The sequence below is a fragment of the Rattus norvegicus genome, chromosome 1 (genome assembly GCF_021556685.1).
Source record: "Rattus norvegicus strain SHRSP/BbbUtx chromosome 1, alternate assembly SHRSP_T2T, whole genome shotgun sequence".
Classification (NCBI taxonomy): Eukaryota; Metazoa; Chordata; class Mammalia; order Rodentia; family Muridae; genus Rattus; species Rattus norvegicus.
Genome location: NC_141534.1, coordinates 200,325,762 through 200,586,305, shown reverse-complemented (window position 1 = coordinate 200,586,305; position 260,544 = coordinate 200,325,762). Strand labels below are relative to the sequence as shown.

General features: G+C 47.8%; 4 protein-coding genes and 3 long non-coding RNA genes across 29 annotated transcripts; 4 read left to right on the top strand and 3 right to left on the bottom strand.

Annotated features, from left to right (window-relative positions):
- The first annotated feature begins 1,722 nt into the window (after positions 1-1,722).
- Positions 1,723-26,989, top strand: Eef1akmt2 (EEF1A lysine methyltransferase 2). 16 transcript variants are annotated; one of them, XR_015630773.1, is made up of 7 exons: positions 1,745-1,885; positions 2,912-2,977; positions 3,750-3,864; positions 15,304-15,411; positions 20,363-20,579; positions 25,417-25,596; positions 26,342-26,989. XR_015630773.1 is itself a non-coding variant. In NM_001393696.1 (6 exons), exons 1-6 carry the CDS (start codon positions 1,776-1,778, stop codon positions 25,533-25,535), a joined length of 735 nt encoding a protein of 244 aa, NP_001380625.1. In that variant the 5' UTR covers positions 1,723-1,775; the 3' UTR covers positions 25,536-25,802. The 16 variants fall into 16 exon arrangements, 12 of the variants coding, with proteins under 12 accessions (NP_001380625.1, XP_087428987.1, XP_087429032.1 ...); XR_015630774.1 differs by having other exon boundaries at positions 1,871-1,984; NM_001393696.1 differs by lacking the exon at positions 26,342-26,989 and having other exon boundaries at positions 1,723-1,885; positions 25,417-25,802.
- Positions 26,990-40,238: 13,249 nt separating this feature from the next.
- On the top strand, positions 40,239-142,581 carry Fam53b (family with sequence similarity 53, member B). Of its 6 annotated transcripts, XM_087561004.1 has the most exons (6): positions 40,239-40,474; positions 40,630-40,977; positions 76,604-76,862; positions 84,176-84,227; positions 94,813-95,591; positions 138,648-142,581. In XM_087561004.1, the coding sequence occupies exons 3-6, from the start codon at positions 76,785-76,787 to the stop codon at positions 139,017-139,019; spliced, it is 1,281 nt and encodes a 426-aa protein (XP_087417130.1). In that variant the 5' UTR covers positions 40,239-40,474; positions 40,630-40,977; positions 76,604-76,784; the 3' UTR covers positions 139,020-142,581. The 6 variants fall into 6 exon arrangements, with proteins under 6 accessions (XP_087417130.1, XP_087417132.1, XP_087417118.1 ...); XM_087561006.1 differs by lacking the exon at positions 40,630-40,977 and having other exon boundaries at positions 40,239-40,292; XM_087560992.1 differs by lacking the exon at positions 40,630-40,977.
- Positions 43,258-46,635, bottom strand: LOC102552031 (uncharacterized). The gene is made up of 2 exons (XR_015652633.1): positions 46,441-46,635; positions 43,258-43,599 (listed from the first exon to the last, which is right to left on the bottom strand). It is a non-coding gene; the product is annotated as an uncharacterized LOC102552031 (long non-coding RNA).
- LOC134483949 (uncharacterized) lies at positions 110,137-117,933 on the bottom strand. Its single transcript, XR_015652630.1, has 2 exons — positions 117,471-117,933; positions 110,137-113,854 (listed from the first exon to the last, which is right to left on the bottom strand). It is a non-coding gene; the product is annotated as an uncharacterized LOC134483949 (long non-coding RNA).
- Positions 142,582-148,057: 5,476 nt separating the features above from the next.
- On the bottom strand, positions 148,058-239,218 carry Lhpp (phospholysine phosphohistidine inorganic pyrophosphate phosphatase). Of its 2 annotated transcripts, none has more exons than NM_001009706.1 (7): positions 239,053-239,187; positions 218,611-218,798; positions 215,319-215,472; positions 208,695-208,758; positions 207,715-207,807; positions 199,320-199,411; positions 148,058-148,971 (listed from the first exon to the last, which is right to left on the bottom strand). In NM_001009706.1, the coding sequence occupies exons 1-7, from the start codon at positions 239,175-239,177 to the stop codon at positions 148,875-148,877; spliced, it is 813 nt and encodes a 270-aa protein (NP_001009706.1). In that variant the 5' UTR covers positions 239,178-239,187; the 3' UTR covers positions 148,058-148,874. The 2 variants fall into 2 exon arrangements, with proteins under 2 accessions (NP_001009706.1, XP_087428972.1); XM_087572846.1 differs by lacking the exon at positions 148,058-148,971 and adding an exon at positions 173,819-174,496 and having other exon boundaries at positions 239,053-239,218.
- On the top strand, positions 208,355-210,328 carry LOC120099944 (uncharacterized). Of its 2 annotated transcripts, none has more exons than XR_015652631.1 (3): positions 208,355-208,517; positions 209,721-209,823; positions 209,981-210,328. It is a non-coding gene; the product is annotated as an uncharacterized LOC120099944 (long non-coding RNA). The 2 variants fall into 2 exon arrangements; XR_015652632.1 differs by lacking the exon at positions 208,355-208,517 and adding an exon at positions 209,169-209,293.
- A 12,182-nt stretch (positions 239,219-251,400) lies between the features above and the next one.
- Nkx1-2 (NK1 homeobox 2) lies at positions 251,401-256,284 on the top strand. The gene is given in 2 exon segments (NM_001170476.2): positions 251,401-251,717; positions 253,239-256,284. Coding segments are annotated over 2 exon segments (918 nt in total). The 5' UTR covers positions 251,401-251,503; the 3' UTR covers positions 253,943-256,284.
- Positions 256,285-260,544: the final 4,260 nt, after the last annotated feature.

The window sequence follows — 260,544 nt, the reverse complement described above, 5'->3', positions numbered from 1 at the left end:
GGTGGCTCACAACCATCTATAGTGAGATCTGATGCCCTCTTCTGGTGTGTCTGAAGACAGCTACAATGTACTCATATACATAAAATAAATAAACCTTAAAAAAACAAACAAACGAACAAACAAAAAAGGCTGGCAGCTCAAGTCCCACGAGTCTGCCTTTGGCCTCACATAACTAGTGCTCAGAGAGAGGGGCTGTGTCCGTCATATAGTTCTGCTTCTCCCTGGTGCTAGGCAGCTTACCCAGTGGAACTTCTCCCCCAGCCAACAATCCTGTTTCCTTGGGTGATCAGAGGTGGTGCCTTGCAGTCCTCAGCACTAAGCAGCCAGAATAATCCTTCCTGGAGCCAGGGAAGAAACTTGGTATAAACCATGGTTTTGTTGTTTTTTTTCCCCTCTAGGGCTCCGTACCAACAACTGTTTATAGCTTTCATCACACACATCTTAAGTGTTGGCAAGACATGAGGCTGAAGATGGGCTTATCTTTCATGGATGCTTCTTAATTAAAACCTAAAGCTTTTAAAGACCCAGTCTGTCATATTCAGGCTTTCTTTCTGTAACATCGAGAGTCTAGAAAAGATCAAAACAGCTACTTGCCCAAGGCAGCACAAATTGGCTGTGGTATCCGGTGGTTTTATTGCTCTGTAATAAGGTTACTTACTCTCTTTCTTGAGTTCTTTAATCACTACATACATGGATTTTCATCTGGCCTTTACTTTATTCTTTATTGCCAGGAGATCTTGAAACACCATGGATAGGAGCGAACAAACTGCGAACCGGGAGGGCAAGTGTTGTTGCCATTTGCCTCAAGGTACTTGTTATTGGGCTTCTGTCTTCGAAGTCAACAGAAATGTAGCCCTGGAAACAAGTTCTTGTTGGAAGGCAGCTTGCTAGGGGCCTCTGAGATCCTTGCCTTACACATTGGACCATGCTTCTTTGAGGATGTAATGACTAGTACAGAAAAGATACTAGGCCCCTGACATCTTTTGCATTATACTGCAGAACTACTGGCTGTAGTCAGGCCATTAGGCAGAAGATATCTCAGGTTCACTCAGTCCTGAAGAACAAGTAACTTTTTATTTTGAGCAAACTACAGTGAACAAACTAAAGCTTGCAGGGGTTGAGACTTGGACAGGCTCACATGACTAGCTGGACAGAGCAAGAACCACTGAGGCCCCCTAGCATTCGGTTACTCTTTTTTATCATAATTCCATGGCTGGTGCTGTACTCTGGGTGGTCCTAACGCATTCAGTTCCTTGGCCATAAGTTCTTAAAAGGTCAGACCGTTATATCAATTCACTTTCCATAATGCTAGCTACAAATGAAATTAGTCTTTTGGTCGGGAAGCCAGCAATGCAATGAGGCTGACCTACCCACTTTCCAGAAAGGCCTCAAAAGAGAGAGATGGCATGCATTTGGACTGAGTGGTGTGTGTTTCAGACGGTTTTTGTGGCTACTGACAGCTTGTTTTCCAAAGTGCAGTAATTTGAACGAGGACTTACAGACAGCAGTCCCAAGATTTGGTCACTTTGAGAGCTAGAGAGTAAGGGGTGCATGTAATGTTGGCTGGAAGCCTATGTTGGCTTCTTCTAGCCTGTGCTGCACACTAGGCCGCCTCTAAGTAGCCTTGGTTCTCTGCTGTGGTTAGTCTCCCAAGGCCAGATCTGGAGCATTAGAGAGGCAGCCTCCCATTGCCTAGAGAGGCCAGGCCCGTGCATCCCCTCTGCTCGAGTTGCGTCTCTATGGCGGCTTCGACTGCCCGTTAGTTGCCGAGCGACATGAACGCGGATGCTGAGGGCAACAGCGGTGCTGTGGTCTCCGCGCAGTCTCGAGAGGGCAGTCCCGTGGCGGATGACTTCGTCCCGTCCGCGCTGGGGACACGAGAACAGTGAGTGTGGCGGGGAGGGTGAACGACAGGCCCGGAAGGAGATGGCGCCCTCTCCTGAATGGGGCCTGAGGGCGGAGGCAACCTGTGGTGGTTTAAGGGGTGAGATCCCAAGCACAGCCCCAGGGGGCGGTCCACCTTCTTTCAAGGGATTCAAGCCGACCCGAGGCCCTCAGGGACTCACTGTAGGGGTATGGAATCTGGATTAGGGAAAAGGGGGAGAGGGTTGGGCAACAAACCGTACAAAGGCCGGAGGAAGAACCCCGCAGAGCTGTGAGATCCCGCAGCAGGAGGTAGTGGAAGATGCTCTAAAGTGGGAACTGGGGAGATAGATAATAGGGGTTCTGGGGAAAGAAAGTTGAATCTCAGAAATTAATGGATCAGGCTGTAGAGAAGTGTGTGTGTGTGTGTGTGTGTGTGTGTGTGTGTTAAGCGTTAAGATGAGAGGGAATTTTGGAGGAGGGAGCAGGGATTTTAGAGATGAAATAGGAAGACGAAAGCAGATGATAATGGGAAGGGGTTGCAGTTTTAAGGATTAATAGATGATTTAATGGGAGAGCTAGAATACAGGGAGAGGCAGAGACTGTTTTAGCTCTGAATTTTAAGCCCATTTTATCTTGGCTGCGTTCATTGTAAGCAAGCCACTGACCTACTGATTAGAAAATCCTGTAGCTGCACGTTGAAGACCAACTTTGGAGTAACAAACTCAGTTCGTGCAGTTCAGTTTTGGACTTGGGACTGGGACTTAGAGATTCTTGGACAATTGCCTCTTTTTATTTAAGATAAAATGTATATAGGAGTATTCATCAGATGAATATAAGTACTTGTATAATTCATCCCGCTTGTCCATAATTTTCATTCTTTTAACCCAAGGATTTTTTTTTTAAATGAACTATATGCACTTATTGATAACACTAATAATGTTTAAGGCCGTTGTGAGGAGCCATGAACTTCATTAGAAATATTTGTTTAATTCACAAAAGGCAGTTGAATTTGAGATTTTTGCTCCACATTTCATTGTTCATGCAGTTGGGATGCTGTTTATGAGAGAGAACTGAAAACATTCCAAGACTATGGAGCTACAGGAGAAATCTGGTAAGTTAAACTGAGGAGCTGTGTGTGGGGGTGTGAGAGAGCGTTAACACGTGAACTTAGAACAACAAAGCAAAGCAGCCTAGAGTTCTTCATAAACTGGAGTTGAATCTGGCTTCTGTGGCAGCTTAAAAATCTCAATCTCTCTCTCTCTCTCTCTCTCTCTCACTCTCCCTCTCTCGCTCTCTTGCTCTCTTGCTCTCTTGCCCTCGCTCTCTCATCTTGTTATTCATTTTATTTTTTTGAGACAAGGTTTCTCTGGAACTCACTTTGTAGACCAGGCTGATCTGGAACTCAGAGATCCACTTGCCTCTGCCTAAATCTGGCTTCACTGACAGCTTTAAAATATGTCTTTTAGTTTTTAATGGTCCAGATTTAAGTTGATCATAGTGCCAGGAAGTTGCTTCCATTCCATAGTTGTCATTTCTCAGTAAGTAAGAACCAGCGTTTGCTGATGTCTAAGAAGGCAGTTATTAGGACACCATGTTTAAGGATTAATGTTGCTGTAGATAGAATATATGTGTTTATAGATATATTATACTTTTATATTATATGTGGATATATACGTAAATATTTATAATACACACATATCTTGGGTATTCCATTTTTAGAGGTGTAACATCTGAAATAATAGTAAAGATAAAGTTTAAACACTTAGAAGTGCTGCTTATCACTTTTTAAAAAAGGCATAGGTGAGCTTATGGTATAAACAGCTTAAGTGGAATGTAGTTGTAACTTTTGCTGTCTATCTGGTCTTTGTATTCTGTTCTAACAGGTTTGGGGAAGAGAGTATGTACCGAGTAATACGGTGGATGCAGAAACACAAGATCCCGTTGGATGCCTCAGTGCTTGATATTGGAACTGGAAATGGTGTTTTCCTGGTTGAACTTGTTGGTACTTTTAGTATTCATATGTTTGAGCCAATTTCTAAGTTAAGAGATTACCATCTGACTGTGAAACAGCAAAGCAGTTGGAACACTGACTTTGAGTGTTTACCCTGGAGAAAAGGGAGACTGTTTGTATTGTGGGAAAACACTTAAGACATAGTGTCAGGCATAGTCCTGAAAGATGGACTCCCAGATGTCTAGTGAATGGTGAAGTCCCAGATAAAAATCTCAAAAGTCATAGTCCTGAAAAAGTAAAATCTTGAATGTTGAAATTCTGGAAGCCAGAATTCTGAAAACATGAACCCCTGTATTCCTAATAGCAAAAAGCAGAGGTTGTGAAGGGATTAGAATGCTTAATAATGTGGAGGGGATTAGAACATTTATAGTCCTGTGATAGTTGTATCATGTTAGGTGTAGTGATTCCAAAAGTCCTGATTGAGTACTATTTAGGGTATTTATGTGAGGTTTCCAGAGGAGGTCAGTGACTGAGTCTGGTTGGAGTAAGGGAAGAGCTGTCTCAGTATAAGTGTACACTATCCAGTAGGTTGAGGCCTGTCAAGGACAAACATAGCAGGTAAATTGGTTTTTCTGAAAGTTAGGACAATTTTCTTTTGCTGTTGTATGTTTTGAAACTTGGCCTTGAGACCCTAGGGATTACACCAGTGGCCTTCAATCTTTCAGATTTGAGCCACTGATTGAGTGTTATGTCATTAGCTTCATTGCTTCCTAGGCATTTGGGCTTGAAGTAAGTCATGCTACTGAAATTCCCTTGCAGACAGCCTGTGAGACCTCTCAGTCAAAATAATTGTGTGAACCACTTCCTCCAATAAACCCCTCTCTAGTCTATATCTCTTACTGGTTTTTGTCTCTAGATATTTTTCCACTAATAATTTGGTATTGGAGAAACAGCATAATTCCTTCTTACTATATTCCTTAGAATACAATGAAAGAAATATGAAAAATTGTTCTCTCACAAGCAGGTTTTGCAATATTTTAATTTTGAATATTTGTTTGTTTATTCGTGCATATGTATTAGGCTTGGTAGCCAAGTGCCTTTACCTGCTGAACTATCATACTGTTCCCAAGGCTTTGATAATTTAATTGCGTAGAGCTCCTTAATGGTTAAAGATAAATGCCTTAAAGCTAGGGTCAGTGAGCCAGCTCAGTGGGTGAGGATGCTTGCCCCCAAGCCTGTCCATCTAAGTTTGATTCCTGAAATCCATGTGTGGAAGGAGAGAACTGATTGAGTAATGTTACTTATCTGATGACCTCTGTAGGGCTACTTATACATGCACATTAAATAAGTGTAAACATTTTTTTCCAGTTAATTTTTTTTTTAATTGAGAAAGTGTCTTTGTGTAGCCCTAGCTGTCCTGGAATTCTCTATTTAGAACAGGCTGACCTCAGACACAGAGATCTGCCTGCCTCTGTCTCCTGAGTGCTTGAATTAAAGGTGTATGTGACCATGCCCAGCAAGTTAAAAAAACATTTAAGGCTAGTTACTGGTACTGTGGAAACTCTTTTTATTGCAACAACCAAACAAAATCAGACCTTCAAATAGACTTATATGCTTAACAGAATTTGGCAACTGAAATAGTCTTCAAATGACAGTGCAGTGTTGCAGAGATGGCAGTGAAAATGGTGGTTTAAAATGCAAGATAACCAGGGTTGGGGATTTGGCTTCGTGGTAGAAAGGCCTTAGGTTCAGTCCTCAACTCTGAACAAAAAGTTTTTGTCTGGGGGACCAAAAATATTTAGGTGGGTAGAGAGATCATTCAGCACTGGCTGCTCTTCCAAGTTCAATTCCAACCCAAGTTCAATTTCCAGCACCAATATGGCAGCTCACAACTGTCTGTAACTCCAGTTCAAGGGGATCCGACACCTTCACAGACATAAGCAAAACACCAATGCGCATGAATGAATGAATGAATGAATGCAAGAAATTCTTCCTTCCGGAATTACTCAGTTGTGTGTTGCCGCCACTCCTGCATTGCACTGTGCTCCTTGCAGAGAATGCCCCTGTCAGAAGGAGCTTGAGCAGCTTACTGGCCTTGTGAACAGAGCTCAGTTTGCCCACTGAAGAAGGTGCATAGTTATCAAGTCTAATAGCAGAATACCTCACTTTGACTAATCGATGGCCTAAACTGTATTTTGAAGCTATCTCCATTTAAAAACAAAACAAAACAAAAAACCTGTTAGGGTTAAACATTTTAAAACTTAATGATCTGTTATGTATTAATATCTGGAAAAAGCGAAGCTTTGGAAAATGAGTTTAAATTGCATTCCAAGACAGTAATGGCAGATGAATGAGGGTTTAGGTACAGTCCAGCCATCTGCAGGTGAGTTTTAAAGTGTGATCAGTAAAATGTTTTGCATTTGTGACAAAATTCAGTTATGATCAAGTGCTTTCAGTAGCATAGCTGTAGACAACAGAATATGCAGATAATGAGTACATTGGCTGTGCAGCACAGTACTGATGAAACCCAGCTTAAAGATGTTATTTACCTACATATTTATATTTCTAGGGAGTCACTTCAGCAGTTAACAATCTCTGGCTGCTCTTTAGGAGATCTAGTTTAATTCCTAGTGCCCTCATGGCAGCTCATATAACCCTCTCATCCTGTTTCCAGGGATTGTGGCTTATAACGGTCTGTAACTCCAGTGTAAAGACTTGATTGTCGGGCTGGAGAGGTTAAGAGCACTGATTACTCTTCCAGAGGTCCTGAGTTCAATTCCCAGCAACCACATGGTGGCTCACAACCATCTGTAATGAGATCCAGTGCCCTCTTCTGGTGTATCTGAAGACAGCTATAGTGTACTTATATATAATAAATGAATAAATCTTAAAAAAAAAAAAAACTTGATTGTCATGTAGGCAAATCATGAGGAGACACACCTTTAATTGCAGCACTCACAAGCAAAGGCAGGTGGATCTTTGTGAGTTCAAGGCACTCCTGGTCTGAGAATTCCAGGCCGGCCAAGGATGCACAGTCAAACCTGTCTCAAAAACAAACAAGCAAACAGCAACGAAACCAGAATAATAGTTGTTTTTATATTTTTTGCAGATTTGAATTATCACAGTGTTGTAGGTGTGGTGGTGAACAGCTTGTGCATGGAGATACTAATACTAGCCAATGAAGAGGTGGGAGGGTTTTGTTTTTTTTTGTTTTTTTTTGTTTTTTTTTTTTTGGCATTTGTGAAAATTTCAGAAAGTTTATTTTTCTTTGTTTGCAAATTATCAACAAAACTTTATTGTGGGTTTATTTTTAAACTTTAATTTTTATTTGTTTTATATAAATGGGTGTTTCATCTACATGAGTTTATGTAGCGTTAGAGATGGTTGTGAGCCATTATGTGTGTGCTGGGAACTTAACTTACATCTTCTGCAAGAGCAGAATGTGCTCTTAACTGCTGAGCAATCTCTCCACAGCTTGTTTTTACTCATATTTTTGTTCTTTGAGACAGGGTCAATGTGTAGCTCTGGCTGCCCTGGGTGTTGATTTGTAGCCTAGGCTGGTCTTGAACTGACAAGAGAACCACTTGACTCTGTCTCCCAAATTCTGGGATTAAAGGAGTGTGTTATCATGCCCACCCCCTGTTTTGTTTTTGAAGTAAGGTCTTGCTCTGTTATCTAGACTGGCCTCCTATCTCAGATCCTCTAGCTTTTCTTCCCGAATGCTAGGATTACTATGTGTATGCTACAATGCTGATAACCTGTTTTTCCATGGACATAACATCATGTTCTGTCTCCAGCCCTTAAGTAAATGCCTTTCAAGCATCGTGTTTTGTTTATTATTGTTCTTTTGAAGTAGAGTCTCACATAGCTCAGGCTGGCCTCTGGATTACTCTGTAGCTAAGGACGTTCTGAACTTACATTCCTTCTGTCCCTTCTCACGTGCGAGAATACAGATGCACATTACTATGCCTAGCTTAAATAGTTTTTAAAATTATTTTTCCCAGAGTTACTATTGAGACTCTTGTAGGATTTTATATTTAGTGATTTTGGTCTTTCAAGGTTTCATCATTTGGGATTATGGTGTTTAAGATTCTGTCTTTAGTGATTAGGACCTAATTCCCTGAGTGAGAAGCCCCAGGGGATTAGAGTCCTAGTCTTGGTTCTTTTGGTTATAGTCTTTACCTTGAGCAAGCCTGCTTAAGTTTTTTGGGCTTCAGTTTCTCTTGAGGGTATAGGCTGGGTGATCTATATTAGCTTCTCTTATAATTCAAAGGTCTAGAGATCTGTGTATATATAGAGCTGGAGAGGCAGCTCACTGCTTACCACTCCAAACCACCTGCAGCTCCAGTTCAGGGGATTATTTAAGTCTTCTGGCCTCCATAGGCACCAGACGTGTTTGTAGTGTACATACAAGTAGGGAAAACATTTATGTCTATAAAATTTTAAGAATAGTTTAAAAGGAGATTTTGCAATTCTTTTTTTAACTTTATTTATTTATTATATATAGATACACTGTAGCTGTCTTCAGACACACCAGAAGAGGGCATCAGATCCCATTACAGATGGTTGTGAACCACCATGTGGTTGCTGGGATTTGAGCTCAGGACCTCTGGAAGAGCAGTCAGTGCTCTTAACCACTGAGCCATCTCTCCAGCCCAGATTTTACAATTCTAACAGGGCATGTATTCTTCATTTTAGGTAATTATATTGCTTAACAAAAATATACTGTTCATGCCCCAAGGTTTCCTCTCTCAGTGTTCTCCTGTGTTTGTAGTGGTCACTGCATGCAGGAGGTGTAAGAGGGCGGTTCATCCTAGGTGGGTTACCATCTCCTTCCCTGCCTCCCGCCTTCCGCCTCCCTCGCTCAGCCCCCCTCTCCCATTTCCCCCCTCCCTCTCTTTTTGTTTTGTTTTCTTTTTTTTCTTTTTTCTTTTGGTTCTTTTTTTCGGAGCTGGGGACCGAACCCAGGGCCTTGCACTTCCTAGGCAAGCGCTCTACCGCTGAGCTAAATCCCCAACCCCTTTGTTTTCTTTTTAAAGACGGGACTTCTTTGTGCAGTCCATGCTGTATGCTGTCCTGCAACTTACTAGATCAGCCTGGCCTTGAACTCAGATCCACTTGCCTCTGCCTCTTGAGTGCTGGGATTAAAGACATGTGCCACCACTGCCTAGCTTATTATTGTTTCTTATTTAAAAGTTTTTGTTACATTTATATATTTATGTGTGCATGCGTGTATATGTGTGTGTATGTCTTATCGCAGTGCCCATGTGGAGGTCAGAGGACAACTTGAGGGAGTCACTTCTTTCCTTCTATCACGTGAGTTTCAGGGATTAAACTCTGGACATCAGGCTTGGCCGCAAGCTTTACTAACTGAGCCACTTAGCGTATACACATAAGATTGAAGGTTACTAGTGACTACCACATATCAATATTGGTACTTGAAGCTTGGAAGTGTGATCTCTTGTGCTTGGATAATAGTATAATAGAGGATGGGCTGACAGACAGTTAAGTTGTAGCTCATAGATGATAGTGTATAAATTGAGTATAAAAGAAGAAGCAATTAGCAATGAGAGGGGGGATAAGGAAAGATCTTGAGGAATTAATATTCAAATTGGGTGGGAATCTAAGTGAGTGTGGATAGAGTATAATTACACAGAGAGAAAATACTAGATCATGAGATTAAATACATGAAAGTTGAGGCATTGAAAGTTGAAGTATCTTAGGTCTTCTGCCTTTAAGTAATTGGTAAAAATAGAATTTGTGTGGAGTAAGGATAGAGATGAGGATTAAGTTCAGGTTGGCTACCATATTGTGTTTTTTATTGTGTAAGAGCTAAGTTTCCTTTTAGGTGTAGTAAGGAGAGAGGCAGAGTAACATTTCTTGAAACAGTTTAAAACGTCAAGACAAAACAAACATGTTCTTAGAGCTCAGGAATGAAATGTCTGCAGCTCAGTGGATTGTCACTAAGTGAACACCCACACAGTGGTCACTGTGGTCAAGTTTCTTCAGTAAAAGTAACCACTGTCCTCTGCAGGTTAGCCAAATGGGTCTTCACTTCCTACATTGATTAACTTAGGTTTCCATGTAACATTCTGGAAGATTCTGGTGGTGATTTCGGTAGTTGGTTATTTTCATTGCTTTCTGTCTGTGTATGATTCTTTTTATAGCCATCTCACACACATATTTATTCACATGTTCATTTTACCTGTAGATTTTTTTAGATTTTACTTATTCAATTTTGTGGTTTAGGGATTGAATCCAGGGTCTTGTGCATGCCAGACACCCATTCTTATCATCGAGCCATTGTCCAAGCCTTCTTTTGAATTATAGTACATTACTTGTAGAAGCTAATGGTTTATCCTTGAGATTATAGATTCTTTTAGGCTTTCTCTGTCTGTAATTATGAGCTTTGTTGTAAGTGGTAATTTCAGTTTTCTCTTTTTAATCTTTTACTGCTTCTCTCTTGGTGTGTGCATATGTGTTCATGTGAATGTATTATGTGTATGTGTAGGCCAAAAGTTAACACTGGGTGTCTTTCTCAATCACTCTCCACCTTACCTTTTTAAAAATTCTGTCATTTATTTTGTTTATGTATGCTTGTGTTTCTGTATGCTATGCATGTGGAGGTCAGAGGACAACTTTGAGGAGTTAGTGGTTCTGGGATCAGTTCAGGTCATCAGGCTGGCTGGTGGGCACCTGTGCCTGGTAAACCATCCTGCCTGCCCGTTCCACTTTTTTTTTTTTTTTCTGAGATAGCCTTCCTCACTGACCCTGGAGCTTACTGTGTGGCTCCAGAGATCCTCCTTCCCAGTGCTGGATTATAGATGTGTGATACTTTTACATGGGTGCTGGATGTTCAGTTCAGGTTTTCATGCTTGTGCAACAGACACTGTACCAATTGACTCATCTCTATTTAGTCCCCTAAATAGTCATGCTTTTGTTTGTTTGGATAAGGTCTCTGGAGCTCAGGATAGCCATGAACTGCTGGTCGTCAGATTATAACGTCTAGACTACAGTTCTCGTCCTTTGCCTCCCCAGCACTGGGATGCTTGGATATGGGATGTGTTTGTTATTGCTGAGCATTCTGTTACGTGGTTGTGGCTCACATTATTTTTCCATTCACTCACTGCTTTATGCTTTATTTTTGAGAAGAGTCTTGCTTTGTAGCTCAGGCTAGAGCTTACAATGTAGCTTGAACTTTATGGTGGTTCTGCCTCAGATTCCTGAGCACTGAATTACAGGCAGGAGTCTTCACATATGGATTCTTTCATTTGCCTTGCTTTTTAAAAAATATTCTTAGGGTAGGGATTTTAGAGTATTATTATTATTTACTTTTAGATTCGCTTATGTATGTAACGCTTTTGCCTGAATATATGTCTATGCATCATATACCCTAGCAGGTCCTAAGAATCCAGCAGTCCTAGAACTGGAGTTACAGACAGTTGTGAATCACTGTAGGTGCTGGGATTGAACCAAAGGCCCTCTGCAAGAGTAACAGTGCTCTTAACTGTTGAGCCATTTGTCCAGCCCCGGAGTTAGGTTATTGACTCAAGACCTCCACTGTACTCAGTAAAAGCAATAACTGCTGTGAGTTTTATCTGTAAGCAGATGCTGGTGTGGATGTAGGAAAGGGGGACAGTTCTGACACTGTATTTGTTTTCATCACCCAGTGTATTTTCTACTTACTTTTCTAGCTTTTATCCATCAATTTAGAATTTTGTTTCACTTTTAAAACAGCAACTTTTTCTATTACCTTATTGTTCGGGTTTTATAATTCTAATGTACTTATTAGCAGGAAACATACTTTGTGGATTTCAATGCTTTTAAGTTTGTTATGGTTTGTTTTACGTCCTCTAGCACATAGTCTGTCTTGGATGATGTGCACTTGAGAGTGGGTATTGTGGTTAGTAGAATATTCTATAAATGCTAGATGCATATAGTGTTTTGAGGGTATTTAGTTCTGTATTTTTTGCTGGTTTCTACTATTTCTATTAGTTGCTGAAACAGTGTACAGCCATAGTTGTGGATTTATATTTTCTTTGATTTTTGTCAGTTTTTGCTATATGAACTTCTAAGTTTTTTTTAGGAGCATATACAAGTTAAGATTGTATTTTTGTGAATGAACTGATGAACTGATTTTTCTTTTTTCCTAATTTATTACTGTATACTTTTTGTTTTGTTTTGTTTTGTTTTGTTTTTAGAGACAAGGTTTTGCTATGTAACCCTGACTGTCCTAGAACTAGCACTGTAGACCATGCTGGTCCTGAACTCAGAGCTCTGTCTGCCTCTGCCTCTCAAGTGCTGGGATTAAAGGTGTAAGCTGCCATCCATGGCATAATGTACCTTTTTTTTTTTTTTAAAGATTTATTTATTTATTATAGATGAGTACACTGTAGCTGTCTTCAGACAGACCAGAAGATGGCATCAGATCCCATTACAGATGGTTGTGAGCCACCATGTGGTTGCTGGGATTTGAGCTCAGGACCTCTGGAAGAGCAGTCAGTGCTCTTAACCGCTGAGCCATCTCTCCAGCCCCATAATGTACCTTTTTTTTTTCTTTTTTTCGGAGCTGGGGACCGAACCCAGGGCCTTGCGCTTGCTAGGCAAGCGCTCTACCACAGAGCTAAATCCCCAACCCGCATAATGTACCTTTTTAATCTTTGTAGTATAATTTGCTTTGAGTTTTACTTTGGTATTAAGAAATTCATTTGTCACTCCAGAAATGAGTCCTGTGTCATTGACTTTGTGTACTCTTTTTGTTTTCCAAGCCTCTGGAAATCACTAGAGTAATTTGAAAATTTGTTTTTTTTTTTCTTTTAAAGATTTTATTTCTTTATTTTATATATATGAGTACACAGTAGCTGTCTTCAGATACACCAGAAGAGGGCATCGGATCCCATTACAGATGGTTATGAGCCACCATGTGGTTGCTGGGAATTGAACTTAGGACCTCTGGAAGAGCTGTCAGTGCTCTTAACCACTGAGCCCTCTCTCCAGCCTCTTTTTGTTTTTAGAAATAAAGTCTTATATATTTTGGCTGACCTAGTACACTCACAGTTATAGTCCAGGCTAGTCTGGAACTTGCTGTGATCTTCCTGCCTTAGTCTCCCAAGTGCTGAAGTTATAGATATGTGCCACTGTGTTAACTGATTTGTTTATTTTGTATATTTCACATGTAGCCTTTGTGTGTGACTTCTTTCATTTGCATAATTTTAAAAAAGGCCCATCTACATTGTAGCATGTCAGGACTTTTATTCCTTTATGTGGATGAAAAATATTCCATCGTATGGCTATACCACGCGTTGCTGGATTTTAGTTTTTTCTATTTGTTTTTCTATTGTAAACTTTGTGTATGTTTGTGTGGAGATATGTTCTCATCCTTTTGAGGAGTATTTTCGTAGGATTGGAATTGATAAGTCAAATTGCTGGATTTAAGGAACTATTAGATAGTTTTACTCAGCAGCTCCTCTTACATTTCTTTCTTTTTTTTTTTTTTTTTGGTTCTTTTTTTCGGAGCTGGGGACCGAACCCAGGGCCTTGCGCTTCCTAGGCAAGCGCTCTACCACTGAGCTAAATCCCCAACCCCTCCTCTTACATTTCTACCAACAGTGAATGATAGTTCTCCATAGTCTTACCAGTTTGTTTTTTTTATTTGTTTGTTTGTTTGTTTATTTATTTATTTATTTACAAGTTCTTATTATGCAGTCCTTGTGGGCTTAGAACTCATTATATAGACAAGGCTGGCCTCAAAATCATAGAGATCTGGTTCCTCATTTGAGCCTTTAGTTGTCCCAGTGGATTACATCCTGAGCCCTGTCAGTTCTGGCTGTGCACATGGCATTCCAGCAGTGCTGAACGGGTAAGGCCCTTCAGTGATGCTGCTGATGGGCCTTCCTCGTGAGATGGTGCCCATGGCAGCTGCTCCTGGATGAGGCTACCCATGGGAGGCCACATGCCTCCCACTTGTCAGATGATGGTTCCCACTCCCCGTGGCATGACTCAGCCAGACAGATAAGAGCAGAAGGCTCTTTATCAGTTTTGTATTTCACCAGGAGATCATGGTGCTGAGCCTGAGTGTTTTCTGGCAGAGAGAATACATTTAGAGGGAGAGAAATGGGGTTAAAAAAGAATAGTTTTCACTTGTACCGTGACATGTGAAAATAAAATTGGTGGCTGTTTTCATTAAAAAAAAATCACAGAGATCAACTTGCCTCTGTCTCCTGAGTGCTGGGATCAAAGGTGTATACCATATCTGACTCACATGTATTTTTTTGTCTCATCTTTTAAAATATGTTTCTATGCCTGCGTGTGTGTGCATGTGTATGTCAGGGTGCTTCTGTCCAGGTAGGGACAGCCTTGGGTGTTTGTTTTCACTTCCTACCTTGATTGAGACAGGGCCTCTTGTTCTCCACTGCATACTCTGGGGGTTCACCTGTCTTTACCTTTCACCTTCTTCTAGGACAGTCATTCTCTGCCTTCCTAATTTACAGTTCTTCATGCTATGGTGACCCCCAACCATAAAAGTGTTTTTTTGCTACTTCATAACCGTAATTTTGCTACAGTTATGAATCGTAATATAAGTATCTAATATGCAACCCCTCCCCCCAAAGGGGTCATGACCTACAGGTTGAGAATGCTGCTCTAGGCTACTAGAATTGCAGATGCATGCTACTGTTTGACTGAGATTCATGTGGGTTCTGAGGTTCTGAACTCAGGTCTGCATCCCTGGTGTAGCAAACACTTCACTTACTGACCCATCTCTCTAGCCCAAAGAATTATTTATTTATTTTATGTATATGAGTATACTGTTGCTGTCTTCAGAAACACCAGAAGAGGGCAATGGGTCACATTATAGATGGCACCACATGTCTGAGGAGGGTCCATACCCAGAAGATAGTAAGCCCTCAAGCCTAGTCATCCTTCTCTAGTTCCCTGCAGAAACTGGTACCTGCCAAGCCTATTTCACAGGCCTATCACAAAGATCTAATAAAATATGTGAAATAGTTCAAAAAGTGAAAAAATGCTATACAAATATTATTTGTAAATTATGTGGTGGAAGAGAATTAAATAATTTATAATTTGCTGAAGGAAAATAACTTAAAACCAATTCACTACATATGCATCTAATTTATTTATATAACTTACTTGAGTCGAGTAAAATGTGAGATAAATTCCTGTGTGAATTTGAGCATAACAGCATCAGAAATTAATATTATATTTTTATCCCAAAGGTTTATATATTATCTTTGAGAAAATAAATTTTCTTTTGAAAGGAAACCAGATATTACAAAAGCAAAAAACTTGTGGATTTAAGCTTTTGCTTTCTACATAGGATATAATAACAATTTTAAACATGTAAATAACTGGCTATTCTATGACACTTGATCTATAACAGTTAAAATAACTAATATTCAAAGAATATGATAATTCATAAGCAAAAAATATTAAGTTTTAAACTAAACTATGAAATTATTCTCTGTCTCTAGGTGAAACATGGTTTCTCTAATATAACTGGGATTGATTATTCTCCTTCTGCAATTAAGCTTTCTGCAAGTATTTTAGAGAAAGAAGGGCTATCTGACGTTAACTTGAAGGTAACTTATTTACATTAACATTTTACAATAAGCTATAATGTTTGAATGTTATACAGAATGTTAATCTACTTGCCTTTTTGCATTCATAAATTAAGAATCAACCGTAAATAATACAAACTGAAACAGTTCAAAGCTGAAACATTTCAAAGTAAATGTTAAAATTTTAGTCTAGTTAGTTTAGGGAAGTTATTTTTTTCATTTTTGTTTGGCAGAGTCCTTCTGTGTATTTCAGGCTAGTCTCAAACTTGCCTTCTTCTGCCTCAGTCTAGCTGGATAATAGGCTTGTAATACTATGCTTTGTGGGAAAGTGTTCTTCTTTGTGTGTGTATGTATACATGTGTGTGTTCATACAGTTATCTTACATATATGTTTGTAAAATCATTCAGTAGCTGGCTCTGGGTTAATCAGATCAAAAAGTTATAAATGCAGATATCCCTGTGGTCCTGTTTTCTGTCTGAAGCTCCACTTAGCAGTGGAGGCCACACCATTTGAACTGTGAGGATGGCAGAATTTGGTTATATTTATTTTTCAAATAAAGTGGCTTATATTTTAAAAAGCCAACTTATAAATGTATAGGATGTTCTGCCAAACATAGTTATTTAATTCTTTGTCCTAGTTGGTTTTGTCAATTTTATATAACCTAAAGTCATCAGAGATATAACCTCAACTGATTAATTGTCTAGATCAGATTGACCTGTGAGCATATCTTTGGGTATTGTCAATTGATTACCAATTGATACAGGAAGGCTCAGTCCACTGTGAGTGGTTCTGTCCCTAGTATTCCTGGGCTGTACAAGGAAGCTACTAGTTAAGCATAAGCCTGTGAGAAAGTCAGAAAGTTAACCAGCTTCAGGTTCCTGCTTTGAGTTCCTGCTCAGACTTTCTGGACTACAACCTGGAAATGTTAGATAAAGTAAGTCCTTTCCTCTTCAGAGTTAGTTTTGGTCTGAGTGCTTTCTCACAGCAATGAAAGGAAATTAGAACACTTAAAACTCAAGGAGTGTACTCATTTCTTCTCTTTTCTTTCAATCATTTTGCCTCACTACTCCAAAGCTTACAGACCTCAGATCCATGTACCTACCACAAAGTAGTATTTTTGATCTAAAATGAAAATTGGCTTACATCACTGTTTTGCTCACAGACCTCTGTTTTGTCCCCTTTGCATGCAGCATGGGACCTAGATGCTACAGCCAGCTTTCAGAAGCCCTTCTTTATGCTAGAGTCAGATACGTTCCCTTGCATGTGTTAGATAGGCACTCTGCCACTGAACTCCATCTTTAGCCCTCCCTCCTTCCCTCCTTTCTTTTCTCAGCACAGGGTTTCTCTATGTAGCCCTTGCTATCTTAGAACTTGCTGTGTAGACTAGGCTGGCCTTGAACTCAGAGATCCTCTTGCCTCTGCCCCTGTGCTTGGATTAAAAGTGTGTACCACTGCCTGGTTCACTAGCCCTCATTTTTTAACCCTTTCCTTTTATTCAGCATTTCAATCACTGGCTATATTGTTTATGGAATGTGTTAAGTTTGTCTAAGACTTTATCCTTGCTACCTCTGCCTTTCTTTCCTTAGCAGGCCAAGTTTGTTCCCATTATTCACATCTCGGTTGGAATAGCACCTCCTTAGAGAGGAGGCCTTTCCAGGCTGCTTTACTCCCCTGACCCCTTTCCTTCTCCCTCCCTATTCCCTCCCCCTCCCTATCTCCCTCCCTCCCTCACTCTTTCTTTGTCCCCCCCCCCTTCCAAATTTCTTGCCTGCATGTATGCGTATGTATCATGTGTGCCTGGGCCCTGAGGAGGCCAGAAGTGGGTGTTCTATTTCCTGGGACTAGAGTTATAGATGGTTGTGAATTGTCATGTGGACACTGGGAATCAAATCTGGGTCCTCTGGAAGGCCAGCCAGCTTTAACCTGTGAACCATTTCTCCAGCCACTTCAGGCTGCTTTTTTTTATTGTTGTTTGTATTTTTCATAGCAGCATTGAGTCCAGGTTGGCCTCAAACTCAGAGATTTGCCTGTCTTTGCCTCTCAAGAGCTGGGATTAAAGGTGTGTGCTCAGGCTGACTTTTTTATGTAAGGTTTATCTTCCTAGTCGCTCACAATCTTACTACTGTTTTCTTTTTCCTTTTCCCCCCCACAAGGTTAGGGTGCTTCTCTTTGTAGCTTAGGCTGGCCTAAGAATCCCACTACTTTCTCTTTCTACAGACTATGGTATGCACCATCTTGGCTGGCTCATGATTTTTTGTTTTGTTTTGTGCTATTGAGACAGGATCTTGTGTAGTTCAGGCTAGCTTCCAGCATGCTATGTAGCTGAATTTCTGGCCTTTCTATGCCTCTGCTTTCCCAAGTGCTAGAATTACAGGCATGTACCACCATGCTGTTTTTTTCTCTTTAAAATTACACTCATGTATTTATGGTATGTGTGAGGTGGATACATACGCCACAGTACAGAGTGGAGGGTCTCCTTTATTGTGTGTTGGGGAGGGAGGATACATGCACACAGTGGAAAGTCTCCTTCCAAATGGGCTTCAGGGATTGAACTCAATTTGTTGGGTTTGGTGGCAAGTGCCTTTATTTCTTGAGCTCAGGCCCTATTTTTATTTTATTTAAGATTTATTTATTTTTATGTGTATTAATGTTTTGCCAGCAAAGGCCAGAAGATGGCTGCAAATTCCCTATGCCTTGAGTTACAGGTGATAGTAGGTTGCTGTGATGGTACTGAGAACCCAATCTGAAGCCACTGAAGGGCAGCCAATGGCTTATTTCCACACCTTATTTTCACTCTTTAATAGCACTGTATCTGAAATACTTTTTAAGAGAGATTTCATGATATGCCATATTAAATGGTCATATTTATATATTAAAATTTAAATTGCATTATTTTTGTGTGTGTACTTGTGTGGACATACATGTGTTCATGAATTGAGATCAGAGATCAACTTGCTGCTGTTGCTTCTCTCATTTCATTCCAGGGCTAACACTTATGCTTTCAGGCTTCCCTGCTGAGCCATCCTGCTGGCCCTATCTGAAATAGTATTACTATCTTATTATATTCATCTGTTTACTTTGTGTGGTGTGTGGATGCACTCCAGCAAGCTTGTACAGATCAGATTGTCTAGTGAGTGTGCTTGTGTGAGTGTGTGCATGTGAGTATGTGTAAGTGTATGTGGGTGCATGTGAGTGTGTGCATGTGGGTGTGTGTGAGTGTGTGCATGTGGAGGCATATGAGTGTGCATGTGGGTACTTGTGAGTGTGTGCATGTGGAGGCAGAGGCATTAAACTTCCAGGAGCTCAAGCTGTAGGCAGTTGTGAACCACCTGATGTGGCTCTTTCATAAGAGTAGTGCCCTAACTACTGAGCCATCTCTGCAGCTGCTTGAAATATTTCCTTTATGAGTTTGTTTTCATTAGCTTTTTGTTACTATGACTGAACAACGTAGACTAGGTAATTTATAAAGCATAGAAGTTTATTAAGTCCACAGTTCTAGTGACTGAAAAGTCCAGGATTCTTACATGATGTGGTAAGGGGCCTTCTTCCTACTTCACAGCAGAGCAAGTAGACTAGGGAAAGTTTTCCTTCATAACAAAGCCAGTCTCTTATTAGTCCATTGATCTGTTCATGAGGAGAGAGACTTCATGACTCAATCACCTTCCAATGACCTTTTCCTAATACTGTTAACATATGACTGTGCTTAGGTTTCCGATGTGTATTCTGGAAGATGCTCGTAAACAATAGCATCTTATTTGTTGTTTATCTCTCCCTGTATAAAATACAAGGTTGCTATATTCTAACACAGGCTTCTTTACTCTCTTACATACTGCTGTATCCTCTATGTAGTAAGCACAAGTGTCATGAAGACCTTTGCAATACAAGAATGTTTTGTACAGGTTTTTAGGATGAGGATGTTTGTCTTTGTTTTGATTCAAATGTAATGAATTCTATACATTGGATATGGAGAGTGGGAAATCCCATCTTTTAATAGAAGTACCTGCCGAGTGTAGTGTTGTTGGTATGCACCTGCAATTTTAGCAGATCTAGGAGAGCCTGGGCTACATGTGTGAGACCCTGTCACCCAAAGAAGAGGCTCAATACCAACACACAGTACTCCTTTTTAGGCAACTGTGTAGATAGCTACTTACCTTATTGAAATTATATAAATGATGATTGGCTAATTGCTTGATTTTAAAAGTATTTTAGAATTAAATTTATTGGTAAATTTCTTTCTTTTTTTTTTTTTTCTCGGAGCTGGGGACCGAACCCAGGGCCTTGCGCTTGCTAGGCAAGCGCTTTACCATTGAACTAAATCCCCAACCCTAGTAAATTTTTGTATTATAAAATAGAGGCACATCTCAATTTCAAATATTGCAGTTGTATTAGGTTATTAAAAACAGGATGCTGATGAATTATTAAGAGCTAAAGTGCAAGACATTTACTGAGTTAAGTAATCATAGTTTAAATAGTCCCTTAATTTCTTAAGCTTTTTTTTTTTTTGTTATATCCATTAGTAGCTTTGTGAGCTGCTAAATCAAAACAAAGGAACTTTTGATAATTCCTTGTTTACTTTAGGCCACTCAAGTGGTAGTATAAGTCATTAGTCTTATTTCCAATGTCCTGGGTTCCAAATAAATTTTGTTATTTTGATAAATATGTTGAATGTTTTCGTAAGAAACAACTTTTCATAAACTGGACTTTTGACCCAGTATTCCTGGCTTTGATTTGTTTCCAAATTTGTAGAGGTTTGAAATGTCCAGGAAACACTATCAGCCTCTCTTCTAATTTTGACTTTAATGACCTAAGAAATAAAGCACAAGAAAGTTAGCTATAAAGTTGAAAATATGTTTATTATATGTAAAGTACCATTATAATGGGCCCTTTTATGTCTAAACTTTTACATGTTGTCACTTAAGTTATATAAAAATTGTGTTAATTGTTCTCATATGGACACTCATTTTTAATATAGGTAGAAGACTTTTTGAATCTTTCCACAAAGCTGTCTGGATTTCATGTCTGTGTTGACAAAGGGACTTATGATGCCATAAGTCTTAATCCTGACAATGCAGTTGAGAAGAGGAAGCAATATGTGATGTCTCTCTCCAGGGTGTTGGAAGTAAAAGGCTTTTTTCTAATAACCTCCTGTAATTGGACCAAGGCAGAGTTACTAGATGCATTCAGTGAAGGTAACGGTTTTGAATGTGGGTTTCCTTAGTACTTGTACTCAGCTCCCCTGTGGGTACAGTATTTTACATTTTCGGTTGTGGGAATTGCCTGCTTTTCTTCTGTGTTAATGACCTTGGTAATAACTTTGAACTGTGTATACAAAGCACAGAAAAGTAAATTGGTTGGGATCCAGGAGCCTTTTTAACATTTTTCCCAGAAATCCTGGCAGTTAAGTACTAAAATTTATGAGCTTGTAAAGATCAAGCTCTTTATTTAAGCAATACAATCTTTTATTTAAGCTGTATGATCTGCTATCCAGAGACTCAGAGCACAGTGCTGTGCTTTTGACTTCAGTGCACTAATTTATTTGTGAATCTATAATCATACAAATGGAAGTATATGACCAATGTTTTAATTTTATATGTAATTTATATGGTTTGCTTTAGGGGTCATTTAAGTATTTAAAATTTGTCTTTTTGTTTCCAGTATATTTGGAACAATTATTTATAACATTGCACAGAAATGAAATGGGGAATGTATAGCACTTCTACATACTGGTTCTTAAGAAAGTCCTCCTCTTCTTCCTCTCCCTCCCCCCTCCCCCTCCTCTCCTTCCTCCTCTTCTTCCTCCTCCTCCTTCTCCTCCTCCTCTTCCTCTTCTTCCAATGCAAGGCAGGACTTTTTCTGTCTCATTAGCCAAGGGTAATTAGGACTGTACTACTAATGGGGAGTCTTGTGAGCACTGAGAATCTAAATCTATACAGAGAGCATTTGGAGTTTTCTCAGACTCTTCCTTGGACACTTTAAGAAGTATTTTACCTTCCAGTTTATTCATGTAGCACACAGGCATTCCTGGGAAAGTATTTTGACAATTTTTCTTTTTTTTTTTGGTATTTGTTTGCTTTTTCCTTAGAGTCTTTTTCAGGGTTAGTACTAATTATTTTATAGAGGAATGGAAGGAATTTTTGGGATGAAGTATTAAGTAAATGATTCTAGACTAAATATTTGGTTACATTTTGACCTCTGTCACAAGAGATGAGCTACCTCAAGAGAGTTTCCTGCACACTGTTTTCTGTAACCATGTTGTATCATACTGAACACATCTGTCTTAGATTTTGACTTCTTTTTAGTATTAAAGGACTAGGCAGAGAGAACATATCCTGTGTCCTCTTGTATACATGCAGTGGTCTTGGTAGGTTTTATAATGGAAAACCTGAAGTGTTTATTCCTGAAAATACAAGCTTTTGGCTTTGTTACTGTTACTTTTAGAAAACAAGAATTTGTGTGTGATTTACTGTCTTTTATTTTGTCATTCATTTTATTATATTACATCTTACCTTTGTTTCTCTTAGAACAGTTTGGTTCTAACAATAATCCTTCCTCCTTTCCAAAGCTCAACAGTTTAATAAATGCTCAAGAGTTCTGCTGTGTAGAGCAAGTTCCTTTCCTGGTTCTTAAATACAGGTGTTCTCTTTTACCCCTGGAACCAGTAGACAGAAACACATTTGTCTGTCTTTGGTAATTCCAGGCTTTAACCTGGAATACTGTGCTTTAAAATATGAATGTCTGAGAACTGTTGAGTAAACTCTTTATATTATATTCAGTTTAGAACTAAGTAGAGAATTAAGATAAGGAAAATATTATAATAGTGTTAAAGACACAATTACATAGCATTAGAGAGTTTTAAGGATTAATTTACTTAGAAAATGGTGCATGGACTTAGATGCAAGACAGCAGCGGAGTGCTCTGCTTCAGAGTTTGCTGAAGCCCTTTATTAGCTGCCTCGAATGGCTGCCACAGTTCATTGGCTTAGAATGAAATTTACCTCACTGGTCTTTTTCTTTCTTAGTTGAAAAAATTTTTTTCATACCATGTATTTTTGTACACTTCCTTCCTCTCACTTCTCCCACCCAACTTTGTGTTCTTTTTTCTTTAAAAACAAAACCAAAATAAAACCCAGAAGCAAAAAACAAACAAACCAACAAACCACCAAGAAACATACAACAACAAAAACATCAGCAAAAATCTCTACAAAAATAGAAAGAAAAATTTAAAAAAGCAAAAATGCCTAAATAGACCATAATGAGACAAAAAGTTGCCAGGTGGTGGTGGCACAGGCCTGTGATCACAGCACTCCAGAAGCAAAGCAGGCAGATTTCTGAGTTCAAGGCCAGCTTGGTCTACAGAGTGGGTTCTTGAACAGTGAAGGTTACACACAAAAAAACAAACAAATAAACAAAAAACCAAAACAATAGCAAAAAACTCTACAAAAATACTGTTGAGTATGTTTTGTGTTGGCCCGCTACTCCTAGGCATGGGACTTGTCCTGAAGTTCATTGACAGTCCATTGGCGAGAAGTGAGTTTTTCTTTGCTAGTGGGTACCAACTATGGATATCTTCTGTGGAGCCTGTGTCTATTTCAGCCACTCAGTGCTGAGACTGTCTGGCTTGAACCTGTTGAGGGCCTGTGTGTGTGCTGCCTGCCGAGTTCATGTGCCTCACTTAACCAGTCTTTTTAAGGGTCTTTGTCTTTTGTTTTTTCCATATTTGAGATGAATCATGCAGTTTTCCTTGGTAGTCCTGTTCATACAATGTAAGTGTTTTTATGCTTTTGTTTAGTGACCTTTCAGCTTCCTTTTATTTATTTCAGATTCAAGCCTCATACATCAGAGGCAAATGTTCTACTACCGAAATAAATACCCTGATGGATTTTGTGTTTTGTTTTGTTTTTGAGACAGGGTTTTCCTATGTAGCCCTGGCTGGAACTCACTGTACCAACCAGACTAGAATTGAACTCAGAGACTTGCCTGCTTCTACCTTCCAAGTGCTAGGATTACAGGCATGTACTGCCTGCCACTGCCCTGCTTCCTTCTTTTATTTATTTATTTATTTATTTTTTAAACTTTATTTATTTATTATGAGTACACTGTAGCTGTCTTCAGACACACCAGAAGAGGGCATCAGATCTCATTACAGATGGTTGTGAGCCACCATGTGGTTGCTGGGATTTGAACTCAGGACCTCTGGAAGAGCAGTCAGTGCTCTTAACCGCTGAGCCATCTCTCCAGCCCCCCTTCTTTTATTTTTAATGAAAAAAAAATCATGTCAGGTGGTGCTGGCACCTGTCATTAATCCCAGCATTCACAGGCAGGGGCAGAGAGGCAGAGAGGCAGAGAGGCAGAAGCAGATAGATCTGTGAGTTCAAGGTCAGTCTAGTCTTCATATCAAGTTCCAGGACAGCCAGGCCTACACAGAGAAAACCTGTCTCAGAAAAGAAAGAAAGAAAGGAAGAAAGGAAGAAAGGAAGAAAGGAAGAAAGGAAGAAAGAAAGAAAGAAAGAAAGAAAGAAAGAAAGCAAGCCAGCCAGCCAAACCCCTAAAACCTGAAGTGTGTGTGTGTGTGTGTGTGTGTGTATGTGTGTGTATATGATGCATGCATATCTGTGGGGTGCAATTGCCATGGCTTGTGTGTAATGAGAAGACAACTTAGTAGTCTCTTCTCTCCTTCCACTTATATACAGACTTTGGGGATTGAAACAAAGATGCAGCAAAAGCCTTTACCTCAGCGGTTCTCAGCCTTCGTAATGCTGCAGCCCTTTAGTATAGTTCCCATGCTGTGGTGATCCCCAGCCATAAGATTATTTTTGTTGCTACTTCATAACTGTAATTTTACTACCATTGTGAATTGTAATGTAAGTATCTGACATGGAGATGGTCTTAGGCGATTCCTGTGAAAGGATCACTTGATACCCTCTCAAATGAGCTGCAGCCTAAGGTTGAAAGCCACTGTTTTACCTGCTGAGTACTGAGCCATCTTGCCAAATCTGCTTTATTTAATATACATACTTATACACACACACACACACACACACACACACACACACACACACACACACACACATATCTTACTTATAGTTTAGAGAAACAGTCATTTTATTTGAATCTTACAAAGTTACAAAGGTAACTTTGCTATCTACCATCTTTGTATAGAATTTGGATCATGGAGAAGCTTCCTTGAGGAGAAGGCTATCTCTTAGAGGTGGAAAAACTGAGACTTGAACCTACTATTGGGTTCAAAGTTAGCTTTTTGGTGTTTTTTTTTTTTTAAGTGCTGTGTTCTGAAGGTTTTTTTTTCTTTCAAGAGAGTTAGTAGTTTAATCTTTTCTAAAAATTGTGATAAAACATGCATAGATTTTTTTTATTCTTGTAACCATTTTTAATTGTACAATTCAGACTGGACATGGGAGTGCACACCTTTAATTTTAGTACTTGTTAGGAGGGTCAGGAGTTGAAGGTCATCCTTAGGTATATAGGAAGTATAGGGTGAATGTCTGCTGTACAAAGCCCCATCTTAGAAAAACCAGATACAACTAAACCCATAAGTAGATAGTGGTTAAATGTGCAGTTTAGAACTGTCTATATTGTAATATAACCATCAGAACTCTGTCCTCTAGAACTTTCTCATTATTACAAAATCACTTTTATTCTAAGTAATTTAACCTTTCTGTGTTACATGCCTTTATATTTCTGATGTGATTGAGTTCCTATATATAAAGCCACATAAGAAGCAGTGCTGGCATGTGACAGTAATTCAGTGTGTCACAGCTCATTCCCACTAAGGCGACAGTGAAATAGACTAAGGGACATGGAGAGGAGGGGATGGCAAGCAGGACTACAGGAAATGAGGACACAACTTCCCTGCCAGTTGTGTTTGGTCCTTTTTGTTTCCTGCTTAATTTTTAAAAACTGTGGGGGGGGGTAAGTTGGAAAAAAATTTCAAAATTAAGTGTAGAAAGGATTTGAAAGAACATTGTCCGTACAAAATCTCTAACACAGATATTTTAATTTTGTTTTATAGGATTTGAACTTTTCGAAGAGCTTCCAACACCCAAGTTCAGCTTTGGAGGTAGATGTGGAAACACTGTAGCAGCTTTGGTTTTTCAAAAAAGGGAGACTTCCTTGGACAAAGTCAGTTAGCTTTCTAGAAGAAACTGCAAAGTAAACCTGATACAGAAGAAGCAAGTGCAAATAGTGCTTAGTAAGTACCCAGGCTTAGTAAGTACCCAGGCTGCACAGATTGAATACCGATAATGGGTTGGTGGGAAGCCACAAGCAGTATCTAGATATAAACTAAGAATAATTTAAGGTTTTCTTTTGTATTATTTTTACTGTGATTTATGACAGTTTTCTGTAGCTGTTAATCAGTTGAAAACTTCAAAGCAGTAAATGGATTTATAGAAAGCATCTGTTTTTGGTGTTTGTACTTTGATCCAGTTGACTATAGCTATTTATGAAGACTTGACCAAACTGTTTCAAGGCCAGAATAGTTAAACTTTTTCATGTGTTAATAGAATATTATGTATAATAAACAATGCCATTTTGGGTTTATACCTGGGAAAGTTCCCAGGTTGTCATGTATATTAAGCAAACTCAGAAAAATTGATGAAATACATTTATTGATTTAATTAGAGATAATATCTCACTATGAGCCCCATTTAGCCTAGAATTCACAGAGGGCCACCTGCCCTCTGCCTCCTCAGTGCTTAAAGGCATGCACCTCCGCACTGGTAACTGTAGTCTTTACCCCGTGAAGTATAAATGGAAGAAGAATTAAGGAATATTGTTAAATGCTTAGCCCCATATTAAGTAATGATGTTTTATTAAATCATTGAGTCCTCCTGGTACTTTCATGAAGCATTATGAATATGTATATATATAAAATCTTATATATAAAATAATATTATATATGCATAATATAATATAGTATTATGTATATGTATTAGTTTATGTATAGGAGAGCTGCAGCTGAGAGAGACGATATTTTTGCAAGGTCAAATAGTACCAGATGGAGCCAAGATTGGGACTGGCTGACTCTAGAAGCCTCCTTCTTCTAACAGTCTACCTCCCAGGTGCCAGATCTCTGTTTCGTAGTACCTGTAAGTCAGGGCTACATATACAATTCAGGTGAGCACTTATCTCTAGGAGTTCTATAACTCTTTGTCACTGTTGATCACTAAACTAACTGGCTAGTCCACTTTGTGCACTTTGAAAACACCTGAGTGTCATGACATCCATTATTACTCCTTATCGTCTATTTGTTTTGACTTTTCCTTTAGCAGGAACTGAATTTTAAGTAAGGTATGCCACATTGTAATTTTAGCACTACTAGTAGTAGGAACTGTGGTGTGGGGTAGGGTGGAAAGCTGGGGGAAATTGCCATAAAAATATGCAGACCCGAATCTAGATCCCTAGTACCTACATAAAACGGGGTGTGTAGCAATAGGCATTTAGAGTCTCAATGCTCGTGAAGCAGAGACAGAAGGATTCCCTGAAGCTTGATGGTCAGGCAGTCTAGTTGTGAATCAGTTGGCTCCAGGTTCACTCAGGGATCCTGTCCCACAAAATAAAGAAGAAAACAATTGAGAAAGATACCCGAAGACCTCTGGTTTCTACACACACACACACACACACACACACACACACACACACACACACACACACACACACCCATACACACCCATGCACAGTGTGCACACGTGCAAACATGCACACACAGAAGAAAAGGGAAACTGAATGTTGTTCATCTTTCTGTGGAAGGAGGTTGTCAGTTTGATGAACCCAGGCACGAAGTGGCAAAGGCTCTCTATCTTGGAGCTTATCTGGAGAATGTTTATATATTACTGTGAAAAGATAAATTATCTTATATAAATATCCAATATTTAGTAAAGCTGTATTTGAGACAGTATTTTTTTTTTATTTACTTTATTTATAGATGTTGTGAGCCACCATGTAGTTGCTAGGAATGGAACTCAGGACCTCTGGAAGAGCAGTCAGTGCTCTTAACCACTAAGCCATCTCTCCAGCCCGGGACAGTATTTTAGTATTAGAATCTTAAGGGTTTTTTTTTTTTTTTTTTTAATTATATAACTTTTGGGGAACTGGAGAGATGGCTCAGCAGTCAAGAGCACTTGCTGCTCCTACAAGAGGACCCGGATGTGGCTCGTATAGTCTGTTATTCTAGTTTGTAGGGGTCCAATACCCTCTCTTCTGGCCTCCTTGGCACCACACAGGCATGTAGTAAACAGACATGCATGTAATAAAAACACCCGCATGCATAAAGTAGAGATGAATCCTTAAGTTGTATGACTTTTGATGATTTTCAGCTTTTTGGGTCTTTTGATTTTCAAAACAAACTTTTTTTTTTAAATTGTAAATACTTTTCTAGTACTTAGCCTAGTCGAGCATTGTACAATTTTCTGTTTTGAGGAATAAAGGAAGACAACCATAGATCAGTGTGACCATTAAGGCTACCACTTGTCATTTGATCTGAAGATAATTGCATGGACTTTGAGCAAAAATAATGAACTTGGAATAGCTTTTATTTTAACATGCAAAAAATGAGAAATTACTTTAAAATATATTCAATTTAAGCTTTTCAGAAAATTGTGCTTTATGGGACACAGGGTCCTTTTAGAGTATATGAACACATACATGCAAGTGCAAAAGCACACAAAGGGAGGCCAAAGGAAGACTTCTAGTATCTTTCTGTTGTTTCTCTGCTTAGTCCTGTCTGTCTTGTAACTCACTATATAGACACAGAGATTCGAACCCAGAGATCTGCCTGCCTCTGCCTCCCTGATTAGATGCTTGGTGTAAACCTGCAGCACCACACCCAACCCTAATAAGGTAGGTACTCCTAGAGTTTTGAGTGGATAAGTTTCAAGTGTTACTAAGTACCAACCCAACAAATCACTTTCTGTATGAGCCGGCTTATAACACTCAGTTAACTTGGGATATATATGTCTGTTGAGGTTGATTCAGACCCTCCTATATGGGACATGTTTGTTCATTTTGCAAAGGTAGAAACTTTTCCTGTTATCCATTGTGGAGCTGTTGAGAAGGTTAAAAAAAAAAAAAAGAATTTGTCATTTCTTCTCAGCACTTTAATCTTTCTAGAAGCCAGTTAAAGATTGAAATCAGAACAAATAGAAGGTCTGAAAATGCTAACAAGTATTTCAAATAATTCAGTATTTTCAAATAATACCAAACAGCTAAAAGCATGGTTATTAAATATCCCTTAGTTAATGAAATAAACTATAAATACTTTAAGGCTTAATATTGTTAACTCTTAAAATGTGGGCACAGGGTTGGGGATTTAGTTCAGTGGTAAGGCCCTGGGTTCGGTCCCCAGCTCCAAAAAAAAAAAAAAAAGAAAAAAAATATGTGGGCACATGAATGAAATGGTGCAGTTACAGAAAAGGAACAGTACATGATATAATGATGACTGTGCTTGGTAGCTGAGAACCTGGAATTGCAATTTAATTTAATCAAAAGATGTTTTGAGGAAACTTGTTTGAAATGCAAAGGAGAACCAAGCATTCCTGGTGGTGCTGCTGTAGCACAACAGGTGATGTCTGTAGGGAGCTCAGGTCCACAGGGAGCCTGCAGAGCCCCAGTCATAGTTCACCATCACACCTAAGTCAAACCTATGCAATTTCATTTTATCGACTGTGTGTGTGTGTGTGTGTGTGTGTGTATTAATGTGTTAGACCTTTTCTCTGTCTAGTAGCCTACATTGAAAATAAGGACAAATTTGAATAATGAGTTTGTCTCTAGGGGAGAGACCCGAGTTTTGACTTGCTGGTTTTGGTTCTGTGAACTAGGATCTGTCTGCTGCAGAAACTGCTCCGTTTTCAGGGCAAGAAACCAGGGGTCTTGTGTTGCACAGTAGTAGCCACTCCAGCTGATTGTAGTGGGTATGGATGGCCTCTGAAAGGAGTCTTGTCCCGTATATTTTATTAGAGGAAGACTGCTACAACCTAGAAACAACTTTGATTGTGGGAAACAAGAAACATGACTTAAAGACATACTAGGTGAGAAATTAGAACATCCTTATCATTTCTTTTGGTTACACAGGAAACAGAGATGGTCTTACATAAAAGGAGAATTCAGGAACATGTCTTATTAACAGTTAATGGAAGAAAATTAATGCAAATTTATTCTTCATACGCACCATGCAATTTGTTAGAAAGTAAAGGAATAGTTTGATGTTCTTTGGTCAATTGATGGATTCCTATGTTAGGGCTATAGAAATGAAACTCAACATTAAGCAGACAAATACCCAAGCCCACAGGCTACATAAATGCTGAATAAAACCAGCTCTACAATGGAACTCTGAAAAGCACTGGGTACCAAGCCTAATGAATGATTGAATATGACCTTAGCACAATCCCTGGAGTGTTGAAAGATCATTCATTTCCAGCTTACATGTCAAGATGGGCTCTAGTGACCAGGAGAGAAAGAGTGCTTGAGTGGGTACTTACCAAGTTTTAAAAAACTTTATAACACAGTGAGTTAGACTAATCATTAAAAAGGCTTCTCTAGTGGAATTTCAAGCTATAACTGTATGGACTTGAAGCCAAATTTAAAAGATAGGAATAATCCTAAAACATGAATGTGTCATTATTCTGCTTTTGTGCAGTATAACTTAAAACATGGGGATGTATGAGCTGGTAGAATGAACTTTTGTCATGCTGATACTGTTGTGAGAAAGACTGAAGACCAAGTAATCCATTGTATCTTAAAGTGTTTGTAAATTACTGCCTGGCTTTCTAGAGCAAACCATAACCCACCTCCCCTCCTCCCCTCCCCACCCCGTACTCTACAGTTTTCATTTTTTTAGAGGAAACTGTTTTCTTACTTTCCTGAAGAAATGGCACATTTTCAAAAACAACTTTTAATTTATTATTTTTGTGTCTCGGTAAAAATATTCCATTGGGGGAGGGAGTGCCCATAAAGGTCAAAAGAGAATGTTTAATCCCCTGGAACTGGAGTTGCAGGCAATTGTGAGCTTAGAACCAAATCTCTGGAAAAGCTGCAAGTGCTCTTCTGGTCCACTCTTACAGACCCTGTGTTGTATTTTACATGTTATTACTGTATCAGTAAGTGATAAATATTTCAGTGATTGATCTTTATTTTATATGGTGTCTGGAAGCTCCTTTTTTTAAAAGTGAGACTAATTTCTCCATTTCCCCCAAGCCATAAACATTGACACATAATTCAGAATTATATATCCTGGATAATACCAGGGTAGCTTAGAAAGAAAAATGTAATACTCTAGTTGACTAGGGGTCTTCTCTGGTGCACTGTGGATGAAGTAGTTTGTTGTCAAGGACAGTAGCACACTAGAAACTGTCTGGTTCCTGCTATTGCCTCTCTTGATATTTTAGAAAGGAAAGACTCATGAGGAAGAGGCTAAATGTAGATGAGTGTGGGTGCTTCAAGTTCAGATTTGCTTCCTAACCTCCTTGCTAATATGAAAATGTCAGGCCTTTGTTCCCATCTAATTTTAGTATATCCTGGCTAAAAAAAAAATATTAGGATGATTTCCAACCATGGAACTTGGAGAGGCGGGACACAGGGAGGAAGAGTGGAGGAAAGAGCAGTTTATAGTCCATATCCGCCTGCCTGCCTTCTGTGACAGCAGCTAGCCCTTAATCTGTTGGTTTGCTGAGGAAATAAACTTAGATGCACCAAAGCAATAGTTTTAGAATTTACTTCTGTATCTTTTGTAGAAGCCTCATTGGAGTTTGAATGGGGGGAATTATAGAATAGTATTTAATAGACTATCTCATTGTCCAAGTTAAAGTGTCATGCACAAACTTTGGTAGGAATCTAGAGTTGTGAAGGTTAATTCACATCTTGTGTGGTTTACAGATGGAACGTCTGGGGTTTCAGTGAGCCTGCTTTTATGATGTTAAGTGAGTGATAGTAACAGTCCTTATTGTTAAGAAGTAATTAGAATAAAACACAGTTTTGATGTGTTTATCTGCTTGCAGACCACAGCAATCTTAGAAGGAAAGCTCTTGATTCTATGGAGGTCAAATAATTAATAATTATTGGGTTAAATAATTGATAATATAGCTTGCTCAGGAAGTAATATCAAGTCCCACACAGACTTATAGTAGTGCCAGTTATTACAGTTATTGTTTATTTTAAAAGTAATTAACGAGATTAAACTAAAAGACCAAACTTCCAAGTATCTTACCTCACTTTGAAGTAAGCTGTCTTTCCAAAGGTTTGGTCATTTAAGTGAGGCTCCTATGGGAGGCTTCTATGGTAAAGATGCTACACAAACAGAAGAGATCATTTTCTTTATTCTGTTTGATTAATGATTTGCAACAAAGGAAATAGGTTATTTTTGAACTTGAAATTTAGTTGGCTTGTCTTGGTTCCTTTCATTGAATAATTGCAAATTGTTTAAGTGGACTTATTGGTAGAATTCTTTTCTTTTTTTTTTTATTGGTAGAATTCTTATCCGGCATGTTTAAGGTTCTGGATTGTTTGTTTATTTGGCACATGCAAATACATGTATGTGTATATACATGTTGACGTGGATGTGCTATGACAAGTATGTGGAGATCAGGATAACTTTCAGGAGTCAGTTCAACCACCATGTGGGCCTAGAGCTTATCAGGGTTGATGTCAGGAACCTTTTTGCACTAAATCAAAGTTCCTTCCTATCCCTGTAGCTCAGATTCCATAATACTATAAACTGGGTGACATAACTGCAGGCATTTCTTTTCTTGGAGTTCTGGAAGCTCGAATTTCAAGACCAAAGTGTTGGTAGGGTATCATGATCACTATTTTTTTCATATTTTCTTTCTTTCTTTCTTTCTTTCTTTCTTTCTTTCTTTCTTTCTTTCTTCCTTTCTTTCTTTCTTTCTCTCTCTCTCTCTCTTTCTTATCTTTCTTCCTTTCTTTCTTCCTTCCTTCCTTCCTTCCTTCCTTTCTTTCTTTCTTTCTTTCTTTCTTTCTTTCTTTCTTTATTTGGTGATGTGGTCAGATAGAACTTGTAACCTTAGTTCTTTCCTTCTAACCATGTGGGTCCCCAAGATTGGATTCAGATGATCAGGTTTGGTGGTAGGCACTTTGCCCACTGTCCATCACCATGCCTGTCCCCAAGTATGTCTTATTTTGTAACCTTGCTCTTTAGCTTTTAGGTGGCTGCCATTTGTGTGTTCACATGATCTCTTTGTGTGTGCTGGGGAAGGGAAGGCAAAGGAGAAGGCTCTCAGGAGCCTGTATGTGAGGGCACCGGTCCTGTGACCTCTCCTAACCCTGATTATTTCCTAAAGGTCTCATCTACAAATACTCCTGATTTGGGGCTTAGGGCTTCAATGTATGGTTTGGGGGGAAGGAACCAGCAAAAATCCCTGAAAAGTGAGACTTAATGAACAAAGCCTAAAAAATAGGTTTCGAACCAAAAAAAAAAAAAAAAAAAATGTAGGGGGCTGGGGATTTAGCTCAGTGGTAGAGCACTTACCTAGGAAGCGCAAGGCCCTGGGTTCGGTCCCCAGCTCCGGAAAAAAAAGAACCAAAAAAAAAAAAAAAAAAAAAAGAAAAAAAAAAAGAAAAATAGGTTTCTATTATACATGAGGATATTACGCACTCCATTTACTAAGTATCAGCTGTTGGATAATTTGATGGCTCTTTAACTAAGGTATTTGTATATTAAAAAGGTATATGTGTACCTATAATAAAATGTTTGAAGTAAATGAGTATTTTTATTGGATATTTTTTATTTACATTTCAAATGAGTATTTTTTAATCTGAAAAAAAAAAAAAAACCAAAACTTGTTCTTGGTGACTGATGTTTCTGATATGTGTTGGATTATTCAGTTTGTATTCATTTGGCCATTGAGATGACTTGACCAATAAATCAGGAGTTTGCATCTTTTGTTTAGTCTGTTTCTATCTTACATGAAGATTAAAGTGAGATCAAATGAACAATTGTGATACTCTAAAGAATCTTCCTCTGATTCTTCTGTGCCCCAAATACATGCAACAGAATACTCCCAGCTGACCCACTTTGTTACTCTAAGGCTTTGAGATGCTTCTCTTGTGCATCGAAGAAACTGCTTGAGTGTAATTGGTGGGTCTGTGCTTTTGTGCCCTTGCCTTGGCAGCCTGTCAGTTTGCCCTGTAACTGCTTATCCTTTTGATGAAAAAGAGTTTTTTTCTTTTTTGTTCTGTTTTGCCTTTTTGTTTTGGTGGTGCTGTGGCATAAACCCTAGAGCTGTGTGCATGTGAGACAAGCACTTTACCATTGAGCTCCATCTCAGCTCAGAAACTGAACTTTGTCAGAGGCACTAGCAAATGACCTAACAATACTTGTTAAGGCTGCTTTACTTTCTGTCTTTGAAGCAGGTTGATAGATGGAGAGAGAATTATGTGTGAACTCTTACCCAACAGGGCTGTGAATATTGCAAAGATACATGGCAAGTACCTTAGTGACAGATAAATACTTTCCTTCAAGAACCCTCTTCTCCATTGGAGCTAATAGGTGAATTGTTCAAGCTAATGTATTCAGTTCCATTGAAAGTATTGTAGGAGTGATTAAACGAGTGTTTCAGAGTAGGAGAGAGAGCATCTGGAACAGGTGGGCCTTTCAAAAGAGCTTTAAAAATCACACTGTATAGTGCCTTCCTTAGCCTAACTTGGACTGGCACTGAAGCACCTTTTTATTTTAGTATAGGAATGAAGAATAGATTCCACAATGCTGGAGTTTCAGATGATTTCCTGTGCTTCAGAGTGCATGGAAAAATACCTTTCAGATTGAGAGCATAATCTTTTAAGTAGTAATAAATGGTAAGAAATGTAGTTGTGGTGGTAAAAATGTTATAATGTATTTGAATTGAAAACAAATGGGCATGATTACTGTGTACTTTTCTTCATTAGATCTGAGCCAAGGCATGGTTCCAAGATATATCAAACAGGGACAGAAGATCATGGAGCAGTGACTCAGTAGCCCTGAATCTAATAAGAATAGAGTTGGACTTGGATTTTACTGGTTAGTTAAGAAGCAGTAGACTGGCATGTTATAACTAGTTTCTAGTTTGTATCATCCAGGTTTGATTTCTTTGACTTGAGTCACATTTCTTTCCCTGCTGTAAGTCAACTGCCTTATATCATTTGATGTTGAGTAATAGTAGTTTATCCAATTTGTTCTTAGTTTATGCTAGAGTTGACAATAGAGTGTATGGAAGTGTAGTGAACCACTTGTTTATGCCAGTCTAGAAAACATGTCTTCAACCTTGTCATTGATGGTTAAGTGAATATCTTCAGAGTGCCTTAGCATGACTGTGAACTGATGCTTTTACTCCTTGATCCCAAGAAATTTCAGATCTTTTTAGTCACTCCTCCCTGGCACCCTCCCCCCCCAGAATCTTAATATGTAGTTCTGACTGCTTAGAATTTACTATGTAATTAGACTGGCCTCAAACTCAACAGAGAGCCTCCTGCCTCTGCCTTCCTAGTTCTAGGATTACAGGCCTGTGTAATAAATTGTAGCTTTTATTGCATTTGAACCTTTATTTTATTTATTTCCTGAGCCTCACTGCAGTCCTGGCTGCATCATTCTTCATGTAATGGAATTATAGGTAATTGTTCCATTTTAAAGAAATTTTGATAAAGTCTGAGATCTCTTTAGAACAAACAGATCATGATGGTTTAACAAAGCAATGATTGCCTAACCTAGCTTTTAGCAAGTTTTGAGAATTTTTATTCTTTTGTCCCTCACTTATAAATTGATTCTTTAAAATAGGAAGCTAACGTCTCATTCATCTCAGGCACCCCACTCCTGATACTGGGATTGGTCCTAGGATTTCATGTATGCTGGTCAAGCCCCCTGTCTCTGAAGCTGATCCTTCCCAGCATCAGCTATAGCTGTCCCCTCTGCGTCAGCTATGGCTGTACTATAGCTGCAGGAGAACTCATACAAAACAGGCAGAGAAGAACAACAAAGAACCAGGAATGAATTAAAATGAAACCTTAGCTTTTGGATACAATCTATTGTTGAAGAGTGAAGAGGTTCACAAGCTAGCAAGAGGGCCAGGGCTGTCGTGGTGCTCCAGCTCCTCCTGGTAGACCCAGAGACAACATTTCCTCCTTGGTATTTTAAATCCAAAGAATTCAGGTTTTGGATTGTACATTTAAGTTCTGTGAAATCATGAACTATACTTGGTTCTTCTTTAATGAAGAAGGACTTGGTTCATGAAAGGAAAATATCCTTGGCGGGGGATGGGGGGGTAGGGGGTGGGGGTGGGTGTAGAGGAAGGATCACAGTAGTTTGTAGTGTATCAGTAAGGGTAAATTAAAAATAAGTTTTTGAGGCAGTGACTTGTATGGCAGATACTCAACAGTGAAAAAAATAGTTTAGGTTTGTATTTACTAAATGAATTTTGCTAAATGAATGTATTTACTAAATGAATGTAAATACTAAATGAATTTTAAAGAAAAAAGGCTTGAAGTTTTTTTACTTAAAAGCAGGAGTATAGTTCAGGAGTACAGTTGAAATGTTTTCCAAATTAAGCATAGGGCAATATGAAAATACTGTGTTTTGTTTTTAGCTATGCTTTGGTGTAGTAACAGGTAAGCTGTTATAGATGGCTAGTTGTGTGTAGTGACACATCTGCTTCAGTTGCTATCATCACAAATACATCAGAGGTGTGCTTTTAATTTTTTTTATAATTATTTACTTCCATGTCTATGAATATTTTGCCTATATGTGTGTATGTTGTACTGCATATGTACTTGGTGCCTGAAGAGACCAGAAGAGGGCATCTTAGGCACTGGAATTAGAGTAAAATGAACAGTGTGAACTACCATTAAGTGCTGGATATGGAACCCAGGTCCTTTGCAATAACAAGTGCTCTAAACTGCTGAGTAGTCTCTCCAGCACCCCAGGCTTTGTTTTTTGAAGTTTAGTATTAGAATATTAAGATTGGTTTAGTCAGTTTTCTAATAACTAAATGCCTTTATTACACTTTTTTTCTTTTTATTTACTGAATAAGCTTTAATGCCTGCTTTTCATCCCTGTGCTTCTTATAGTAATAATAATAGTCACTAGGAACTTTACAAAACAGTTGCTACCAAACTGTTTGAGTTTTCAAGTTTTAACTCTTGCTCTGTTCTTTTTAGCCTTTAGCTTGCCTTAGCCAGAGGTCTTCCATCCAATGAGTTGCAAGCGTGACATTTGCTGTGTTTTCAGCACCTGCCAACTTGGAAACCAGGGTTTGTGCTCAGGACATAGGCTTACAACCCACACTTTGTGGTACACAATGCCGTCCCAGCTGGCATGCTTTCATACCTCAATGGTGCTAGACAGTCGGTTACAGAGCGGCACTGCTTCTCAAGTGCAGATTGCCTCTCCAAGCTGCTTTCAACTCTTATTCTATATCAGAGGAGTGAGCTTGGCATCATTAAATTCACTGCTGTGGTTATTTTTCAATGGAAGTAAATTTGGCTTATTTTTTAATCAAAAAAATACATTTTTTCTTTTAAGAATCAAAATGCTGGGGTTGGGATTTAGCTCAGTGGTAGAGCGCTTGCCTAGGAAGCACAAGGCCCTGGGTTCGGTCCCCAGCTCCGAAAAAAAAGAATCAAAAAAAAAAGAATCAAAATGCTTCTAAATAGTCTAAAATACCCTGTGTTTTTGATATCTAGCATGCATATTTTATAATCCTAGATTTGTAACTTATTTTTATGGTTGATAAAAGCACAGGAAAGAACCAGGGATTAATGTGTTATAACATGTTTGATAGGTAGGACTATTAGTTGTAATTCATTGTAGATGTGGAAAAAATTGCAGACTTTTTTTCTGAGTAAGATCTATATATGAAAATTGCCCCATAATGGACTCAGAGGTTTGGCCTCTAACTGACCAGAAAGTTTATATACTTGCCATTGAGGTATATTCTATCAACTTGCTTTCAGAAGCCAATCTCTTTGATAACATTTCAGGTGGATTTGGTGACATCTGTCTCTCTATAATCTATTATAAGCAATTTTAAAAGGTTTTGCTTGAAAAAAAAAGTCTTTTCAGATGTAGAAAGAAGAGTGTGAAATGTGAGTGACTGGCTTTTAATACAGCAGTGTGACAGAGGCGCGGTGGCTTTGAGCTGAATGAAAGGGTTGGTACACGAGCATCTGCATACTCTGTTGGCCCAGTATAACAAACACATCTGACATTTGTCTGGTTCACTTTGTTAGTCTAAATGAATTCCTATGGTTATTCTCTTAGAATTTTAGTGGTGTACTCTTAGACATAGGTATAGATAGATATGAAACTGACCATTTACTTGCACTGACTCAAACCTTAAAGTTTAGCTCTTTGTTGTTTGAGCATCTCATTGATCTGGTTCTAAAGGCATAGGAATAAAACACCCACTAACTGTTTTAGACACTCCTTAGTGAATATCAAAAGCAACCTTTACCCTCCTCTACACAGATGTGCTTGGGTGAACACTTCATTAGCTTGTTGATACAAGTTATAGTTGGTTACACCCTTTCTTAATAAAATACACCCTTATTGTCTCCTGTTGCTTAAGATCTGTAAGCTTGGAATTGGAGAGCTGTAACAGTGATACTCGGTGAAGTATACATGCTGCGTACCGTACAAACAAACAGCCTGCTATTTGCTAGGCTTCTTTTTGGGGGAAAGCCAAAAGAACCAGTATTGTTTTATTCTTGTGTCCCATATTGGTCTTAGAGTAAGAAACTAAGTAATCCCTGCATTTTGTACTTCCTGGGGTGTTGAATAGTCTAAATCAGGTTAGTATTTATTGAGGATAATGGTAGAGTTACAGGTGGCTGTTTTTTAGATTTGTGGATTTATTTCTGAATTGACCTGTGAATTTGGAATTAGGTGTTTGGTTGTACTCTAAATCTTGTTCTGATTTGGTTGACCATTTAGGCACAAGCAAACAGTAGGCAGTTGAGCTCCTCCTCTTCTTCCTACTGCTGTTTACCTAATCTTAAATGCAGTTGACAGGGTTTGTGTCTGTTCTGAACTAAACAAAACTTTAATACAGCAGCCTAAGGGACAGGACTTTTTTATAATAAAGATTCATCATATTTAGCAGTAAGAAGCCAAGATGTGATAACATTATGGAAGACTGGCATAAGCCTTAACATGTGTGCCTTTTTAGTCTTGAAGATTCAGATTTAGACAACTCCATTGGTTAGCCAGCTCCTTAAGCAGGAATTTTAGTCCTAGGCAAGGTCAAGAAAGGCTAAGAACCAGAAAAACAGGCTGTTTAGGGTTGAAAACTGAGGCATTAGAGCAAAGGAGCTCCCCATAACCCCCATCTTTGTGATTTCATGAGACTAACATGGTTCTGAAAGCAACAAGAATAATGGTTGCAATAATTGTTTCCAGACTTAGGACCCCTGACATCTTGATTTTTTTAAGTTGACCTGATGAACTAGTAATTGCAGGGATAAACGGAATGTTAGCCAGCAGGAGTCACTCTAGGCCTCCCAATAAAAAAGCTAGTGCATTAAACTCTGTTCTTACAGTACTTGGAGGCTAAGATGGTGGAGCTGTGCTGTGATAAGGTGGCTTTCAGGAAATGACCTTAAGTGTATTATAGTAGTCTCTGCTTTTCATGTGCCTACCTTCTTTTGACAGAACATGTGAGTCTTATTCCTTTAAAAAATGGCCCTTAACATTTTCTTAAAAGGAAGTAATGTATTATGGATATCAGCATCTTTTATATTCTGTGTATTAGCACACTTGGCCTTAGAGTGATTTGATTATGTTCACATCATCTCTCTGAGGTGAGCTGACATCCTTTCTTCTGATGAGCATCTTAATCTTATGGCAGAACCTCTGTAAGGAGCTGTAGTTAGTGTGAAATACGTTAGGTCATGCTTTTCTGAAAAGAATAGGTCCAGTGTGGTGACAAACTGAAATATTTCAGCAATATCCATGGAATCAAATAGTTTCCCAAGTGCACACAAACTCAAAAAGTTAATTGTTCATTTATGTTTGATACTAGGATTGCAACATTGGATTAAAACCAATTAAGTGTTCCTCGAAGCAACAGAAAAAGTTTCCTGATTTATGAATAGAACCATTCAAATGGTGCAGACACAATCCATGTAAAGTAATGAGGTGTTTTGTTTTTTTGGCAAAGGGGAACGCAAAACAGGCATAGGGACAAAAAAAAAAAAAATAGCCCAGAACTCTTAAAAAAAAAATCTCTTTGGAAAAGGCTAATAACACACACATCAGCAGGAAAGGAGTGATGAGAAATCTAGGACTTCATTTCATAAGGAACCTTGTCCCCTCCCCCAGGTGAGCTGCACAATGAAAATACTCTCCTTATTCTATCAGGGTTACATTCCTGCACTTAAGTCAACATCCTAAGTTACAGAACTAAACATGCCCTGCCTCTGCTTAGCAACCGCAAATCCTTCCTTCCCCAGTTGCATGTATTTTGGATGTGGCATCTGAAGTACAAATTCCTCAATTTCGATCGCACCCAGAGCAGAAACAGTGCTTTATTATCCTAAAGTGTGGCCGCTCCATGGTCCGCCCCCTCTTTGCGGTCTTGTTCGCCGCAGATTGTTTTAAACTGCGAAGCCAAACCCGGAAGCTGGCTATCCGAAGCCCACGAGGCCTGAGTTTCAATTCTGACTTGTGCGGTGCTACTTCCCTGGGCCTCTCGGCATGAGGGGTTCGCCCTGCGGGTTCACTGGACACCCGGCAGCCCTGACGGAGGCGCGCCGTGACCCCCCCCACTCCCCGCCCACCGGCGGCTGCGCGCACTGCACCTCGTAGCGGCACGCCGGGTGCCCCGGCCGCGACGCCGCCCGCACAACGCCACCGAGTTCACGCAGCCGCGGTCGGGCGGCCCGGCAGCGGCGGGCACAGGCGGCCTGACCGAGGTCGGTTAAAGGGACGAGTTGCAAACAGTTCAGGAAGTGACAAGTCTATTTCCTCCTCCCCGGGAGTCGCTCGGTACAAAGCGCTCGGCGCCGGCAGGAGAGCGTGCGCACGGCGGACGCGGGCGGGCAGCCTGGACGACTTGGCGAGCGCTAGCAGTGACGGCCCGCGTCCGGCGCGCACAGTAAGCGACCCGGCCGGGCGACCGCGCCAGGGGGCTGGTCCGGAGCGGGATCCGTGCGAACTCCCCGGCGCTGGCGGGGAAAGCTGGGCTCGCGTGCGCTGCGTTCGCTCTTTCCTTAATGCTGCTGGCTTTCTTTCTCCCTGTCTCCTTGTTAGGCGGCGGATCGGGTGGTTTCTGCCGGCGCCGACTCTTGCTCGCCCCGGTGCAGGCGTGAGACTTGTCAGCACGCTGGCGGGGGAAGAGCAAACCTAGCGCTGCAGAAAAGTCTGCGCTCGGCGGGCCCGGCGAACGGCCGTGGAGACGGCTACGTCCGGGGCAGCCTCCTCCTTTGAGGCTCAACTCGAGCCCTGGCTGTGGCAGCAGCGAAGGCTCTGAGCCCCGAAGTTCCGCATCGTTTGCAGACAACTCTTTTGTTCACGGAAGTTTACACCCGCCACCCCTGGGATGCGGGCGCGCAGGGACGACTCCAAGGCTGCTGACTGACCCGCGCGGTGTCGATGGGGGTGAGAGGGCGCTCTGCCTAGGGAGGGGAAGCAGGCGGTGTGGTCGCGGCCAGGGCTTGAGGAGTGGGGGGTCGCCTGTGCCGGCGTGGTTTATGCACATGGCGAAGAGGGCCGTCCGTCACAGGATACTAGCCTAGGCACATTTTTTTTCTTTCTGCCAATCCTTGATTAGAGAGCCAGTGGGAGTCAGGTTCCCTGTTAGGGGTTTCTCTTGGTGGAACCGGGACGAAAGAGACTTGAAAACCCAAGAATCCGAAGAGGGTGATTCGAGTTGGCTCAAATGTTTTCTCGATACCCCCCGTACTCCCCTCCACCCCTGACACATACACAAGCTCCTCTTTCACCCCCAGACTGAGGGAACAGTGCTTGGGGAGTGTGGGACAAGAGCCTGGAATTGCGTGGGCAGGCTTGCTCTGGACCCTCCCTTCGGACGCCCCCTGATGCCAAGCTTGCTCCTTCTGACCGCCGGGTTCATTAACACGTACTGTACTTAGTACCATGGCGAACAAAGAAAAGCTCTTTGCAGCATTTGGTGAATGGGATTCTGCCTCCTATAGGCCACACTCCTGAGTTTTCCATACGGTAGAATCAGGACTCTGGTGTTGGGAAAGTGGTCCCCGTCCTGAGTTGCATTCAGGTCCTGGCCCCATTTGTGCCGCCTCTGCTGCCTCGGTACTTGTCTCGCAGGAGTTGGTGCAGATGGAGCTAGGCTGGTGGTGGTTCAACAGGAACAAATGTTTGTTGAATTATTGGACGGTGAAGAAAAGGGACTGTTTTCTGTTGACTGCTTCAAGAGTTGGAATGACATTGTTTATTGGCCCAGGAAGCCAGGCAAATGTCTTGTGCTCCTTCAACATATTAGCAGGCCTCCAAATGACATGCTAGCATATGTATTCCCAGCAGTCTCCACGCCTGCCTGAAAGTGGGAATCCCTCCTTGCTGAATCCTAGACTCTCATTTAGAATGATGTGACTTCACTTGGGGCCCCGGGAAAGAATGGAGTTTGCCCACCCGTGAAACTCAGGATCCTGACTGGGCCAAGTTTTGGTTTCATTTTAATTTGTCCACTTAGCAGGGACTTATCGTAGTCACAGTTCTGACGGTGAGTTGAAGGTCTGTAGATTCCCCCTCCCCCCTTGGCTGTGGGCTAGATTAGCAGAAAACTTGTTCCAGGTGATAGGCCCCCTTTAGAGAAAGAAGGTTTGAGTCACAAGGTTAGTGACTGTAGTTGTAGACCCAGGGGTGTGCCAGCCAGTTTCTGGATGCTGTGCTAGTCAAGAAGAGGCTTGGGGAATGCCTATGGTTTTCTCCCAAATGTCCACATAGGGAACATGATGCTCTTGAGACCCGTTCAAAATAGCTCTGCTCAAGGACTTGCTGCCCCCTACCCCCCTTAGAAGAGTGTGATGTGCATTGATTTTAACATCAAAGCAAGCATTCTGGAAAAGCTGTCTGTGTTGCTGCAGACAGGACTTAAGGTTGTTCAAGGCAGGATAAGTTCACTATCTTGATTGATAAAGATTCAAATCCCCATCTCCCCTTTATTTTCAGTGTAGTAGGTATATGTTATGGAAAAAGTTTAAGATAGATACTTGAGGGCCCATAGAGGAGACACTTAACTGACAATTTACAGGAAGCCCTTACTGGGTGCTCCTTTGTGCTCTCCCTCTCTCGTCCTCCCTCTCTCTCCTTCCCTCTCTCTCCCTCTCTCCCTCCTATTTCCTTCTCTCTCTTCCCCAACTGTCCGCTCTCCCCCTCCCTCTCTTCCTCTGTCCCTCACTCCTAATCTCTCCTTTGCTCTTATTAGTTGGTACCCTCTAGCATCCCCATCCTGTAGTTCTGTAGAAACTGGTTTGTTTTAAGAGAGTTCCTTGAGCTGGTGTTTGACCCATGGTGGGAGCTCAGCAAAAGCCAGCTCTCCTCCCCCGTCACAAGGGAGCTATGTTTAAATACTGTCAGCAGGGGACACTGTGGAGCAATCTGGTACCTGCAGAACTCTTTAAAATGCACACCCTTCTCAGCCACTCCTCTTCAGCTGGCACTGAGGGTTGAGGGCTGTGTCCTCTGTCCCAGCTGATGTGTCATTCAGGCATGAGACTTTCTAGGGTTAAATCATGCACAGTCTGGAAAACTTGTTTGTGCCCAGAAAAGGGGGGGGGGCACTGAAATAAACACTCAGGTCAGCACAACCACTACCACTGTGCACACCTCTCTGATGTGTAATAAAAGAAACCTGCAGGCATAATTTGTTATATAATATGCTGATAGTACAAGTTTTGGTTTTAGATGGAAACCAGATGTGGACAGACTGTTTAATTGATCCCGCAATGAGGGGAGGGGGTGTTAATAGACTAAGTAGTTCTGCAAACCCCAAAGGTGGTTTGTTTTTTGTTTTAACTTATGGGGATAACCCCAATCTCAGGGCTTTCTCAAGCATATTGCCTCTCTGCTTGTGCTGTGCTGCAGCTGTCCTTTTTGTCAGACTCCTCCTCTCTCCAAAGAGCCGGTTTGTTGCCAACACGAAGCACATGGCTGGATCTGGCTGGGCTCAGCTCTGCTCAGCTCTGCTGGGCTCCGTTCCTCCTCTTCTCTCTTCGTCCAGCTGCTGCACTGCCCTTCACGCTGTGAAACAGAGAACAGCCCCGGGACTTGGGTACTGCCAGAAATGCTGAGTGCTCTCCTTCTTAAACATCGTCCCTTGGAAGCTGGTGTTCATACTTGTTCAATGAACACCCTTTCCCAAAACGCATCGGTGCCGCATAGTCTCCTCTCATTAATTTCTGTTTGTTTCCTGTCTGACTTTATGAAGATTTTTTTTCTATACACTCCAATCACCTTTATTATTCTCCAGGGTTGGAGGCTGCTTAGTAATAGCTGACCCCATTAACAGTAGCTTCATTGCTTACTGGGATTGTGAACTTTGGAAACAAACCCAGAGGCTTAGATATGCTGATGTGCCCTGAGACTTGCTTAGAAAATTTTTGTTTTAGTACAGTTTACATTAACATGATTAATGACCATGCCACTGAAAAGTCTATATTCAAAAGCAGTTTCCATTCCCTAGGGTTCTTCATATGGTGAAGTAATTTTCCTTGCCAAACAACATTGTTTTGAAGGTAACTGGGTTGACTTAATACAGACCTCTAGTGCACGTGGTTTTGCATGAGGGTTTGGCCTTTGTACATTTGGGGTTATGGTTTTGATGATGTCTGTCTTAATCTTAAGGAACCTGGGTCAGAGGGAATCTGTATTCTTGTCTATGAAAATGTTCTGAGGTTCTGAGCAGAAATTAATGCTTTGCAAATAAAATGGGAGAGATTTGGCTTCAGGGTGTTTTGGAGGGGGTGCTGGGAAGCTGGAGCCAAGGACAAAGTTGTTCCCCTACCCCTAAGTGAATGGAAACACTTGAGCTTTTCTGAAAAAGCAAAAAAAAAAAAAAAAAAAAAAAAAATAGAGATGTCCTTGGTCGTCCTCCCCCCACCTCCCCCATCGTTGTTAAACGCCAATTGATTGAGAGGGAAAGTGCTGATGGGTGGGTCTGCAAGCTGCCTTAGGAACCCGAGAAAATAAAAACACATTTGAAGGACTTGGGAAGATTTTGCATTTCAAAGGGTCTACCTTGTAGACTTTCACATCACGTCAGGGGTTACAGAGAAGTGTGACAGGCACCCCCACTCTTTTAACCGGTCTCTCTCTCCTGCTGTGGGGGCTGGAGGGGAAGCTGCCTTTTGCTTGGGGGATGGGAGCAGCGTGGCCAGATCTTGCTAGGACATCATGGAATTAAAAGCAAATCTCAGAGGCATTCATGAGTCTCTAGGGGAGGCTTTTTCCACTGTATCCCTCGTAGGTGAGTGACAGCAAATCGTGTTGGTAAACAGCCCGTTTGACCCCAGGATGGGTGGCAGGCCGACATTTGACTCTTCCTCTTGCAACTTCCCTCCTTGCACTATACAAAGAAGCAGATTCTCTTCGGTGCTGGTATAATGCTGTCCCCAAGGCTGTAGCGCAATAGATGCAGGCTGATGTGAGACTCTCACTCAGCCAGACCACAGGGCCCATGGGGTGTGGAAGGCACTCCTGAGCCCAGCCTCCTCCAGCACAGCCAGCCCACGCTTCCACAGAGGAAACTGAGGCTCTGAGAAACCAGATACCTGGTCCAAGGCCACACAGCTGGAAGGCAAAGAAGCCCACAGCAGCTGCTGAGTCTGGCTGGCTGAGAAGCCCGCTTTCTCTCCACCCTGCTATCAGTCTTGAGTGTCACAAGCTAGAGGCACTAGGCTCTGTTTTATCTCAAAGCATAAATTTTGTTTAGTCTTGTTAGCACAACAGCAAAACTTACAAATTTTAACTGCCCTTCTCTACGCTTCTCCCTTTCCTGTGCCCATCCCTCTCCCCCCACCTCCTTTTTTTTCTTTAATTGAACACTTGAGTTCTATCTTCTGCAGGCCCAAAGGCAGGGCCTTAGCTGGGGAGACAGAGATGTTTTGCTTGAACTTTACAAAAGACAGATTCACAAGAAAATGTAATTATTCCCAGTGACCTTCTGGGGGAAACAGGAAGTAAATTTGGCAGCTCCAGCCTCCCCGTTTATTCAGATCCCATGTTTTCCACTCAAGAGATTGTTAAAAGGGTTTCCAAAGGCATGTGAGCTTTTTTTTTTTTTTAAATCTGGCTTTTTTATTTTTTGCATTTGTAATTCAGATGTCTCAAAGTGAATTATGCTGTGGTGCTTGCCATCCCAGGTTCATGCAAGTATCATATTTTGTTTACATGTCTGAAGTAATCAGAGAACACAGTTACACATCTTCCAGCACAGGGCAACTGGTCTGCCCCTGCCAGGGCTGGCCAAGACTCCTTATCCCCAGACAGATGGTTAAGTACAGGCTAGTCCCAGTGTGTGGGTATGCTGTGCGGGAGTGGGCTTCAGCAAGGCCTCCCTGCCCAGGTCTCCCACTTTTCTTGAGAGAGAGAGAGAGAGAGAGAGAGAGAGAGAGAGAGAGAGGTGTGTGTGTGTGTGTGTGTGTGTGTGTGTGTGTGTGTGTGTGGTGTGTGTGTGTGTGTGTGTGTGTGTGTGTGTAGAGCTGGTGTTAGATCCCTGTGTGCTGAATTTCTAGATGGCAGGCAGGGCAGTTGCCCTCATGCATGACTGTGAGTTACTTAACATAGAGGTTTCCAAAAAAAAAAAAAAAAAAAAAAAAATCAAGTTGCCTGATTACGTCAAGACTTCCAAACATGGCTGGGATTGGAGGATGGGGAAAGGACTGAAGCACTGGTATTTCATTAGAAAATGTTCCTGAGTTGATTCTGTTAGACATTCGAGACTGAGGAACAGGGCAGACCCTACCATACTTTGGGCTCTTTAGCAGGGGATTAGGGGCCTTCTTGTGCAGGAGTGGAGCAAAGCCTTTGGAATTTTCCACTGCTGCTTCAGTCTCTGTGAAGAAGAATCTGAAAGGTACTCACCTCTGGGCGAGGTGCCCACTGTGGACGTCACCCAGGTAGTTCCTGTTTCTGTTGTGGCCACCCAGTTGCTGCTCAGGGTTCTTAAAATCTCTGAGCTACCTTCCTCAGAGTTGGAGAGGGCAGAAGGCTGCCCACGCTGTTTTCAGAATAGTTCTCTCAAGCAGGCTTCCTCTGGACTTTCTGGGTAGGCAGAATGAAGTTTAGGTCCAGGGCACAGCCCAGTAATCTTTCTATGAAAATGAGGGTCAGACCTGATTTTACCTTGTAGCTCAAAGCTATTAATAGGATTACAGTGCATAGAGTTGGCCAGTGGCCTTGAAGAGGGAGCTTCTCTGACCTCCCAGTTCAGACTTAAAGGAAAAGAGATACAGCACTCTGGACGTAAGGTGACTCCTGAGAGGGCCATGACTCCTGAGTCTTCACCCTTCCGCTGTGACCCATCTCTCCTCCCGATCTCGTCCCAGCTTCAGAAGCCGACCAAATCACTGCCAATCAGAGTTCTTCAACCAATCAGTGCACACTCATTCACCTGCTCTTGGGAGGTGACAGAGCCATTTTCTGCCTCTGCAGGCGCATACTTACCTCAACTGAAAGGTGTATGGTGGATCAGATCAGTGTGCTCAGCCAGTACTGTAGTGACCCTCACTGAAATGGTGATGGCCAGGAGCCAGGGCAAGATGTGCTCCATGAAAAAGATGTTGGTCTCAAAACCCCCAAGTCTCTGTGGTAGTAAATGAGGTTAGTTTGGGCCTAGTACAAGGCAGGGAGAGGGTGAATTCTCCAAGGCAGGTTTTCCTGTATTTATCCTGCAGACATTGCCTGGGTCTTGCTGAGCGTCCAGCCGGAGGTGGGCTGCTTACTTCACTCGTTGGTTAACTTGTTGCTCAGCGTACTGGCCCCATGGTATTGCTTAGAGGAATCTCTTGCCCTCTTGAGAAGGTGGTTGGGAGTTTGATCTCAGCCCTTCCACCGTGCTGAACCTCCTCCATCAGTGCTAAGAAAACAGACTTTTTGCTAAAAGCAGTGTGCACTCTTGCCAGGAGGGGCCTTGAGTATCCATGTGGTAGGTTCCTTCTGTCGGCTACATTCACCTTGTCATATGGAGGCCACCTTCCCTCCCAAGCTGAAGCACAAAGTGCCCTACCAGACAAAAAGCCCAGCTGGAGGAGACCTGGCTTGCTCTGGCGTTCACACTGGCCAAGGGCCTGGAATCACAGGGAGGCTTTACAGGCTGACTGTCAATAGTCTTTTTGCATGTTTAGAGGTGAAAGCTAATGTCCAGGTTCTGCTTGCCATCTTCTGGGTGAATGCGGGGAGGGCTGTCTCTTGGAACCAGTGAGTAGGGTGTTTGTCTGTGATTCTGTGTCTTGAAAAGCTGTAGTAGAGAATTCGGGGTGGTCTCTCTGGCATAGTTCTAGGGACTGGGCCCTGGGAATTGTGTCTCCATGAAGTCCCTCTAGCAGCCATGTGACTTTCTCAGTTGTAAGGTTCTAGTTACTATACCGCTTCCTAGTTAGGCCTGATTTGTCTGCTACTTTCTGTGGGCCTCAGACTCCATAGCTTGCTTGTATGCCCCCCATGTTTCAAGAGGATCAGGTGAGGGTTTTTGTTTGTTTGTTTGCTTAGTCTGTTGGTTGGTTGGTTAGTTTGGTTTGGTTTGGTTTGTGAAGTCCCTGGCAGAAGGAGGGTGGTGCCACGTGGAGGGATGTACAGAGGAGGTGACAGGCAGACAGAGGTTCTGTCCTGGGCCCAGGGCAGTCTACTTGTCAACCAGAAAGTGGGAAGAACTGGGGACTGTTAATTATCACAGGAACTTAGAGCAAAGTAAGCTGAAACCATTCCCATGTCATTTCAAGCGAAGACAGCATTCATCTCTGGGATCAGTCCTAAGTTCAGAGCACAGTGTTCTGTGTGCTGACTGTCTGACCGTGTGCCTAGAGCAGGTATCTCTGCTCCCTGACTTCCCTCCTCTGGAATATGATAGCCTTCACCCTGTGGGTTGGGTATGCCTAGAGTCCAATGGCCATTAGTGGCAAATGTGTCATCAGGAGGACAGTCAGAGGTCTCCTGGGCTCATCTGGTAAAGGACACAATGCAAAGCAGGGAGGCCTTTGAGCTGAGCTCCTCTGGACAGGCTTTTACTCTCACCTTAGGACTTATGTCTTTTTCAGGGAGATAAGTTGAAATTATGCATTATAATTTAGTTTTTAGTATATGTTTTTTGTTTTTTGTTTTTTTGTTTTTTTTCGGAGCTGGGAACCGAACCCAGGGCCTTGCGCTTGCTAGGCAAGCGCTCTACCACTGAGCTAAATCCCCAACCCCTAGTGTATGTTTTAAAGCAAGAATAATAATGAAATCTTTTAAGCTTTCTCTTTAAGAAACTAAATTTTATGTTTACTAAAAGTGAATTCACTGAATTTTCTGACGAGTAGAAAATTAAATGTATGGATGGATGATGTTGGTGTGGCCTCAGAATCTGGCTCCTCTCTCCGCTATGAGTGGATTCTCTAGAAACCTTGGGTGTGCCTATCAAGGCAGAGGGTGAGGGGCCATTTATCACTTCACAGGTTTGGTGTCAGAGTTCGCAGTTGGTATCACTGATAGGCACTCCCTCTCTGTGGGGCACATCTCTGATACTGGTAACAGGTCAGCACTCTCTCAGTTAGGTTGTGTTTCATCTAGAGTGCTCTCCCTAGTTCCTCTAGAACCCCACCACCACCTGAACATGACCAAAGTCTCTTCAAGGAACAAGAGTTTAACTAAGCTGTGTGTGGCCTGCCATGATACTCGTGTGGAAGTCAGACAAGAACTTGATCCAGTGACACAGGGCAGAGCCTGTGTGCTCACAATGCTTCTGTTGATGCAGGTTGCCTATTCCCTGTGTCTGTGTGTGGGTCCATGTATGCACATGTGCATATGCATATGGGTGCAGAGGCCAGAGGCCAGCCTAGGGCACTGTTCCTCAGGCACTGTTTCTAGTTCAGATTGCCTTGGGGGCATGTGTGTGCATGTGCCTTTGTGTACTCACATCCACATTCGTGCATGTGTGCACACTACCTGCCACGGTGTACATGTGGAAGTCAGAGGACAGCTTAATAAAATTAGTTCTCTTCTTTCACCTTTACATGTGTTCTGGGCATGGAGCTGAGGCTGGACCATATTGCTGTCCTTGGCCTGCCCATTTTCAGTCCTTCTGACCTCTGTGTCTCAGGAGTATTACATCACTATCAGCCATAGCCCAGCTTCCTGTGGGGAGGGCAGAGCAGGCACGGTTTCCCTTCCCTTCCCTTTCCTTTTTTCTTCTTTTTTCTTTTCCCCAATTTGTTTGCTTTATGAGTTTTTCCTGGGATGGCCCTATACATTATATAGCTGAGGCTGGCTTTATGGTCCTGCTGTCTCAGCTTCCAGGAAGATTACTAGGATTATAGGTGTCTACCACCATCCCTATCCCAGTATGTACTGAAATGTTCTTCTGTCATTTTGGCAGTTTTGGGAGACGTCCCTTATCCCTTGACAGAGGAAGATGTACTTATGGACTTTTGGGAGGGGCTCTGTGCTGTGGCAGCTCCTCCCCCTTGGGGCTGGCCTTAGTCCTCTGTCTTACTCTGTTCCTTCTTCCAGCCTGTCACTGGTTTTGTGGAAAGCACAGACCTTGCTTGTCATAGCGATGGTACAAAAGCTACAGTGAGCTTGTCACATCTGGTAAATACCTGACTAACACTCTTAGGCCCCAGAGAGCTGAGAACCTCAAATCCTAGCTCCACAGCACGGAGGCTTGGGTTATGGTAGTCAGTGCAGTTGTTCATAGGGTTCCTACTGAGGACCACACAGTATGATTACTGTAGTGTGGACACGGGTACATGAGAGTCACACAAGTCTGTGGAAGTCGTAGGAAGGTCACTTGAAGCCAGCTATGGGGCAGAGGCTAGGCCACCCCCTTAGAAGAGAGGGCATTTGACTTGAATCTTAGGGAAATGAGGTGTGTGGACAGATGAAGGCTGGAGACAAGGGACTAGCCAGGCCAGGAGAACAGTTTTCTGAGCAAAAGGGACAGCAGCCGCAGGAAGCCATCTCTCTGGCATTCAGGATGATGGACACCAAGGTAACGTGTAGATGGGAAAAGCTAAGCTGGTCAAGGCCAGAATGGCTTCGGAGGGCCAAGGGCTGTGAATGAGGAATGTGAAGCCGATGCTTGCAGGTTTGAAGGCTGTGTCTGAGCAGTGGTGGCACAGGGCAAGGGAGGAGCAGACAGCGTGGAGGCCACTGTGTGACCTAGGAAGGATGCGGTCCACAAAGGCAAGAGGCAGGTGGAGGTCAGAAGTAAGCATCAGGTGCTTAGGCTCCATCTGATGACTGAGACCTAGTTTACATGGGAGCTGGGCCTGCCCGTATGGATATCTGTGCAGCTCTGGAGTGCAAGGGTCCATCTTCTCCAGTAGGCTCCACTAGGTGCTATCTTGGTGATACAACTGACTAAGGGAGGGTCTTGTCCTTTGACCTTAAAGCAGACCCAAGGCTATGCCTGCACTCCCTGTATGACCAGGGTGACTTGGTTTTGTGTATTTTAGTCATAAGGAGCATTCAGTGGGTCACCTGGGACTTTCAGAAGCAGCTTACATCTTACCCATGCCTGTACTATATTGGTGCATTTCAGCCTGACATGAATTACGGAGATCTGACTCACTGCAAAACGCTCCCACCCCACCAGCACCAAGGGGAAAAAACTTCTCATCGTGTTGATGTGATCGGAAAGAAGCTTTGCTGCCCCTTGGGCTCTGTTAAAGCATGTTCTTCGAGGGTGGGGGAGTTGCTGACACGGCCTGGGAAGCAGCCTGCCCAGGTCACCTGACTGCTGGCGGCTAGCCCTCCTGAGCCTCACGGCCATCTGATGCCAGCCCAAATTTCAGGCCCAGTTGTCTGTGTGGCATGTGACTTTGGCCCCGAGGAAGAGAAGGAAGAAAAATAAGGATCCTGGGAGGAGGCTCTGTGCCCTTTGGGTGTCTCTTCCAACCCCTTAGGGTTTGCTCATCAGCACTGATTCCTGAGGTAGGATTGGGCAGTGAACCTCCTGTTCATTTAATTCCTAGGAAGGCTAGCAAAGGCCTTGGCCCATTCAAGGAAAGGGAGAAGACAGATTGGGCCTGGCTGAGGTTACATTGGCCCAAAGGTGAGCTGCAATAATGTAGCAAAAGGATGCCATGGCCAGACTAGAAGGTGAGACCCTGAGCCAGTCAGTATGGTAGGCCACAGCTGAATGGAGTGTACCTTGGCTTGGGGAAATGCCTGTTCTTTCTGTTAGTTTGTGTGACTTTTAGACATATTCTTGTGTGTTGTAGAAAAGACTGCAGGAAGTCACAGCTATGTGGCATGGTTTTCTGCTACATAAGTGCATGGCCAGCAGTCTGCTCTCTTCCTCTGCAGAGCTTCCTGGCCTGCTAGCTTCCTGCTGGGCTTTGAACCAATGAGACATGCCTGTCCCAACCCAGTCCTCTCCCTGTATTTGGGACAGAACAGCCAAGCACAACTACTCCTGTCCAGTTTCTGGAGGGATTAAAGTTGGGAAGGGACCTGATGATGTCTGTCACTGCCAAACTCTGAGTACCCCTCAAGACAGAGGCCTAGTTTTTGGTGTTGAGCTGGGGCTGAGGAGAGGGCCGAGTGAGCCCCCGATGCTGCTGCCTGAGAGGCTGAATGGCTGCACCTCAATTCACCTTTGTTTAATTTGTCGGGGCAGGCCCCTTGTTGCTGCTGGTGCCAGGGTTGGACCAGAGCTGGTTATGTATTGTGTCTCTGGAGAAGGTGGTAGTCCTAGTGATACCCATAGTAGATAGACTGAGGAGAGGCAAAAGGACAGCACTGTGCCTGGGTGGGATCTAAAGCTCAGTCCTAAGTAGAGTAAGAAACAAGCATCACTCAGTTCATGTTGAAGCTGGCCTCCTCCTGTGCAGAGCTGTGTGACTCTGGGAGGAGTTACAGAGAGCAGTGGCCAAGGACAGGAAAGCACCTTTCCATTTTGGAGGCCTCATGGGAAAGTGGTGCTGTGCTCAACAGCCTGAATTCACCTGGCTTTCCAGTGTATCAAATGTCACATGATCTTGCATGGTCGAGGGTGACGACCACAGACGGTGTTCCTGTGTTACGGGTGATAGCATGGAGCTAAGAACAGTACCTAGGGTCATTTGACATGTCAGAATCTTAAGATGCTATTAGCTTTCTTTTAAAAACTTGCTTTTATTTTGTGTGTATGAGTGTCTGCCCCGTGTGTACTGCACATGTGCCTGGTATCTGTGGAAGCTAGAAGAGGGCTTCGCATCCCCTGGAATTGGGGCTATAGGTGGTTGTGAGTTAGCTGCCAGGTAGGTTTTGGGAACTGGACCCCCCCCATCCTCTACAAGAGCAGCAAATGCCCCTAATCACTAGGCCGTCTCTCCAGCTCTGAGTCTGCTTCTGTGTGATTTCTTCCACTGAGTCCCGGATTAGTGCAGATGATAGAGTTGGTCAAGCAGCACTTTGGTAGGGTCACCATCAGTTGGGGTGACTGAGAGCAAGAGAGCCTGACCAGGAGCCAGGAGCCCCAGTTGGGTTTGCCCTAGACCTGCCCTCGGATTGCATTTGACCTTGAGCACTGGATGTACTTTACTTCTCCAGCAGGCGGGGAATCCACAGTAGAGGAGTTATGGGGTGGTATGAGTCAGGTCCTTCAGGACTTTGCCGCTTTCATTTAGTCCACAAGTACCCTTGTCTCGCATGATAGAGCTCAGCACTTAAAGGGGGTGGGGAGGCAGAGGTGTGTGTGCGTGCGCGTGTGCATGTGTGTGTGTGTGTATGAAACCCAGAGCCTTGCACATGTACCAGCCTGTGCTCTCTTATTGAGCCGTACCCCTAGTGTTACTGACACCTTTAAGAAAGTAAATAAAGGATTTAAGGTTCAGCAAGATGTCCAGGCTGGTAATAGTCCTGAGGCTTGAACTCCCAACCTGTAAGGAGTTGGCAGACTATAGCCAGATGACAAAATCTGGCCTGCTGCTTGTTTTCACAAATAAAGTTATGTTGGGAGACAGCCACACCCATATTAAAAATTTGATTTTATTATTTTCGGTTACGTGTAGGTATGTATGTTTACAGGTGTGCTTGCTCATGTGGGGACAGCTGCCCTCAGAGGCCAGAGGATCCCTTGGAACAGACAGTTGTGAGCCATCTGATGTGGGTATTGGGCATCAAACTCAGGGATCCTAGAAAAGCAGCTCTCTTAACCACAGAGCCATCACTCTAATGCCAGCCACACCCATTTCTATGGCTGCCTTTAAGTTGCTATGCAGTTTATAGACCAGATGGTCTGTGGGGCCTAGACTGTTTACTGCCTGCGCCTATGCAGAAAGTCCTGGCCCTTTCTTTCTATGGTGTTCCATACTCCAGATTGTGCTCTTCAGGGTGGTAGTCTCAGGGCCCATGAAACTAAATGGAATGTGAAATCCAGTTCTTAAGAAACACTGGCCACATTCTAAGTACAAAGTGGCCACTGCGTGTCATTGTGAAGCATAGCCATGCAGCCTTGTCCTCCCTGTAGATTGTTCCATCAGGTAGGAGGGCTCTAGTCTTGTTTCCCAGTGTATGGGGAATCTAAATTTCAGAGAACCTGACGTGCAGAGGAGACAGTCTGGTAGAAGGATGGACACCAGAGCTCCTTGGCCTAAAGATACAGAATTGGAAATGAGCTCATTTCCTCTGAGGGTTAGGGAAATATCTGTCCAGGCAGAAGGAACCCGGGCCAATGTGCTGCACTGCTCTCTGACCTCTACCCTGTGAACAGTCCATAGTCCTGCCGTTCTTCAGACTGTAACCCCAGGCCCTCCCTCTCAGCTCAGAGCTCCCCCAGGCCCTTTGTCCTCTTTGGCCCAGTCTGTCAGGAACCCTGTGTGTTTGCACGCTGGGGTCTGCAGAAATCTGCAGCCATTTCTTTTCCTGTATTCAGAGTGTGCTCTTTGCTGCTCCATCTGGACCTGCCAGGATCTACCAGTGTCTCCTGAGCTGGGATGGGAGGGTCTCTGACCTGATTCCGTGCCTGGCTTTGCTATAGGCAAGGACTCCTTCATTCACACAGGTTGGTGGCCCCTGTGCTAGCAGATGCCATAGCACCTTCTGAAAATGTGTCAGTGACAAGCACCGAAGCATCCTGGTGAATAGTGGGGAGCAAGTGGTAGTTCTGTTCTTGCTTGGCCCAGATATGCTCATATAGTAATCTCTGGGGAGGCTGATCGGGGCAGAGTCAGTTTTAGGTATAAAGATGGTTTCCAGTTCACTGGAGCCAGCTATTCAGACACGAGTTCCAGAATCTTCTCCATCACACCAGTACCCACTGGTGGGCAGAGTGTGGAGGAAAGCAGTGTAGCTGCTTGCTATAGGGCTGGTCCTGGCCTGAATAGGCTGTTGTTAAGTATATGGCCTATGTGAATGTCCACTCCCTCCATAGATGGTCTCCACCCCCTTTATATCAGAAGGGAACATAAAACACATACATAAGGTTCAGAGAGGACTCTGGACCTTGGGCTACAGGGAAGAAAGAAGAGTTGATGAGTCTGGTGCATTGAGGCTTGCAGTACGCTCATGAAAGTTGTTCCTAGTAGTAGGGAGGACTTTGGGTGTTGGAAGATGTATGTAGAAAAGGCTTTTCCTTCATGCTTCCAAAGGAAGAAAGGTCCTAGGATAGTCTTGAAGGGGCAAACTTGACCACAGGCCCTCCTGTCATCTCTCTGTACCTTTGGCAGTGTGCCTGTCTCCAGCTGGCCACTCTCACAACTCTTTCAGTGGCCAGCAAGAACATGGAGAATTATGCTGTCCCGACATGGAGAAAGGGGTGAACCTTGGTTCAACTATGTGGGGTTCCCTGCTCCCCTTGTAGAGCTGGCATTGGTCGAGTGCTCCTGTGAACATCACTAGATTGTGTTGTGGTCATTCCTTCCCAGGGACAGGCCAAGCTTCAGCCCTAGGCCTGAGATTGTAGGCCTTGGGCTGGAACCTGTTTTTCTCACTCAGTTTTGTCCCCAAACTGCTATTTGAAAGAACTCTTTGGCTATTCTGGATGGTTTTGCCAACCAGATTTTTTATCATGACCTTTGGGCAGAGATGTAGGTTGGTCTCTGTAGGGTGACATTTTAGAAAGTGAACTCCACACAAATTTCCCTTTGACTGTGTTGTTGTGGTACAAGAAGTTTTCATTTGTCCTAGGCTATTTTGAAATGTAGAAAACTACCCCCATGTTTCTATGTCTTATACAGAAGTCATCAAAGTAGAATCCTCTGTTCTCTGCAGTATAGGGACAAGGGGGCAGCTGCTCAGGATGACTCAACAAAGCCAGCAGCCTAGAGGGGCTTCTCCATCTTCCCAGCTTAAGTGATGACGTGGAACTTCTCTCTTTCCCCAAATCCCCCTTAGGGGAGAGTCCAGAAGATGCCTGACTGATGTGGTGCAGGTCTTAGATGCCTCTGTTCCACACAATGTAAGCCCACTCTTAGAATGCATGGCACAACCTAGAAAGGACTCGTCATCTCTCCAGACTGTGCTCGGAGAGACTGGCCTGTCCTGGGATTGGTAGTCTCATGGCTCAACTTCGATGTGCAGACTTTCACAGTCAGTATAAGGCCTTCAGGTGACTCAGAGTGGTCGGGGAGTGATGCAGAGGGTCCACATGCCTGTGGACTTCCAAGATCAGAGTTAGTCCATCTGGCTCTTCAAATCAGTATGAAAACTTAATAGAGATGTTGGGTATTGGTAGGGATCCAAATTGTTATCATTAAGACCATAGTTTGCACAGTGGTGCTCTGGGGGCTAGATGTCCTTACAGTTTGTTTGGCCCAAGGATGATTTACCAATGTTTGAACTTCTGGCTGCCCTAACAACTTGCTTTCAAAGAAGAATCATTTTGTTTTTCTGTGTGTGTGTGTGTGTGTGTGTGTGTGTGTGTGTGTACACATATGGGTTCAGGTGTGCTGGGAACTAAACTCAGGCCCTCTACGGTAGTAGTATTCTCTCTTAACTGCTGCTCATCGCTCCAGCTCCATCCTTTGATTTTTAAATCATTTATCTTAAAATTTTTATTTATTATTATATTATTATTATGTGTGAGTGTGTATGCTATGGAGCACATGTGGAAGTCAAATGTTATGGAGCTGGTTCTCTACACTTAAATTTTTTTAAAAATATTATTTATTATGTGTTTGGGTATTTTGCTTACGTGTATGTCTGTGCACCACACACGTGCAATGCCTATGAAAGCCAAAAGTGAACATCCAATTCCTAAGAACTGGAGTTACAGTTGTAAGCCATCATGTAGGTGGTGGGAATTGAACCCAGGTACTCTGGAAGAATAGCCAGCACTCTTAATCATTGAGCCACCCCTCTAGCCCCTTTTATCCTACCTTTATGTGGGTTCTGGGGATCAAACTCAAACACCTTCACCAACTGACCCATCTCACAGCCCCTACCCACCACCCTGTTTTTAGACTGGCTGGCCGTATAGCCCAGGCCTGCCTCCCATTTGTTATGTAGTCAGAGTTGGTCTTGAATTCTTAATCTTCCTGCCCATACCTACCAGTTGCTACAATTACAAGCATGTGCCACCATGCCTTGCTAATGTTTCAATTGCTTGACAAGATTTAAACACCACAAGATTGCACAGAGTATAATGTAGCATTTTGGTTTCTATTAATAAGCTGGAGGGTTCTCGTTATTGTCTGGGGCCTCTCCCTCAGAGCTGCAGAGCACTTATGTGTACCCGAAGCACTTGGCTGTTGGTAGGCATATATTCTGAACACAGTGTTGTTCCTACCCTGTGCAGCTAGCTCCTCATCTCTTCCCTGTGCAGCCTCAAAAAGCATATGAGTATTCACCAGGGTATTTGCTGCAGGGCTAGCAGTGGTGAGCAGCCGTGGCTGGTAGAAACACCCTGCAGATTGTTCTTTCCAGTGCTCAAGGTCTTTGCCAACATAATGCTAACTGTTCTACCTGGAAGGAAACTCCCAAGTGAGCAGGAGCTTGGAGGTCGTGTGCTCCCACAGTAACTGTTAATGGAAGTCCACACATATCCTCTAAGTCCCCAGGGCCAGTCTTAACCTAACTCCATCAGCTCTGTGGTGTCACTTCTTGTCTAGGTCACTTCTTGAGGCCAACCCAGGGATTCTTTTGTCCCTTCCCCTCATAAAGCCCTTTGAAGTGCTTTACCCCATTTAATCTTCTCAGTCTGAGAAGAACTTTCACAATTTTCACAGACACTGCACGATTCCTTCTAAAATAAGGATTTTATCTTTAACATCTCTTGACAGGCTGTCTAGCTGCCATGTATACAGTAGATAATTTCTGCTCGCTGCTGGTAAAGAAGGACTGCTGAGGATAAACTCAGTGTGCCTCGAAGATTCTTCTAGTTGGTGCTTTTTGTCAGAGGTTCGTGAACCCCGTGAAAGTAAAGAGTACAAATGGCAACACTGAGGAGGCAGAGCAGGCAGATCTCTGAGTTTGAGGCCATCCTGATCTGCAGATGGAGTTCTAGGACAGCCAGGGCTACACAGAACAACTTTGTCTTGCAAAGCAGGGGGGGGGGGGGGGGAGGAGCTTTAGGGGCTGGGAGATGGCTCAGTGGCTAAGAGCGCTCTGCTAGAGGGGCCAGGGCAGCTGATACCCACTGCCAACTCCCACAGGCTCTGCATGCATTTAATGCACAGACATAGATGTAAGCAAAATACACAAATACACAAGATTTTTTAAAAATTTAAAAAAGAATGGTGTTTTTCTTCCACATTTCTGGTAGCAGCTAGTCTTATGTCACCCAGCTCTGTTATTTCCTCCTCTGGTCACAGATCCTCTGCAGATTCCATTTTTGTCCTGTTCGGACCTCTCAGTGTCATCCTCGGTTTGCAGCCGAATTGAGAGACGTGTGGCATATGTCACATTGCCTGAGAGCCCTCTTGCCTCCCCCCGGTTTTCGGCAGAGACTTGTTCTTATCTCTGCCTACCTTCCACAATGGCCAGCACATCCTAAGTTTCAAAGTTGGCCCTGTCTCTTAGTTTGTTAGGCCAAGTCACTGGAGTCAGGGCTCAAAGGCCCTAATGCCGGAGTTGTCCCTGAGTGCATTGTGGAGACATTGGGAACACTTCTGCCTTAGGTCCTGGTCCAGAGGAAGTGCTGGCTGGGCTGTAGGATTCCTGCCCCTACTGGCCTCTTGACATTTTACAAGAAATGCAACCTTTGTGGATCCTGGGTTTCTCTTTTGCAAATGACCATCTCCATTGCTTAGGTTCTGGGACTGAATCTACTTAAATGGTGACTGCTGGCCACCTCTGAGTGTTTCTGATGCATTTTTAGTCTTCCCCAAGGACTGAAATTCTTTCTAATGAGCATTCAGGTGATGCTGCTGTTGCTACTGTTGAAGCAGCTGTTTAAGCTGCCTTGTGTGGCAGTTCTCTCTTACATACATCACCCACTGACCATCCCTGTCCCCTCACTTTCTTTATCTGGACCCTGGATGTCAAAGGAGATACCTTTGAGTTTGAAGCCGTGGTTTCTCAGAGGTTTATTTACCTATTCTCCCGAAGAAAGACTATGGTCGAATGGCTGATAGAACTGTCAAGCATTGAGTTTGTTCTCTGGAACGCTCAAGATTCCCCACAACAGCTCTCAGTTGTGTTGGAACTTTATTGTCCCAAGTGGCTTGAACTCAGGGACCCTGTGTAGTAGTGGGATTCTTTTACTTGAGCTTCTGGAAGTGAAAGACCCCTACACTGGCTGGTGAGTAGAGGTTTAGAGCCAAAAAGGTATGTGCTTGAGACCATGTAGCACAGCCAGCGCTTGGATTGAAGGTGCCTGTGGAGGCTTAGTGCTTGCTGAGATGGAAAACCAAAAGCCAAGTGGAGTAAGTATGAAATCATGGCTGGCCTGTGGACACTGAAATGGATGGACTAGCTGGCAGGCAGCAGGGAGCTTGCGGTCCTCTCACTCTCTCTCTCTCTGTCTCTCTCTCTCTCTGTGTCTCTCTCTCTCTGTGTCTCTCTGTCTCTGTCTCTGTCTGTCTCTGTCTATCTCTGTCTCTGTCTATCTCTGTCTCTCTCTGTCTATCTGTGTCTCTGTCTGTCTCTGTCTGTCTCTCTCTATCTATCTGTGTCTCTGTCTGTCTCTGTCTCTGTCTGTCTCTCTGTCTCTCTCTCTCTCTGTCTCTCTCTCTGTCTCTCTTTCTCTCCCCACAGTGTGCTTGTGGTAGTTAGAGAACAACTTTACAGAGTTGGTTCTCTCCTTCCACCTTATGTGGGCTCTAGGAATTGAACTTAGATCACCATTCTTGTGTAGTGAGTGCTTTTACTCACTAAATTCTCAGTTTTGCTTTATAAAGGAGTCTTTGCTTCCTTCCTTCCTTCCTCCCTTCCTTCCTTCCTTCCTTTTTTCCTCCCTCCCTCTCCTGCTTCTTAAGAGCTGGAAGATATTAGGCTAGTTGCAGTTGGAACAACTCCCCTTTGCTGTCCCCAAGGCAATGCCCTCTGCTTCCAGCTCCCAGCAGCTGTGGCACGTTGGCCCTTGTGCTTTCATAGCTATAAGAACACGTGGGGAGCGCGTGCTCTGCACATCACTTGAGCATACATCTATGACTGTGGTGTTTGAGACCATTGTGATGTTCTCATATGGGGCTCTGTGTGGCCGCTTTCCTTCCCAAGGGGACAGCACAATTGTCGTATTGTCTGTGGTGTAATGGGTAAGCCATGTGGGTCAGCATGGGATTGCTGTGCTGGAAGATGGGAATAGCTGTTTTGAAGCTTTTGAGCCCTTACGTGGCTATTGTATGGAAGGGGGAGTTTTGGAGACACTCCCAGGATCTTCTGGGTCACCTGACTTTGTTCAGTTGAATACATCACAGCCTTGAAGCTCGGGTCATTTGTCTGGAAGTCTAAAAAAGAAGCAAACTGGGGTCTGTAGGCAGATTGCAAGTTAGGGCAGAACAAAGTAATAATAGTGGGTGGCACCCTGGCACCCTGTGAAGCAGACACTTGTCTCTGAGTTCATGAGGAATGTTATGAACCTTGCCTGCCTAGAGCTAAGAGAGAGCCCTCAACTCCTGGCTTCTGCAGCTTGCTGGATGGAGTGTCAGACCTGTTACTTGGTGGCTTCCTCTTAGAATGCTCTGAAACAGTTCCTATCCATCTGTATATCCCAACACTCACACCACCTTCTCAAGGAAATCCCAGCCCTTTACCTCTCTCCTAGGGATTATTGGCTCATCCTTCAGTGCCGGACACTTATCTATTAAAGCCTGTTGTTGTCCTGTGTGAACATTAAGTCCCCAGCAAGTCAGTCCAGTGAGGGTTGGATTGGGGACAGGACTGTGGTGCCAGGAGGAAATCATGAAGGAGGAGACATGGGAAGGGTGTGTGCAGGATCTGCCTGTGCAGTTGGAAGCACCCAGACTGTAGCAGCTCATGCATGCTTGACTTTTTGGGATAGCTCTGCTCTTTGGCCCTCTGTACTTGTTAGAGTGGAGCTCCTACAAAGGACTCTGCCTGGCCCAAGGCTAGCCTGTAAGCACTGCTTTACCTCTGCTCTGGCTTTAGCCGCATTTTAGAAAGATGAACATACAGGAAACAGCTTTGGGGCAGGGCTCTGTGCTCTAGGGTTGCCTGTGACTGGGTGTGAACAGGCCTCTGGCTGTAGAAGCCCAAGACTCTATTGAGTTGTAGAAGGTTCCATGGGGGATGTCTGTGGGGATGGGGGTTGTTTAGCTAGCCAGTAGGCATTCCAACCTGCTCTTCTGCTGTGGTGCCAGGGATTCAAGCTTGGTCTTCTGTGAATATGGAGGTTTAAGGTTTTGAGTTAGTGTTAATAATGCTATTTTGATAACATGGAAACTTCCACAAGCAAAAGACACCTCAGCACTCATTGACAGCAAAGCCAATGACATGATGTGAGTGTGGTGTTCATCATTTCTAAAAACACAAAACCAAATCAGGTTGTGCCCTGTAGCCCAGGAGGCCTCCAGCTCCTAGTGTTCCTCCTGCTGCTGCTTCCCAAGGGCTCAAATTCACAGGCAGGCCTCACCATGCCTGGCCTTGTTTCTTTTCAGCAGACATCTTCTGAACAGCCCTGCCTGCCAGGTACTGTGGCTGGGACTGACTTAGGCTGGTGCCCTCTAGAAGCTCACAGGTAACTACTGTGAAGCCCAGAGTGATAGAGAGGGCCTATCAGGGTAGAGGGGCTTCCTGTCGTTGGAGGAGTGAGCTTAAGGTGGTGAATTTAGAGTTGAAGAGGGCAGTTGGAAGAGGAAGAACAAGTCCCAGCCAGTGAACAGAGGTCTCGAGGCATGAAACAATAAAGAGTATTTAGGGGCTATCGGGGCTTCTCATGTTTTAAGTGACAGCAGCATAAGTGCAGGGTACCAGATCAGCTGTGAAAAGCAGTCTGGACCCCTAGCCATGCCCACTTTTTCTTTTTTTTTTTTTTTGGTTCTTTTTTTTCCGGAGCTGGGGACCGAACCCAGGGCCTTGCGCTTCCTAGGCAAGTGCTCTACCACTGAGCTAAATCCCCAACCCCCATGCCCACTTTCTTGCTAACCTCGTAGAACTAGTCCATGCATGTGCAAGCCATTCTGTAAAGCTGGTAAGCATCTGTATTCCTTTTATATATGTGGGCATGAGTACAATTGTGCATGTGTATGGAGTCTAGAGGTAGACATGGGGTATCTTCCTTAACCACTGCTCCTCCTTATTCTTTTGGGTTGTTTTTAGACAATCTCTCATTAAACCTAGAGCTCACAGACTGGCTGGCTGGCTGGCGAGCCCCAGGCTCTCCCTTTTCCCCTTCCCCTGTGCCTAGGTTATAGACATACTGCAGCACCTTATTTTTTTTCTTTATTTTTTTCCATCTTTATTTTTTTTTTTTGACCTCAGACTCGAAAAGTTGTACTCTTCATCCATGCATGACTCATACAACACCTGCAATTGTAGTCATCCTTGAACCCACATCATCTGTCCATTCTCTAAATTTGGTCATTGATTGAAAAATTGACAACTAGTACTGTCGATAGGATATCCATGAAAAAAAGAAAATGCAACCCTAACTACCAGATCCTTGAGTGTACCTTAGACTTTATAGAACGCTTTGCAGCGATCACCATCTCTTTCCCTGTCCACTCTCAATGTGGAGTAATCTTATTGAACGTTGCGTTTCCACACATGCCCTATTAATCCTTTGCCTGCAGTTCCTCTCCCAAGATGAGAAACTGAGATGGGAAGAGGTATGAAACGCAAAACAGAAAGAAAGTCCTACCCAAGAATACAGGAAAAACTATCAGTCTCAGCTCTGCAGACCCAAACCGGGAATCCCAAACCTCGAGACAGGAAGATCGTGGGAATCACCTTGGAGGTATCTATTCTGAGAGTAAAAAGCAGAAAAAAAAAATGACAAAAAGATGAACTTTCTCTTTACTCATCCATAATTTACAGCATCTGCCTTGCTCACTTCTCCTCCGTCCCATCCCTCACCTGAGCTTTCAGTCCACTTGGATTGGCTCTTCCTGACACATCAAACGCCGTGACTCTGACGTCCCCAGGAACATAGCCAGTGATTTCCCATGGCTTATGGGGAATCCTCTGTCATCGTTTCTTTTCTTTTTTTTTTTTTTTTAAGATTTATTTTATTATATATAAGTACACTGTAGCTGTCTTCAGATACACCAGAAGAGGGCATCGGATCTCTTTACAGATGGTTGTGAGCCACCATGTGGTTGCTGGGAATTGAACTCATGACCTCTGGAAGAACAGTCGGGTGTTCTTAACCACTGAGCCATCTCTCCAGCCCCTGTCATCGTTTCTGACTCAGATACTATCTGGTCAAGATGCTTGGCACAATTGCTATGGGATTATGTCTTATTAGACATGATTTCCAAATTTTTCTTTAATCTACATTTAAACTCCGTGTTCAAAGTAGACTATCCCTAACATTTCTCACCAGGATCACAGCATGCAGTGCATAGATTATGATGTGGACCTCAGACTCGCAATGTTGTAGTCATTTTTCCATCTTTATTAACTTGAGTATTTCTTATTTACATTTCCATTGTTATTCCCCTTCCCGGTTTCCGGGCCAACATCCCCCTGACCCCTCCCCCTCCCAACACCTTATTTTTTACATAGGTATTAGGGTTCCAAATTCAGGTCCTTATGTTTGCATGCCAAACACTTTACTGACTAAACCATCTCCATAGCCCTTATATTTTATTTATACTAGTTTCTAAAAATGTTCTGTAGTTTTGCATAGATCAATACACAAAGGGCATTCATTCCTTGGTGGGTGCCCTGCCCTTGGATCCCTATTTGGCCTCCCTGCGGATAGCTGATCTTAGTTCTTTTACATCCTTTGAGAGACTCCTGTCCATTAGTACAGTGTCCAGTTTCTCCCCAATGGGAGCTGCTGCGCCCATTCTTCCCTTTCCTTCCTTTTGACTTGGTGCTGTTTGGAAGGTGCTCTGTTGAGACAGCCGTACTCTCATAGCCCCTTCTTTGCAAACTACTCTCTGTGCTTTGGCATGAAGACCTCGATGCTTGTTCATGCTGCTCCTGTTAGGTGGTCAGGGTTTTTCCCAGCCTGGCAGCACCACATGGCCTATGTACCTTGCACATGAGTAGGACTGTCTGTAGGATGGATGGATGGATGGATGGCTGGATGGATGGATGGATGGATGGATGGATAGGCACTAACGGCTCCTGTGGTTCACAGGGACATCGGGAAGAGTAGCAGCAGTGTGGGACTAGGACACTGGCCAATTATGTTTTCATGCATCTCAAGTTGGACCTACTCCTCTCTGCGGTAGTTGGGTTCCACTCAATTTTAGTTTTGTTACTTAGCTGCCTTTGTCTGTGATTTCTTTGCAGAGGGGCCCAAGGCCCTGTGTGGGCTCTCAGAGAATGAGGCTTATCCAGGGGTGTGGTCAGTATTGCTCAAAGACTTCTGTGCTAACTCTGACCCCTGGGCCACACCCAGTAGCAGGCATGACCAGGCCAGCCTGGCTGAAGCAGCCCGGCTCTACCAGCTCTGCCCGGCGGGACCTCAAGTAGGCAGATGCTCCTTCTGGGCACTTGATAGCTTTGTGCCACATGAACATCACAGCTGTAGTGCCTGTTTGCCAGTTTGTTAATAAGTGAAGTGCACAAGGGCCTGCTCAGGCAGAGGACATTTAAGGGCGTGGGAGGGAGCCATCCGGGAAGGCTTTGTAATCCTTATAGCACTGTGGTGCAGGGTTTTGGACCTCACACAGTCCAGGTTCGTTAACACTATTTATTTTTAAGCATGGATTTTCTCTTCTTAAAAAATATTTTATGTGTGCTTGTGTGTATGCATATGTGTGGTGTGTGTGTGTGTGTGTGTGTGTGTGTGTGTGTGTGTGTGTGTGTCCAGAGGTCAACCTTAGGCGTTGTTACTCAGCAGTCATTCACTTTGCAATGAGATTCCTCCTTGAGTCCTGGGGCTCACTAATTTGACTAACCTGGACAGTGAGCTCCAAGAATCTGCCTGGTTCAGCCTCTCTGAGACTTGAGATTACAACTGCACACCACTCTATGCAGATGTTTTAACCAGATGTTGGGAATTAAACTCCAGCCTTCACCTTATTATTTGAGCCTTCACCTTATTATTTGAGACAGCTTCTTCCCCTGGGACCTGGAGCTTGCCGCCTAGGCTGGGCTGATTGGCCTTTGAGTCTGAGGGATCTGTTGTCCCTGCCTCACCAGAGATGAGGTTACAGACCTGTCACCACCCACAGTTCTTTCTGTGTGTTCTAAGGCTTCAGTCTTAGGTCTGCTTGCTCTTGTGGTAGGCAGTTACTACTGGAACATGTCCTCGGCCCCTTAGATGTGAGCATTCCCTCTCAGTGATTTCATTTACTCACCCACCGACTATCACTGATTCCCACTTCTTGGAGCAGAGCTGGATGGCTATGTCTTCTACCTTACCACAATCCCAGCACACCCAAAATATGTGCTTGGTAAGCTTGATCGAGTCAACTGATGCACTTACTGGTCAGATGGACTCTCCAGGACCTCTAATATAGCATTTACTAAGCATGGATTTTGCGTCCAAGTGCCAGGCTCTCACCTCTCCATATCTATTCAATTTCATCTGTTCTCATCTCATTCATGGTTAACTGTGATATTATTATTTAAACGATTTATTATTTGTATGCAGACATTGTGAGCCTACTTGAGTTTTTATGCGCTGTGGGTATGTAAGAGCCCTTGGAGGCCTGAACAAGGTGTCAGATTCCTGGAACTGGAGTTAAAGATTATGAGCCACTACGTGGGTCCTGGGAACCAAACTTGGGTCCTCTGCAACAGCAGTAAATGCTCCTAACCACTGAGCCATCTCTCCAACCCCTGTCGTTATTTTTAATTCTGAGAGCGAGAGACCCTCCCTAGTCTGGCTCGTGATTCAGGCTGGCAGTGTTGGTTGGTGGCTATACTCTTCCATATGGCTACACATCTGAGCGACGTGCCTTGGGAGGTGTGTGGAGGTGGAGTGTTCAGAGCCTGCAGTGAACCTTGCTGCTGACGCAGTGAGTGGGCTTCCTGAGAGCACAGACATCTGCACCAAAACCTGGTTCCAATGGTGCCGCTGGGGGATGACAGCAACAGCATGATAAGTACAGCGGCAGCTGGCGGCCTTGGCAGTTTGTCAAGCACTTTAGGGTATGTTTTGGACAAACAGTAGAACAAATTTTTGTTTCTTCTGGGGCATAGGTTATTTTTGATGAGGAAGATGGTGTACTCATCTTTGGGAATTGAGTTAACTCTTTCAGGGTCCTTCGAATCTCCAGAGATGTGCAGAGATTGGTTTGAGGCTTGAAAGAGGCTAGATAGCTTCCCAAAATGCTTTGCTTCTAGCCTGGGTGATTGGTTGGCTAGGCTGTTTCCCCTTTAGCCAGCCACAGATTCTGCTCCAGGTCTATACTCTCATCCCTTTCAGGAGACTTGGTGTAGAAGGAAGTGGAGAAGAATTTGCAAATGAGATTCTTGTCCTTTCTTATGACTCCACACCCTGTCAGACAGAAAGGAAGACCCAGTGAGCAGCTGCTCCTGCAAATTTACTTCTGTTAATTCCATGGCCTGTCTGTTCATAGACTGAATACCTGGACTGAGCTTAGAATTAAGAGTGGGAGTCTCTTTCTCTATCTAAAGATGCCAGAGTCCAGTGATGGTTTGGTTTGTCTGCTGACAGATGGTTGCTGCTGTACTTAGAGGTTCCCCTGCTGTGATGCTGCAGCTGATGTTGGGAGTGGGCTTTCTGGAGCTGATCCTGCCCTTTGGAACCCTCCCCATCCTGGGGACCAGATGGATGGTTCTGGCAATCTGACCCAAGACGGCTGCTAGTGTAGTGGCTCCTGTCTGTCTGTCATAGACAGACCTGCCAGGCAGCTCTGAGCTTCTCAGATGCTGTTTTGGCAGCTGATGGCGTTCTTGAACTTGAAGATGAGATGTCTTAGAACTTGCGGTGATATAGGGTTGAGGAGAAAAGACAGAAAGCTCAAGTGTGTTTGGTTACTCTGATTAATTTCTGTACCACCTCTGCAAAATAGACTGACGCCACCTGATCAGGAAGGGGAAGTCTTGAAGTGTGCACTGAGGTCAGGATGCGTGGGTGGCGGATGGGAAAGCTGGTGGCCTTCGTGTCTATCATAGTTCCTACAGAGCTCATAGGTCTGTTCCCAGTATTACCTCCAGTATATCACACACAAAATAAGTGTGATCCTGGTCTGGATGAGGATGTTGGAGCCACTCACCTCTCAGCCTCTGTCATAAAGAGCACCCTAAGTGACTGTCCCTGCTTATTGCCTTGACCTTGGTCTGGTACAAGCACAGGGGCAACAGGCATGCTTTTCTTTGCTTGGCTGATCGCTGAAGCCATACTGTTAGGAAGCTGCGGTGTATCCTGGGCTGAGGTGAATCGCCCTCCCAGAAGGAAAGAACATTTCTACAGAAGCGCCTATACCTCATAAGCATTTCCTGGGCTGAGGAGACGGCTGAGTGGGTGAAGTACTTGCCATGCAAACGAGCTGAGTTTAGATCTCTAAACCACTTAAAGCCAGCGCACTAGTGCATATAGCATCAATCCCAGGGCTCCCAAGTTAAGATGGCAGAGTCCCTAGACACCATGTGCCAGCCAGCTTGGAGTGTACAGTTATGAACAGTAGATCCTGTCTGAAACCAGGAAGCAAGTAAAGGCCAACACTCAGTTGTCACCTGACCCCCACACATGTCATAGCATGAATGTACCAGCATTGTCACACATTAATGTGCATATACATATATGTATACAGGCTGGCTTCTTGTTGTTGTTAAGTTTTGTAAGGGAAGAGAAGGAAATTCTTGTCCTGAGACGAATTGACTAATGACTAATTTTTTTCCTTTCTCAAGAAACTCTTATAATTCAGAAGGCTCTTGCCTTCACCAAAATATGCGGATGTGCGGATGTCACATTTTGGGCCCTGTGGCAGCCAATGAGGATTTGACTTTTGCTACTGCTCTGTTTCCTGGGGCCTTGAATACTATCTGTCAGTTGTGAGTGGTACTGAAACACGACCCAGTATAGTGATTGCTCTGGGACCAGTGTGGGGTTCCCATGTGCATATAACAGGCAAGGAAAGTGTGGCTCAAAAAGGCCTAGAGCCACGTAGCTGCTATGTTCCTGTACTTGGATTTCTGATAGAGCTAGTCTGACCCAACCACCTATGTGTCAGGTGACTTGGCAGATAAGGCATTGCTGGCCCTTTGTGAGTGGCACTGCTAGGTCCAGAGTCCACACCTCCTAAGACCCATCCCACCCTCACAGTCCACATTGTCTCTTATCTGAACATCTCCATGTTTAGTTTTGTCTTTAATTTTTTAGCTCCTCACCTCTACTGTAAATTGTGAATTGATTAGATTTGATATAATAGAAATAGGTCTGATGAGCAGGTAGGTCATGATTGTCTTAGGCTAAGTGGCTTACCACTGCTGTAGTTTATCCTGAGGGCCCTGGCTGTCCTGTCACAGTCCTGCTCTCCCCATTCCGCTCTTCATCCTGGCTTGGAGGAGAAGGAGGGTGCTGTGTAGCCCGTGCTGTCAGTAAGTACTAGTTCCCCTGAAGCCTGTTCCCATTTCCCTCCCTTGGAAGTGACTTAGCACACTCCAGGCTGCATCAAGGCCTCTCACAGTGGCTAGTGGTGAGAACTGGAGGAGTGCACATAGGAACCCATCTCTTTGCTCTTTCTTATTGATAAACAAGTGCCTGACAGGCCATGGATACTGTTGCCCTCAGTATGAAGACACACCATGGGCCCTCTTGTTCCCGTGTGCGGATTTGTTCTGCTCCCCGTCACAGCATATCTGTGTCTTGGAATAATGTCATTCCCTTCCCTCTTGAAATGTTTGCTTAAGAAGAACAGAAAATCCCCGTGACACTGACCCAGTGATTGGAATGTCCTAGAAAACAGTCCTGGGTTGGTTTAGCAACTTAATTTACTATTGTGTTTTATTTCCTCCTCTCTATCAAGAAGGGGAGGGGGAGGCAAAGGCCGGGCCCCTTTCTAGCTTTGCACTGTAACTTCAAGGCCTTCCTCAAATATGAGACATCAGTAGACTTTGATTACCCAAAATTCTGGACCAGGAAGATGTGTTCATCCCATGACTGAAGAGAACACCTTTTATGACGCCTCATTCTGAAGCAGGCATAGGGGTTGGGGAGGCAACCTTCTTCGTTTACAAATGACAAATGCTTTGGGATTGCAAGAAGGAAATACCCCTCGCCCCTTGAGTGCACAGCATCAGCAGTTCAGTGACGGGATTTTTTATTTTTAGCCAGTTAGCAAGCATTTAATAAATGTCTGCTCTCTGACGTGTGCTGAGGGTTTCAGTAGATCTTGGGGTGTTTCCATGCCCCCACCAGAGAGAACATCATTTCCTAACCTTATGCCTGAGCTCACTAGAATACAGTTTTATGCATTGCCTTGTGTATTAACAAAGTAGTATAAGCTGCCCAGACCCACATGGCTCACCTTGGGCTGACCTTGGAAGTACAGCTTTCCGGTGCTGATCCTCAGCTTTGATTAGCAGATAGACATTGATAAGGCTCCCGCTGTGTGCCTTAGTACTGAGTTTGAGGATGATTGAAGCAGGGCCACACCTAAGCTGCACATATTACACATGAACTTTGAGAGAAGGGTAAAGCGTGCTGTGGTCAGCATACAATGGAAGACAGGCCCAGGGGGCCCCGGGAAGGTGGATAAGCACAGATTCTGGCTGGACCAGTGTAACTCCTTCCATGTCTGGGACATGTGACCTTCTCTATGCACTTAGCTAAGCTGTGCAGAAAAAGATGAGAAGTGATGGCTTTGTATCCCCCTTTCACCTTCAAGACAGCCTCACCTGTCCATTCGTGCTGCCTGCAGTGTGACCTGTGCTGCTGTGCTAACCTATATTCCAGAGGACTGGCGCTTGCCCTAGATTGCTTAAGAAGAGCTGCCTTTGAGAGATATATGGACCTTAGCATTAAAGCAGTGTGTGTTTTTGTTCATGTAAACATGTGCATGGGTATGTACATGTGCATACAGGTAGGTATAGGTGTGTATGTAGCCTGGAGTTCCTGTGCGCGCACGCGTGTGTGTGTGTGTGTGTGTGTGTGTGTGTGTGTGTGTGTGTGTGTGTGTGCGCGAGCATGTGTTTTAAGACAGGGTCTCTCTAATTAGCCAGAACTTGCCAAGCAGGCCAGGCTCGCCAGTGTGCCTGAGGGGATCCTCTGGCCTCCTGTTTCCCTAGTGCTGGGATTACATGCAAAACTATGGGCTGGGCTTGACTATTTTTTTTCTTTCTTTCTTCTTTTTTTTCCAAGTAAGTTCTGGAAATTTAACTCAGTTTTCCATGTTTGCAAGGCAAGCACTTTACCGACTGAGCCATTTCCGCAGGGTCTAGTAGATACGACAGTCTTTGGAGTTCAAGCAGCTCTAAATTGAAGCTTTGTGTTTAGTAGATCTAAGTTGAGGCTTGTCAAATAGGTAAGCACCAGGTTTAGTGAGAGACCTTGTCTCCAAAACTGACAAACACACACACACACACACACACACACACACACACACACACACACACACGCGTGCATGCGTGCGCATCACAGACAGACACACACGCATCACACACATACACATGCGTACGCATCATGGACAGACACACACACACGCTCGTGCGCATCACAGACACACACACATACATCACACACAAACACACATGTGCATCACGGACAAACACACACACACACACACACACACACACACACACACACACACACATACACCTGTAGCTCTTATGGATATGGTTTCTATTGTGGGGTTTTCTTAAATCAGCCTTGGTACTGAGGATATCCTTAATGTTAAATTCTGATGACAGAGGTTTTTGTTTGTCTCTTTTCTTCCTGTCTTTCCTAATCAATCTTTCATGAGTACTGAGGAGGCTGGGCTGAATTGAAGTGTGTACTCTGGTGGGGCTACACATCCTTAGGACCTTCGTCCGGTTGAAACTGCAGGATCAACTTCTCAGTGTCATCTTGGTCTGGAAGGTAGCGTTCTGGATGTAGTCCCTAAGCAGCTTTCCATGCTCATCCTTCAAACATAGGTGGCTTAGTTAGACCCTCAACAAGGAAGGGCACCCACCCGTGCAGTTCCCTTCTCTTGGTAGCCAGGGAGCAGGCCTGCAGGACACAGCTGCCTCAGCTCTGCTCATGCTTCTGACTTGTTAGAGAATATGATCGAAGGCATTGTGATCATGGAGACATGCACTCCCCCAGATATTCATAAGTTTGTTCCTAGATCCTGTCTCCAGATGACTTGTCACGAAAGTTTCAATGTGCGTAAGTCCTTCACAAAGACCTTGTGGTCTTGCCGTCCCCTCCTGTTTCCTTTGCTTAATGAGAGGGGAAGTGGAACCCAAGACACTGTCAGGAAAATCAGTGCCTGTGGCCAAGTCCACGCTTAGGCTCCAGTCAGGGTTCTTTTTTTTTTTTTTTTTTTTTTTTGGTTCTTTTTTTCGGAGCTGGGGACCGAACCCAGGGCCTTGCAATTCCTAGGCAAGCGCTCTACCACTGAGCTAAATCCCCAACCCCCAGGGTTCTGTTTTTAAGACATGGAGGTACTGCTGCCTATACAGCCACACAGACTGAATACAGATGTTAAAAGGAGGAGAAGTCCAGCTGTGCTCCAGTGTGGTTAGTTTCTTTTAAGGGGATAACCTTTCAAAATGGATGACGGACACCTTCCCTCAGCATACTCTTGCAGTCTTAAGATTCATGGGGAACTGTGTAGTTTGCAGAGCTTCCGTGTGTGTTAATTCACTTAGCACGCACTCCTGCCACAGATGCTCCATGTGTGCTCAGCACCATTCTCTGGAAGCCAAGTGGCTGGACTGCAAGTGCTATCACATGGCTGCATTCAAAAGTGTAAGCCCATGAACCTCACCGAAGTATATAGAACAGAAGTGAGACAGTTTTCTGTTAGGAAGGACATGTGTGAAAGAGCAAAGCCGTCCCTGTCCCTGTGGTATCAGAGAGAGGCCCAGGCTAGGTGTCGTAGTGCACAGCTCTAGTCCAGAACTCAAGAGACTGAGGTAGGAGGATTGCCATTAGTTTGAGGCCAGCCTGGGCTACAAAATGAGTTTCAGGCCAGCCTGGTCTATAGGATAAGACCCTGTATCAAACAGAGCAGCAGAGAAGAAAACCTGAGTGTGCTAGGGAGGGAAATGGCAAGGATCAGGCCTGGATTTGAACGTTGGCTTTATGCTCTTAGCACCATGGTACCGGCAAGGTGTTTGGACCTAGGCTCTTCTGGCCTTGAAGCGTGGGTGGTTTTCCCTGTTTTCCCTAATAGTAATAGCTTGTTAGACTGAAGCCCAACATCAGAAACAGGAAGTAGACATGGGACAGTGTCGTTTGGAACACTTTTCATCTTTCCCAGTGTATCTTGTGTTGCTTTTCTGACACCACCGCCTTCCAAACCCCTGACAACTGCTAGTTTTCAATTCTATAATTCTATAATTTCAAGAGTTTGTTATAAATGACATCATATAGCAATTTAACCCTAGGGGAGTCACTTTTTTAAAAGCCCAGAATAGTTCTTTGGAAGCTCGTAGGGTGTGAGACTAGTTCCTCCCTTTCTGCTGAGTGGTATTCCCTAGATTGGATGAGCCACTGTTTAACCATTCACCACTGAAGGACATTTGGATGCTTCCCTGATTTGGCTGTTATGAATAAGGCATTTGTGGCAGGGTTTGTGGTGACTGTGTTTAATTTTCCAGGAGAAGTGCTGAGGAATGTGATTGATTGCTAGGCTGTGTAATAGTTGCCTGAGTGGGTTTCTGAAGGGCACACATGGGAGGGACAGGTGGGCAGCTGTGGGAAGTTAGAAGCGTGGGAGCTGATCCACCAGAGACAGATCCCAGTTTTCAGACTCAGTGCTGGTGAGCTGCTTCATGTGGCTATGAAACAGGGATACATGAGCCTACTTTACAGCTAATGTGTGTAAAGCAGCTTTTTCCAGCACAGTAGGTAGTTGCGTTAGTGTGGGGAGGTGTTAATATGAGACGGGATATGATGTATCTGAAGCTGTGGTCATGAACCCCTAGTCCTTCTGCCCCCACCTCTCAAATTCTGGAATTATAGGCATGAGCTATAATACCTGAATTGTTAATTCATTTTCTGCTGCTATGATAAAATAACCAAGGCTGGGTAACTTTTTTTTTTTTTTTAAGATTTATTTGTTTATTATATATAAGTGCACTGTAGCTGTCTTCAGATACACCAGAAGAGGGCATCAGATCTCATTACAGATGGTTGTGAGCCACCATTGTGGTTGCTGGGATTTGAACTCAGGACCTCTGGTAGAGCAGTCGGTGCTCTTAACCGATGAGCAAAGGCTGGGCAACTTTATGTAGATTTTATTCAGAGGGAAGGTTTCATGGCAGGGCTGAAGAATTGTCTCAGTTCTGAAGGGCTGGGGGCAAATGGTATCACATTATGTGGAAAAGGGAGAGATCACATGGTGAGACAGGAGTGGCTGGGTGTGGCCAGGCACATGTTTTTATAATAGTTTTTTTTTTTTTAATTAACTCAGTCCCATGACACCTGCTAAAGGGCAGTGTCCCTGCCCTACAACCCCTTAACATGGCTACACTGGGAACTGGTGAATCCTTAGAGACAGACCACCAGCAGTGCTCAGTAGATAAAAGCTGCTCTAAGTGAGGTTACAGAGAAAACCAACCGGGTCAAGCAGTTCCTGTGCTCAAGGGGCAGCTTCGAAGACAGTTAGGCTTCTGTCTTGTCTGTCACCCACCTTCCTAGAATCACCTAGTGCTTTCCCTTTCTCTCTCTAAGAGGTTTTCTTACATTGGTTCAGGTCACTGGACAGGTTGGGGTTGTTTGAGCCTGTGCTACTGGTCAAAAGAATCCTAGGCAACTCCAGATTGCGCCAAGCTCTGCTGGTCTGGATTAGCCTCTCCGGGGCTATATATACCCAGACTCAAAGAAGCTGCTGAGATTTAGCCTAATTCCAGAAGTGTGTGCTGAGCTCAACTCTGTTCAAGGGATTGTGCTGGGGCATGTAAAGGGCAAAGACTCTTACAGAAGATCCCAGAAACCCACTCCAGCCACAGCTCCTGGGAGCTACCATGTTGCAGAATAAAGTCTGCTTTTAGCATGGCTCTCAGAGCTCAGGGTGTTTCCAGCTCTCTGTCCTATTCCCTTCCATGTACCCTGTGCATGACTGCCAGCATGCGTACCATTCCCCACATCATGTTCTGACTATTTCATTAAAACCATTTTAAAGGCCATACAGCCTGCTGTCACACAACTCTACTGTAGTTTATTTAATCAGTCCCCTGTGAGTGGGCAGCCAGGGTGTTCCTGCCCTGGACTCCTGTTCAGGGGAGGCTTTAATACTCCCCTCCACTGCCCTTCCCTCTGCTCTCAGCTGCCTCTTTTCAGAGCTGTGAGGGCAGGGATGATGCCGCACTCCTCCTTTCTCCAGACCTGTGGTCATTTACTGACCACTCACTCAGGTACACAGGTGTTTACAGTGCTCCACCCTTGTGCTGCCTCTGCAAACTCCCCTTTGTAGGGGCTACAGTGAGGGTGGAGCTGGAAAGAGTGGGGAGGTCCATTTTGCTGCTTTGTGGAGAGAAGAGCAGTGGCTGGAAGGGCTGTTGTGTTTCCATGGCAATAGATTTCCATAGCATTGCTTTTACTGGTCTCCCAGTTTCACCAGAGGGATAGGCCGTAATGCAGCCAGGCTCCTGCTGATGGAATTTAAATAAATTGGAGAGGATGGCTGTCTGGATGTCCATCCATGGAAAGCGGCTTCCCCTGAAACTAACGGTAGTAGCTACTATGATTTCTCAGATGAACCAGGCACAGAGCAAAAGGCTTGAGCTCTGATTTCCTAGGATACAATAATCTTAAGGGCAGCCAGTGTTTTCTTTTTTATCAAGAGGGAAACTGAGCCTCACAGAGAAATATTTCAAGAGTGGGGATTCCAACCCAGATATGCTGGTCTTAGGATCTGAGTTTATGACCACTGAGCCTACCAGTCACCTAGAGAAGGAAATGGTAAGTTTACCTCCCAGGCCTCGTGCCAATGGCTGCCTGCCCTAGTACTGAATTGAGGTTCACACCCAGAAAGGTGATGGCTGCCATCGGGCCTCCCCTGCCGAGGCAGCACAAAGGGCCCTTTGAAGGGTGAGTCCAGGGGCACCCCTCCTGGCCTGCTCCTGATCCAAGTATGCAGAGGGCCAGCAGGCACTTCTGCCCCTGCTGTTAAGCCAGAACTAGGCGGAATGGTTTGACATTCCTTCCTTAAACACATCACACTTGGTTGGGATGCAGTTTGGAGACTGATGTGGTATCGAAGCATGAAGCAGGTCTCCCAGTGTCGCCAGAGACTCTTAAACCCCCACACCCCGCCTCCTTTCCTGAACAGTCAAGCTTTATAAATGCATTGACTACCCCCTCCCCATTCCTGATTTTGCACTTTGGACGAACTTTGTTTTCGAAGAAGTTAGAAGGTCATTTTCCTGTGCTTACCAGCTGGCCTATCGTAGCAGATTCAACAGTACCCACTGTAAAGTCTAATCGAAGTAAACAGGAAAAATATGATTTACAAGCTGGATGAGAAGTAAATACCAGGGTGCAATTAATTTTCACACAGCAGTTTCTAAAACATTTTCCTGCACTGAACATTCCATTTTTAATTACAGATTAGGAGCTGCTTTTCTTTCCCTTTTTTGCTATTATTACCATTATTTTTTAGGTTTTAATGGTGACCTTCTGATCCTTATATCCATGTAACTTTCCTTTGAAGGTTGAACCACAGACTGGTGGGGATGGGGAATTAAGTTCAGAGAAGTCACCTTGTAAGGAATGGCTTTTCAGACCTGCCCGGAAGCCTGTGCAGTTTCTGCCTTTGCTTGATGGGACACAATGAACAAGGAGGCTGCATGATAATCTTTGGTGAATGACAGTACCAAGGAGGTCTGGGCAGTAGTTCCTAGGTCACTTGGTGCGGTTCACTCTGGGGAAAGGGACACAACTACAGCTGTTAAGAATGGGGCACATGTCTTTAAATAGACCTTCCTGATTTGTCTGTAGCATTTGTTTATAACAAGGTAGATAAGGTAAGCCAGGGCCCAGCTCTGGCTTCCCTTCCCCCTTTGATATTGGATGTGGGGATGAGGAATATTGATTCTTAGCCAGTCTAAACTTGTCCTAATGTGAGCTTGATGTGCCTGCAAAGCCAGCCCAGTCAGTGATAAGATGCTGTATTGCCAGGAACCACATATTGCTAGCATCTCAGAACTTATGCTCTTGAAGATGTCTCATGGCTGGACCCAAATTTGTTGCTCTGTCTGACAGAGCATTGGCTATTGGATATCTAAGGCTAGCTGGGGTGTGTGTGTGTGTGAGCGAGATCTAAGAAAGTGATTCTAGGCTTTGGTGGCCTCCCAGAGTACACTTCCTTTAGTAAGAAATATGGTTCCATCCCCATGGGGTTCTCTGTATCACAGGGGCCGAGCTATGCTCTTTCCATCTGAGGCTTTCCTAGTCCTGAGCCCGTTGCTTATCTTGTCTTTCCAGGTTGTTGACTTCTTTTGGCCCTTCCCAGAGGGCCTTGTCACCAGTCTGAGCAACTGATGGGGAGCTGTTTCCGATGACATCACTCCCCAGGATGCTCAAGTATCACTGTTAATCAAGTCTGCCCACCTGAAGATGGCCTGTACCCAACCTGGGATGCAGCCCAGTGCCTGAGGTCCTTACCATGGTGATGATCCTAAGGAGAAGCCTCATCAACCAGGGAGCTGACTCTGTAGCACACAGGACCTTCATCCCTGAACTGGTGAGACCCTCAAGGGCTGCGTTTCTTTCTCCTTCTTTGTGTTGTGATGTGCAGGGAGGGCTTGTGGTATGGCTGTGGAGGGGCATCTGGGCCTCAACGACTTAGAAGTAAGCAGAGCATTATGAGAGGGTCTAGGCTGGGGCTGTGTGGCAAAGGAGCAGAGTGTAGATTTGTACTCAGAGGGAGACAGTAGCTGGACCCAGATTAGAGCTGCTTTGATGAGGGAGGAAGGTCAGGCCAGCGGTGGCTCAGCTTAGCCCAGCACTCCCTTCACCCCCACCTAAAGAGAGAGGTGACTTCCAGGATGAGGGTGCCAGGGTAGGAGCCAAGATAAGACTGTCTCTCAAAGGCAATGCAGGGTGAGAGCCACCACCTGAGGGTCAAGAGTGGTAGGTTAGGGAGAAAGGAAGCAGTTTGGCAGTAAGGTGGCAGGCTATGGCTGCCCTCTGACTACATGACAGTAGGCTTCTATCTAGTCACCTACCCTCCTAGAGCCACCCAGTTAGTTATGTACCCTCTACCATGTAGTGGTGGGCTACCTTTCCTTGTCTCATGCTGGCTGGCAAACACCACATTGTGATAGCTGAAGCCCCTCCCCCAAGGAGTTTGGTGAAATACTTGGGACCTGCGTGTGTTCCATAGGCTTTCCCAAGTGCCTGTTCCGTGGACTGGCATAGGCCAGCAGATTGAGGAAACAGCATGACTTGGAGCTGAGCCTTGCCCTGTTTGTGTAGAGTAGTTCGCAGTATGGAGACAGGCTCCACCAAGCATGTATGCAGTGGCCCTTTAAGGGCCAGTAATGCCAATTCATAGCTGATACCCTGTTGAAATTCAGGTGTGCTGAGGAGGCTGGCTGGTCTGTAAGCATATCAGAGCCTCACAGAACAGAGGTGCTGGGTGTGGCCTCAGAGGCTGGAAAGAAGCAGCTTAGCAACCACTGGGCCCAATCTTATTTTCCAAACATGTAGTTCAAAGCTGAGACCTGCAGCAGGGCAACGACTGTCTTGGTGACTTGCCCACTTCTTCACCTCATTCCCGGCCATCAGCCCCACTGCTGGCCTGTGTTTAGGCCTCTTCCCTTAGGCTTGTATTGGGACACCTATCCCTTGGCTGTTCTCTGCTCCAGCACTGTGGGCCCGGGGCAGAGAGAATCAGCCGAGGTTCATCTGTTTGGTGGACACTTGGGCCATCCCAGCAGGAATGGAGCTGCTTCAGCCATTGCGCCTTCCTTCCAATTCACATAGACTGTGTATCTGCAATTGGGTCACTTCCCGCTGTTAGCTCCACCCTCACTGAGCAGCCACCCTTATCCTATGTGCTGGCCTCTCTCACAGAGATTCTTTTGGTAACTGGGTCTCTGCTTCTGGCTCTTAAAACCTGTTCTTCACCCAGCAGCCATTCAGTACCAGTCAAGTCTGTCCATCTGCTCAGAACCTTCCACGGGCCTCCTGCCTCATGAGTACTGTAACTTTCCGCTTATTCCACCCAGCTAATACTGGCCTCTGGCACAGAGGCGCCAACCTCAGGACCTTTGGATTTCTTCCATAGCCTAGAACTCTTCTCTTAACAGGACTCTATCCTCCCTCCTTCTGTGGCCTCTCACCCTCAAATTCAGTCCTGCCCACGCCCAGACCGCCTGCCCTTTGTCTACCCAGGATTCCCCTCTTCAGCCCATACCACTTTCTAACAGGTTACCCATGGTCTCATGCTAGGGTGGACATTTAATGAAAGCCAGGCCTTTGCCTTTCTCTCCTGGAACCACACGGCTCTTGCATAAGAGCTGTTCAGTTAGAGTGAGTGAGTGCACACGGTCTGTTCCCATTGCCACAGCTCTGACCTTGTTGTTCTGGTCCCTCTGTTTAATGTGTAGCCCAGGGATCACACATATGCACCATGCTTGTCTCATCTCTTTTGTTAGCATTAACTGGCTTTAGGGTGGAGGATCTGAAGATAGGACTTGAATGGTCTGGGGCAGAGGGGCTGCCCAGAGGCCCCCTGGGGTTATGCATCTGAGCGTTGAGCTGTATTACTGGCCTCCATAGCCACCTCTGTGCTTGTCTAGTGTCAAGGTAGGACTGGGCTGGGGCTGGCCACACAGAGCTGGTTCCTAGTACCAGGGCCCAAGGTCATGGAAGGAACCCTTCCTGAGCCCTAACATGAGGAACATGGCCTTGTGCCTTCCCTAGGGGAGGAGCCTTGCCTTCCTAGAATAGAAGGGCGGGGTTTATTCATCCCTCCCTCAGGGCTCACGGCCTGCTCTCCACGTCTTCCAACCTCTGCTCCCCTTCCAGAGTGCAGCCTTCTTGCCTCTGCTCTTTGCTGTTGGCCCACGTAGGCCCAGACCATCTGTCTCCTCCCCTCTGCTCCACATGGCAGGTCAGTGGCAAGCTCTCTTTCTCCTCTGAGAGAGCTTTTCTTATCTGTGAGTTTGTTGACATCTTACATACTGACTGTTACATTCTGGGCCTGGTTCAATATAAGAGGAAGGACTGTTGTGGCCACAGAAGGTATGGAGAGTTCGATGGAGGGTACTCAGGCAGGGGCAGGCGTGTACCCATCTCTGTCCCTTAAATAGACAGGCACTGTGGCTCAGAGAACTCAGTATGGGAGTAGTGCATGGGCTAGCGGAGCCTCTGAAGGTTGTGGCTACCTCAGGGAAAAAAGTTGTATATGTGCCTGAAGACAGATCCAAATAGTGTCAGTCTAGTGATGAGCTCCCTGAGACAGAGCCTGAGGTCAACCAGTCCTCTCTGTGAGCAGCAGAGGAAGTTGCTGGGGTCCATGAAGCACACAAGCTGCCACCAGTTAACACAGAAAAGATGGGAAACAGTTTCTCTTTTGTTTTCTAATTAGATCAAAAAGATAACAGAAGTGGAGGTTAAGATTTCAAAAGGGAACAGGATTCTAGCGAAGCTAGGAGCCTTTGGGATGGTAGATGCAGTCTTCCAGGGTGTGGGGGTGTGGTGTTGGGCTCCTCCCAGTCACAGAGGGAAGGTCTGGGACACCCTAGGTGGAAGATTCCCTAGACCCTTCGACCCTGGAGCACCCCCAGTCGCTGCCCTGAGTCCTGATGAGGAATGGGAAGACCGGTAGTGGTCTCTGCCCTTTCATGGTCTTCACTCTTTCGTTCTCTTTTTAAGAACTGGTGCTATAAACCTATGATCACAGTACCTGGGAGGTGGAGGCAGGAGGATCAGAAGTTCAAGGCCAGTTATGGCTACTAGCTAGTTAGGGACCAGCCTGGACAACACGAGAGACCCTGTTTCAAGACATAACAGCAAAACTCTAATTCTGGTGACAAAGGTAGACTGTTCGGAGCAAGAACAGGAACCTACCAGTGCTTAGCCTGTTCCCTCTGGGCACAGGATCCCCTTCTCTGGGGATGATTGGTATGGGGAGAAGCCATCCTTGCAGCCCTGGCTTGCACACCACATAGCCATGACCACGTCTGGTCCTCTTTCCCTAGTCTGCCTGGTTGCTTTCCTCTGTTCAGAGGGCCTTTCCTTCTCATATTCTAACATTAGCCACCATCACTGGAAAGCAGCCCAGACATTTGACCCTGGAGCACTGAACTCCCCCAGCTCCTGCCCATTCGCCTACATGCAGGCCAAGAGCGTGTTTTTGTTTCCAGAGTAACCACCTCCTTAGGCCAGGCCAACTTTCTCTCCCAGCCTACTCTAAATCCTGGAGACCAGAGAAGATAGACTAGTGGTTACTCTGGGCAGAGTTCAGTATACTTCGGTACAGACAGCATACTTATCCTCAGTCATGCAGTCAGGAGTAGAAGAGACACTGCCTTCTGCACAGCCACATTAGAGTGCTAGAGCTAAGGTATTTTCCCATTCTGAAATTGGTAGCCACATTAGGTAGGCCTTGTGTCCAGCTATCTAGGTACAGAGAATCCTCATTATCCCTTGTTAGGACAACCTGACACTTTGTCCTCAGCAGCTCCAAACCAGGGTCTCTGGCTGACTGCACAGTAACTGAAGTCTGGTGTCTTTCATCCTGGGTAGATAAATGCGCTATAGGGACTTTTGTGCCTGGGGACCCTCAGCCTTGAAGTTGGGGCTACCTTGGCATCTCTGAGCGCCTGTCTCCATTGTACTGTTCCCTTCTGCTTCTCTTCATCTTTGTAGACCTGAATTCTCTGCTTTCTGCTGCTGCGTTTTACTAAGTTCTGTTTGAGAGGCAGGCATGATACAATGCTTATTCTTGGTATGTGGTATGAACATCTCCCCTTCACATGTGGCTGTCTGTGTGCTGTGTAAGCAAAGGGGGAAGTGCTCAGTTGTTTTAGGCAGTAACCTTTGAAGAAAGCTGTGAGAACCACGAGTAAGGCTTGGCGTTTCTGTATTTGCTAGCTTCTCCTTTGGAGCCTGAATTGGGTCTTTATAGAAGTCCAGGCCTTCTTCAGTCAGACAGATGTCCCTGAAGCCTCACTTTGATTTCCAGCAATTGTCTTTCCTACCAGGACCTGATTCCAGAGGCTTCTCTTGTGACGGGAATCGTCCCATTGAGACTGAGCCTCCGTGGGTTTAGACACAAAGAGGGAGACGTGCAAAAAGGAAGCATGCTCTCGCTTCCTTCCCTGCAGACCTCAGCCTGCAGTTGAGCTCACTCTGTTGCAGATTCCGGAAGTCTCAGGAGGCCTCACAGCTAGAGTCCCTTTGGCTTGACACAGTGATTTTCTCATCCCCTCTTCCCACTCTGGGAATACAGGATTTGAAGAGTTAGAAGCTGGCTACAAGAATGGCATGTGCCAGTGGGCATTTTATTGTATTCTTGGTAGACTGGGAATAGGAAGGTTTGTTTCCTGGATGCCATTTTCCCCAAAGTAAAATCCTTAGGCAAACCTGCCAGAGGTCAACATGTGGTGTGCCCTTATACACAGGGAAGTAGGGCTCACAAAGCAAGTCAGGGCCGTGGTCCTAATGTGGGATCCAGCATGAAGCCAGGTCTCTTTTTTTTTTTTTTTTTTAAGATGTGTATAGATGTTTTGCTAGCATGTATGTGTGTGCACCATGTACATGCCTGGTGTCTATGGGGGCCAAAAGAAAGTGTGATCCTCGGGACTAGCGTTAAAGATGGTTGTAAGCCAATTAGGTGCTAGGATTGAACCCGAGTCCTGTGGAAGAACAGCCAGTGCTTTCAGCCGCTGAACTATCTCTAGCCTCTGGGTTCCTCATCTGACAAAGGCCATCTCTAATCAGCTCAAACAAAATGAATGCTGCTGGAATAAAGGTGGAAAGCCCACAGGCTGTAGAAGATTATGTAGATCATACCCAGAAGAGGCAGGGCCAGGATGAGACAGCGGTTACAAACAGGAGTTGGGACCAACTCGGGCTTCCCCTGGCCCTCCACACCTGTCAGTGGAATGAGCAGACCTTGAGCTCGCCCATAATAAGGCACAGGTGGCTGCACTCTGCTTCCTGCTTGTGCATTCGAAGCCCCAAGCCCTCATTTGTGACACTTGTGTGCCAGTAGTTCACATTCACTATGCCAGCCTTCCCTCCTTCCTGTTCTCTCAGCTTTCTGTCTTTCTCTGTGGTTTCTGTCTTGGTGTACCTAAGTAGGGATCTTCCAAATGGATGTTGTCCTTGAGCCCGAGTACCCCCTGAGCACCAAGTTTCCTTTAACGGGCAAGCCACCCTGGCAGGAGGCCATCCCCATTCCTTCTCAGACCCCTTCTCTGGAGAGTAAGGGGCCTCTCTGGATTCAGTAGGCTTCTGCATCGGTTGTGTGGGTGGTACAGTCCTGATGGCAGACTCTCCTGTGTTTGTCACCTGCTCTCTATTGGGTGACTTTGGTGTGGCTTTCAGTTGCATATCCTGCAGCACTAGCCATGTTAGCTGTGATGGAGGCAGGCATAGTCCCTTTGAACTCTTTCTAGAGATTTCAGTCGGTGGCTATAGATAGTTAGATACCAGAGGGTAACCTGACCTGGTAGTGTTAAGGATTGTTTTAAGCCAAGAAAAGGCAGGGGAAAGGGTTGTTTATCATCAGTAACCTTGCCTATCAACAGCAGCCAAGATGTTCCTCGCCCAAGGCCCATCTCCCTGTAATGTAATGAGTTGCCTCTGTGATCATGCTCTCTTGAAGGTTTGAGCCCTTCTTCCGTTCTATGTCCTCAAGTCTGGAAAGGACCATCCTGCCCATTAAACCCCTATGGGATAAATGTACTGCTCGTTAAGAGCAAAGGTCCCCAAATTGGGCACCGGGATGGGGTGAGGAAGCTGGTGCCAGGCGCCTGCTGTCTTATCTGAGTCGGCCAGGTGTTGCTAGTGAGCCCCACCCTCCTCCTGGGACTTTATGAGCCGACCCAGGCTCCCACCCACTTCTTACCCTAGAAGCCCTGCCTCTTTTTGTCATGTGGTTGGGTCTGGGGTTCCTCTCAGAAGCTACAACGGTGTGTAACAGGCTGAGAACTTCGTTTCCATTGCATGACCAACCCCTAGCACAGCCTGAATACAGATAACTGTCTGTTCCTGCATACTGAGTATATTGTGTCTGAATGTCTGTGTGCTTGAGGCAGACCTTCTCCTCAGGGTCCGGACAACGATGTCTGCTCCTCACTCACCACCTGAGTACGCCAGATACACAAGAGCCCCCAGAATATTCTGTGCTCAACTTACTGTCTAGCTGTGAGTCCTCAGCTTCTTTTTCATCTATATTCAGCTGAGGTAGGTGTGGATTGTGAGGGAAGACACAAAACAGTGGAGTGGGAAGCCCCATGGATGGACAGTGCCCAGGAATTGAAAGCCATAGCTCTTAGGCTGAGACCTGACGGAACTAGTGAGTGTCTTGGGCTTCCGAGAGGACGATTGACAGCTTCACTATAACCATAAGCATCTGGGGGCCAGCATTCCTTTCTAGGTAGAAGAGATGCTGTCCCTGTATGGCCTGGGGAGCCACCAGGGAGTTGGTCCACTGCTCTGTATTTCTAAGAGGGCCATCTCTCCAAGTTTCTTTTCAGCCCTTAATAAAGTTTGGTTCTGTCATTGCATCAAACCTCCCCATGTCCCTCTGTGGAGATATGCCATCTGTGCTATCTTGCCAGGAGTCAGAGGCATTCTGTGTGACTCAAAAGCCCATTAGTCTGCTCAGTCTGAAACTCTGGAGCCTTGAGGCAAAGGCCAGGCTCAGTCCTGTGCAGATGTTGCCTCTTAGGCTACTTTCTTCCCTTTACTCAACCTGCTGCTGCCTAAGGGCAGATCCCCCTGTAATTGTGACTTTAGAAAGAGCTCAGTGCAGAGTCGTGTGCAAACGTGCTCCTGATGCTGTGAAGAGTCAATAGCTTTTCTGCTTGTTTTCAGCACACGCCAAAGATGAGTCAAGGACCTACCCTCCTCTCCTGCGGAATTATGGGTGAGTAGCTACATATTATGGACATCTTTTCTTAGTCCTTCTTGCCAGCTGAAACCCCAGAGGAGTCCTGGAGAGACTCTCTTCTGTGTTTTTACTTACTTCAGTCCCCAGCGGGGGGGTGGGGGTGGGGGGGTGGGGGATGGGAGGATGCTAGATGTCTTTTTTGATACTGCTACCCAGAGGACATCCAAACAGGGAAATCACCTGGGTAACACATTTCCGTGGCCTACTCTCACATGACCATTGATGGTTAGTGGCTTTTCTCTTCTACCACCACCGTCCCATGGTGGAAAAACCTACTGTACTTCTGCACCTGGGAAGAGGCTTGCAATTGAGCTGCCTTCTTTTATCATGGGGATCAGTTATGAATGTCCAACCTTTACTCCAAACTTAGCTCCATCAGAGACAGACCAGGAAGCTGTCATAAGGATGGTGGGCCTCCGTTTTAAGACTGTTCTGTTAGGCTTCTCTGGCCTTCCAGTATAATAAAGCTGACTCTAATGGGTCTGGTCTGTGACAGGTCTTGTGAGAACTGAACCTTTTAACGTTTCTGAGCCTGGGTTTCCTCCTAGGCAATAGCAGTGTGGGCTTGTGAAGATGGCAATAGGGCATTTGTGACAAGGTCAGCATGGGAGAGCACAGAGCAGTAGTTGCAAAGGACTGGGACCATAGTGGCTTCCTTTGGGAGTGGGTGTGACCGAGTTATCCATGGGGTAGGTAAAGGCCTGGGGAAGGAGGTGAGTGAACAGCAGCTCAGGGTGTCCAGGGCCCTCTGGCCGACTGAGCCTGTGGAGCCCAGCAGCCTGTTTTCTATCCAGGGTGGCACAGGGCTTGGTGCCAAGCTGTGTTTACAGGCAGACTCTTCAGGAAGCCCTATCCACCGGCTCCCCACTGGCTCTGGATCCTGCAGGCCAGTGCTCAAAGCTCTACCACTCAGCTAGAGTAGAGGCAGGGGTAATACCTACTGTTGGAATAGCAGCATGCACGGACACTCTGGCTCTCCAGCTCCATGCTCCTTCTGCCTGCTCACAGCTTCCTTGACTCAGCAGAGCCGTGTCCCATGTCACAGCATGTCTTACCAGGACTTTCATTCACCACAGGTGGTTTCAGGGGCTTGTTCTCATAGATTTTCATAGAGCGTTTAGCATGTGCTAGACACTTAGTGCAGGGCAGAATGAAAGGGACCCTGTCTTATCTACAAGGAACATTATGTCTAGTGGAGGAGAAAGAGCCACAGACAGTAAATTCTATGTGCCAAAATTGGTGAGACCAGTAGAGCCACGTGGCAGTACACTCCATTTCCCCCATTCCTTGATCTTTTCTTCTGGCAAAGTGTAGCTGCTCTAGGTAGGAGGTCCTTCTACCTTCTGTCTCATTCCAACAGCTTTTGAGCCAGGGGTCTCAGCAGCCCGAGGCCTTCCTACTTCCCTAGGAGTTGGAACACGTAGCTTCCGTCAGCTCTCCAGCCCACTTACTCCAAGAATGGAGTAGTTCGTGGGCTTGTCTTGTGCGATCACTGTGGCTCACTGGGAGTTGCACCTCAGGCAGAGAGATTTCATCTTGGGTGTGCCTGCTTTTCATTAGCAGGGAAGAGAACACCCGGAGGGGCCAGACTTTTCAAGAGGGTTTTTGGCCCTTCCAGGGCTGGACAATGCAGAGCAAAGATAAAATGTCCATCATCATAATCACCGCCTCAGCCCCAGCTGCTCTGTGACTCAGGGTTTTCCCTTTTAACCCCATCCCGAGGGCTGGAGCTGGGAACCGGTGTGGGGAGTTTCCTAGGCACCTGAAGAAAGGCCCAGCAAGAGCATCAGGGCGCAGAGAGCAGCCCTGGGTTGCTGCTGCTTCATAGGATGCCATCCTTCCTGGTGGCTAAGCTACGCAGGTGCCCACTTATCGTCCACGCAGTGTAGTCAGATGTTCTTAACAGTGTGTGCTTTGCTTTATTTTTTAAAGTGCCTCATTCTTGTGATTGTTAACTGGATTCCAGACCCTTCCCTACTCTTGTGCCCCACCTCAATTTGGGAACATGATACAAAGTTATTTTTACACTTTTTTAAAGTGAGGAAGAGAAAAAAATCTGGGTTAAGTGTGGATGGAAGAAGATGCAGGACAAAACAAAGCCCAGCCCTGTCTACCTGCTTTGTACCCAGTTGAAGGTTCCTTCTTAGGGTGCCAGGTCAGCTTCTTCCAGTAGAAAACGGGATTCCACTCTCACCTCCAGATCTTTCCCACACACCTCTGTGCTAAGGCAGAATTTCCAGTGAGGCATCTACTCATGACATGAGTTGAATGGCAGTTCCCAGCTTGCCCTCTGGGCTGAGAGCAGCACCCTTCCTTGCATCTACTTCGGTGTGTTGAGGAAGTGTGGGAGGGATGTCCTCCTGGGTCCAGTGAAGCGAGGGCTGCTTGTGACATCCAGCCTGAGCCTAGGAGCCTCTAGGAGATGCTTGGTGTCACATTTATGTTGCCGCCGCCGCCACCTTTCTCCTCCACCTCTCCTCCTCTTCCTTTTCTTTCTGATAGAGCAGGGCAGCTGGGGTGAATGCAGGCCCTGTTCATCACCTTTGGCTAATTGCAGCTGTTAAATGAGCCCTATTTCATCAGGACAGTAGATACCACACATTCCGTCTTTCTCACCACTCAGGCCAGGAGATTTGAAATCACGTAAAACGTGAGAAGGGGAGAGCAACACCAATTATTCCCAAAAGGCCACTAGGAAACATTGTGCAAATACAAGTCAGTGGACAGAGAACAAAACAATTCATATGCTTTTTTAAAAAAAAGGATGAAAACCCATAATTACTTCAGGAGTTATGGTAATAAATTATTTATTAATGGAAATTATTTCACAGGCAAGGAACATAGAGGAAACTTGAGCAGAAGGATCATACATTATGTATAAAAAGGAATTGTAAAAACATTAGAGCAGCCGACTTGTGCCGCTCTGCTTCAGGTTTGTCAGCATTTTAATTATAAGCCTCACTTTCTGTGTTTAATTACTCGGCTGTTAACGTCTACTCTGTACATAAAAGGGTTGCTCCCCGGGGCACTCTGTGAATGGAGTTCCTTGGGAAACCAGTTGGCTGTGTTGAGCTGCATAGGGCTAAGAGATTTCATGTTGAGATTCAGCGGGCTTTGGCCTCTTAACTCAGCCTTAGTTGATCACTGAAAGTGGCCCTTGATTGTACCTGTGTGGAGGGAGAAGCTGGCATTCGGGGATAGGTAGTTTCCATTGCAGTCAGATGACCAAAACAAACGGAAGAGCACCGCTAGCATACCAGCATTATTCAGCACAGGTCTTTGGGTTGTTTTGATTGTGGTCCTTGAGCCAGGACCTCCTAGAAGAAATTGCTCATGGACTAATACAGGCTGGTATGTGATTTGTTTCCAGTGAAAAAGTACATCCACATACAAATACATGTGTCTGCTTAAAAAGAAAACTCTTTACAGCTTGAATTTATCTTTGTTGTGGTTACATATGTATGTGATTTTTAAAATCCACACAGGATGCTTTTCAGTTCATGTACCTTTTATTGGTTCCAGACAGTGTGTGGGATGAAGTACACAATGGAAGTAGACAGAGTTAGCACAAGACAGCTGCGTATAGTGACGGGCAAGCCTCCTAGGCCACCCTCTCACGAGGGTGAGGGAGGGGCCGCAGTGATGTCACAGCCAGAGAATGGCTACTGTACTACCTTTGGGTGTTGGTCTCTCAGTGGAGAAGGATAGGCGGTGGGCAAGTCAGGAACATCCTGTCCTAGTCACCAGAGTATGGCTGTAGGACCGCAGAGCATGCTCAGGTCTGCTGTTTGCCAACTGGGTGTGCCAAGAGGACATGGCACTGTGCTGAAGCCCAGTGTCACCAGTGGGCAGGGATTGCTGTGATGGCCCAGGATATAAACAGTTGCTTAGAGTGCATGATCATGTTCTCAGCTTCAGCAAGGACCCCAATGTGTAGGTAACACATCTATTGACAGCTTTCTGAGGGGCTGTCCTTGCTGCCAGTCCCCTCATCTAATGCAAACGTAGCTGGCCTTGGTGTGCCCGAGGTTTAGAGAACTGTCTGTCTCACATGCTCTGTATGTGCCCCAAACATGAGGGGAATCAAAAAATAGCCAAGCTGGCCTTTCCAGTCCTTTGGAACGGTGCTGCTATTTAGAATACTAGTTTCCCTGGCATTTGTAAGTACTCCTGGGATCCTGGGGATGGAGCTCAATGCTCTTGTCAAGGTTGAAAGGATTGTCAGGACTCCACAGCACCTTGTACAAATGAAGAAGCAAAGGCCTGTGCCTTCAACGTTGAGGGTGGTGTAGTTTTTATATCTCAGTGGTCCCATCGGCCTCCGGCCAACTTTTTTTTTTTTTGCAAGACTACAGGCTTGCCAAAAGCACGAAAGTTGCTGTTTGCAGTCCCTGCCCTACTAATGAGGCAAAGGCCTTGCTAGCCACTCTACACCCTTATCTTTGTCCCTTCTTTAGAACCCCACAGGTCAGCCTTCCTGTTTGCCCAGGTGAGACCGAGTGGGATACCCACCTTCAGCCATCCTAACCCGTTGTCTGTGTGAGGTCCTTGTGAGATGAACTTGGTGTCTATGTCCCTAAGACATGGCAGGGCCAAAGGCTAAAGCAGAGAAGCCTAGGAGCCTTTCTTCCTGACTCAGCTTCTAGTAAGTTTCCATTCTGGTGACAGGCTCTAAACCTCATTAAAAGCAGATGGGGAAGCCAGAAGTGATGTCTGTGATCCCATCATCTAAGAGGCTCAGGCAGGAAGATTGCAGCAAGTTCAAATCCAGTCTGGGTTTCATAGTGAGTTTCAAGTCAGCCTGAGCTATAGAGTCAGACTCTGGTTTTTAAAAAATAAACTAAACCAACCAACTAACCAGATGAGACCTTGGGGGAAAGCTCAAGTTATTGTCTCACTTGTCCTTTGATGTTCTTGTCAACAGATCAGGTTAGCAAAGCTGCCTTTAGAAAGAGCCGGCTCTCTGGAATCTCCCTCTTAAAGGGTTGGAGAGCTCCTGCCCCAGACAGACAGTCTTTGCAGCCCTGAGGCCACCTTAGCACACCACAACCTTGGGGGTGGGGGAGTCAATACATAACTACACCTCCCTGTCAGCACAAGTAGACAGGTATGAAATCCAGGAATGAGTCAGCCACAGTTCTGGCTGGTGGCTTGCTTCCTGGGCTTTTGAAGGCTGCAAGAATCAGATATCTTGAGTCTGTATGTAACTACTTATCTAGAAACCTCATTGTGTTATGGCTGTATCACTTTAAGAGACTATCAAAAACATAGCACTGAGATCTCCAGGGCTGTAAAACTCCTCTATCTCTTGAACATAAGAAGTCTTACAGTCCCCTGAGAACCTGGGCCCCTGGGAATTTCCCAGTCAGAGTGCAGAAATGGAAACAAGAACATTTGAGGTCAGATGCTGTTTGTGTCCCTTCAAGTGCTTTTCTTAAAGCTCGAAATCTGTGTACCCAGCAGCCTCTCCTCTTGTGGTCAGGACAGCAGGACTGGGCCCTATAAATGTAAATCTGGGGTACATGTCATTGTTTCTCAAAGAATAGCCGGTCAGAAACTTCAGCCTCAGTCCTTGAGCCTCAGCTTTGGAAGGGATTTTGATCACATGGTTTACTTGTGGGAGAGCTGGGCCCATGGAATGTTTTTGCCTGTGTGGTTCATCCTTCCATCCACAGGCAAACTGATAATACTGAACCCTCCAGCCCCCACACACACATACAGCATTCACACACATTCTCCCTGTTGTGTGACTTTCACGCTTGTGAACTGGGTGCGCTAGGAACATCGAGGAACTTTTTATGATACAATAGGAATGGCATAATGTAGGCCATGTGCCATTTGAGATGGAAGCTCAGGGAGTTCCCACCTGGCCTGTGAAACATGGATTTTTAAGGACTTAAAAAGCAAAGAGAGATTTTCTATAAGTTTGCATCCTCTAATTGCCCAAAGCAGAAGTAAAACAAACCACCAGCTTTAGTCTTAAGAATCAAATTTGTGGCAACCAAGATTCTGCATTTCTACTTCCTACCTACAAGTTCCACCTCCTCCCATCCAGCATGCAATCCTGGAACCATACCTTGGAAAATTCACCACAACCTTGGTTTCAAGTAGAGAAACCAAGTGGGTCCCTCTTTAGCCTGAGTCCACCCACAGACATTGGTACCCAGGTACAGAAGAGCAGATCCCCAACACAAACATGTTTTTCAGTGTTGTCCTTTCAGAATTACACTGCTAGCTGCCATTTCTGAGAGCTCGCTCTGGGCGCTCTGCTGGGCCTGTGTCTTCTCTCAGTAGCTGAGAGGGATTAAGAAATACAGAGAACTGAGATTCAAACCAAGGGCCTTGCCCTTTCTAACCCTATCAAGTGACCATTGCTCCTCCAAATCCATGGTCTTTGTCACTTTGGAAAAAGTTCTAGTTGTTTATGCAGAAATGATAATGTTGAATGGCAGGGCGGGGGCATTCGCTGTCTTCTCAGAACTCTTTGTGTTCTATGAAGTTGGGGCTTCACACATAGGGCAGTTTGCCATTAAAAATTAACTTCTATTCCTGTTCTTTTGTCTGGAGATCTGACCCAATGACTTGGTTTCTAGACCCTCAGTGAAGGGTGGAAACTCGAGAGCTAAACATAGTATTGATTGTTTTTACTTTTTTGTATTTGTACTTTTCAAAGTGATAAAGCTAGAAACCACTTGAATCTGTGCTGCAGACATACAAATGGCCGCACGGATGCTGTCGATGTGCACCAGCAGTGCTTTCCTTGTGCAGAGTAGGGTGCAGGGCTTGTGGCCTAGCACAGATTGAGGGTGGTAAGAAGGAAGAGCTCATGGACATGCACAGTCCCTTCTACAGTTTTTGCCTTCATTTTGTCACCCACCTTTCCTTCACGTCCTCCCCCTCCCTGCTAGGTCTGCTGTTTGGCACACTCCGAGAAGGACTGTGGAGAGTCATCCTAAGTTGTACTTCAGAACTGGTACCCAGCAGAATAAAGAGCAAATGCAAACTTCTATACATAGGATCAGCCTCTTCTCGTTCTGTCCTGTGTCCCAGGCTCCCAAGCACCAGCTGTGGTACCATATTGGTCCCTCACTGCCAGATAGGCTGGTAGGTTCCTTCCTCAGCCTACCACACCCCTGAGCTCTGTGGTGTTTTCAGTGTCTTGGCCTCAAATGGACGTCAGTTCCAGCAACTTCCTGAAAATCCACAGGAGAGAACCCAGAGGAAGATGAGTTTAGACCCTGTTCTAGAGGCCTCCTTCCCAGAACTAAGGCAGAGCACACACAGCACCATAGGCTCAGCAGCCACAGTTCTCACATACTCACTAATAAACTTTCCTCACGAAATGTACAGACATGAAAAACACAACAAAGAAAGCATAAATTAACCAGCCATCTGACAATCATTCATTAATATTTTGGTCCGTTTCTTTTTGTTTCCTGTATAGCATACTATGTATTGACTAAGTTGGAATCATGGAGGGCTGGAGAGATGGCTCAGTGGTTAGGAGCACTGACTGCTCTTCCAGAGGTCCTGAGTTCAAATCCCAGAACCACATGGTGGCTCACAACCATCTGTAATGGGGTCTGATGCCCTCTTCTGGTGTGTCTGAGGACAGTAACGGTGTACTCACATACATGAAATAAATAAATCTTAAAAAAAAAAAAAAAAGGGAATCGTGGGGCTTTATTCACAGCTTCTTTAACAACATATCTCTGGCATTTCCCCACGCCATTGTCCTTGAACCTGTACTGTGGTGTGGTCTGTTTCACCAGCTCCGTACTGTAGAATAGTTTAATTATACCTTATTAGACAATTTGCTGTCGTTTCTTATCATTTTGATTCACTTTCCACTTTTTTTCTTTTTTAAGATTTATTTACTTTATGTATATGAGTACATTGCACCCCTCTTAAGACACACCAGAAGAGGTTATAAGATCCCATTACAGATGGTTGTGAGTTACCATGTGGTTGCTGGGATTTGAACTCAGGACCTCTGGAGGAGCAGTCAGTGCTCTTAACTGCTGAGCCATATCTCCAGCACCCCCCACACACTTTTTTTTTTAAAGAATTACTTTTATCCTTCTTTAATAGATAGTCATGACTCTGTCAGTGTTAATTTACATTTCTTCTCATTCTATAACTCAGGCTGATTGTGCCTTCAAGGTGATCCTCCTGCCTCAGTTTCTTGGGATTAAGCTGGACTTCTACCACCATGCCCAGTTTAGTTTATATTTCCTCGTTTTGAATTTATTATTTTGATTCACTGAACTAATGCCAAATTAAAACTACTTCAGAGAATGGTAAACATTGAGTAGGGGGATGTGTCAGTGGGTAAAGCACTTACTGTGCAAGCCTGATGACCTTAATCTAGATTCAAGAACCTACAGAAAAACCAGCGTCCATCTTTTATCCCAGCACTAGGGAGGCTGAGGTAGGCAGCTCCCAAGTTTGAGGTCAGCCTGGTCTACAGAGTTGTCATCCCCCCCCCCACACACACACATACATACACATACTTGTGGGAAGGGAGAATACTCAAGAGGAAGAGAATACCAGAAGGAAATGTTTTCCACAGTTACCGAAGATGTTCCTGAACGATATAAGCAGCTTACAGAGAGCTATTTGGGGTCTGGGGTAAAGTTTGCATGTGGAAGTAATTTACCAAATTCACCTAGAAGACTAGGTATCACAGCTGCCTCCATCGGGTCAGGGAGAGTCTAAGTTGAGGTCTTGGGTGTTCAGCTACACTGCTGCTTCATTCCCAGCTGGCCTGCTAAACATCCAGTAAACCTTTCTTCTGCCTCTCCAACTCCTGAGGTTTTCAGCATTTATAACCCTGGACAGTTTCTCCCTGTGTCCTCTGCCTGGGCTTGCAGCTCCTCAGGTCATTTGTCTCATGACTTAGCAGAGTATCTGGGAAGAAGACATTTCATACGAAGCCTGGGTTTGGCTTCCTTTCACTCCTAGGCACTGTCTCGGTTGCATTACTCACCCTCTTGACCTAATGGACTCGGTGCTGTTTGGGTGACATTCAGTGGACGGTGTATCTCAGTGACCTTTGAGAAGTGACCCCTGTAAGCCAGTTGTGGTCATGGTGGCTCATGTCTAATTCCATCACTTGGGAAGCTGAGGCAGGAGATTTGACACAGATTCAAGGCCCAAGGCTACAGAGTAGCACCTGGTTTGAAAGGAACAGAACAGAGTGGTACTGTAGAGCTGGGTTCACAGTTCTCGCTCCCTGAAGTGGCTCACCTAGGGATAGAGCAATCTTTTGAACCATCTGCATCTTCCCTGTATCATAAGTATCTTGAGGCAGGATCAATGTCAGACTGGCCTGGGTTTTCACTGTGCCCTATAGCTGTATTACCCTGGGCAGTTTGCTGTGTGGATGTTATGGTCCAAGAAGCATGCCCAGTGAGTGATCTGAACTGCTGTGGTTGTCAGTGGTGTCATTTAAATAACTTACTGCAAGCCATTTTCAGCTTTATTTCAGGTCCACTGACCTCCTGGCTCAAGCTGTCACGTTTGCCAGCTAAAACGTATATTCAGACTAACAGAGACAGGGCTAACTGGACAGCAGGTGCTTCTGACCTTTGCTTTTGTAAATCTTGAGAACAGGGACTTTCATCTCCTAACAGTCCCAGTATGATGTCTGATTCTGTAGTGGAAAAACAACAATTTGTTCTTAAGATATTACTGAAATAGAAGTTCAGGTTCAGATCTTGCATTCCACGGTTGGGCTAACCCTTGGATTCATTCATTCAAACAGAGTTGACTGATCCTATATCATACCCTACAGTCTGTGGCCTAAGTGTTACTCTTTTTTTTTTTTTTTTTTTTTTTGGTTCTTTTTTTCGGAGCTGGAGACCGAACCCAGGGCCTTGCGCTTCCTAGGCAAGCTAAGTGTTACTCTTACCCATTTCACCTGCTTTACATATCCTCAGTTTCATCAAGAAATCAAATGAATATTTTTTTTTTTTGGTTCTTTTTTTCAGAGCTGGGGACCGAACCCAGGGCCTTGCGCTTCCTTGGCAAGCGCTCTACCACTGAGCTAAATCCCCAACCCCCAAATGAATATTTTTAAAAAGGTGCTATGATTGCAGCTGATGTCAGTGCTGATATTGTTGAATATTTTGGTAGAAGGTAAACCCAGCCCCATTTTGACCTTGGCCATCTGAAGTGGCCAAGACTCAGCGTTGGTCATGGTCTTCTGCCAATGCTAACTTACACTGCTCCCCTGACTCAGCCACCAATCAAGGCAGAACTCAGGACATGGTGGGAAACGTGGGCCAGGAACCCCTGGGGCAGCAGGTCTGGACTTGGAGTGCTGGGAAGGAAGCTAGATGAGGACCCAGGCATGGGACTGAAACCCAAGCCTTGGTTTCCAACTCAGCATGTTGTGCCTTACTCCTCTCTCAGTTTTCATCTATGGAGGTTGAACTGGCTGATTTATGAGGACCTTTCTGGTGCCAAAGTGCTATATTGCAACCAGGCTGTTTGTAAAGAACAGAGCACTGTTGTGAGGCCTCTCAGACCTTATTTTCTCTTTGTATTTATGCACCAGAAAATGACAGATGGCGAGACCTGGATAGAAAATGCCCTCTTCAGATTGACCAGCCAAGCGCCAGCATCTGGGAATGTCTGCCTGAAAAGTGTCAGGATGGCTCTCTGTGGCACCAGGAGGCGGTGACTGCCTGTGCAGTGACCAGTCTAATCAAAGACCTCAACATAAATGACCACAATGGGAACCCCTCAGCTCCTCCCAGTAAACGCCAGTGCCGGTCACTATCCTTCTCTGATGAGATGTCCAGTTGCCGGACGTCATGGCGGCCCTTGGGGTCCAAAGTCTGGACTCCCGTGGAGAAGAGACGATGCTACAGCGGAGGCAGTGTCCAGCGCTACTCCAATGGTGTCAGCCCCATGCAGCGGAGCTCTAGCTTCAGCCTCCCTGCCCGGGCTAATGGGCTCTCTTCACCTTGCCACCAGTCAAGCCTGCACCACCGCTTTGGGGGACAACCCTGCCGAGGAGCGCCAGGCTCCGCCCCTTGTGGGCGGGTGGGGGATAGCTGGAGCCCAGACCCACACCCTGTGGGAGGGGGCCGGCTGGACCTGCAAAGGTCTCTCTCCTGCTCACATGAGCAGTTTTCCTTCCCAGAATACTGTCCCCCCTCAGCCAACAGCACACCTGCCTCAACGCCAGAGCTGGCAAGACGCTCCAGTGGGCTTGCCCGCAGCCGCTCCCAGCCGTGTGTCCTTAATGACAAGAAGATCGGTGTGAAACGGCGGCGTCCAGACGAAGTGCAGGAGCAAAGACCTTCGCTAGACCTTGCCAAGATGGCACAGGTAAGTGCCCCAGTAGCCTAGAATAAGCTGCAGAAACACTGCACTGTTTCTGGGATTCTGTTCCTGGTCTAGCTGTTAAGGGGACGGTGACACTTTCAGAAATGTTTAGGAGTCAGTCCCCTTGCTTTGAACATAGTGTTCCTCCTCCCCTCCTCCCCCAAAAAAAATTTTCAAGGGTTTTGTTTCTGCTTTTTTAAGTTTTAAGTATCTGGTTCTCTCCATTTAAACCGAGGCATGTTCTTTCCCTGTTAAGCCATTGCTAGTAGGACAGGAGCAGACAGATGGTGAGAGGCAGGCATTGGCTAGGAGTCCAGTGTGACCAAACACTAATTAATCCTCTTCTAGTCCTTTGCTGGTTCCTCCTCTTCTGGAACCCACACACCAGTGTTCAGTATCACTTGGATTATGCTGATCCCTAGATCAGGGCCATGGATGATGACTTTAGAGAAGGTGGGAAGAAATCATTTCTTTTGACTGAACTGTCAAACAGTTAGACTACTCAGAAATTGTTAGTGTGCAACTGTTGCTAGCACTGGTTGTGGGAGGAGCCTTTCCCATGTACTTCCATCCGCTGTTGTTGTCCTCGTTGTCTTGGAGTCCAGCATTGTACCAGCACTTCTCTTGGGTATTGATCCAAGAGAGATGGGCTTGGAGTTAGACCCGTCAGGACAGTTGTCAGAGCCTGAGGGCTGGCTGCATTTGGTGCCTGCTGTGGTGGCCATAGGATGTGACCAAAATGGTGAGGCCTCTGCTGTATATGACATTGGTCCTTGTGACCATTAACTCTAGGATGGATGGCTAAGGTGGACAAAACATGGCACTACTAGCTGTGTGCCTACCCAGGAGAGCCTCTTGCTCAGTGCTGTGGTGTGAGTATTAGTTTTGGGTGTTATGTATAAAAGCATTGATTATTGTTTGGTTTGAGGCAATGAAGATTTGTTTGCTAGTGAGGGAGTGTTCTCAGGAGAGATGACCAAGTTCTTCAGACCATGGGCAGACCCAAGGCAGGCAGGCTCATAGTGCCTGTTCTGCACCAGGCAGGTATATCCAGCAGGCAATCTTCAGTTCTCATACTACATAGGCGTGCGCACACACACAGGCACGTGCACACACATGCACAGTCATGTATACACAAACATAAATGCACACACACTTCCGCAGTAGAGCTCTCTATTTACAACAAAGATGTTTCTATGCATGGTTTACCTTCTGTTCCTTTAATTCTCCAAGCTTGTCAGTCCCCCACTGAAGACAAGGTGCAGGTATCTGTATCTGAGGTGGCTTCAGAGTCTACAATTTTGAGCCACTTTCACATATGAGCCCAGTACATGTCCAGGACAACTGGGGACAAGTTGGTGATGTGCTTGCGCCACCCCTGTGCCCATGGGTCAACTTGGGACAGAGTTGCTGCCCTCTTCCATGTGCAGGTTCCATGACTTTCATCTTGGCTCCACGAGAGTCCCTTCCTCCTTCCCGTGTGGGAGATCTTTCTGCCTTACCCCCCTGGACTGTAACTGAACACATATGTTGGATGCCAAGAGGAAGTTTCTCTCTCCAGATAGACTGAAATAGGTTGAAAGGGGACAGCATTGGGTGACTTCTGAGCCCTAAGTTCTGGGTGTGATACATAGCCTCAGTTACTTTTTAATGCCAAGCCTGTTTTCTTAGTGAATAAGCCAGAGAGGTAATAAAGGCAGCTTACATGTGTTATTAGATCTTACTAGCCACAAGCTGGAGTAACAGCACTGCATTGTGGGAGACATTTTCTGGCCTCACATATGTAGACACTGTTTAAAAATATGCTTGCCTAGGAAGCGCAAGGCCCTGGGTTTGATCCCCAGCTCCGAAAAAAAGAACCAAAAAAAATTTTATATATATATATTTATATATATTTTTTATATATATATATTTATATATATATTTATATATATATATTGCTCAGTGGGTTGTACCCAAATGTATGGCTTGCCTCATTGGTTCCAGGCAGGCCTCCAAGATCCAGGAAGGCGTACTGGATGGAGCCTGAGAAGGCCACCCTGGTTCTGCTTGTCGCCTTGGCTGACTCCTTGACTATGTAGGTGGTACAAAGCTCAGGGAAAGGAGAGGATGACCTGGGAATATGCACCCTATCCACCAGAGGTTAGACCCTGAGGATGGAGTTGTGGATCATGGTCCATGTCCCGCCATCATCTACCTCTGGCCAGCCCTCTGTGGCTCTGCCTGCTTCGGCTCTCCATGCAGTAGTATACATTCTCAGTAGGTAGGCCTTACTTGCCAAAGGATCTGATAACCACTGAGATAGTCCTTATGCATCTGTAAAGAGTCCTGGGTTAGGGGCCTAGAGAGATGGCTTCAGTACATTTGCTGTTCTTGTAGAGGACATGGTCTGGCTCCCAGTGCCCACTCGGTGGCCTAGAACTACCTACAACTCCAGTCCCAAGGGAACTGCTACCCTCTTCTGACCTCTAGGAACATCAGGCAGCACGTGATAGGCATATATACCTACCTCTAGGCAAAACACTCATGCACATTTTTTTTAAGAGTCCTGGAATCAGCCAGGATATGGTAGGGCTCTGGGTTTGGGTTCACAAGAGGAAGGCATGTCACTGGTGTACAGAGACCAAACCTTGCCAGAGGATGGTTGAGGCTGGTACCCTCTGCATGCTGTGGCTTTACTAGAGGCCTTTAGCTGCTTAGAGAACTACAGTGTCCACATGTCTGGGAGGAAGATAGCTGTAGGATAGGCTTGGCACAGCCCTTTCTTCCTCAAGCTGCCTTCTTAACTGGTTCGTAGGTCTTTGATCTTGGTTCGTATATTTGTTCCACTTTCATGTTCTTGTGAAGAAACCTCTTTACATGTGGCCACTGAGACCAGGTGTATAAACTCTTTAGATAAAGGTACTTTGCCTTTTTGGTTAGACCTTTGGAGCAGCTGGGTGTTCTAATAAACCAACTCCCTTTAGGGGCCCACTGGGGCCAGGAACAGACCCTGAGGGTGGTGAACTTGTGGGGCTTTCCTTTGGCCTTTACAATAGCTGGTGGGAGCCAGAGCTCTCTAATCTGCCCATAGAAAAGAGGCCTGGTTAGGATGAGAGCTGAAAGCCAGATAGCAGGAGAGGGTAAAGAGCTCAGAGGTCCAGACCCCAAGGCCCTAGTCTCCATTACCCCTTGGTTTAGGAGGAGCACACGCCATAGGCACAAGCTCCCTGACAGAGCCTGTATTATGTCAGGGCTTATCTATTACAACCCTGAGAGGGTACTGGGGCTCTGCTGGTTCCTAGTCCTGCCAGAACCTTTCTGGACAGAGTAGTGACTTCTATATCCATATCTAGGGGTGCTGGTGAATTGGAAGGCTCCAGAAAAGGGGTTATGTTGCTAGAGCCCTAGGCAGTTTGCTGACCAGTACTGTGTAGCAGGTCTACAACCAACACAGGAGTGAGGGGGGATTTGGGGAAATAGCCAATGTGTATTTAATGTGAGTTTATATTTGAGTGTTCATGTGCATGTGTGTCTGTGTATGTGTGCGTGTGTGCATGTGCTATATATAATCTGGAGAATGCTTTTGATAGCTGTGTTTTTTCTTTTAAAAGAATGAGTTTATTATATATAGTAAATCCAAATAAAAGAATAAACAGCCAGTAGCAGATAGACAGACAGAAGCAACAGATAGAAAATATCAAGTCAGGGAGGCAGATAGCAGGAGTTCCTGTTCATCTTTCTGGATGAGCTTCAGACTTCCCATTGCCACTGCAGGTACCTTTACATCATGGGATAAAGGACAGTGGCCCCTGTTGGAAATGGCTCACCTTGTGCTAGTTTGCACAATACAAACAAGCCATCTTGGAGAGCACACACTGAGACATACTTTCTTGGGTCTGGAAGTGGGGAGTAACCCCACTCCCCAGGCATTTTTCAGTGATCTCCAGCACATTACAGTTCACCAATATAATATTCATTATAGTGTGCATGCATGCATGTATGTTTATCTCTATCTTTCTATGTGTATATCTATCTATAGTTTTTTATGAACATTTGTATATCTGTCCATACACTCATGCCCACCACACCCATGTTACCCAGTGTACTGTTTCTTGAATGGTGAGTGCTGACAGGCACAGTTCAAACTGTGCTTGTTAGGGCTAGAGAGGAGGTGTGAACAACCACAGGGTACAGTCTGTTGCTATTGTAGATGCTGCTTTTCTTGCTTCCTCCTGTCCTAGTGTCCCTTTCTGTCTTAGCCATCTACCACCCCTTGTTTGTTCATCCTTCTGCCTTATCCTCTTCTCCTGCAAATGGTAAGGAAGCAGTTCTCTGGCCACCAGCATGCCTGCTAAGGTGGTGAAATGGTGACAGAAGAGGATTTACCTCCCTCCACAGGGAGTTAGCCATATGTGAGTATTCCCTCCCCATGTCCAGCAAGCACTCTTGTAACCAGGGCTAAAATATCCCCAGGGTCCACAGCTACCCTGTCTCCTTCCATATCTCTGGGGCACAGCTGTCTTAACCAGCAGTGGTGGCCCTCATCCTCTCAGCAGTAAAGGTAAAATTGCAGTAAAAGGTTGCTTTCCAATTGTCTTAGGTCATGTTGTCTTAAAATCTCAGTATTAAGATTGTGGCCAAGGAGCCACAGACAAGGCTGCAGCTAACAGCCGGCTGGACCTAGAGTGAAGAAGGTTGATTGTAGTAAGGAGACCCAGGAAGAGAAACAATACCTTCCTTGTATTTTTAGTTATGGCCTCTGCTCTGTGATGTGAGCTGCTCAAAGGCGCGTGGGAGTCCATGTGACCCAGTCCTGCCTGGGTCTGGTCTTGCAGATCTCTTCCCATGCTTTCCTCCTCAAGTGGTCTTCTGAGGTCCTCGTTGTCTGTGGTGTTCTGTAAAGCCGCAGCCTCCTGTTTACACAATGCCAGTGGCCAGCATTGAGGACGGGTCTGATCTGAGCATTGAGAGCTGTTTAGCAGCCAGACTTTCCCCGACATTGATAGTAACTGCTTCATTTGAGACCTGGCCTGACCACCAAACACTGCTTGTCTCCCAGCAAGTCCCGAGTCATGTAGTATCATTCAGACATGGATCATGTGTGTGAGCAAAGACTTCAGAAAATCAACAATTAATAATATTACTCATGAATGCCATGCCCCTGGGTACTGTGTTTTTAACTCCAGGCTGGTCAATTTGAAAGAGAAAACAAATTGTATTTTTCAACAGAGCTTCAAACAGAGGCAAGACATTCATAGGGAGGGCTCAGGATGCCGAAACAGAGGTTTGATTGATTGCAGCTGCCCACACATTGCACCCTCAAGCTCCCCGAGGAGGCCCCAGAACAGGCAGCAACTGTTGTGTTAGCAGATGTTTGAGAAACTCATGAAAGCTGGCTGGGGTGTTGTGGGGCAGGAAAGAGCACGAGGTAGAAATAAGCATGCTGGCATATGGTAGGGAGCCACTGGGAGCTGGGGTCCTGCCCGTGAGTTTAGAGAGCCTGGTGGAACGGGGCCACAGGGCTCTGTTGGTCGGCGGGCTGCTGTCCCATCAGCAGGGGTTATAACAGATGCTTAGTGATAACTCCTGGCTCTTTGCTGGGTAGAGTCACCCTTGGATGAAACTCCTTTCAGCCAGCCTTCTTTCTCTTTGTTCTGTGTACCAGTGGAGTTGCCTTTAACAGGGGACAGTAGCACTTCTAGTTGGCATGTGGAGTGGCTTTTCATGCTGCTGGACTTGGCAGTTGTGGGTCAGCCTTCCATTTTCTTGACCAAATCCCTGGCTGTGGGCCTAGCTGGCCTAAGCCTTTGTGGTCTTCTCTTGTCTACTCTGTCAGTGTCCAGTTCCTCACCAATTGCCTTGCCTATTGCCTTGGCCCCTCGTTGGCCTCGCTACTGCGGTGGGAAACACCTCCTATTGATGGTAGGGGGAGGAATTTAGAGATGGATCTACAACATAAAGTGCAGGCTGGTGTGAGGCTCTGGATTGGATTGGAACGAAAGAAGTGCTCGAAGAAGTGAAGACAAAACCTAGCAGCACAGGGGATGGACGCTCCAGATGTTCTGGACCCCAACAGAGAACCTGTGTTCTTGGAGTTTGTGGATGCTGAGCTGTGGCAGCTCTGGGCATAGTAACCTAACATGCCTTCGTCCATGCCCTTGACAGCCATTGCTAACCAATCATGGCAGTCTGTCTAGGTGAACTGAGAGGGGGCCAGCTTGGCAGCCCCTGCTGCCCAATCAGTGGTTCAGTACCATCTGCTTCTCCTGTGCTAGTTTATCCCTCACTGGAGGACATGGTTGTTAGCATGCAGGGGCAGTCAGAGACTTGCTCAAAGCCATATAGTGAGTTGGAAACCCCAGGAAGGCTTGGGCCCTGGTGAGTCCCTCTCCTATCACCTGGCCTTTGTCAGTGACTGATCCTTGTGGGATGTAATGTGAGTTTTGAAGTCAGGTAAGTCAGGGCTCTATCCCTATCCTACCATTTCTGATCTGATCTGTACACCCTTAGGCACACACTTGGCCCCTCTGCGTCTGTAAAATGGAATTACTCTCACTTTTCTCAGGAGAATAGAATGAAGTCATGCACTATAGACCTAGCATGTAGTTTTCAATTGAACACTGCTGTATAAAAAGAAATAGAAAGAAAGGTGGGAATTGCATAGTGGTTAAGAGTGCATGTTGCACAGAGCCCAGCACCCATGGGAGGAGCTGCTTGTGGTCCGGGCTGGCAGAAAGTAGAGACTGGGGAATCATTGGGCTGTGCTAGCTGCTAGCTTAGGTGAAAAATAGGAGCTAGAGGCCTGGAGAGATAGTCCAGTGGTTACGAACACTTGATCTTACAGAGGACCTGGGTTTGATTCCTAGCACCCACATAGTGGCTCATAGTTGTCTATAACTCAAGCTCTGGGGGATTTGGTGCCCTCTTCTGACCTACCTGGGCACCAGGCATGCATGTGATGCACAGACATACATATGAGCAAAATACTCATATACGTAAAAACAAAAAAATCATAAAGATGAGATGGAGAGTGACAGCAGACGCTCGGTGCCTTTCTCTGCACATATGTGTATCCTCATACACATGAGAACACCCGCACATTTTAAGAAAAAGCAATTGCAAAAAGAAGCAGCTGCAGCTGAAGAGCCTGCAGTTTTTCTCCTGTGCTCATGGGTCAGCTTCCCTGATACAGCTACTCTGAAGCTCTGGTCACCCTGCTGTGCTTGTGGTGTTGGTGGGCCAAGTCCTGCCAGCCGTGCAGCAGGCTGCGGTTGGAGTGATTGGCACATGGCCTTCCTATTTTCCTAGAGAAAGATGTGTCCATGGTACTGTAGAACCTTGGTGGGGAATCCGTGCTTCAGGAAAACCCTCCACAGATGCCTGATTCCCTTCTCGTCCCCAGTCTCCATCCTTGGGTTATGTAATAAGCCGTCTTCTGAAGGTCACTCAGATCATGGCCCAGTGTTGACATAATAGGTTTGATCTCCTGGGGAAGAGAAAAAATAGGAGTTCCCCTGGGAGCATGCCAGGGAAGCATTCACATGCCACTTGGTGATTTTCCATGCCTCATTTGAGAGGCAGTGGTGCTCTGGGGGCTCCAGGACACTCGGAGTGAGTGTCTTTTCCTCCCCAAGCCAGTTCCCTAGGTGAGAGCACCTGGAGCTTCCTGATCAAACTGGGAGCACCTTTGGCTCGCCAGACCTTCATGGTATGGACGTAGTCTTGGGCACCTCTGTCTTCCAGGAACTACAGCTTCTAGGCAGAAGGAAAACAGCCCTTCATGCTGCAGTCTGAGCATTCCCCAGGGCAGCTCTGGGCCGGCCAGGGGAGCCACTGCAGGAAAGGCCTGTGGGTCATTGTTACTAGTGTGTGACTAATTCACCTCCAGAACCCTGGGAGGAGGAGGCGTCTAGAGCAGTAGTTCTCAACTTGTGGGGCGACACCTTGGGGGGTAGGGGAGAACAACCTTTCACAGGGGTTGCATTACCGTTCACAGCAGTAGCAAAATTATAGTTACAAAGTAGCAATGAAAATAATTTTATGATTGGAAGTCACCATAACATGGAGGAACTGTATTAAAGGTCACAGCATTAGGAAAGTTAAAACCCACTAGTCTAGAGAAATCCCCGTGTTATTCCTAGGTTGCTGAAGAAGTAAGAGTGTGTGTGAACCGAACCAATGAGACAACAGAGGCTGGAGGGAGACAGGACCTGCTTCCTGCTGGAGCTCTTTATCTGGGGCAGCTAGGTCTTCATAGGGTAATTTATGCCACCTTTCTGTACCTTAGTATCCCTGTCTAGGGGTTAAGGTAGCATCCTTGGTCCCAATAGTCAGTTATCCTAACTGAATTGGTGAGCCTCAAATTCCAGAATAACCAATCTTCAAAAAACAAAAACACAAAAACAAAAACAAAAAACACCGTAGATTAGCTGGGTGTGGTGGTTCATGCTTTTAGCCCTCCAGACACGGGCAGACCTCTGAGTTCAAAGCCAACCTGATCTACTTAGTGAGTTCTGGGACAGCCAGGGCTATGTAGAGAGACCCTGTCTACCCCCAACCCCAAAATAGATGACTCTTGAAAAATGACACCCAAAGTTGACCTCAGGCCTCCATACACATGCACACATGTGTGCACACCTACATACATATAAGACATTTAGCTTTTATTCTTCATACAGGGTAGAAGTATTCAAGAATTTGAAACCCAGGAGCAACAGAATCCCTGGAAATTCTCTAGACTGTGATGAACAGTATGACTGAGGGGTCTGGGGAAGTCAGGGAGGCCAATCATGGTGCTGTTGGCAAGCTTGACTGTGGACTAAAGCAGGGTAGGCGGTGGCAAACTCATTTGTGGTAAAGCACCAGTAGTGTGCTAGCGGTGGGACGACAGGACCCACCAAAGTGCAACAATTGCTATTGGCCTCCAGATTCTCAGTGTCGGCTGCACTGGGCAGAATCAGTCACCCTAACTTTCCAACATCACCATTTCTGTTCGAATAGTTTATTTAAAGCTTGCTGGTTTTAAGTTCCTTTGATCTAATTTGCATGCTTATTTTGACTGTCTCTTTGTTATTGTGTGTACAGTGTGTGTGAATGCAGGTACACACATGCCATAGCACACGTGTAGAGGTCAGAAGACAACCTCTGCCTTGTTTGAAACCAGGTCTCTGTTGTTTTTCCACTGTGTACGCCAGGCTGTCTGGCCTGTGAGCCCCTAGAGAGTCTGCTGTCCCCACACACGTGCACACGTGCTTTGCACACCTACTTACACACATGGCACTTAGCTTTTATTCTTCAGAATGTTCTTTGCAGAAGCACTGGGAGTGCAGAAACTCACACTGTGTATGCATCTATTGCACAGACTGTGTTAGGTCCTCATGCTTGCACAGCAGGTCTTCCTACCCTCTGGGCCATCTCCCCAGCCCACATGTTTCTTCTTGCTCATTTCTTAGAACAAATGAAGCCTGGTGCTACACCAAGTGTCCACAGAGCCACCTTGTTCCAGTCACTGCATGCCAGTGGTTTATCAGCCAGGCCGCCCTTTCCCTCTGGAGCCTCAGTTCCTCTGCTAAAGTGCGTTTGTCCTTGTCCATTAGAGCCTGGGTTCCTAATCCCAAGCTCCAAGCTCAGGGCTGGAGGAGGCCTGGGCTGGCATAGGGCCACAGGAGGATTCTTCCATGGTTTTTAATCTTTGTCATGCTGAATCTCATCTCAGCTGTGCCATATCTGTCAGTTTACAACAGCTGGGGCAGCATTCTCCTACACAGAAGAGGTAGGGGGAGGTCTGTGGTTCCCATCCAAGCCTTCACTAAGTCTTAGTAAACCTCAGTGGACTTCAGCATGTAGGGAAGAAGACACTTGACAAATGCAGGAAGGAGTTTGCCCTTTTTCCTCTAGCCCCTGGTCCCTCAAAGGACATCAGATCTTAGTAGCATGGTGTCAACTGAGGTGGAAAGCCTTAGCAAGGACCAGTGAAGGAAACATAGAGGTGTCCTTGAGTTGGAAGTGATTTTGATGGCCAAGTCTGGCCCAGGCCGAGCATGGCCGTCCCATTCCCAAGACCGGCAAGCTGCTGTTCTATGGAGGCCACTGCTCTGAGGCTCAGATGTCACACCTTTCAGGATATGCCCCTCTGCCACCCCAAGCACAGCATCAGCAGCCTCTCCCAGTTGACAGGGTAATTCATCTAGAACATTCTGTGGTTTCAGCCATCTGGATTAGGCCTCTTTTGTGCGGTTTCCAGCCTCAGTGGAGAACTGAAGAAAACCATGCCACATAGATGATCCAGCTCTCTACTGCACTTCCTTCCCACAGGACTCGAGTTGACTCCGTTAAGTGTGGCTTAATTCCTCCTTCTGACCCCAAGATTGACAATGTCACCTTTGAAAGTTAGACTAGAACTCTCTTGGGTAGTCCTTTTGGGTGCAGGGAAGGGTGGCTTTTTTTTTTTTTTTTTAAATCTCTTTTAGAAAACGAAAGAAATGCTCGGTCCTACAACATAGTACAACTCTCAGAGGCTTCCTTTATAAGCAGTGAACTCACATCAGTGCATATCTCTAAGGGTCATCGGGACCCCAGTTCTACCCTGACACTGTACAAAAAGCCACATCATGTGTCTGCTTTCCTTGGAGCAGGAGGGGAGGCAGCTGTCCCTTGCTAGAGTGTGGCATGGGAGCATGGCGTGCCTGTTGGATCAGCCAGAGCCTGGTCAGGACAAACTATCCATTGGGTCCAAGGAAGTCACTGAAAGTATGTATAACTAGGATTTAGTAGAACCCATATCTCAGAAAAACAACTGAGGAAGCACACAGCTGGCTAGCCTGAAGAAAGGGGAGGGTGGGGAGTACTCGGAAGAGTAGCATCTGAAGCAGCTGCTGAGAAAGGAGCAGACCAGCCTGGTAGGGTCACATGTGTTTGAGTGACTGTGCCAGCAGAGGAGACAGTCATGAGAGGCCAGCTCTCTTCCTCCAGCCTCTATTTGCCTGACATTCTTCTGCTAAAGTTGGGTGCCATGGGTAGCACTTCTCTCCTTCCCCTGTTTGGCACTGGATGCTTTTCCCCACTGAACCATCTCGCTGGCTCTCAGCCTGTTGGACAGTGTTAGATTTGTCTTCCAGGTATAGGTATATGGGCACCCAGTACATGAGAAGAGCCTGGCAGGACCAGACAAATATTCTTGAGCATGATGGGATCGTGTCTGGAGCCCTAAGAAATGTGGGTGTTGAAAGAGTGGGTCACGGCTCTGAAGAGCAAGTGGAGCCTCAAGCCATGTCACAGGATTCCAGGAAGGGAACTAAGCCTCTGGACAAGTCTACATTTGATTTGCTGGTGTTGGGCAGCTCTAGGAGTCCATTCAGAAAGAGGGTTCATGGATTCAAGTTGTCCCCTTTCCAAAGTGAAGAGGTGGTTTCTTGGGCAAGTAAGGTATAAGTCTCAGATTCTTGCCCAGATCTATGGGGACCTGGAACTGAGGCTGCAGCTGGAGGCCATCACAGCTTCTATTTGGATTTGAACCCCTGTCAGTTCATTTTAGCTTCATAGTATTCCTGTGAGATATTGGAAGATATGCTGAGGCCCAGAGGTGTTTAGTACCTTGCTCGAGACTTTGGAAACTTGGCCCAGAGCCTCCTAGTTTGGAAGGAGGTGAGTTAAAGGTCTTTACACACCCATCAGACTTGGGGCAGATAACTGTTTCTACAAAGTCCTTGGGTAGGATGGCGGGAGAGCTGGGGAAAACGGAGTCTGGTAGGCTTTCTGGAAGAGTATAGACCTGGAGCAGATTGCCATCATAGCAAACCCTTGTCGGATGCCTGAGAGTGGCCATGGAAAGCTTCTGGCCCACAGTGGGCAGGCAGTTCTCCCACCAGCACCTAGCATTGCTCAGCCATTTGGTAGAAATTTGGAATTTGGCCTCCACCCCAGGCTGGCCACATCAGAATATGTACTTGAACTTGATCACCCTAGCTTGGGAGGTCTTTGTGGGAGGTCACTCTTTTTTTTTGTTTGTTTGTTTGTTTGTTTGTTTGTTTTGGCACTATGCAGCCCATCTATGGGTTCTTTTTGTACCTGGGCCAGGGGTGGGGGTTAGTCCCTGAGTTTGACCTTTACCTGGTCAACCTTATTCTAGTGCCAACCCTGTCCTCTATGGTTTGGGTCATCTACCTGGTCACCCTCCTGCCACTGTCCTTTCTTCCCAGGAATGAGAGGGACATGGTTCATCTTAGGACCTTTCACTGCTACTCTGATTAACATGTAAATGGCAAAGTGACAGCTTCTCTTCATCTCAGGCTTCCAGCAGGCACTTTGCAAATATGTCCTGTACCCATCAGGGTCTGCAGAAGGGATTAGCTCACCCAAACCCTCCTTTCTGACCCTGCTTTGAAGGAAGCTTCTGACATCCACAGCGCATCAGGCCCAGATCAGCAGCACAGGAGAAGACAGGTGGAGACCAGGGCTTGTGGACAACTTGTGGTCTTTGGAGGTCAGATTCACTTGACATTCAACGACAGGGGTAGGGAACAGGTTCAGATGTGAGTATTACAAATACCCATTGATCCCTTCCCATTTCTCTGACCATTTTTCACTTGGTCTTTGCTTGTTAGTGCGGTCAGTGTTGGTGTGTGGTAACAGCCATGTCAGGAGATCTCCTGAGCTGCGTGCTAGATGTGAATATTTGTCTACTCCTTGTGTTCTGGAGGGCCTGTATCTGTAACAGAAGTGCTAGTAGTTTATTGAATATTTATTTTAGGTCAATGAATAATGAAGTAAGGCAAAAGCCTAGTTTCTTAATGGATAAGTGAGCTGCTGCATCACTGATACTCAGCCACAAGGGTGGCACTTACCACTTGTCTTAGGGTTTCATTTCTCTGAAGAGGCACCATGACCAAGGCAACTCTTACAAAGGAAAGTGTTTAATTGGGGCTGGCTTAACAGTCAGAAATTCAATCCATTATCATCATGGCAGGAAACATGGCAGTCTGGAGGCAGACATGGTGCTGGAGAAGGAGCTCAGAGTTCTACATCTTGATCTGAAGGTAGCCAGGAGGAGAGTCTCATTCCATAGTGGGCAGATCCTGAGCATAGGAGCCTCAAAGCCCATTCCCACAGTGACACACTTCCTCAAACAAGGCCATACCTCCTAATAGCTCCCTGGGCCAAACTTATTCAAACCATCGCACCACTCCTGGGCCTAGGCAACATAGGTAGTTACGTAGTGTTGCCTTAAAACAGTTCCTTGCTGTTTTATACAGAGGCTGGAGTTTAGAATCATTGCCCCAGTCTCAAGGCTCAGAGTTCTCCAAGGTTGCCCTTGTTACATTCCCAATCACATGTCCTTGGCAAGGTTCAGGGTGCCAGAGATTCCCTGGGGGGACACAGCAGACTCCCAGTGTGAAGACGTCCAAGTAACCAAGCTCAGGGATAGCCCCACAGTCCTGGGACTCACAGGCCATCATCCTGGCTGCATATTCTAAGCTCTGCTGTACCAGTGGTAGAGCTGACTAGACGTTCTGAGTGACACTTGTCATCATTTAGGATGAAGAGGTGCTAAAAGCAGATTATTACTGAAGTTTGACACTTAAATTTGAAGCAGTGACAGAGTGGGACACCAAAAGTAGTCTTGATGAAACCCAGTAGCCTCCAGAGGGGCAGGCACCTGAGGAGGGTGGGTACGAAAGGAGAAATGAAGGGCTCCATCTGTCCCCACCCAGACCTTCCCAACTGTCTCATCCTAGAAGCCTAGAGAGACCTCACAATACAAGGGGGACCATGGGGACTGCCTCATCACAGAGCACCCCCCTGGGAGCAGTCACAGTGGATGAAGCCCAGTGTTTTGGGCTCTGTACTGGCCCCAGCACACCTCTTTCCAATGCTTTGAGAAGAAGGTCTTTAAGAAGATATATCTGAGGGATGGTGACAGCCTTCACAGCCTCTCCAGAGGGAGAGTCTGACTCTGTAATGAAGTTCATTTATACACAGCAGTACCTCTTGCTATATTTGGCATCTGCGGCTAAGTCCTGGCACAGATGGGGCAACAGGAGCCCCACAGCCTGCAGAGCTTTAGTGTCTGCTCTCTAGCCCCTGACCTAGGTAGCCCGGTGCCTCAGTTTCCTTGTTTAGAAAGATTATGTGGCAACTTCTCACTAAAAGCTGGGCTTTGAAAGGACCCAGGATAATTATCTTTATAGTTAAAAATGTGTCAGTGATGTAAGGTGGCCCACCCTATGGTGGCCTCCAGCTCTGCCTCGCCCTAAGCTGGCTTCCGTGAGGCCATCCCTGTGCTCCCAGATGGCAAGTAAGAGTGCTGCTGGCTGAGGGGCTGGGAGTAGGGCCTGGGCACCTGCCGTGGGATGAGCCGCCTGTGCTGCCGCTTGCCGCACTAAGCTCCATGTCCCACAGTGGGTACAAGTACTGGCTCGGCTGCTCATCCACCCTGTAGTGCTTTTTCTAGGCTCCCCTTGAGTCTTTGCCATGCTTAAGAAAGTGTGGGCCAGAGCAGGGAGTGTTCATTTCCTTTGCTTTTCACTCCCTTCTTCCTGTCCCTCGAAGAATTTTGGTGTGGCTGTGCCACTCAATATGGTTAAATGAAACCTGGCCTGCCAGGGCAGCCCTGTGCTCCTCATCATTCAGACAGAGCCCTCAAAAGTACTCCAGGGCAGGGGCCCTAGGAGTTTCCCCGCTGGCCTGATGTCTTCTCTGATGGACGCGGACTACTAGCTCAGAAGTTGCCAGAGGACATTAATTTGTGGGAGAAATAACTTGGCCCTGAAAGGTGGTTTTATGGCAGCTTTGTAAAAATAAGGGTGGGGATGGTTGGCTCCAACATTTAAAAGCCTCGTGTGGCTGTGGGTTTATCCCGTGCTCCACCTCAAGCTTAGCGAACAGAGGCCCATCCCAGGTTGGAACTGCAGCAGCCTGCCTAGAGCAGGAGCTCTGTCAGGGTCTGGAATGTTGTCGGGAATAGAGTTCGAAAGTCCTCATGGAGACACATGGATAGGTGCAGGCTTGCTTTGAGCTGGTGAGTGATGAGGACACACGGAACTGGTCTTGAGTACATCCCCCTCATCGTTCCAGTCCCTTCCCTGGCCCCTTTGGGGCAGCTGTGCAAGGGGGAGTGGGTGGTGGTCTGCTCAGAATCTGAAGATGAAGCAACAGGAATTGCAGTTTTTCAAAGGGAGTTCGCTTTTAAGGCCACACTGTTCCATGCATCCTTTAAGCTTCCATTGTGTAGCAGACTCTGGGGCTGGGATGTACTCTAACTTCTCTTCCTTTTTGGGAAAGAGGTACATAAGTAGTTAGCTAAGAGAAAGTACAGAAACCATTCTAGGTTTCTCTGAGAAAGGACAATTTGATAACAAGGTAATTGTAAACCTATGGAAGCACTCCTGTGGAGCTCTGAATACCATATGCAAACTGACTGCTAATCTCCATGTTAGCTCTAATGCGTAGACTGCTGTTGGCACAGCAGGTCACTGCCAAGGATGGGAGTGCAGAAACTGGATGAAATGATCTACGAGAAGCCAGCTGCTAGTCTTAGCTGGTGTGGAGCTTGAACGCAGGGCATGCGGCTGAGAATCTCTGCTGACCCTGGGTAGCATACCCACTGAGGACTGTAGGGGCTGAGGACACAGTGACTGGAGAAGGCCTGGTAGGCAGAGTAGGGGAGTGTGTATGGGGCTGAGGAAGAAGCCCTTTGTCACAGTGTGGCACCTCCTTCCCAGCTTGCTGGGATGAACAGGTAGTTTGTCAAGGAGCCTGCCCATTCTCAGGAATATGTTACGAGCGATGGAAGGATGGAGGTGTGTAGGAGGTGGCACACGGCTGGGACCCCTGCTGAGACGACCCGCAGCAACTTGGTGGTGCAGTATGCACAATACTGTCCAACAGTATCCCTAATCCTTATCACAGACAGTGTTTTCTTCAGCTTGATGTCCTAGCAGAGAGCATACCCACACCCACCCCAGGCCCCCTGGCCATCTTTTGCTTGAATAGGCCTGTCTGCTTGGTGAGACTAGGCACAGAGCAGGTTTTCACTGAAAAGGATATCACCTATTATGACCTAGACTTCACCAGAGTGCCCACTTGTTTCTGCAGTCTTAACAATTGTGGTTAGCCTGACCTACATATCAGCATAGCTGCTTTCGGTGGCCAAGGAGGAGAAGGGCAGGTTGGAAAGAGCCTGTGCTGCCAGGAGGCTAAGAAGGGCTCAGAGCAAGGTCATTGGAACAGGTAGAGCTGGTGCATGTGTGGCTGTGGGGCTTTGGCAAGACAGTGAACTTCCCTGAGCCTTTGCTTCCTTAGCTGTAAAACACAGATCAGAACAAGAGGCCCATTCATCCTAGATGCTAACACTCTGGTACCTGCTTGAGCAATGTCCCAGCTGGATATATTGGTGTGTGCACATAGTTCCGTACCTCACACGGCTGAAGGGGTCAAGGCTAGCCAGTGTAATGAGACCCTGTCTCAAGAGAAAAGAGAGGGGGCTGGACAGATGGCTCAGCGGTTAAGAGCACTTGCAGCTCTTCCAGAGGTCCTGAGTTCAAATCCCAGCAACCACATGGTGGCTCACAACCATCTGTAATGGGATCTGATGCCCTCTTTTGGTGTGTACTTAAATATAATAAATAAATGAATCTTTTAAATAAAAAGAGAAAAGAGAAATAGTAGTTTCTTAATTTGTTATTTATTGTTTTTAGGTACATACATGTGTAAGAAGCTTACATTTCAAAAGATTTTAAAACGACATTGTGAAGTCCAAAGCACAGGATGTAAAATTCCTCTAAAGCCACAAGAGTGGCTTGAGGTGGATGCCGCCCTTCTTTTTCTAAACAACTGTAATATTGAATGGAGACTCTGGATAACCTCTTTAGCTCCGGGAGTCTATTGATCCCACAGACTCGAGATCTGGTTTTAAATTGTCAGCATATGCATGGAGCAGTGATGAGACAGTTTATTCCTCAAAGAGGAGAAATCAAAAGAACAGTGAGTTGGACAAAGTGCAGGTGCTTAGTGCCCAGGTCTCACTCGCAGTTAAGGCACAGGTTTTGTTTTATTTTTTGAAAACGTATTTTCAAATATTTGGTAATTCTTAGTGATATATACATGTGTGTGAGAGAGTGTGTGCCACACATATGCAGGGGCCTCTAGAAGCCAGAAGAGGGTGTCAGATTCCTGGAGCTGGAGTTAAGAGTGGTTGTGTGCCACTCATTGTAAGTGCTGAGAGCCAAACCTGGGTCCTCTCTCTGCAAAAGCAGGAAGTGTCCTTAACCACTGAGCCACCATCTCTCCAGCTCCAAAGGTTCATTGTGTGTGTGTGTGTGTGTGTGTGTGTGTGTGTGTGTGTGTGTGTGTGTGTGTGTGTGTGCAGAAAGGGTTGGCTTCCTTTAGTCTGTTCAGGTCGAGGTCTCTGAACTCACTGATGCTGTCATACCCTTGTTTGCAGCCGATCTCTTTCTTCTTTAACTCCAAACCATACAACTCCATCAGAACAGGCCACATGTCATGTGTTCTTTAAAAGAAAAAAATCCACGGTTGGGGATTTAGCTCAGTGGTAGAGCGCTTGCCTAGCAAGCCCAAGGCCCTGGGTTTGGTCCCCAGCTCCGGAAAAAAAAAAAAAGAAAACAGAAAAAATCCATTATCCATTCAAAAGGGCTGCACTGAGAATGGCTTTGCCAGATGTTTGCAGCTCATTTAAGAAATGGAGTAGTTTCCATTGTCATATCTACACCAGGACTCTGCACAAACAAATAAAAGCAGTGTCTACTGCTGCCGTGTTTTTTTGTTGTTGTTGTTTTTTGTTTGTTTGTTTGCATAGTCTGCAGTTTACCACTCTCTGAGCTAGCTCCTCTGTTGAAACTATGCTGCCTAGGAACACCTCTGTCCTTTGCACAGCAGAGCGCCCTGAGACCATTGGCCCATAGGCATTCAGGGCTTGTAAGTCCATGGTGCCTATGTTTCCACACTGCCACACATAGCTAGTGTTTTACGAGTCAGCCCTAGTTGCGCTCACATTGTGTGTCTATCTCCCAGGATCTTGGGGACCTGCTCCAGCAGGCCAAATCTAGGAAGCATCTTGGATTCCTTTGTACTTAGGCGGTGCCTACTCCAGTTCTCTGCCACTCCTTTAATCTGTGTCTTTATGGCAAACTACCATGCTGGGCAGTGAAAGCATAACCCATCCTCTCACTGGACTCATCTGGGGCAGTTCTGTTTGATGCAGATCATACAGGTGAAGGATCCAGTGCTGAACTAGATGGCTGAGGACCTTGTTCTCTGGAAACTTCTATCTGGTGTGGATAGACAATAAACAACACAGACAGTCATGTCAGATAGCGTTGTGAAGTCAAGAACCATGGGTGATAGATAGGATAGAGGTGGTGGGCCTGTCCATAAGAGATGGTGTGAGGAACCTCCAGACCCTGGCAGCGGCTAACCATGGCTGGGCACGGTACCCGGTGGAGAAGAGGAGCTGGATGTCCACTCGTGCTAGTCGAGCTCCTCCAGAACCAGGAGGCTCCTGCCCCACCCAGCCCCTCAAGTGGTCTCCTGGATGCTGATCACTTATCTCTGGGAGTAGCAAAGGCCACTGCAAGGTGTCTTCTAGGATCCCAACAATGTGGCTCTTTCTCTTCCTCAGCACTGTCTGGTTGGCTTGAGAAAGTGAGGTCGGGTGACGGCATGTTAATTTCAGGAGCTTGCGTTTTTCTGACAGTCATCTAAGAGAGCCGTCGCTTCCCAGCCAATGGGTCTTGGTGCCAGCCCTGAATTTACATAGGCTCACTAGGCCTTCTAGCCATGTGTGTGGCGTGATAAGGTATCATTGTGGGAGTAGCCCTGGGTTTTGAGTGGAGAGATAGTTGACTGTGTCTAGATTTTAGCCATGCCACCTGAATATGACAGAAGTATCCACTGTGGATAAATTGTTCCTCAACTGGACCTGGGGAGGTAGTTCTGGACACTGGAGCTCCAAGTTTTGTTCTTGTCAGCTGATAAAAAAAATCCCAGAAGCTCCAATCCTGAATCACCCTTGGCTCCCATAGCCCAGATGCTGGTTTAGAAACTGCTCCACATCATGCCATTCCTGCCTGTCAGTGGCCTTGTGTGAACTCACCCCACTGGGCTCCATAGGCCAAAGGTGGCTAGGGCAAATAGTGTCACATAGGGCCTCCTTACCCTTCTCTTTAGTGGGTGCCTCACAAAGCCAGGGACTTGACTGGGAGAAAGGCAGACAAAAGCACCTGCTCAGTGCCTCCCCAGAGTGTAACATCTGCATTACACCAAGGAGGGAGGTCTTGCACCACCGGGCAGCATCAGCTTTGGAAGGAGCAACTCGTCGGCTCTAGAGCTGCCTTTCCATCCCAGCCATTAGTTCCAAAGTGCCCCTTTCCATGCAGTGTCCCTGGGGCCCACCAGAAAGGGCACAGGGGGACAAGTCAGAAACAAGTTGTCTGTCAGTCTACTACAAGGGATTTGGCTCTGCCTCCATGCTGGAGTGCAGTTGGTTTGTTCTGTCATTGGTCTCCCTGTTGCTGCTTTAGCTAGCTGACACAGAAACTGGCTTCTGAAGGGGTAGGCCCTCGGTGTCCAGTATAGCTGAGCCATATCACGGAGTCCCTCTGCATCTCCAGTGCCCATTGTTTCCCAGTGTCCTTCACTCCATACTGAAGAACTTTGCTTTCACAGCCATTGGTAAAGGCAAGAGAGTCCAGAAAGCAGAAAAACCACTCTAATTTGAATGCTTTCCTGTCAGATAAGCTTCATCTCTTAAAGGGCTGGGCAAAGGGGTGTGTGCTTGATGGGGGAGGGAAACAGGGCCAGGAGACGGGGGCATTGTGGCACTGGGACATAGGCCTCAAACGGACCATTTACAAAAGCAGCGGTAAGTGGCCTCCTGGCATGGCTCACTTGAGCATCACAAGAAGGCAGAGGGCGGCAGCCCAGTGGGCCCAGGTTGGGATCTCAACCTTCCCTCTCTAGCCAGGTTTGCATCCTAGTTTGTTTTTGCTTGTTTGTTTGTTTTTGTTTTTAGATGAGGTCTCTTGTCATGTCCTATAGCTCAAGGTGGCCTTGAATTCACTGTGTAGCCAAGGCTGGCCTTGAGCCTCTGGTCCTTCTGATTCTGTAGGCATGTGTAACTGTGCATGACTCTGTTTTGTTTTTTCCTTTCCTCAAAGTGAGGACAATAATTACTTGCCTCATGGGATTGGTATGAAGACCACACGAGCCAAAGGGTACAAATCACCTACCACATCTGGTTGGCGGACAAGAGTTGCTGTTGTCACCAACGCCATCACAGTTTCATGATGCCTCATTGCCTTCCTCTGTATAGAGAACAGAGGAGCCTCTGAGGGCTCAGGCCTGGGCAGAGCTCAGGATGGCAGACACCCTCCTTCTCAGGTGCCCTAGTGACCTGGGCTGTCTGCTTACTAAGGCATCTTCATCTTTGGCCTCCTCCAACTGGTAAAAAGTCCTTCCTTGCTGGAAAAGGCCTGTCTTCTTAGCACTTACCCCTGAGAGTAAAGCAGAGCCTACAGTATGGTGAAATTAATCAATACTTAAATTATATTCCTAAGAATAAAATGTTATGGTTCCATTAGGGAAAAATTATGTCTTCTGTGCCTGTCATCCAATCATCTTGTTATAATTTGAACTGCTAATGCTATAAATATCTTAGTAGGTTACTGGAGATCTGTGGACACGGAGAAAGGAGCTAATTCCGCCATTCTTTAGCTGCAGGAGTCTGAGCATGTTATTAATCTAGGCCTCAATTTTCTTATCTGCAAAATGGGAATGATAGTACTTGCCTTCTAAAGGAATACATGGCACAGCTCCTGAGACCTACATGCATTTGCTATGCATCAGCTAAAGGAATGAAAGCCATATATCCCATTGTACCCCAAAGACCAGAGATGGCATCACTCCAAGTGAGGGCATGCTCAGCTCACGAGCCGTCAACTTCCACATGGGTATTGTTCACAGCAGGCATCCTGCAGTTGCATGAAGGCCAACTGTGGACTATACCCTGGGGGGAAGTCTGCCAGTTGACGCAGCTGCTAACAGCTGCTAACTAATGTGATGTCAGGTGGGTCAGGACTGGGCTCTGTCCTCACAGGAATCTCCACCCATCCCCATCCTGCTTATTCACATGGGGAGAAGAGAGACCAAGCAGGCACAAAGCACAGCCTCCCCTGAGACTGTAGGAAAGTATGACCTTTGAAAAGACCAGGGCTGGTTTTCTTAGGATAGATTTGAGGTAGGAAGAAAGTGCAGAAGGGCCCAGCTGGAACCCATCAGCCTCCTGGCCCATAGTGGTGTGTCATTTGTCATTGTGTACCTGAGAAAACCGAGGCCCAGAGAGGTAAGGCTCTCTGCTCAAGATCTCTGTGAGCTAGATGGTGCCTGGGCAGCAACCGGGCCTGCCCTCTTCCTGGCGCCCTCCCAGCTGGTTCTCTGCCACTCTGCAAATCGGGAGCACACTTTCATACCCATCTCTCCCCTGGTTCCCTCCTGTCTCCTCTGCCTGAGTGACCTGTCACAGCTTTCCTCTGGCCTCCAGTGACTAGGCACATTCCTCAGGGCCAGGCAATGCTTTCCCTTCCCAGGCAGGCCGCTCCCACACTTGGTAATCCCACCCAGACTGTAAGCGGCCTAGGAGTCTGAGCACACAGAGCAAGTGAGCTGGGCATAGCTCTCTGTCGAGACTTTGAGTCTTAGGGCCTTTGACAGGGTCCCAGACTTCTCTAAGCCTGAGTATCACTCAACAGATCAACAGAGCAAGGTAGAGCTCTCAGGCTTGTGGCTGCTCTGAGAGTGTAGCCTCAGGCACTACTAGTGTCCTTTCAGCAGACCCCCCCCCCCCCCCCCCCCCCCCCCCCCCCGTCCCAGTTCCTTCTATAGTCTTACCAGGATGACTGCAGAAGCCATTGTTTCTGTCAGTGATAAGGGAGACCCAGCTCTGAGGGAAAGGAGATGTTATATGGAAGATGGTGGGAGATTCAGGCCAGGACACAGCAGGTGGAAGCTGACTTCCCCTAGCCTCACCTCCAACCCCCAGGCCTTTGCCTTCCATGGATCCAGGCCCAGGGTGCTAGGATCTTGAGTGTAGAGACAGCCACTCCTCATCTGTCTTTATCCATCCTGGCAGCTTGCCTTTGGCTATGCCCCTGCCTGTGTTCTCTAGCCCAGAGTTTTCAAACAGATGTTCCTAGAGCTTCTGAGACTCTGTATCTTTGTTTCCTTAGCACGCTGAGGTGTCCCAGTGCTACAAGAAAGAGGGCTCTTGGGTGGAAGGGTGTGTCATTTTGTCCTGCAGAGCCAAACAGGTTTTCAACATCTTGGGGAGAACTGAGACTAGAAAACTGTGGGGGTGGGGGTGGCCAGGCCTCAGCCTGCTATAGGGCATGTTCCAAGGGCATTTCCTGTTGATACTTTCCTTGCCCCAACCCACTTCCTCTCTCCTCTTTGTCTCTACCCTGGGCCCCCTGCTGGCTGCTAGCTGGGTGTGCTGTCTTGATGCTCTAGTCTGTTTCCCTGAGGATTGGCCCTATGCGGTGCTGCTGGCAAAGCTCCTACTGAGTGTCTAGTGACACCTGGTGATGTTATCTGCTTATTTTAGGCAATTCTCTCTTGGGAGCTCATGCTCATCCTTCTAGGTAGGTGCTGGGGTGACCTTAAGATGAACAAGACCCCTGTGGGTGACCTTGGCCTTCCCTGCTACTTCCTTCCTCCCTGTGGTAATGGGGACAGATTCTTCCCCTCAGAGCCTCGGCACCACATTCACACTATGACTTCATTTCTCTTGGTTGTTAGGAGGACCAAATTGTACCCCTGTGGAAGGTCTGCCATACGGAGTTTCTCAGCAGATAGTCCTATCCTTCTGTCCTTCCTTCATCCTTGCCATGTGGTGTCTCCAATTGTGCAGGTCACCCTCCCTTGCCCTGACTAGTTCCCAAAGCAGTGGCATACATCCAGACCTGGGCCCCCAGTGTCAGGTGCTAGGTCAGCCAAAATGGGCTCTGTGCTTGGTGATGGCCCTCTGCCATTCATGATCCCTGGGCTGATTCCAGGGGTGCCTTGCCACTGGGATCTGATGAATGGAGCCTAACTTTATACTCAAAGAGAGTGGCATTTGGGTATCTAGCCTTAAGTAATCCAGCCAGTTATGCCACAGCCACAGCATTTATGTTAAATTCAGAGATGGCAGAGATGGGAAGGAGCAGCAGACAGCCGCTTTGACATCTTGCTGGACACAGGGGCACCAGTGCTTGGAGATCATGTCACTGTATACTTTGTATTGTGCCTTGTGTCTTTAGCCATTGGCCTCACAGCCCAGGGCTGGAAGCACAGAACAATATGGAGACACAAGATGCTGGCACAGCCATGGAGAGCCCCACGCAGGGACATTGGAGGAGACACCTGGGAAAGATGTAGGAGTGCAAGGCGGAGCCAGAGCAGACTTAGCTTTGGAACCATAGCAGAAACATTCTATAAGACACTTAAATACCAGCAAGAAAGACACGCCCTTCCCAGAGCGATGAGGGGCAGAGTGGAGTGACCTCAGCTTCCACGTTAATGGCACTGGGGCCTGCTTTGTAGTATGCACAGGAACTTTCCCACTCTGACCTACATGCCTAGAAGTGGCCACTCCCCACCTGTGACAGGTGATGTTTATTTGGAAGCAGTACTGACCAGATTGAGAACCACTGATGAGGCGGTGGCCATTGAGGGTCTGCTCCCTCCTTGTTATCAGGAAAGCAGATCCTTCTCGGTCAGACAGTGGCAGAGCAGAGGCACCTCCTTGGTTCCCATTCAGCATTCTGTTTCCTGGAAACACAGGCTTGCTGCAAAGCTTCCTGTCCCTGGGACTTTTTCCCTCATTGGTGGCTTCACAGACCCTGCTGCTTTCATCTCTGAGTCCTTGTCCCTAAGGTCCAAGAAAGATAGTGACATTGTCCAGTGGCCTTTCTGCCCACTCCTGATGGCTCCTGGATGATGCCAGTGTCTCCCCTGAACCCTTGCAGTGAGGTCAGGCAAGCAGGCATTCTGCCAGACAGCCTCCAGCAGTGTGCAGCCATGCTTTTCTTAAGAAAAGGCACTCCAGCCCCACTGGCAAAACACAGCGCCATCTTGACCATTAATCAGGACTTCAGGATTCTCAAAGCAATCTGAGCAACGCCCTGGCTGGAGCCCTGCTGATTGCTGTCACCTCTCTGTCTGTAGCACTGGCTGTTACCCACTGCCCTATCCCCATATTGGGAAGACTTCTGGAGAGCAGAGCCACCCCAGAACCTTGCAAACTGTTTTAGGGGCTAAGACATTTCAGGTCTCAGCAAGAACCGAGGAGGTGTCAGAATTAATTTTTATTATTGCTCTCGTTCTCCATTAATTTTTTTTTCCTATATGAAGAATCTGGGTCAGTAAGTCCCTTTGTTCCTTAAGATGCTCTGAGCACAAATGGGAGAGCAGACCACGTGCTGGAGGTGATGAAGCCAGTGCTTGTACCTGAGGCCTCCAAGGAAAGTCCTGAGCTTCTTTCCTCTCTGAAGCCTTAAGCCAGCTCCCCACACAGGCCGCAGGTACCCTGGGACTCCTCAAAGGCTAACCCTAGTCACTGCTTGTAGCAGCTGCCCCCTCCCCCGTGGTAGAGGGCCACTGTTGGCATCGTTGCCCGTGGGTCTCCTCCCTGCAGGTGGTGCTCGTTCGTGTGGCTCCATTTCAGCATTCCAGGTAGAGGAGGGCGCTGGTGAATGTGCAGTGGAGTGGATGGGTGTTCTGGAACGGCCCTCCTGTCTCCCTCCCCCACCTTTCCACCACACTGCTGCCTAACCTTACCCCTACCTGTAGGTCAAGCTCTGGGTGTTTTCTGATCTCTTCAGAGCCTACCTGTGAACCTCTGGGAACCAGAGTCCCAAACCCCTCCAGATCACCAGGGAGGTCGCTACTGGGCCTCCTCTGTGGCAGAAACCTTGGAGCCGAGTGTTTTGGAGCCACTCCTGGTGGGAGGACTATGCATTCAGCAACTTGGATACCCTGCTAATTTGCAGAAGGCTGCTGAATGCCAGGCAGGTCAGCTGGAATTAACATGTACTGTGCTGAAAGAACAGAGTTGCCACCCACATCTCCATCTATGTCTGGGCTGGGAGCTGTTCTGGAATTCTAAAGGGAAAAAGGAGGAAAGGCCAGTGAGCGCCCCTTCCCGCTAGCCCCAACCCCTGGGGACATTCATTGGCCTTCAGTGACTCAAAGCAACTTGGTTTGCTGACTGAGCACCTGCAGGGCTGTGTTACTACTGTTGCTAGGTAAATGGCCACCGTCTTAGCTATAACTGAAGGAAGTTGTAACCATGCTTATCCAGCCAACTGGCAAGCCAGCGTTTCTTACCAGTGTCCAGTTGTAGAAATAAGGCTCAAGGTGCTTAGTAACCAGGGCAGGGATATGCAGCTGGAAAATATCCAGACCCAGGTCCTTTCTTTGCGCAACTATGATTCTCTGTAGTAAGCACTACTGATGGGCCAGCTGACGTGTCCACCAGAGGTAATGGGGAAAGGCAGTAGATAGAAGTCGCTGGAGTCATGTCATCCCTGGAGCAGTATAAGTCAGACTAACCCATTCTTTCTCCCATTCTTGACAAGTCCGGAAATTTCTGGCACATGCCAGCAGCCCTGGAGTGTTTCAGAGATTCAAGAGAGCAGGTTTTTCTAGAGTTAGATGTCCAGGGTGGTGCCCTGCACTCTCCATGTGCCTTGTGCCTCTGCGGAAGGGGTGGAGGTTGAAGGGACCCATCATCCTAGCATGCACAGTAGTACCCCATCTTTCAAGCTGCCAGGGAGGGAACCATGGCTCTAATTGGTTTAGTTCAGTGATGGAGGCTCAGAAGCTCTGGGAGGTGAATGGACAGCTTCGTTCGCCTTTGGAACCTGCTGCCACTGGACACAATGTAGCTGTAGGAATGAAAACAAGAAAGAGAAAGGCACACAGGCTCTGGGTTTTTAATTGGCACCATTCTCCCACTGGCCCTCCAGCCCTCTTAGGGCTGTTTGGGCGGCTGGGCCTGGGAGGGGAGAGATGGAGCCTTTCACAGTTTGAGACTGGTTTGAGTGGCCCTGTAAGGATTCCTGCAGGCATGCTGAAAGAGTGGGGCACAGTCACCATTGGACAGCCCTGGGAACTTGGTCAGCCACCTGCAACTAGTGAATAGCCAGAGTTGCTGAAGCTGCCTGGACTTCAGTGGCCCCATGGCCCTGCTTTGCTACAAAGAAAAGAGTTTTGTAAAGCTGCAATTAATGTTTCTCCTTCCATCCATTGGAAGTTGCTTTCTTGCTTTCATCCAGGCCAGTGGGCTCCTTGCGTCTCCTTTAGCCTGAGTGCCACCACCTTTGATGGTGTCTCTCAAGACATGTATTCTTGTCAGCCACTGAGGGAGGGGTGGGTGGTTCTGTCTTTTGTGTATCTTTTTCTCTCCCTCACTTTTTAATACCTTCTCAATCTAGCAGTGAGAAAATAGGGCTGTGTAAACGATTCTGGTGGGCCGGCCCAGACATCCCTTCAGAACTGCCAGGTTTTCTTGCTTCTATGAAAATGAAGTCTCACTTAAAGGGGACAGTGGTGGAAATTAACGGAGAAAGGACAGAGTGAACAGGAAGTAGAGAAGCAGCCAGCCTGGATGCCAGAGATGAGTGCCAAGGGGTTCCTCTAGATGTACCCCAGCCTGCCAGACAATTACAGGGAAATCCATGGATCCTACACAGCGAGAACAGAGAAGGTCTCCCTGATGTTACCATCTTTCTAGGCTGTGAGCATCAGTTATTAGTGTATCCTTGTCTCTAGAGGGCACTGGCCTGTAGTGTTCTAGTTTGAGTGAGCATTGCTACCAAAGGATGTTAGCCAGTCTAGCTGGGGTCGTGACTGAACACAAAGATTGTGAATTAGCCTGAAGTCACACCGTCTGTCAGGCTACCAAGGTAGCATGCATTCCAAACAAGCTGTCCAGGTCTCAGCCTTGTGAAGATAGCATCTGGGCCATCTGTTGAGACTCTGCCCCTACTACCCCACCCTCAAAGCCAGCCCTTTAAAAAAAAAAAATCACAATAGCCAGAGAAGATGTTGGCTTGAGAGTGAGACCGTCCCCATGGACTCCTCACCATGCATGGCCCAGCTTTACCAGACAGATGTCTGTGGCAGCCACACCCAACAGGGCAGGATTCTCTAGGGTCTTCTAAATGCCCAGGGATGCAGGTGCTGTGTTTTAGGTCCTGCCAAACTTTTAGACAGAAATGAACAAAAGGGGAAAAAAAAACTATCAGGAAATACACAGTTGTATTGAGGTGTGTCCCTGGGAAACTCAAAGCATCAGAGACCAGCCCTGGCTAGCCCTTCCAGAGCTCACAGTGGCTCATGCAAGTGGGGGCACATGGAACTTGCACATGCTGTGATCATCCCCAACGTCAGCAGCACCATTCCCTTCGTATCTCTATGAGCCACTCAAGTGGATTTGTGAAATCTTCTACTTTGTCTGTGAGGAGCATGTGCCAGGCTGGACCAGGCTTCACCCATAAGGCAAGAGCCCTCCTCATTAACAGTCTCTTGAGATTCTCCTGCACCTTTCCTCTGGTCCAGACTCCACTCCTTGCTGGGATCTGCCCAGGGTCCAGCCTGCTTTAAATAGAGAAGATGGAAGCCCCACACTGCAAACCCCATCCAGACTGCCCAGGAGTATGGCACCAGCAACTCCTCCTCAATATCAAATGGGGTTGGAGAAATCAGATTGGTTTTATTTAGAATGTGAGAGGAGGACAGGCCATCCCCAGCAGGAGCCTGGAGGACAAGAGTCCAGACTGTCTATTTCTCCAGGATCCCAAAGCCAAGCAAGTGTTTTATCTACTTCCAGGTAAAGTCTCAAGAAAGGTAGCTCTCTCACAGGTCTTCCTAGGCTCAGAGATCATCAAGGAGCCCCATACTCTGTGCCTGACATTCACCTCTGCTCTGTGGGTGGAACCAGCTGAGCCCAGAGAAGCAGAATGTGCCCAGGAATGTCCTGCCACACCCGGTGCCCGTAGGGCATATCCCCAGTCATTTGCTCTGCCTGGGCATGCTGGGACATGCCGGCCAAGTCCAGCTGGATGCTGCCCTGGGCATGCCTCATAGGACTCTAGTGGTCAGTGAGAGACAGTGTAGCCTTCCTTTCCACAGCATGCCAAAGGTTCTCTCCTGGCGACTTGTGAGTGGAGCAAGTAGACCCTCATTCTGCCTCCCTTGGGGCTGTTCTCCATCACCTGCTGCAGCTGGGCACAGTCAAGTGTTACTTAAGCCCTTCTGAGCCCAAGATTGTGCATGAGCTCATCTGGGCTTGGATACAAGCCCTTTAATATACAGTTTTGTTTCCCCATTTTACAGATTGCAAAGAGAAACTCAGCTTGCGTAAAGTGATACCAACTCTAAGGTTAGAGACAGGTTGTACCCCATATGTACTTTCCTTCCCTCCTGAGGCCTCATATATGTTAGGCAAGTGCTTACCACTGAACTTCACCCCAGGTCCTGGTCCATTGTTTTCAACCTCTCAATTGATTTCTCCCACCCACCCATCCATCTTTGATATAGCAGGCATCAGGTTCAATTAGTGTATAGTGGTTCTCTGGCTGAGATCTTCAGCTATGCAGGTGAGAATCCATTAGGATTCTAGCAGCCTGCCCAGGTAGGTGTCAGAGCTCTAGCAGGGGGACGTGGGGTATCCCCTGCTGGGCAGAGGCTCCAGGAAGGCTTGGGGCAGAAGCAGAGTTGGTAGACATTTTAGCCAGCCTATGAAGTATGGTGAATTTCCAAAGTAAGAGAAGTTAATGAACATGGTGTGTGTGTGTGTGTGTGTGTGTGTAGTGGGGGGGGGGGGGTGATTTTTACCTGAAGAGGTCATACTGGGGAGGAAGGAGTTTAGCGTGACTAGGGAAGGAAGCGGGGATGGGGGTGGATTTTAGGGCACAGCTGAGAAGCTACCAGGCCTCAAAAAATCTAGTGGGTTGAGCCTTTGGCCTTGGAGTGAGACATTCACTTTTCTTTTTGGAGGCTCAGGTTAAAAAGAGCTAGAGACACACTGAGCTAAGAGGACCATGTGACATCTTCAGAGATAAACCTACTGGGTCTGGAATACGAGGTGAGATCTGGCCTGAAGACGGCTGTTGGGAACCACTGCCATCATCCCTACAAGTTTGCTTTGGATTTGATGCCAGGCCTCAAAGGGCATTACAGTTGGTATCTATATTGCAATGTCAGGATAGGGTAGAAACCCCTTATTGTAGGTCCTGTCCAAGTAGTCTCATGCTCATGATGTATCTCTCCTGGAAACGAGCCCAGAAGATGCAGAACTCTCTGGATGAACCCAATATATGGTAGATTGGAGTCAGAAGCCAGGAGTCCTTAGAGTGCCTTTAGTTGCTTTGAGGTCAGCAAGGTCAACCCTTGGAAAACCTTTACTTAGACAGAGATAGACAGAGACTTAGAGAAGCTGCTACCTTCGGGGATGCATGCAGATCCCTCTTGTGATTTGGCCCTGAGCAGGAGGGGAAACACCCCTGCCAGCCACTAAGGACAGCCTTGCAAGGTTAGGGACTGCCTCTGACTTGTCTCTGCTCAGGTGGGTAAGACACAGAGGAATGAGGTCACTGTTTCCTCAGTGCTTGCTTGCTTTTCTTTAGCAATTAGAATTTCCCCTCCCCACTTGAGTCTGACACTTTGAACTTGGCCTCTACATCTTATCTGAAGGGGCAGAGATGTGACAAGTGGAGTTGGGGTCTGTTGCCACACACATTGTAGACAGCCATCCCAAGTGTGTCTTCCACATTTGTGCTGCTGAAGTGTTCCTGCAGGATCCTGTGGTAAGTCAGGAGACTTCTCCTTACACACTCTGGAGATCCGGCTGAGATAGGTACTGTCTCAGGGGTCTAAAAAGCCACGTTCTTCCCGGAACAGGGAGCCCCATTCTAGCCCCGCAGCAAATGCAGCAAGAACTTTGCAGCCTCATGGCAGCATCACCCCCACCCCCCGTGTGCAAAGACTGTGGGCCATAGCATAAACAGGCAAGTGTTCACATGGGTATGGCTCCTGGCTCTTGTGCGTTTCTCTTGTTTTCTCATCCCAACTCCATTTAATTGGTGATATTAGGTAACGAAAGCTGGACCTGGTAGGTTTGGTTTTTGTTGTTGTTTTTTACCAGTAGAGAACATAAAGGAAAAAAAAAATGAGCTTTGAAGGAGGCACACCAAAATGCTTTAACACGAAGAGGGGGTGAAAACTTGTTTAAAAAAAAAACAAAAAACCACAAATTGACTGATGATTTTGTTCTTCCTCCCTAACTTATAGTGTCTCCTCCTCCTGAGGAAATAAGTAATAAAAACTATACAGTCACGTTTTTGGATAGTACATTAGCGTTTAAAACTTAAGAGTGGGTACAAAGAAGCCCTCATATTTTCCAAAGGCTCAACTTTCTATCACTCTGACAAAAGTACCAGAGATAAACAATTTAGAGGGAGGGAAGGTTTATGAGGGTATAGTCTCTTGGGTCTGTGTGTGGCAGCACAGACTGTCATGGTTGGAGTGCATGGCAGAAGGGGTCTGTCTAGCTCACCGCAACTGGGAAGAGAAAAGGGGTAATAGGGTCCCAGTTTTCCCTTCAAGGGCATGATGCCCCCAGGGCCCCACTTACTAACACTAGGCCCCACCCTCTATCCAGTTTGTCCAACTCTTCCCTCTAGCTGTGGATACAGCTCAATACAAAAAAAAAAAAAAAATCTTACCTAAAGCATTATGAGACATTTTTGTGGGTAGTTTGTTCGCTTTTGGGTGACTCACTTGTGCATTTCTTAAACTTTGTAGATGACAGTGTTGGATCGCAATGTCAAAAAGTTAGATACACCTCCAAGGCTCTACCACATCCCAATTGTGCCATGGGCTGGGGACTGAGTCTTCAACATGTGGACCGTTGGGGGACATTCAGCATCCAAAGTACATCATGCTGCTCTGTCTGAGGGAGGCCACACAGAGATCGCTAGTCATCATTCTCCATTTATTTTATGTGTATTGGTATTTGGTCTGCATATATGTGCATCATGTGCATGCTTGGTACCCATGGAGGCCAGAAGAGGGTATCCTGTCCCCTGGAACTGGACTTACAAACAGTTATGAACCACGTAGGTGCTGGGAATTGAACCCTGGTTCTCTGGAAGAACAGCTTTCTTTTTTTCTTTTTCTTTTTTTTTTTCTTTTTTTCGGAGCTGGGGACCAAACCCAGGGCCTTGCGCTTGCTAGGCAAGCTCTCTACCACTGAGCTAAATCCCCAACCCCAAAGAACAGCTTTCTTAACAGCTGATCCATCTCTGTAGTCCAGCATCCCACAGGTACTTTTGTGGCCAGTGTGAGCTGCCTCTCCCACATTCCCGGCTAGATGCAGGCTGTTCATTTTGTGGGCCACCTGTTTTTCTGGCCCCACTCATGGCCCCAAGCTGTTTCCAGCCTTCTTCAACTGTGCTCTTCAACACGAGTGACTCCTTTGGGAGATGGCAGCTTATCTTCCACAGGATACATCCCTTCAAGTAGGACTGCTGGGTCACAAGTGGCCTGTGCCTGTGGCTTTAGAGAATGTCAAAAGGTCCATGTCACAAGAGCAGTGATTGGCCGAATTTACATGCTCTGCTTTCTGCCCCCTCCTGCTCAAACATTAGGTTTTTGCCAGCAGATAGGGAGGTAAACAACTGTTTTTCTGTGTTCCCCACCCTTCCTCCTGCCCTTCCTCCTTCCCTTCTCCCTTTTGTGACAAGGTCTTGCTATGTGGTTCTGGTTGACCTAGGACTTATCATGTAGAGCAGGCTAGGGCCTTAAATGTGCATGCATTCTCCTACACCTGCCTCCCACAGCATAGCTGTTGTTTTAATTTGCATTTCCAGACCAGTCGAGTGTCTCTTTGCATATTTAAGAGATTATTTGTGTGGATTTCTCTGTATCCTTTTCACTGTCCCTTTTAAAAACAGCTGTTGGTATTTCTCTTCCCAACTGAACATTAGGGAGATTAACTTTGGTTGTGGTTTGAGTTACAAATATTTATTTGTAATTTGGTCTCTGTTTTCTGACTCTACCATTCTTGTACGTTACTGGGATATAATTCATATACCACACTACTTATTATACATTTGCCATGTACAATGGATGGTTTGCAACTTATTCACAGAGCTCTATAGTCATTACCACATCGATTTTAAAACACTTTGTTGCTTCTTAAAGCAGAAGTGTGCCTGGTCATTATTCCCCAGATCTGGCAAACACTGATCTGTGTTCTACCTACCTGTGTAGATCTGTGTTCTACCTGTGTAGATCTGTGTTCTACCTGTGTAGATCTGTGTTCTACCTGTGTAGATCTGTGTTCTATCTGTGTAGATCTGTGTTCTGTCTGTGTAGATCTGTGCTCTGTCTGTGTAGATCTGTGTTCTACCTGTGTAGATCTGTGTTCTACCTGTGTAGATCTATGCTCTGTATGTGTAGATCTGTGTTCTACCTGTGTAGATCTGTGCTCTGTCTGTGTAGATCTGTGTTCTACCTGTGTAGATCTGTGTTCTGTCTGTGTAGATCTGTGCTCTGTCTGTGTAGATCTGTGTTCTGTCTGTGTAGATCTGTGTTCTGTCTGTGTAGATCTGTGTTCTGTCTGTGTAGATCTGTGCTCTGTCTGTGTAGATCTGTGCTCTGTCTGTGTAGACTTCTTCATCCTTGGCATTATGTGCACACACTCTTTAGTGCCTTGCTTCTCTCCCTCTGCACACAGCTTCCACACTGTAGCATTCCCAGTCCCTCGTTTCTGATGGCTCTTGCAGGATGAGTTGTATGCAGAGGTCTAGGGATGGGTTTCTCCAGGGCTCACTTTCCACATCCACCTCAGAGCTGAACTTCGGGTTCTCATGGAGTTGCTGAGCTTAGTGTTTTAAGGAGCTGTCAGCCTGCTTGGTACAGTTTTAGTGACAGCATCATTGTGTGTGCCCCAACTTTGGGCATCTTTTGAAATGTGCATGTTCCTGTCATGTTTATTTCTTTAATGGCTCTAGATTTTGAGTTTTAGAAAGGAAGGGCCAACCTCAAGGTTATAAAGCAGTTCTGTTTACCTCTGGTCTGTCTCTGGCTTTATGTTGTTATCTTTGGTCTGTAGTTTGTCCTGTGCACGCTGTGAATGGGGAGCCACCCTGCTGCTTTTAATACACTCCTCATTTGTCTCAAGTGGAAACCCATCATCTGCTCCCTGCCTTGAGATTCCATTGCCACCATATATTGAGCTGTGTCTTCTGCTGTGTCGGTCTCCACTGGAGTATATTCTTGTGCCTTTTCAGCTCCTGAGGCTTTGTTTAGACATATAATTTGTTATGGGGTGGTCTGGTAAGATTAGCCTGTAATGTCAGCTGTAGAACTTTTCAGAAGCATGCCATTTGTTTATTTTTCTATCAAAAATGAAATCAATAAGCTAGGTGTGGTGGTGCACACCTACCTAGTTCCAGTACTTGGGAGGCAGAGGCAGGTGAATATACATGAGTTCAAGGCCAACCCCAAGACAGGCAGGACTACGAAGAGAAACTCAGTCTGGAAAAAACAAATGAATGAGGGGGGGGAGAGAAGGGGGGAAGGGGGAGAGAGAGGGGGAGAGAGAGAGAGAGAGAGAGAGAGAGAGAGAGAGAGAGAGAGAGAGAGGGAGGGAGAGAGAGAGAGAGAGAGAGAAATGGCTGGGTATGGTGGTATAGGTCTGTAATTCCAGCACTTGGGAGACTGAGGCAGGAGGATGAAAGAAACTCTAAAATATCAAAGTTTAAGGCCATGGTGCAGGAGTGTTCTTGTGGCTCAGGTTGAGTTCACATCAGACTTGTGAATTGACTCATGGAAAGCTGACAGAGTTTTTCAGATTGTGTCACCCTGTCCTGGTACAGGGAGGCGTATTCGTTTAGTTCCTGTAGGACATTCTTTACATTTTCTCTCACTAGCTTTATGCATTGTCAGACATTTATTTTTGGGCATTTTACCTTGCGTGAGGCTAGCATGTCTTCTTGGCCTTGACTGACTATTTTGCTGGGTACAGATCCTGAACCAACACTGACTTTCTAGGTGCTTGGCTGTGCCCTACTGTGTGCCACCTAGCCCTCTGAGCGCAGGCATGGTTGGGTGGACAGAGAATGAGTGGGGCAGTTAATCTCTCCCACACTTGTTCTCCACCCTTTAGTCATCCAGAAGCTCTGACCTGGCACGAATGAGAACCTGAGGCTGAGAAGTTGAATGCTATGTCCCAGTGGGCACATCATATTAGAGCTTCCAGCCTAAGCCTGCCCAGGTTCTCTACACTGTGTCCTGCCTGAGGTGTCCTCCCTCTCTCCCTCTTCTCTCCCTCTCTCCCTCCCTCCCCTCCCTCCACCTCTATCTCACACACTCACACTCACTCCTGGGCCTGGTCCAGAAGTTGTGAGATTTGATTGCACATCCATTGGCTGTGCAAATTGGGGAAAGTCTCCCTCCTTCAGCCTTGATTGGCATCTGTAGAGTGAGATGGCTGACACTGGTCGAGACTTGCTCGTTTCTAGTATGGATTCCCATCCCCAGAGTTACATGCCATGGACCATAGAATCTAGAATGGTGATAATCAGCTCCAGGGGGTAGAACTGAGGAGGTCCTGGTGCACAACAGTCCTGCCTTCTGGGACTAGTTGTAATCTCTTAGAATACACGGTTTCCACGGCAGCTGAAGACAACCAGGACCGGTATCCTCTCTGAGGGCTTAGACCCGCCTCTGTGCCCCAGAGTGGCTGTGGAAGCTGCTCCTGGACTTTGCTGGCCAGCACTGCCCTGAGGGCTGTGGGCTCAGACAGCATTGGCTTTGGCCCCTTGCCAGGTCCCTGTGTGCTTTGGAAAGATCCTTTAACCTTTGTTAAGCAAAGAATCCTCTTCACATCAAACTGAGCGAAGTGGTTTCACACACTCCTTCCTGAGTGTGCACTGAGGGGAATGTTCACTGAAGAAACAAAATGTTTGTTTTCCACTTGTGAGGGCTTGGGAGGCCCTTGAAGTTGGCCTCCACACGCTCTGTGTTCAGGCATGCCATCTGCCATCCTGGGCCTGCAGCAGAAACAGCAACCTTGGTGTGTCCTGTTGGGTGCCAACAGAGAGGGGACACTGGCTAACTGCCATTCAGAAAGTCTGCAGGGTCTTTTCTTACCTGTAGCACTCTAGGTTGGGGCCCTTCAGTAGCCACACTGTGAGGCAGTCCCTGAACCAGGCTGTGGGGCACGATCAAGGTTCCCTGTATGGTTGGCAAGGAACAGAGTGCAAATAGGAATGTGAGGTCTGCTCCAAAGCGAGGCATGTGAGGTTGTGTGTACTAAGGAAGAAAGCTAGTGAAAGAGGAGAGGTAGGAGCTGGGTAGCCAGAACAGTTGGCAGTAGAGGGGGTTCACATGACTGCACGGTCCAGAGCACATGTTGGGAGCAATGAGTTGACTGGAGTAGGGCCAGGCTCTGCCCTATCTGGAAGGTTTGGGCCAGTGAGCATCACTCTAGCCAATCCTTAAGAACTGTGAGTCACATGGTTAGTTTGGGCATTTCCTGTTATGAAGCAGCCCCTCCCTGACAGCCCTCTATTTGATGGGTGGTATCAGGGACTCTGTTGGACCTTTCTTTCTTCTCCATGGGTCTGGTCCTGCTATCTCTGACTAAGGCTGCTGGCCCTAGGTCTGTTTTTCTTGGTTCTATGTTCTTAGGAGGCTATGCCTGTAAGTAGATGGTTCTAAAACCGAAAGCTCTATATTAGGTCATTTTCTTCTAGTTCATTCTACCATCTGGACCTGGAGCCTCCGGTATTACCCAAGACTGGAGCATAGCATGTAAAATATAAAAGGAAGGTGGCCCCCAGAGTTATAGCAAGGGAGTTCCAGAGCAGAGTTAGCCAAGGCCCAGAGTGACTGTGGGTAGAAAGGTTTTTCCTGAAGGGGGCTTCTCAAAGCTTTGTGGTGCTTCCCTATGGTGGCTCTGAGAATGGTGTGGTCTAGCAACCATACAGCATACCTGTGGCTTCGACTGCACCTTGGCCTTTCTGGCTTAGAGGCAACAGCCAGAGGTTTGAAGCACATTGTGCCTCCTGGTCTCTGTCCCCTGTTAGTAAGAAAGGACAAATGAGTGCCTGTGCCAAGACAGGCCCTGTAGTCTGTCCCTCACTGGGATACCTCCTAGGAGGGTGGCCACAATCTCCCAGCATGAAGCAGGTGCTGGCAGGGCATTTGCTGGTTCATACGAAGGGACATTGGGAAAGCAGTAGCCCATGAAGGAAGGTAGGCACCTTCCCAGTGACAGGCCTGGTTTCCACACAGCAGGTATTTACCACCCCAGTTAGTCTGTTGGTTTCTAGAGCCTGTGATCTGGGAAGAGCCCAGAGTTTGCAGTGATGAATCAGTGGTGCTATCAGAACCCCTGAGACCCACCTCTTCCTTCAGTTCCTGTTCTCAGTCCTTGGCATCCTGGCTCCCACATAGTTTTCCAGCCAGCATTTCCTACATTCCTGAGGGTAAGGAGGCCATCCAAGCTTAAAAAGGCCCAAAGGTGAGCACTACACAAAAGTGGGTTGGACGTAGTGTTGCTGACCCTGCTTAAGAGTATATGTCAATAGCCTGTTAACCCCAGCACTCAGGAGGCAGAGCAGCTGGATCTCTGTGAGTTTGAGGCTAGCCAGAGCTACACAGTGAGATTCTGTCTATAAATAAATAAATAAATAAATAAATAAATAAATAAATACTAAACCCAGGAAACTACAGACTTTGTCAGCCCCAGCACAAAGGAAACATAGAAAGCTTGTCTCATGGCCTATTGTTTTGAGATGCTTGCACAGTTCTGTTGTACGAATATCTGCTTGGGGAGAAAATGGCTCCACTCAGGCAGATCCAAGGGCCAGCCTCATGCAAGGCTGGCTGGAGCCAGGCTACCCACCTGGCCTCACAGTCTGGCCTCGTCGTGGTGGTGTCTTAAGGAAGATTTGAAGTGGTCCTAAGACTCAGAACATAGAGAGGACTGTAATGTTTCTGTTTTTAATCTTTACTTATGTGTTTGTGCATGTACAGGTACACATGTGTGTGAGCGTATTCAGATTGTGTGTGTGTGTGTGTGTGTGTGTGTGTGTGTGTGTGTGTGTGTGTACACCCCTGTGGAAGCCAGAGGTTAGCCTTGGGTGGTGTTTCTCAGTTCCCATCCCACTTTGTATGCACTACATGTGTGTAGCAGCCTGTGGGGGCCTGAAAAGGGCATCATACCCGCCCTAGAACTGAGTTGCAGGTGGTTTTATGAACTAGCATGTGGGTATTTGGAATTAAATCTGGCATTCTGCAAGAGCAGCAGTTGTTCTTAATCACTGAGCCATCTCTCCAGCCTCCCTACCTTGTTTTTTGACAGTTCTCTGGTTTGGGCCTTAAGTTATGCTTGCTAGCCAGCGGGCCCCAAGGATCTGCATGTCCTTGGTCCCTAGCTCTGGGATTACAAGCATGCAGCACCACACCTGGCTTTTAAAAACAAAACAGAGACAAAAAACACAGGGATTATAGAGACCCAACTCAGGCCCCTGTGCTTGTGTAGCAAGCATTTTAGTGGCTGGGCCATCTCCCAGTCCTTAAAAAGAGATGCGAGCATGGCAGACTTGAAGAGTGGTGGTTGTGGAGGGACTGTACACTTTCTGTCCAGGAGAAAGCAAGCTTGCCCCTGGTGAATATAGCCTGTCACTTTCAGATATCCTCATGCGGCGTCTGTGCGTAGAACACCCTGGTTGCTCAAGGGGTGCTGTCTCCAGCAGCCATGGCTTCCTGGAAGACTCAAGGTGACTCAGGCCCAGCAGCAGCATCTGCTCAGGGCCTGACATTACTGCTCTGGACAGAACAAAAGCACTGGGGAGTAAATGCGTGACAGGCCCAGGGGTCACACATGTCTAATCTTGAGCACCATGTTTCAGTTTCAAGGAGCAGAACTTGAGTTGGGGACTAAGCAGGTGGTTGGTGGAGGGAGGCTTTTGAAGAAACCAGGTGGAGGGCAGGGGAGCCTGGCAAGACCAGGAAAGACCACGTGGAGAGGCAACACAGGAGTTGGGCTTCTGCCCCGGCCCAGGTAGCACGGCTAGCACTTCAGATGCCATTCCACTGGTTTGCAGGATAATACCTCTTCCACCTGTGACAGTCCATCTTGAGCTGGTGTCGCCTCTGTAAGGAAGCTGTCTTCCAGGCCTCCTAGCCCCCAGCCATTCTGAAAGGGGCAGCTGTAAGCAGGCAGCAGCCAAGCAAGCATTTGCTTTTGTGGGCCAAGCGACTGTTAGGTGAGACATCAGCAGACACCCTCAGCCCCAGTTTGCCTCATTGCCTTTGCATTCCTTAAAGTAGCCCAGTGAAATGTCTGGATGAAGATCAACAGTGCATTTCCCAGGTGAGGAGCCAGGAAGCAATGCCGTGAGGCAACAGAGAAGCCCAGATCCTGTGGCTGTAGAATCTGGGTGGCCTGTCCTCCTCCTCTGAGGCCCACAACAGGGTGAGAAGGATGCTGTGCCATCTGTTCTTAGGCGTACACCCCCCCACCCCCACACCAGCTGGCCTCTCTGTGTCCCCAGATGCCCACTTCTGAGTATGAGGGACAGGGCTTATGAGCTTGGGCCCTTGGCACCCAGGCAGCATTCCCTGGGGTGGGCGGGAGCTTTGCTGTCACCTGCTATGCTCAGGCTTCTGTGTCACTGCTGAGGAAACAGATGGTTGAGTCCCTTAGAAGATCTTTCTGGGGTCCTGTCACCATGCTTGGCATGTTAGCTATAGCACCTGGGGAAGAGAACAAGCTGATCCAGCACAAGGCCTTGGTAGGGCAGTCACCCTGTCCAGGCAGCAGGGCAGAGGGTATGTTGACTTGATATGCTTCCCTTGGGGGATTAGGTTTCAACTTATACCAGGAAAGCAAGGACCCAGGAGCAAGCCACCTTTATCTCTCTGCTCAGCCCAGAGCCTCCTACCGAGAGGGAAGACGTCTCAATATGTCCGTGTACCAAAAGGTCCTGCACCTGGAGGAAGATCCCTCAGTATTTTCCAGTAAGCCCAAGGAAGCTGGGGCTGGGGCTGAGCTAGAGATCCAGGCTAGAGCAACAGTGTGTGGTCAGTGGCCTCTGCTGTGACTGACTAAAGCTAACGTCGGCTTGGTTTGATAGAAAAGTGCCCTGGGAACAGCTTTGTTCTCTAATCCCTCTTGTGGACTCTAAGAGTGGGTACACTGTCTCTGGTCATTAGCTTAGGGCCATAAGGACAGTTCCCACTGAGCCTGTTGGCTGAGCAGGTCTTCTCAGTGGGCCTCAAGAGCAAAAGTTGTTGGGTGAAGCAGAGTAAGTCCTAGAGTACCAATTTCAGCGTGGAGCGATGTACTCATGTGGCCCTTTGAACTTCACCACTCTGTGCTGCCCCCAGACCTTTGAGGTACACAGGCCTCCAGGATATGGACAGGCCTGTGCAGCGTGCGTTTGTCATGGGAACAGTGTGAACTGCCTGGAGAGGGTGGGCCTGAGCATGGGTGAACTCCATGTGGAACTGCCTGAGTGTCTTACCAGGGATGGGCCGAGACTCTGGACAGCAGTCTCACTGCCCCACCGTGGCGAGCACAGCGTTCCCTGGCAGGTGGGGCGTGACACCGGATGGGACGTTAAGCGGTGGTTCTCATTTTTCACTTTGGCCAAATGACTGAATTCTGAGTCATCAAAGCTTTCCAAGTGAAACTGGCTTTGCAGGCAGGGGACAGATAGATGACTCTGAGGAATACTGGGGGTTTTCTGTGGTGGTCTGTGGTTTGTCTGGGACAAAATGCATCACCTAGACCTCAGCTTCCCACCCTGCTATGAAGAAAGAAAGTCTCATCATAGACTCTTGGGGGAGGAATGGCCCCAGGATGATCTTGGCCACCCATATTTAACAGACAGACCAACATTCAGGGGTTGAGGTAGCTTCCCTGAAGCCATGATGCCATACGAGGCTGACCCTGCTTCTGAAATGGCCAAGTGACCTTGGTATTTTTAGGTCCAGCAAATGGGTCCCGGCACTCTGCTGTGTGCTATGTCACACGCTTAACATAACTGCTAGTGTTTTCACTGTAGCAGGAGGCCCCTACAGCCAGTAACTTAGGAACAACAGAGTGGACACTAAAGAGGCTACGCCTGCTGGGGACTGCTTCCTCACAGATGGCGCCCTCTCCTTGTGATTCTTACATGACAAAGGGGGAGATGTGGTTCCTCACCCTTACACATCAACCCTCAACTCACTGGGAGCTCCAACCCATGACCTAAGCACCCACCAATGACCCCATTTCTTGATTCTTTAGACACTGACATGGATTTAGATTACACAGTCTGACCACATATGCTGTTACGTTGGCCACAGAATTGAGACCCATCAGCTACCCCTTAGGTCATCGGCTGGGCAAAACCAAGGTGAGGCAGGATGACTCCAGCAAGATAAGGAGGAGAACACAGCCCTAGAGCACCAGGGAGGGAGCTTTTCTTTTGGGATCTGTCCCAGGCCCCAGCCCTTGTTCGCTTTACAGCTCACAGAGAACAATGAGGCGTGTTCTGGCATCTGGCACAGTGGATAGATGTGATAGTCAAGTGCTGTTGGCATCACCCAACCAGAACAGTCAGAAAGCACTTGGGACCCTCAGGTGCTAACTAGACATTGCTGTTGACACTTACATGCCTGTTCAGGCAAAAAGATGCAGTACTTAGCCAGGGACGCAGGAGAGGGGGTTGAGCTCTGTGAACTCCTGAGTCCTTGACTAGTTCTTGGCCTCACCCCTAGGCTGCCTCTACCCTCGCAGCTTGGCCCAGCAAAGCATTGCCATCCTGAGCCATCTTTCTTGTGCCATGATGTCTCACTCAGCTCAGGTCAGTGGCCTGGAAGGCAGAAGGGATCTCTGAGGTGTGCCCAAGCATTGCCATGGCAATGAAGGAATGCATCCTGTGACAGGGGGTTTACTCCAGACAGCAAATCCCAGCACCAACAGGGTCTTACAGCTGGCTGGGTGGGATGGTGGTGGGGGTGGAGGGTCTCCTGGCCTGGGCCTGCTCAACCTTCTTTCCTGAAACCCAGAGCTGAGCTCCTCAGCACTTTAGCCTATTTCTTTCTCTCTTATTTATTTTTTGATATTTATTTATTAGACATTGTGGGTGTGTGTCTTTGCAGTGGTAAACTTGTGGAAGTCAGAGAACAACTTTGGGGGCGTCAGTTCTCTAGGAATTGAACTTAGGTCATCAGGCTTGGTGCATGTGTTTTTATCCACTGAGCCATCTTGTTGGCCCCTCCTTTCTTTGTTAATTGAAAGTTCCCAAGAAAAGTGAATGCGTCAGGACAGGGTCTTTTGTGGAGTGTCAGGAACAGTGCGTGTGCCTGTGACAGGCACAGCCGCCTTTCCCTAGAGAGAGCACCTTTCATCTTCTGTCTATTGAGCCTGTTTTAATAGCATGTTTGCTGTGGCAGCCAGCAGACATCTTTATTTCAAAGTGACACACAGACACTTTGGCCTTTGAAAGGATTGGGGCCCGTGGGACAGATCTGTGCCTTTCATTGGCAGGTGAGAGGCAGCAAGTTCTGTTAAGTTCCTGTGCACGGGGAGAAGCCAGAGCCTGCTCCTCTTTCTCCAGTTGCTACAGTGCCTTTGAGGGAAGTCAAGCTGGCCACGAGTGCCCCTGGCTCCCACAGCCCGTGTCCACGTCTGATTAGGAGCCCCACATTTGAACTGTGTTGTGGAATCTATGGTTTGATGGCACCACTGTACTGTGTCAGGCCTGACACTCTGGTCAGTGGCTTAAGACAGTATTGGCTTCAATGTTGCCTTCAGTTATACCTGGTGCCTCACCAGGGGGAAGCTCTCGTGCAGCCGCACTTCCTCTCTCTGCAGCTGTTACTATAACATCTCTTTCCCATGAGGCCACTGAGACACCCCCAGCTGCTGAGGCTAGAAGCAGTCAGAGTCTGCTGACTCTCCTCCTGCTGGAGATCAGTGGGGGTCAGAAGTACTGCCCTCCAGATACCTGCTTCTTCAGGTTCAGAAGGAACTCAGAACTCAGATCAAACCAGATCCCTGGATGATTCTGATAATACTCAATTAAGACATCAGATAAAGATTTCCAACGCCCCCTCCCTGCCCTGCCCCACCTCACTCTGGTCAGAGGAAGTGGGTAGGGGTTATGGCCACAGTGTAGCCTGGTGCTGATTCCATCTAACTTGGCCCCCTTCTTGTAAGAAATGTGATACTGTGTCAGTGAGCACACTACCACCCGAGTCTGAGTCTCTTGTCTGAAAGGACATGTGGAATCTGGGTCACTCACTGGTTTTAGTTAATACAGTGTGGCTATGGGTGTTCATGTGGGGCTGGGGATGTAGTTCAGGCAGAGGGCGGAGTTAGCACATAGAAGGCTCTGGACGTCCAGACTCTAATACCAAGAGAAAAGTCTTGTATCTGTTCTTCACACACACCTTAAGCTGTCTTCTCAGACTCAGTCAAAAATTTGGATTAAAAAAAAAATTCAGGAGAGTCTGGAGAGAAGGCTCAGCGGTTAAGAGCATTGACTGCTCTTCAAGAGGTCCTGGGTTCAATTCCCAGCAACCACATGGTGGCTCACAACCCTCTGTAATGGGATCTGATGCCCTCCTCTGGTGTGTCTGAAGACAGCTATAATGTATTCATGTACATAAAATAAACAAGGTGTCTGATCTAAGGCTATTTCATTCCAGATGCCCCTTGTCTGAGATTGGTTTAGGACCTACTCCCTCTTCAGTGTCACATCCTAATTTAAGATTTCACCAATCGAGTCTGAGGTCTACCCATCTCACCACGGCTGCCCACAAGTGGGCCTCATCACATTCTTGCCTTTTATGTAGAGACTGGCTACAGGTTGTGTTCAGTGGCTACAGGTACTTCATGAACCGTTCTCAGAGCTGGTGGTCTTGCTACAGCCTAACGGATTAACTACGAACTTCGAGTGGCTTTGTAGGGTGTGCGGCCCCTTCACTGACCACTGTATCTCTTCTCCACAGAACTGTCAGACCTTCAGCAGCCTCAGTTGCCTGAACATGGGGGTGGACGAGCACAGCTCTCAGAGCCCCTTTGCCCTCGTCAGCAGTACCCGATCCTGGACCGCATTGCTCTCAGCCTCCAGCCCAGGGGGCAGGACTCCCGCTGGGACCCCAGTTCCTGAGCCTGTTCCGGAGCCTGTCCCCCACTCCTTTGATGACCAGTTTACGGGCCAGGAGGACCTATCCTGTGATGAGTCAGATGGCTGCAGTCTGGATGAGGATTGCTGCAGGAAGGGGGAGCCGGCCACAGCCTGGCGGGACAGGGGAGCCTGCAGGAACAGCCTCTGCTCTCTGGACGGCGAGCTGGACATTGAGCAGATAGAGAACAACTGAGGGCCATGGCCATGGTCTGGGGAGGAGGCTTTCCTCTAGGCACTCCAGAGGGGCTCCTGGCTCCTGGGTCTGGCAAAAGCTCCCCGAAAAAGGAGCCCAGCCATTTTCCAAGGAACCAGCCAGCACCCTGCAGTGCCCAAATTTGTGAAGGCAACTTGGCTACACCTCACAGGCAGCAGCTGGCCTCCCACCAGTTCCATGGAACTACTGTAGCCTAAAAACAGGTTTTCGGTTTGGTCTCCTCCTCTTTGCTCCTTATGGAGTGCTGGGTAGCCACTCTCCAGCAGGGCTGGGCCAGCTGCATCCTTCAAGCAGGGTGCTAGGGACCTGAGCACCCTTATAGCCCCGCTCAGGTTCCTCCTGAGGAGTTACCCAAAGCCTCCTTTATTTAGTTTACTCCGTGCCTTCTCTCCCAGGTCTCCCTGGCCCAGGCTTGGAAAGGTTCGGGAGACACCTCTTGTAGTGACAGCAGACCGTGTGGCCTTAATCCATTTGGGGCACTGGCAGGGATTCTGGGATAATCCATGTCCCATTTTTCGGGATCAGGGGATAGGTTAGGGATGACCAGAAGCCATCCATACTGGGTAGGCATTCAGTGGTTGTGTTGACTGAAAGGTGGGCCTGTCAGCTCTCCCACGGCACCAAGAATCACCCACATCTCTGCCACCTCAGGGGCTGCCTTGGCAAGGCTGGCATTGGTAGCCTTCCTACTGTCTCCAGTCCCTGAGTGCTGAGCTCAGTGGATTCAGTTATGTATAGAGATGTCAGTGACAAGATGACCTCTTCATAGTGTCCTCAGGATCTACAGGCAGGTGCAGGAGTCTTGGCCCTGTGTACATTCCTGGGCAGAGGGGTGTCTGCTGCATGCTTGCCGGCTAGCCACTCTGCAGGCTTCCCTCTGTAGCAGTCATGTTGGGGGCCTGGAAGCCTCCGCTGCATTCCTGGCACATGGTTGCTTGTTCACAGACACTGCTGGCTTTAATGAAAGCATACCGCCATTGGCTTCAAGACACCCCATCCCACCCCCCAGTCCACTGATGTGAGCCCAGCCCTGAGGCTCTCCTCTGCAGGCCCAGCCACAGCATGGCTTGAATCACACTCCTGCGTGCAGCTCCTCACTCCCAGCGTAATTCCCAGAGGGCATCCATTCAGGCAGCTCCCTCAGTCCTCCCTGCAGACATGCTACAGGGCTCTGCACTTTGGGACTCTGGCTTTTAGCAAACTTGGCATCTTCTGCAGACAATAGCAAGTGGGCTGGCTTACACAAGTGGCTTGTTTTCCCATACGGCTAAAAGTAACTGGTGCATTCTCTTGGGTTCTCGGACATGTGATCTAGGCACGTTTGTAGTTGCTCTGCTGTGCCTACCCTCGAGGTTTCATCCTCTGCTGGCTGAGCCCAAATGGTTGTTACCTTTCTCCTAAAGACCTCAGTGGGAATCCTTTGTTTAAACTTTAATTTGTCTATTCACCAGAAGAACAGAGGCTCAAGTTCTGATGTATAGGCAACATTTCTTTAAAATCAGACCCAAAGGTACAGAAAGCCCCGCACTCCAATAACCCCAGGTCAGGTAGCCTGGTGAGTACATGTGGTGGTGGTAGGGGGTCCAGATGGCCTAGGGGGCACTAAAAAGGCAAAGTAGAAAGCTAGTGAATGCATGACATAGAACCCTGCCGGGTGGGTCACAGAGGGAGGTAGTTAAGAGGGTGTGGGGTGTATACACCAGTGCCCTGTTCCCCAGAGAGCCCACAGTGGATGATTTTGTTATCTGAAATAACTTCATCATGCTTAAAGCCATCCCCAAGGAAAAGAGAGGCTGGGCCCTGTCCCCTGGTCTGCTTCACATAGCCTGCTAAGGCCAAAGCATAGGCCGGTTGCCAGCTGCCTCCCCTGGGGACTGGGGCCAGGGGCTCCTGGTGGCAGGTGTGTGTCCTAAGGCTGTTGCGTGGATGACTTAATCTTAGACTAGGTCCCTTGAGCCTGGTGGCTGAAGGACAAACAGGAACTTGCTGAGTGACAGCTTATCTTTCCTTCCTGCCTCTAGGAGACTGTTCCCCTGGGCAGAAATGTTCCAAACCTGGGGTAGGCATTGGCCCTTTCTAACTTCCTCAGGCTTCTCTTGACTGCCCCTGTCTGGCTAAGGCCTCAGCCCAAGCCCCCAGCAAAAGCAGCCAGAAAAGATGGCGGTAGCTTTTCTGTCCAGTGTGTTCATTTGCTGATGTTCTTTTCATCAAGCAAAGCAGATTTTGTCTAAAAGGTTTCTAGTCACTATTAGCAGTCACGTGACCCAGACAAGACCCACTCATGGACCCCACTCACTGGCCCCTCACCTCTCGTCTTGGATATCCTAGAGGAAGGTTCACCTGAGAGGTCGCCCTGGCTCCCATATACTCGGCACCACAGGCAGCAGGCAGACTGGCTTGCCTCACTGGGATCCCTGGCTTCAGTGCAGGCAACAGCAAATGCCATCCCCTCGAGAGGCTGAGGGTGGGCTTGTTCGCTCACTCGTCCAGGCAGCCTGAAGGTCCAGAGCATCCACCGAAGCCAACTGGGACCCAACAGGGCCTCTGAGCACATGACTCCCGGTCACTCCAGAGGCCGCCACCGACACAGTTGCTGGGAACCTGACCTGAGTTCAGGGCAGCAGCCTAGACAGTTTACATGACTGCCCACTCTTGCCTTACTCATGCGTGGTGAAGGTAAAAGCTGGCCAGCACCTCGGCCTCCAGTAGGCCTGTAACTTGCTCTGCCCACACATGCAGATGCATATTCTCAGAAAGCCTTACTTTAAAAAATTTTTTTTTTCTTTTTGTAGCAGGGAAGTTTTCTAAATTTGTATGCAGGAAGAAAAGTTAAATAAAAGAAAGGTCCACATTAAACAGGAAATGCCCCCACCCCAATTTCTAGATGAGTCTCCTATGCAGATCAATGGCCATACTTTTTTATGGGTTCATTCAATGTCCACAGCAGTTAGAACTCACCCCTGGATCCTGCACCCCATTTCCACTGATGTGGTTAAAATTACTTGAATGATGGCCACTTAAAAATATAAGCCAGGTGCCAGGGCTCAGGGACCCTCTGCCCATACAGCCCCTGATGCTGCTCCTTGCCATACCCATGCCACTGGTCCAGCCCCGCCCCGCCCCGCCCCACCCCGCCCCCCAGTGCTACCCTGAAGGAGGAAGGGAAAGATACTTTAAATTGCAGGCTGTTGGGGCTCTTTAGGCTAGGTAGGGTAGCCTGACAGTAGCATAGTCTCATTGGCAAATGAAGTGCGTTGTCAGTGTTGCGGGGGTGCCCAGGGGTCAGGGACAGATGGGCCTGCAGGCTGTGCTAGGGCCACGTGTGCTCAGCGGTACTGTTTCAGGCAGTGTGGTGAACGGAGGGTGCGGTGGTCAGGCCCCCACCAGGACGGCAGCCCATGCTGGGTCTTCTCACTAGCACCGCACACCACTGCCTGCCTTCCCCCACAGGCCGCGACTGTCTTGCACTACAGCCGCTCTAGTCTCAGGAATTTGCTTGTTACTTTTACTGTGTAAATAAAGCTTCCTGGTTCAACACCCAGCTGCCTGGGCATAGCTCTGTGCTTTTTGTTGGGTGCAGTGAACCAGCAGCCTCTCCTGGCCACTCTGTCCATGGGGGCGTTAGCTCTGGACTGAGAGAACTACAGGACAGACTTAATGTCCCCATGCCTCAGGGAGAGGACGAAGTGCTGGTTGGCCATGGGAGCAACTGCCGGAGAGGGCTGCCCATAGCCACAGCCGCCATCACAGGGAGCTGCAGAGAAGCCTGGAGACACCACACTGGCTTGGGGGGCATGCTGCGCTGTTATTTCCAAGGAAGCTGACCCGCTAAGAGACAGGCCACTTGAGAGGCCTGCAAGGCCTGGGCAGCCAACATCCTTCTTCATAGAGGATCCCTGGAGGCTATATATTTAGGCTGTCAGCTCAGGACCTCTGCCGCCATGGAGGAGGGCGGCACAGTTAGGAATTCTACAACACATAGTTGTACCCTTGGGATGGGTACTCAGTCCTGTGCTTCCCCTCCAAACCAGAGACATGAGTAACTAAAGCTCAGGAGAGGCACTGTGGTGTCTGCAGTCCTGAGGACTCCAGTGGAGAGGTACATTTAATTTGTCACCCAATGTTGGTCTCTATAATCTGGCCTTGGAATGTTCTCCCAGACCCTCTGCTGTGGCCAGAGCATCCTAATCTAGAAGTGACATCCTAGACTACTTTTCTGTTTTGCTTCTTTGGCAACAGATCCCTTGTCAAACAAAATGGCATGTGAATGTGTAACTTAAGAAGCAGGGAGGTGGTGGACAGAGAGATGGCACTGTCATTAAGAACCAGAGGACCCAGAGTCAATCCTCAGCGCCCAACACAGGAGCCATAAATCATCTGTAACTATAGTTCCAGGGGATCTGATGGCATCTGGGATCCAATGCATGTGGTACACTGACATATGCAGGCAGAACATCCACTGGAAGGAAGGAAGGAAGGAAGGAAGAAAGGAAGGAAGGAAGGAAGGAAGGAAGGAAAAGAAACAAAGAAAGGAAAGAAACAAAGAAACAAGTGTTCCAGAGTAACCCCAGTCAGCACTCAGGAGGCTGAAGCAGGAAGATTGTGTGTTAGCTTGGACTAAGTATCAGAATCCTGTCTCAAAACTCCCCCACAAGCCACCCTTTGAGGCTGGTGGTTGGGGGGTAGGGATAGCTTGTCTGGTAAAGGCCATCACATACACACTGGCACATACACACACCTCACCCATACACACAGCATACACATACCAGCAACCATATACACAGTTAAAATCAGGGCATGTGAGCGAGATCCCAGGCTGGCCATTTAGTCTTGCCAGGACACCAGTCCTCTGCCTTACATATACAGTAGGTAGTTCACAATAGCAGGACAGAGGGCAAGGAAAGCTGCCAAGCACAGTTCCGCTCCTTAGATTCCCAAAGGCAGGGGCACAAGAGTTCCCTAACCTGCACCTCCTACTCTCCAGCGGCACCAGCCTCATCCAATCCCTGCTCCAGCTCAAGTTGACAACATGCACAGGCCTCTGTCCTGATTCTGCCCTGCACTGCTGTGTCTCCTGCACCTTGAGGTTTGCTGAAACTAGGATCCTGCTCACAGCCAGGCTTGGGCTCACAGGCAGCAGCAGCACTCAGTGCCCTGTCATTGGACAGCAGCAGGCCTCAGCGTTCTGGAGTCCTTGAGGCCAGCTGGCTCATGGGTTCATCCATCTAGGGTGTTCCTAATCACTAAGCAGGCCCCCATCTGAACATGGGATGGTGAGGCCCCCATCTGAACAATGGATTTGTGTGAGAGCAGCGCTTTCCCAAAATGTGCATAGAAAAAAGCCCCGCTCCCAAATGCCCAACCTGGACAGTGACCAGACCTCCAAGTGGCTACTGGTTTCTTTTTAAACCTTTTGGTTGTATTTCCTATGTAATATTGTCCTATACCCCAAACTGCTCAGCCTATCTCTTATCCATGGACACTCGCACTGGCTTGGAAGGTGGGTCCCTGAGCACACGGCTGGCTCTTCCCGTTTTAAAGAGACCTGTAGGAGGCTTTCTTCCTGCCAGCTCCACCTGCTGAGGGTGTAAGAGAGTCTGAGGCAGATGGGTCCCGTGTGGTAATCCTACAGGCTGACTGCTAGGCAGCTGACAGATCAAGAGAAGGGAGGCTCTGCTGCTGGGCAGTGCTGTCACCCTGGGAAGCATCAAGGCAGGAGGCCATCGCCTCTAGAGGGGCAGGAATGGATCCTCTCTGGAGGGAGAGGCCAGCTGAGCACTGGATGATTGTAGCCCTGAAGTCACCACAGGCCACCTTCACAGGATTGCAGACAAGGCTGGATGGGGCATCTCAGACTCCAGCTTCAGAAAGAGCATAAGACACGGGCTAGATGTTGGGAGTCTCTACTCTGCCTTTTACTCCTGGACCTTGGATGAGTTTAAGGACCATTTCTCTGAGTTCACTCTGGTTCAGAGGACAACGTGGTCTCTGAGCAGACCAGACAGGATCTGCAGCCCACTCCTTGGCAGAAAGAGAAAACTCAGCTTATCTGGAGAAACCAGCCAAGGAGAGCCAGTTTGGTAACTTCTCAGGAAAAAAAAGGGGGGGGGGCGTGGGAGAACTACAATACCCATGGGGCACACTCATTAGCAAGCTCAGCCCACTGCAATGGCTCCAGTGGCCACACTCCCTCTGTTCTGAGCTGCTGTGGAACTGTACTAGAGCTTTCTGTACATCCAGCTAAGAGGCCAAGGGCCTTCCCTTGAAGATCAATGACACTGGTCAAACTGGTGGCCCCTCATCCTGATGCAGACATTCAGCCAGTTTCCTCCTTTGATAAACTAGAGGTCAGCCTGCCCACTAAGGCCCCACTGCTGTGTTCACAGTGCCAAAGGGAGTGTCACTGTCTAGGGATCTCAGGGGATCTCTGACTCCATCACATGTTCACAGTTGCATTAGCGTGTACACATGCGTGGAGGCCAGATGTCAACCTCAGCTTGGTCTTCAGACTATGCCTCTCTCTCTCCTCCCCCCACCCCGTGTGTGTGTGTGTGTGTGTGTGTGTGTGTGTGTGCGCGCGCGCGCGCGCGAGCACTCGCGCACACGCTCGTGTGTGGTGTGTTTGTGTTAGCCAGAGGTCAATGTCAGATGTCTTCCTCAATCTTTCTACCTTACGTTTTATTTTTCACTATATTTATTTGAGTGTGCATGCGTGTATGGGCCACAGCACTGGTGTGGAGATCAGAAAACAATTTACTTACAGGAGTCAATTCTCTCCTCCTGTCGTATGGGTCCCAGGCATCAAACTCAGGTTGTTAGGCTTGGTGGCAAATTCCTACTCACTGAGCCATCTGGCCTGTTATTTTTTGAGATAGTATTTTACTGAGCCTAGAGCTCACTGATTGGGCCAGGCTGGCTGGCCATCTAGCCCCCCAGGATCCTTCTGTCTCTACCTCCCTAGCACAGGGGTTACAACTACACACTGCAGAGGTTGGAGAGATGACTCAGCAGTTAAGAGCACTGGCTGCTCTTCTAGAAGACATGGGTTCAATTCCCAGCACCCACATGACAGCTCACAACTGCAACGCTAGTTTCAGGGCTTCTGACACCCTTACACACACATACATGTAGGCAAAACGCCAATGAATATTAATATATATATGTATATGTACATATATATATATAATAAATACATACTGATACACCCTTTGTTGTTCTGTTCTTGGTTTTCCGTTCTTTAGTTTCTGAGACAGGGTCTCTCAGAGTAGCCTTGGCTATTCTAGAACTATTCTAGAAGGAGAGAATAGCCCTCGAACTCACAGAGATCTGCCTGCTTCTGCCTCCCAAGTGCTTGGTGGTTCTAGGGGTCAATTCAGGCCTCATGGTCGAATAGCTAACAATTAACTGACTTAACTGGATTGCAGCTACTTCCTTTTCAGAGCGCTATCTCCCTGCCGACGTCTTTACCCACTGGGCTAATTCCATAGACAACTTCTTTTTATAAATTGTCGCCCAAGAGATTCATCAGTAGTGGCTTCTGGATCAGTTAGAGAAGAAGGAACAATATCAGCTATCCATTCATCAGATTCTAAAACCTGACACCTGCGGGGAGGGAGTACTGTCCCAGGGGACCCTTGGAGAAGGCCCTTAGTCTGGTCCCACCATGGACAGCATGGCTCACCATTGCCAGGCCTAGTGGGGACACTATGATTGCAGAGGGCTCTGTTGCCCTCAAAGCCATAAGTTGGAGTCGTGGTGTTGGGAGCTGGTAGGACATTTAAAATGTGGAAAGTCCTTAGATCAGCTGGGGAGGGTGTCCTCAAAAGGGCCATCCCCTGTCTTCCTGTCTCACCATGGAAGATACCATGAGGTCTTTATGAGACTTCAGTCAAGGCTGTACCCTCCAAACCTTCTCAACTGAACGATATAAAACCCACTCTTCTTTTTTTTCCCCCTTTCCATTTTTTGTTATCATTTTGTGACATTTTTGCCATGTAGCTGAAGCTGGCCTGGAATTTCTGACAATCTTCCTGTTTCTGAACCCTACATGCTAGAATCTCAAGCATGTGACCGCACCACCCTTAGCCTGCCTCTGCGATTTTGTTGTAGTAATGAAAACTCAGGGCTGGTTAGGGCTCAACTGGGAAAGGGGGCTTTGCCTTATCAGCTGAGTTTGATTCCCAGAAACGATGGAAAGGTAGAGAGAGCCAACTCGAACAAGCTGTTCCTCCGACTTCCACAAGTGTACCTATGGCATTACACACACACACACACACCACACACACACAGACACACACACACACACCACACACACACACACACCACACACACACAAACACACCACACACACACACACACACACCGCACACACACACACACACGCACACAAACACATACACACCACACCACACACACACACACACAACAAACATACAAATACCACACACACACACATAAATAAATACACACACCACACACACACACATATTACAAACATACACACAAACACCACATGCACACAGACACACATAAATACATACACACACATACACACACATACACACAGACACATACTGATAAACAGAACTTAAAATTGTATCTTTATAATGAATGAATGGAGGAGGTGGTGCTAGTGTTTGTCCTCTGTCTTCTTCCACTGGAGATGAAGAAATTCTCCTTGACCACTATCAGACTCCGTTGCTTGCTTGCTTGGTTTCTTTCTTTCTCTATTTTTTTCCCAGATGGGGTTCTCAGTGTAGGACTCCCTTTGTGGACCAGGCTAGCCTTGAACTTAGAGACCCACCTGCTTCTGCCACTTGAGTGCTGGGATTAAAGCCATGTGCCACCACACCCTGCCAGTCTCCATTTCTTAATTTCTTAAAGGGGTCAGAGCAGGGGAGAAGATCTGTAGCCTTGCCCCTCTACTGTTCAGTGGCATCAGAATCTAAGACCCTGTTTGGGGCCTGCATTCTCTCTACCCACTCTGGACCCTTAGTAACAGAGGCTGAGTCAAAGGGGACTGTTGAGGCCAAGTTTATTGAGCCATTAGGTCGCTCTGTGCACTGGAAACAACATATTCAAGTCTGTCCATCCGGACTCTAAGGTGCTTTCTGTGCCTGCACCCTTGACTGTAGAGGTGGGCACTTCTGCTCTATGGGAGGCTGATCTTCAGTTTCCTGAGAGCTGCCCCAGCCTGTGTCTGGGTAACTCAGGGGAACAGGAAGAACAGTGGGCTGGCATTGGTTCCTAGGACAGGGGTAGGGGGCAGAGTCTGATCAGTCACTCTGACTGAAGCCAGATAGGGCTGTGGGTGGTGGGCAGGCTGGCTCAGCTCTGGGTTTTCTGTAGGTCCCTCACATCAGAGAGTTCAATGAGGAGTCAATGCATGATCCAATTGAATGGTGCCAATTAAAGGACCAAGTGCCAAAGGTGGCTAAAGGAGTTTAGAGACTCAGACAGTCTCAGAGGGACCTGTCAGCCTGAGGGTTTTATTTTCTGGAGGTCTAACGGGTCTCTTCCTGAATGTCACTATGGGAAACATGGCATGTGCCAGGGAGGGGAGCAGGCCATAAAGGCAGGGAACAAACCTCTGCCCAGACTCTAGGGAGGGAGGAATGTTAACAGGGAGTCAGTAGAGGGAGGCTGAGGAAGGGGATGGCTGGCTCTGGCCCAGGGACAAGCATCCTAGAACTTCCAGCACCTGCCCAGTGCAGTGGGCAAGGGTCAGGATCGGCAAAGCCTTGGGTAGCCTGGGGTCTGGAATATGTAGGAAGAGGGTGCAGCGATGGAGTACGGGAGCTGTGGGTGCCCTCGTCCACTGTCTCGGAAGGCCGGTCACTTGTCCATGTGCTGCAGCAGCAGGTCCACGGCTTCTGCAAGGTTGTCCACGTACCCATCTGCCCTCACTTCTGGATGGTGCTCATCGCCAGGCCTGGAGGACAGGACCACAGGTTAGTCTAGCAGGATATCAGTCCATCTTGCTATTACTGTGTACCAGAGCCCGGGCAACACTATAAAGAAGAGGCATTTCTGTAGTTCCAACTTTAGTCCTACATTAGGCCTCAGAGAGAGAGAGCGTAAGGACAGCGCGTGGTGCAAGAGTGACTCAGGGCTCAGGCTTAAACTTCAGGGACTCACTGCTAAGCAGGTTCTCCTGCTTGCTGTCCACAAGAACCACCCGCAAACTGAGCGTGGTGTGCACTCGGGAGGCAGAAGCAGGCAGATCTCTGTGAGTTTGAGGTCAGCCTGGTCTACAGAGTGAGTTCCAGGACAGCCAGGGCAACAAAGAGAAACCCTGTCTTGAAAAGGAGGAGGAGAAGGAAGAGAAAGAAGAGGAAAAAGAGGAAGAGGAGGAGGGAGAGGAGAGTGAGGAAGAAGAGGAAGAGGAAGAGAAGGAACGTCCCCAAACACTGCTGAGAACAGTAACTCAGTGTCCTTCCCCTGGATACCAAACCATTCAAGGTTTCAACAACTCCCATATGGTCACCTCGGGAACCAAGCCTCTGTCACAGAGCCCTTAGGGGACAAACCACACTCAAACCTTAGCAGCCAGTGACCCTATAATATCCTCCTAAAGCCACTGCCAGTTGGCTCCAATGAAGCTACCTTCCAGCATGTAGGCTGGCTTGACTCTGAGGAACCTCCATGTTCTCTGCACTGTGTGGTTCCTGCTGAGGCCTCCTGTGCAGTCCCACTGAGGCACACAGACACCCCCTGTCAGCCACTCCACAGCACTCTGTGACAGAGTAACTGTTGGTCTTGGCTCCATCTGCCTCTAGCCAAAGTGTGAGCCAAGGAGAGCACCCTGCTTAGCAACTGGGGTGCTGGCCTGGTACATGAGCTCTGCGGGGAATGACTAGGGTACTAGGGGAATGACTGCGGGAATCAGAACTCCCTCTTCCCCGATGCTCTGGGGGCACCATGCACTGTTCAGTTCTTTGCGGCCACTGCTGCTGTTAGGGGCACCAAGGGCTCTTGGCAAAGTCATTCTTTGGCTGGGATGTTGAAGATCAGGACTGCGTCTAACCCTTCACCCATTAGTAGCCGTACCTGCAGTCTGACTAGGACAATACACTCTTGAGGCCAGGGCCAAAGCCCAGACAGTGCCTGTGACTCCCTCGAGGAGGCCGAGTCCTGAATTCAGAATGGGCTCTAAGCAGACAGCAAGATTGGGGAGGTAAGGCAGGCTCATCTTCACAGTCCTCTGAAGATGTGGGGGACAGGGCTGGGAGCCCAAGTCTGGTCTTAGCCACCAGAAAGCCCTTTTCCACTCCCCCCCCCCCCCGGGCTTCATGGAGCTACATTAAGCAGTCAACCAGGGTGTGGCAGGAAGAGGGCCAGTCTCTGCAACCCTCCCACTGCGGAGGGACAAGCTGCTGGAATTACCTCAGGCCTGACTCACACTTCCTAGGAACTATATCTACCCGCCATATTATTGCCCTCCTCAAAACTTCGCCCCGCCTGATGGAAGTGATTCCATTGACTGGCAACATAGACTGGATTCTGACAACTGTACAACGACTGGCATGAAGGGAAGAGGCCTCCCTCCATCTGCTAAGGCCCTGGGCTAGAAAGGACCAGGGGGACATCTTCCCACAGGGAAGGGTGATAGGAGTAGCCTAGCTCCACATTCACAGGTGGGGCCTGCGCTGGAAAGATAGGAAACAGCCTGGCTGAGGGCATGACAGGTAGCCAGAAGGTCAGGGAGTCTGTTAGAGGATCCAAGGCGTCAGGCAGCTTTCACCATCATCCTGGGGATGACGCAGGATGTCTGTCTGTGGCTGCCTTGGGTCCTGGCTGGAAGTGGGGCAGAAGTGCCTTTGCCAGGTTCACCTGGGTACTGTTCAGAGTCTGGGGTCTGAGGGCTTACTTGGGAGAGGCATTCCTCCCGAACGCCTTCTCTGCCCTGCATAGCAGTCCATGGTAGGTCTCACAAAAGCTGCAAGATCAGGTGGGCTTCCACCAGCATGGCTGCCATCCTGTCCTCTGGTGGAATCCTCACAAGAGAAAAGGGGTGTTTTCTGCCCAGGCCAGACAGGTTCCTTCCATCTTGCCCTGACCCTCCACTGGATCACCTTCAGTCCAGTCCCCTTCCCTCTCTCCGACAGTCTGTACGTTCCCCTGAAATGCTCACCTGCTCTGGCCTCTCCCTTGCATAAACTGCTGACTGTCCCAAATGCCCACAGCCTAGACCCTCAGCACAGCAGAGCTCCAGCCTAGACCCCTCCACCTGACAGCCACCAGCTTGAGACTATCACACCTAGAAGCCATTGTTCATGCTCAGCTTTAGAAACCACCCACCCTTCCTTCCTTCCTTCCTTCCTTCCTTCCTTCCTTCCTTCCTTCCTGCCTGCCTGCCTGCCTGCCTGCCTGCCTGCCTGCCTTCCTTCCTTCCTCCCTCCCTCCCTTCCTCCCTCCCTCCCTCCCTTCCTTCTTTCCTCCCTTCCTTCCCTTCCTTCCTTTGACATTCTCATTTGGTAGCCCAGACTACCTTGAACTCACAGCAATCCTCCTGCATCATCTCTTAACAACCATGCCTTTTAGAATGCTCCTAAAACTTGCTCCACGGGAACTCCTACATACCCTTCATGAAGGCCTCCACTCATCAGTCCCTACTTCTGACTGATTGTGCTACACAGAGCCTGTCTCCTGTCCCACTGTGGTTGGACAACACCCTGCTTCACCTGCCAATGATGGCAGGTGCTGGAGTGCTTCCTAGAAGGAGGGGATAAGTTTCTTGCCCTGCGTTCCCCGGTGCAGGGTTGGCCCTCAGCAGCACCCAGCAAGTGTCACCCAGTGAATGAACAAAGGGCTTGGGAGACTGGGTGCTGCCTGTCATTAGCTATTCCTCCCCCACATGCCCTGGGAGCTTAGTGCAGGGAGCAACTGAGTAATGGCAGAAACAAGGCGGTTCTGTGCACACAGCCCACGGCCAGTGTCACAGGGATGGGCTTTGTACTCAGTAAAAGAAAATGGCACAGGAACCCAAGCAAAGAAGCTCATAAAGGACCATCTCCTACCACTTCCACCTCCGGGCCACAGATGGCAGGACCTCTTCCAGGGCAGCTCTGCCAGGGTGCCCCCTCCTGCTTTCTCCCAGTCACTGCCTGCTCCCCAAGAACAGGGTAGGACAGGGCTCTCATGACTATGGGAGGGGGCATGCATTCTTGTCCACCCCTGGTGGCTGAGGCCAGGTCCTGAGGTGCCCAGAGAAAGAACATTCAGTGAACTGGGAACTACCACGGGGTGGCGATGCCAACTTCAGACCACACTGACGCAGCCGGAGGGACAGAGGGTATCGCTTCAGGGGCCAGATGCAAAGGGCACTTTTACATTTGAGAGTGGGTGGAGTGGGAATCTGAACTACCCGGGGAGCCTGGACACCAGAGCACAGCTCCTGCAACGGCTGGGAGGACGGCACTGGGAGATCTGCCTCCTCTGGTCTATCAATTCAAGCCTATTGGGGTCACCCTCCACAGCATGCATTCAAAACAAAGGGTTCCTGCTGTCTGGCTGCTGGCTGCTGGCTTACAACACACATGGTCAAGACAGTTTCCTGGGTTGCAGAGGAGAAGACAAGAAGCCTGTGCTGTCAGGGGCCTGAGGGTCAGTGATCTCCCGTGATGTAGCTGGGTGAGTGGCATTGGACACCATCTCAGGCATATCCTCCTATCCCTCCCTCTGTGTTCTGTCATAACACTAGGTTCTGGAGGTGGGTAAGAGAAGAGTGTTCCTGGAGTTGGGGCTTGCCTGCCCTGTCCCTTGGGGAAAACCCTGGGTCATACTGATAACAAGCAAACTTAAGCAGACATCCTTCCCACGGAGCCCGTGTCCTTGTTTAACCAAGGCCTTTCTGGAACTTGTACTCAAGGTCTGGTGTAGCTCAGTGACATACAAAGGATTTATTCCTGTCACAGCCCTTGAAGAGCTGGGCCTGCCCGGCGCCCTTAGTTCATGGAACGTCTTAACCTCATGTGCCTGCACACACTCTTGGACCCCTCAGCCTGAAGCCTGTATCTCCATCCATGTTTCTACCTGACACCAGCTGAAACCATCATGGACGAGGCTTCATCAGGATTCTTCATTGGTCTGGAACAATCTGAAGGTTGACCATATGTCAAGCATCAGGGCCATCACCCAAGCTCCAACCAGAGAGGCTGGTCAATGGCAGGCCTGAAAGAGTCCTCAAGAGGCCCCTACTGAGGTGTCTTAGTTGATGTTCTATTGCTGTGGAGAGACACCATGACTAAGCCGCACATAAAAGAAAGAAAGCACTTTAGTGGGGGCTTCCTTTAGTTTCAGGTTAGTCTGTAATCATCATGGTGGATACTATGGCGGCAGGCACGCAGGCATGGTGCTAACCATTAGCTGAGAGCTTACATCTATCTATCTTATTGGCAAGATGGAGGTGGGGGAGGGTGCAGGGGGGCTGGCCTGAGCTTTTGAAACCCCACCCCCAGGGACACATCTCTTCCAACAAGGCCACGCCTTCTAATCCTTCCTAAACAGTCCACCTACAGAGAACCAGACATTTAAATAAGTAAGTCAATGGGGGCCATTCTCATTCAAACCACATAGGACATATGGCTCCTTGGCCACTAACGGGAGTGGAAACATCTTCTATGGCTGGTACCTCCTTTGCAGTCAGAGTTCCGATCAACACAGGTGACCAAAAAGTTCATCTCTTAGCTGCCCAACAGAGCAAGAATGTGGCAGGGTCTGGCCCAATGTCTTGCCAATGCTCTGCTAGTTAGCTCTGCAGTGGGAGCACCCTTTCCCCAGACACCCCAGCAGAAGTGGAGTACATCTGAAAATGCCATACACCGTGAGAGCCAACCAGCCTGAACCCCAACCCCTGCACTTCTCCATGGAAGTGAGGGGGCTGAGGAGGAGGGCAGAGCTCCTAGCTGGCCTTCTGTACAGTGGTCAGGAGCCCTGACTCCCAGCACTATCCAGATGAGCTCCAATACTGTCATGCCCCAGCTCCATCCCCTTCCCAGGGCTGCAGCTGGCTGTTCTCACTTGTACTCCAACCCTACCAGGGCAAAAACCTGTCAGCAAGTCAGCAGAGCTAAGAGTCGGGTGGAGACCTGTGCCCACAACTAAGACACACCCTCTGTGCATGTGGGCAGCATATGTTGGAAGCTGGGTATGCAGCCCAGAGGCAGGAGTCATGTTGCCTGTTCTAGACCCATGGCTCCCTGAGGTCCCTGGTGGTCTCAGCTCCATCTACAGCTGAAGACCTATGGTGGGGTTAGGGCTCATCTAACTAAACTCCCCTGAGACAGACAGTGTCTCAAGAACCTGGAGCCCATTCCAAGTTGATTTGTCCTTCAATTGGGAGGAATCAGGGGTCTCCCCCAGCAAGTCAGTTTCAAGGGCACTGAGCCCTGATAGGTAAGCTGAGGCAGGAAGTTACCAGAGGTCTTACACATTTTCAAGAGCCACAGACTAAGGTCAGGGGAATGGCTGCTGGTTGGGCATGTGACATCCTGGCCTCCTGCTTGCTCCCCTGGACCCTAGGGCTTCTAAGTGATTTCCCATAGACATCAGGAAGCCCTGCTGTATCTAGTGGAGGTGTGTTCTGCCCTATGGGTTTCAGAGCATTGAATTAATATCCAGAGAAGGTAGAAGGTAGGTCTCCAAGCCCTTTTCTCGTCTTTTTTGGGAGCCAAGCCTGCTGGTATCTCAGATCTCTCCAACTTCCACCTCACAGCAGAGATACCTTTTGCTTCATTACCTCTGACCCCATGATGTGACACACAGCCCTGGGTTGTGGGGAGGTGGGGGGAAGATTGTCAGTCAGTATATGAGCTGCACTCTAGGCCACGAGGTTCTCCACCTGTCTGGGAACAAACCTTGCTGAGAATCCCCAAGAGCTCTGCCCAGCACTCCATGCAACTGTGGCGTGTGTCTCCAGGGACAAGAAACAAAGCGTTGGGTGGGGACAGCCCAGAGTCCCAGTGGTAATGGCTGAGTTGGTATGCAACATTTTAACCTAACCTGGATCCAGGCTCCTCTGAGTGGCTCCTCGGGGAGTTACTTCTGAGCTTGATGACCTCTGGCCAGATCCTGATGTCTGTGGCAGGGACACCTCTCCCCTCCCTTCCACCTCAGGGCCAAATCTCAGCTGAGCAGTGTTTACAGCTTTGACCATGAGGTGAAAGAGTCCACAGCTTGTGAACGCTGAAAAGACAGGAGGCTGGGGACCTCTGGGAAGGGCCATCAAGGGCACCTTAGAATCGGCGGGACCAAGAACCAGGTCTGAACAAGGTCGTATCCAGCAGGCAGCAGAAACCAGACAGGGGCTTCGCAATGGTCACTGTTACCTACTGCTCAGGATCACTCTGTGGCCAGGCCTATGCATGAATTCATAGTGAGGACACCCATCAACCGGACAGAACCCAACCCAGGGACCCATCTGAATGGACTCCACAGTGGACAGCTTCCTGTGAGGCTCCCACACACCCCAGATGGCAGCACGGTGAGCATGGGCAGAGCAGGAACCAGCTGTTGGTATGATGGTGGTGTCCTAGGAGTCCTCTTAGAAGTCACTGGCTGTGGCTGGAGCATGGAGAGAGTGTCCTCAAGTCACTTACCTACCAAAGATCCTTGGAGTTTCTGGTTGGTTGGTACCTATAAGGAACCCTTCAAATCTGAAAGCCAGCCAGGTATGGTGGCAGACATCTTTAATCCCAAAAGAAATAGGCAGATCTCTATGAGTTTGAGGCCAGCCTGGTCTACATAGTGAGTTCCAGGCCAAACAAAAAAAAAAACAAAAAAAAAAAAAATAAAGCTAGAAGCTACAATCTGCCCTCTTGAGCAATTTGGTGTACCTACTAGTGGGCTGAGACTGTAGGCAGCTATGCAAGGGAACAAGGCCAATGGCTCCCGTCTCCCCTCTACCTTTCTCTATGGCTTGTTCTTTGTTTTGTGTTATTTGAGACAGGGTCTTTCTGTGTAGTCCTGGCTTCCAGGAACTCACTTTGTAGACCAGCCTGGCCACAAACTCTCAGAGATCTGCCTGCCTCTGCCTTCTTAGTGCTGGGATTAAAGGTGTGTGCCACCAGGCCTGACTCTGTGCTGCTGCTGCTGCTGCTGCTGCTGCTGCTGCTGCTGCTGCTGCTGCTGCTGCTCCTCCTGCTCCTCCTCCTCCTCCTGCTCCTCCTGCTTCTCTTCCTCCTGCTCCTCCTCTTCCTCCTGCTCCTCCTCTCCTTTTCCTCCTCTTCCTCCTCATCCTCTTCTTTCTCTTTCTAAAATTTATTTATTTATTTAATGCATATGAGCACACTGTCCCTTTCTTCAGACACACCAGAAGAGGGCATCGGATCCTGTTACAGATGGGTGTGAGCCACCATGTGGTTGCTGGGAATTGAACTCAGGACCTCTGGAAGAGCAGTCAGTGCTCTTAGCTACTGAGCCATCTCTCCAGCCCCCTCTTGCTCATTCTTAATGCTAGGCACCCTTCACTCACATGCATTTCCAACCTACCCTGCAAAGCTCTGACTGAGAAGCAATCAATCCCCAAGAAACACGCCATGTCCAACCAGGCAGTCTTCTTTGACCCCTCCCGACTCCCATTCCTCCCCTCCTTCATTAGGTACCCACTCTATGCCCATGGCACCTAAACTGAGCATCCTCCGGTCTTCTAGACCTTCTTGGTATCAGTCATAGCCCTGCCCTGCTCTCAGTCCTCTACCAGCACACTGGGACATAGGAGTTCCTAGAAGGCTGGCTTTTTCATCCACATATCCTTGGGCAAACCAACATTCAGAGCCTCCTTTCTCTACGTAACTGAGCTGAGAAGAGGCCCACCTTGCAGTTGACAAACCAAGGTTCAGAAACAGTAAGTGGACTGCCCAGGGTCATGGAACCGGTGTTCCGAGGTTGGCTTAGAAGCATATGCAGCCTGGTCTAGATCCCATGGGGTCCAGGACTGAGCTGTGAGGTGATGAGCAACGGTTTCCTAAAGGCTAGCAAAAGCAGGTCTATTGGGGCTGGCAGCTGGCTTGGGATAGAGGAACCTCTGACAGCTGTTCGTGTTTTGATGAAAACGTGGTAAGTACCTGGTGTGTGTGTCTGGCTTTAAACACGCTGGGCCCAGCCCTTGCTCAGTGCAACAGTTGAGCCCCTGAGAGATCTGTACTTGCCACACCCAGGGCACAGGGCCAGGTGTCCACCTACTCAGGGTCTCTCAGAAAAGTTACTCTGCCCTCCCCCTCCTCGAACCAGCTTCCTGAGGCTGCACCCCTAAGCTCTGAGTCTTCATGGCGGTACCTGAAGAACAAAGGCATGGAGAGGGGGTATCCTCCCTGGTCTTGCAGCTGGTTAGCATCACTGAATCCTGCCACTGGAGGACCTAGAGTTACGTTTATTGCCATGGACAGAGCCCAGTGACTGAGCCAGGGACCCTGTTAGTACATAGAAGTGAGGCCACCGGGGGCTTGGCACCCTGGGAGGGGGCACTGATACTCCTGAAAACAACCTTCCCAGAATACCAGGTGGCAGAGTGGTGCTTATACTTAGGACCTCTGTCCTGATCATTCTGGTCCTAGTGAACTCCTCCCTCCCAACCCCCTTCACAGGGCTCACTGCCGGTGAGCATGCTGCTTGCTGCCTGGGAGTTCCTACTCTGTGCACGGGTAACTGGAGCTTAGAAACTGGCTTCCTGACCTCCTGGCTCTCCAGGAACTTCTGCTGGAGCAGTCTCTGATTCTATCACATCTGCTCCACTGAGGAGCAATAAACAGGGGATCCTGATAGTCAGAGCACCCAAGGGGGACACAGGACACAGGAGCCTCTAGGTGATATAGGCAATGGCATGTTCCACAAAGCCTGGGCCAAACCCTGCCCTAAGCAAGCTGCCCCCTTGAGGTGCACTGATGTGGGAATAACTAAGGCTGCCGATGAGTGACAAGCTGAGCCAGCCTTGATAGCAGGATGGAAGAAGGATTGCTTGTGACTCCACCCTACCCAGGGACACGAGGGTTCACCTCCCTCTCATTTCAGGTTCACTAGCATCTCTGCTGGAGTGACACTCGAGGATTTAAGTCCACGAAAGGAACATCGTGCTGCTACCTCAGGTCTGGATATCTTTGCTAAGAGTTAATCTTAAAGCAACATGGGGTTTGGTTTGTGGAAAGTTCTTGGTCAAAGCTTGCTGAATTAGAGGACAAATGTGCTAAAGAATTACAAGGATGTTTAGGGTATCTCATGCCCTACGGTCCACAGCACAGAGGGCACCACTTGTGGCAGGGTAAGTCTAGTGCAACGTATTTGCCAGGTAGAATACTATACAACTCTGAAGAGGGATCAGGAGGAGGGGGCAAGAGGTAAACATTCCAGGACCACTGAAGTGGAAACTTAAGGGCTCTTTTGGAGGATCAGTTGTGTTGGATGGTGTTTTGCTGGGGCAAATGCATGAAGGAGTATCTTCCTGAAGTGGACACAGGTGAAAGACTAAGGCAGACTCGGAAAGGAACGTTTCACTGAAGCAGACACAGGAGGGAGAATGTTCTGCTAAAGCATGCACGTGAAAGGACACGTGACTCAGGATTCTTTGCTAATGACACACATGTATTGGTCCACCTTACAGAGCTGCATTTGTCAGGACTCCATAGAGAGAAACGCAAACTTCTGGTGGTGTGCTGTAGTTTCCTGGCAGCTTCCAAGGACTCGGGCTGACTGGATGCACATGCTGAGGCAAGGCACGTGTGGGACACGTGATGTTTAGAGGGTATAAATAGGACTCCATGGAGTGACAGACACAGAGCTAGGCTTGCTGGTACAGCTAGCTGGGCAGAGCTTGTGGGTTTTGAGTCTTCACTGATCTTTGCTTCTTCGAGAGAGGCACAGCTAGGAACTTCTGGTGTTCCTGCTGGTCCCTCCTGCAGACTTAAGCTGAGGCTGAGGCCTGGCTGTCTCTGCTAGGTAGTACCTCTCACTGCTGCTGATTCATGTTTGCTAACCTGACTCTTCCAAACCCAAATGCTGGTGTATCAGCTGGTGACTGGACTGAGCTGCCACTGCCTGCTGACCTGTGAACTGTGAACCTGTGAACCTGTGAACTCAACTGCTGATTTCCAGACAGCACAGACGGAAGTTGCTTCAAAGACCCTTTCTAAACAGGTCCACTTCCCTGTGTCCTTTCTTTCCCACTACCTCTGGTGGGTGGTGGGCTAGCAGGGAGGTTAAAACGTTTAAGAACTATCATGAAAAGTAAGGTTTAAAAATATTAAAGTTACAGACCACAGCTACAAAGATTCAGAAATTAACAACTGTCCCAACTAGGCCACTGTGAATGCACACTTAAGCCCCTTGTTGCTGGCAGTGGTACTGTCTTAGGAAAGTACACGGTGAGAACAGTGTTTCCTCCGTTCCACATTGCCACTGTTCCCCCGAAAAAGTATCAGGCTGAAGAGTGATGAAGATGATGATGAAAATGAAGATGATGATGATGACAACGATAGCGACGACGACGACGACGGCAACGACAATGGCTAATATTGTTATTATTATTAATTGAGACAGGGTCTTAGCCTAGACTTTACCATGTAGACCAGGCTGGCCTCAAATTCACAGAGATCTGCCTGCCTCCTGGGTACTGGGATTAAAGGAGTGTGCTACCACACCTAGCAAGATTATTCTTTAGCCTCAACCAGTCCCTTCTGAATCTCTGACTTGACAACCCCAGGAGAAACAAGGCTAGCTAGTGCTGGCCCTGAGAGCAAATACTTGCCTGGGCACAGCAGATGCCATGTGCTCTGTAGACCACATCCAACTGTTACAGACAGGGTCAGACCAGGTAACCCTGATGTAGGGATATGCTATCAAACACACAGGCCACCTGGGCACAGGGCCCTCTGCCCTGCCACTGGCTGCAGCAGGTGTCACAAGGTCCCAACCCACCGCCCTCCGGATAGAGTTCCAACGAGTGGGCGTGCCCAACATCATGGTAGCTCAGCATAGCGCCTCAAGGAAACCTCAAGTCATACACCAAAGAGAAGCAGATAAAACACTCAGAGTTCAGGTCAGGGGGCTAGCACGGGGCACACAGGTCCCAGCATAGCCCTGATACTGGAAATAACCAGACAAAAAAAATCTATCAAGCCCCCAAACCTGACAGAGTTTCTATGGTGAAGTCACCCAAGTGGAGAAACTGAGGCCAAGACGGGGGCGGGGTCCCCTAGGAGGACTGTACCTGAGAGGTCAGAGCCAGGCCTTGAACACATGAACCTCCCTGCCACCCCTAGGTGAGGGCCTGAATAGGAAGGATGCCCTCTATCCCTTCCCTAGCCACTCCTGTATGTATACGAGGTCAGGTAGAGTTGTGTGGTTTCCCTTGATTACTCTGTGCAGATGAAGAAACTGAGGCAGCCCCAGAGGGAGCAGGTACGAGTCCAGCGTCCTACCCACATCTACTTAACACCTCCTGTACCGGACTCCCCCAAAAGCTAACTAAACTGCCTCCTTAATCACAGGCCAGGAGAGCCAGCTTGTAAATCAGCAGCCAGCCCGCCTGAGGCAGTGTGCCCCACACTGGGCCAACTGTGTCCATGTGAGACCCTGTCCAAGCTGCCTGGGCTCCTGGCTGGCTGCCCAGATGGCTCCTGGACAGAATCTCGTTTTCTCCAGTTTTCATCTCTGACCAGGAGGCTGAGCTGCTCCAGGGAGCATTTACCCAATGCAACTTTGACCCTCGAGGCCCTGACTACCATCCCACTGTGCCTAGGAAGCCAAAGGCCAGCCCAAAGGAGCCTGCTCTGAGATCTCCCACTGCCCACTGTTTGCTGGGAGTGCATGACAACAGAGGGCTCCATGACCCTCAGAAGGCTGCCAGGGAAATGGAAGGTTGGGAAAGGGTTTGAGGCAAATGGGTTGTAAAAGGCTCAAGATTCAAGGTTGAGGCTTCCCCTGAGTTTGGAAGGCCCCAGTGGTTGGCTTCCTCTTTCCGTCCCCGATGGCTCCCTCCACGGGTGTTGCAAGCAAAGGCCCTCTTTAACCTTCAGCTTGGCATATTAGGGGTCAGCTCTGCCGAGATCTGAGGGCGACCAGGGCTTGTTGAGTGGCTGGATGACACAGGATGTTGTAGGGAGTGGTCGCTAGGAAGCAGGCCCAGGTGCACCTCCCATTCTAGCTCTTCCTGGGTGAGGAATGGTCACACCATCTACCAGCCTCTCTGGGCCTGCCCTGTGTCAGGTCCTCAGTACATTCGTCCCAGACTTTCTGCTGTGCGCTAGCGTCCACAGGGCTCATTTCCGCTCTCTGCCCACTTGGCTTCCTGCCTCGTTTAATCTGCTTATTCTCCTAGAGAAATGTGTCTCAGGTATGGTCCCTAGTGGGGAGGACAGGGATGCACCTGTGGCCATCTTAAATAGTCCCTACCAACATGGCAGTGTAACTGTCTCCAGGGACTCTTGGGAGGGCTGTTAGCCCAAGATCAGAGGTGAGAGGGAAAAGCTGTTTTGGGTGTTCAGTGGAACCCCTGTGCAGCTCAGCCCAAAATCTATGCCAAGATCAAAGTCGGAGGTAGGCTGATGCAGGGCGGAAAAGGAAACTATAACACCAGAGTCCAGCAGAGATAGAAGAGCAGAGGGTCTCAAATCAACTACAGAGGTAGCAACTAAAAAAAAAAACAGTATTGGCTGGGTGGTGGTGGCGGCGGCGGCGGCGGCGGCGGCGGCGGCGGCGGCGGCGGCGGTGGTACATGCCTTCAATCTCAGCACTAGGGAGGTGGAGGCAGAAGCAGAGGCAGAAGCAGAGGCAGGAGGATCTCTGAGTTTGAGGCCAGTCTGGTCTGTAGAATGAGTCCCAGTACAGCCAGGGCTACACAAAGAAAACCCTGCCTTGACAAACAAATGAACAAACAAACAAACATAGTATTGTAACCTAGCCAGCTACCTGTTGCTGGAGAGGTCATGGACTCTAGGGGAGAACCTAGCTACTACTGCCATTTTCTTTTTTCTTTTTTTTTTTTTTTTTTATTAACTTGAGTATTTCTTATATACATTTCAAGTGTTATTCCCTTTCCCGGTTTCCGGGCAAACATCCCCCTCCCCCCCCTTCCTTATGGGTGTCCCCCTCCCAACCCTCCCCCCATTGCCGCCCTCCCCCCATAGTCTAGTTCACTGGGGGTTCAGTCTTAGCAGGACCCAGGGCTTCCCCTTCCACTGGTGCTCTTACTAGGATATTCATTGCTACCTATGGGGTCAGAGTCCAGGGTCAGTCCATGTATAGTCTTTAGGTAGTGGCTTAGTCCCTGGAAGCTCTGGTTGCTTGACATTGTTGTACTTTTGGGGTCTCGAGCCCCTTCAAGCTCTTCCAGTTCTTTCTCTGATTCCTTCAACGGGGGACCTATTCTCAGTTCAGTGGTTTACTGCCATTTTCTTAAACCAGTAGACCCTCTAACTGTATTCTAAATGTTTACCCCTATGCCCACAGGTGAGTATAGTGCTCAGCCCTCAGCCCTCATCAAGAAGCTTCATTTTGCAGTTCATGAAGACAATTTTTTTTTTGGTTCTTTTTTTCGGAGCTGGGACCGAACCCAGGGCCTTGCACTTCCTAGGCAAGCGCTCTACCACTGAGCTAAATCCCAAACCCCTACATGAAGACAATTAATGAAGGGCCACAACCCATCACAATATAGAGAAGAGACCACTGGATGCCCAGATGAAACTGATGCATTTATAATGCCACCCCTAAACCTAAGACTCAGGGGGCAGCACAGCAGAGGGGCAGAAAGATTGTTAGGGCCCAAGGACCAGATTATCTGCTGCTAGATGGTGTCTTCTGGATATGAGAGGGAAGCTGCACCCATGAAATCTCAACAGTATAGTTACTTACCCAGGACCCGCACAATGACCACACCAGTGGACATGCCAACATGGGTGGAGGGAGATTCACAAGGCTTTCCCTCCTGAATGGCTTAGAGGAAGGATCAGCCATGAGCCCCCTGATGGGTTATCTAGCCTGAAATGGTCAGCCCTAAACATATACAGAAGAGCAACACTAAGTTGACTCAGTGGTGTGTGTGTATGTGTGTGTGTATGTGTGTGTGTGTGTGTGTGTGTGTGTGTGTGTGTGTGTGTGTGTGTGCGCGAGAGAGAGAGAGAGAGAATGTGAGAATACGTGAGTGAGTGGGTAACAATAGAAAAAAAGGCCCATGAGAATGAAAAGGAAGGAGAACATGGGAGGGATTGGCAGAGGGAAAGAGGTGGAGATGATGTTAAGTACAGCACTCATGTATGAAATCCCTCGCCCCCAAATTTAAATTTAAAGAAGTAGAAGGCTGGAGACTCACTGAGTAGGACACTTGCTATGCAAGCATAGAGCCTGAGTTTGAACTCCTAGGACCCATGTAAAAATGCCTGGCACGGCCACACCCTGTTGGTGGGTATAGACATCCTAGCCCGCTCAGGCGAAACAGCAACTCTCAGATTCCGCGAGACCCCGTCTCAATGGAATAAGATGGGAAGTGAGGGAAGACGGTGCGTGCTCACACGGGAGGGACACAGGGAAGGTGGAAGGAAGGAATAAAGGAAAGAAGAAAGGGAGGAAGAGAAACTAAGAGAAAACGGACAGACCCGGAGCAGGCAGAGGCAGGAACCAGCAGGTACAGCTGCTTCTGTGCGTCCTTCCAGTCTCTGGATCCCACCGTCCACAAACCAGACATCTTCCTGGGCTGCCTACAGCCTGGAGCGTCCAGATGAGTCCAGGGCAGCACAGGTACGAGCCGGGCCCTGTGCGTCTCCTTCCCATGAGGCATGGTTAATAGAGTCCTCTCCAGCCCCACCCTATACCAGTGAATGAGCCCCAGCTCTGGGACACCTAGTGGGACAGCTCGCCATGTGTGGGGCTGGGCCTCCCCGTCTCTATTACTCCTAATGAAATGCTCAGGATGTATTCATTCATGTGAATGTCATGAATGCCAACACTTCTTGTTCCCCAACTGCTGACATCAATACATCTGCACCCCCAAGCAGCACTTAGGTACTCTCTATTCTGCAAACTCCCCCACCTCTTGGAAGGATGACTCTGGCTCTCTCTGTGCTCCCTACACAGAGATGTGGAAGCAGCAATTTCCTGGGTTTGGGGGCTGGTGGAAAAAAAAAAAAACAGAAAAAACGATGACGTTAGTCCTTTTTTGTCTAGGGCAAGGAGCCTACTTCCTGTAAGGAGACCAGAGGCTGCTTACCTAGAATCAGTGCCTTGCCTCGCCGAGCCCAGCTATGGCTGGGAGTGCATCCTGCCCCTCTGTTAGCTGGCTGTGAATCTGCTCTTTTCCTTACAAGACAAAGGGCCATGTCTGAAGTGGCACTGCTGGGCCTGCTGCCTCCTTATTCTCTTTCCCTGTGTCCAGCCTACTGTGGGGTGGTGGGGACAGATGAATACCTGGCCTCCTAAAGCTACTGCTTTGGTTACGTAAGTTTAGTCTCTGCACGGGCAGGTAGCGGTGGGCAGGGGCTCTGGATGTTTCAAGCAAGGTTAACCAAGTCCCCTAACAGCTTGGGTGGTCATCTCTGGGCAGGCTGGACACACTCACCATTACCAATACCAGAATTAGACCATGTCTGGGAATTTGGGGTTGGTAGTGTTCTTGAGTTTGGGAGAAAGCCTCCCTTAATCAGGCCCTTCCTATGCCCATCTTCAAAAGTCACACGGCCACATCCAGAAGACCACAGAGCACTATCTGCAGACAGTGTGGGCCCGAACGTGCATAGCAGTGTTAGTAACAGGGTTAGGTTTCTACAACATCACAGGCGATTAAGACGTCCAGCCACGTCCAGCCCACAAGAGAGGTCCCAGTGCTTTCCTGTGGACATGCAGGATTGATGCTTTCCTCCACGGGCCGCGGGCCGCAGGCAAAGCCAGCGTTTGTTCTGCACCTCAACCCTAAAATGCACCATATCTTCCTGCTGCTGGTGGATGGGGAAAAAGAGAAAGAGAAAAATGGATTGAGGGAGACAGAAAGAGAGGGAAGGAGTCAGTGGGAGGCAGAGTGTCAGTGAATGAACGTTGTTAGCATTGCTCTGGAAAAAATGACAGATTCAAAACCTGCAGAGCCAGTCAATTGCACATCTATTTTCCTAAGCAGGGGAGGGGGGTGCTACTTTCCTGAAAGGACTTGGCCTTGAAGTATGAAGTCAAACAACTGGAGCTGGCAGGCAGACAGTTCCTCTGGATTCCGCCAGGCTGAATAACTGTGGCCCAGTCGCAGGTCAGGCTGAGGCACAATGTGGCTATTCATAGCTCAGGGGGCAGGGGCCTTCCAGTCTTAGAGTCCACGGCACCAGGGACCCCAGAGGTTTGACCCAGAGCCAATTGTAGCTCTGTGGCTGTTATGTGTCCCCCAGAGGCTGAGAGGCCAATGGGGCAGTCTGGGGGCAGACAGAACAGAGTCTTGCTCTGAGCCACTAACAAACACATCAAGGAAACACCTGAGAACGGGGATTTTAGGCCATCAATCATGGGAGCTCAGCTGGATGGGGCTCCAGTGCTCTGACCTTCCTAAGTCTTCACGGCTGCTCTCTCGTCCCCCTCATGAACACAGCCCTATCTACTCCTGTGGACCTACCATGGGCTTCCTGTGGCTGCAGCATGTAGCCTTGTCAAAGCAGCCATGGTTTCTGTGTCTAGAACAGATAAGAAGCTGGCACTTGGGGTACATGCTGGGACAGGGAGTAGCTGGATACAGAAGAGTCCATGTGCTTTTGCGTGCAGCGTCTGTCTCAAGACTGTCTCATGATGGCAGGAGGGTTTTGCGAGGGTCTGGCTAGAGCTGTTTAGAACACTGGTTCTTAAGGGTGACAAGTCTGTCCTCTCTTTATTTCACAGAGGACACCATGAGATCACTGCACAGTCCTCCTTGGTTGTTCTGCTGGGGAAAAGCACAATTTATGTCTAGTCTGTGCTTATGGATAACCAACCCAGCTGGTCAAGGGAATGACATTGCTAACCTCTGCTCTTCCTTCCTCCACCTAGGACAGAGCAGTGCGACCACCACACGCTCAGAGGAGGATGGTCAACACTGCCCTTTGCCCCTCACTCTGCTCAGGATCAGTGCGGAAGCAGACAGGGTGAGCTCTGGCCAGGGAGCTCTCAGAAAGCAGCCTTAGGGAGCTGGGCCTCAGCTCCTTATAGAGCTGGAGTCCTCAGATACAGGCATGTCTGTGTGACCAGTTGTAGACATATCTGTGTAAAAGCAGCTCAGGAAGTCTCTCCAGAGAGGAAGGCCTACTGTATTCCGGCCTTCATAGACACTTCCAATGCACCGACAAGGGACCACCCTTCTAGGTCCAGGCTGGAGGAGTGACAGTTGGCACAAACGATCTCTGAGTGCCAACTGCAATGGGCTATTACAGCTGGCTCACTGGTAGCTTTGCAAATACCCAGTGCTCTGGAGCAATACTGAGAGAGGCCAGGTGCCAGAGGTTAGGAACACAGGTCCAGTTTGGGATGAACTCCCTACCTCCAGACCCTTGTGGTCTCCCCCACAGGGGTGTTGAGACACCTAGCTAAGGCCCTTTGAGATGGAGGTGAAAGTCACCCCGGAGCCTTCCTGAGAGTCATGGAGTCCCAGAGTATGTCTGTGTCTGTCTTCTCCCCTCCCCTCCCCCACTTCTCAAAACCAGTTTCACTGTGTAGCCCTGGCTGGCCTAGAACTCTGTAGATTATGATGGCCTCAAATTCAGAGATCCACCTGCTTCTGCCTCCCAAGTGCTGGGATTAAGGGCACGTACCACCACCTAGCTGCAACTGTCTTTATTCTTGAAGCCAGTTTCACCCCTAGAAGGTCATCACACCATACACTCCTCATGAGAACACAAGTCAAGTGGGTCACACACAGTAGTACCAGCTAGCAAGGACCAGTTGTGTGTGTCTCTCTCCAGCTGCATGTGTGGTGACAATGATTAGATGCAGCAGCTTGAAAGCAGGACAGGAGGTGGGAACACCCTGGGAAGTGTCAGGATGACATATCAGCTCCCCTCCCCCACCCCAGAACTGGCTGACACACTTCAGGCACAGCCACTTGAATCTGATAGCCTCCAACTTCCTCTTAGTGGTTAAAAGACTCCATGTGACAGTGACTTATGTGTGTTCACATGTAAATGTGCCTGTGCCCACAAACGTAAAGCAAGTCAACATCTAAGACAATGATAATAAAACAGAATAACTTAATCAAGTGAGCAAGCCTCTAAAACTAATTGATTAATTTAATTTTATTTTATTTTATTTGAGACAGGGTTTTATTTGGTAGCCTAGGCTGACTACTGAGTGGGATTATAGGTGTGACCCACTATGCCCAGGTTTGCAAACTTTTTATTTATTTTGTTTTTGTAAGACTGGACTTCTCTGTATAATATCCGTGGGTATCCTAATACTCACTCTGTAGACCAGACTGGCCTCAAACTCACAGAGATCTGCCTGCCTCTTCCTCCTGAGAGCTGGGGTTATGTGCTACCACGCCCAGCTGGTTTGCAAATTCTAATTTATAAAAAAAATTGAGCTTTTAAAATATGTAATAACAGCAAGGCATCCAGAGGTCTACAGGCACACTGTGTCTGCTTTGCCAGTAGGCTTCCGTGAGCCTTCCTCTGCCTCCCGAGAGCCTGCTCCTCTCTGAGCCTACATCGTCATGTTCTCCACACACAAATGAAGGTGACACTGCTGGATCCCATGTTACCCAGCAAACACTCTCCATGAGGTAGCAGTCTGTCCACGGGCCAGGTAGGGCCAGTCTGTGTCCTCTCCCCATGACTCTAGGACGCCCTTCAGAATGGGGCTGCCCTGCTATCTGTATCTGACCGTGACTCAAACCTGCTGTAGTAGGGAACAGGCTATTCCCTCTAATTCTGTCCCCTGCATCAGGAAGGACGGTCACTTCTGCTCTCTGCCCACTGGCTCCCAGTAGAGAGAACTGACTTGTCTCACAGATGTCCCCTCCTTCTCTACTGATCACAAACACAGAAAGGAAGGAAGCAGCCCTGAGTATCCCTCGTCTGCCATGATACCTTGCACTTTCTGTACCTTAGCCTTATGAAAGATGGCTCGGAGCGTAAAGGCCTGTCATAAATCAGACTGCCAGAGTTTGATCCCTGGGACTCATATGACAAAAGAAGAGAACCCACCCCTGCAAGCTGTCCTCTGACCTCCATATGTAATGCTATGGTACACATGCCCCCCCCCAACCCCAAAAGTAAGAAAATATAAAAAAAAATTACTCTCTTTTTAAAATAGAACCATGTCAAACAGCGATCCAATTCCATTTAAAACCACATCAGAAATAATAAAATAGGGGCTGGAGAGATGGCACAGTAAGAGAACTTGACTTCCTGGCAACTTAAAAGCTGACTGTGCTGGTGCACACGTGTAACCTCCATGCGCGTGGTGGAGACAGAAGAACCAGCGGGGTTCACTGGCTGCCAGCCTAGCTCCAGGTTCCGTGAGAGACCGTCTCAGAGGTCCAGAGTGATGGAGCAGGACACCCGATGTCCTTCTCTGGTTTCTGCCCTTACACACACAGTCATGCGAATGCCCATCCACACACCTACACATACCATACACACACCCAGACACACGCAATGGAAAATTTAAGGATGGTAAAACAGCAGCAAGTTTAGCACAGGAAGTGCAGAGCTTACACTCCGGAATGCACAGAATACTGTTAAAATAACTAAAGAGGATCTAAGTGAACATGAAGGCATCCTCATGGATGCGGAGACCTAATACAGTGGTGCCCTCCCTATAGTCTGAATGTCCCCTCACTTGTGGGTTGAAACCTACTTGCCAATGTGATAGCATTAAAGGACGGGGCTCTTGGGACTCTATTTGTGACTTTATGAAAAGGCTGGAAGTAAGCATCCAGACCCTTCTCCCGCTCTGTTCGTCCCTCTGAGGAGAGAGAGAGGAGTAACATCTTGAAAGCAGAGGACACGCCTCAGGAGACACTAAATCGTGCAGCACCCTTACCTTGGATTTCCCTGCTCCAGAACTGAGGAGACTTATTTCTCCCCTTTAGCAACTGTCCAGTCTCAGGTGTTTTGTGACAGCAACACAGTCTCCAACATCCCCCAATTTAAGCTACAGATTAATACAATCCCAGCTGGATTCACAGGAACTGACAACTCCATTCTAAAATTTACACAACATTGCCAAGGACCCAACCCAGGCGCAAAACCGTGAAAACATACAAAGAGTGAAGATTCATGCTCACCAACTTTTGAAACTTACTACAAGCAGTGACAGTAGTTCACTGCTTACACGGTATTCTGCTTACATGGGCCCAGGCACATGAGCCCAGAATCTAGACAAGACATGTACGTGAGGACAACTGATTTATTACCATTATTGTGTATGGGTGTGCATCAGCCCAACTCTGCTCAAAAAACCTCATGACCTTTTTCAGAGTTCGTTTTCTTGTGGTGTGTTTTTTTTATACACATGAACAGTGAAAGCCTGGAATCCACCCCCATGCCTACCCACGAAGGCCTGGCATACAACTGTGGGGCAGCAGTGTGTTGAAACACTGATTTCAAGATGTGCCAGGCCTGGAAATGAATAGGTGCTATGTATGGCCTGTTGGCACCAAGCTGTGTGAATACAACCGAGGGAGACTGGCTGGTGCTCAGAGCAGCACTGCCTTTCCCTCCCCCGAGATTGACTGTCTGCAGGAGTGACTCACATTCGCCAGAGCTGGGAGAGCTGCTGGCAGCAGATGACACCGGGGGCCTATGGCATGCCCTTGGAAAAAGGGTAACGGACAAGTTCCTTATCTGGATGGGATGGGGTAGGGAGGACAGGATAACACAGCCTGTCTTGCCCATCTCCAAGCCTGCTGTTTGCTGTTTGCTGACACCCTGATGCCGACAGTGGCAGTGACTAGAACAGCCTGGGGGCAGGAGCTTAGGGGTAGAGGACCTTCAGGCCCATTAGCCTAAAGCCTCCAGTATTTCCCATATTTATTACCCACAGAAGCCTCTGCCCCAGTGACTCTTCCTGGGAACCTTCTTGGTCCACATTCCAGGACTCTGATACCCTGAGGGTGGACAGTGTCAGAGCTGTGACAGCACCTGGTAATGCTAGGAACTCTTCAAGCTCACAACCAAAGCAAAGTGCCCCACTGAGCGCTGCTGGCCACCAGGCCACACAGGCACTGCTCCGACCTTATTAGCGATAGCCCCTCTTACAAGAAGATCCTTCTGACCTGTGCCACCAGGCTCCAGGGACAGAAGTTCAGGTCATAACCATATGGTGTAGATGTGGGCCTGTCTTTCCTGAGGGTTCCATTGTCCTATAGCTCCTCCAGTTTCCTGGGTCCTTCCTTTCAGAGCTGCCTCACTGTGAATTCTGGTAACCATGTAGAGCCTGTGAGTCTGAAGAAGCCTTGTCCACGGTGGATCCCTAGGCCCCAAGCCTGGCGCCCTCAGCGCTCCTCAACCCTGTTGCCTTAAGCTCTGCTCATCTATCAGGAGGCTTATAGCACCATGCTAAGAGGTTCATGGGATACTTTCTGTGCCTGTTACAGATGCCCAGGCACCAGGGTGGGTAGAAGTGGTGGCCACTAGCTGAGGCTGGAAGGACAGTAGAACCTGGACATTGTCTGGCAGAAGAAGAATAACTTGGTCATGGGCTAGCCTCCTGCCTCAAGGCTTAGAGGCCTAGTTTTGAGCAGAGGCCACTCTGGTGAGGCCTCTGGGCTTCTGACACTGGCCATCTCTAGCCTCCAGGAGGGGCCTGTTGGACTGTGAAAAAAGCAGGTGGGGAAGAGCCCTATGGTGTATTTCTGGAGTCCTGGTGTCATCTGTCATCCTTCATCTGGGCAAACAGGAAGTTTCCATGTGTCTGGCTGTGACCAAGAAGGGCTGGGCCCATCTTAGGAAACTCAGCACCTAGGGCCACCACACACAGAATAAGGACAGTGGTGGTATGGGAACGGGACAGTCTACATTGGGAGAGGGAGAGACATCACCCTGAAGAGATGCCCATACTGAGAAGGAGGCAGGGAGTGTACATGTGTATGTACACATGTGGATTTCTGTTCATGTGCGTGTACACATCTATGAGGGATGCGGTAAAGCCAAGTCCATCTTCACATCAGTGCTAAGTGACTACCCAGTTACAGGGATGGTCACTGGGGACAGGCTACCTGGGGCCTCAGAAGCCCGAATACCACAAGAAGGTTTGACTGTTTAGGAAGCTAATCACTATTCCTCTGGATCAATGTGATGGTTTATATATGTTTGGCCCAGGAAGTGGCACTATTAGAAGGTGTGACCTTGTTGGAGTAGGTGTGTCATTGTGGGTGTGAGCTTTAAAGATCCTCATCCTAACTGCCCGGAAGCCAGTATTCTGCTAGCAGCCTTCACTCTAGGTACCTCCAGCACCATGCCTTGGCTGAATGTTGCCATGTTCATGCCTTGATGGTAATAGACTGAACCTCTGAACCTGTAAGCCAGCCCCAATTAAATGTTGTCCTTTGTAAGACTTGCCTTGGTCATGGTGTCTGTTCACAGCAGTAAAACCCTAACTAAGACACTCAGTAAAATCTCAGGGTGGGCTCATTCTAGGAGAGGGCCTGCTGTATGGCTGGGGGACAGGGCTGGTGGCCTGGGGATGGAAGGTGTTACCTATGCCCAGCAGGCTGGTCTGAGGCTGCCTGGAGGTACACAACTGACTGTGATGGTTGGGAGCAAGAGATCACCTGGCCCATCCAGTTGTTCTCCTGGCACAGCAAGGATTCCCCCTCTGCAGCTATGGCCTCTCTGTGGACCCAAACTGGGGAGGATAATGGTACCTTCTGCCCAAGGCCTGCAGTTCCTAAATAAGGTGGCCAATGTCCAGTAGCACCCAGTAGATGTAATATTTTGTTTCTTTATCTTCAAGATGCAAAGCCTAGGACAGGATTTGTTTTATCACCTTTACAGAATGGAGCACATCTGGCTAAGTACCTGTGGCCAAGCACACCGAGACTCGGCTGTGGTTGGTGTCACCGCAGTCTACCCAGGCACGGCTGATGGAGTGGAGGACAAAGCCTGGAAGGCTGGAACCTGAGAGAAGTTGGGAAGACAGGCCTCTGTCTGTGGGATGCTCCTCCTCTGGGGAAAGTTCCACACTCACATCCTCAGACCTTGAACAGCCCCACTGCACCTCCCAATCCTTTGCTTGTCCCCTGTCCAAGGGGACTTGTGTGGGTGGGTACAGTAGGGACACCAGAGGTCCCTGCACCCATGCAAGTCTGGGGTAGAACGTAGAAGCAGACTGCGGAGACCTTAAGTGGGATCTGGGATAGAATTTGGGGAAGTGGGGGCAGGCCATGTGAGAGGCCTGGGGTGGGGTTTGGTTCCTGAGGATGGGCTGAGCGGGTGGGACTCTCCACCATCCTTTGCTACCTCTCCCACCCCACACTAGCACTTCTGCTCTGCTGCTCCAGACAGTTTGTTTCTTTAAATGCATGTCTGGGAAAGCTGTGTTTTCACTCCTGTTCTGCCAGGTTGTTTTTGTTTGTCTCTGTTGTTTCTGTTGTTGTTGTTGTTGTTTCGGCGCTGCATCAAGCAGTGAGGTCTCCACAAGACGTCACCCTTGTTAACCTGTAATAAAGCTCTGGGTGTGCAGAGAACGGGCGATTCAGAAAAGCAGGTCTGAATGCTCTAGACAAGGTGAAAATGGCCCGCTTGCCAGGACCCACACTTTCCTTTGGCATGTACTCTGGTTTTACAAATCAGTGATTGCACAGAGGCCTTGGCAGAGCGGGCTCGGGGAGCAGGCAGGGAGCAGGACACTGAGGTGTGCAGCATAGCACAGCCACTGTCCTTGGTCAGCCTAAGCATCTGCTGTCCACAGTCTCCCTGCCCTGCTTACTTCCGCACGCAGGTTACAGTCTTGCTTCCTTCCTTCCGCCCTTTTTTCCCTTTCACCCTGTTTCTCAGTCAAGGTCGCTCTTGTTTTTGCTCTTCCTACCCCAGGCTCCCTGTTCCCAAGCTTCGGGCTGATCCTCCTATCTCTACCTCCCATCTCACTATAGGAATGCTGGGATTAAAGATGGCATGTCATTTCTTTGTGTGAATTTTTGGGTCATCGGGCTTGTGAGGCTGAGGTGTTCTTTCCGTCCTCAGCAAATTCTTTTTGTTTTGTTTTGAGACAGTTTCTCTGTGTAGTGCTGGCTGTCCTGGAATTCGCTCTGTAGACCAGGCTGGCCTCAAAACTCACAGAGACCCATCTACCTCTGCCTTCCTACTTCTGGGATCAAAGGTGTAAGACACCACCACCCGCCCAGCCGCCCAGCCGTTGGTCTCAGCATTTCTTATGCACAAATCTCCTCATGCATTCAAATGTACAGTGACTTCTGGCCACGGAGCAGAGCAACTGGACCTGCATCTGAGTGGCTCAGGGATGCCGCTGGCTCCAAGTGACCCCTGTGACATGGTTGTTTGACCTTCAAAAGGGTTGAGAGCTACTGGTCTAGAAGGTCAGGAGCTGATGCATTCCGAGGAGATAAACGATGCCTACAGAGAGGAGGGCATGTTTACCTCAACCATTTTCCCCACATTTGTGCTGACACGCATGCCCAGTGTGTTTGGGTACCTCTACATGTGCTGTGCTGGACTGCAACAGTATCACGGGAGGGACACTGACATGAGGTCAAGTCCCCCCTCTTCAACTCATCTCGAGTATGGGACGCTGATTCCCATCACTTGGCCCAGGTATATCTTCTAGTGTTCTTTATGGCAAACGTCCTGATTGCCTCTATTTGTAATGGCTAGATATTTGGTCTCAGGCAGGTGTTTTTAAAGGTTACAGACCTATTTTATTTCTGTTTAGATTCCAAAGGGCTCTGTGGTGTGGAGGCAGAAGCCACAGACAGAAACACAGCATGGCTAGGCAGTGGAGGGAGGTTGGGGATTCAAGCAGGCTGGGTGGATGGTATCCCTCTGGGGAACAACCCAGGCAGTGCATGAGCCTGCACTTATCTGGGGACCTGATGCTGGCATGTTCTGCCCAGCAAGCTTACTCCCCTGATGCTCTTGCTTGTCTGCCAAGACTGCGTGCTGAGAGCCATGTGTCAAACATGGCTTCCTGCTCTGTGTGGCATCAGATATTTTGGCAGGCGGGTCTCATCCGCCTGTCTTTCTGGTTTCTTACTAGTACACACAGACAACGCGCACTGTTGAGTGTTGATGGAAGAGAAAGGGGCACCGGCACTGGGTCTTGGATGCCTACATGCCACTACACTGGGTTCAGGCCTGAGGCTGCCATGACCATCAATGACAGCTGCCAGGGCAGTATGGTGGCTTCAGGAGGTCAGTATACCCAGAGGTTATGAGAGAAGGTCTCTGTGTTTCCGAGGTATGGCACATAAACCAGAACCTGTCAGATTCTCAGGTCAGGGAAGTAGCTGTTTGAAGAGAAGAATCTCCTGGGTCAGGGATAGCTTCCGGAAATGCCAGTCTCACTTTCCAAATCTAAAAAAAAAAGGGGGGGTTCTGGGAGCTACAAACGTAGCTCAGCTGACAAGGGTATATGTCTAACAAGCTCAAAGCCCGGGGCTCCACAAAAACTGGACACAATGCTATTATTTCAGAAGTTGGGAGGCAGAGGGAGGAGGATCAGAATTTCAAGGCTAGCCTGGACTATATGAGGCAAAAGAGGGGAGGAGGGTTGTCCCAGTGGTCTGGATCCCAGCGTTCTAATTGAGCTTGCCAACAATGCAGAGGCCAGTGAATGAGGGAGCCACATGACCCTTGTTCACTCTGTCGAATGACACAACCCTCCCTTTCTTAATAGAAAATCAAGAATTGAGCAGTGCATCTGTCTCCAGTGGCCCGGCAAGCACACTTCAGGGAATTCATTCCTGACAAGTAATCAAAATATGCAAAAAGTCTGCAGTGAGGCCCAAGCAAAGGATGTCAGCTCCCTGGATGGGAAACATGAACCAGATGTGAGCAGGAAATTAGGAAGAGACGTGACAGGATCAATGGCTATTTTGGGAACCTTCTATAAATCCAAAGTTATTGCTAGGCACAGCATTGCACACCTTGAGTCCCAGCACTTGGGGGGGCAGAGGCAGGTGGATCTCTGTGTTGGAGACCAGCCCGGTGTATATAGTGAGTTTCTAGGATACTACCTAGAAAGTTCTGCATAGTGAGAACTTGTCTAAAAACAACAACAACAACAATAGTAATACAAAGTAATAAAGAGCATGACAGAGCACAGCTGGGATCCCAGCACTCAGGAACTCACAGTGTGGCCACCCAGTGACTGCTGCCTAGGAGAGAACAGGTTCCTAAGTACACTACAAGAACATGACAAGGCTGCTCGGTGAGCCGTGTGCCGCTGCTCTGTCAATGTATCCAATAGTTCCACGTATGGTGGGGATAGGAATTTATAATCCTAACAAGTCCATAGAAAAGACATACCATCCGGGTATTTTATTTATAAGCTATAAGCCTAGATTAGGCTGGTGTCGAGCTATGCTAACTCACACCCAAGCTATAAGCCCCTTGTTACTTGCTGTTTCTCCTGGTCATGTGGTCCTGGTCCACGTCAGTTTCCTCCCCTCTGTCTTCCTTTCCTTTTCCTCTCCTTGCAACCCCCTCACTTGAACTTGCAGTCCCACCTTCTCTCCCTCCACTGCCCAATCACAGGCTCTCACCTTCCAGTTAAATTGCTGAGAGGGTTCATATGGCAACACTCTGTGCTCATGAGGATCTGGTTGTCAGTGGCAACCACATCCTGAGAAACCAATATCATCACAATCAAGCAGCATCAGGCCGACCCGCCACAGGGTGTTCCAGACGCTGGTGATCAGTCAATTGCTCCTCCACCTCACGTTCTGAGACAGAGTCTCTCACTGAACCTGGAACTCACCAATTGGCAAGACTTGCTGGCAAATCCCAGGGAACTTCTCAGTTCTACATCTTCAGAGCTGGGATCACCAGAATGTGCCGCTGCTCTTGGCAGGAGCCTGGGTCACAAGGACAATGACAGAGAGCTTTGCTTGGGGCTGGGGTTTCCGACACCTGGCTGGTGCCATCTGAAGGGGAGCCGGATGGATGCAGGCTCTGGATGCCTACTGGGGCACACTTCTCTAGGCCTGTGCCTACTGGGGCACACTTCTCTAGGCCTGTGCCTATTAGGGTACCCTTCTCTAGGCCTGTGCCTACTGGGGTACCCTTCTCTAGCCCTGTGCCTACTGGGGTACCCTTCTCTAGGCCTGTGCCTACTGGGGCACACTTCTCTAGGCCTGTGCCTATTAGGGTACCCTTCTCTAGGCCTGTGCCTATTAGGGTACCCTTCTCTAGGCCTGTGCCTACTGGGGCACACTTCTCTAGGCCTGTGCCTACTGGGGCACGCTTCTCTAGGCCTGTGCCTATTAGGGTACCCTTCTCTAGGCCTGTGCCTACTGGGGTACCCTTCTCTAGGCCTGTGCCTACAGTGAAGAATGGAGCCCTGACGTGAGAAGCAGGACCCTGCTCCTGACCAGTATGGGGAAAGACAGTGGAAAGGGTCAGTATGGTGACGATGAACTTAGACTGGCAGACCTCTTCATAGCTGCTCACCAGACTGCCTCCTTCATACAAGTGAGGAGCAACTGCCCACCTCACACAATTGAGCTCTGAGGGCATCCTATCAACCCTGCACAGAAGACAGGACTAAGCAGCTGTATATTGTTCCTGAGGATGGGACCCCTGCTTTGACACACTGGCTGGTTTTCATGGTATAAACGTTTCCATGGTGGATGTTCCAAGGTGGGAATGAACCATGACTCTGAGGAACCAGGAGGAAGGACAGTACCACCAAGCTGCTTCCAGTACCCTCAGACCCACAACAGTCATCCACACTGTTTAGATCACCAGGGAGGGCAAGCAGAGCAGGAATGACCTCCCTGGTCTCCAGCTTAATGGCCTCTGGGAGACAAGAAAGTGGCTTGTCCCCCGGGAGGCACGGATAAGCCCTACTGAGTGTAAGCCCTACTGAGTGTAAGCCCTACTGAGTGTAAGTTGCTTCTGGGACCCGGCCACTCTAACCAGACTGCTGGCATAGAGAAGGTGCCAAGAACTAGAGAGTATTCAACATGGTAGTCATCTCGAGGATCTGTCCCCTTGGGGTAAGAGGAGAAGGTGCGTCTGGGGCCAGGGCAGACTGGGAATCTCTGTGCTCAGCCACACCTGTCCTTGGGCCTCTTTCACTGAGATACCAGAGGGTGGCATGGTAACTACCCACAACAAACACTGCACAGCTGCCAAGGCTGGAGCTCCAGGCCACCCAGGGACAGGATGGGCCTCGGAGCCTGGTAACCGGGCCCTCTGAGGACAGCAGAGGTCGCCCTCAGCTTTGTTGCCTTGGCTTCTGAAGGCAGAAGGGTTTCTCTCCTTCACTCTTGGAACCAGCCCATGCAGCCAGGAGTCAGCAGGACTGGCTGTTTGCCTTCCTCCTTAGCTGTCTCCTGACCTTCGGGCAAGGTCTCGGTGGCCTACTGAGACAATGAAGGGGATGCTTCAGCCTGGGTGTGCCCACCGACCTCTCGCCGGCTCCCTCCCTTCTTGCTTCCTTGTTACTGCTGAGGTTGCCATGCAGCCCACACAGCCTCCTCCATACAGATTCCCATCAGCAAACCTGGCAATGCTGTATCCTCAGTCCCCAAAGCTCACACGTTCAGAGTGATGGGCTGCATATCTAGGTACAGATTTAAACTAGTACCCCGAACCAAGCCATAACCCTAAATGAAACCTGCAGCAGAGAGAGACATGCTGGCGGTTATATTTGGGGAGATTACAGCTTGCACATAGAGTCCCAGGGTGCCTGTACTTTTTGTTAAAACATTTTCTTCTTTCTTTTTTAAGAAAAAGAGGTCATGAATTTGAGAGAGTATAAAGGGTGGGGTGGACACAACAGCGGGTAGAGGAAGAAAAGAGGAGAAAATGATGCAATTACATTTTAATTTAATAAATACCTAAGGTTTTTTTTTTAATTTATTGGGCAGTACATATGTCATAGAGCCCATGCCAAGGGTCTGTGTGGAGGTCAGAGGACAGCTTTTAAAAAAGAAAATGGTTCTCTCTTTCTACCATGTAGGTCCTGGGATCTATAACTCAGGTTGTCAGGCTTGGCAGCAATCTCCTTTACTGAATAAGCCATCTCACTGACCCAAGGTTCTTCATTCTTTTATAGACTCCCACAAGGGAGGATGGCTCTCACTTCTGCAGGCAGATACAGAACAAGCAGGCAGGCAAACAAAACCCTCCAGTGTAGCCAAAAGGTACTGCAAACCTGGAAACTCCCCACCTACACAGTTTCTCAGCAGGCTACAGGCTGTGGAGAGCAAGGGCTGCACGGACAAAGTCTCTTCACAGCCTCAGGTTGGTCTCACCTGATGCTCATGGAGAGCAGTGCAGGGTACTAGAGACGTGTGGAGGAGGGCACAAGTCAGACTGCAGGGTGACGGCACTGTGTGGGACCAGCACTGTCTCCTATGACAGCTGTGGCCTGGCTCAAGTGTTCTCTGGTCTGGTGCCTGATGGGAGGACAGGCTGGAACAGGGTGTGTCAGGGGAGTCAGGGCAGAGCCCAGCAGTGCACCAGTCACGAGTTCTCCCACAGCCTGGCAGGCAGGTCAGGCCTTCCAGCCCAGAGCACCTGCCAAATGGCTTCCCAGGCCACTGTGCACCCGAGCGGTCCTCTGAGAATGGCCAGGTGGCTTCCTTTCCCAATACCCAACCTTTTCCTTAATAAACAATAATGTAGCTCTACCAAACTCTGGAAACAGGAAAAAAAACTCTCCATGATTCCACAGTGCTGGGCATAGCTCCCAGTCCAGAATCACCTGTACTAATCCACCTCCCACTGGGGAAGCAGGGCTGGTGTCCAGCATTCACTCCCAGCAGATACTCCATAAATGTCCGTATGAAGGACGCCAACATCCATGTCCAGACAGACAGCTGACTCCAAGCCCCTACCTCTGCACCTCTGAGACTCCCTCCCCAACTTAGCATGTGTTCAAGGCCTATCGTTAGCATCTACCTTGGGTTACTGAAGCCTTCTCTTTAGTACGCTACAAGCAAAGGTTCCTTTCTTTCTTGATATACTATCAGTAAACTTCCCAAGATATGTGTCAATTCACCCGGAGTTGTAAGAAATCTGTTACTCAATCCCCGCTAACAGCAGCATGTTGCTGGCAAAGTCAACATGCTGACCTCCATCATCGCCAGGGCTCTCCACGTGGTGTCTTTGTTTACATAGTTGGTCTTCTTTTCAAGATTTATATTTATTTATTTTATGCATATGAGTACACTGTTGCTGTCACGAGAGGAGGCCATCGGATCCCATTATAGATGGTTGTGAGCCACCATGTGGATTCTGGGATTTGAACTCAGGACCTCTGGAAGAACAGTCAGTGCTCCTAACCACTGAGCCATCTCTCCAGCCCCTATGTGTGTTTTTTGCTTTGTTTTGTTTTTTGAGTCATGTGTTTTGTTTGCTCCTTTCTTGCATTTGAAGTTCTCTTTGCTGACATCTTAGCCTGAGCGTCTCTGCCACAGTCCTTAACCACGGCTCAATTGCAAACAACCGCTTTACAAGATTTCTCCTTTGGCTCCGTTTCACCGAGGCCCATTCCCCCGGTTTCTTGTTGTCAGCCTTAACTAGGTTGACATGGTGCTCAGCACAAAGGGTCTCATTTAACGCATATACATGGGTTCATTGTGACTGGATGCAGGCAAGCGACGATGAGCTTCATGTTGGCCTAAGGGTTTGGCAACCTCTCATGTTTATGTGCTGGGTTCTCATGGATGCATCGGGCACATGATACCCACTGTCTATGCAACCCAGAGCTGGCATTACACATCCCACACAGGTGCGTTTGAGGGCAGTGCAGGGGACAACGATTGCTAGTGCTCTAAGAATCAGTCTTCCAGGCTGCCGAGAGCATCTTCCAGGATCTATTCATGGCCCTGTGTGAAATATTCCAGCCTAGGGCTCTTCTACTAGGTCTCCTCCCTACCCCCTCACTGTTGCCTTGGTGGGTGGCCATTCTATCAATACAGCTTGGGTTGTGATCTGGAAGGAAGGGTGTGGGCCCTAGGGAAGCTAGCCAGGTCCCTGGCTGGAAGCCTGGAACCCACAGCTAGGGGAGTGGAGGACACAGTGCAGCCAGAGTCAACTAGCACACATCCTAGCAGGTGCATCCAGATCCCGCTCAGCCATCTTCAGTGCCAGGTTCGTGTTTCCCGAGGGCCAGAGGGCAACAGAGGCCCAATATTTTCGAAGTCTAGGAGAGCTGGTGAGCATTCCAGAGTCCAGGCTCCACTTCCAATGGCTCCGTCCTGCTGGGAGGAAGCTACCCTGTTGAAGTGCTCTCCACGGCCCCCTTGTTTTTCAAGTCCCTCTCATCTCTCTGAAACCATGGCTAGCTGCCTTTCCGTGGTGAGGCCCAGTGCTTGTGCTCAGAATCACTGTGGAGAACACAGCTAGATCTGATAAGAGGAAGGGACAGGCCCAGCCATGGAGTTGTCCAGGCCAGGAAGGTGGCCAAGATTTATTTATAATTTCTTTTGTTTCCTGCATTAAGGGCCTGCAAGTCCAAGCAAGAAAGTAGAAAAAGAACTGAAGGACTTAATGTTCTCGCCAAACATCCTCCCAAAGAATGCCAGGCAGGGAGCTGCTTGGCAGATGACGTGGCTTGTCTATTGCTGTGAAGTCCCTACTCTGGCCGATCCACCTTTCCTTAGCAAGATCTCTGACACCCTCATGCTCAACATCCGGGCCCAGGAAGGAAAATGAAAACATTAAAGGCTCACACAATGATGGAAATGACATTCGGCCCATTCTGTAAGGTGCGGGGCAGGTGAGGGCCGCGCGCGTGTGTGTGTGTGTGTGTGTGTGTGTGTGTGTGTGTGTGTGTGCGCGTGCGCGCGTGCGCAGCAACATGGCAAAAGTCACCTGCCTGCTGATTCTGCCTTCATAACTGCTACCCAGTCATTTCCTACGAGCCTTCTGGAAGGTTCTGCTTCTGAATTGGCCATATTAAGGCTATGCCTTCATAGGAAGTAGTGTAGCTTTTCCTATGACAAGAGACAAGAAGATCACACTGGCCATACTCTACCAGGCACTTGCTGAGGGTGTCTGGTTTCCTGACAGAAAGTGTCTATGTGTGGAATTGAGCCCTGGTCTGTGCTGAGCCTACACAGCCTCACCATTTTGACTACAATGTAGTTTCTTGGCCAGGAGCCTTATGTGCAGGACGACCCGTCTCACATGCCTGAAATTAATTTGCCAGCATCTTCGGTCATTAGTATCTGATTGGCTTAGAGAACAAAAAAGAGGCATCTTCAGGGGATAAATAAGCCACAGAATCTGCATCCCATTTTTGATGAAATGCTGATTTCTCATTAGGGGAAAGCCTTCATCAAAAACAAACAAACAAACAAAACAAAAAACCCAAAAAACAAAAAACAAAACAAAAAAAAAAAACCCAAAAAACAAAAAAACACCAAAAAACAAAAACAAAAAACACAAGAAAGTCCAAGTGAACATGCGATTTATCATTGGGGGTTGGGGGAGAGTCTTGTCAGCCATCAACGATGACTCCATTTCCCCTCAGTAAAGGCCTGCTCTAAAAAGACAGCGCTGTGTCTTGGCACTTTTTGTTGTCATGAATAAGAAGAAATAAGATATCCGTCATACAGACAGGGTAACAGTGACGGGAGGGAGAACTCTGCAGAAACATTCAAGTCTTAGAATTCTGCGCAGTCAGTGACTTCCTATGAAGAATTTACTCCAATGCAGAGATCACAAAAAAGTGCAAGGCCATGTTAACAAGAATGACCATGGTGACCTGTCTGCAGGGTTAGTGACAGGGATGGTAGCTCATACCCATCATCCCAGTGCTTGGAAGGCTGAGGCGGAAGAATTGCCGTGAGTTCAAGATCAGTCAGGACTACGGAATGCGTTCCAGGGCCCCCTGAGCTACAGAGAGACCAAACAAGCACACAATAGCACCGAGGACAACTGTATCATCTGCCAGTGATCATCAAAGGCCAGCAATGGTGTGGCCACACAGGAAAAGGCACCATGGTGACAGGCTCAATGATGTAGAGGGATGCCCTTCACCCGTCACTGGAAAGAGAAAGGGCGTGGGCTCCCAACTCATTTCCAAACGGAGCACTGGGCTTGCCATGTGCCTCAGCGTGCAGGCGGGTTTAAGGTGGACAGCAGATGCTATCAGAAATCCCACGAGCTACTGGGATGGGTTTAAGGTGGACAGCAGATGCTATCAGAAATCCCACGAGCTACTGGGATGGGTTTAAGGTGGACAGCAGATGCTATCAGAAATCCCACGAGCTACTGGGATGGGTTTAAGGTGGACAGCAGATGCTATCAGAAATCCCACGAGCTACTGGGATGGGTTTAAGGTGGACAGCAGATGCTATCAGAAATCCCACGGGCTACTGGGATGGCCAGTACCTTATTTTTTGAGTTTTGCTAAATTCTCAACGGCAAATAGAAACACAAGTTTGGGAGCCAGACTGCCTGAGTTTTAAATACTGCCCTTGTCACCTCAGAGTGGTGGCCTCTGGTGGCTGCAGGGACGAGCACTGAACAAATGCTGAGTATTGGTGGCAAGCCAGCCATTGTTCAGTCTGACTCCACTGTGTCACAGAGGTACAACTACAGCCCAGGGTTTCCCATGTCTCTAAACAGGATAAGTGATGTACCCATATCTGGGCTTGAGGGTACGGCTCCAGAGAGTCAACATACGGAAACAGCTCAGTGCAGAGCTGGGACCTGAACCCCATCCAGAGCTCTAGGTGTCGGCAGCTTTATAATCTATAATAATAACTCCCAGTGTGGGTGACAGGACCCTTTTATTGCTTTTGCAGGGGGGCCATGTTCAGCTCTAAGCCCTCACGGAGGATCTCACAATTGCCTTTAACTCCAGTTCGGAGTCTGACATCCTAGTCTACCCTCCACAGGTTTCTGAACATGGTGTACATAAATTTACACATACATACACATTTTAAAAATTTTTTAATAAGAGAAAAACCAACTATTACACTCGGTATTTGGTTTGATTTGGTTGTTTTTTTTTTCAAGACAGGGTTTCTCTATATATAGCCCTGGCTGTCCTAGGACCAGGCTGGCCTCAAACCTCCGCCTGCCTCTGTTTCCCAAGTGCTGGAATTAGATAAAGGTGTCCACCACCACTGCACAGCTACAGTGGTTGGTTTGTTGTTTGTTTGGGGGTTTGTTGTTGTTTTTAATAGGGAGGCTGATGGTCATGACAGAGAGGTTCTCTCACTTTAAAGAAAGTAGAAAAGGAGATCAAGTATGTCCATGGGTGAGGCCTGTAGCAGTTCTGTGCAGGGAAAGGGAGCCCCTGCCGTGCCTACCTCTGTTGGGACTCTCAGCATTCCCAGGTGGCAGAGACAGTGTGATTAAATGAGATGGGTGGGCCACACTTGCACTGACACACAGGACTCAGCACGGTTCTGAGCAGGGAATACAGCAGGACTTGGTAAGGAGGCCTCTCTGTGGTATTCTCCCTTCAATGGCAGGTTCTCTGTGGAACCTGGGCAGATCAACAGACCACCCAAGTGTCCCTGGGCAGGGTTTCCAGACTGTGGTCTCATCTCCTCTCATCTTGTGTGGACCCTGCAGCCTTGACCTGCTTCTTGTCCCCTGACACCCCTATCCTGACTCAGCCTCACAGCTCACTTAGGAGGAGAAGAAGGTGGGGATCCCTGCAGAGGCACGGGTTATAGTGAGTCATAGAAGCCTGGGTTCAAATCCTGGCCCAGTCACACTTTGTGAACAAACTCAGAACTATAACTCGGCCGGTCTGTGCTTGTTACCTTACCCATAAAACACACCTGGCCGTTCTGGCTGCGCTGCTGTCATTGGGTATCAGTGCATGGAATCTGTATGAGTACTCAAAAACAACAGCCGCCACGAGGGCCTACCATTTTCTCCAACAGGAGTGTGACCCTCACATACATACATACATACATACATACATACATACATACACACATACATACACACATACATACACACATACATACATGCTCCCCTGTGCACCCTGTCCTATCACTCCATCAAAGGAATCTGCTTCTAGCTAGAAATGTCTGATAGAGGTGCAAAGTTCTGAAAATTCTAGGCAGTGTAGAAATGAGGAGAGGCGAGGGCCCACCAAGTAACCCCAGACGCAGAGACACCAGTAGGACATAGGCACTGGCCCAGGTACTGCCTATCTGTCCTTGTCCCTGCCCCACTGACCCTGCCCTCCTGGTCACTGTAGACGGCAAGGGTACTGTGTACAAGGCTCTACACTGAGCACTTTATTTGCTGTGTTGTTGTTGTTTTGGTTTTGGTTTTTCAAGACAGGGTTTCTCTGTGAAGTCCTGGCTGCCCTGGAACTCACTCTATAGACCAGACTGACCTCGGATTCATAGAGATCCACCTGCTTCTGCCTCCAGGGGTGCTGAGATTAAAGGCGTGTGCCAATACCACCCAGCTATACCCACTGTTTTTATCCTTATATACCCATCATGTAAAGGCTAAAGATCTCAAAAAGAATCACCAGCAGCCAGGTGGCTCAAGCAATAAATCCTTCCCAAATCCTTCTGTGCACAGCCCTGAAGTGTCCTCCTTCCCACACGAGAATGGTGGGCAGAGGGTCTCTGTATGCCCCTCAGGTGTAGCAGTCCATCACCCTAGTGTTTGCTGTCTGGGTTTCCTGGAGGCTCCTTCTTACCCAGTTCCACTCAGGGCAGAAACCATGTGCTGCGGGCAGACGCAGGGGACAATGGGGAGACCTCGGGTCATCCTTCAGAGCCTGGGGAAGGTCCATGTTTCCCAGGTGAGAAGCCGGCTTTGGGCTTGAGGGTTCAATACATCCATTTCTCCTTCCCTTTTTCCAGAATGCCCTTTGCCGAGGGAACCAACTGGCCAGCAAATAAGGCACATGATCCTGCCTCCCGGAGTTGCCTCTATCCTACTAGGGCCCTGCTTGGGAGCCCTGGGGGTGGTAACACAGGTGCTGACCCCTCTTCACAGAGCGCCCCAGAGGGCCCCAATGTGCAGGACAGAGAGCTGAATGGGGCTCATTATCAGCTTGGAAGGCCGGCTTAGAGGATATGCAGTAATTGCAAGGGTTTTGTAAATGTTAATTACGGCTGCCTTAATTAGCTCTGAACCCATTGATCTATGGATTATATTAGGTTTATAAGTGTAATTACCTTAACCGGCATATGGATTACAATTATGCCCCACTAAAACCCCAAATGTATAGCATGTAAATTAGCCAAGGGACCATTCTGATTCCTCGGGGTTGTCACACTGCTAAAACACTCTTTAGGGCTTCATCGTGAAGGCTGCCCACCCCCGGCCCCTCTCCTCACCCTGCTATACAGACTGAGGGGCTTTGAAGTTGGGAGGGAGGAAGGAGGAAGAACAGAACACATGTCTTTGGAAGTCCACGACAGCTGGTTGCCATGAGCATGTCCCCAGGATATCTCTCTCTCTCTCTCTCTCTCTCTCTCTCTCTCTCTCTCTCTCTGTGCGCGCGCGTGTGTGTGTGTACATGCCTTCAGCCCCCACCCCACGTGTAAATGCACACCTGAAACCCTCAGGCTTTACCATCCGGGTTCTCCCACTTTGGCCCCAAATTCCCCAATGGCTAGGCTGTCAAACCAGTGAAATCCAGGGACCTGCCTGTCTCTGCCTCTCTTCTGCCGACAGTAAAAGCATACACCACCCAGGTCTTTTTATACAGTTTCTGGGGACTTTGAGGTCCTTGTGTTTACAGAGCAACCTCTTTACCCACTGAGCCATCTCCCCAGACCCCCATGAGCCTTTTGCCACCCATATGGAAGTCATATTGCAACACCAACGTCCAATCCTCCCCTGCACTGTAAGGCTGACTGCTTTGGTTCTACTCACTGGCCTCCTATCCCACATCTATATCCCCTTTTCACGCCCTCTACTGTAACAGGGGCAGCCGTGCCCTTTCCCCATGACACCCCAATTCAAAGTGGGTCAGTGATATCCATACATACTCCATATCCATAGAGAACGCCATCTTTACCCAATAGGCTGTGCATGACTGGGCTGTAGTGTGTGCCTATTTCCTTGGGAGACAGTCCTAGGCTGTGCTCACTGGGGAGGCCATGAAGCATAGTTAGCTCTTAACCCTCCTTCACCAGCCTCTGCTGCCTGGACCTCTGCGGTCATTCCTGAGTCTAGCCCAGCATTCCCCACAGTCTGAATTCTTCTGCTCAGAGGCCAAACCTATTGGCCAAGTGCTGGTCAGAACCTTTACCACAACACAGGCCAAAGGCAGTGAGGAGCAGTAATAGCCCAAGAGAGGGAGGCAGAGGCTCACGCCTTCCGCCTGTTCAAACTCTGCCTGTGGACAATGGGGAGGACAGGTTGTGGACTTTCCTAGAACATGTCTTTGCCCATAGACATTTGTAAACAGAATTAACAGAATCACCGGTGAATCTTAAGTCTAAACACTGAAGTGAGAAATTAGGAACAGCTGTGAAATGTGACGTAAGAAAGTGTATCTTGTTTGTTTGTAATGGAAAGCCCTCTCTCGTCCCAAAACAAATGGCTTGAATATTCACCCTTGGGACTGCGGATGGAAGGACATGCTGAGGGGTGACTGACACCATCTGCTTAGGTCTGTCACCATCACTGTGAGGCCTCAGTCACACTCTGGGACAGTTCTAACCAGGCTACAGGGATGCTCCTAGAAGCTGGCATAGTCAAACATCTGTCTGCCGTAGGAGAGAAGCACTAAGCCAAGGCTCCGGCACTCAAAACTTTTGTTGCCACAAGGATTCGGCTCTCCCCAGGACTCGGGTGTCTTCCTCACTGAGGGGCCAGCAGGGACTGAGGCTATAACCCTCTCTCTGCTGAGGGTGCCCAGGGCTTAGCTGTAATGTGGCTCATGTATGTCATGCCCATGTGGAACAGTATATTCCAGAGACCGCCTTCCATGATGTTCCAAGAACATCCGCGGCCTCAATAGAGGCCTGCTGGGCACCCATCCGTAATGCCTGCTGTCAGATTTAACATGGGATGCCCTGTGAGGTGAGGCACTGAGGAACAAGCCACTCTGCCTACACAGCAAGAATGCTGCACAGGACGCTGCACTCCGTCTTGGCTGAAGTGTACAAGACCACATGGCAGTGAGCTGTTAACATCTGCCGGCTTCCACTGGGAGGGTTGTGGGTCGGGACATGAATACTGCTGGACTTGAGAGCTGGATGTGTCTAATGGATCCTCAGATGAGGCGGGCTCTGAAGATGGGCCAGGTTTCCGTGTGTCCCCTTCTAGACATGCCATGTACTGGTTTCAAGAGCTGAAGCCTTTAGGAGGTAACAAAGCCCTGAGGCCTCTCTCCTCCGTGGTGATGACACTGAGTTACATCCAAAGAGGTTTTGAGGGCACTGTTCCCTCTCTTGGTTGCTTTTCTATTTTCTCCCCTGTGAGGAAGAGCATGATGGTCCTTACCACAGTGGCAGAGCGGTAGACAAGCATCCGCTCCCTGTTGGTTACTGCCCCTGGTTCTGTTACAGACAGGCCATGACATGTGGGTTAGGAGGGCTCTGCCACTTGGGCAGCAACAGAATCAATAAATTCTGCAGTCTGACCTGGGGCTGCCTTGGGGCCACTGGGTGGCTGTTTCCTAGCCTCTACCACTGAAGTGGAAACTTAAGGGTTCTTTGGAAAGTCGGTTGGATGGTGTTTTGCTGAGACAAACACGTGAAGGAACATTTTGTTAAAGTGGACACAGGTGTGAAAGGCTCAAGCAGACTTTTAAAGGAACGTTTTGCTGAAGCAGACACAGGAGAGAGGATGTTCTGCTAAAGCAAGCATGTGAAAGGACACGTGAGGAAAGATTCTTTGCTGACAACATGCATGTATTAGTCAGCCTTACATTGTGTACTTGAGCTGCATTTGTTGGGACTCCATAGAGAATCGCACCAAAAAACATATGGTGGTGTGCTGCAGTTTCTTGCTGCTTCTGAGGACTAGGGACTCCATGGAGTGATGGAGAAAGAGCTTGGCTTGCTGGTACAGCTAGCTGTGCAAAGCTTGTGGGTCTCCCACCTTTGCTGATCTTCACTTCCCTGAGAGGCACAGCTGCGAACTTCTGGTGTTCCTGTTGGCCCCTCCTGCTGACTCTAGCCAAGGCTGAGGCCTGGCTGTCTCTGCTAGGCTGTGTCACCACTGTTGCTAACCAGAATCTACCAAACTGGACTGCTCATGTATCTATGAAGTGTTTTCGAGTGGATTGAGCTGCCGCCACCTGCTAACCTGTGAACTGAATTGCTGATTTCCAGACAACACAGGCAGGAGTTGCTCCAAAGAACCTTTCTAAACAGGTCCACTTCCCCCATATCCTAATAACCATTTTTTCCCACTACCTCTGGTGGGTGGTGGGCTACAAGGGGAGGTTAAAGCATTTACGAACCATCATTAAAAATAGGATTTGAAAAAATTAAAGTTACACGCTACAGTGAAAGTCCATCCAGGGACCCTCTGCTCTAGGTCCACAGAGAGCTCTACAACAGTCACTCAGAACTCCAGCTTTGTCTCTTGTACAGTGCTCCATAATATGCCCTTTTCTGCAGAGTCCCCAAAGCCCACTACAGCCCCAACTGAGAGCTACCGCACCAGCTCTGCCTCACTCCTGTCCTTCCAGATCTGCACCAAGCCCCGAGCCTGGGGACACAGCCTGATCTTTCAAGTGTTCCCTAAGATTCTGGACCCTTAGTTGGGGAAGTGATTGGAGCTAGCAGACCCCAGAGTCCTGTCAACCAACTCTGCCTCTTCTGGGAGAAAAGCTTGAGACTCACTGAGAGGCAGGCCTGGGCAAGTCACAGCTGGGCCACAGTAACTGGTCCCCTGTTCCACCCTACATTACTGCCTCTCTTCTTCTTTAAGGTAATAGGGATCCAGGTCAAGAAACAGCTCCAGCCTCTGAAGAAGATGGAACGGTCTGGAGAAATATCTGTTTCCTGCAGCCACCAGAACCAACATGTGTCAGTCTCTCTGCCTTAGCCCAGGAGCAGAACATGTAGTGCTAATAAACGGGGTCCCCTAAGGGGTGGGATAGCAGTAGGTCCCGCTCCAGTCCCTGCCCTGGCATTCAGGCTTCCTGAACCCCAGGCATCAAAAGGACGGGGCAGAAATATGGCCAGGGCCCTGCTCCTCCCTCCTCACTGGCCTTTCTCCTGACTCTCCCTCCTACAAGGTACTCCTCTCTACCCTTCAGAACCCTTCTCAGGGAGAGTCCATGCTAGGCTAGTTGTACGTCCCATGGCTACGACCCCCATGCCATCCAGCCCAGAAGAAGCTCATGTTTGCATGTGACTCTTGCCTAGTTTCTGCAGGTGGGGGGATGTCTCCACAGTACACAGGCTGGTGCCTCGAGGCCTGATTGCCAGCCTGCAGAAGCCCCTTTAAAAGTCTGACCATGAGAAAGAACGGCACACATGGTTTGTTTCCATTTATGGAAAGTCCTGGGACGGGCAAAACTGTCTCTGCTATTAGCTATCAGAGGGGTGGAGGGTAGAAGATGCTGGAAGGGCCAGTGCATTCATTAGCTCACCGAGTTGTGTGCATCTAGGATTTGTGTGCTTTTGCCCATTTATTAGAACATTAATGATAATTTTTATTATTTTAAGCAGGTGAAGAACCCTGTGCACAGAAAAAAAAAATGCTTCTGACACCTGCCTTCTGATCAAAATGCCCAGTCCACAGGCCACGAACAGCTGGATATACATTGAGAGCAACTTTTGCATTATCAACCCGACTGACTCCGTAACGGAGAGGCACCCACCTCTGGTGTTAGGCCTTCAGAGCTGGCCAGACACAGGCCACACCAGAAAGAAGGTTAACTCTAGGACTGTATCTCCAATCAGGGCTGGCACATGACAAACGTACACAGAACTGTCCTCAGATGAAGGCTCATAGCGAGAAACAGCGTCTCCCTACCCTTGACTTCCAAGAAGTGCAGACTTTCCTCTCCCTCCTAGAGCACAGGCGGGAGAGCCAGCTTTGCACTTTTCTGGGCGTGGGAGGCCCCCTCTGGCACACAGGGCAGGGAGAGGGATGCACTCGGTTCCCAGGCCAGACAAAGTGCCCGACCTCCCCTTCACTGTGCTAGCTTTCAACTTCCTGGGCACACACAGCCGCTGGCAGCCCCCAGCGTCACTCCCCCTGCTAATGCACCTGCCAGGATACATTCATGCCTCCAGAAATAGGATGCTCAAATATCATATGATTTTTAAGTACAAAACTACATTTTATAAATAATATAACATTTTATGTCTTTTTGTTACTGCTGCTTCTTAAAGAAATAGGTAGAACAAAATGCTAACTGAGGTTCCCTCAGAGAGATGGGACTGTGAGTTATTTCCTCTGTGCTTTTCTGTGTTTTCCAAAGGGCAGACGTTTCCTGCAGAATTAGAAAAATCACTTTAACTTTAAAACAGAAAAAAAAATGCAGCCTCTGTTAAACACGTGAAAACAGGAAGAAGGAACGGAATCTGGAGGGCAGGAAATGGCTTTCTGTCGACTGCTGGCTTGGACCTAGGCATGTCCCACAGAACCCATGGAGCCAAGGAGGACAGAGCACAGCTCAGCATCACTGTGGCAGAGGCCCTGGTTGCTCAGATCTCTCTTCTCAAGTAGGGTGCTGATCCCAGAACGGCTCCCTGCTCCCAGGCTCCCCAGTCTTAGCCCTGGTCTGGCTTCAGATCTCCTCCCCCTTGGAGTCTCACAGTAGCTGCTGCCATAGGCACCCATTAAGTGCCCACAGGAATACCAGCTCTGGAACAGAATAAATCTGAGGGGAGAATGATGGGGTCTGGGGGCCCCCCCACCTCTCTGGGTACGTGGCCTATCCCCACTGCATACGGCCTTGACCCCTGGGTTGCAGAGTAGTGGACGGAATGGGGGAAATTCTCTCTCCTTTTCATCTCACAGACAAGGACCTGTGTCTGGGCATCTATCCCCCAAGAGGTCCAGACAGAGGATTTGGGATGCATTATATCCTGAGATGGGTACTGGGTGGCGGTGAGGGTACCCAAGGTAGACCCTGTTTCTAAGACACATGCAGCACAGTGGGGGATGGGGGGAAGACACTGGGCACAGAGTGGCTCCATCACAGCTGGAGTAAGAACTTCAGCATAGGAGGGCCGTGTGCAGACGGATCCATGTGCTGGGGTCCATATATGCAGGTCACAGCTGGACAGCAGCTGTGAGGGCAGGTAGGCGAAGGAGGTCAGGGGGCAGATGTGGGATTGAAAGGTTCAGGGCAGAGCAGGCAGGACATCGAGAGCCCCAGGCTTGTGCCCAGGCGTTTTTCTTGAGCGCAGTGACTACAAATACTTTTCTCCCTCTGGTTTCAAAAGTAATGAAAGCATTTTCACGAGTTCCTGAACTATGGCAAGCCCAGCCCGTGTAGCCCCAGGCCCCAGTAGAAAACCCACAGGAACTACCAAGGCGAGTGAGAGACATGGCTGTGCTGTGCTGGAGTGCCGAGCTGAGCACACGGCCAGGGTGCACAGTGCCTGGGAAAGAGCTGGCCCAGAGCTGCCCACTGCACCAACCTCCCTCAGAGCACAGGCAGAGCAACCCAAGAGAGGTCAAGAGATGAGAGGCTCAACTGCATAAGTACCCAGGCTGGCATGGTCACCTACACCTGGAGGGTGGGAGAGGGACGGCATCTTGCCAGGGTTATAGCCAGGCACTGGGGAGCTTTGGAGCAGTGTTACTTTACTGCAGGCCCTGAGCTGGGTGTTGAGTTAGAGGAGGTACCTGTGGCACCCAGAACCTTGCCCTGACGACAGCTACCTATTCGTCCCAACTTGCTTCAGGCTGGGCATGCCTGCCACTTACTCTCTGGGCCTTGATTCAGGATACCACTGAAGCCTTTATACTCCAGGCTGTTTCTGGTCAAGAGGACCCTACCACGTGGGCGGTGAGTGGTCTGATGCCCAACTTCTCCCTGGAGTACCTCATAGCATCATGTACCCTGGACTGTTCTCAGCAGGAAAGACAGCGGATGGAAAGCGGATGGAAAGACAGCGGAAGTGGGGGGGTCTTAACACTCACGTGGACTCTAGGGTCTACTAGGTTGTTAACTGTTCCTGAATCTGAATTATTTAAACCCAGAGGCCACTGAGTTTAAATAATTTATTTACTTTCTAGGGTTGTTAGAGGAAGCAGTGCAGAGGCTTGTCTCCTGGCATACTGTGAGCCTTGCATTCCTTTAAAGAGATGGCTATTGTTTTTACTGGGAAGCCTGGGAATCTGAGCCACCTGGCGGTTTCCAGCGGAGGCAGGACTACATTCCAGGGGCCAGCCTGAAGCCTTGGCTTGCCCACCTCCTGTCCACAGCCCACTGGACTTGCAGGATGCTTCCTCAGTCAAGGCTGCAGGGGCTAAGATAGCAGCTGGGACACACGCCCACCCCAGGCTCTCCCATCTGGCTGCAGCAGCCCTGTCTGAGTTCCCCTCGAAGTTTATTTTAAACTATTTCATGTGGAAAAACTAAGCTTCCTCTTTACTAGTAGGTTCCAAGAAGGCTAACTCCTTCCTCTCTGGGCTGCCTAACTCCTGCCCCACCCCACTCTCGAAAAAACAACAACTAAGGACAGCCAAAATTCTACACACTACTGGAAACCCTACCGTCCATGAGCATCTGTATCCTTGGGAGCCAAGACTCCTGGTGGAGCACTCCTGAGGAAGCTTACCCAGCTGTGAGGGAGTGGAGGCTGACAGAAAGGTGTAGTAAGACTGGAGGCTCGAGGAGCCTACTTTTCAGACTCCCCCAAGCTCAGCCTCCGCTGACTCTGAGAGGTCAGCGCTCACCAATCTCCCTCTGTCTCTAATGCATGACAGCCACCTTCCTGGGTCCAGAAGAGTCAAAGAGTAAGGACGAGTCAAAAGAGCTCCTTAGGATACACCATGGGGAGAGGGTAGTGAGTTTCACCATGGCCCCTAGGTTCTGAGAGAGCTGGGCAGAACTGGCACTTGGCATTCACAGTTTGGAAAAACCTAAAATGGTTGGTCTTGGTTCTGTAATCTGAGCCCTTTGGGCTGCCGTGCAGTGATACACAGAGCCCAAGCCCACTGGCAACAACAAGCCCTTCTCGTCAGAAATCAGACACTGTGAGGGTGGGGACAGCTGGAGCCCCACAGCACCCTGCAGGCTGATGGTACCCCAGCCACCCGACACTTCTGATTGTCAAGCACTGCACCATTCTTGCTAAGGCTCTCTGTATAATTCAGACACAGGAGACTAAAAACAAGAGAAAAAAAAAAAAACCAACCAAACAGATAAAATTAAAAGAGATAGAAGTCAGGCATTCTCACTGCCCTCCTAAACCCTTTACCAGAAGGCCAACCCTAGGCAAGCCTGCCCACCCGGACGGACGCTCAGGGAGGGGCATGAATGGGGCATTGCAGACGCCTCTGTTGCTCAGTCTGATGACCTTAGTTCATGCTCCCCAGACAAGACCAACGAAGGTCAGCGAGGGGTGAGGAGTAGTGGGTGGGGAGAGAGTGGGAGTCAAGTTCGCCCTGAGCGGGGAGAAAGGGGAAAGGTAAAGGAAGGTTGCAGCCAGGGGGCACTGAAAGTGCCTCATACCTTCCACGGACGTACGTGGATGCAGGGGTACTCATGCCATCTCTGAGGGTTATGGCGAACATGTGCAGTGTTCCTCCTGCAGGAATTGGGGGTGGGGTGGGGGTGGGGGTGAGAACAGAGACACCCAGAGGGTACCTCTCATCCTAGGCTTAGGGTCCATAGGGAACTTAGACAGAAGTGACTGAGCAAGGGCTGAGGCTGGAGGACTTCATGTCTCTCCAGAGGGAGTCACTAGAGAGACCTGAAGAGATCTGTCTCTGGAATAGAACAGTGTACAAAGATATCTATTTGGAAGATTACAAGACTATGTTGAAACAAGAAGGGTGGGAGAATTCTTTGCTATTTTTGTGCATGCCCATGGGTGTGTTCATCTGTGGGAGTGGGAGTGTGCCTGTGTATGAGTCAGAGGACAACCTCAGGTGTTAAGGCAGGGTCTCTGGTTTGCTGCTACAAACCCCAGGCTAGCTGGCCCGCAAACTTCCCATGATTCTACACGTCTGCCTATCTTGATATCGGAGCACTGAGCGTGCAGATGCTCACTGAGACATCTGGTTTTACGTGGGCTCTGAGGATGTGAACTCAGGTCCTCATGTTTGAAAGGCAAGTGCTTTACTCACTGAGCCATTTCCCTAGCTCCTGGAGCAAGGCATGCCTGAGGTAGAGATAGGCCTGGTGTGGAAGCTAGTGTTACCACATGGTGTTGAAAGTCACCATGCCTCTCTAGTCCCCACCCAGAGCCAGTGGAGCCCCCTGCTGGTGGAAGGATACTGAGATTCCATCAGAAAGGAAGCTCATACAGGATTCAGGCAAAGCCCAGAAGGGGGTTGGGCACACATGGAAACAGGGGGTGGAAGAGTACAGCATGACAAAGGGCTCAAGAAAAGAATGAGAAAGGGACAGTAGGGGAGTTAGTGAGCAAGAACTATCCTGTCACAGGGACCCCAGGCCCAGAGTTCTCCCCCTGTGAAGGTACCAGCTGGAGAAAACACAAAGGAAGTCTCCATGGGTCACAGGACCTGCTATGGTTCTTTAGAGCCCAGTCTGGCCTAAGTCTAGCAAGGTGGCCTGATCACAGATGTGACAAAGGCACACAGCAGCAGGGGAGCAGGAGGGGGTGAGCATACGTTGGGAGTTCAGGGGCACGGATGTGAATGCGAGCGTGAGGGGAAGGGGGAGAGGGGAGGCTGGCTGTGAGTGCTTTTGAGGGTGCACTGGGGCCTGATGTGCTTGCTGTGTGTGGTCTCTGTGTTCAAATCCTGAACGCAGGAAGGGGTAGACTCTCCCAGAACCTGGTGACAAAGCGCCCTCTTGTGGCCAGAGCGGGAGGCAGCGCATGGATGAGGAAAAGAGAAGTAGATTGTAGAGAGCCAGAACCAGGCCCAGGTGGATGCTGGGGCTCAGGAAGGAAGGGACAATGAAGGGAGAGGAGACTAGATTAGAGAAGGCCAATGCATCTAGGGTGCTGAGCTCCACCCTTCCCAAAACTCGAAGTACCCTGTCCAGACAAGGAGCAAGGCAAGTGGGCTGCATGAATACAGAAGGAAGCTCAGCCTTTGAGCTGACATGTGGAACCTGGTTATGAGCATGGATGAAATGAGGTCATCTCTCCCTCTCCACCATACGCCGGAGAGTGCTGTAAAGACAGTCTGTGTGACAGCCCCATCCTTATCTGTCGCAGGCCAAGGACAGACTGCACAGTCACCACCCCTGCCTCCTGGAGTAGCCCTGTCTGAAGTGTGCAATGCTTGGGGGCTTGGGACTAGTTAAAGCACAAGAATATGGCAATTGCCACTAAGTCCACTTACTGGGCCAGCCAGGCTGTGTTGGGGCAGGCAGAGCTGTGTTTCCAGTCATTTCCACAAGGGCTGTTCTGGTTGGGCATAGGCCAGCAGGTGTTAGTTCTGGTGAGATGGCCTCCCGTTTTGAGAAGCCCCAAACTCACAAATCACGGACAAGCCAAGTGCACCCTGGAAGATCATTTGTTCTTACAACAGTGTCCTGGCACGGGAGATCCCTGAAGGTGTGCTGTGCAGTCAAAGTCACTTACTGCTGACACTTGGCCCCTCTCCTTTCTACTCAGCACAGCGACCACCTTTCTGTTCCTGACCACCGACCACTGCTTTAGCAATGACAATCTAGGACCTAAAGGAGATGGTCACAGAGCAGGTGGAGTGCGTGGTGTGAGCAGCAGGGCAGCCCGGCACTGATGGCCCTGCTCTATTTGGGCCTCAGTTTCTGCATCTGCAGAAGGGAGGTGGCACAATGATATTGAGAGCTCTATGATCCCTCGGAGACTCCACTCCATTCTCCCTTTGTCAGCAGGATATAGGACCAGCCTCCAGTACGAGAGGTCCTGGGGCCACAGTACAGAGAAAGAGGCAGATGCAACCAGGCCAGAGGCTAGCCCAGTGTCAGCCTAATGCGGACACCTTGGACCTTTTATTCAGGCTTCTGGCATTCAGTCGTCCTTCTGTGCTCTTCCGGGTGAGCAACCAGCAGCCTCTGGGGTTCACTCTAGGTAAGGGAGCTCATCCCACTCAGGGCAGCTGGGTCTATTTTGAGACAGCTCTGATAGACCTTCCGGGATACAGTTGCCTTGAGAATTCTGTGAGGGCCCTTCCAGAGCTCCGCGTGAACACAGCAGAGCTTAAGGCTACACAAGTTCCTGTTTGCCTTTCAGAAAAGCACAGCCTGGAAACCAGACCCTGCATGCGCCACCCACAGGCACAATGATGAAACTTCCCTGGTGTGTGGGTGAGGCCAAACGACCCACTTCAGGATCCGCTCTGGGTCAGAGGCCCCAGGTCTTTACGTAAAGCCAGCTCTCTGATAGCTGGTCCGAGGAAGGGACAAGATGAGGAGAGAAAGAGACCTGAGCCTGTCTGAATTCAGAGGCCGTCTACTGAGAGCACACATCGCAGGGGGGTAGAGTTGCCAAACTGGGGGTGCTATGATCCCTCTTTGGCAGGATGCCAAAGTGGCTGGATCCTGCAAAGGGGAGCTAGAGTGGGTGGACCTCCCCGATCCTACCTGTGTGTAGGCCTCCCCACTGTGGTGTGGGGTCTTCCTCAGAGACTTAGTCAAGCAAAGACACAGTTCTGAGTCCATGGGACACATGGGTTTGGACTGGCCAGACAGGCTCCAACTAAGGACACATTGACTCAACTAAGAAATGTTTTCCTTAAATAAACCAGAGTAGCCCTACTTCTGGGCTTTCAAACACAAATGTGCCACTCGAATGTTTGACCACTATGTTGAAACACATACTGAATACATGCTAGCTGGATTTTCATTGCTAGGCAGCATGGGACACCACCATGCATCAAGCCCAGCCTTGAAGGGCGCTGAGTCTCACTGCCCAGTGAGGAGCCTCCAGTCAGGAGCACAGCAGAATCAGGCTTTGCAACTCTGGGGAAAAGGAGAGATCGGGGACCTTAAGGTCTGCTATGGCCTGGATGTATCCCCTAAATTCTGGTGTTGGAAACTTAGTTCCTGGTAGCACAGTGTTGGCCTTTAGAGGTATTTGGTCACAGGATTAATACCTGCTGAGGTTTGGTCTATTGCCATACAGCCATGCTAAATATTGGCCCCAAGTTCTGCTTGCCCCCATTGAGGAGGAAATCCTTGCTTACCGCAAGTGGTGCTGTGTAACCTTACTCCTTATTTTAAAACTAATGGTTGAATAAAGATTCCTACACCCTATAGCTGGGCAGAAGAGTGGTAGGCAGGGCCTTGGTTCCTGGGCTTGGGGTCTGAGGCAGAGACCACAAGGAGACAAGAAGATGCCATGGGGTAGGTGTGTCACGAGTGCATGGCTGTGAGGGCCGGCTAACTGGAGTAGGAGTGGCCCAGGTGGAACATGACAAGTGATATTTCGGGGTTATTGAAAGGGAAGTAGACAAAATAGCACAGAGGGTTGATATCTGCCCAGCACTAGTGCTGTTAGGGCTTATTATAAATGCAAAGGTTTGTGTCTTTTGTTTGAGAACTATATGACCAAGGGTGGGGTAGAAACCCCCCAAATAATTATCATCATAACAGTTACCTTATGAAAAAGGCTTGAGGGAATGGGCTCTCTGTTCTGATCACACATTAGGATTCACTATCCCTCCTCCTCTGGGAATGTAGGAAGACACACCCAGCCATCTTGGAATCAGACACTGAACATACTGGCACGGTGATCTTGGACACCCCAGTCTTCAGAGCTGTGAGAGACTCTATTTCTTGTCTTCACAATAAGGTACTATGTTACATCAGGGCGAACAAACCAGGAAGGGATAGGCTGGCCACTTGGAAAGAATGCTTTTGTAGCTTATGAGCAGGGCTCCCTCAGGCCAGACATAACCAATGGAGCTCTGAGACCCTCCTCTGAGAGGCTGGGGAAGAAAGGAAGCCTGTAGTTCAGGTATGTTGGGGCTTCAAAGATATGTCCAACCTAGGAGAGTCTGCCGAGCCCTCCCTCTCTCATGCCAAGCTCACAGACTGCCTTAGCTCAGCGTTCCCTCCGCTTTCTACCCAGGATGGATCTCAGAGTCAAAGGCAGGCCACTGGTGGGTTCTAGCCCTGTGTAGGACAATCATTCAGATGTGCATGACCGACATACCATCCCTCAAACCCAGATAACCATGTTTCACCAAGTCTCTCTAGCATCGACAAAACAGTGTTGTTTGAATGGCCTGACCACAACGGGATCCATTAAAACAAGCAAGGCAGGGACAGGGGATGTGGCTTGGTCAGTAGGGTGATAGCTTAGAATGCACAGAGCCCTGGGTTCAATCCCCAGCACAGTGTTAATCAGGTGTGGTGACACGCTCCTATAGTCCAATACGTGGGAGGTAGTGGTGGAAGGCTCAGATATTCCAGATCAATTTTAGCCACATAGCAAGTCTGAGACAAGCCCATGCAAAATACACATGCAAGCCCATCTCAAAATATAAATAGGGACTGGGGAGAGGGAAGGGGAGAAACTGTGTAATTATGTTTTAATTATAAAAAAATACTAAGCAGTAGATATATACATGTAAGTAAGCAAGACACTGCTGATACATAAGACACCCTCAATGGGAAAGCAAGCATCAGGCCAGCCACCACGGGGCAGACCCAGCTTCTCAATTCCTAGCAACTGTTCACAAACTTCAGACCCAGAGTATCCCTGACAGCTGTCTGCATCTCTAGGTTCTGTGCTTCTCACGGGTTGGGGAAGGTAGAACAAAAGAAGGAAAGAAGTCAGACAGGATGAGGCCAGCTGTAATGACGCAGAGGTTCTGAGCCCACTGCCCAGCGGGACAGAGTCAATGTGATTCCCTGGCCACGGCACTGGGAAAGCAGAAGCTTCTGCATCTTTGGCCTCCTCACAGGTTCATTTCTGCTTCAAAGTCCAGGCTCTGCACCGAGGGCCACTCTGCCTCACCCATGTCACACAGTTAAGGACAGTGGTTTCTGCTACAAAGGCCAGCCACACTGGTCCTTGGGGACCAGCTACAGACAAAGCTGTGAATGTCCACATACTGTTTAGAAGGAAAATTCCCTTTGTTTGGACACAGAACAAAACAAGAAGGCAGTTGCCCTGGGAGGGTCCACAGAAGGGCAGGTATAAATGAAGCGGCCGAGGGCACTGACCTGAACTTCCCGGTCCGCACCTGCAGAGCTCTCATTCCGCACTGCTGGGCACCGCCAACGTCACCCACGATGTCATCGCCAATCATGATGGCCTGTCAGTAGTGAAATACGCTCAGACGTTATGTCAGGGGAGTTTTATTCCTGGATTTTCATCTTTTCTTTTCTTTTTTTTCCCCTTGACATAATAAACTGCTTGATTTGGTGCTTAAAGCCACCATCATCAGAATTAAACAAGGTAATATTGTCATTGTATTGATTTAGAGTCAACCCACCTTGAATATATCTCCTGCTGCCTGCGTGCCCCCCACCCCCGACATCACCAGTATATAGTTATCCAATGTAAAATCAATCAGCAGCCGTCAAAGTGATTTGGTGGCCTGAGAACACGAGGAGCACCTGGCGCTACAGAGCAGGCTGCATTTTACCCGACGTTAAAGACTTTATGACCAGGTGACTGCGCTATGAAAACTAATTCAGTGTCTGACAAGTCTTTACAGTCCCCAGGTCAAAAGGTCTGCTTTAATTGTGTGGAGGGACTTAGAAAAAACAAAATTTAAAACACACACCGTGTCTACTAGATAGGGCTTCAGTGGCAGTCAGTGGGGTAGACTCCTCCTCCCATCTGAAACAACCCTACGCCGGGCAACCTCTCAGAACCAGCAGTTCTCAAGGTACTGGGCATCAGGCAAAAGGGATGTCTTTTAAGGCTCAGGGAGCTGTGACTAGCCCAGGCTCCTGCCTTTGGTGTTCTCACAGCCCGTGTGTAGGGAGGATGTCATGGACTGAGTTGAGTTCTCTGAAGGAGGCAAAGCTGGGTAAACCCCTGGTGTGAGCACTTAGATGTGACTGGGGTCCTTACTGGAAGAGAAAAAAAAACCCACAGCTGTCTCCACACAAACACAGCAAAGTCCACACGAGGACAGGGCAATAAGGCAGCCATCATGGTTTGGATATGGTTTGTGTGCTGCAGGCTTGGTCCCCAGTGTCATGGTGTCAATGGAGACACCTAAAATAGATGTGACTGGAAATTGTTACATTAAGCAAAACAAACCAGACTTAGAAAGGCAAATATAGCATGTTTCCTCTCATAAGCAGAATCTGAAGTCGAAATTATGTGTGTGAGTGTGTGTGTGTGTGTGTGTGTGTGTGTGTGTGTGTGTGTGTGTACACGTGCACTCATTTAGATACATGTGTGATTATAGATCCTGAAACTACAAAGGCAATCATGAGAAGAAAGGATTAGGCCAAGGCGGTGGGCAGTAGAAGCAGCAACGGGATTCCTAGAAAAGGGAAGCAGAGAGGGACTGCCTGCAAGGACAGGAAACAGTCAGAGGCAAAGGGGCATAGGGACCAGCCCGCACTTCAAAATCCTCACCGGAATTCTCAGATCTCTCTTCCTGTGTTTTCCAGCTATGTTACAACTACCAGTGACAAACTGATTCCCATCAATATCCCCAGATATAGTGTCTACCCTTAGAATAATACTATGGGAAGTCAATACTTTCTGGTCTTCTACTTACAGTAACAAACCAAAGTTTCTTTTAAAATACAATTTTTTAAAGAGTCAATTTAAAGAAATCCTGAGCAAAATAATAGTGCCAGTGGCGATTCCCAGCTATGAGGAAATGGGGAGCCCTTTTCTAGGAGGACAGAGCTGGGGGACACTGCTAAGAGCTTGACTGGAGTTGTTTGTTTGTTCATTCATTTACTTGGTTTGTATCTATCATGTGCACTTTCATATAGCTGTGTGAAAACCATCCAGCCATCTGGGAGGAGCCAGCCGGTGGCATCTAGTCACTGTAGTGGGACAGCATGGGGCATTCCACACACGAACAGGAGACACCAAAGCTTTGGGACTTCCCCACAACTTGCACAGAGTGACTTCAGGTACAGACGGCCAGACATCTCATGTTGGACTTGCTTGCCCCCTCTCAAGGAGCTGTCCTAAAACTGTTGGTTCGGCCCTTAAATACTCAAGGGTTCCAACTCGAGCATCCACCATTGTCAAGGGTGCTGGGACCTTTGTATGGCTGGGCTCCCTACAAATGGAATGTAAATCCCAACTATATGTCACGCCTGGCACCTGCCATGGCTCTGGAACAGGCTGTCTGTAGCTCAGTCAGTAGAGTTCTTGACTGCTATACACAAGGCTGTGGGTTCGAGCCCCAGCACTGCATGCCTAAGTGGGATGATGTGTGCCTGTAACTCCAGTACTTAGGAGATAGAGGCAGGGAGACCATAGAGCTCGAGGTCACCTTTATTACATAGTGAGTTCAAGGTCAGCCTGGATGCAATGAGATACTGCCTCAAAACAACTCATACATGTGCATTCACACGCATACATAACTGGACAGTGGAAATTGCCTTCTCGAGACCTTTTGTGCTGGCATTTGTTGATGTAGCCCAGAGAGATGGTATCTGGAAAGAAAGAAAGAAAGAAAGAAAGAAAGAAAGAAAGAAAGAAAGAAAGAAAGAAAGAAAGAAAGAAAGAAAGAAAGAAAGAAGGAAGAGAGGAAGGAAGGAAGAAGAGAGGAAGGAAGGAGGGAAGGAAGGAAGGAAGGAGAAACTAATCCTTCAGAGGAAATGCTGTCACCCATGATAGAGCATGTGGGGGATGGATGCTTGGGACAATGACCATGCCAGCATGGGGAAGAGCAGCAGGAAGGAGAGGTGAGGGTGGCAGGGAGCTGGGACTGGACATGGGCAGCCAGCAGGATGTGCAGTGAAGCCTGTCTGGGCCAGCTTGTGGGCTCCGCATACCAAAACGCTCTGGGGACCCTGGGGAATTTACAGATTTACCATCAGTGAAGGGCAATAATCACACCAAGAGGAGCAATTATTGCCAAATCATTTAGGATTTAAAAAATCATTGGCAAGAAGATGGAGGTCAAGAGGTGCGCTGTCGGGGGAAATAAAAAAAAAAAACCCTCTACCTGTCAGGCCTGGCTTTTACTCCTTTCTGACTATGATGTGATAGAAGGGAGACACATAACAACTGAATGGGTAGACTCTGAGAGAACCCAGAAATGCAGAGAGCTGCAGGGGGCTGTCACCATCCAAGACAGATTCTGTGCTTTGGATCTGTACAGCAGACTCTTGGGCTGGGCAGGCAGGTCGATCGGTAAAGCATTTGTCTAGAGTGTACGAAGGTCTCCATTCAATCCCCCTGTACTACATAAAACAGGCAAGGTAGTGGGGGCCTAAGATCCTGGAATTTAGGAGATGGAGCAGGGGGACCAGAAGTTCCAAGTCATCACTGACTTTATAATGAGGTAGAAGCTAGTCTGGGCTAAAAAGAGTAGATCCTCTGACCCGTCACTACCGTCTGCCTAAGGGAGAGTCGCTCCTTCACCAGCTCAGGCGCTCAGAAGAATGGTGCCAAACTGCACTGGAGGCTTCCAGTGCACTGGGGCTAAGGGTCTCCCAAGAAAACCTGTGTATTGGGAGCTGTCAGCTCTCCCAGGAGCCTGCAGGGCAAGAAGTATGTTCCCATGGCTAGGAAGGGCCTGTGGAGCGGGAGGGTACACAACTCACAAGGGGAGTCCTCCATATTGACACCTTCAGCTACCAGGTGCCTCAGAAACCTCGAGCTGACACTTGCTAAGATGTTTCCACCATGGCCTAGCACAGTTATAAGGACTAACATGACCAAAGTCAAGGATCACTGATTTTCTTTTTTTTACATATATGGGTGTTCTGCCTGCATGAATGTCTCTGTGTAACTGTGCCTGGTGCTCAGGGATGCCTGAGGAAGGGGCTGGATCCTCTAGAACTGGAGTTATAGCCAGTTGGGAGCCACCACATGGATGCTGGGAATGGAACCTGTGTCCTCTGAAGGAGTAGGCAATGCTCTTAACCACTGAGCCATCTATCCATTACTGGATCCCTTTTTAAAGGAAAGATTGGGTCAGGGATGTTACTTACTTAGGAAAGTGCTTGGCCAGCATACAGAAGCTGTGGGTTCAGTTCCCAATGCTAGGTAAACAAGGCACAGTGACATACTTTTAAAATCCCAGAAAATTGGTAGGTGGAAGCTGGGTGTGACGGCATACACCTCCAACCCCAGTACTTTTGAGGCAGAGGGAGGTGGATCTAAAGGCCAGCCTGGTCTACATGGAGAATTCCAGGCCAGCCTGGTCTACATGGAGAATTCCAGGTCAGCCTGGTCTACATGGAGAATTCCAGACCAGCCTGGTCTACATGGAGAATTCCAGGCAGCTAGGGCTACATAGTGAGACTCTGCCATAGTGAGACTCTGCCTCAACAAACAAACAAAAACACAAAACAAAAACAAAAACAAAAAAAAACCTGTGTTGGTAAAGATGTGGAGAGATGAGCAACCTGACACAACCCTTCCAAACTAGAATAAATGTTGTACGCTACAAACTTATTTATAGTGTCTGGAAAATAACAACAAAGATATAAAAATATGCAACAAAGCTGTATACCAGGGTTATAAACAAGAAGAAATGAGGATGCAACTCAATATCCAGTAACGGGAATGATAACACATATGCATGCATATATATACAGAAATGTGTACATATAAATATAACATGGTGAAATATTACACAGTCACAAAAGTTACTTCACAAAACTGCTTAAATAAGCACTAAGGAAAGTTTTCTCAACAGATTTTTAGGGGGAAATCAGGTTTCAAATAGCAGGTAGAGGTTATTCATTGTCTGTGGAAAAAGATTAGAAAGCTTAAATTATGTTATTCTAAAATGGTACAATGATAGTTTTTTTTCTTGTGACTTCTCTGAAATTTTTGATCTCCTTTGGTTAAACAGGAGGCTTGTTTGTTTTTAATGTGTATGTGTTCCTGCGTGAGTTTATGTGCATTATGTGCGTGCAGGAGCCAAAGGAGGCCAGAAGAGAGCATTGGCTTCACTAAAACTGGAGTTACAAGAGGCTGGGAGCCACCATGTAGGTGCTGGAACCAAACCTGGGTCCTCTGCAAGAGCAGCCATTTCTCCTTCACTCCCTGAACTTGTGTTCTGAAGAGAAAATTAACTCTACTAGAAAAAGCTCTAGAGGACAAAAGCCTCCTAAGAGCCATACAGTAGGAGGTGTTGGAAGCTTGACTGACGCATGCGGCGTCTCAGCAGGACTTCCAACACTCCCACTTTGTGGTGCTGGGGGCTCCATGTTGGGCCAAAGCATTCATATCCAGCTGGGCTGGATCCACTCCTGGCTTTTGCTCTCCTGGATTTCTAAACACACACACACATACTCCTGATCCCAGTCAGAGGATAGGACACCTCATCCCTAGAGAAAACAGCTAGGAATAAGGCTTGGTAACCACAGCAGCAAGGCTTCGATGGAAAGGCTGCAGGGCAAAAGTTGTGACCCTCAACTGTGGGCACTCCCACCAGAAGCACAGACTGCCCCAACTCTTATAGCACTGACCTTCAAAACAGGAATAAATGGAGGGCACAGGCCTCGTCTTACAGCCAGCCTGCTCTAGACAGCTATGAGCCTGTCCCTCAATTGCTTTTTTTAAAAAATGCTAATTTATTTATTATTCTATGGTGGGCAGTGGGCATGAACATCATGTCACTGTGCATATGAAGGCCAAAGGGCAACTTGCACGAATGAGCCATCTCCTTCCATCATGTGGGTTCCAGAGATCAGACTCAGATCATCAGTGCTTTGAGCAAAGGCTTTTATGACAGAGTCCGTCACCAGCCCTTAATTATATTTCCGTGTGTGTGTGTGTGTGTGTGTGTGTGTGTGTGTGTGCACATGCGTGTGTGCGCATGCGTGTGTACGGTGTAATTCTAGGAGTCAGTTCTCCACTTCCTCCTTCAAGAGGGTCGTAGGGATCAAAGTCAGGCCCCAATGCTAGCCCAGAACAGTGGCTCTCCCCAGGACAGTGTCTAGAGACTTCACCCCTTAAGAACAGGGGTGGTGCTACCACAGCCAGCAGGTGGTCAGGCAGGCTGTAATGCCTGCCCTGCGTGCAGAGAGCTTCTAGCACAGCCTTAGGAATTCCTAGAAGTCATGGGAAAGGTGTGCTATTCTTCTCCAGATTTCTGGACCCTAGGAAAAAACCTGATTACCTCTAAGGAGGTTGAATTTCCAATTATCTAGGGTCAGCCCAGTTCCCTGCTGTTTCTAGGCTGTTTGGGAAAGATATGTTGGGAATTGGATTGGGGGCTGCGCCACCGGAGCTCAGGCTCAAAACACCAGGGAAATGGCAGTAAAGACTTTATTGATTAGGGAAGCTCAGAACAGTCAAGGTGTGCCACAACCTGGCACAGGAGCAGCCTGTAGCCCTTCACAAGACATGTTTATTAAAAAAACAAAAAAACAAAAACAAAAACCAGTGACAGTAACACAGAGGCAGGCAGTATTACTCTGCATGCACATAGTTAGGAGACACTTGTCCTAAAATGTGCATACATCTCGATATTCAAATAACATGAACTAGCATTTCAGCAACGTGGCAGGCTGGAGCCAGGACAGGATGACATGGAGGAAATACACAGGTACTGTGTTTAAATGCAGACCGCATTAGCCTGCAAATGCTAGGCACAGAGCCAGGTATGCAGCACAGCACACATGGCGGTACCAGGACAAGTTCCCTCCCTGCATGCACCCCGTGAGGCCTGGTCATCAGGCTTGGCTCAAGGGGATTTTACCCACTAAGCTATCAAACCCACGTAAGCTCTAGAACACTTTTATCTCCCATGGGAAACTAGGTACTCCACAAGATGACATTCCCGATGTGCCCATGGGTCACCCTCCTCTCCAGGACATTTCACTGTGCAGATGGGATATGCACTGCTGGCCCATTCGTGGGGAATAGGCAAGCCTCTGAGTTCTGCTCAACCTTTTAGGTACTGTGAATACAGCTGTTTCGAACATCTCTAAATGATTTTAGGAGACTGTTTCTGTGGTGGTGGGATTCAAATCTTGGGCTTCATTCTTGCTGGGCAGGTGCTTAACTACTGAGCTACCCTCTGACCCTACAAGATGATGGTGGTGGTGGTGGTGGTGCTGTCCTCTGAATTCCCATCCCTGTTATCTGGGCCTCACCTGGGAGCACCATCGCTGAGGCAGATGGAGACCCATTTAATACTGAAGACCCACCAGAGGCTCCCTCTCAGCAGTGCTGTTCACTCACAGACCTACCAGCAGAACATGCAGGTTCCAGCTTCTCCACATGAAGCTGGCCATCTTCTGCTACTTCTCTCTTTTAGCAGCCATATTGGAGTATGTTTTTTGTAGTACTAATGAGCCAGGAAACTGGCCCTTTTTCTATGTACTCTTTGGTCGTTGCCTGGGGTTGTACAGCTTTGTGGCTGTGCTAAAATGCCACGTTTTAAAAGAAATATTATAATGTGAAAGGATACCATAGGTCTGAAATTTATTTTAAAACATGGCAGTAAAGCCGGGCCATGGTGGAACTGCCTTTAGTCCCAGCACTTGGGAAGCAGAGGCTAGCCTGATCTGTATAGTGAGTTCCAAGAGAGCCAGGACTACACAGAAAAACCCTATCTAAACAAACAAACAGACAGACACCTCACAAAGAAACAAGGTAGTAAAAAACTTAGTTCTGGGGCTAGGGAGATAAGATGTCTTATTTGGAAAGGAGCTTGCTGTCCAAGCACGACAATCTGAGTTCGGATCCCCAGACCCACGGGAAAGTGGGCACAGCACCACACATCTGTAATCCCAGTGTTCCTATGTTGAGAGGGGAGGTAGAGACAGGAGAATCCCTGGGAGCTCACTGGTTAGTCAGTCTGGCAGAGCAGCAGCAAATAAACTCTCAAACGGATGCAAGGCACGGACTAACATGCAAGGTTGCCCTCTGTGCTACACATGCACACATGCGACACTTAGGTAAGTTGCAGGTACACATGTGCGTGCATGTGCATATACATGTACACGCACACAGAAAACAAGAAAGGAAAGAATTAGTTTTTAAGAGGAAAAAAACGGGCTGGAGAGATGGCTCAGCGGTTAAGAGCACTGACTGCTCTTCCCGAGGTCCTGAGTTCAATTCCCAGCAACCACATGGTGGCTCACAACCATCTGTAATGGGATCCAATGCCCTCTTCTGGTGTGTCTGAAGACAGCTACAGTGTACTCTTATAAACAAAAATAAATTTTTTTAAAAAAGAGGAAAAAACCATTTTAAGAGGGAAATATCTGTGATCCAGTTTGGGGTACATGGTAAGTAACTGTCTCATTCCTCACAGTGAGAAAGGCCCTGGCCAGCAAGATGGTTCAATGGGTAATGGCACTGGCTGCTGATCCTGTCAATCTGAACCCACATGGTGGAAGGAGAGAATGAACTCACACAATCCCATACCCACAATAAGTAAATAAATAAGTAAACGTCCTTTTAAAATGTAAAGAAGAAAGGAAATCCTGCTATGCCTACCTGGTGGGCTTCCACCCCTATGGCTTGCAGAGCAGACCTGAAGAACTCAGGGGAGGGTTTCCCCACCACTTCAGCCTCGATACCACAGGCATACTGGCAAAGAGAGGGCACAGTATGAGTTTCAGATCAGGAACATGAGAGTAGCCGCACATGGAAAGACTTCCTCATGATGGTCAGAGCCCTTCACAAAGCAGGATGCCCTGGGCCTCAAACCGTCTCACAGGCAAACATGTTGCAACTCCCCAACAGGCTGCTGCACAGAATGCTTAGGACACCTACCTCCAAGGCTGCCCACAGCAAGTGGCATACCATACCTAGCAAAGTCACAAGTCTTCCAAAGGACAGGGGACCAAGGCTCTCATTGCCTGTTCAGCTACAATCCCATCTCTTGCCTCTCCCTGCTGCCCTGCTCCCTGCTGATCACAGCCCTCCTGAGGGTGTCTAGGATTCAGTCTCCTCACCTGCTTACCCTTCTCACCTGGACACAGGTGGACAGGGGCTGCCACTACTGTGGGGCTGGTACATGGGATAGCAGGAGTCTAGGCAGGTGTAGCTAATTGATAGGCCACAGTCACAGTGGACTCAAGAGGTCAAGCCACAGAAGGCTTTATGACCTGGGAAGTCATCTCAGGAAAGGCCCAGGGAGGACATATAGCCTGAGGTGTTACGGGGCTGGGAAGGAAACAGGTGATCTGTAGACACCAAAGCCGATAGCCAGAGCCAAGAGCATGCTGGAAAGAGCACCCAGAGGTTGGCTGGGGGTCAGGGGATGACACACACAGAATGACTTCATGTTGACCAAGGTAATGGGCCCTTAACTACTGCCTGAGTAGAGAACTCTATTAGTTCCACAGAGGAGACAGGGGTGTGTGGCTGAAAGAACCACCCAGGAGACCCCCATGAAAGGCTACTTGTCTGTAAAGTACACCTTCTTCTCCAGAAAGCCTGAAGGGGGCATGGGACAGAACCAGGGCAGGTACCTCGAGTGCCTTCATGTAACCTCCAACATCCAGCATCAGGCCAGAGGTCTCCTTGTAATAGCGTCTGCAAGAGAGCAGAAGAAAAGGGGTACACAGAGAGCCACAGGTGCGGGTCAGCACCGATGACATGCTGAGAATGACCAATGGAGGCCACATGGCAGAGGCAGAAGCATCATGGGTCATTCAGCCACCAGCCCCCTGCTGCTGCCTTGTAGGGACCCTACCACAATGATTAACCAGGGACCCAAGGGGGACAGATGGATCCAGTTACTAACACAGAGGAAGACAAGTGACCCGTGTTCTGGGAAGGAACGGCAGGCCCCCAGAGCATGTGCTGACTCCCTAATTGCTAATAATTAACCCCTAACTGCTGCCTGAGGAGAGAACTCCATTAGTTCCACAGCAGCCTGCCACATCTCCTATTAGTCGGGGTCAGGCAAGGTGCCAGGTCTCACGGGCACCAGCTGCTTCTGTGAGACAAGACTGTCTTCCCAACCTCCAGAGACGATGCAGGCTCGGCTCCTCAGAGCGTTCCTCAGTTTAGACTCAGTGCCCTTCCAAGTGGCCACAGCCCATCCAGATCAGACCAAGGCCTCGAGGTACTTAGAGTCCTGGCTGTAAAGTCATCGATACCTGGGGTTCTCTGAGCAATGCCATGCAACCAAGGAGGCAAGAGGGTGGCTTTATCCAACATACTCCAGAGATGAGGCTCACTAAAACCCAGGAATGGTACGGGGATGTAAGCTGAGAATTATTAAGAGGTCTGACCACACACGTCAGTTTTCCCTTCCTTCTATGTCCAGCAGGGGACATTAACTAAGTGAGTGTGCTGAGGACCAGAGAAAAGAGGGACGGCGGTGGCTTCAACGTCAAAATTCTCTCTGCTTTCTAACAGTGACTCTGGTCTCTGTAAGCCTTTAGACTTCAGCTTCCTCACCTGTAAAATGATCAAAGCAAACAAACCACCCATATCCAGGACTGTTGTGAAACTTGGGCAAAAAATAACATGCTGTAAGTTCCTTACAGGATGCCTGGACACAAACACCACTCAGCAGAAGACTGGAGACTACTACTGTAAATAGCTGTTCCCAGGAGCTACGACAGAGGCCCTTGAGATAGAAGCTCAGTGGTAAAATAATACAAGCCCCCGACCTGGTGGGAGGCACTCCTGTAATCCAGCACTCAGGAGGCTGAGGCAGGAGGATTGTGAATTCTGGGATACATAGCAGATCCCATCTCAAGAATTTTTTTCTTTTCTTTATCTTCTTTTCATGTGTATGTGCCAGAACACGGTCTAGGAATGGAATCCTGTGAGAGGTCTTCATGCCTGTGAGAAAACTCCGAGAAAACAAGAGCCTATGACCTCAGTTTCTTCAAAACATGGAATTATTCTTGCAAAGTGTTTTGTGCTCCTCGCAGGTATGGGAGTGAGTTTACTTCAGATGCTCATCATTGCTTGCTGCTGTTACTCAACTAAATGTTTAAATTATCCTTTATATGCCTCTATGGAAAAATGTATTTTTGTCACATGCAGCTTGTCCCCATGGTTGTGTACATCTTTTGAACTCATGGAAACGTTGCTCCTGTGATTTCTCTTAACCCTCAGAGTATAAATTGTTGAATAATGTTGGCAACTGTATGAGACTATAGTCTGACACATTCTCCTAGGCCCCACGGCCTCTGGAGCAGTGACATGTATGTGTGGTGTGTGTATGTTCATGCAGAGGCCTGGGGCTAAGTGTCAGGCTCCCTGGGTCACTCCCACACCCTATTCTTTGGGAAAAATAATGTGTCTCAATCAAATCCAGGGCTTGCTGTCACAACTGGCCTTGCAAGCCAGCTTGCTCTTGGAATAAATAATCCATCTCTAGAAGGCTGGAAGTGCGAGCAGTCTGCTACATGCAGATGGCTTATATGTGGGTTCGGAGGATCCGAACTGCTTGTGTGGGGATCTGGCCCTCCTCCAGAGCCCTAAAGAAAAAATTTTTAAAAGGTTTCTTGGGGATGGTGAGGTGGCTCAGTGAGTAGAGCACCTGCCAAGCAAGCATGAGGAGTTTCAGTTCCCAGAACCCACATGAGGCCAGGTGTGGTACCATGTGTCTGCAAACCCAGCACTCCTGTGACAGAGGGAAAGTCAGACAGGAAAAGTCCTGGAAACTAGCCTGGCAAACAACAAAGCGACCCTGTCTCAAACATGGGGAAGGTAAAGGGCAACGCCTGAGGTTGTTCTGTGGCCCCTACACACACACCTGGCATGAGCATACCTACACTTATAGACATACAGACAGGAAGACAGATAGACAGGCACAGACAGACAGACACACACACATCTATGACCTTAACATGCACGCCCTGGCATGAGCACACCTACACTTATAGACATACAGACAGGCAGAAAGACAGACAGGCACAGACAGGCACAGACAGACAGACAGACACACACACACACACACACACATCTATGACCTTAACATGCACGCCCTGGCATGAGCACACCTACACTTATAGACACATAGGCAGGCATGAAGACAGACACAGACAGACAGACACACAGACAGGCAGGCAGGCAGACATAGACAGACACAGACAGACAGACATACACCAATCTATGACCTTAACATGCTCACCCTGGCATGAGCACACCTACACTTATAGACACATAGACAGGCAGGGAGACAGACACAGACAGACAGACAGACAGACAGACAGACACAGACACACACACACACACACACACACACACACACACACACACACCTGTGACCTTAACATGCTCACCCTGGCATGAGTACACCTACACTTACAGACACACAGGCAGCAGGCAGGCAAGCATGCACACGTGCACACACACAGAGTTTTATTTTTTCTATTTTTATAATAAACTATAAATGACTATTTCCTTAGCCAGATCCAGAGTTTCAAAGAACTGGAGCATGAGTAACAGAATCTGGCCAGCAGAGGGGGCCACTGGTGCTGGAGCTGTGCTGTCAGGGTGGCAGATGGCTTATCAGTCCGGACTCTATGCAGGGCTCAGGGACTTGCAAGACCTAACAGGTACCCCTAGCCTCCCAGCCTAGAAGAGATGTAAACAGACTCAAAGGGAAACTGTGAGAGTGAAGATGGTGCCCTGCATGAATAAGTGATAAAGAGACAAGCTGTATCCTGAGGGGGAGCTGGTCACTCTGAGCGAGGGAAGGAGTGTGAGGACCCAGGGAGCACTTTGGGATCACCAGAGCACCTGATGGGCTTCACTCTGGGCCACCTCCAAACCCACAGTTGAGCCATCTTCCTTGGACAGGGGCCGAGTCTCAAACCCTTGTTCAGAGGAAGCTCTCAGGAGGAGAGGGTGAGCGAGTGTGTGGGTTGGGCAGAGGACAGAGCAGGATAGACCTAACTCAGCTCAGAGGTGCTTGCCAGAAAGCAAACAGAAACGTCTACAGCAAAACTGGAACACATGCAGCTTTCTGCAGCCAGTGATTCTGGGGGTTTCCAGGCTGCCCCAGGGCTGGCTGGAGGATACAGGACACAAGGGTGGATGAAAACAGGCCCCTCACATTTAGAAATCTCACCCCTCAGGAGTCCTTAAACCACACCTCTGCTGGCCCCAGTTCTAGAAGTTTATTCTGAAGGAAAAAGGACTTTGGTTAATTAGATTCACCAAAGCCTGGCCTCTGAGCCAGGGGAAATAGATTCTCAGAAATCAAAATGAAAACCTTGTCCTACCTACCTCCCCCCCACCCCGCCCCCAACAAGCAGAGGCTTGTTTTTGAAAACAGGCTCTCAACTATATAGCCTGGCATTCTTTATGTAGACCAGGCTGGCCTCCAACTCGCAGAGACCCTTCTGCCTCCACCCCCAAGTTCTGGCATTACCGGTGTGCACCACCACCTCAGTTTATGTGGTGCTGAGAATGGAAGAGATCCAGAGCTCCATACGTGCTACACAAGCAACATAAGCTACGTCCCCCTCACCCGCCCCAGTTTTCTTTCTTACTGTCTTTTTTAAGCTGAATCTGGGCTGCTTTTAATAGAGCCCACCATTTTTCTCTATTTGCTACTCATTTAAGAAATCAAAAATCTACCCGAAGCCAACCACTGGCCATAAACACTGTTCCCTTTAAGAGAAATAGCGAACAGGCATCTTAATTTATGTCCCTGCACTAGCAACTAGATGTGGCCCGCTGCGGGTTTAGGAGGGCCCTGGGCCCTCCAGCCACTGAGGGCCACTGTGGCTACTGGGAGAAGCAGGCCAGAGGAGCAGTCAGATCTGATTTTATGCTTCATTCTCCTGCCGTTTCCGATTCCTCGGTGCAGCCTCCCTGCAAAATGACCACTTGACCTCTCCCAGAAGAGCCATTAACCTCCATAGTCTGCAGAGTAAACAGCTTAATTTTCTGATGGCGGCATGACAGGAGAAATTACAAAGCCAATTCCCTCTCTCAGCCCGCACAGATGCCAAATGTAAATCACTCCATTTTGAGGAGAGGGACATCCTGCCTCCTCTCACCCTCCGGGAGGCCACTCCGGCCTTGACTGTAGTGACAGGAGCTCTTCCTAGGCCTTTGGGAAGCCTGGAGAGGCTGCCACCCTCCGAAAGATGTAGAGCCCTTTCTCTAGGATGGAGACACCCCACCTTTCACCCAAGTCAGAATCTGGAGGCCCACTCATATCCAATCAACCGTCACCTACGGCTCAGTGTGTGGAAGCTCTCGCCCAGCCAAGAGCGAGCAATCGCTCTTTTCACCATCCTGTCCCACCGATCCATTTATCCAGGCTTCTACTTGTAATCTGGAATAGCCTCTGGCAACGATGAGACTGCATTCAAGAAAAAATGGGCTGACATAAACGGCCTTATAATATTACTTTTCCGTTATGCACACTTTCTCGTGCAGGTTTGCCAACTCAAATATCCAAGGGCAGGGCCCAGACCAGTGAGTTAAGCAGTCCATGTGCGCCTAGATCAATGGGCATGAGGGCCCAATCACCAAAGCACTGGATGGAAATACTTCCAGCAGGAAACCCTGATGCCTACCAAGCTGGGAGGGACGCCAAAGCATCATGCCACCTCAAAGGCATGAGATTCTGAACCTGTGGTGCTGCTTCTGTTGACCAGGCTAGACATGCACGGCCTTCTGGAGATCAGCTCACAAGATGGGTAACTGGGTCACAGAGATAGTTGGTCACTGTGTACAAAGTCACTCACAAGCTACTGTTTGTTGACCATAAACGGGCCAAGAGGTCTGGGGAGATAGCTCAGTATGTACAGCCTTTGCTATACAAAGGTGAGGACTGGAGTTCAGGTCCCCAGCTCATGTAAATGCCTGAAGGACACAATGGCCTTGGAAAGCAGAGACAGAGGACCCTTGAGCTGGCGGGTGAGAACCTGCCATGCCTTTGATCTTCATTTGACTGAGATGCTGCCTCACTGAACAAGGTGGAGGATGGATAGAGGGTGATACTCCTGACAACCTTGAGCCTCCATACACGTGTGTGTGTGTGTGTGTGTGTGTGTGTGTGTGTGTGTGTGTGTGTGTGTGTGCAGCTTATAAAACAAGGTCAAGCCTGACTCCCACATTGGTTTCCTTTTCTTGTTGCTGTGACCAAATACATGACAGTTTAAGAAAGGAAGGAAACACAGGCTCACAGTCTGAGGGTCACAGAACGCTGTGGTGTGGAAGGCCTGGTGGCAAAGGCATGAAGAAGCCGGGTCAAACTGCATCACAGTGAGGAGGCTGGAAGAGGTGAATGCTGGTACCAAGTCGGCATCCTCTTTTTTCCCCTTCCTCCTCACTCCAGGACACTTGTACATGGGGTGCTAGGGCAAGTCTTCCCTCCTCAGTTAAACCTCTCTACAAATACCCTCACAGATACATCCAGAAGTGTGTATCCTACACGATTATACCCACTCATGTTCACAGCATCGGATGGAGCAAGGTGCCACAAGGTGCCTGAGACTATGAGCCTCGCTTTCTGCTGTTTACCTCAGGTATCGCTGGAGTGACGAAGCTGACTAGCACGGTGTTCAGGTGCCAAAGCATGGGGACCAAATTCCAACTCTATAAAGGTTCCCAATACCCAGTACCCTGCACCCAGGACCCTATACCTAGTACCCAGCATCCTGCACCTTGCACCCAGCACCCAAGACCCTGCACCCTACACCCAAGACCCTGCACCCTACACCCAAGACCCTGCACCCTACACCCAATACCCAGCATCCTGCACCCTACACCCAGCACCCAGCACCCAGCACCGGCACCCAGCCCAGAGCATCCTCCCAGACCCTGAGTCCACCTACTACTTTATCAAGCATCCCTAGGAACCATTCCTGATCATTCTGTGCTATATCCTGCGCTAAGGGACCTTTGCATCCGTTACCATAAATTTTGGACAGTTGACACCTAGTCTTTGAGGTCTCCTTAGGCAGAAGCCCCTACCCCTCTCCTGAACCAAGATTCATACAGAAACTTGGTCAGGCAGCTCTGGGAAGATAATTAAAGGGGAAAAGGAAGAATGAAGAGAAAAGGCAAGGGAGGGAGGAGAGCCCCCGTGCTCACTCCCAAACCACCTGTCTGAATCTGTCTCTACTTAGAGTTGCCCAGCACACTCCCTCTGCTGCCCTACTCACCCTTTTCCCAGGGATATGAGCACGGGGTTTTCCAGCTCCATCAGCACTTGGAAGGCTCTGTTCATATTCTGATAGGAAAAGCCTTCCCCAGCATCCGCAATCACCACACAGTTTGGGTTGGACATATCAATGTCATCGAATTCTGAGCGGACTCCTAAAGAAACAAGAGAGACAGACAACCCTCAAGCCCAGAATGTAGCCTACTCCCAGATCCTAAAAGGGACACTTTCTCTTTGCCAGGTCTACCTGGCAGAATAGTTATTTCAGAACAGCTTTGTGAAGGTTTGAAAGAAAATGGCCCCCACGGGCTCATAGGGAGTGGCACACACCATTATAAGGTGGTACACACCTTTGATCCCAGCACTCGGAGGCAGAGACAGGCAGATCTCAGAGTTCAAGGCCAGCCTGGTCTACACAGTAAGTTCTAGGACAGTCAGAGCTACCCAGAGAAACCCTGTCTCAGACAAAAATGAAATAAAAAAGAATTGCCATGGTCTTAGTGTCTCTTTACAGCAACAGAAACCCTAACTAATACGAACCTGGAGCTGGGAAATATCCAGCATAAATATCCTGCGGTATGTTTCCTACACGGCTAAGAGCAAGAACACAGTACATGCAACCCTATGATGAGCCTCTAGGCTGGCAAGAGGAGCTTTAGACAGAAGACTATTTCTTGTGAAAGAGAGGGTTACTTCAGCAGGCCTGGCTTGCTCGGATCTTGTATGCTCCAGAGAAAGGCCTGCTTTTAAGAGAGGCCCTATAACAGCCTTAGGGAGGACCCCGGGACCCTACAAAATCCTGTTGGATAGGAGGGGTTTGCACTCCTGACCAACTGGGTCATACTGGGTCAGTATGATCTTGAGTGAAGTGTGTGGATGGAGATGGAGTCCCTAAGGTCAGTCACATGGGGACCGTGTACTTAGATGACCAGCCCTTCTCAAAAGAGTGTAGGCACCAACGCTCCCATGAGCCTCCCTGTTGCCAACCTCAAGTGTCACACTTCACTGCTGAGACAACCAAGCACATCCAACGTAGGGACAACTGGGATTTCACGCCTGGTTTCTCCTGTCCTTTGGCTCATGCAGCTCCTCCCTTGCTGAGCTGATCTGTGGTCTTTCACTGTACCCAGCTTTAATCCCAAATTCTGAGATTAAATCTTTAATCTCCGAGTTCTGGGAGCCCTTCCAGGGAATCATTGAGACCCAAGGTGGTCTTTGGGGTCCTGGATCAATTATACATTGTATAACTCTATTGGTATGAAATTCTAAATAGGTACATTTATTTACATTATCATCAGTGACTATCACTAAGGGGGTAGGGTTGGGGATTGACTGAAGGGTGTGCAGGAAGCTTCAGGATGATACTGGAGATCTCTAGGGCAGAGAGAGGCAGAGAGGCAAAGGCAAGAGGATCTCTGTGATTGGAGGCAAGCCTGGGCTACAGATAATGTTCCGGGACAGCCAAAGACACACAGAGGAAACTTTGTCTTAAAAAAATAAAAGCGTAAGAGAGGTTTGAGCTTCTCACTGCATGTAAAATCTTACATCGGCAGAAAAGAAAACAAACTGACCGCATACTGAGCCTTGTGAAATGCTGGGGACTGTACCAACATTCCCTGGGGAATGACTCAAAAGTAAAATTACAGACAGATGGTGGCATGGATGGACACAGAGCTAAGAAAACACTACAGAATATCTTTCTCTTGTCCAGGAGACTGGAAAAAAATGTTTAATAGTGTGTGTATGTGAGTGTGTGTGTGTGTGTGTGTGTGTGTGTGTGTGTGTGTGTGTAAAGGTTAGGAAAATATTGGGCGTCTTCCTCAATGGCTCTCCCTCCACCTAGTTTGTTGAGACATATCTCACTGAGCCTGGAGCGTGCTAATTGGGCCAGACTGAAGGCCAGTAAGCCTCGCGTCCTCAGTCCTTGGATTGGCTTTTCACATGGCTGTTGGGGATCAAACTCAACTGCTAGTGCTTGTGTAGCAGACACTTTACTGACTGAGTCATCTCCATGCTCCCCCCACCCACCCAAAGTAAATGTTTTTGAGGTCTGTTATACACTTGAAGATTTTCATAGTAAAGTATTAGGGGGAAAACATCAGTAATAAAACCCAGAGAAAGTCAGAGCCTGAAGCCAGGTATGTTTCCTGTAAACACAGGCACAGCGGCAGAGGAAGGACATTTGCCCTTCCAGCCCCCTCAGTTTCTGTTATGGCTTCCTTGGCTAGTGCCACCACTGAGCTGCATTACACCCCCGCCCAACTCCTCTACCCCTCTTCCATGCCTAACAACCCCTTCCCTAGGGAAGAAAAGGTGGAATTCCTAAAGACCCTGGCAGGGTTCCTAACTACAGACAAAGGATGTTAGAAAGGAGATTTTTAAAGGCTGAGCATGATTCTCTTAGTTGGTGCCAGGGCAATGGATCCCGCTCCAGCCTTCCAGAGAGCACTCTCCCTGCCTCTGCCCGGAGATTTGTCAAAATGGAACCGGTACTGAGGGAGGGAAGCAAGGAGGGAAGAGGAAGGAAGGAGACAAAAAGTGACCTCGAGTATTTGAACCCCATTTTTAAAATAGTGACCAGAGAAAGCCCCCCACTCCTTTGCTCCACAAAAGCTCCCCCCCCCACCCGAGGGCTCAAGGTCTCTGGTCTTGCATTCAGACCAACTGTCTGGACTCAGACCTCACTCCGAAAGCCATTTGCAAACTTCACCAACCAGCAGGACTGGGTGTCACTGAGGCAATCTGAGGCTGAGTGGCAGTTTTTGCAAAGATATGGACTGCAAGCTTGATTTGCATATTCTCAGTCATCCCCGGCCCTTCCTTCCTCTTTTCTTCTCAATAATCCCTTAGGCGAATCCCTGACCTCTTGCCTAGATCAAGGAACACCATACAACTTCAGGCTTTACTCCCAGGAGCATCCTCTAGCTAGCCTTGAAGATGGAGGTCAAAGAGGGAGAATTGGGGCTTGGTCTTACCTCTCCCCGACCCCCAGCAGGAAGCCTCATGAACTCTGTACCCTGAAAACTCACAAGTGTCATGGAAGAAATCAGGTTTGACATGCATGTATTTCCCATGGTTTGGCCCAAGGAAGGGATGGGGTGGGTGAAGGCCTTCTCCCCAGGCTTCACCTCAAGAAAAGCAAGTCATGAGCCAGGGTTTCCCACTGTGCTTTCCAGATATTTTCTACCTGGAGAACTTGGGTATATAAGTGGTAAATAAAGCTACAGGAGACTCTCAAAAAAAAAAAAAAAAGAAAAAAAAGAAAAAAGAAAAGCAAGTCAAGGCAGGCCTACCTTCATGGATGAGTAAGTGTGGCCGCAGGCCTCGCTCCTTCAGGATCTGGCAGGTGGCTGGCGCAGGGGCAGTCACCTCTCCTTCTGAGATGTCAAACCCCAGCCGCTGAAGCACCCCCACCAGCTCTCGCCGGGACTTCTGGGACTCATTGGTGCAGAATCTCACTTTCAGCGGGGACCGTTTCAGTCTAGGACAGGAAAACACAAGCAAGAATGTGTTGAGCACAGAAGAACATGGCCTCCTGAGGAGAGACCCAGAGAGAGAGAGAGAGAGAGACTTTTTTTGCAAGGGCAGCTGGTTAAGCAGCAGAGCAGGTCGAGTCCCTATGAGTTGATGAGGTGGACCAGACAGACAAAGATGTGTTCAGGCTAGCATTTCACAGCTGGGACAGACCTCTTGTTGACACGGACAATACTGGCAGACCACATCTCTAAATGTCGTGTCTATCCTCACACAATGGTCTGAGTCTGCTTGGAATGCCTCACCCTACCCCCACTGCAGGCAAGGCATCTTCTCACTCCAGATAAAAGACATCAATTCCCCAGCACCGTCGACCTGGCCCACCAGCAAGCTGCCCCAGAATGCCCACCCACAGCTGTTTCTCCATCCCATTTCACAGCGCTTGCGTTTCCCCACGTCCACGAGTTACTAACCCTGGATCCATACTTCTCCAACGGGGTCAGGCAGAGCAACCAAGCTGAGATTTGACTTCTCATTAATATCAATAAACGGGGAACCCCACTCTGTACAAACCCAGAATCGAGGTTCTGTAAAACTGAAATACGCTAAAAACAACCAACAGCTGGGTGTACAAACACTAAATTCTGAACCCCAAGATCTAGTTGTCCCTAGACCTGCCCCTGTGTAAACCTCACTCCCCAATTTAAAGTTATTAGTTAAATAAAGATGGCTACAGCCGACTACTGCAAAACACAGGTAGGCATGGCTTTGCTTACCAGGCCACGGGTTGCAAGGACAGAAAGAACAGGAAAAGAGAAGAAAGAAGATGGAGAGAGCAGGAGGTCTCCATTAGACATGACGAACCGGGAGCGCGTAGCGAGAGAAGTGTACCCTGAGGATAGATGGAACAGAAACAACCTGAGTGAGACAAACAGCGAGGAACCTGGGGGACACAACTGGGAAGTGGCCAGTCTGGCATAGAAAAAGTTTAGGGCTAATCGCCCAATAGTTGTGCTGATTAATTAAATCAATAAGACTCTGCCTTGATTATTGGGGGGGGGCTGGCTGGGTCATACTAAGAACTAATAGAGTTATTAATAGCACTTAAAACAAACAGCACTGTGTACCCTCCCTCGGAGTATCCCAGTGGCACTTAGGTGAGTTCTTTGGACACAAAGCCACAGAGAGGATACCTCGAGAGGCCCCCAATGAGATGACATTCAACCCATCTACAGATAATCGCTGTGTACTTGTTACACCCTGGGTGCTGGAATGCACATGTACTGTGGCCTTCCCTGGCCATAGTTCTCAGCTAGCATGGGGGCTGGCTGGCAGTGAACAAGAAGGATCACGGGAAAGGCAATGTTCACCTGGGAGGAGAGGGGCCGTGATGGATACACAGAGGGTATGTGTAATGGGGATAATGGTTAGATAGACAGGAAGGTTGGGGAGGCCCTTACTGGGAAGCAACCGGGAGCTGAGACCTTGAGGAGAAAACCCCAGCCAATTGTGCAAGGAAGCAAAGGAAAGGCCACCCAGCAGCAGGAGTGGATTCTAGGAGGCACCCAGCACACAGATTGCACACGGACTGCATGGGGACAGCAAGCGAGTGTGGCACTCACCAGGGACCAACATGCAGGAGGAGGCCACTAAGACAGGAAGCCCAGGCTCATGTCTGGGGTGAGTGGTGAAGCAGTGACTGGTGGGAGCTGTCCTGCTGGCTCCCAAGCTCAGATCATGCAGCCCTCACCAAGCCTGACAGGTGTGGAACTGATCCTATCCAGCAACTACACAGCCTGGGTCGCATATCCTAAGATTAGAGAAGCACTTTTAAAAAAACTCCAGGAAGATGCAGGAAAGTCTCAAGTTCCAAGCCAGCCAGGGCTCCATAGATAAGACTATCTCAACAATGACAAAAACCCATGTCTACAATCCCAGCATGTAGGAGGCTGAGACAGGAGGATTGCCATGAGTTTCCAGGCTAGTTTCTGGGCTAGAATTAAGACTCCATCTCAAAAATAAAAACAGGGCTGGTCGACAAGCCCGGCCACCTGAGTTCAAGCCCTGGGGCCCACATGGTAGGAGGATGGAAAACTCCTTTAACACGTCTTCTGAATCACACACACACAGCACTGCACATGGGAACCCCACAAACTAAACAAATGTAACTTAAAAAATGAAAACAGAGATGCTCACCAAAAACAAACAACTACACTGACCGTCACCAGGCCCTGCTCTCAGACAACGTCCCTAAATACATTCCCACTGGGTCTCCAAGACACTGGGCTGTCTTGACCTCATGCATCCTGTAAGCTGTTCTTCCAATCAATGCAATCCAATGTTAAATGCATGTGCCTTAATAAAGAGCACACGTATGGTGAACGAGTGTGCTCTTCAGTATTTTCCTCACAGATATGGCCTCCTGTCAGACCCAGTCAGAGGTGTCATGTGACAGACCCAGTCATGCAAAACTGAAGCTTGAAGTCAACACCCACTGATGGCCGGTGAGTCCCAATCCCAGTGAGGACATAACACCTCATTTCACAGGTTATGAAACTGAGCCCCAGAAAGGCCCAAGGCCTTTTGTCCCTCCTCCTGAGGCAGATGGAAGTCCCCACCCCACCCCACCCCAGCTCCCACCCCAAGCTCTCACAAACCCCATGGCTAAATCTTATAAAAGATGTTGGGGATGTTTTTGTGCACTGTGTATTCAAATGCTGATTTCTGTACCCAGAGATCTGGCTGCAGACCAGACTTCCCTACTGTCACTGTTATGAAGCATCTCCTGACTCAGTACTTTGTAAAACACTGTTTTCCACCATCTTCTGATTGGTTAAAGAGCTGAAGAGCCTATAGCTGGTCAGGAGATGGAAAGGGCTCAGAAGGAGGGAGAGGGTCTCAGGTGGGGATGGGGGAGTAGCTATCGGGACATGGATGAAGAAGGTGGTTTCAGGGCAATTCTAAGATGGCAGGCAATTGGCCACGTGGCTGGAAAATAGGCCAGGCCAGCACCGTCAGGATAGAATAGCTCAGAATCTGCCTCGCTATATATACTGTCTAAAGCTTTTAATAATTATAAAGGTCTCCGTGTAATTATTCAGAACAAAAGTGAGCATAGACAGCCCATACATTCCCAAGAATACGCAGGTCCCGGAGAGTTCTATAGGCTAAGTGAGTGGAGGGAGAGTGGCCCTTGCAGTGTGGAGCCCCACCCTCGAAGGTAGTCAGGTCCACCTCCACTGGGAGATGAGTCTGGAGGATGAGCCTGGTGGTGGGCCATGGAGAAGTCAGGGATGATCCCAGCATCTGCCCACCATGGGACAGGGAGAGTAGGACCCTCTTTCTGCCATGTCTGAGATACTCACTCCACTCTGTCTCTATTATCACCTCCACGTCTCTAGGACATCAAGTATCTTCAGTCTTCCAACTTATGTTTATTGTCCTTCCCAACCCACATACTCTAGTAGCTCAGCAATGCAGTCTGCTGGATTCTGTACAGCGTCCCCATGCTGGGCACACAAGGAGTCCTTGGAAAACCTAAAACACTTCAACTGCCACTGCCCTTAGGCCATCTCTGATCCTCTGGGCCCCCTAGCTCGCCCAGAGGCAGGTGAGTTTCAGGGACCAGCCACCTCTGGGGCTAGCAGTGCCATTTATGAAGAACTCTAGATCTACAGCCTTCCGGCGCCACACAGATCACATCTTCCACAGCCTCAGTGACTCACCCCTTTCTTATTATTTGTCTTTCCTAATCAGAGGTTTATGAATGACCAATTACTCTCAGTGGTTAATTGCCCTTCATAAAGATGGCTTTTTTACTTTTAAATTGGGCAGTTAATATATTGTGACTAATAGCTTCACCTTGTGTATTATGGATGGGTCCTCATTGATTGGTGCCTGGAATGTGTGATTCACACCCAAGTTAATGGAGCACATGAGTGAAGAAGTGCAGGGGTCTCGGGGGACTAATTACCGCTAATGAATGGTGATGTGACCTTCTCAGAACAGTGAGCAATCGGTGTGACAGCAAGATGGCAGAGCCTCACATCTGTCACTCCAAACACAACTTCTGATGTGGGTGGGAGGGAGTAGTTCCTTGTCTCTTTTCGAGATACCGACATGAGTTTGTTGGAAACCAGTGCTTTCTGTGTGTGCTAGTTTATCTGTCTGGGGACAATGGGGTTGGAGCTATGTATGCAGAGCCCTCCCTCTGAGTCCTGTCCCTCTGTGCCACCAACACTGCCCCCCTTTCGACATGTCAGCACAGACCCTAGGACCACCAGGGGCCAACCCAGGTCTCTTTATTTAAAAATCACTGAAAATCATTACAGAAGTTGCTACTCTTTTTTTTTTTTTTCTTTTTCTTTTTTTCGGAGCTGGGGACCGAACCCAGGGCCTTGCATTTGCTAGGCAAGCGCTCTACCACTGAGCTAAATCCCCAACCCCTAGAAGCCGCTCCTCTTATTAAGATAGTAAAGTGTGGGCTTGAGAGGTGTCCCAGTGACTGAGAACACTCCCTGCAGTTACAGAGGACCCAGGTTTAGTTCCTAGCACCCATGTGGCAGCTCCCATCTGTATATAACGTCAGTTCCAGATCATCAGCCTTCCCAGGCCTCCGTGGGCACTGTACACACATGGTGCACAGACGCCCATACACATAAAATTAAAGATTAATTTTTAAAAACTTAAAGCGAATAAAGCCCCAATACAGGTTTTCACGGAGTCTCGGCTCTCGGGAAGTGCTGTCCTTGTGCTGAATATCCAAGGCCTGATCTTGTCTTCACACCCCAGAGCAGGTCTTCCTCGCCATTGACGAGCTAATTGAGTAAGCTTATTCCCCACTCAGGAGAAAGAAGGGAAGTCTTCTAAGAGAGAAATGACCCAGGTCATCTGGCCCGAGAGCACAAAGCTTTGGGGGCCCTCGGCTACATATGGAGTCGTGTGCAGGCACAGAGGGCAAAATGCCCAGGATCTTCCAATGTAACACTATGCCCCAGGCAGGGCCCAGCAGTCCAGACTCTCTGTTCTGGGGCCTCCTACTCTCGGGAGGGGTGAGATATGTGTGGGCCTGGGTTGAAACTGAGATGAGCAAGGTGCTTCACACCAGAGTGAGGCCTGGATGTCCTGAGCTGTGGACTGAACTGTGCCTCACCAAATTCCTACATTGAAACCCTAATGGCCGCCTCTCCTGTGTGTGCACTTGGAGACAAGGCCTATGAGCAGCAAATGGTGATTAAGTAGAGTCATAAAGCAGGGGTCCCCATATGATAGGCCTCATATCCTCAGAGACACCAAGGGCTGGGTGTGGTGACATATGCTTGTAACACCAACATTGAAGGCAGAAGCAGGAGGACAGCTGTGAGTTTGAGACCAGCCTGGTTCTCATGGCAAGTTTCAGGCCTACTAGAGATACATAAAGAGATGTTACCACCCCCCAAAAAAACTGAAAGACCCCTGAGAAGCCTAGTGAAGTTGTCCTCCCTCTCCCTTTGCTCCCCCATCTCTCTCAGTGCTCACAAAGCAAGGAGATCATGTGAATGCATGGTAAAATGGCTGTCACCTATCTGCCAAGGAGAAATGTCACCAGAAGCCAACCACGCAAGTACCCTGGTCATGGGCATCCAGTTCTTCCAACGTTGGGAGAAAAAAAACAGGCAGTGTAGACCACAGCTTGGTGATATCTGTTATAGTGACCCAGGCAGAGGGAGCCAAGAGACCACAGCTACAGCTCTCTGCGAGCGCCAGTGCCACATGCTACAGATCTGGCCTTGGGAGGCCTAGAACAGATTTCAGATGGTGAGGAAAGCCCCAAAGGGCACAGCTTACAGAGAGATACTGATGAAGGACAGTGGCTGCAGGTACACCCCAACACCCAAAAGCCTTGAAGGGGGATGCCCCTGGCCGGTCTGAAGGCCCTGCTAAGCTTGTGGCCAGAGTCTTAGCCACTGACTCACCCTTCAGAGAGTTCTACTTCCTGTGACCCAACTGGATCTTTGAACTGACCTTAACCTCAGCCAGCAGGCCAAGATGCTCCTCTGAGTGACAACATCGCTGTGTGCAATTACTGTGCATCAGATGAGCCGGTCCCTTACAAATCACCTCGGACTTTACACATCTGCTGGCTGTCGGGCATCTGCCAGAAGCGCTCACCCGAAAATAATGAAAACCCTCTCATTACTGTTCCACGGCAGGTAAAGTGTTAGGACAATTATTGGACATCCTGAGTGACCTTGGGACAGCTCAAAGCATGCCCTCTCCAGCTTGACAAGGGCTGAGAAGCTAAAGAGTCATGAGCTCCCCTCAGAGGGACCAGAAAAGGAGGCCAGGCAGGGCCAGGAGCTTGCCAGGGAAAGAACAGCTGGGGTCCCACCTCCTCTTCCGGAAGCCCTGGCGTTTGTTGCCTTTATCTGCCTGGCAGTCCTCTCATCATCACTGTCTTTAGCTTCATTGTCCCCTGGATCGGATTCCTGTCTTTCTTTAAGGCCAGGTCCACGTGCTCTTCCCTCCAAAAGCCCCATCTTACCCTATTCATACAGAAGCTATCCTCTACTAGTTATACCCTGCATGTCTCTAAGACCTCCTTCCTCCTGCTGCTCTGTCAGCTCTGGGCTCCAGGGAACCAGAGCTGTGACTTCAGCATGCCATGTCCTTTGCTTCAATGGGTCTCACATGAAGACAGGGCAGAGGAACCCTGGAGACAACTCCAAGGACTACATCTTTGGGCAGCTAGGTGGGACTATGGGAGGAGTCGGGATTCCCAAAACCCAAAGAAGTCACGGAGGTTAGACTCTAAGAAACCACTGAGCAGGATCATTGGGACCCTACAGGACAGGGCCATCAAAGGGTTTAAACCATGTGTTTATAGGCTAAATGTCCATGAAGTAATGTCAAACTTGGGAAATGGTAGTTCAAAGGCTCGCTGGGTCCACAAGAGACAGGGAGTGACCAGCACATTCTTGCAGAGAGGTTATTTGAAAGCTTTCTGGTTCCTGTCCAAAGTGAGTCTGCTGTGGTAACCCAAATCTAGTGCTGTCCTTCCTTTATTGGATTAACCTAAGACTCAAATCCCAAGGTGGATCCAAGGCCCACCTGGTACCAGAGAAGCTCATGTGGCAGAGCTCGGGAAGGCCTTTCCCTCAGTCTTGCGCTACTCTAATCACTAGTCCTACTCAGACCTCACACAGGGTGGGATGGAGGGTCTCACGTACTACTGGAATGGGAAGCAGGGCCGTGAGAGGTCATTTCCTAGAGAGACGTGTCAGTTAGTTACTTTTCTGTTGGTGTGGCAAAATACCCAGTAAAGCAGCTTGAGGGAGGACGGGTCTATTGTGGCTCCCAGTTCGAGGGGTGCATATTCCGTCAGGGTGGGAAAGGCACCGCAGCATATGAGGCAGCTGGTCTCAACTGCTTCACAGCTCTGAGAGGCACAGAGAGATGAATATTGGTGCTCAGCTAGCTTTCTGCTTCTTACTCAGCCTGGGACCCTGACCCACAGAATGATGTCATCCACACACAGGGCAGGTCTTCCCCCCATTAGCCACTTTAGAAAACCCCTCCCAGACATGCCCAGAGATCTGTCTCCACAGTAACTCTAGCTCCTGTCAGGTTAACATACTGTACGAACCATCACAAGGGAAGAAGATGTTTAGTACCTCTGGGGTTGTTTGAAGGATACAGACAGCTCCCCCGGGGTCCTCAGCTGCCAGAGGGTACCAGAATGGGTCTGGTTTTTGGTTTAGCTTTGTTTGGCTTAGTTTCTTGGGACAGAGTAGGCCAAGATGGCCTTAACTAAACAACAACAACAAAAACAACAACAACAACAACAAAGAAGCCAAAAAAACAAAAACAAAACCTCTTGCCTCAGCCTCCTGACTGCTGGACTCGAGCATGCACTACCGTGCCTGGCTCCTGAAATACTTTTCACTCTTGTTTCTTTCTTGTTTTGCAGAGAAGGTGCCAAGGAGTCCGGTGGGCTTCAAAGCCAAGTGTAACCTTGAACTCCCGATTCTCCAGTTTCCTCCTAGACTGGGATCATAAGCCGCCCCATTTCAGGGTGGTCACTTAGAGGGCTCTCGGGCTACATGCTGGAGACACTGTCAAGGCTGGCACAGAAGGGACACACCTCTGAGACCTCCGTGAACTCCTCACTGACATCGGCAGAAGACCCTCTGTGGTGGAAGGCACCAAACACAGCACATGTTTGACTGGACCCACTACACCTTCTCTGTCCAGCCTTCTCACTTGATAGATAGCTATCTGCTGGCCCACCCAGACCTCCTCAAACTCCAGTGGACACCGTTGAGCAGTAGCTAACACTATGTGGTCAGAGTCCAAACTCTGAGCAGAGAGCAGAACGGCAGTGCACAGCGGCCAGGCCTTAGCTCCTCTGGATTAAGGCCATTAGGTCAAGTGCTTTCAGGAAGGTCATGTGACTTAGGCAGGACCCCAGCCAGAGTCCTTACAAAACACATAGTGCGCCTTCCCTGTGCTGGTGCCCACATCACCTGCCCTCAGAACACCCAACCACTGTGTTCTCTATGACGTGCTAGAGCTCAGATCACAGGGGTACGCCAAGGCCAGAGCATCGATTTCATAGCGGTTGACAAACACATGAGTCAAGTGCATGAGACTTGGTAACCAGGGAGATCCTGGTGACCCTCCAACCTAAGCAGGTCACACAGAAGGGAGACTGAGGAATATGACACATGCTGGGGATAGCCATGGCAACAAATCTCACTGGCTAGCCCTGCAAACTCAGCTGGCAGGCAGTCATCCCCGAGCATCAGTGGCCTTGAACAGGCTAGATGGTTGAGTGCCGAGCAAGCCAAGGGCAAGGTGGAGCTGGGCTCAGAACGTAGACATGCCTCCCTACCTGCCCTGCAGCTTGTTGCCACCTCCTCTCAAACCCCAGGTTCCTCGTTTATGCAGCAAGGCATTCGCAGCAGATACCAGATAGGGTTGTTGATTCGATTTTTAAAAAGACACTTGGGAAGTACGCGGCAAATTGCAAATACTCAATAGTAAGTGTCAGTGATGACCATATGGTGACCTGTGCTGGTGTAGGGCATCTCAACTTTCCACACAGGTTCTGTCCAATAGGAAGCCAGGGTTTCCGTGAAGCAAGACCAAGGGAGTGGAGCCCAGGGTGAGGGAGTTCTACTCAGGTATAAGGTATCCTGGAGGAACCGTGAGAGGGAGGAGTCAACCCTCCCCCATCTCATAACAGCAAGCAATGATTGAGTACTGCTTTGCCAATCAGCTTCTCCGTCTGTCCTGGGGGCTCTGCATCGTAAGTGAGCTTCATGGGTTTCCCGTGCCACACTGAAGGTAAATCCATACCTCTGATCCAGAGCACACATTGGCTGCTCTCACTTCCAGGGGGGAACCTACCTATCATGCCTGAGATCACATCCCAGACAGCAAATTTTACTGCTACGGCTACAGCCTTACACCCTCACCTAAGGCGCTCAGCCTCCTTCCAGCAAGTTCAAGTTCACAGATCAATTATGACACCAGCCCAGATAGATGGGGGTGTTGTATATTAGTCTGGCACAGTGGTGAACACCTGGAACCCCAACCTCCAGGGCAACAGTTCTCAACCTACAGGTCATAACCCCTTTGGGGGGTTGTATATCAGACATTTACATTATAATTCATAACCAGCAAACACAGTTATGAAGTAACAACAGAACACTTTTATGGTTGGGGGTCACCACAACATGAGGAACTGCTGAGGGGAGTTCCTCCTATGAGGGTCGCAGTATTAGGAAGGTCAGGAACCACTGCTCTAGGGAGACAGGAGCAGAGTAATACTCTTCTTGAACTCAGCTGTCCAGGTCTCCCTATGTTCTGGGCAACAAAGTGAAATCTTCATCTCAAAAGTAACAAGTAAGGTGAGGTGACTCAGCCATTAAAGAAGCCTGCTGCCAAGACTGGTCACCAGAAGACGATCCTGAAGACCCACGTGGTGGAAAGAGAGAACTGACTCCTGCAAGTTACCATCTAAGTTCTACATGTGTGCCGTAGCACAAGTATACACACACACACACACACACACACACACACACACAGACACACACACAGTGTTATGGAATATAATGTGGCAAGGGGGTACATTTGGTGGGGCTGAGTCAAAGTGCACCCCTGAGAAATTATGACCTATAACAGACCTGGGATAAAGGGGTTTATTGGTGGGGGGGTGGAGTGAGGACCTGAGGAAGGGGTAGAGGTGGAGGAGTACATATGTTAACAGGCAGACATATGGGAGCAGAGCCGTGAGGGCAGAGAAAAAGGGTGGTGGGGTAGGGGTTGAGAGGGACACCCACAGAGAACAGATAGAGGAGATGGTGAGAACAAAGAGCTGGAGTGACTGACTGGTCCACGTCCAGCACATACCTGTCGCACCTGGCAGCTTGAAGGGGTAGGGCATGCGCACACACACACACACACACACACACACACACACACACACACACACACACCTATAGCTTTCTTACTTATATACAGTCCAGGTCAAATACAAACTAATTAAAAGAACTAATACTTTCTCCTTCCCAGCTACACAGAGTCTGCAATCTGGATACGGTGTCATCCAGAGATTCTGCAGTCTGGACAAAGCACTGTTCAGACTGTTCAGCCGTTCTGTCTCCTGACACACCTGGGTCGTCGCTGGTGTGCAAATCAGATGTGTGCAGCTGACACCCCAGCCTCGCCACCATCACTCCTCACAACACCCTCAGGATTTCACCAACTGATCTCACAGCAAACATTCTTCTGATTTCCTTTTTAATTTGGGTTTTCTTTCCTCAAAGGAAATGTAGAAGAACAAACCCTCTGTGAGGCTGCAGCCTGGTGAGCCGGCTCAGCAGGTAAAGGCTCCAGATGATTTGAGTTCAAGCCCTGAGAACGGTAGGGTGGACAGAACCAACCCCTTTAAACTGTTCTCTGACACACGTGTGTGTGTGTGTGTGTGTGTGTGTGTGTGTGTTCATGTGTTCAAGCTGTGTGTGTGTGTGTGTATGTTCAATCCCTGAGAACTGCAGGGTGGACAGAACCAAGTCCTTTAAACTGTTCTCTGACCTGTGTGTGTGCGTGTGTGTGTGTGTGTTCATGTGTTCAAGCTGTGTGTGTGTGTGTATGTTCAATCCCTGAGAACTGCAGGGTGGACAGAACCAAGTCCTTTAAACTGTTCTCTGACCTGTGTGTGTGTGCGTGTGTGTGTGTGTGTGTGTGTGTGTGTGTGTGTGTGCGCGCGCGCGCGCTAATGCCCGCACGCCCAAGGACAAATAACTAAATACAGTTTTTAAAATTTGCTCTGAGGGTAATACAGAGTTAAGACCTTACTCCGGCTGAACAGAGTTGGGGAGGAGAGGAGACAGGGCAAGGGCAGTGACTGTGTGACAGGCAGCTGCCTTGGGGACTTCAAAGATGGGTTTGGGGTGGGGGCTGTGTCACAAATGCTTGGTGCTTTAGGGGAACATAAAAGAAAGGTGGTGGAAGACCCACAGGATCAGTCTGAGGCAGGTACCACAGCAGGGTGATGGCAAAGGCCTTGAACTTTTCTCTGAACCAAGTGCTGGCAGGGACATTTACTGAAGGAAGTTACCTGTTATGAAATTTCAAGTGTTGACATTACAAAACAGAAAACCCAGAACCCAGGATAGAGTATGCTGCTCTGGTCCGTGCCCTCCCCCATCATGGCTCACCTGTGGACAGGGAAAAGGGCAATATATAAGACCACTTAATCTCACCATCAGAGCCACCAGAGCTCCTGGTAGGGAGGGTAAGAAAACTCAAGCAAGTGTTTCCCCAGCTGACTTCCTGGCTAGCCTGGCCCACAGGTGGGACTGAGAGGAAGCAGCTTGGCCAGTTTGCTCTCATTGTTATGGCTATTCCTGGGGACTTTGTCCTCATGACCAGATGCTGTCCTGACAGCTGAGCACTGAGGTCCTAGAGTTGGGGACTAGCCAGATTTCAAAGCTGCCCTGACCCTGATCACTTGCTGCTGCACCCAGACTTTCTGTATAGCATGTGGGTTTCCATAGGGTCCCTAAGACTTCTATTCACCCTGAGGATGGAGAGGAGCCACCTGGAAGGCTGGGCTGTGGGTCTGGCTCACCATTCTGGGTGGGAATTGCTTTATGAGATTGCCCTGGGCTGAGGCCAAGCCCGGTTCCTTCCGCTGGCCCCCAAAAGGCCAGTCTGGCCTAGGCTGGTCCAGATGTGCTTTAGTGGCCTTCGACAGGATGCAGTAAATGCCCGTCTCTTTTCACATGCAGATGCCTCGGGGCCATCACCAGGGCCTGCCCAGCCGCCGGGGCCTTTGTGCTGCAGCCCCTGCTGTGCCCAGCCTGCCTCTGAATGGCTTCCCTCGGGGAGCCCAATCTGCCCACAAATGGGCTCCAATAAAGGCCTGTTGAGGGGTGGAGGAAGACCCAGGCGGGTTACAGATGTCCACACCTGCCCACAGGTCCTACAACAGTCAATCAGCCCCACCCAGCAGCTTCCAGGACTAAGTGTCTGTATGGGTGGGGGATGGGAGGGGGTAAGAACGACTCCACACGGGAAGAACGAAGCTGCCCTTCTTCCATCTAGGATGCTCTTAGGTTCACCTCTCTGGATATCAACTCGATGCTCAGCGAACTCTGAGGCCTGTGAGCACCTGCAGCCTTGACTGCCACCCACACAGTCCAGGCCCTGTCTACCTGACCCACTAGGCTACCCAGCACAAGTTGTTCACTAGGCTCCATCAGTCTCCAGGCACTGGCCGCACTGACTCCACCAGGGTGTTGGTATCTAGCTACCTGGCTCACTACCAAACTCTCGGGGCTTAGAGCAGGGTTCCCGGTACTGCAGGTGTCCAACTAATGTGTGCTGGGTGTGTGGGCGGATGCAAGCATTCATTTGCCTTTAGTGCGAACTCAGCCTCTTTTCTGCTTTTCTAGACCTCCACCCTCATCTTGGAAAGGACTCACTGGGAAGGTGTGGAAGTGAGGTAGGGAGTGAGCGCCTGGCTGGCTGGCGAGCCTCCTTCAGGCGATCTTCATCTCATTCTCAAAGGCTAAGATTATCCTCTTCCTGTGTGTTGTCCCCCAGTAAGTGGGAACTAATGTCAAAAAAAAATCGGTCACCCCAGGAAATCCATAGAGAATAATGGAAGACAGTGAGCCATCCCCTCCTAGACTTCAAAAATCAAGATGCCTCCTGGGGGCCTGAGGTGCGGTGCCTGGGAACTGCCAGGGAAGTGCCTGTTCCCCCTGGGTCCCATCCCACCCCCATCTCAGTGTCCCTTTGTGGCTGAGGGCCTTACCCTAGGAACTTCCTTTGCACTCAGGCAGAACTTCAAAGGGAGCCCTGCACTTCAAGGGGTCACAGAGGGAAAGGTGGAGAGATCCGACAAGGCCACACGAGCCAGCTGGACGGCCAGCTGTGTATCCTGGCAAGCTGGACCCATTGGTGAAGGATTCTGGGAGGGTCACTGTTGGCTCAGCCACCCAGAGAGGAACCCCCCCCCAAACTTCAAAAGCAGGTGTGTTTTAACAGAGGGCAAGCCTCTTACCCAAGCCTCTGGCACCTGTGACAGGGGAACGGTGGCCTGTGGGGCTGCCCTATGTCTGAGCAGGGAGGGTTGGCCTTATGGAGAGGCCACTTGGACGCATTCTCAGCAAAAGCCACAGAAGAAATGAGGCAAGAAAAGGACTGTCAGTCAACAGAGTCAAAGGTCACCTGAGATGCTCCAATAGACTGGGCACAGATTTAGGGACTTGATGCAGTAGCAAAGGAGACAGGCAGTTCAGAGAGAGCATGTCAGTCCTCTGGGTTCCTTGTCCCCTCAACAGGAATAACCTCACAGGCTTCAGAAAAGGGGCTCCCCCTGCCTGTGCCACAGCTGCCTTCAGTGTGTTTTAGGCTTGTCACAGGCAGCCTTGTTCACAGCATCACCACACCAGAGACACCCCTGCTATGCAAGACGACTGTAGGGGTCAAAACAGGTCTTTTTAATTTCTTTTTTAAGATTTTTTTTTTATTTTATCTTACGTGTATGGGTGTTTTGGCTGGCACGTATGTCTGTGCACCACATGTGTGCCTGGTGCCTGCAGAGGTCAGAAGAGGCCATCAGACCCCCTGGAACTAGTGTTATGTTTGGTTGTAAGCCTCCAGGTGGGTGTTTGGGAACTGAGCCATGATGTAGTTGCTAGAACCTGAGCCTGGGTCCTCTACAAGAACAGCAAATGCCATCTCTATTGTGCTCAAAGCATATCTTAGAAAAGTTTTCCTAGGACCAGTCAGGAGACACAAGCCACGGGGTCTAAAATCGTCTTTTCTAACACCACAACTCTTTGCCTTCTTTTCTTGGATAGCAGCGTGACAGGCTAGGAGTGTCAGTCAGTTCTGGGGCAAACATTTAGGACAGCAGTTCTCACCTTTGGGTCAGAGACCCTTTGGCCAACCTCTATCTCCAAAATCATTTACATTATTGTTCTTAGCAGTGGCAAAATTAAGTTGTGAAGTAGCAATGGAGTAATTTTATGGTTGGGGATCACCACAGCATGAGGAACTACATTAAGGGGTTTCAGCATTTGGAAGGCTGAGAATCACTGATTTAGAAGGAAGCCTCGCCAGCCCCTTCCTCCTCAAAAGTCCAGGTCTAAGACGGCGGTTAAGGGCTTGCTCTGGTCTGGCAGAGAGGTTCAGAGGTCTGCTTTGCTATCCTAGCTCAGGTACAGATTGAGCTTTCCTCACTCTGAGTCTCCAGTAGGCCTGCTAGTTAAGAAAGGTAACGGCAGGCCTGGCAGTGGTGGTGCCTGCCTGTAATCCCAGTGCTCAGGAGGAAGAGGCAGGCAGATCTCGAGTTCAAGGCCAGCCTGGTCTACAGAGCTTGTTCCAAGACAGCCAGGGCCACGCAGAGAAACCCTGTCTCAAAATTCAGAACAATCAAACAAACAAAAAAGGTAATAGCACCCACCTTGGATGTCAGAGAGCTCAAGAAGAAATCTCTGATGAAATTCCTATGGGTAGAACACTCACCCCCAAAGGCCAGCTACCTTGGTGTCCCTGGGAAATACCTGGACATCACCTGCCTTGGAGGTATACTATCCAGAACTACACTACTGTCTAGAAATGAAAGGCTCAGACGAGGGGTCCTCCTCCTGCCAGTTCCTGACAACAACTCTGTGCTCCTGACAGGAGGAAAAAAAACAAAAGATGGAGACAGAGAGACTGAGGCTCCGTACCGTCACACTATTCTTCACAGGGCTGGGAAGTAAAAATAACCCTGCTACTGTCAGTGATGGAGGGGATGAGGACATAGTTCCAAGAAGCCACCCTCAGCGGCCAGAGGAACTCCACTAGACTTTCAGAGACCTCGATTCAGGTTAAAACAGGAGCCATGGCTTCAATTCTCATCAGATTTTCAGGACTGGTCAGTTAAGGAAACAGAATTGGAAGTTTTATTGAAGATATTTTAATTTAGGCTTAAGCACAAGGCTGAAGAGAGAAAGAGAGGTGCTCAGACAGAAGACACACTTGGATGCATAGGTACACTGAAGAGCCACAAGCAGTAAGACATGCCCAAGTGTAAGGATGGGCTTTTCACTAGGCACAACTATCTTAGCATTAACTGTAACCATCCAGGTGGCTCTCAGGCTACCTCTTAGATGGTTGTTAAATTTTATTTTATTTTTAATTCTCCATCTTCTCTCCCTTTTAATAAGAGAGACGACAGGCTTTTGAAGTGCCATGGATGGGTTTATAATCTGATAAGAGTAAAATCAGGGGGCTGGGGATTTAGCTCAGTGGTAGAGCGCTTACCTAGGAAGCGCAAGGCCCTGGGTTCGGTCCCCAGCTCCGAAAAAAAAGAACCAAAAAAAAAAAAAAAAAAAAGAGTAAAATCAGGAGCCACTAAGGTTACATTGCAAGGGGCATGGTATCTATCTCTCTGGTAGATACCTGTCTCTGGTAAAGGGGCTTTCTGGTGAGAGCCCTAGGAAACTGCAGGCTTACAGCTCGGAAGGGATGAAGGCCTTAAACGGTTAACTTTGCTGGAACCGTTCTGTGAGTAAGAGGCTTCAGCCAGACTCAAGGCTGAAGGGCTCCTCTCAGTTCTCATGTTCCCTGGATTTTCCCTGTCTCCAATTCTGCCTTGCTTCGAGGAAAGGACTGATGAGCTGAGTGTCGGGGAGGACAAAGAACAGCCGTGACTCTTACACACTGATGGCTTGAGATCCAACCACTTTGGCGAACTCCCAGGCAGCACTTATCACTTACTCCTGCCTTGTAGTTTAGCCACTCTACTCTGACATGCCCATCCTCCTATAGAAACACACTCACATGCTCACCAAAACGCACGTTCTAGAATAGTCACAGCAGCTCTAGTGGCGATAATACAGATAGAAAAAATTATGTCATCATTTGTGGTGGTTTGAACAGGAACGGCCCCCACAAGCTCATAGATTTGAATGTTTGACTCCCAGTTGGCGGAGCTGTTTAAGAAGGATTAGGAGGTGTGGCTTTGTTGAGGAGGTGTACCACTGGGGGAAGGCCTTGAAGTTTCAAGAGCCCAGGAAACTCTCTCTGCTTTGTGCTTGTGGATTGGATATGAGCTCTCAGCTACTGCTCTAGTGCCTGCCTGACTGCCTGCCGCCATATTCCCCATGACGATGGTCATGGACTCACCCGCAGAAATAATAAATAACCTCCCAACTAAATGCCTTTTTATTAAATTGTCTTGGTTATGGTGTCTCTTCATGGCAGCAGAACCATGACTAAGACATTCCTACATGGAAATATGCTTAGTGACACCATCAAGCCATCTACGAACCACATGCCACAGACACAACGGAGCTCTGTGAACAGCAGGTGAGAGGGACAACTTGAAGGGGACCCTTAAAAACTCTGTGATTTCTTGACTGCAGAAGCCACGTGATCAGCTGCCTCCTCAAGGTCCCGCTATCCTGACTTCTCTTCACTCTATGTTCTTTCCAGCCTACAATATCAAGAGTCACAAGCAAAACTAATCTATGGGTGTAGAGGGCAAAGCTCTGGGCAGGGGAGTATGGTGGGGGCTTTCTGAGAGTGAAATGAACTGAGTGTCACATGTGCAGTAAGAATGTCTTCTAGAAGCGCTTGCCTAGGAAGTGCAAGGCCCTGGGTTCGGTCCCCAGCTCCGAAAAAAAGAACCAAAAAAAAAAAAAAAAAAAAAAAAAAAAGAATGTAGATGTAGATGTAGATTCTAGATGTAGAATTTTCAGCTTAATGGGACCACATAGGAGACAAGCCTCTGATCATGCCTGTAAGGGGTTCTCTTCATTAGGTTAACAGAATTGGGAAGATCCACCCTAAGCGGGCAGCACGATCCCCTAGGCTTGGGTCTCCCTACTTTATAAAAAGCAGGAAGCTAGCCAAGCACAAGCATTTGTCACTCTGTTTCTTGACTGAAAAAGCCACATGATCCTTTCATTCGATGTTCTCTCCAGCCCCACAATATCCACACGAGGACAAGTCTCTTTAATTCTCTTTTCCCAACTCAACTGCCTCCTCCTTTAGCCACTGTAAGTGTCCATACCATACCACCATGGCTCCTGCCACCACCACCACCACCACCACCCCGCCCTCCTGGCTTCATGCCCCTTGTAACACCATTCTTCCCGTGCTGCTGAAGAAAGCCACATATTATAACTTTGATTTGGAATGGTTCAAAAGCTTTAAAAATGTTGATATATAAAGTTGAACAATGAAGGGGCTTTCTTCCACTCTTCCCCAACCCACTTCTCTCTGCTTCAACCCCATCTCTTCAGTAAGACTCCAAAATACCAGCAGGGTTAGTATTGCCTTTCCAGGGTTTATGCAAATATAGCATCAGGAACACGTGCATTTCTATCTTTTCTACCCCAAAGAGGACACAATGATTGCTGTCCTCATACTGTACGGTGTCCACAGCGGACACTGGGACAGTTACTCTTCCCTGATTATGGAGAGTGGTTGTTCTTGGTCTTTTATGACTTCATAAGACACAGCCACCTTTTATTTCAATTCCTTCTTTCTCTTCTTTCTTTTATTGCTTTTGTTTTTGTTGTTGCTTTTTTTATTTTTAAAGAGAGGGTTTCTCTATGTAGCTTTGGCTGTCCTGGAACTTATTCTGTAGACCAGGCTGGACTTGAATTCACAGAAATCCTCCTGCTTCTGCCTCCTGTATGCTAAGATTAAAGGCATCTGCCACCACTGCCCACTGCTTAGTTATTTCTAGTAAACAAGTCAGGACAAATACCCAGAACTGTACCCACTACTGCCAGGCACTGCCAATTGTCTCTTCTTACCTAAGGTGGCAGTGTTTGTTTCTACAAAGTCTCAAAAAAAAAAAAAAAAAAAAAGCAAACTTGTTCCCAACCTTTGGATTCTTGCCAGTTTTATTAAAAACTATTGGTATAGTTTTAATTTTAATTTTTAATACTGGATGGGCATCACTGGTGTCTCCTGGTGAATGATTATGTCATTTGTCCATATTCTCACTCAGTTGCTGACTTTTTTGATTTATATATTCTAAGGCATAGATGCGAAGGCTCTGTTGCCAAGATGTCAAAAGAAACCTCATTTTCATTACACTTATTTATGTTATACATGTATACATTATACATGTTCGTGTGTGTGTGTGTGTGTGTGTGTGTGTGTGTGTGTGTGGATATGAATACATGACCACGGAATCTCAATTGTCAACTTGATGAGATCTAGAATCACCAGGAGACATGCATTTGGGCGTATCTATGTGTGGATTCTCTTCAGTTGTTAATTAGAGTGGAAAGAGTCACTACCTATGAGTGAAGAGTCACCTCCTATGAGTGGCACCATCCCCGGGCTTGTGTGCCTTGGAATTGTCTTCACATATACTGATCTATGGTGACTCAGCTTCTTCATTTGAGCACAAAATATGGCCTAAATTCCCTTCAATGAGATCCTTATGCCTTGCCTGCTTACATGAGGCAACTTCACTTCAAAACATCATCCAGTGTCCAGCTACACTCTAAGAGGAACCTCCATCCACATAATTAATTGCCCAACATTCAAGGCTCATTGAAACAAAGCCAGCCCTAAATTCTAGACTTAGTAGAGAATAGAGGCCAGAGAGACATGTAAACTGGACATCTACCCACCCAGAGGGTCTAGGCGCTTCCTAGTTCTCACTGTCCCTCACCAGGCCCTTTCACTTTGATACAAAACCGTGTTTGTGTCCTTGTTATGTCATCAGTGCCATCTCTCTTGCTCAAGTGTTCTCTCTCTCTCTCTCTCTCTCTCTCTCTCTCTCTACACACACACACACACACACACACACACACACACACACACACAGACAGGGGGTGGGGAGAGGCCTCTCAGATCAAGGGACTTATTTAACTGCATATAAGTAAACAGTCCTAGTTAGGTCAGGGTACCCCAGCTGGTGATTCTGAGAGGCTCAATGCTAAACAAAGAGCCTCTTCCAACTGCTCATCAACATTACACAGTGCTATCTGGGGACAAAGGGCAAATAGCCCAGGTTTAACGCCACACGCTGCATGGGCAAGGCTTGAAGAACCAGACCCCTTGTCCTCAAATCAAAATGAGAATCAGGGGGCTGGGGATTTAGCTCAGTGGTAGAGCGCTTACCTAGGAAGCGCAAGGCCCTGGGTTCGGTCCCCAGCTCCGAAAAAAAGAACCAAAAAAAAAAAAAAAAAAAAAAAGAGAGAGAGAATTAGATGGCTAGCCATTGTATGTGGTTTAAAGTTTTCTAAGAGAAGCAGGCGGGTCGTTTAAATAGTTTACTTAGCCTAGTATATTAAAAATGGTCATTTAAACATGTAAGCAACATACTGAAATATTTTAAAGGAACTTTTCCATTTATTTACTTTTAGGATGGCGCACGTACAAGGAAGGCAGATAGCGGCAATTTGCTGTAGCCACTGTTCTACCATATAGGTCCCAAGGATTGAACTCAGGTTGTCACAGTTGGCAGTGAGTGCCTTTTACCCATGGAGCCATCTCACCCGCCTAACATATTACAATATTAATGAGACAGTCTACACTTTCTGAATCTGTATTATATCTGAAAGTTAACCAACTACTTCCAAAGCACAGCTCCAACTCATAAAGGTCTAGAACCAATCCAACCTTCCCTACCCGGTTCCTAGCCAGCCTGAGGGGTGGGGCTAGAGCGCGAGAAGGAGGAGCTAGCGGGAACGCCCCGCCTCCGGTAGCAACAGCCCGACACCCCCTACGTTGATCTCACTAACCTCGCCACCGCCTCCACAGAGCCTGCAATAGCAGCTCCGCCGCCTGTGCCGCTGTCATACAGCACGCCGGAGATATCAAGCAGCACCCCCCGTACGCCCGACAGCCGCTCAGCCCACGCGGCCATCGCGTCCAGCTGTACACCCGAACCCAGCGTTGCTGCCGCTCGTAACCCTCAGCGTCTCCCGCGCAGAGATGCTTGGGAAATGTAGTCCTCAGCTGGCGGGCCGGCGCAAACTAGGAACCACGTGGGCCAGCCTGGCGCTTGGCTGCCAGGAAAAGCAGTGAACACATGCCTCGGAAGGACTTCAACCCCCTAAGAGTCAGGACAATGCAAATTGAAATCAAAAGTAAAACAGTCCAGGAGGGATGGCTCTCACCTGTAAATCCCCAGCAGGACTGAGAGTGTGAGGCCAGCGTCAGCAAGATGCCACAAGGGGATCAAGCAAGGTGTTTGTCTCAAAACCTAACAACTTGAATTCAATGCCCAGGACCTATACCATAGCAGAAAGAAACCTATTCCTGCACATTGTCCCCAGAGCTCCCCATGAGTACACACACACACACACACACACACACACACACACACACACAGAGTAAGTAAATGAACAGCCTGGCCTCAGTAGTGACGTTCTGTCCCAAAAGTGGAAGAGAGGGAGAGATCTTGCAGGCAGTTAAATAGTCGGCCCAATCCCATTCCTTGGAAACATACTAGAGAAACAAGTGTAAACAGAATGACTGTGGTGTAAATAAATGATAATGCCAAGACAAGCTGAAGAAAATTAAGATAGAGAATACAGATCGCATATCAGAGATGCTGAAAGAAATGTGCTGAAAGAAAAACCAGCCAAAGGGTGGTGGCAGAAGCAGGTGGAGTTCTCTTGAGTTTGAGGCCTGGTACAACAAGTTCCAGGACAGCCTGGCCTACACAGAGAAATCATGTCTCAAAAAAACAGAGGAGGAGAAGGGGGTTGGAGAGAGACGGGGACAGAGAGGGAGGGAGAGGGAGAGAGGGAGAGAGAGAGAGGGAAGGAGGAAGGAAGAGAGAAAGAGAGCCAGGTAACAACCTTGGAAAACTCTTCTGTTCTAATATTATATGAAAAACATAAGTTCAAAAGTTGTATGCGGGCTGGAGAGATGGATCAATAGTTAAGAGCACTGACTGCTCTTCCAGAGGTTCTGAGTTCAAATCCCAGCAACCACCTGGTGACTTACAACCATCTATAATGGGATCTGATGCCCTTTTCTGGTGTGTCTGAAGACAGCTACAGTGTACTTACATATAATAAATAAATCTTTAAAAAACAAGTTGTATGCAAACAATAGCCTTGCAAAAATAAAAAATAAAGTAATATGGGAGGAAAGAAAACAAATTTTATGAGTCTCAGGAGTCCAGAAGAGGGTTTTGACCCCTGGCCCAAGAGTTATACACTATAGTGAATGGTAATATGGTGCTGGGACTAAACCCTGGCCCATCTGAAAGATCATCCAGTGCTCTTAACCACCGAACCACCTCTCCAGCATCCAGAATGTTAGGACTTTAATCCATTTCAACAAAGTGTGTATTATTCTTTTGATGATCTTACTGGAGAATCAGTTTGCAAGAGAAATAAAAGGTGTAACATCTACCCTGAGTGGGTTAACTGTGCTAGAGGTCAGTATTATACTATACAGAGAGACCAGAGAAGCTGCTCCCACTAGAGAAAGTTTGTTTGCACCAGGCAAGAAAAAGCTTACAGATTTGGGGTTTAGGGAATGGAGGCTGAAGAATCAGGCTGGAGTCCTGTATAATCAGGAGTTATATGTCTATGAGTGAGTGTTAGGGTCCAAGAATCACTGAAAGAAGATCCCAGACTCAAATAGCATGCGAAGGCAAAGAGCATTTATTCTGCAGAAATCACCAGCATGCAGGGGTCAATCATTCATCAGAATGGTTTGCAGACCCCTTTTGTTCAGGTCTAGGGGAGTTTTCCAGAGAGATTAGGTAGTCTTTAATATGATTGATGGGGCAAAGCAGTGACATCAGTACAATTTTGATTGGTTGCCAAGTTAGTTTCATTATAATTGCTGAGGCCTTGAAGAAGTTTGTAGACCAGCTCAGTTCTGGCCTCGTCAACTCCTCCAACTAGGTGTCCAAGGAGCTGACTCAGCTCCCAATTATCCTCCCTAAGTCAGGGCCATCACTGACTAAAGGCCCTGTGGCTCCTTCTAGGAAGCCCAGCATGCTTCCCGGGGAAGTAAAAAAATTTATTCCCAAGGTTTCTGAACCTCTCATTAGGAATGCTCTGCTCCTTTGGCAGTCTGTCTCCACTGCCTGTTGGTAAGATGTTAGCATCCTGTTAGAACAGCCTCTGCCTCCAGTGAAGCAGAAGCACCAAATCATTTCAACACTGCCTTCCGGTGCCTACCACTTCACCTTCGACATCTAGCTGGACAGCACCCAGTTTAATCAACATAGGAATCTGGGTCTTTCCAGACTTCCAGGTTGGAGCTGGGTTAGACTGAAGAATTTACCAGAAGCCTCTGCCCCTTGCAGTGGGGCTTTTGTGGTACAAAGTGACCTGAGATGTGACCTTTGCCTTCAAATATCAAGATGATCTGAGGATAAGACAACATGTAGCATGGTTGGCCTGATGTATGCGAAGTGACAATGAGTGACAGAGATGCAGCCAAGAGGATGGACGCTGGGCTGTGGGTGGCAGCAGTATCTTATATGCAGACAGAAGTCTGAAGTGGAACTTGAAAGAATGTCTGACTCTAAACTTATGCCCAGGAGGATAAAGGGCACCTCTGCTACTGATGAGCACACCTGTGTGGTTTTTGTCCCCTCAACCAGCTCTGTATGGGACCTGGACAAGTCACTGTCACTCTCTAGGTAAGACAGAAAACAATGCAGAAAGGCCTATGACCCTTGAGATGTCTACATCTCGATACCCAGAACCTGCAACCGCATTAGTGTAGTGAGAATTCTGGAATTTTTTTTAAGTTTATGATTTTATTGACTTCATAACAAAATCGTCTTAGAACTGGATCACTTGGCCCTTTCTCTTCTTATCTCCTCCCATCTCTTACTAGCCAGCATCTTCTTAGATCTGTAGTTGGGCTCAACGCACTCAAGTCTCAGCACACTCTTCTTTGTAGCTTTGGTCTTTTTGTGGAAAATAGGCTTAGTCTGCCCACCATAGCCACTCTATTTCCTGTCATAATGCATACAAGGAATCCTTGCCCTTCCTGTACTGCGTCACTTAGTGGGGTTATTGCTTCCCACATTTCTTGCAGAATGTCCGGCAGGTCTTAGGAATGTTCACCATGTTTGCAGGAGTGCTGTCAGCTCAGAAAGAAAGAGGATAGCGCAGCAATGGAAGTTTTGTTTTTTTTTTTTAAAAAGACAAAAGACAAATATTATAAAATGTGCTTCATTTCAACTCCAGGTATGGGGATGTGGGGCTGCTTTGGACTGTCTGCAGTAACTGACTATATTTGCCTCGTGTACTAGCAGAGGTGTGGACATTTGGAATTCTGGAAATTCTTCAGAGGGTATATAAATGTTAGGCCCTCATAGGTGGGGTTGATGGTTAATGGTGGTTCAGGGGGTTTGGTTACAGTTTGTTAGCAGTTGTGGTCAAAGAAGAACAAGAAGAAAGAAATTAACCTCAAGGACCTCTATCTCCCCTCTATCCTTTCTCTCCTATATGGTGAGCGGGGGTGAAACCAGGGGGATAAAAGGTGGGATAAAGAAGAACCCACAGAATAGCAGAGCCCAGCTACGCGCCTTAGCATATAGGCTGCAAGGGGGCTTTTGCAGATGAGATTACACCTATCATAGGGAGGTTGGCCTGGCTGATCTGGTGGATGCAACAGAACCACAAATGCTATCCTTAAAGAAAATGAGAGTCAGGGGAGTTAGACGCACAGGAAACAGGCCAACAGCAGTGGTGTGTGTGTGTGTCTGTGTGTGTGTGTGTCTGTGTGCCTGCCTGTGTGCCTGTGTGCCTGTGTGTGCGTGCATGCATGCGCAACTGTTACAGTCTCAACCTTAAAGAAGAAGGGGGCATGGACCAAGAGAAATAGGAGGTCCCTGGATGATGCTTAAAGGACAAAATGGATGTCCCCAAATCCTCTACAAGGAAAGCAAAAGCAGCTCTGCTGACAGCTTGGTTTGGAGACTTCTAATAGCTAGACCTGTACCAAATAATGCATCTGCCATCTGAAGCCAGTGAATGTACAACTGTTACAAAGGAGAGGGACTGGATCCAGAAATCCAGAGATCCAGAGCTGCCATAACAGCCCGGACCTGATTGGTCTATGGCAACAAGCCTCCAAGAACTGTCCACCTGATCCAAATATCTAAGAGCTTTGTTTGGATATGATGGGCAGAGAGTGTTGTCTAACTCAGAGTCACATCCAACTGCATGCAATAACCAGGCAGGGTCAGTTTTTCTCCTGCGCAGGGAACCAAAAGAGAGGCAACTTTGGCCAGGACAACAGCTTCTCGTAACAGTTCCAGGGAGTAGGCTCCTTCCATGTTTCTCCACTACCACCTGCCTGTCCAGCAAGAGGTTTGACCCTCATGCTCTCAAGTTGCCTGCTGCACTCCTGGGGTGGCTTCTGCATTTCAGACAGAGAGGGTGGGCAAGAGGAAACAAAGCCTCCCCCAGGCTCCTAACCCCAAAAGACTATTGTTTGCACCTTTTGGGCCAAGGCTCCAGAGGTCCAGTAACCCTGGAGGGTGTAGGGACGCACACACCATTAGCAGAGGCTTTGGGCTTAGTTTTGATTTTCGTTTTCTCCAATAGCAAATCTACAACCATAGCTGAACTTCAGCTCACACATACATCCATTAATCCTTAATTACTATAGCAAAAGTATGTATGACAGCCTGAGTTTTCATAAGCTCTACAAGTTGAGTTGTGTATACTTACTCCTATTAGCCAGGACTCTGGTGACAGAAAACAAATTCCTTAGATTTCGAAGGAATTCACAGACATCCTAGCATTTAACTAAAAGCTTCACCAATAGCTTGTTTTCAGCTCCAGGGAACAGAATGCCAGGTCAACTGCCTGGTGAAGAGTCTTTTCTCAACTTAGTCTGACAGTTCGAGGAGGGATTCTAACTCTATTTGTTCAGGGCCTCTCACTCCCTGTATTCAGAGGGAAGCGGTATTTTGAAGATCCAGGCTCACGCATGTGTCCTAACACGGCTGTAGCAAGAACATTTGCGTGTAACCCCACCGTGGCCATATGGAATCAGGGATGCCCGGGCTTGGCTCTGAAGGGTCTCAGACAGGCTGGTGTTTGGAATGCTTGCTTCCTAGCTGGTGTTGCTGTTTGGTGTGGTGGCGGGGTGTGTGTGTGTGTGTGTGTGTATGTGTTTGTGTGTGTGTGTGTGTGTGTGTGTGTGTGTGTGTGTGTAAAACTTTAGGAGATTGGGTCTAGTTGGCACAAGTAAGTCACTAGGATGCATCTTCGAAGGTTATACCCAACCCTTGCCCTCAGCTTCCCTGGGCAACAGTGACGTGAACAGCCTCTGACACACATTTCTAATATGAAGACTTTGTCATGCCTTCCCTCCCACAAGGACCGAAAAGCTCTGAAACTGAGAGAGCCAAAATAAAAATTTCCTTAAGGTGTTCCAGGCAGGTACTGTGGTTGTGGGCTTCCACAGCAAAGAGGAAGAAGGAAGTGGCCCTGTTCAGAAATACAGGACCTTCTACCCTCAGGATGCTTTGTTCCTATCAAATCCTTCCTACTCTGAAAAGTGAGACGACCAAACCAAGCAACGCCCATGTGAGCGAAGGGACCTCCTGTTTTCTGAAATGGGCTACAGCAGTTTTGTGTGTGTGTGTGTGTGTGTGTGTGTGTGTGTGTGTGTGTGTGTGTGTGTGTGTTGGTGGGGGTGGGGATTGGACAATTGCTCTAGAAGCAGTTCTCAAACTTTAGTACACACTACACAACTCGAAGCGCTTATGAAAATGAAGGCTGTCTAGGCTACTAGAGTATCTCACACAGCACGTCAAAGCAGAGATTTCTCCCAACCAAGGGAGCAAGCATTTGGAGAGAACAGGGCAGAGTCTGCTGGTTTCTTTTGACCTAACTTGGTCACTTCGGCCTTCTGGAACTGCTTACACAGACACAATGGGGACTCAGGTCAGGCACACTGAGCACTGGGCACATTCAGGGTGATCGTTGTGGAGCCGATTCTACAACATCCTTCTGCCAGAAACACCTCACACTGGGTTAAATTCTGCTGCTGCTCCCGTGGTTCTGTTCTGAAAGGGCACAGTTGTCTCCTGCGGATGCCTTGAAGAATACAGCGGCTCCATAGAGGCATGGCATTGGCCACTGTTGGGTAGCTCAAAAACCCACATCCATACCAAAAAATTGCTCTTGTTTTTAGCTTTAGCATGCACCACCCTTTTCTTTTTAAAAATGTTTATTTTATTTTACAGGAATGAGTGTTTTGCCTGCATGTATATATGCACACTATGTGTGCAGGAGCCCTTGGAGGTTAGAAGAGGCATGGGATCCCCAGGCACTGGAGTTATTGTGGGCTGCCCTGTAGGTCCCGGGAACTTGAACCTGTGTCCTCTCCAAGAGCAGCTGTTAATGGCTGAGCTGTTTCTCTAGCCTCACCCCTTTTTTCTTAAAGAATTATTTATTTTTATTTTATGTGTATGAGTGTTTTCTTGTGTGTATGTATGTACCACATGTGTGCAATGCCAGAGGAAGCCAGACAAGGGGGTTGTACACACTGGAACTGGGGTCACAGGCGGTTGTGAACCATCATGTGGATCCTGGGGATCAAACTAGGGCCCTCTTCAAGATCAGTAAATGCTCTTAACCACTGAATCATCGCTCCATGGCTTCCCACCCCACAACCCACCCTAGCACAATTTCTTCTAGCCCATTTCATCCAACCTTGAAACTATGTTTATCGGGCTACCATTTACTCCTTGTGATCCTTCAACCTACTGAAGACAAGGTCATTGGTGAGTCCAAAAGCAAATGACTTTAAGACAGAGTAAGTACAAGACACTGTGACAAAGGCTGTGCCAGGCAGGGTTCTCTGACTCTGGCCAATTTAGAAGGGAGGGAGGGTGTAGTCCCTTCCCAGCCCCTCTCATCCCAGGAGTTGGGAGGCAGAAGCGGGTGGATCTCTGTGAGTGTGAAGTCAGCCTGGTCTACACAGAGTCCCAGGAAAGCTGCCAGACTACACAGAAAGATCCTGTCTCAAAAACAAACCAACAAAACTTAGAGGCAGAGTTTGAAATGATACTGGCATTTCACAAATGAAGATAGGCACAGGGTGCATACTTGTAATCCTAGCACTTGGGAGATTGAGGTCACTGGGTGGTTCAGCTCACTTGCTGGAGTTGATAGAACCCAATTGAGTTATTAGGCAGACCAGGAATGGGCTATCATATAATACCTCCCTGCTATCTGTTCCACTGAGAGGAAGCCTTTCAGGAGGTAGCATGCAGAGACAGGGAACCAACACATGGCTCACATGATATCTGGGCTAGGATTTTGAAGGAGCTTGATTTGATGCCAGGATATTTAGTCTACACCACATGAACCAAAGTAGGCATGGAAACATCGTAGGAATAGTTACGGATTCTCTTCTCATTGCTGTAACCAAATACCTAACAAGGAGCAAATTTATGGAAAAATTCATGTGTCTGGGCTCACAGTTTGAGGCTCACAGTGCCTCATGGAAGAGAAAGTGTGGTAGCAGGAGCCTGAGGCAGCTGTCACCGCTCGGGAAGTGACAGAGATGAAAACCAGGACACAGAGAGATGAAAGCCAGTACTCAGCTTCCTTTCTCCTTTTACTCTGTCTGGGTTCCCAGCCCAGGGGATATTCTGACTCTTCCAACATTTTGAATTGGTTACCAGCCTGACCAAGGGCGAGCACCCAACCAAGAGTGGATGCAGTTAATACTAATTATTATTATCAGTATCAATCAACATGTGTTCTGCTCAACAATGTAACCCTCTATTGCTTAATAAGCTTTGATGTTTCCTCTAAGGTTTTAAGATAAAGAAACTGAGTCTTTAATCCCAGCATCCAGAATGAGAAGGAGGCAGGGGACCACAAGCCCCAGACTAACCTGTGCTACTAGGAAACCCAAACCTGTCTCAAAAACAAGTACTTTTTTTTTTTTTTTACCCTACTGATTTCTACAAGACACACTTTTATTGTTCAAAGTGAAATATGTAAACATGCTTATTTTGTGCAGTTTAGAGGAAGGCAGGCAGGCTGTAGTTTTGCTTAATTTATTTTGTTTTTTTTATTCATATTTTGAGGCAGAGTCTTAAGTAGCCCAGCCTACTTTGAACCCCATAAGTAGCCAAGGGTGACTTTGGACTCCTGATCCTCCTGTTTCCACTTCCCAAGCGCTGGGGTTACAGATAGATGTGCGCCATCAAATTCCGTGGTACTGGGTAATGAATCAGAACTTCATACATGCGAGGCAAACTCTTCTAACGGCCGAGCCAAGAGCCAAGAGCCAAGATTCCAGCCTAGGAAGGATACATTTTGAATTTATCTTTCCCAAATCTTGACTCCAAGATGGTTTTGCATTTTGTGGTTATTTGTTGTTTTTCGGTTTTGTTTACTTACTTTTTTAATTCAGAAGGCGTTTTCTTATGCAGCCTTGGCTGGCTAGGGACCTAATGGACTCAGATTTGCAACAGTCCTTCTGCCTCTGCCTCCTAGTGCTAAAACTGTCCCTGATTCTGAGGTGTTTTGTTTGTGTCATTGTTCTGTTTTTAAAGTGGTACTTGCTTTTCTTGGCGTTCAGAGTGCAAAGCTCCATCGAGGATGTAAATGACAGTGTTTAACTGTAACTGATAGCAACAAGGGCCTGGGATCAGGTAAACAGACCATTAATGAGCTTGCCGCCAATAGCGTCCTTTTGAAATTCAGCGTCTTTTTTTCTTCTCTCTTCATAGAGTGATTTGAGTTGAAGAAGCACATGTTGGGGAAAACCATCTGAGTACCAAGTAGAGGAATATATCCATGGCTGTCCCCATAGTCAGTGCCTCCCCTTGGCCTTCAGCTGTGCCTGATGAAGCTGTCTCTTTGGCATGTGTGTCCTAACCTGTGGGCTGGCTCAAACAGAGAACTCCACTTGTATTTATTTCAGGAACACATGATTTTATCTTAGGGACCTTAGTGCAGCTAATAGTATCACCCTCCCTCCCTCCACATACACCTCACATTCTTTTTCTCCATTGTTAATCCTGCTCCCAGGGTGGGTGGCTGCTTCCCCAGACTGTGCTGGAATTACAGGCCACTTTGTTTGGACAGTCGCTGGAGAAGCCTGGCACCATTGATTTGCATCAGTGCCTCTGGAATAGCCTTTTGCCATCTCCTTAAAGATACCATCTAAGCTGGGAAATTCATTAAATAGCCCCAGAAATGGATCAGGTTATTTAACACAACATCCCTAATGGCGCAATATCTCAGCTGTCCACACTGATAGCGGACATTGTCTTGGATAGCGTTATCAGCCCAGGACACCCGCTATGAATATTGATCCTGAGCTTGTTACAGCCATCACTTGCCATCAGGACAGGTCAGAGTTGGAACCCACCTAGCATCAAAGCAATTTAAAGACAGCACTCAAATGGAATTTTAATGCCCAGGCTGGGGGAAGGGGAGGAAAAGAAAGAAAGAAAGAAAGAAAGAGAGAAAGAAAGAAAGAAAGACAGACAGACAACCAAATCAACGTCATGCACAGAGGCAAGATGACTTGCCAGATGTGGACATATGTACTATAGAGAAACAGCCTGGATAACACACAAGTTAGTGAGTCAAGCACTTTTTCCCAGTTGTTCTCAAAGGGAGGTTCCGCCGCCTTATGGTCTGTACAAAACAAGTAGCCAGACCAAAAAAGGCTCCCTTAAGCTTTCTGCTTCCACTCCCCCATCAGCAGAAGGACGAACCCAGGTCTAGGAGCGTTTGCCTGTGGGCTGAGTGACTGAGGTAGTGTTGACAGAGACACACCAGTGTTTTCCCTTTCTCATTGATTACCCAGAGCCAAGCACTAAGCAAGAGTCCTGGAGGCTCACACTGTGGTGAACACACCCAAGAGAAATGATGAGAAGACGAGGAGAGGAATTTAAAACCTGCCACAAGAAGGCCTGCCTTCAGGCTAGGGAACCCTCTGTGCTCCTGGATCTTCTCTCCAGCTGGTTACTGTCTCCTTTTTGTCCTTTTCTGTGTTTAGCCCTGTAGACTTCAAAGGAGAGATGAGTCCAAGGAGAGGAAACACTTTGCATAATGTAAACAAGAATGAAAGACTGTGGAGGTGCAATGAAATGATCCCAGTTCTGAGAGATGGTGGCTGCTGGTAGTGGGCCTCCTCTGCTTTGGTGTGTGGGTATTCCCTGGAACACTGCTTCCCATTCCTGTGAAATGACTCAATGTGTCTTCCAGAGGAACCATGGGAAAACACAAAAGTTTTATCGATTCCTGAATGAGTGATCTTAGGCAGATCTTCATATATATATATGGGAAAAGGTAAAAAAGAAAGGAATCGGGGTCAGTAGGGGAGGAGAGAGAAAGAAAACGGAAGACTTAAAAAAAAAAGTGTGGGAACTAGGTGAGAAACGGTTATCCAAACAGAAAACAAAGTATGAGCATTCCAGAAGGATCTGTGATTTGCATGCATTGTCCCTTGGCCCGACCTCTGGGTTGTCTTTTCCCTGAGTTTCACACCGCACATATTCCCTTGGCGGGGTGAGGGTGGGGGTTGGGAGGGGTTCTGGTGGGCTTGGTCTGGGCACTTCCTTCCCTTCGCTTTAAAAGCTCAATCCGTCTTTACTTTAGGACTGGAGCTGGCTTGAATTTCGGCAAGGCTTTAAAGTCGGCAGGGAATATGGTGGCCACCCCTGGGAGGGGCTGAAAGATTTGAATGAAAAAGGCTACAAGGAGCTAGCCCCGAGGATGCCTCTTTAATAACAGATTGGATTAGCAGCTCCCAGCACTTTAGTGAGAAGGATTCCCCTCCTCTTCCTACTTCTTACCTGCTCAGACAATATTAATTGTCAAGACATTGTCTGGGAACCGCATGGGGCAAAGAAGAAAGGAGCTGCGGGTCCGAGGTGGCTCTGGGCAGAGGGCTAATGCTTCAGAATTTGTCGCTGACATGAATGCCTAAAGCTCATCGCTGTGAAGAAAAAAAAAAAAGGAATATTACCATGGGTGTGGCTAGTGCAGGCTTTCCCTCACTGCTGATGCCGGCTGTACTCCCTGGAGACTTGGGGGCAGATGGGGCCATTTTAATTGTCTCTCTTCTCTGATCTTCAATTCAAACCACTGGGCATCTTTTAACCTTTTCCTTCTTGCGGCTGGGAAAGGACAGGGGTCAGAAACCCAGAGTCAATTTCCGATGTTAGTGGTGGAATCTGTGACTGTGAAGAAGTCCTGAAGGGCAAGGAAAACGGTACTCTGGGTCACTCAAAGGAGGGATACCCACCTTTAGCCAAGCCACCTAGCCCTAAGCCTTCAGCCGTCTGGGTTGGCGTATTTCCTATAAACCCCCTTTGACTTCTGACCCTGCTGGTCTTCTGGGTGGAGAGAAAAGTATCCCCTCCACGTAGTTTATTTTAAACTTACTTATCCCAAGCCATCAGGGTGAGCTGAAAAGCCCCGACCCAGCCCAGACCCGTGTCATCCGCAGTGCCACTACTCACTCATCTTTGAACCTCGTTTCCCTTCACTTTGAAACCCAGACTGTGGTCGCAGGCCACGCCTACCTCACAGGGGGCATGCTTAGAAAATCAAAAGAGAGTGAGAAAACCCCAGGGCTTTATAAACTGTAAATGCACAGAGACTTTAAAATTTCTAATTTAAAATTTAAAACTTCTGTGCCCGGAGCCGTTACTGTGGTTCAGGGATGGGGCATGAGGAGCACCATGCATCATTGCAAAGCGATCAGGCTTGGCCTCTTGGCATCACCAGGTCAAAGGCAGGTGGCAAGTGCACCAAGAGAAATAAGTAAACTTCGGTTAGGTGAACGTGTGTGCAGATGGGGTGCCGGAGACGGAATTCCCCCTCACGCCCTTCACGAGTCTCTGCAGCATGGGAGGACGTTCACACAGCATGCCACCGTGACCCCACGAATGGAGAGCGCGCATTGGCGTGCAAGGGTCCCTCTAGTCCAGGCCATCTCCCCCCCTCCCCCGGCCTCCCCGGCTGCCCAGGATAGTGGCTGCAAGTGCTCACTGCACGTGGAAGGGGTCTGGCCAGCGCAAGTGCCAATCCTCAAGCAGCCCCCCGCTGTTCTTCTCCCGCCCCGCCTCCTTGTCCCCCTTCTCCAGCTTCACTTGGCGGGGAAATTCCAGTTCGCGGCTGGAGAGCTGTGGCCGAACCGCTGCTGAAGATAAGGTTGAACGCATCCATCCCGGACCCCGCGCGGCTGGCCTCCAACCCGCGGAAGACGGGCATGCTGGCATGGCAGGACGGCGGGGCCAAGGCGGCCCCCTCTCACCACAAGATCTCCTTCTCGGTCCTGGACATCTTGGATCCGCAGAAATTCACGCGAGCTGCTCTCCCGCCCGTGCGTCTCGCAGCCCTGGAAGCCAAGAAAAGTTTAGTGGAGGTGGAAGCAGGTGAAGATGCCTGCTCGGGGAATCCAATCGGGTCACAGGAGACCCCTGGTAAGAATGTGAGGCGGTTTTAAGCCTAAGATGCTATCCGTGTGTGTGTGTGTGTGTGTGTGTGTGTGTGTGTGTGTGTGTGTGTGTGTGTGTAAGTAGTAGCAAGGTCTGTTGGTAGCCTGGGATCTAGAGAAGGTGCACCCGTGCAGGTGTGAAGCGAAGCACCCCTCCTTGGAAGAGAATAGAGGCAGGGACGTGGCTGAGACTGCAGGACAGGTGTGTGCTTCTTGAATACCTACCTGCTCAGTGGATGAGCACCACCACACTGACTGGCTCACATAAAGTACAGCTCAGGCTCATTGATCTAACGGAAATGCACTGTGCTCTCCATGTGCTAGAACCTGGGTGAGGAGCTGGGATAAAGGTTATGAAAATGCCTTCCAAGTATACAGTGTCATCAACATCACTCCCATTTCATGTGTGGGGCAACCGAGGCTAGGGCTTTCTCCGGATTAGGTGCTTATTTTCAACTACTCAGAAACACCTTCAGAGCTTATGCCTTCTCCTTTTCCGGACCCAACAGGGAACTGGAGGCCGGTAGGAAGTTTTTGGTGCTCTCTTCTAGACCTTTCCCCCTTATCCCTGAAGTTGGTGGACATCAAAGAAAGGGTTCCGGAAAGTTTGTGACTGGAAGAATTAAGACAGCAGGATTCATTCTGAGTGGGATGTGGGCCTGGAATGGATTATTTAGGGAGACGCCCAAGGTCTAGGGACTCGGGTCCCAGGGGAGACTGTATGCAACACAATCCCCTCCTCCTCCTCCTTTCTAAGTTTGGAGGTGATTGCCTGGGACGCCCGGAAGCCTCTGGTGGTCTGGCTTGGGTCCCGGCCACGGGCCTGGATTAATTGTTTGGATGGTCTCTCTGTGGGGCCGCGCTCCCTTCCCCCTAACTCCTTGATCGATATTCTATTACTGGCGCCTGCATATCTCCTGCCCGCAGCTTGCAGGTACTGACTTCAAACCCCCTTTCCCTGTCTGATCCTAATATTGTTCGATTAAAACTTACCTTTAATAGATGACATCTATCGATCAGGCCCCGGACAAATCTGAAACTCTATTAACACGACTGGAGAGAGAAGATGGGAAAGGGGGAATTTCTCTTTTTGGGGGATGGGGGTTTAATAACTTCTTTTTTAATTGCTAGGAGTTGCACACCAACATAGACTTCTAGGGACTAGAGAGATTCAATAGTAAACGCACTTGATGTTCCCTGTCATAATGCACGGCAGACTTTGACTTTCCCGGCTCGATAAAGTCCCTATACTTTCTTGATAAGGGGTGCCATCCAACATGTACTTCTTGTGTGCTTACTTAGTGGCAGATTTGTAAAGGGCACGAGAACACAGTACTGACACAGCTCTCTAGGGTGTGTGGATTCAGAACCAAAGAGGGCAAAGTAGGGAGAGGGGAGAAACTGGGAGTTGGATCAAGGGCAAATCTGAGTGCTCTGGGGGAGGTTTGGGGATGCCACTGGGTAGAGTTGTTACGGGGCTTCTGGTCACCTTCCCCTTCTCTTTTAGATGCGGTGGGCGGAGGCACTGATCCCGCGTCCCCGGTGGAAGGCTCTGAGGCGGAAGAGGAGGAAGAAGCTGAGGATGCCGGGCGCGCGCAGCGGCCAGAGCGCTGGCAGGGGGCCCACGCGGGCTCATTAGAGGCCGGGGCAGTGGCGGTGGGAACGGAGGAGAGCGGCGCGGATGGCCTCCCGGCGTCCCCCGGCTCTCCCGGTTCCCCACGGCCTCGACGCCGGCGAGCGGAGTCCAGCTGCGCCAAGCCACGGCGAGCACGCACCGCCTTCACCTACGAGCAGCTGGTGGCCCTAGAAAACAAGTTCCGAGCCACGCGCTACCTGTCGGTGTGCGAGCGCCTGAACCTGGCCCTGTCGCTCAGCCTCACGGAGACACAGGTCAAAATTTGGTTTCAGAACCGCAGGACCAAGTGGAAGAAGCAGAACCCAGGGGCTGACGGCGCTGTGCAGGCGGGAGGCAGTGCGCCTCAGCCTGGGACACCCAACGCGGTGACGGGGGGCGGTGGTAGTGCCACTGGGAGTAGTCCTGGCCCGCCGGTTCCCGGCGCTTTGCCCTTTCAGACTTTCCCCACCTATCCTGCGACCAACGTCCTCTTCCCTGCCGCCTCCTTCCCGCTGACGACCACCGCCACCGGGAGTCCCTTCACTCCTTTCCTTGGTCCCCCCTACTTGACCCCTTTCTATGCTCCACACCTATGAATCTGGTACTGCTGCTCAGTCAGAATTCACGAGTGATCAAGTGTGGTAACGCGGGTCCCCGCTTCACAGAGGGGCACTGACTGCCCCCTCCTGGTGTGCTGGTGACTATGTACCCCTTCCCTCTAGCTGCTCATGACACCACCAGAGGGCGAGGAGAAGCCACCTGCTGGACTACATACAACCACACAAGCCACTGAGGGGCTCGAGAAGGTATCCAGAACAGGTTGTTAAAAACCTTCCAGCTTCTGGACCTCATTCTTCGCTTTCATTTACTCCGAGGGCTCTGCTTTTAAAGTGTCTGTGTAGTCAGTACCAGGTTAATAGGAGTTCCCAGGATGGAGGATGGAGACCGGAGGGAGCCAAGATGCTCTGGGCACCAGTTGCTAGCACCAAGGACTGAATCTTTACAGGTTGCAGTACAAACAAAGAGAAGGAAACTTTCCTTCCTGGCGGTGGCAGTGGCTCAGCACAATACTCCCAAATCCTGAACAAAGCTGGAGAGAAACTCAAAGCAGATGCAACTGTTTTGTGGGCTGTTTTCAAGATGCAGAACTCAGCATCTCTAGATCTTCATGTGAAATTCAGACTTGAGCCAGTTCCAGAAGTTAACTACGTAGCTTGTTCTTCAGAAAGCCACAGCCTTACTTTTTTTGGTGAGGACTCCACTAGTGCCCCCGAAGTTGTTCAGCACTGTAAATAGACTGACCCAGAGAAGAAGACACCACTCTGTTGCCTCACAGGTTTTGAGAACAGCTTGACTCGACCACAGCAGTGCCCTGAATGCACAGAAAGAACAGTAAAGGGAGCGATGACTCAAAGGCTATCCTGAAGTCTGCGTTCGCACTGTCGCGATGTGCAGTGCTTGGTGCTTACCTGTCGGTCCTGCTACACCTTCATGGACTTCCAAACTGACGAGCTCCAGCAGCAGACATTGCACTCAGGCATTTAACTGTATTTCTGAAAGCACAAACATAACCTATTTAGATAACCTGAGATTCTGACTTGAAAACAATTCTTGCTCTAAATAGATTTTTTCCCCCTTTATGATGGGGAAGAAGCAAAAGTTGTAAGGGGCCGGGAAAAGAAATACTTGCTAACTGTAAGGAGTTATTGTGGAGGCCAAAACCTTGTCTGGAATGGGTTCAAGGGTACTTATGTTCTAACTGCTGCTTTCTCTGTTAAAACAAAGCAAAGGTACTCTGTAAACTCAACGGTTTGAAATACCAGTTTTCTGTGTCTTGTAGTCACATACCTCAGAGACCCAGATGACCCCATCTACCCTATTTTGTGTTCCATCCTTACTTTTTTAGTGGTTTGATGGCAGAATAATGTATTTCTTACTATTATTCCTCAGCAACCTGTACCATTAAAAATTAAACATGCCCGCTGATGGTGGTGGATGCCTTTAATTCCAGCACACTAGAGGCAGAGGGAGGTGGGCCTTGTGAATTTGAGGCCAGCCTGGTCTACAGAGCTGGTTTTAGGACATCCAGGGCTATACAAAGAAACTGTGTCAAAAACCAAAAAGCGGGGTTGGGGATTTAGCTCAGTGGTAGAGTGCTTGCCTAGCAAGCGCAAGGCCCTGGGTTCGGTCCCCAGCTCTGGAAAAGAAAAAAAAAGAAAAAACCAACCAACCAAACAAACAAAAAGCAAAAAGCAAAGCAAAACAAAACAAAACAAAAAAAAATCTAATCATCAATAGCTTTAAATTAAGCATACACATTGGAATTCTGAACATTAGAACATTGAAACAATTCACTTTATTATCATGAGGAATGCTAGGAAAATATCCCTTCTTTCCTCCACCTTCAGTGAAGCTTTCATGTCCTGGGACTGTAAGATTTCTCAGTATGAGTTACATCATTGTATAACTGATAATTAGATTCTGCTTCTTCTATTCTGAAGAACAGTTTCTCCAAATGCTGTATTGTAACTTCTCAAAGGACAGCTGGTGCCAGAGGAGATTAGAGACGAAGTTACTGCAGTAGGGAGCACAGTTTTATTCACCATGTGTGCTGATAAACGCTCCTTCCCTGGCTACTCGTTCTCAACAGCGGAATCCATATCTGTGAACAGAGAACTTCAAATATGCAAAGGTCTGAACGAAGAGGTCAAAGGTCTGTACTAAGTGGGAAACTGTGCCCCAGGTACCAGAATCACGGGCTTCAGAGGAGGTAATGGCCCAGCCTTGGCTGTCATTACCGAGACCCTGCCTCATTCCACATGTTGTCAGAGTGATGTCGGAAATGCGTGACTTTGGACATATTACAAGGCCCAGTAACATTTCAACTAACCCCCTAGACTCGTCTCTATTGGTGTGTTAGCCTAATAAATTCTTTTTTAATCACTTTTGATTAATTATTCCTCATTATTAACAAAACTTTTTTAACAATTATAATCATCAGAGAAAGAGAGAGAGAGAGAGAGAGTGTGTGTGTGTGTGTGTGTTTGTGTGTGTGTGTGTGTGTTTGTCCCACTTCTCCTACCAGCTAACACTCACAGCTTAATAAGAATATTTCTTATAGAGCCACACTAGATGTAGACTTTTAAGTCACTTTTACAGACACATTCATGGCTGTTCTAGCAAAAGTAATGCATCTTTGAAAAAATTTTAATTTCTCATCTACTTTCTAAACCACTATCTACCCACCAGGTTTCTAGGACATTAGTGTCCCAGACTTACTTCACAAGTTCCTAATACTCCACTCCCAACCCAAGAGCCTGATAGTTACCTTTTAAAAGTCTAAAAGGGGTTGGGGGTTGGGGATTTAGCTCAATGGTAGAGCGCTTGCCTAGCAAGCACAAGGCTCTGGGTTCGGTCCCCAGCTCCGGGGGAAAAAAAAAAAATCTAACCATTCGATGCCCATCGATTGCTATGGGTAAAAGTGACAGTTTTTGGTTCTTTCTAGAAGCCATGTAACCAGAGAGCCTTTTTTTTTTTTTTGGTTCTTTTTTTTCCGGGGCTGGGGACCGAACCCAGGGCCTTGCGCTTCCTAGGTAAGTGCTCTACCACTGAGCTAAATCCCCAGCCCCCCAGAGAGCCTTTTTAAAGATAATAAGTAAGGAACACTTCTCCTGTTAAGAGTCCCAGCCCCGTCCCCCCCCCCCCCCCTTTTCATTTTGTAGGAAGGGGATGGAAGTCTCACTGTGGGAGATTTGCTTGTCAAGGAGGTGTCTGTGTAAACCAGGCTGGCCCAGGACTCATGGTGATTCGCAATCTTTGTGTCTGAGCTTTTTTAGGAATATCGTCCACCAGGTTTGGTAGCACTCACCTGTAATTCTCGCACTTGGGAGGTTGAAGTAGGAGCATCGACATGAGTTCAGGTTTAGGCTGGGCTGTTTCAGGCCATCTTGGGTTACAGAATTAAACCTATGCCCAAAGCAAACAAGGAAAAGCATCTCTCAACCACCTACGGTTTACTGCTGTTGGGAGAGTAACATCAGAATTCCAGTAAGTGCTGGTTACACTTAAGAGGGCATTGACAGAACGCAGTCTGTTACTCTAATGAGAAACGCAGCTCCTCAGAGCTGAGGAAAGTTTGCAGATGCCAAAGGTAGGCAACCAAGGAAATACAAGTTCCCTCAGGCTGTGGTGCGCCAGGGTCTCAGCTGAGGTGGGAAAGCATAGTTTAAACCATGGTCTCCTACCTCAGGATTTAAGGCCACCTGGCGGCCATGGAAACATGACTGACAGATTGGTGTCTGTGCCTCTGGTTCCTCAGAATAATGTCTTTCACTGAAGGCGATAGAAGGGAATCTTGGGAATTCATATGGGAAGCACTTAGCTTGGGACTTGGTAGAATGATGTCATTCTGGCTGAAATAGACTTAAGAATTTTTTTGGACCTAGGGAAATGTTGCTCAGTGGTAAGAGAGGTCGCATAGTATATGTAAGGCTGAGGGTTCAGACCCTAACACTGATATGCCTAATTCCCACCATTTGTTTACAAAATATTTGCTTATTTACTTTGTTGTATAATGAACATCCGAGAAAAAAATGAATATAGAAGATGTGTATACATTGGAGTTCTTGAAAAATAAAACGATTAATTTTTATCTTATGTGCATGAATGGTTTGTCTGAAGGGATGTCTGTGGCACATGTGAGTAGGGTCCATAGAGGCCAGAAAAGGGCATCAGAACCCCCAGAACTGGGGTTTTAGACAGCTGTGGGCTGCCAGGTGCTGCGAATCAAACCCAGTTCCTCCGGAAGAGCAGAAAATACTCTTAACAACTGAACCATCTCAACAGACCTCTTGGTCCTCTTCATCAGCAGAGTCTCATGTAGCCTACGTTGGCCTGGAGCAAGCTATGTACGCAAGGATGGCTCTGAACATCTTTTAATTATAAAGTGAGACTGTGTTCTGTCTGGCTTCTTTATGCTCAACATTTTTAGTGTCCTCCATGTTGCTATGGGTAGCTATAGATGTTTCGTGTTTGTAACTGTTGGTGATTTTCATAGGTTGAGCGCTTCAACTTATCCATTCTACCATTACTAGGAAATTGCAAACTTCCCAATTTGAGGCTGACATGATAGACACAGTCCTGGTCCTGTCCGTTGATTCGTCATGTTTCCCATGGTAATACATCTAAGGGTAGAGTCCTTGGGTGTCTATATGCACAGCCTAGATTTAGTAGGAATCACCGGTCTTCCTGTGTGGGTAAACCACATTTCACTTCTTCCTGCAGTGACTGAACACTTCTGTGTACATCAGCCACCCATCACTGTGTTTTCTTAGTCCTGGATATTGACCTAGGGTCTCACGCATGCTAGACAAGTGCTTCGCTGCTGAGCCATGCCCCATGCCCATCCGGAGAGGATGACATAAACACCATTTGTCTCCACTTAAGGACCAGGCCTGATTTCCAAAAGAAGGCCATTAAGGCACCAGCTCCAGGAACAGACCATAAAATCCAGAAACAAGGTCATAAACCCAAGAATGGGGAAATATCTTACCTCAGGATGGGCCAGCTGTGTTCCGCAGTCTTGTCTTATCCTATGGTTAAACGTTCCTGACAGAGGAATGCAGACCACTGACCACCCCTGACCTCCTAGCACCCACCAATGAAATTTTAGATTATCTAATCCTTTTAGAGAGTTCCCCCGGCTCCCTATAAGAAGGCCTGTGCGCCTTTGTCTGTGGTTGCTACTTCAAAGAATGGTTGACAGAATGGTTGACTCCCCACATGCTGGTTGTTTCTGCAGAAAAAAATTCTCTGTCTTTGCACACCATCTGGGTTTGAGGTCTTCAGCAATTTTCAGACCCCTTATGCATGCTCACTCCTAACACTCTGGGTTCCTTTTTTTTTTTTTTTTTCCATTCTACTGATTCTGCAAGGTAAGGACAAGTGCCTTGCTTGGTTTTAATTTTCATTTCCTGGAAAGAAAAAATTGCTGACACAAATGCCTTGGAGTCATTTGTGTATCTGCTTTGGTGATGTGCCTGGTTAAGTCTTTAACTGGTTAGTACCTCCCCCACTTAGTAAAATAAGCCTTTGACAGGAGGTGACTTGCCCAAACTGCATGGCTAGTAGAGAGAGAGCAAAGGTGGGCTTGATGACTCTAGGATGGTTTCAACTACGCATGGACTGCCAATTATGTAAAGTATTTGATTAAAGGGCTGGGGATATGGCCCCTTAGAGAGCCTGCCTAGCATACATGGGAAGTCTAGGTTCAACACCCAGTGCAGGAAAACGAATCGTGGTTAAAATATTTGTAAATAACTTGAGAACTGTGTGCTCTTCTGAAGCTAAGGTAAAGTGTCAGTGTGTCCTTCTGTGAAGGCCTACGTTGTCTTTGTGAGGAGTCGACAAACTCAGTTCACACTCTGTACCATATCGGTTTCCCACAATCAACGCCTGAGGGGGTCTGATTTCTTCTCCTGTGGGCAACACTTGATATTTTCTTTTTAACTTGTAGTTTCTTTTGTCTTTCTAAATGCTGTAATTTGGTGTCTCCCATAGGCCATATACTAAAGGCTTAGTGTCAGCTTGACAGGCTATCAGGAAATGGGAGGGTATTAAGGGAGTAGGGGGCCTGTGGGAGAAAGCTAGGGTTTATTATTATTATTATTATTACTATTACTATTATTAATATTATGATGGTGATGTTTTTCTAGACAGAGTTTCACTCAAAGATCCGCCTGCCTTTGCCTCCCAAGTACTGGGATTAAAGGCTTGCACCACCATGCCCTGCTAGAAATTAGATTTTTTTAAGGTTTGTCCTGGTTCCTCTCTTCTTGCTCTTTGTCTCTCTTCTTGCTTTTGGCTCCTAAGAGGTAAATTGGCTTCCTTTGTTGAATCTTCTTGCCATGATGTAGCCACAGGCCCATAACAATTTAAAAAAAAAAGGTTGGGGCTTGAGAGATGGCTCAGCAGTTAAGAGCACTGACTGCTCTTTCAGAGGAAGAGTTCAAATCCCAGCAACCACATGGTGGCTCAAAACCATCTCTAATCTGATCTGATGCCCTCTACGGTTGTGTCTGAAGACAGGTACAGGGTACTCATATGCATAAAATTAATAAATCTTTAAAAAAATAGTTAACTAACCAAGAATTGGAGTTGCCATAGTGCCCAACAGCTCCCTTACCAAATACCTTGGGTC

Excerpts from the sequence above, each read along its gene's own strand:
- Lhpp (NM_001009706.1), bottom strand. The coding sequence starts at position 239,177 with ATGGCCGCGTGGGCTGAGCGGCTGTCGGGCGTACGGGGGGTGCTGCTT. Across the intron at positions 218,799-239,052 it reads TCTGTGGAGGCGGTGGCGAG|ACTGAAACGGTCCCCGCTGA; the intron begins GTTAGTGAGATC and ends TTCCTGTCCTAG. Across the intron at positions 148,972-199,319 it reads GTGCGGACCGGGAAGTTCAG|GCCTGGCGATGAGCACCATC; the intron begins GTCAGTGCCCTC and ends CCTGTCCTCCAG.
- Eef1akmt2 (NM_001393696.1), top strand. The coding sequence starts at position 1,776 with ATGAACGCGGATGCTGAGGGCAACAGCGGTGCTGTGGTCTCCGCGCAG. Across the intron at positions 2,978-3,749 it reads GGAGCTACAGGAGAAATCTG|GTTTGGGGAAGAGAGTATGT; the intron begins GTAAGTTAAACT and ends CTGTTCTAACAG. Across the intron at positions 20,580-25,416 it reads ACTAGATGCATTCAGTGAAG|GATTTGAACTTTTCGAAGAG; the intron begins GTAACGGTTTTG and ends TTTGTTTTATAG.
- Fam53b (XM_087561006.1), top strand. The coding sequence starts at position 76,785 with ATGGTGATGATCCTAAGGAGAAGCCTCATCAACCAGGGAGCTGACTCT. Across the intron at positions 76,863-84,175 it reads GGACCTTCATCCCTGAACTG|CACACGCCAAAGATGAGTCA; the intron begins GTGAGACCCTCA and ends GCTTGTTTTCAG. Across the intron at positions 84,228-94,812 it reads CCTCTCCTGCGGAATTATGG|AAAATGACAGATGGCGAGAC; the intron begins GTGAGTAGCTAC and ends TTTATGCACCAG.